This window comes from Nipponia nippon, unplaced genomic scaffold, assembly GCF_047370975.1.
Source record: "Nipponia nippon isolate SJK-2023a ecotype South Korea unplaced genomic scaffold, ASM4737097v1 scaffold_6, whole genome shotgun sequence".
NCBI classification, from domain to species: Eukaryota; Metazoa; Chordata; class Aves; order Pelecaniformes; family Threskiornithidae; genus Nipponia; species Nipponia nippon.
Window position 1 is genome coordinate 3,327,206 of NW_028262380.1, and position 242,204 is coordinate 3,569,409.

The 242,204-nt window shown below is 52.4% G+C and overlaps 8 protein-coding genes and 1 long non-coding RNA gene across 28 annotated transcripts; 6 read left to right on the plus strand and 3 right to left on the minus strand.

Annotated features, from left to right (window-relative positions):
- The first annotated feature begins 769 nt into the window (after nt 1–769).
- On the plus strand, nt 770–52,140 carry LZTS3 (leucine zipper tumor suppressor family member 3). 6 transcript variants are annotated; one of them, XM_009471668.2, is made up of 4 exons: nt 770–993; nt 40,719–41,207; nt 42,856–43,686; nt 46,608–52,140. In XM_009471668.2, the coding sequence occupies exons 2-4, from the start codon at nt 40,731–40,733 to the stop codon at nt 47,316–47,318; spliced, it is 2,019 nt and encodes a 672-aa protein (XP_009469943.2). In that variant the 5' UTR covers nt 770–993; nt 40,719–40,730; the 3' UTR covers nt 47,319–52,140. The 6 variants fall into 6 exon arrangements, with proteins under 6 accessions (XP_009469943.2, XP_087593206.1, XP_087593203.1 ...); XM_087737080.1 differs by having other exon boundaries at nt 42,925–43,686; XM_087737077.1 differs by lacking the exon at nt 770–993 and adding an exon at nt 12,619–12,702.
- A 6,267-nt stretch (nt 52,141–58,407) lies between these two features.
- Nucleotides 58,408–71,917, plus strand: FASTKD5 (FASTK mitochondrial RNA regulator 5). 4 transcript variants are annotated; one of them, XR_015700179.1, is made up of 4 exons: nt 59,298–61,269; nt 62,958–65,346; nt 69,892–69,988; nt 71,876–71,917. XR_015700179.1 is itself a non-coding variant. In XM_009471669.2 (3 exons), the coding sequence occupies exons 2-3, from the start codon at nt 62,996–62,998 to the stop codon at nt 69,170–69,172; spliced, it is 2,370 nt and encodes a 789-aa protein (XP_009469944.2). In that variant the 5' UTR covers nt 59,298–61,269; nt 62,958–62,995; the 3' UTR covers nt 69,173–69,304. The 4 variants fall into 4 exon arrangements, 3 of the variants coding, with proteins under 3 accessions (XP_087594201.1, XP_009469944.2, XP_087594200.1); XM_009471669.2 differs by lacking the exons at nt 69,892–69,988; nt 71,876–71,917 and adding an exon at nt 69,154–69,304; XM_087738075.1 differs by lacking the exons at nt 59,298–61,269; nt 69,892–69,988; nt 71,876–71,917 and adding an exon at nt 58,408–58,515 and having other exon boundaries at nt 62,958–69,144.
- UBOX5 (U-box domain containing 5) lies at nt 58,474–84,926 on the plus strand. 5 transcript variants are annotated; one of them, XM_087738079.1, is made up of 6 exons: nt 58,474–58,515; nt 69,892–69,988; nt 71,876–73,058; nt 76,012–76,173; nt 83,562–83,633; nt 84,790–84,926. In XM_087738079.1, exons 2-6 carry the CDS (start codon nt 69,935–69,937, stop codon nt 84,804–84,806), a joined length of 1,488 nt encoding a protein of 495 aa, XP_087594205.1. In that variant the 5' UTR covers nt 58,474–58,515; nt 69,892–69,934; the 3' UTR covers nt 84,807–84,926. The 5 variants fall into 5 exon arrangements, with proteins under 5 accessions (XP_087594205.1, XP_087594202.1, XP_087594204.1 ...); XM_087738076.1 differs by having other exon boundaries at nt 83,562–84,834; XM_087738078.1 differs by lacking the exons at nt 83,562–83,633; nt 84,790–84,926 and adding an exon at nt 79,306–79,627.
- LOC104021439 (vasotocin-neurophysin VT) lies at nt 84,834–86,467 on the plus strand. Its single transcript, XM_087738082.1, has 3 exons — nt 84,834–85,022; nt 85,378–85,579; nt 86,213–86,467. Exons 1-3 carry the CDS (start codon nt 84,834–84,836, stop codon nt 86,374–86,376), a joined length of 555 nt encoding a protein of 184 aa, XP_087594208.1. The 3' UTR covers nt 86,377–86,467.
- A 765-nt stretch (nt 86,468–87,232) lies between these two features.
- On the plus strand, nt 87,233–90,800 carry LOC104018522 (neurophysin 1). Of its 2 annotated transcripts, XM_009471672.2 has the most exons (3): nt 88,962–89,088; nt 89,246–89,453; nt 89,859–90,800. In XM_009471672.2, exons 1-3 carry the CDS (start codon nt 88,969–88,971, stop codon nt 89,906–89,908), a joined length of 378 nt encoding a protein of 125 aa, XP_009469947.2. In that variant the 5' UTR covers nt 88,962–88,968; the 3' UTR covers nt 89,909–90,800. The 2 variants fall into 2 exon arrangements, with proteins under 2 accessions (XP_087594209.1, XP_009469947.2); XM_087738083.1 differs by having other exon boundaries at nt 87,233–89,088; nt 89,246–90,800.
- A 148-nt stretch (nt 90,801–90,948) lies between these two features.
- Nucleotides 90,949–93,559, minus strand: MRPS26 (mitochondrial ribosomal protein S26). The gene is made up of 4 exons (XM_087738081.1): nt 93,236–93,559; nt 92,439–92,576; nt 91,557–91,680; nt 90,949–91,164 (listed from the first exon to the last, which is right to left on the minus strand). The coding sequence occupies exons 1-4, from the start codon at nt 93,517–93,519 to the stop codon at nt 91,033–91,035; spliced, it is 678 nt and encodes a 225-aa protein (XP_087594207.1). The 5' UTR covers nt 93,520–93,559; the 3' UTR covers nt 90,949–91,032.
- A 6,356-nt stretch (nt 93,560–99,915) lies between these two features.
- On the minus strand, nt 99,916–231,433 carry PTPRA (protein tyrosine phosphatase receptor type A). Of its 7 annotated transcripts, XM_087737030.1 has the most exons (26): nt 231,094–231,433; nt 203,862–203,977; nt 203,174–203,310; nt 171,053–171,124; nt 130,823–130,951; nt 129,279–129,357; nt 128,485–128,847; nt 125,957–125,974; nt 119,803–119,887; nt 118,411–118,484; nt 115,390–115,526; nt 113,396–113,486; nt 112,832–112,908; nt 111,627–111,663; nt 109,684–109,781; nt 109,419–109,538; nt 108,294–108,460; nt 107,156–107,291; nt 106,237–106,386; nt 106,018–106,111; nt 104,530–104,606; nt 102,822–102,956; nt 102,042–102,167; nt 101,394–101,545; nt 100,938–101,073; nt 99,916–100,259 (listed from the first exon to the last, which is right to left on the minus strand). In XM_087737030.1, the coding sequence occupies exons 3-26, from the start codon at nt 203,189–203,191 to the stop codon at nt 100,185–100,187; spliced, it is 2,646 nt and encodes an 881-aa protein (XP_087593156.1). In that variant the 5' UTR covers nt 203,192–203,310; nt 203,862–203,977; nt 231,094–231,433; the 3' UTR covers nt 99,916–100,184. The 7 variants fall into 7 exon arrangements, with proteins under 7 accessions (XP_087593156.1, XP_087593155.1, XP_087593158.1 ...); XM_087737029.1 differs by lacking the exon at nt 203,862–203,977; XM_087737032.1 differs by lacking the exons at nt 130,823–130,951; nt 203,862–203,977 and having other exon boundaries at nt 231,094–231,432.
- On the minus strand, nt 188,070–190,238 carry LOC148051326 (uncharacterized). The gene is made up of 3 exons (XR_015699842.1): nt 189,677–190,238; nt 189,431–189,525; nt 188,070–188,182 (listed from the first exon to the last, which is right to left on the minus strand). It is a non-coding gene; the product is annotated as an uncharacterized LOC148051326 (long non-coding RNA).
- Nucleotides 231,434–231,546: 113 nt separating the features above from the next.
- On the plus strand, nt 231,547–239,158 carry MAVS (mitochondrial antiviral signaling protein). The gene is made up of 7 exons (XM_087737036.1): nt 231,547–231,743; nt 232,148–232,277; nt 232,380–232,554; nt 232,952–233,184; nt 233,616–234,201; nt 234,982–235,136; nt 235,661–239,158. The coding sequence occupies exons 2-7, from the start codon at nt 232,161–232,163 to the stop codon at nt 236,345–236,347; spliced, it is 1,953 nt and encodes a 650-aa protein (XP_087593162.1). The 5' UTR covers nt 231,547–231,743; nt 232,148–232,160; the 3' UTR covers nt 236,348–239,158.
- The last annotated feature ends 3,046 nt before the right edge of the window (nt 239,159–242,204 follow it).

Consider the following 242,204-nt stretch of genomic DNA (forward strand, 5'->3'; position numbering starts at 1 on the left):
TGGCACCTCTCATTTCTCCTTGGAGAAGTGCTACGTCACCGTCAGGAGCTGCCCTGCCTTCGGTTTTAGTCCTTGGCCAAATCTGCATCCCATTTGCATGTCCCTTTTCTAGCTCATCTGTGTAAGAGGGAGTTTGGGGAGTTTACTCCCTCTGCTAGCTCACATCCTTGGCCTCTCCGTGGGGTGGGAAAAGAAGCTTTCATCTCCCACATTGACTTTAATTCCCCATCCCAACCCCGCTGGAGGACCCCACGGGTTCAGGGGGCCAGGGGAAACCAAGGGCCAAATGGGTTTTACATGGTCCGAAGGTGGACACGGGCAGACAGCCACGGCTCCCACCCCCAGCCGCACACCGTGGGGCTGCCCGTGTCCCCCAGACACCAGCCGTGGCCCCGAGCCACCCCACACCTCCCCGTACCCACTGCGTGGGGCAATGTTGGAGCCAAGATGTATCGGGGGAGCTCTTGTTTTGGGGCACAGAGGGCGACGAGATATGGCGAGGCTGTGGGCGATGGAGCCAAAACACCTCCAGCCCCCAAACGTCCCCTGTTCACCCTGTGGGTGAAGGTGCTGGGTGGGGGGGTCCATGCAGCATCCCACCATCCCCAACCAGGGACACGGCCTGACCCGGTGGAGCCCTGTCCTGGGGGTGGGATGGCGAGGGAAGAGTTAAAGGGAAGGCGAGCAGATCCTCCCTCCATCCTTCCCTTCCTCGCTGTTAGGCTGCTGCTTTGACAGGGGGTGGGGTCGGGGGTGGCCGCCGTTTGCCGCAAGAAGGGGGGGGAAACGTGGCTGCGAGTGTGTGTGTGTGTGTGTGTGTATGTGTGTGTGTGTGTGTGTGTGTGTTGGGGACATCTGACAAAATGAGATGAGACCCCTCGGACGGGAGAGGCCACCCGGTTGATTCCCCAGCTTTGCTCCCTGCCCGCCCGCTGCCCATCGCTGCCCACCGCGCCGGGGACCGGCGAGAGCCCCCAGCATCCCCCGGCAAGAGTAAGGCTGAAGGGTTGGGGAGGAACTGGGAGGAACTGGGAAGCGGTACTGGGGTGAGGGGGAGACGTGGGACAGGGTGGGGGTGGTCCCTGGAGGGTGGGAGAGATGTGGGGTGCATAGAGACCCAAGGGGGGGGACCTGATGCTGGAGCTTGGCTTGCCTGAACCACCCACCCAGCTATAATTTGGGGAGGGGAAAATTTTGGGGTGGGGGGGATGGGGGGGGTGGAGGATGGGCTGCGAGCGCCGATTTCTGGTGTGATGGAGGGGAGGGAGGCTTGTTTGTGCCTAAAGTCGCTGCTGCTGCCTGGATTTGGCCCCTCGGGGCTCGTTTGGATCTGACAGCACCCAAAAATAGAGTGCGAGGCAGGGAGGGGCGGGGGGGGCAGACCTGTTTGCCAGTGCCCAGCAGGATCAGGTTATTGCCCCCCTCTCTGCCTTCCTCAGCTTCTTTTATTTATTTCTTTATTTCTTTTGCAGTGATGTCAGGGAGGGGAGCGGTGGCTGGGGATGGGGGTTGGATTCAAGCAAAGGAGGTTGCTGGCAGCCGAGTGATTAACGTGCAGTTGCTGGGAATTATGTCATCTGCTTCGGTGCTGGGTGGCCCTCGCCCAGCAGCGGTGGGGAGGGAGGGAGGGAGGACGCTGGGGGGACATCACGCCACGGGGCTCCCCGCTTGGGACCTCACCCAAAGAGGCACCGATGCCTCCCCGGCTTTGCGAGGACACGGGCATCGCACGGTCCCCCCTACCCATTGCAACCCCCCCCCCCCCCCAAGCCATGGGTGCACACTGGCAGGGCGGTGGGTGCAAACCCACCTCTGCTCCGCGGGGTGCCCAGGCCCACAGGCTCCATCCCCACGCAGGAGAGAAGCAAGTTGTCTCTCTTCCCGATGGCTCATCCTGCTCGGTGGCCCAGCAGCCAGGTTTGGAGCAGACGGAGAGGGTGTCGTGATGAAGGAAGGATGAAGGCAGGCATCCCCTCTGCCAGGTCCCCGGGAGAGAGCGGGGCTGGGGCTGCTGCACTGCAGCAGAGAGCCCCATCCGGGGATGCGGGTGTGCCCGGAGGGGAGGGCAGGGACACCCCTGTCACCCCCATCCACTCCTCAGAGCCAAGGCAAGAGCCTGGGGACCTGTGGCTGCGAGCGGCTCCCCAGTCCCTCTGCTCCGAAGGAGAGCGTTGGGCTGCTGGGTGCTCCGCAGCCTCCTACGCATCCCCCCGAGCATCCCCTCGTGCAAGTGGGGAGCTGGGGAAGGAGGGCAAGGCCTCAGGCGTGGGGCCCCGCTGCACATCGACACCCTCTTGCCTCTGCTCTGGATCCCATGCAGCTCCGTGCACCTCAGGAGAGGGTCGGGCAGGGAGAGGAGCAGGCAGATGCAAGCAGGAGGGCTGCAGGGAGCCGCGGAGCAGAGGCAGGAGCGATGGGCAGATGCTGTAGCAGGGCCGTGCTGGCATTTTTCTGCCCCGCACCATGGTAGGCGAGAGGAGTGATGGCAACCTCTTTATTTCAAGCTGGGAGTCAGCGGGTGTGATTCAAGCCAGGGGATGCCACTTGCCCCGCGGGATAACCTTTGGCAACTCCCTTAGCTCTTCTGTGTTCTGCTTTCAACACCCTCCAGCACGTCCTTCATCTGCAAACCCGCTCGGGCAGCGGATTATGCCAGCAGCCGAGCCCTCGAGGGAGATGCTGGCATTAAAAGAAGGTGCAGGATCTCAAAGCCCCCCCAGGCTCGAGCAGCCAGGGGTGGGAGGCTCCTCCATCACGTGCGCTTCGTTCGCCCGTCCCCTCTCCACGCAGGGAACCGTGTGCCGTGCAGTTTGTTTATGTGTGGCCCTGGTTCGAGCGGCGATCTGCCGTGGCTATATATAGCATGCGATGCTGTCATCCGAGTTCAGCCTGGCTGGGGAATTTATTTTCTGCAAAGGCTGGGAGGCGAATGGTCTGAAAACAGGCGTGGAAATGCCAGAGCGGTGGGATTCCCCTGTCTGTGGTGTCCGGGCTCCCGCATGGGAACTGGGCATGTTGTCCGGAGCGTTGGCCTTGCGATGACAAAGGGGCAGAGGAGGAATTTGTGGAGGGGATGAAATTTCCCCCATGGGCTCCCTGTTGCAAGGGTGGGCATCTAAAAAGCGGTGGTGGCCGCGTGGGCTCCATACAGGGACAGGACTCCCTCCTCCTTGAGCTCTTTGCTGGGTCAGCGGGCTGATGTCCTAAGGGACAAATCCCCAGCCCCCAGATCCAAAAGGAGGAGGTAGAAAAGCATCCAGAAGTCCAACATCTGATTGCAGGAGCCTAGATATTTGGGAGACAGCAGCGGTTTGTCCTACCAGAGATGGGACTGGGAGAGCCCCAGCCTCCATGGGGGCTGCAGCACCCATCGCTGGGGCACCACCATGTCATGGTGCACGAAGAGGGCATCTCTCCCTCACCCATCCCTCCCTGGAGGAGGAAAGACGGTCTCCTGCCTTGCAAAAAAAAAGGCAGATAGGGAGGGTGGTTTCCAAATGCACTGTGAAAACCACGTTGCATCAGCAGAGGCACTCGCTGCATGATAACTCAGTGTGGAGCAGGAATCTGCATAAACTGGGCTGCAAAAAGTTTCTGAAGGGAGTCATGTCCCAACAGGGAAGTTTAAGAGTTAAGAGGGTGTTGCTGGAGCTGTCATAGGGCTTAAAAGCTGCTTTCTCGTGAAGGGGAGCTGAGCACACCAAGGAAAGCCCAGCTGTGGCCAGGGCTGTCAGAGAAATCCAGCAAACAAAGGGTGAGACGAGGAGATTTCTTGTTTCCCTTCGCAGATGATCTTTCCCCATTAGTCATTCTTGTCACAGGAGCTGGCAAACACGGTTATTATTTGAGGGATCTGAAAGTGAAATGGAGGCATGCGTCCAGGAGCCCAGACGTCCCTGCTCTCCGGGCCCAGGGGAACGGGCAGGGACCCCCCAGGCCACCCACACTTCTCCTCCATGAGTAAAACCTTTATACCCCATGTTGGGTCGCTGCATTCCTCCTCTGGTTGGGCTTTCCCCAGCCTGGGATTCCTTTCCTTGAGGGAGATGGTGGCACCAGGAGCCACAGGTAGGCTGCGATGCTCCATCCTGGAGGTGGTGGTGGACGCTGCAACAAGCCGGGTGGTTCCTGGCAGGGAGGAACATCTCCCATCGTCCCAAAGCCCCAGGCACCACTGTGGGGGGAAAAGGCCAGGGATACTCACCCCCCCAAAAATAACACTCCTCCCATTTTTTGGAAGCCAGGGGCTGGACTTTTGCCTTTTCCCACTGTTCCCGCAGGAACATATCTTGGTGGGGCAGTGGGTGAGAAGGACATCTCTTCTGAGACCCCAGGAGGGGACCAGGCAGCATGAGCGCAGCCAGGAGGAGGTTCATCTTCCCAAGAAGGTCCACGTAGCTCCTTAAACAGCAAGTAAAGCAAACATAAGTATTGAAGCAGCCATCAGGAAAGAGGAAGACAGCTTATGCCTTATAAGCCAGGGTTGACTGGACCAAGAGCTCTCCTGGCAGAGGGAGCTGAAAGTCGCCCTTGAGCCGGTGGAGGAGCTGCAGAAGCTCCTGCTTCATCTCAGTGGAGCTGCTGCAGGGCTTGAAATCAGGCTTCCAGCTCTCCTACCCAAGTTTCCACCTTGCAAAATTGTTTTTGCAATGAATATGTGGATCCTACTGGTTTTATCTGGCTCCTGAGCCAGAAGGATGGGTTTTGTCCGAGCCTTGCTGGAGTTTGACCCAAGATGAGACTCGGTGGCCAGGTCTCTGCCTTCCCCCTCCTCCCCGCTGACCGCTGCCATGGCTGGCACCTTCCTTCTTACATGGGTGCATCGAGTTTTGGGGTGGTCACAAGGGCTGGAAACGTTTCAGGTTCTCCTTTGGATGAAAGCAGGGGGGTTATGGGATAACGTGACTCCAGAAGCTGGAGCCTCACTGGAGCATGGGAGACCACATGCGCAGAAGGATCCAGGATGGCTACACCTAGAGCAGCTTGGGCTAGCTGAGACATCAGAGAAACTCTCCTGGTCTCCAGCAGTTGGTAGCTCAGGGATTTATTCAATGATCTGACCTTTCCTTTTTGCTCCATGAATTTTTCCATTGCTTTCTGAGCGCCTGCGTGTCCTTTAGCATCCTCTGGCATCCGCCCGACTCCCACCGCCCGCGCAACAGCCACCTCCAGCCTTTCCAGTCCTCAACTGGTCCCAGTGGGTGCTGCCAGAGTCTGAACTCCAGCACTGATCGATGCCAAATGAACTTAACATGCCTCATCCTCACACCAGTATGGAGTCAAGCAACTCTCCCCTTCTTTCGGGGCTGGATCCTGATGGCGGGCCAGTGAGATGCTCCAGGTCTAGACAGATGTAATGGAGCCCGTTCTCTTTGTAGGAAGCTCAGAAGAAAGACGATGATATTATTAACACATGCTGCTCTTCACACAAACAACCTCACAAATATTTATCAGCTGGAGAAATACACGGGCTTGGAAGTTGCCAAGTAACATAACAAGAGGCATTTTTAAATAAATATACGTGCGTCTGCGGGTGACGAATTAACCAAATCCCTTGGTATGCGGCCCAAAGACATGTTTTTCTCTGAAAGCCCAACACCAGTAATAATAATAATGATCCAAGCCAGGAAAAAAAACTGGGATAAGCAATTTCTGACCATGTGTCCAGCACCTAGTGAATCCCGGGGGAATTCCCTGCCGGGAAGTGCCACAAGCAGAGCAATGCCCGCTGGATCCATGTCTGCCAGGGAGAAAGCAGAAGGAGAATGGGATGGGATGGGGGTGTTTAATTTTCAGGGGAGGTGAGAGCAAGCCCAGTGTACTTGGTTGGGTTTCATCCTGCATTGATGCACCTCTCCTATACACCTATAGGACCACGCTTCTCTATAGGCTCAGGTTTGCAAGATACCTTGTTGTAGACCCTATATGGCTCAGTGGTTCTCCACGTTTCCTTCCCTCCAGCCCTGAGACGGCACAGCAGGGCACACTGGACCTCTTCCTCCCCAAACCAGGTGGCTATGTCCGATAAATCCAGAAGGAATATTGCCTGCCCTGGCCTGCTCAGGCATGGTCTGCACTCTCCAGATGGCCAGGGTTTTCCTGTTTCCCTGTCGCTAAATCCTCCTAAATCCTTGTTGTGAGGCCAGTTTGCAGATTTTGGGGGGTTGTTAGGGGAGCAAGTGTACTTCTATACAGTGCCGAGCATGGCCCGGCCCTGACAGGCTCTGCAAGTGCTGCCAGAAGAGACAAGGTGGGTTTGCAGATGAATGGAGATCTTGTCCCATTCCTCTTTCCATGGGGAAGCCTTGGCTTGTGGGGTTGGGATTTGATGGAGATGTTTCCATTGAAGTCCACCATCTCCTCCCCACCATCACGAGAGAGCATGGCCTGAGGGTTTTGCAAGAGGATTGTCGTTTTGGGACCATTTTGGGGTTCTTGCCTGATCCAAAGCATGAAGAGAGGCTTCCTGGGCATGAAACTGGTAGGCAAAGTCAACTGGATGAGCATCCCCAGCTGCGTGGTTTTGGGGAGGACAGACACTGCCCACCCTCAGTGTGCCCAGGGTAAGGGGGGGCGAGAGGAGACAGACTGGCCGAAGCGATGGTGGTAGATGTTGCCCAGAGAGGTTGTAGATGTCCCATCCCTGAAAACATTCAAGGATGAGAGCTCCTCCCCAAGCTCATGGCCATCGCGGTGCCCTGCAGAAACACACCAGAGGTGATGAGCAAGGGGAGGTCAGAGCTTTTATTAGCTGGAGCTGGAAAATCCAGACCAGCTTTCGGGCACAGGAGCTCATCTCCTTGTCCCTGCTTTCTAATTATATCAGTTGATCTAGTACAAGCTTGTTCCACTCCCTGTGGACCGTGCCCTTCATTACATCCCCAGCTCTGCCCTTCGCAAGCACTTGGAGTAACAGCCAAGCCATCCCACCTGAGATGCTGGGGATGGGAGAACCGGCCGTCCTACCTCAGACATTTCCCTGCAGCTGGGTCTTCTGCCTCCAGCGATGCAAGGAATTGCAAGGGGAGAGGGGATAGGGACATGTTGGTGTTGGTTTCGGCCAGACCACGCATCTTGCCCTGCTGTTGTCCACCCAGAGTGATTGCTCCCAGCAGTGGGGTGGAAAGCCAGGGAGGACTGTCCCTGTAATGGCTTCTCAGGGCAGCTCAAAGAGGCCAGGACAGAAAGGAGAGGAGGAAAAGCATCCTGAAAAGCATCAGGGATGCTGGGCTGAGATGGGCAGAGCTGCAGCCCCATGTTCCCTGTGCTGCACAGAGCAGCTCCCGCCTCCCATGGCTCTCCTCCCCCAGGCACCGTGGTCCCGCTCTCCCTGCCCAGGGCAGGGGGTCTCTGGGAAAGACCGAGGCCTGTTCCTGGCTCAAATTTCTCCCTCCTCAAATAAATACATTTCTCAAAGTGCCTCTAGGAGAAGCCACAGCTCCACCCAGTTTCAGCTCAGCAAGGGCATAAATACCTGCCTGTAGGAGCAAGCTGAACACAGCCCATAAAGCACGGCTCTCATGCCAGTCTCAGGGAGATCCTGATGTTCTCCACAGCTTCCAGCTCCTCCTGTAATGCAAATAATAAATCACTGCTGCTGAGCTGGTCCCCAGCCAGCCATTGTGCAGCAGGAGTTTGCTCTCCTCCTTCCTCCCATCTGCGCGCTGCTGCGCTCTTCCTCCCTCCCGGTGGTTTTCCAAGCCAGGATGCCATTGCAGTTGCATTTGCAGACCCCAGGGGTTGATCTCTTTGGGAATCAGGATGTCCCCAACAGCCAGGAGTGGATTTAGCAGTGTTGAGTCCCAAGTGGAGAGTTTGTTCTGTGTTTTGTGCCCTGCTGCTGGCATTTCGTGTGGCCCTGGCATGTTCCTTAACCCTGCAGATCTCCGTTTCCCTCTGCTGGGCTGTACTGCAGCCCCCCAAGCCCAGCGCAGCAATGGTAAGGGATTGTACTGAGTGGGAACTAAATTGAGGACTATAGTGAGATATTTTAAAACCCAGTCTTGTGGCTAAAGCAGTGAATGTCCAACCTGTACATGTCTGGGGCAGGTAAGCCCCCACAGGCAATGACAAGTCTGTTTGCCAGCAGAGCCCGAACAAACTCGCCTCACCTGTGATCTGCGGCTCAGGAGGGCTGTGCGACACCGCCGGGACCAGCCAAACCAACCCATAGCCTGTTGACATTCCTCAGTGCCAGCCAAGGGCTTTGTCTTCCCCTCCATGCTCTCAGGGGCCCAAATTAGCTTTTAATAATAACATTAAAAAAAAAATCCCTGGGCAAACAATCCAGCGCAGGCGCCCGCCGGGACGGCAAACACTCCCCGAGGGGCACCAGGTGTGCTGCATTCCTGATAGCCGGAAAAGAAAGGAGGGATTATTTCCCTCTCGCTGCAATGCACGGGGTGAGTCTGGCTCCAAGCAGGGCTGGGTTGTGTCCAGCATCGTGGGAGGTGGGTACGTGGCTTTGGGAAGAGGTCCCTCAGCCAAGGCCTCAAGCAAAGCCTCAAGCTCCAGAGGTGATTAATGGTGGCATTTCTTGGTAAAATAAGTTTCCTCCCGTTGGGGGTGCAGGGTTTCAGGTGACAGAAGGGAACTGTTTATTTTAAAAACAAGTCCCACAGGTCACCCGAGCTACCCCTGAGCAGCCTCCCTGTGCCATGAATGCCCGCATAGCCTGCACGGCTATCTCACCATCGGGTTGTGCGGATGCATCCACCACCCAGAGGTTATTCCTCAAAGCTGGAAAACTTAACTGTTCCTTCTTTAATGAACTTTCCCACCAATCTGTTGATCTCTTTTCCCCTCTTCCTTAGCCCTCAAAGAAGCAGAAGGGTGTTAATGGCTTTACCTGAGCTGGTTCCCATCACGTGAATGAGCCAAGAAGTCGAGGATGGGTAGGACAGCCCGGTGGTTATAGCCCCAGCCCCAGCTTTGGCCAGGACAGGACCTGGGTGAAATCCTTTTGCTTCAGTTCTCCACCCATGACGTGGGGGTGAAAAGCAATTTTTCACCCCTCCAGGGCTTTAGAGATAGGCAGAGATGTGGGCTGCTGGATAATGTTTCGCTGGGCCAGCTGCCGTGATAAAACCAGGGCATCTGCCAGCTCCAGAGCCAGGCAGCAAAACTCCCCACCCGAAAGTCCAGCGCAAGATGAGAGCAGGCATCCCTTTCCTCTGCGGGAGAGCATCCAGGAGATAACACCAGCCCCCCGGCGCATCCCAGCGGGGGCCGTGTCTCCGTTTCATGCCCCGCCGTGCCACGGGAAGGAGAATCCCTTCATTTCCTTTGGACACTTATCCTCTAAGGATCTTGATCCCGGGGGCGAGTGACACAAACACCCTTTAAATCCATCACAGCGGGCTTAGGGGAGGATTAGCCAATGCCTCTACAGGCTTTACGCCGGCCTCTGGCTCCGGGTTGGAGCTGGTCCCGGAGCCCCGCATCCCACCCTGCTAGCCCCATCCAGCAGCAGGTTTGCATTTCCCAAAGAAGGTGCCTGCAGGCAGAAACGGAGCAAGCTTGGCTCTAACTCCTGTTGGGAGATCGTTGCATCCCGAGCAAGCTCAGGCTGGCAATTCACTTCCAAAAGTGGTGATCAATTTTAATTGCAGAGCTGGTTCTGGTGTGGGTTGAGGACGTGGATGTGCGTTATCTCCTACCCTCTGCCTGCACCATGCCTGTGGCCGGGGAGGAGAAAGCTCTTCCCAGGCTGTCTGACCCTGGCATTGCCCGGGATGGGAGAAACCCCCCTGCTCCCCTCCTTTGGGGGGGTTCCTTATAGGGGAGCCTGGATATTTCCCCAATGAAGTGCCGACTTCTCCCCGCTCGTCCCAACCTGGCTGGCTGGTGGGCATCATCCCTCTGTCATCCCCTTCACGTTTGCACACAATTACTTGGGTCGCTTTCATTTTCAACACCTTTCCTCCTTAATTTGTCTCAGCCATGTTTTTTTTTTCCCTTAGCTTCCCTGCTACCCACTGCATCCCCTCTAACTCTTCCCATTGCCCATCCCTGAGGGCTTTTCGGCTCCAACAGCTCTCACAGACCCTCCAGGTACGGCTTTACTCCAGCACAGGCAAGTTTGCATAATAGCTGTTGACACCGTAACTTCATTTGAATCGATCTTGTCTGCTAATTAGCCGGTTGCAGTAATTGGCATGAATTACCTTGGGGGATCCTGCCTCCTGGGGGTTGGCAGTGGCTGGCATGTCCCACATAAGAGGTGGGAATTGCAGCGGTGAGATGGCTTCTGCTCCAGGGCCACCTCTTACAGGTAGCCCTGTGACTTCCAGAGATGCAGAGGAGTTACAAGAGGGGAACCAGAGCCTAGTACAGTGATTTTTAATTCCCAGAGTGCCCGAGAGGCACCAGAACTTCAAGCATATTCAGACTAGCTACTACAGAGCCTAAAATGGATTAAATTACCTATTTAAGGCATGAAGTGATGAGTGGATGCGACTCTTCGCTCCTCCTCAAAATGCAACTGGGAGATCACTCAAATATTGGGTTAAAGATAAACCAAATGAAGTAGCTTTTCTCAGAGGATGTAATTCCCTTGCAAAAATTCATTGCCAAAAATCCATGGAGGACAAAACGCCATTAGGTTGGGTGAGGAGGGACTGGGCAGTGCCATGGAGAATGAGTGCCCTCTGATGGCATCAAACCATTTGGGGATCCAAAGGCAACCTCGGGCGTGAGGTATCCCTGAAAAGCTTTGTGGCAGGGGAGATATGGGGAAAGATCAGTGAGTTTTTCCTCTTCCTAGTCCTTTTTTCTCTAAGCACCAGCTGCACAGGGAGGATGGAGACTGGGAGGACCTCCATGGAGCCTGGCTAGAGACATCCCTGTCCCAGCCCCTTGGCATCCAGTCAAGATCCATCACTTCACCACTCCCCATCATACACTTTAATGATAACTCATACTTATTTTTTAACCAGAATAACCATGTCACTCCAAACCAAAGCACCTCACATGAGCGTATTTCCATCTGTGAAGCTGCCTGGGCCATCTGATACAGCCTGCCCCAAACGAAGTTGAACAAATCTGCAAAGTCCTATTTTGCATGAGCCATCTATTTATATTGACAGCTTCCCACGCTCCTTCCCTCCAGTCCTGCATCACTTTCTGCCGGGCTAAGCTGCATCACTCCAGCTCTTCTTCTTTCCTCTTTTCCTGAATATTGGCCTGCAATTATCATCTTTCCAGTTTTCTGGGATCAGAGAGAAATCCCAGGACTTCTTAGAGAGGATGAGCAGCAGGCCACACCACTCCTCCCTCTGCTTCTAGGGGATTCTTGGGAGCAAATGAACCTGAGCCTGCTGTTTAAAAATGTTTGTCCCTAGGCCATGCCATTCAGTGTCTTCCGAGGTTACTAATGGACTAGAAAGCGCTTCGCTGCCCCTGTGCAATACGAGAACATTAGCCTGCTTTTGCCAAAGCCAGAAGAGAAATTATTGAGCGTTTCTGCCTTTTCTCCGTTGTTATCAGCTTGGGGGACAGGGAATGTTGCTGCAGCCCAGTTATTTCGCTGCTTTTCGTTTTGCAAAATCAAACCGAAAGTCTCTTCCGCCCTGTTGTTGGTGAACCTCCAGGAGAGATCCGATATGGCCAATGCTTGGGAAGGGGATGCATTCATTGCAAACTGAATTGCAGAGTAAATGCCATAACTTTCTTGAGCCAGAATACCAACAAGCCCTTGTGCTGGCAGCTAATGTTGGTTCTTCTGTATTTTGGGTGAAGAAAAGACAGCCCAAATGAAACTGGGGTCTTCAAGACCCTTTGACTCTCTGCCAGTGCTGCCAAAAGGCCAGATTGTTAGCCAGACCTCTTCTTCTTTATTTTAAGAGGGTGAAGTTATTAGCTGGGCTTCCACTGGCTGAATAAACATCATAAACAGGTCTCAACCACATGCAACGCCATCAGTCACTGCCAGCGACCCCAGCTGCAGAACGCTGTCACCTTCCCAACTGTGTGGGTCACTTGTCCTCCTCTGAAATCACATAGGGAGTCCCGGAGCCAAGTGTCATGGTTGCAGCAGCCAGGTTTGCAGGTTGGCATCACCTGAGGCTCCCGTTACCTTCTGTAACCATCTCTGATGCATTCTGGGCACTTGGCAGCAGTAGGAAGCAGGCAGTGGTGGATACTAAGGGAGATCCTGGGTTTGCACTATTTAGCTGGTGACTGAGTCTCCAAGCATGCAAGAAGCAGCTGGACCCATCCAGGAGGTCTCAGCAGCACAAGGGGCATGCTGGGACTTTGTGGGGCTTGTATTTGCTGCAGCAGAGGGGTGAAGACCCCTGGAAGTTCATAAAGAGACTAGGTACGAGCTGGCCAAGAGATGGATTCCCCATTTTTACCACTGCGGAGGAGTTTTGCTGGTGGAGCTGTCGTTGAACAGCTCTGCAAAGGATGAGTGGCATGCGTGGGGGTGGCTGGCTTGTTTGATCTAAGGGAGGAGCTGGGTGCTCAGCCCACCCTCCTTTCAAGCCCACCTCTGCTGGGATGCTGACACATCTCCCCTGGTCCCTCTTAGTGCCATCTCCCACCCCACCACTCCTGCATGAGGGGGTGAGGACAGGGCTGTCCCTCAGGAGATGACCAAGGGTCACTGGAGACAAACACACGGTCTGTTTGGAGCAGCACAGAGAAAGGCGATTTCCTCACAGCCCGTGACGTGCCTCAGGAATTTGCGGTCTGTGACGGGTGAGTCAATGCGAGCGGGAAAAGTCTGGCTATTTTTAAGACCACTGACATTTGGGGGTGTTTAACCCCTCTCCGTCCTCCCACAGCTGGCAGCTCAGCAGTGCCTCGCTTGTGGTGCAGCCACCTCGGACCGGGAGTGAAGTCAAAAGCATAGCTCAACAGCCATCATCAATGCAAGGCTGACATTAGCAATAATGGTTCTTCAAAGACAGTGCCAGACCAGAAGCAGGCAAAAAAGACGCTTCCCAAGGCAAACAGGTGCCATCCTCACAGGGTGGTGCTTCCTAGGACGAGGAGATGAAGGATGCAGGGGCAGGGTGACTGGAAAGAGAGGATGAAGGAGGCAGGATAAAGGTGGTTAGGAAGAGGCTGTTAGGAGCCATGGAGACGAGGCAAGAAGCTGTGCACATATGTTTTGTCCAAGCTCTGCCTATCTGCTTCTTCAAGTGCTCAGAGGTCTGTGGGCACCCGGGTGATTCCCCTACTAGGAATCCACTTGTATTGAGTTAAAAAGCTCCAGTCATGCACAGCTTCTGCAGAGCTTGCACTCCTCCTGGGACTAGGGCCCATGTGGCATCACAGCATAGTGTGGCCGTGTTCGCGTGGCTGTGTCCTCCTCTGAAGCTCAGTGTACCTGTGCCACCTGCGCTACCCTGCCTGGTGTCACCCCTGGGTTTGCGTGCTGGTGAGCCACCAGGTCCTGCATTTCTTGGCATCCCCTCTCTGGGAGTCAACATAGCCTGCTGACTCCTCCAGCTTATCTACCTGCTAGCGTGGCATCACGGGACTTGTCCAGCTTCCAGCTGGGCTCCAGGAGAGCATTGCCTCTGAGCCAAGCCACTCCTTGTGCTTGCCCCAGGGCAACCACCGTTTGGGTGGCCCATGATCCACCACACTGTGTTGCACCTGTCCTTACCAGTGGATTTGGGTCCTTAGCTCCTCCTCAGAGGCCAAACTGCCTCTTCCCAGGGATGCTCCTCCTTCCCACAGAATGCCTGAAACGGCAGCCACCATCTCTCCTTCCCCACCATCCCACCTTCCTGCTGGAGATGAGTTTCTTGTCCTATCTTCCTCCCACATCTGCTCAGCCTGCTGCTCTCTTCTCCAGAGCTATGTCCTCTTCTTGCTGTCCTGCTCATACCCAGCCCTGGCTGCCCTGGGCTGAAACAAGAAGGAGAAGGTTTCCCCAACAGTGAAATGTGTTTTCATGGAGTCTGTGTGTGGGATGGTCTTATTGAAAAATCCAATCTGCATTTTCAGCGTGTAAGCAATTAAGCCAGGCAAGTGACACAAATTTAGCTACCTTCATGCCAGATAATCTATCCTCAGTTTAGAAAATTTCCTGGTTTATTTTTCTTGAGCAAAATATTAAGGTGGTTTGTGTATTATTTTTTTTTCATATCATGCACAGGAGACCCTCTGGATCATGATCATTTGGGTTTTCCCAGATCTTTCTTCAATGTTTTGCCTTCCTGGGACAGGGGGGTGGGGGGGGGGGTGGGGGGGGGGCATTTAGTGTTTCAGGGATGAACAGCAGGGAAAATCAATACAAACAATGGAGAAGGATGATAGAAAAGGGTCTGTTAGACAGCCTGCTTTATATTCCCTCAATACACTCCCAAATGTGACTTCTGTGCATTTTGCACTGGCTCATGATGGATTTCTGGTCCATGAACTTGTCAAGTTTCCCCTTCAACCCAGGTACCCACTGAGCATCAACTGCATCCCGTGGCAGGGAACTCCCCAGGCCAGCTACTGCTGCAGGAGGAAGGGGTTTCTTCCTTTTCTTCCTGATTTCTTCCTTTACCTGCCTCCTGATGGTTTTTGGCTAAGTGTTCCTCCTTTCCACGCTGAAAAAGAGACAGAGATTGACATCTGTATGTCATTTGGCCATGGCTGTGGTCCTGCTCCCAACGGCAAGCTATCTGAAGCACTGCCCCAAAGCTACCGACGCTCTTATAAAGCCCCCTGGGGATGTCTGAGCAAGCTGTCAGCATGGATTCATTTAAAAACCTACAGAGGGAAAACACTGAAAATAATTCTGGTATTTGTACAGGCAGATCCCGCGGCAGTCCCTGTCAGCAGCACAGGTGAGACAAACGGCGTGGGATTGCTCGCAGCCAGACATATTAATAAGGATGCTGTGCCGGGATGAATTCTGCCCCAAATATATGAAGTGCAAGACTATAACATCTGCCAAGCTCCTCTGGAGCTTGTTTCACAAGTGCTTCCCGTTTTACATGCACGTCTGAGGCATCCTGCTGCCCTGAGCTCAAGGTAGGGCTGAGAAAAAAATACAGGAGTGGTGAGACCAGGTGGTGGTTCAACCTTCTCCCTTTGCAGGTCTTTGCCCCGTACCAGCACAAAGCACCGGGAGCCTTTGCTGGGCTTTAGGCCACAGACGCTGGGCTAATTCAGGTTGGACGGACAGCACAAAGCACGGCGGTGGGAGCTGGGGTGGAAATGTGAGGTTTGGTCACCAAGGTCTTCTCATTCAGTGGGAGCTGGATGGATCCTGGATGGATCCTTGGCCTGATCCAGGGTGTGTTGGCTATTTTCTCAGTGCAAGGTAGCCATGCTGAGCTGAGCAATGTATGCACACCTGCTGGAACCAGGGAAAAGGGATGCTCTGAAGGGCTGGCATGTGGTCCATGTCCAGTGAGAAAAGGGGAGGAGAGGATGAGCTCTCAGCTATGTGGACACAGGCCAGGAATCGAAGGTCACCTCAACCAGTTCTCCACATCTCCCTCCCAACCCCACAACCACAGGTCAAGCAGACTCTTGCTCAAGTCATTTGTCACCTGTAAGGCTTGGACTGGGACAGAAAAAACCCTAAATGCACCAAATACAGCCTGGGAAGAAATGCAATGCAGGGTTACAGTCAGGATCTCTCTAAGTGTAAGGATGGCTTTTGTGCACAGAGCTGGATGTCCCCATCCATGGCAGGAGAGGCATCTTGCTGTGACTTCGTGGAGCAGAGAGCAGCCAGGAGTGCAGTGTCCAACCTCATCCTTTGCTAGCTCCGGACCCAGCACTGCTTCGGGGTGATTTTCATCCCTACCTAACATGTAGCACAAGTCTGCTTAAAACCAGTACCCAGGAGTTTCTCCCTGGCCTTTCTTTACTCTTTCAAGACTTCTGGTCACAAAATCCCAGAAAAGATACAATAGGACTGGAAAGGATATAGAGAAAGGGAATGGGTAGGGAGTGGGGGCTTATGGAGAACAGCTATCTAGGCTAGACATCTCCTGCCGGGGAAAGAAATGACTGAGAAGAAGGTCTATATATAAGGGTCTATAAAATCATCACTTTCAGGGGGAATTATTCTGATAATGGAAGAATAAGGGGTCTCAAATCATCATCTAGAGGTCATTTGCTCCTTGCATTCACCTTCAGGTAGCCTTGTCATGACCTTGAGAGAGGCTGGGATCTGCTTTAGGACTCCCTTGCCCCAACAGCCCTGGTGCAAAACAGGCTGAAGTGCCTCTTGCTTGCAAGCTCTGCCTGGGTCCCTAAACACACTGCCCATGCTGCTGAAGTGTGTCAGTGCCCAGAGCACGCCTGGCTTCACACATGGTGGAAAGACCAGCTAGCCAGAGGTTAAAGGTCTTTCCTAAAATGTGTCTGAAGCTTAGGGACCAGGGGAGGGAGGGAGCTGTGCATGGGATGTAAACAATTACACAGCTCACTGCTCCGAGAGATGCGGATAGGATGGGGAGAGCAGATAAGTTTGACCCGAGCATCTGCTGCTGGTGGATTTGCAGCTCTGGAGGAGATGCTCATTGGGTTTGGGCTAGAGATGAGGGAAGGGAGCCATGCTGTAAATGAAAACCCAGTGTTCAAGCTCCTTCCAAAGGAGGAGTGTCATGCATGGGTGTCCAGGGCATCACTGAGTTTGGAGAAGGTGTCTTGCTGCCTGGTGTGGAGGCAGGAGCAGAAGCAGAGGCATTTGGGACTTGATCCTGGCCATGAGGAGCTTTGCAGCGCCTGGCTGAGACCTTCCTTCTTCAGCACAAGCCCAAAATGAACGTGATGACCATCTCCTCCTGGGTCCTCATGGCTGGTTCCTGCTGATCTGGCACTAACTGGTTATCAGCAACCGAAAGGAGCCTGAGGTCCAAGAGGTGGTTAAGGAAGAAAATCACCTTTGTGTGTGGGACAGGAGACTGTTTCACCAGGAGAGGTGCAGGAACATGCATGGGGGAGGACAGGGCTGGGAGGACATCAGCTGTGATGGGAATGGCATGGGAATGGGTTAGGAGGAACATGGCAAGGTCTGGCATGGCTTCTGCAAAAGGAGCAGGCTGGACCTCTTCAGCCTGGAAAAATGGTGGCTACTGGGAGACATGAACACAGCAGTGGAGGCTGGAACAGAAATATTAGATGTGCTTCCTCTGCTCTTTCTGCTTTGCCTTACGCTTTTGGCCACCGCTGAGAGACAGGATCTGGGCTTGGCAGGTGTTAACCTGACCTGGTAGATCAGCTCTCCTCTCCTGGTTGAGGGTAAGCAAGGGACCGAATAGGTATGGTCAGCTTAGACCATATTAGCTGTGTCCAAGTCCTCGGCCATACCTCCTTGTCCTCTAGAGGCTAAACTGAGAATTGCTGCATCCCTTTGAAAACATCCAGGAGCTTGTTTTCTCCTCTGCAAATCACTTACAAAATTGCTTTCCCTTTCTCCCCGCGCCCACGCCATCCTTCTCCACTTTTCTCTCCTTTCTACTCAGAAAGACGTGCCCATTGCTTTGCGATTGGGGTATCATTGCCCACCTTCTCCCCATGACACTGATGCTGGGGGGAAAATAATTTCTGAAGAAGAGGGGTTCTTTAATGGTCCCACGGGAGCACTGGGGTGGAAGCAGCGCCCTGGGAGCCCAATGCCATTTTCCTTGTGGTAGCAGAAGCGGTGGTGGCAATCCTGAGGCAGAGCGTCTCAAGGACTATTTGTTTAACAGGTTATCTACACACTTAATTTACCCCTGCCCTCGTAAAACCATTTGAAGCCTTTTCCCACAGTTGTAACCAAATGCTGCCTTGGCAGCAAGCAAAGTGAAAACCAGACGTAAGTGGGGTTAGGGCAGGAGGGCAACGCGAGCAGGTTTTTCTCCCCAGAGGTGCAGGCACAAAACACAACGCCACGTTATGGGGTACCCCAAACACCATCAGTCCATAAGCAGCTTTGCAAAGCTCGGGTGAATGCAACAGTAATAAAAGGCATGAAAGCCTGTAATGGGAGGGAGGAAAACTTTCCAGTAAGGACAGGGCCATTGCTCATCAGATTTTGACAGATGATGGTCATCTTCTGGCTGATAGAGGCAGTGGAGAAAGGTTTTGCATCAGTCATCAGGTGCTGTGGGAAAAGCACGAGAGGACACCAGAGCTGCAGAAGCAGGGACAGGGCATTGCAAGAAGGTTTGGGCTGGAGACAGGTCAGCAGAGATAAGGACATCATGGATTTTGTGCATGCTGTCTCACTTGGGTCCTTAGGGGTTTTCCTTTTCTAGAAAGACCATTTCTGGTCACTGACACCAGAGGTCCTGCAGCCCCTGAAAGTGACTGTAAACAGGAACAAAATGGTCTCCCTTTTGGGCAGGCCTCCCCTCGCATCCGCTGGGTTGTTTATTTAGCCATCACAGGGCAGCTCACAGGGTTTCATTAGATCTGGCCCTAATTACAGCTCTGTTGAGCTTTGTAGTCCTCCTCTTCCTTCATCCCCCCGGTCTTTGCATCTGACAGGTGAAAAAATGCAAAATGGAGAAAGAGGGAGGATTTGTCACCCCTCTCTATGAGTCCAGGATAGAGAGGACATTTTCCATCTGAGGACAGTCAGTCCAAGCTGCACACACGCACTCACATCCACAACACAACCAGAAACATTTGCCCATCAAGTCCTCAGGATGTTGGTGCTCACTCCCATGCTCCTGGCCATGCATAGCCCCACTTTCCGTCAATACCCCAGCTTGATGGGGTGCCCAAGCCACCGCTTCTCGGAGGTTAGGAAGCCTTCCAGATGAGATATCCCCAGGCAAAACAGACAGGTGATAAATGTGGTATTAGCGGTGCACAGGATGGGGCAAGGGGAAGGTGAGGAAATGGTGTCCATGCTTGGCCAAGCGATGCTGGTCCATCAGAGCCACGAAAGATGATGTCAGGTTAGAGATACGTGCCATGTTGCTGGAGGAGCTTCTTTGAGGGCATCTGGATATATCTCCCCACCGTTGCATTTGCAGCAGATCCTCTGGCACTTTCGAGTTCTCTCAGGCCATTTATGAGCAAATGGAAAATGAGGAGGAAACCAAAACTGTGCCTCATTCATCCTCCATCCCTGCCCCAAAGCCTGCTGCCAGACCCTGTGAAAGGGCAGCTGCCCTCGAAGAGCGGAGCCTTGTCCCATGGCCGTCTCCAGTTCCATGAGCAAGACAGAGCACATGAAAAGGCCACCATCAAACCAAGTCATTTCCAACCTCTGCATCCATTTCAAAGCATTCGTTTCCTTTTGAAGAGGATCTGGAGGGAAGGGAGAAGTTTTCAAAGCCCAAAGCTGTTCTGAAGTCCAAAGCTGGGCGAGCAAAAGGGTTTGTTTAATATGACTGAGCAGACAGCCAGAAACCCATGAGAGCAACACCTCCCTGCAAATCAGGTCATTTGTTTAGCAAGTGAAAAATGTCTTCCCAAGGTTCGCAGCACCGGGGTAGAAATCAAAGAGCATTTGAAGGAGGAGGGAAAGCCAAGCCCTGGCTTTGCCATTCCTGCCCTCCTGCCGGATCCCTGCCAGCCTGGCAGGCACCGAGGGAGACCACAAAAATATTTCATTCTTCACACACCACTTCAAAACCTCAGAGCCACCCTTTTCATGGGAACTCAGGTCAGCTGCCACACTAAACTCCAAATATTTTCCTAGCTGGCAAATAAAAAAATATCCATATATCTGTGTGTAGCTCTATAGCCAATGTATACGAAATGATAAAGCCCCTGGCACATATCTTGAGAGAGCTAATTATAGGATTTGGAAGCTAACGTGATAATATTTTCTTTAGATGTGTGGTGCAGATGTAATTACTTCTCCAGAGATGCCAGCCGCAGATGACGCAAGATGCCCTTATGTAATCGGCTGTTATTATGCAGTTATGGAAATTTTCCCTCCCTGGCCCATCCCCTACCTTCCCCTCAACTCCTTCTTTTATTTTTCACCCTAAACTCTCTATGGCTTATTCAGAAGGCGATGGGATGAGGCCAGTAGGCCAACTGGATGGGAAGCAGAAGGGCAGTTTTCTAGAAAGCCCATTCCTGGGTTTCCCCGTCCACCTTGTCAATGAAGGAGCAAAAGGAGTTAATGGCTTTGCATCTGCTGCGTTGGCTTCAGCAGGGCTGGGAAAAGGCCCCTGTCCACCTTTCCATCTGATGGACTGGAAGGAGGTCACGTCAGAGCCAGGTCTCCCCCCAGCCCTGGCAGCCATTGTGGCTTGGACGTCAGAGGATGCTGGGCAGCCATCTGCTCCATCCAGCATGCCGCGGAGGAGTGCCTGCACGGAGACCTCACTGCCCCCTCCCTGGGCCAGCACCAGCCCCTGGAGCCCTGAGGAGAGGCAGGGGGATCCCAAGGCTGCAATCAAACTGCAGAAGAAAGCTGTTTGTCATTGCAGGGATGAAAGCTTGGTGGGACACAAGTTGCTTGTGTCCCAACCTTCAGTTGCTCCAAAGGTTGCTCCAGGGTGCACCAAGATCTCCCAGGTGACCCACCAAGTCCCTACTGCCAGGGTGAAATCACAGCATGATTGCAGGTCTCTGGCCAAAAATGCTTCCAAACCAGAGTGATTTTTGCCTGTGGATCCTTTCTGAGCTTTTGCATTTTATTGCTTCAAATTGTCTCTGTCCCACTGCCTTTCTCCTGTGGCTGGATGAGCAACAGAGGTCAGAGACGTGGATGCCTCCAGGGCCTAGGCTTCCTCCACCACCAGTGCTGGTAAAAGGGGACACAGTCCCCTGACATGACAAGTAAACCCCGCCTTGAGTGCAAATATTCAGGAGAAAAGGTCGATAAACATCCTGGAGGCATCACCCCGTACCTGCAGCACGTATTACGGCTGTGCACCCTTCTGCTCCTACCCTCTTCCGTCCTGCTTGCCTGGTCAAACCTGGCTCCTTTCTTGCTGTGTTTTAGGAGAAATACATGATAGGGAGAGCTGACTCCTAGCTCCGGGCCATCCTGCCACCAGTTGAGTTTGCAAAACTGGGTCATGGAGATCTTTCCTCCTCATCTTCTCTGCACAGCATTTGAGCCCGTGCAAGGCTTGAGGAGGACAAGCCTGGAGATGAAGCAAGTCTGAATCCCTTGGTGGCCAGGAAGCAGACCCCAGGCAGAGTTTAGAGAGCTGAGAAAGGGGGAATTGGCCATGTACGGTCTAAAGAAAAGGAAGCGAGAGAGCTGGGAGCGGAGACAAAACCACTGGTTCACCCACTGGGGAAACTCGTTTCCTGACACGGTCCAGTGCCAGCGACTGCAGAGGAATTTGTCTTCAGGGCAGGGAATACCTACATTTCTCTGAGGACGAGGAAGCCATAGGGAAGGCAATAGCTGGGGGGATGTGTTTGTTGTACTCACAGCATTTATTAACTGCAAACTGCAAGCTCCCAGTGGAGCCCAGGGCCATTAGCTGGTCATGGATTTAAATGGCATTTCAGCCCACGTCCACCTTCAACCAGCCAAATCCCTCCCTGTGGTCCACGGACTGTGTTGGCTGGATCCCTGTGGACTGGAAAGGGAGTGTAGACCTTGGGTCCTATACAGAGAGGCTTGTTAGGCACCACAGAGGTGCTCCAGGCTTCCCGCTTGGTCCTCCACTGCCCCTCCAGAAGCTCCTTCTTCCCAGGGCTAGAGGACCCTCTTGCTTCTGCTTTTGCAGAAGCCATTCAGCCACTTTGCCTTGCGCAGAGAGGTTGGCCAGGAGATGGAGCGGGTGGACGGGGACAAATGGGGTGGACTGGGCATCATGCATACATAAACACAACTGAGGATCTAGCCCCAACATTCCTCCCTTGTAATGCTGAAAAAAAACTTCCACCCTGAGCCAAGGGGGCTGCGCCAAATCCCTGAATCTCAATGTGGACAGAAACAGCACTTTCAAAGAGGGTACATGCTGACCTGGTGATTTCAGTGGAAATTTAGCCCTTCTGGTGGCAATTTCTTGTGCTTCAATTTATTTTTACCAGACCTGACCTGCTGCTTTGGCACTGTGAATGGGATGCTTGCTTCCTTCATTCTGGATAACCACCCAAGGATGTTTAAACAAGCTGCTCTGGTCTAGAAATTAGCTGGGAAACCTGGTAACGCCTGGCTTTCTCAAGGATTATTGGCTACTGCCTGCTGGAGACCTCATCAGCGTTGCCACCATCGCTGCCTCTCCTGGGGTTGTTCAGCCAAGGCGTGAAGGAAGAGCTGGGAAAAAGGACAACATTGCTCGCTCACCTGAGTGTGAGCACCACACTCATGGACCTGTTGGAGCGGGGCCAGAGGAGGCCATGAAGATGCTCCGAGGGCTGGAACAGCTCTGCTGTGAGGACAGGCTGAGAGCTGGGGGTGTTCAGCCTGGAGAGGAGGAGGCTCTGGGGAGACCTGATTGCAGCCTTTCAGTGCTTAAAGGGGGCTTGTAAGAAAGATGGGGACAGACTTTTTAGCAAGGTCAGTAGCGATAGGACAAGGGGGAATGGTTTTAAACTAAAAGAGAGGAGATTCAGACTAGATACAAGGAAGAAAGTTTTTACAATGAGGGTGGTGAAACACTGGCCCAGGTTGCCCAGCGAGGTGGTGGATGCCCCATCCCTGGAAACACTCAAGGCCAGGTTGGACGGGGCTCTGAGCAACCTGATCTGGTTGAAGATGTCCCTGCCCATGGCAGGGGGGATGGACTGGATGGCCTTTAAAGGTCCCTTCCATCCCAAAGCATTCTGTGATTCTATGATTCACATACTTTTCTTTTCAGCGCATAAGTTTTAGATGAAGGTCTTGGCCATCATTAATGCATTTCAAGCTCCTATGAGAGAAACAGGCTCCCTCCTCCCCCCTGGAGGCTGTGTGGTTTGAAGGGTTGGTGAACAAAACCCTGCTCCGCTCATTCTTCTCATTAGCTGAAGGAAGGACGGTGGTCATTTAATGCTCATTTCTTCACTGAGGATGAGCAGGCACAGGACAGGAGTGCCATATGGTTAGGACTAGTTTTTACGGAGCATCACATGTTCCTCCCATGCAGCTCAGACCTGACCTACATAGCATGGCCAAGCCACCACGCCGGAGCATCCCAGCACACACGCCAGGCTTTCAGCACCCACAGTTGGAGACGCAGGAGCCTCTCCTGATTTATGGGAAGACCTGGGCAATGCACCAGCTTGGGGCTTGCCAGCGCTGCAGAGGCTTTGTCTGCCCTGTGTCGATACAGGAGGAGACAGCTTATACCAGCAGGGATGTTTTTGCCAGAATAGGAAACCATCTCTCTGGATGACATAAACCAGAGTTTTTTGGCTTGTTCATGTTGCTTCAAGCTGAGCAGGCAGATGTTGTCATGGACTGGAGATAGAAAGTGTTCCCCGTCATAGCAGATGGCATCGACCCAGTGTCGCAGTGCGAGCCCAGCCTCGGGAATCCCCGCCAGTCCACTGCGGCAGCTTGGAAAAGGCTCTCTCCCATCCACACCTCTGTGGTATGAAGGGGCTTCACATGGGATCAAATTATTCCACCTAACGAGCAAGAACAACCTCTCTCCGCCTTTTAGCTTCCAGACCAGTGCAATGGTGGGATCTGATTGTGCAAGTACTGGTACAGGTGAACCTCCAGGTACAGAGGCAGCTTTTGCATCACGTAAGCAGTCAACAGTTTCTTCTAGTGTAAATAAATACTGGGTGTTCACATGACATTTTTTTTCCTAGGAGCTCAGCCACAGAGCTTGCTCAGACCGATGGTGATTTTATCAGCTTTCCTACCAGTAAGGCTGAATTTTCTGGCATGGCATAGCCATACCACCCTACCAGTAGCACACTGCCCATTTGGCTACGGTCCCTAACATCCCTGCAAGACACCCACAACAACCAGACGAAGCAGCGTCTCTCCAGAAACATCGGGAAGCCCTTGGATGTTTGACACCCATTGGCTGTCACAGAAAGCAGGCTCAGATCCTTCCTCCAAAGACTGGGCTGGAGATCTCTGCTTTAACAACAGATACTGGGGAAGAGCTTTCAAACAAAGGCTGATTTGGAAGTACCACACGAGATCTGCTTTCAGCGTGCAACCTGCTGGACGTCAAGCACTTATTACAAATGCAATCAGTTCACAGTTGAGGTCTGAAGTTGTTGTGATGCTGGTTGGAAAGCTCTGGAAGTCTCCAGCCCAACTCCACACTCTGTGTGGGACTCTCATCATCACTAGACCAGGCTGGCCTTGGCATTGCCCAGCCAACGCATGAAGGCATCCCAGGATGGAGATGCCTCCACCTTGCTCATGACCTGAAAGTATGTGCAATAGCCAGGGGACCCTCATTTAAGAGTTTTTTCTGCTCGTCAAGGCTTTGAAAATGATCTTTCCTGTAAATAAAGGAGTCTAGGTGGAGAGAGGAGGAAGGCTCTTGCTCACATCAGGATGTTTTGCACTGAGAAGTTGCTCCCCAGAGCTTTTAAGGAAGAAATCCCAATGCAGGAAGCCAGGCACCTCTGCTCCCATTTCCTTCTCTACCTCTGGCTCGCTGCATGCCCGAGCAGATCGATGCTTTCTGCCCGCCGTTCCCCAGGGAAAGTCCCGGGCCAGTCATGTTCCTTCAGACCTCAGTGCAGCTCACATTTTGCTCCTTCTCTGATCAGTGCAGAAAACACTTAACCACTGCTCCAGCTGCAGTCCAGGGACCTCCAAGAGCTCTGGGATCTTGAAATTAAATGGCTCCAAGAGGAGTGAAATCACCCTGCCGGGGGAGATGCTCAGAGCATGCCAATTCTGTAAGAAAAAGGAAAAGAAAAAAAAAAGGATCTGGGAAACAAAGAGTTTATTAGTTTATTTTTTTGGTAGGGTTAATTTTTCCCTTCCTCAAGAGGAAGAAAGCTTTGGGGAAAAAAAAAAACAGAAAAAAAACCCAGTATTTTGATTTCTGAAAACTGAATTTTATTTTATTCAAGGGAAAGAGAGGGCATTGAAATAAAAAAAAAAAAAACAATTTCACTGAAAAAAAAACCCTACCTCCAAAAAATAACCCCCAAACCCCAGAACATTTCCACAGAAATAATTCTCAAACAGGAGAATTTTTCTGCAGAAGAGAAAAACTCCACAGGAGTCCCCGGGGTCCCATTTGGCAGCAGCCAGTCCAAGGGATCCATTGAGTAGAGAAAGAGGATCTGCTTCTTTCCCTTTTCCCTTTTTTCTTTTTTTTGAAGCTACAGGTGCTTATTTTGTTGTGGCTCACCCCAAGCTACAAACCCCCATAACTTTAACCTGCGCCGCGATGAATTTTGGGACGTGATGAATTTTGTGAGATAGAGGGCTGATCCCGAGCCAGCTACCATGGCTCAACAGGGAAAACCACGGCTGTAATTTCTCACTCAAAAGAATTAAACTGGAAGCTGGGAGCGATGGATGCTGCGCATGCTCTCAACATGAGCCATGTGCAACAACAGCCTTCCCCACTGTCGAACTGAGGGAGAAAGGGGCAAGGATGTAACCAGCTTCAAGAGACCTTTGAGGGATGTAGTTTTGGGTCTGGGTGGACGCTCAGAGCCTCTTCCCCCAGGCAGAAGGAGGCCAGTTCATCGTGGCTGGGTAGGGAAGGCTTTTTAGGTAGGTAACCCCTACCCCTGTAATAATAATAATAATAATAATAATAATAATAATAACAACAACAACAATAACAATAACAACAACAACAACAACGATGATGATGATGATGATGATGACAACCTCTAAACTCCTGACCCAAGCTGGAGATCACCGTGTTTGATGGGCTCTGTAGAGCACTCACTGTATTTGAGTCTAAGCTCAGTCTCCAGCTCCCGACTGGTTTCTCCTTCCCACCTGTGGCTCCACACAGCTCGAGGCTCCAGACTTCCCCTAAATGGGTGAGTGGGACCTCATGCTCTCAGCCAAACTTTCCAGGTCCCTTTTGCCCTTTCATGAGGCTCCTGTTGATTCTGGATGGCTGATGAGGGAGGAGGGAATACCTCCTGGAGTTTCATCACCTCTGCTCATGGCTGGCCCCAGCACAGGAGGATCTTAACAGCGACCGAGCTGAGGATTACGGCAACTTTCGACCCATCTCAGGGGGCGATGTGGGAGAGAGTAATCCAGGCAGGGGCTGAGACAGGAGCTGTCTGTCCCACCAAAAGGGCATTGAAGACCTGCTGTCAGAGATGCTCTGATGGATATCCTGCTCCCCATTAGCTACCCAGGGTCCCCGCGAGACGAGACTTGGAAAGAAAATCTCTTGCAAGTTGTGTTGATAATGATGATCATGTCTAATTTAAATGGCAATTAAGAACCCATCCTTAGACCTGTGATTCTCCATCCAGAGTCTGCCATGGTGGGGAATGGGGACCACAATCTGGAGGCACCACAGGTGACTGGGTCTGGGTGCACCATCCGACCATGGCTGCCCAAAAAGAGCAGCGCAGAGATGGATAAAAACCCCCAAAGAGCTGAGACCAAGTCTTGGTGGTTCTGCCCCATGGGGACAGGGAAACACGATGGCCTGGATGCAGCTGGCTGCACAGAAGCCCCTGCATAATGGGGTGCTGGCTGCAAACTGGTGGGTCTCTCTTGGCTCTCAGAGGTGGTGGAGGGGCTTTGGTGGGTAGAGGTTTTTATGTCTCAGCGACCAGAGACCTGGGTTAGAAATAGGAGTTCAGGGTTCAAAAGTTTATGACTTGCCTGAGAGCGCCAGGAGCACGGGTTATCCTGGAGTTTCCAGCATTCTCCAAAGCCTCTTCCATCATGATTTATTCATCTGTGGGAAGTGCTAAGACATAACACAACTCCCAAAGAGAGAACGAGCACAGCCTTAACCAGCTGTAATGTCAGGAAACTGCCTGTCTCCTGCGAGATCTCCTGAGCCTGGGTATGCTGCGGCTCCATGCCGTGCAGCCAAGGGCTCCTTTGCTTGGGCAGCTTCACCAAATCTCACTGGTGGCAAGGGTCCATGGCCTGATGGAGCTCCTGGGTCAGCTCTGGTTATGGCAAGAGCAGTCCCTGGGATGGAAAGGGCTTGCTATTTGTGTGGCTGTTTCGAAGGTGTGTGCCATGCATCCTGCTGCTGGGAATCTCTTCTAGCAATGTATTAACCAGTCTGTTTCTTGGAAGTCTGCTTCTGAAGTCAAAGGGCAAAATTAAGAGCTTGAGTCTCTGCAGGAATCCATTTGGGTGTAATTTACACCTTCCCCGTGCACCCCGGCAGTGCATTTTGCCATAGTTTAAATGCATGCGTAACCCATATTTGATTATTGTTCACATTATTGCTATTTTACTGCTCTTGCTGCTAGTAGCCCACTGTTGACGATGCTATGCTTGCGAGGCTGTGACTGGGAACTCCTTTGATACGCAGACATCCTGCCAATAGAAAATTCACTTGAGAAAATAACTCTAAATTAGCGGCTGCTTTGTGTAGCTTTATTTCCCTCGTTGCACTCCCTTCACAACTGCAAATAATCCAATGTAAGTGCTGAGGCTGGCCGACCCCGATGGGAAGCCTGATTGCTCTCCCGCCACAGTGCTGGCAGCCAGGGATGAAGGAGAAAGAGCTCTGGACCATCCTGTATCACCAGGGCTCTGCTCTGAAAGACAGAGGGGATTGGATGGCAAATAATGATGGCAAAGAAGGGAGGCCAGGATCCAGGTCCAGCTTCTGGGGTGATGGGCATCAGCCCATTTGTCCAAATGGGCTGAATGCAGCCAGAATATGCCAAAGCTATGGGATGACAGACGGACAGATGGACCGTCTAACGCTTATTTCCTCATCTGCAATAACCAGGGGACCGTTTCCATTTTCTCCGTGCTGAAACACATGGATGGGCTACAGCAGGATCAAATCCCCCTGTAACTTTTTTTTTTGTTGTTTCATTTGTGCACAGCTTCATCAGGGAGTTTGGGGTTGAGATGGGACAGCGTTGGCATATAAAGAAAATGTGGTCTTTCTGGGTGCCAGCCAGCTTCTCTGGTGTGCTTCAGTGAGATGTAGACTGATAGTCTAAAACCTCAAAAAGAAAAGCTGAAGGCTGTTTCGAAGTTACTGGGCTGGACTCGTGCTCTCTGCCCCTCTCTCCATGGTGAATGGGCTCTGGGTTCAGCCACGCAGCTGGGAAGCGTCCCCATCGGGATGGGAAAGGTGAGGAGAGGGGTCCTGTGCTGGGAAGAACCCAAAATAACAATCTAAGCAAAAACAAGCCATCGGACCCCAAAATCCCTTTTTGAAAAAAACCTAGCTGGTGGATCCCAAAATCTCTATTTGAACAAAAACAAACTGTCAGACCCCCAAATCCTCATTTGTGCAAAACAAGCTGTCAGACCCCCAAATCCCAATTTGTGCAAAAACAAGCCGTTGGACCCCAAAATCCACATGTGAGCAAAAACAAGCTGTCAGACCCCCAAATCCCCATTTGTGCAAAAACAAGCCATCAGACCCCACAATCCCCATTTAAAAAAAAACAGTAAGCCAGACCCCAAATTCCCCATTTGAGCAAAACCAAGACATTGGACCCCAAAATTCCCATTTGAAAAAAAAAACACTCAGACCCCAAAACCCCTGTTTGAGCTAAAACAAGCCATCAGACACCCCCAAATCCCAATTTGAGCAAAACCAAGCTGTCACACCCCAAAATCCCCATTTGAAAAAAAAAAAAATCATTAGACCCCAAAATCCCCATTTGAGCAAAAACAAGCCATCGGACACCAAAGTCCCCATTTGAGGACACGGGGCTCACCTCCACCCCGATGGGAAGAAAGAGTTAAGATCCCGTGGGCGCGGGCCGGCGGTGGCCAATCAGGCCGAGCACGGCGCAGCCCTTGGCCCCAGCCCAGCAGCAGGTTGCTCTCAGCAGGTATTATTTTAGTTTTTTTCCCGGAGTACCAAGCAGGGAGATGATGAACGTTGAGACCCGTGGAGGACGGGGAGCTGGAGGATGCACCCCTGGGCTGCCCAGGTAAATCCCGGTGGGTGCTGGCTTTTGGGGGGCTCTTTCCTTTCCTCTCCTTCCCCCTCTCACTGGGTGTCTTTGTTCGAGCACAGAAAGGGGCCAGGTGGGGGAACGAAGGGTGGATTCGCGTGGTGTTGAGCTGGTGGGACCCACTGCAGGTGCTTTTTCAGAGTGGGACATACCCACTGGGCTGTGTTTGCACTGGAGATCGTAGCAGAGATGGGGTGCACAGAGGTGGGTTGCTCAGGGTGGGGAGAGCTGCTATTTCCCCCCTGCTATAAACTCACCCTGGATCCAGCTGGCACCCACCAGCTCTGGGACCTTGCACCCCGATGGGTTTTGGGGCACCACTCTGGTGAGTGGTGGGGACAAGCCACCATGGGGACAAGCCACCATGGGGGCTTGCTCCGAGCGTGGTGTCCGGGAAGAAGCGAGCACCTCCCGGGCCAGCTCCGCGCCCTTGAAATTCCTCAGGGCGAGTTAATGATAAATCACGGCCAGGTCAGCAGCGTGGGCGGTGGGTCCCCTTGTTTTCCTTCCTGCTGGGACAGAGGTTTGGGCGAGGTCTGGGGACGGCAGAGCCAGGCAGGGGCCGTGGGGACGGCTGCTTGGCACCTCTCCGGAGGCGATGGCTCTCCCCAAAGGGCAAGATCAGGCTTCCCCCTGGCAACACTCAGGCAGGCAGGGGTCTGAATCCGGCACGGGGGGGGTCTGGTGCTGAGAAGGGTCCTCCTGCTCCCACCGCAAGGCATTCGGGGCCAAGGAGCGGGTCTGTAGCAGGGGATCACATTGGGATCCCCCAAGATTTGGGATGTGGGGCCAGATGAGGGTGCTCAGGCAGTTGCTGGGGTGCCAGGCAAGGGATGTAGCTCCCCACTGGGAGACTTTCAGGGGACAGCAGCACCATGCCAGCGCTCTGCAGTGGGCCATGAGCTTCCCTGTCACCCCTGCTGCAATAACCTGCATCAGGCAGCACCATGGGCCCAACCAGCAGCAGCTCATCTCCAGCCACCTTGCTGAGGAAGCAGCCCCTTAACAAGGGGAAACTGAGGCACGGATGGCTGGGATGACTTCAAGTGGTCCAGCCTGCAGTGTGGAGCATCCCAGACCCCCAGCTCCGCAGCCAGTGCCGAGGCTGCTCCATCAAACCGTGCATTCCCCATGCCGAGTCAATTCAGTACCCCCAAAGCTGGTGTTCTCCGGGCAGCGGTTGTCACCGTGACTGCACTGGGGACGATGACCAGCCCACAGCCGGTGCTGAGCATCCTCTGGGGGCAGCTACAAGGGTGGGTGGGCATGGGCGAGACCGTGTCCGAACCCTTCCTAACAGACACATAGGATCTGGGCTGGCAGTTTGGGCTATGCTTGAACCATCCTGTCCCACTGGTACTCTCTGCTCCTTGGGATGATGGGGACAGACATGCCATGTAACGGAAAACCCCTCCTATCTGCCCTCGGGTGCATCCTGGAGGATGCCAGCCTGGATCCAAACCCAGGGCTCTGATAGCAGCCTGGGGAAAAGGGGAAAAATGCCCCTGAGGATGAGGACTCTGCCAGTGACACGGCCCCATTGCCCCAGCCAGGGCAATGCCAGCAGACAGCCCCAGGGCAGCTTGCCAAAACCTCCATCCTCTGTGGCAGGATAATTCATGGTGGAAGGGACCTCAGGGGTCTCCAGGCCACCTTGCTGCTCAAGGCAGGCTCAGCTACGAGGCCAGACCCTGCTTGGTCCATTCAGGGCTTGAAAACCTCCAAAGATGGAGACTGGAAAACCTCCCTGGGAACCGGTACAAATCACAGAGCACCACGTTACATCTCCACATCACCCGACGGGGTTTCTCTGGGGCTTTGCCCACCTCGCTGCAGCCTCCAGAGCAATTTTGACTTCTTTCCTTATTGGAGCAGCTCAAGACTGGCGCAGCCTGCCAGGTGCTTGGCCTTTTATTCCACACCTTTGCCTGCTCTTTTGGATCCAGAAAATACTGTGGATTAAAAATGGGAATGCCCTGAGCCGAGGAGCTGTGGTAGGACAGGCAGAGCAGCTCGTTCTGGGCGAGCAATAGTAATGCCCAGATTGATTTATCGATTTTTTTTTTTTCTGTCAATAAGGGGTTTCCAAGTAGCTGCCGGGCTCTCCGAGCCTCATGCTTGCATGGGGATGCTCTGGGGAAGTGGCATGGTCCACAAGCGTGGGCCCAGCACAAGCCTCTGGTGCTCTTCATCATCCTCACCATCCTCACCCCCAGGGAGGAGCGCAGCTGCTGCAGCAAAGCGCAGCAGATGCAGACAGGGACTCTTGTGTCACTGCGTGTGACAGAGGCACAGCCCGGGTGTAGCACATACCCGGGGTGGGGTGTCCATTGCAGGAGCACCCCCGGACAGCGGAAAGGACAGGCAGGAGGGCACAGAGCCAAGGCCATGTGCTCCGTGGTGGAGGTTTCGGCCGTGCTTTGCTGCCATTCCCCTTCCTGGGGGACGGGGACAGGGAGGGGTGGCAGTGGAGCGTGTCCCTTAAACAGAGCAACCAACCCAGGAGGAAAACTGAGCGCAAACCGGGAGGATTAGCAGGGGGAAGGTGGAGCAGGCTGCACTGTTCAGGCTTTGTCGGGGGAGGACAATGGGGCCTTTATTGAGGAAGGGAGGCGGCGGGTTGGCAGGCTGGCGGGGACAATTTGGTGCACAGAGTGTCCCTCTGCCAGCGGCGGGGACATGGGATGTGGGGTGGGACAGTTTGGTACCCAGTGTCCCCTAGCCAGCTGTGGGGGCAGGGAACTGGGACGTGGGATGGGACAGGTTGGTACCCAACGTGTCCCTTGGTCAGCTGCGGGGACAGGGAAATGGGGCATGGGATGGGACAGGTTGGTACCCAATGTGTCCCTTGGTCAGCTGGGGGGACAGGGAAATGGGGCATGGGATGTGGAATGGGACAGGATGGCACCCAGTATGTCCCTTGGCCAGCTGGAGGGATGGGGAAACTGGGACATGGGAGACGGGACAGGGGACGGGCCAGTTTGGTACCCAACATATCCTCAGGTGGTGGGACTCGTCCCAAGGTGTCACTGTGAGCCCCACATATGCTGACCACATCAGGGTAGAGCTGACATGCTCTCCCCACCGCCCGCATATGGGGTGCTGATCCACGGCCACCCCTCCCAGATCCTTCGGCAATGGGAATCATGGCGGGTGGTTTATGAGAGCACAGTGGGCTGGTTCTGGGGACCCCAGAGACCCTCGTAGCTGAGAGCGAGGAGCATCCCATGCTGGGGACATCCCAGACCAAGTGCTGCCACCCACTCCGGACCTGGGCAGAGGGACCTCGGGGATGGAGAAAGCCATCATCCTGCGCGCTCTCCCTCGGCAGCGCAACGCGGGCTCTCCCGAAGAGCCGCCTGGGTCTTTTCATCTCGTCTCTTTTGTTTCAGGCTTATTATGTAAATAGCTGACGGGGCCTGTAATGAGAAAGTAGTTTCCCAGAATACAAAAGGCTGTAATTATCTCATTAGCAGGCGGAAAGGAAAAGGAAATGTTTCTAAGCCGCTTGCCTTTATTTCCCACAGCAGCCCAAGAAAGTGCAGCCCCTGAAACGACCTCCCTGCCCCGAATCCTGCCACCCCCACCCGATGCTGCCACATTTGCAGGATAGAAAAGCAAAGCATGGTCCTCACGTCTCAGAAATAGTCACGTACTGGGGGGGCTGATGGCTTTTAACTGGGCCCAGTTATCCAGAGGATGCTGCGGGTCCCTGTGTGGCCCCCCCAGTGCTCTCAGATGCTGGGACAGGAGGTGTCATTGGAAAGCAGGAGGTCATAGAGGGACAGGATGGTCCCCATCTTCCCAAATTGGATGTTCCTCAGCAGGACTCCCAAGCTGGGATCATAGGACAGAGCTGCAGGATGGATTTCTGCGGCTGCATGCCTGCAACAGAATGCGATGGGAAATAGCCTTAGGACACATGGAGGTTGCTCCCAGGAGAAGGCATCTAGGATGGCTTTGGTGTTGCTTTGCCTTCTGAATTCATGCCTTCCTTGCTGCTAGCTAAACACCCGATCCTCGGGGGGCAGAGCTACAAGGGTCTCTGCAAAACACCCCAGAGCTGGTCAGGAGCTGGTCCTTGCTGAGGTCTCCAAAACCCCTTTCTGGTGGGGTTTGCTCCTGCCCACACTCTCGGTTCCTCTACCCTGATCATGGGCCCTTTGGTCCTGGCTGAGTCCTCAGTGAACTGGCTGGAAGCTGCTGACGCAGCAGCAAACTGCTTGCTGGTTTGGGTTGACTTTCTGCCAGATTTGTGAGCTGGATCAGGCCATGGAGAGAGCCGACGAGCAGCATATGAGTGGGATCTCTCCTACAGCGGGGACGCAATGCAAAGCTGCTTACGGGCCATGATTCCTGCAGTTCCCAAAGGGATTTGCCTGGCTCCGAGGGAAAAACTGCAGGGGTCTCTCAGACCATAGGGTCTTGGGGAGAGAAAACAACTTTCTACTCATTTTCGTGTGCAAAGCCAGGCCCAGAGCTTAAGTATATGTAGCTCCTCATCAACACCTCCCTGCAAGGCCTGGGCAGAGACGCAGGACAGCCGAGTGGCACTGATGGACGCCGCTGGAGAACAGCTCCAAGTCAGCCCTTCTTAACATTAACATTAGCATTAACAAAAGCAAATACCTAATGCCCCGAGCAGGACTGGTGCATTCACTACATGCCATCACCCTGCTGTCACAGCCAGGAGCCTCTTTCAAAACCTCCCTAAAATGTAACGATGGGACTTCTCCAGTCTGGATGTGTCTTACAGCAATGATGTGCAGCCACTTGGGCCAACAGCCCCGCGGCCATCATGCTGCAAAAGGGGCTGAGGCTCAAGGAGTAGCCCAGCTGAGCCCTAGGAGATGCTGGGCAATGTCCTGCTGGAGTTTGGAGTCCGCCCTTGCACCGAGGGCTCAGGTGCTGCTGGAGAGCTTGTCCCTCTCTTTGTAGCCCAGCAGCAATCCTAATGCCTTTGCACAGAGGGATGCAAGATGCACGGACACACAGCAACTCCATGGCCAAAGGAGGTATCTGAAGGTGGCTACAACAACTTGGCACTCCTTGACCCTCCAGCCTGCCTTCCTGAGTTTGCTTTTTGGCCCTGAATGGGGAAAAAAGCTCCCCATCGCAAAGCTCCCATTTCCTTTGGCAGGGATAAATGGGAAAAGAGAGGTCTGTGTGCTAGGGAAGCAGCAGGAGTTGTTCGTCTGACATGGTCTGGCTTTTGGTTGTGGAAAAAGCTTGTGGTTGAAACGCTTGAGATTTGCATGTTTTCGCAGACAAGTTCAAGTGCTTTTGTGCCGTATTTCAGTGGTGGAGGAAAACCTGGCAGTGACCAAGCCAGGATGTCGGAGTGGGGGAAGAGGAGTTGGAGGAGGTACAGAAAAGAGCCACAAGGATTACTTGAGGGCTGGAAAAAACGCCTGTGAGAGATGGGAAAAGCTCCTTCTGTTCCCCTCTTCAAACTGAGGCAACTTGAGAAGGGTGTAGAAGAAAAGGAGGTGCCGACGCACTGGAGCCAGGTGGGAGGGGAGCAGTGATGTCCCTGCCCCTTGAATCGACCCTTGTGGAGGTGCTCTCAGCCAGGTTTGGGGCCAGCATGGCCGTAAGGAGGTGACACATAATGGCCCATGACACACAGGAGGCAGAGCAATAGCTGAATGGTCTTTTTGGAGGACGTGATGTGCAAGGAGAGGCTGGGGGATGTTTGCTCAGCTTGGAGAAGAGGGATGTGACTGCAAGTTGCATCTGAAACTAATTAGCGGGAAGACAAAAACCTTCTCAGAGGTGCACGGTGGTACAAGTAAGGCAAGCAGTGCACTTTGCAGGGAAGATGGGAGTGTTAAGAAGTGAGGCAGGTCCATCCGACCCTCTCCAGCACTGCAGCGGTCCTCCCCTGTGCCCATGCTTTCCATCCCCAGCCCAGGCAGGGAACAGGAGGTGGGCTCCCATCTCACCGTCGCTGCTAGAGCTGTCCCACGGGAACGCAGGGTGTCCACACCAACCGAAGCAAGCCGGTAGCTTTGCTGAGACCCAGACTCAAACACCTCCAAGGATATATTGGCTCAGCATGATTGCCGGTCTTGGGTTTCAGTGGTGGCTTTTCTCCAGGGCTTGTTAATGCTTCTCCAGACACAGGAGGTTTTGCTCCCTACAGGGTTTGCTGTCTCCTCGCTGCTAACTCATTACTGGCCTTCCCTTCCTTCTCCATGTATCTTTCTGGAAGAAGCTGAAAGGACCACAGCAAATTTGTTTTCACCCCTTTTACATCGTTTCTAACCTGCTCCACCACCCCAAAACGTGATGACTTCTTTCCTCCAGCCATACCAGCTTTCTGGCACCACTGCCAACAAACTGGAGAGCCACCAAAGCCCTAAACACAGTGCAGGTGTAGGTCCTACCCCCGCCAAAAATGCATGTTTTCATTGTGTCGGTAATTGCATGCTCATTAAAACAGACGCAAACAAAACCGACTATTAAAGGTCACGGGCACACCTGTTACCGCAGTTGCCGGGGGGGGGGGGGGGGGGGGGAATTTTTGACCTTCAGATGCCTTTGCTGCCCGTCCTGCCGGGACCACATGCCTGGGATGGCACGTGTGCCAAGGCACTGCCTTGCTTTCGGGCTGCTTGCTGCAGCTCTCTCTGCCCAAGCCCAGTGATTGATTTCCTTCTCGCATGGCACGGTGCCTAGGTATGTCTCCCAAAGGCCTTTGTTACTAGAGTGTTAACAATTAACCTACTCGGGCAGAAACAGAGCCCAGCCTTCATAATCTAGGCTTAGTTAACCATTCAGCTGCTTATCTGAAAGCAATTTTTCTTCTGCCTAACTGGAAGGCATTTGCTAACTCATTTGGGTAAAGCAAGTGTGAAGATGCAGGAGTTATTTTACAGATTATTACATTTACGATAACATCTAGGGGTCCCCTGGAGCTGCAGGCACGGTAGGAAACTATGGTAAGAGATGGCCATGAAGACTTTACCCACCAGAGCTGGGGAAAAGGAAATTTCACCCTAGATCTTCTGCATCAGGTATAAAAATATTGCTGTCTCGAAGGCAGGGCTGCTGGGGGAAAGGCCAAGGGGCCACTGCAGTTGGATGGGACAGGGAGGTTGTGCAACACGGAGGTGGTGGGGAGCTGCACCGTTGCGTGAAGTCCCGGTATCCCCAGCCAGAGAGGAGGCTGGCTGTTCCCATGAGACACGAGACCCTTCCTAGGTAAGGTGCTGGTGTGGAGATGCCTACCAGGAAGGATGCTTTGAATTGATCCAGGCAGAGAAAGAAACCCTGTAACATCTGGAAAGATAAAGCATCTGGAAAGGGCTGTGGCTGGCAGGTTGCTTAAATCTCCTGCTTTGGTTTTCCGCCCGTCTGGAGCCTCTCCACACCACCACGGGGCAGGGGAAGCCATGTTTGCCCCTCTGCCATGGCTTGGGGGTCTCTCCAAGCCCAGCTGTGCTCAGAGGTGACTTCTCTTTCCTTCCAAAGGATGGACATGGGAGTGAAATGCTGGTAAAGGCGAGCCAGTTCAGCTTCTCTCAGCCTCACTGTGTTCATGGACTGCCAGGCTCAGCATCCTTGTTTCTCTCATTAAGAATCACCCGTAAACCCAATTTTAGTTCATGTTCCCATAGGAGGGAGGTGGTTATGAGATTTAAGGAGGAGAAATGTCCTGGGGAAGTTTTTAATCATGCATTCCTCCAAACCTGGAAGGAGAAAAAAAGACCGTCCAGCTCTGCACCGGAGCCTGGCAGTGTCATTCCTTACCTCGCTGCGCTCAAAACTTGATTTCACAGTTCACCTGAGGCATGACCCTGGTAAAACCTGCCTGGGAACTGGAGCTGGGCAGAAGACACAAAAGCGAGAGCTGTTGCTCTTGAAAAATGGCCCTTTTTGGCAAACCAAGCTGTACTGTCAGGGATCTGTTGGCACTTCTGGAACCTCCTCAATAACATATTTGTAATGCTTGTCCGTATGCTCTGTTTATCAGAGCCCGGGTTTACAGTAAACATAAGCTAATAACCATTTTTTTCAGAATATTTTCTTGGATGATTCCCAGTTAAAAGGAAAAAAAAAAAGCATGGAAAAAGGCCCTTTTTCAGAGTCTGGCCCTGTGGTGCAGCTTTGATCCCACATCCTGAGAAGGCAGCTGTAGCTTTTGGGTTGCTGGCACTGAACGGGAATGCCCAATCAACATCCCAGTGGGCTTGGGTCCTCAAGGGCAGAGAAAGGCTGTGATACTCTGCCAGTGAAGACCACCGATGGAGATGCCATGGGGATGAGCAGACACCTTCCGAGCTGTCCTGGAGGGCATGCCCAGGCTGTGGCTCGCACCAGGCTAAGGACATTTGGCTTCCCTGCTTTTTTTTTTTTTTGGAAGGATGAAACTTCCCCGTGACCTCATCCCGCCCTCAGAAAGTCAATGTAAATGTGCAAATGTCACTGTGGAATTTACCCAGCGAGGAAAAGGCAACCTGGATTTCCCCTCCGCCGGTTGAGCGGGGCTGGGGAGGACTGCATGGAGGCGATGCAGCCACTGCCTTTCCCTTATCTGGAGCTGAGACCTTCCAGCACATCTCTCCTGTGGCGGCTGATGTCCCATAAAAAAAAGACATGGCCTATAAAGATCCCAAAGTCACTGAAAGGCAGGTTATTCCTAAATTAGCAGAACAAAAACTCTTTTCTTGACTAACAAAATCCAAAGGCACTATGGGTTGAGTGTGGCTTCAGACAGGCAGTCTCCATCCCTCCACATCGCTCCGTAGCTCAACCAAGTCTCCAGGTGCCCAGCAGGCACCCAGATGAATCCTGGGCACCGTGCACCCATGAACTCTCTATGGCGTTGTTCTTTGGAAAGTGCCTTTAGGGTGCAATGGGGTCGTGAGCCTCTGAGTCCTGCTCAGTGTGTTGGAGACAGACGTGTCCAAACGTCGCACGCTGGATGCGTGACCAGGCCTGGACACTTCTCTCTGCTGCTGGAGGTTTTGTTACTTATAAATGATAAACATTTATGTGTTTGGATTGTAGTGGGTCCCCACGCCCCACTGTGCAATGCTTGTGTGATACTCGTTTGCTGCTCGGCCTTTAGACCTCAACCAGTGTGTGACATGGAGACATCTCTGTTGGGGGACAAAGCTGCAAGCTGCAGGAAGGTCATTAGCAGCGACTACAAAATGTTCACCCAACGCTCATTGCTTCATCTTGCTGGTGGTTCAGCAGAGTGAATCCCCTGGGGACCCTCCTTGGGTGGGGTGATGTGGAAGGGGATGGAGAAGGTTACACCACCAGGCACGTCCTCCTCTGCCTCAGAGCTGCTGTGTCCCCTGTCCATGACGGGGCACATCTGGCATGTCTCAGACCATAGGGGCTCCTTCACACCTGAACGGTTCAGCTCGGATGGTGGCTTTCACCAGAGCACCTCCTTAAACCACTTTTTCCCTCTGTGACCACCTCCCTACCCTGCTCTGCCCCAGGGGAGCTCTCACAGCTCGCTGTGGGTATCAGCTCTGTGTCTTCTCCCTTCGGCTCAGCAGTTTAGCACGTCTGTCCACCAGCCTCACGACACTCAGGCCGCATTTCGGGCAGGGCAGCTTTCTATGAGAAGATCAGGACACTGGAAAAAGGGAGGAGGCTACAGGCAGCACACCTGGCAAAAGCCTCCAGAAACAGAATTTTATAAAAGTGAAGTTGAGCAGCACAGACCCTGCTTTAATCTTTTTAATTTTTCTTTTCCATTCCATTATTAGTGCAAATAGCAAGATCCCATGAGACACCACATCGCAGCCAAGCCCTAGACCTAAGCTAGCTTCTCCAGGGAAATAAACCCAGCTCTCCTGCTTTACTTGGGGAGGGCCGATTTAGCATCCCTACCCCAAGAAGAAGGAAAACCCCACTGAAATGGAGATTTTCTCTGTCTCTTCTACCTGCTGGCCCTGCCTGAGCCCCCCCATCACTGAACCTCTCTCCAAAGGGCATCACTTTTGTTCTCCCTCTTTTAACTAGGGGGAAACCTGCACCTCCCACTGCCCTTCAATCCTGCTTTAGTCCCCACGCTGCCAGGATGGTTTATCCCGGGAAACCTGGGAATGAGGGCTCCTGGGACAAAAAAAGAAGCAGCCTTTCTGGCCCATGGGGACCAAGCCAATGAACCCAGTAGGGCTGGGCAGACACTGGTCAGCTAAGTGTCTACAGCTCCTCCGGGCTTGGTTTGGCTGTGCCTAGTCTGAAGGTATCAGAGAGATCTGCACAGATATGAGGCAGGACTCCAGGGAGACCTGAGCCTTTCTGGAGTGGCACTGGGAGGACACAAAGACCCCCCCAGGGGCCTGGACACTCGTGCACCAGTGACTGACTTGAGCTGTGAGAGTCTTTCCCCAAATAGAGAGACCCTAGGATTCAATGCAATCACCCAAACTTTGCAATGCATCTTCTCCCTCCCCTCAGGTAATGAGATCCTTAGCTGCTATGGGTTCAAATTCTCCATTATTCCAAAAAAAATTTGTTGTGGGTCTTTTTATTTCCTTAAATAAGATTGTACACTTTTGTGGGGCTGAAGATCTCCTTCTTCTTCTTCTGCTCCAGCTCCAGCTCAGTTCAACACGGAGCAGCTTCCCCAACACTCGTATTTTATGGGTACTTCCATCAGGGAAAACCCATGGGTTTCTGTAACTAAAGAAATTCTGTTGGGAGAAATAAATCCATGCTTTTTTTTTTTCTCCGAGTCCCAGTCCATGCTGGGGCATGACTGAAGAGGCTTTGCCACCCTCATGGGGGTGGTGGGGCAGTGCAGACCAGATCTGTTACTGCTGGCTCCAAGAATGCAGAAACAGCTTGATTTTCAGCTGGGACTTTTAGAAGGGACTTTCAAAAGGCCTTTTAGGAAGTTATAAATTGTACCCATGTGAAACCTGTCTTAGCACCAGTAGCTCTGGCCCTTGGCAGCCTCAGCTGATAATAAATTCAGCACCAATGCAACAACCAATTTGGAGAATTTCCCCAAAACAGAGATGTGAATAGGCCTGGGCGCCTATGAAGCCAGAGCTGAAATCGCAGGACTGGGGTTTGTGATGGTGATGGATCTGAGGAAGAGCATCCAGACATGTGAGGACTGGTCTCAATGTCATTGATCAGGTCAAAGACAACTTTTAAAACCATTATCTGCGTGTTATCCACTTCCCATGGCCTAGTTTTGGCCAATCCAAGGCACAGCCTAGGTAAGAACAAAATGGAGTAGGGGTATAAAGGTTTAAAAGAAAATTTAGGGTGACACCTAGACAAAAGCATCTCTTTAAAAGCTCAAGTCCATGGGACAAGACTCCCAAGGAAGAGCTGGAAAGTGTGTTGTTTAAGCCCTGTTGAATCATCCCTTAGGGATGCGCTGGAGGGAGGAATAGTGTATGAGCCTACAGATGGACCAGGGCTGGAAACCTTCCATCCCCACGGCCACACAAACTTGTTCAAACCTGGGAAAAGCAACAGAAATAATTCAAGCTTGGGAACTGCAAACGGTCGTGTCCAACCGATGCCGTAGAGCTATGCCCACTAAAACCCACGCAACCCCCTCTCCTGGGAGCACCCAACCCTTGGACTGAGAGCAGCTCTTTGGCATAGCAGTGAGTGGGATCTGGGGGACCACCGCATGCTGCTCCTCCACAGGGGGCTGGGGGTCACGGAGAGGAGGACGGCCCCATCGTCTGCTCCACACCATATACTGAAACGTGACAGCTTCTGTCCTTGCATCACCCAGCCCAGAGTTTTGCTCATCTCTGCACAATGCCGATCTGCAAAGGATATGGTAGATAAAAGACATCTCTTTAACAGTCCTTTCCTTTTCCTCCTTCTCCCAGTGCCACTGACCCATGCCTCCACCTCACCTCTGCACTGCCATGGCCACGCTAGAGACGCTGCCCGTTCTTAGTGACCCAACCTACCCCAGCACGGAGAACTTCCACGGTTTTTCTCCCCGGCCATCCCAATCCACCTCCCAGAGCACCATGGGGAGCGTGGGCAGCGGAGTCGCCAACGACCAAGAGTTTGCCATGAAGAGCGTGGGGACCCGGACGCAGAGCACCGGCCGGCAGACGGAGGGGTCTCGCAACGGGTACTCCACGCGGGAGATCTCCAACCGCTACTCTGGCGAGGAGAAGACATACAGGTCGGAGAAGGTCTCCAATTCCCTCTACATCAACGGCGACCTGCGCAAGAGTGAGAAGGTGAAGATGGACATCTGTGGGAACGTGACCACCAACAACGAGAAGAACATGCCGCCTCCTCCCCAGTACCGAGAGCCCAGTAACCCACCAAAGATATTGCCAATCTCCGGCAAACTAGACCAGGTGAGAATCCCCACCTCCTGGAGCAGTGCGATGACTGTGGCACATCTCTAAAAACACAGACTGGGAAGCCTTGGGCAACGGTGCAATCCTAACAGAATCAGTCTAATTCTTATTATGTAGATGGCATCATTTTTACGTACAGATAACCTAATTCTTATTACTTTTGGGGGGCTGAGCACAGGGGAATGTTAGTTCTTGAGGAACCCAAGAGTATGATCACAAGTCTTCCACAGCTAAGCTTCCAGCTCATTTAAGCCTGTATTTAGGTCACTGGCTATTCCAACCTACCTGAGATGCTGTGCCTACCTCCCCGATTGATGGGGAGGGAGCTGGAACATTTTGGTAGGTCCAGCATCTGAGTCCCACTCTTGTTTTGTGCCATTTACAGGCAATCTCCTCACTGCCACCAAAAAGTGTTGCTTGAAAGCAGCTGTGAGCATCTGTTCAAAATCCCAGTGCCCCTTATGAGGGACAAACTGACAAAGCTTGAAAACAACCCCTGTAAACGTTATCACCCATCCTAGCCCAGCCCTCATGGCTCGCATCGGCTTCAGGGAGCAAACATCTCCCAGGCCTGGAGGAGCAGAGCCCAGAGCCAGCGGCGTTTTATATAGCCTGCTGCTCTGCTCCAGCGACTCCCATAATTTGTGCCCTGGGGACGCTGCCTTGTGCGGTATTATTTCTGCAGCATTTGGTGGCCTTGTCTCCTGGGCTGTCAATCCACTGGCCCCTGTAGTCCATCTCAGTCCCACATGCCAGGCACCAGGTTTTTGGCCTCCAACCTTGCCTGCTCACCAGGGCTTGTTCTGTTTCTCCTGGAAGGTATTTTCAAAACATCTTTGCGAATACAAAATGGCTTCCTCTGGGTTAATTTTCACCTGAAACCCAACCTGCAGGGGAGACTCAATCCCATTTTGAGGAAAATTTTGTTTCTGTAGGTGCGTTCACGGGGCGAGGAATGTGCAAGGTTTTAAAATCCTTTCCAAATCCTTTACAGCTGTGGTGCATTCTCCCCCCAGCATTGCTTATGGCTGCAGGAAACACAAATGTTCAAATGACAAGCAGCTTTAGCATGTTCCTTGCCCAGTGTCGCTGCTGGTGTCACAGCTCCTACCTATTCCTGTCTGAGCATAAGCAGGACATGATGTCCACACAGGGGAGAAATGACTGCCGGCAGGAGGGAAACGTGGTGCTCCTGGGGCAAAACGGCTGCTAATCCAAGGGTTCAATTCAGTTTTTAGCAAAAGGGAAATGCACCCTCAACGCTAGAAGTCCTTCAAAATATAATCTGCCAAAATCAAAGAGTTGTTTTGATCAGGTCTGGTAGGCAGGTGGCAGCCCTCCTTCTTGCAAAGAGCACTAAGAGGACCCAAGGAGTATTCTAGTGAAAAATCACACAGATTTGGGGTGAGTCAAGATTATTTTTTTTTCAGTTGGAGCAAGGGAAGAGAACGTGTTGCTCTACGAGTGACCACAGGTCCCTCACGTTAAATCCCAAATGGCCCAGGGTGTAATAAGGCCGAGAAATATGGAGCTAGCCCAAGGTACCTTAGCTCCATCAGCCCCAGCCTGTGCCGATGTATCTCTTTTGTGTGTTGTTACCAAGCTTCCTGCTATGTTTGATGCGTGGTCCTTTTTCCTTTTGCAGAGCAATGAGCCCTTAGTTAGACCCTCAGCCTTTAAACCAGTAGTTCCTAAAAACTTCCATTCCATGCAGAACCTCTGCCCGCCGCAGAGCAACGGGGTGACAGAGAACAGAAAGAGCTTGAACCATGCCAACAGCAATAGCCCGTCCGCACCCAAAAGCGGACTCGACAAGAGCAGCCTTAACAGGACTACAAACCAAGTGGGGGGCCTTTCGGATTCAGGCCGTAACTCATTAACGAGCCTGCCCACGTACGGGACAGGCTACAGCCAGCACGTGGGTCCAATGAGCGCCTCCACGAGCCACATCAACCGCATCGGTACAACCTACGTGGACAAGAACATCGTGGGATACAATGGGATATCTACCTCAGACAGCGGGCGGTCTTCGAGCAAGAGCACCTCTTCGTTCAACCGACTGAACCATCTCAATGAAACGATGCCTTTCCACTCACCTTCAACAGACGACATCATCCAAGACCTGGAAGATCGGTTGTGGGAGAAGGAGCAGGAGGTCCTCCAGATGCGAAGAAACTTGGACAAAAGCGAGGCAGCCATCTTCCAAGTGTTCGAGGAGAAGCAGAAGATCTGGGAGAGGGAAATGGAGGACCTGAGGCAAAACTATGCCAACAAATTGCAACAGGTCTCCAAAAAGGCGCAGCGGGCTCAGCAGGCCTTGCAGCTCCAAATCTTCAAGCTCCAGCAAGAGAAAAAAAAACTCCAAGATGATATGGGACAACTCCTCCAGCAACGAGAGGAGCTGGAAAAGAAATTTGTGGCTTTCAAGAAGGAACAGGCTGAGTTTCTCCCAAAGATTGAAGAGACGAAGTGGGAGGTAAGAGCCTTGTTGTAACAGACCTTGAGTGAGGGTTTCACTGAGGGCTCTGACAGCCCAAAATACCTCCCATTTGCCCTAAGGGGACCCCACAGACAATGGCTACGGGTTGGTGGCCTCCAGGTAACAGATGACACTTCAGTCACCTCTTCAGTTGTCTGAGCCCCAAGCCTGTAGTTTTTAATTAAACTAAAATGTGCACAATTTTTTTGTGCACGCTTCCTGTGCTGGTTAATAATTTGGCTTCACAGTCAGGTCACTCCAACGTGTGACATTTGAATCCAGTTTCAGTGAATGCAGGTCTTTCCATACAGGTATTTATGCCTACCAAAATTGGGTTTAAGTCTATTTTAATTAAATTCTTCTAACATCTGCGTTTGGGCAAACCTTGAAACCGCTTTTCAAATATTTGATTTTTTTTTTAATTTAAGATACAAAGCACGTGAGCCAAGAATGATACCGATAGCCAAGTCTACCTCATGCTTTCTATTGTAACACACTGTTTTCAGTTGCTAATAAGTTTATCTCTCTTAAAAGGCTGAAAGGCAAATTCCTCTTTCTAGTTCTCCTTTTGAGTCTTACATATTTTTTCTACTGTTTCTATTTTTGGAACATTTTATCAAAGTCTGTTTGTATAGCCAGTGCTAACATTTTTTTTTTCCAGCTTGATCATGTGAAGAATTTTAATCCTTCCATGGACTGGCTAGAAACTTTAAATTTATTAAGAGTGTGGAGGCAAAACATAGCTCTAGAATCAAGAAGACCCTATTCTCCTAATCCTGATGGAAAGTCAATGAAGCTGGGATTAATTAGGCTCTGAAATGTGCTATTTGCAGATGTTCAGCAGAGCTTATGAGAGCCTTGCTGTAAAATCTCTGCAAGTTACATCCCAGAACAAGCAGGCTGCATTGTACCACACGATGCCTCCTTTGGCCAGCTGCTCTGCCCTGATCTTTTGTGTCTTCCAACAAGTTAGGTCTGGAAAGTTCCCTGATTTTGCACCAGTAAAACTGCAGATGGGTTTTTGATTATTTGCTTCGCTGCTATAGTTCTGTCTGCAGCAGCTAGCCCAGTGATATCAATGTAAAGATAGGGACTCAGCTTGCGGATCAAGACACCTAACATTTGTAGACACCTAACGCTTGTTGACTTGCTCTCCAGGCTCCATGGACTGCACTGCCTAGATCTCCACAGCATCCAAGTAGAGGCCAAAATTTAAGTGTTTTAATCTGTAAGTTGATTCCTACCCAAGCTGTTCTTCATCATGTATTTCTCTGCCTTTTGGGAAGAGCTAGCCCACGGAGAGCACTTTCAGTAAATTGTGCATTTTTTTCAGCTAGGCAGTAACTACGCTGCTTTAACTACAGCTAAACCAGCGCGATACGGTTCTGCATCTGCTGCAGACAAGTGCTGGTGTGGATGTGGGTACTCAGAGAGTTAGGTCTGGATGGGGAACCACCACAGCTGTCAGCTCAAGGAGAGGCTGCTACCAGTAGGAAGTGACTGGGTACGTCTCCTAGCTCTTCAGCCATTCGTAGTGAGCACTGGAATGTTCCGATAGCAGAGCTTCAAGGTCTTGCTCAACATTATGCACCAGGCAAGTCCTCTATAGCAGAGAAAGGTGGAGGTTGCAATGAAGGCAGTGGAGAGGAGATTTTGTCTAAGGAGCATTGACCCAACTAGAGCAGAGCAGCAAGGGACCTTGCAGGCACCACAGGAGGGAGGAATGGCCAAGCATTTCATGTGTGACAAGAGACAGGAGCTTCAGGAGGACGGGACACCTCGGTCTGGAGGTGACTACCAAGTCTATTTTTAATTATGCCTATCCTCTCTGATCACTGATGGTTCCTTGATGCTGCTCCCCAGCCCAGAATCCTGCCAGCATAGGTAGGCACTGTTTGTCTCTGCAATTGTCCACAGCAGACAGATCGGATCTGTCAGTGCAGAGTCCTGAAAACCACAGAGTTCATGGGAAAATGAGGATTTGCTCATTTTCATGGCTCACTTCCAATACCCACAACTATTCACGCAACTGTCACCTCTGGTGGACTACGCAGGTGCAGAGGAGTGTCATATTGAATGGCGACACCTACGTAATGCAAATACACACTGCAGCAAGGGTATTTCCACTGGACTTGTGTACCCTACCACGTGGGTGAGACCTGAGCCAGTCAGGATGAAACCTGAAACTCCAGTGCCCAAGGACTGTGCATGGTAGTCCCATTTCAGCAAGTTCTCTCCTTGATCTTTGACAGAGGGGTTGTCACTCTTCATGCCCTGCCCCAAAAGAATTAAATACTTACCAGTCCCTGGACTGTCCCCAGTGAAGTGAACCCTAAAATTTAGTCAACTGGGTTCTTCAGGAGTCTTTGGGAAGGAAAGCATCATAGGACAAGTAAGTAATATCTACTGTCTTTGCATCTTGTCCCACACTCCCAGTGCGGGTCTGAGATGTTTCTGTCTCAGGCTTGTTCAAGGTCCAGATCCTGTTGAGGTCAGTGGGAAAGCTCCTGCTAAGAGCAGAGGGTTTGGGGTCAAGCACCACAGGCTTGTAGTTAGATGAGCAAGATGAATGCAGGCACAGAAGCATCGGTGTCTGCTCACCACTGGTGAGGACCGCAGCACTTAGCTTAGCTGTTTGGTCAGCTCCAGATGGGAACAGCATCAGGTCCCTGAGAGCCAGGAAGAAACACCAAATCTGCCCCACAGATGTGGAGACAACCTCTAGGTCTCTGGCATGGTCTGGGTCCCGGTGAAGGCTGGAACTCAGTCCTTGAGAGGCGTCACTGGCTGTCCCCTCCATTACCTGAGCCTCCTGCCAACAGGAGGCCACGCAGACATTTCACAGGCAGTGCAGGGGACAAGCAGTGGTGGCAGCTCCTTGCTGCTTTCCTCCTGCCTCATGTATGCTCTCCCCGCAGGTGTGCCAGAAGGCGGGTGAGATCTCCCTGCTCAAGCAGCAGCTGAAGGACTCCCAAGCAGACGTCTCCCAGAAGCTGAATGAGATTGTGGGACTGCGGACGCAGCTTAAGGAAGGTAAGAACTTCCTACGGGAGAAGGAGGAGCAGATCCTCACCCTGAAGGACTCCTACAGCTCCAAGAGTGTCAACCTGGAGATCTGCGAGAGCGAGCTGCAGCGGAAGATGAGCGAGGTCCAGGTGCTGAGGGAAAAACTGAACCACTGTGAGCTGGAGGTCTCCGGCCTGAAGCGGACACTTGCCAGCATGGGACCTCCGGGGCCTTTTGGTGGGGACCTTGGTGAGAAACTGCGGGACCCGCTGGCCTGCGAGAGCGACGAAGCCAAGATGCAGCGACAGAGCGAGGACAGCGTTAATACGCTGCGGAAAGAGGTGGAGCGGCTTCAATCGGAGCTGAAGCTGGAGCGGCAGCAGCGGGAGCAGCAGGTGATGGACTTCGAGGAGGAGCGGCGTACATGGCAAGAAGAGAAGGAGAAAGTCATTAAGTACCAGAAGCAGCTTCAACTGAACTACGTGGAGATGTACCAGAAGAACCAGCTCCTGGAGCACAAGGTGAACGAGATGAACACGAAGGCTACCAGCCCCCCGCACAGTGAGGAGAAAAAACCATGGACTCCCTCCAGACTCGAGCGAATAGAGTCCACCGAGATCTGAGGTGGGACCAAGACAATACAAAGTAATTTTTTTATTGCTGTGCATGTACTACCTACTCAAGCCAGTCATCTGCCGAAGGATAATACGCTACAGTAGGAGTGGTGTGAGTCTGCTTGCACCAAGCTCCGTCACCCTTACTCTATACTTCTGTGCTCTGTAGGTACAATAACTGTGGATGTGCGTTGTTTTTCTAGCGATAATGCGACATCTCTTTTGGTTTCTTCCCTAGTACCGCTGGTGAGGGTCAACTGGCTCTTTTGTAATCTGCCATGACTGTTACTTCGCTAGAGGCTGCCACCTCCTCTCCTGCAATTCACCCCTCTTCGGTTGGTTGTTTTGGAGGGTTGTATTTCGTTTCTTTGGTTTTTCAAGCATTTACGTGCAGCAAAACAGTTCAAAGTGGCAGGTTTTTTTTAAGGGCATTTTTAGCCACATTGGCTAATGGAGCAAAGCTCTCGGGATCATGAGCAAACTCACTGCTCTGCGTCAAGTATCCTGTCTAGACGGTGGTCTTAGTGAAGTCAGTGGGAGGTTGGCCACTGATTTCAGTGAAACCAGACATATCTCTACCAGATGACTCCCTCTTGCCAGCCCATGGCTACCACGGTTGCAAGAGGTTAGCACATCCTTGAGGAGCAGGATGAGCCTGTCCTGGTAACATAAGCCAACAAGGAATGATCACCCAGCAGGAGCCTCTTTGGAGGCTCAGCAGAGGTTGACATATGCTGCGTTTTCATTTCGTTGTGGTTTCCTTCTGCAGTTCCACTTCTCTCCTGGGTTGTGACCAACCCTGGGAGTAGAAATACCCTCCCACCTCTGCCTTGGTCCCCCTATTCTCACCATATACTCAAGCTGACTACAGCAAGAGAAAAACTTGGAAATCCAAGATTGTTTCCCTTCCCAAGAGTCCTCTGACTTCCCGAAGTCAATGGAATCAAGGTTTGGGGAAGCCTCCAAACCTGTGGGACGTTTATGCAAACTGCAGCTTTAGCAATTTGCCGAACAGTGGGCAATTGTGCTACTCTATTCCCAAATGAGTGATGTGTCGGTGCACTCTCTCGGTCCAGGGTCTACTTAAAAAATGGCATCTGAGCCTCACTCAGGAGTTGCAGTGAGCACATATCAGCATTACCGCTAGATTGCAACGGGGCGAGCGTTAGCCTTCAGTACAGCCATTTCAAACAGCACCCGTAGCGATCCCACGTGGCATCACATATTCCAGGGACAGAGAAAACACAGGCCCAGCTTAAGAAAATATTCAGCTACTAACTCTGAGCATGAAAGCAGTCATAAGAAGAGAAAATGCTTAAGATCACGCAAGTGCTTATGCCCTGGCAGAATAATAACCAAATCCTATATGCACAGTCACTGCGAGTGGTGCAGGCATCAAAAACCAGCGCTCAGCTTTAAAAGGTGGGCAAAGTGGGTCTGGCTCTCCCTTTCATGGACATTTTTTTTACTGTGATTCACAGCAAAGAGAAAAAAATGTTGCGAAGTGGGATTTGCACTGACTGGGCAGTTGCCAAAGGACCAATGCAAGTGGGAATTTTGGCTCTTTGCCCTAGGGAGCAGCTAGAAGAACAAAGCTAGAATTAGCACTGGGCTGTCCTGGGATGTCTATGTGAGGTGACTCCAGGGAGAGCTTCGCCAGATCGCATTTTATCTGCATACCAAGGAAGAACCTCAGGGCGTTGAGGGGCTGAAGACCTTCCACACAAAAGCCCTGAAGCTACTCATTTTCTCTTTTCCCTTCCCCAAAAGCTCCTCCCTCCCCATCACCAGGTCTGACCTTTAAGTTAGGACCAAATGTTGTTGTGGTGAGCTCCAGACTGAGCAAAGAGGCTGAGCAGGAGAGAGGAGACTTCAGTTAGTCCCACCAACCTCCAGCCAAGGTCAGCAGACAGTATTACTGGGCAGGAACTGTTGGTGACTGGCAGCGATCCCTGGAGCCGTAGAAAATGGAGATGTGCGATGACACCTGTGCATTTCAAGATCCCAGTTGATGTTTTCCCACCGCTTCTGCCTGTGCCTTTGGAGCTGGAGGAAGACACAACTCATCAGTCTGGAAAACACCAAGGCAGCTCAGGCTAAGCCCCTCTCACCAGACCAGCCGTAGAAAGGGGGACTAGGTCAGGTCTGACCCCTGAAGGGTCTGGAGATGAGTCCCACTATGAATCCTGCAGACGCTCCAGTGCTCTTGGACATCAGCCCACACACCCCATCAAGGAAGGAGTGCAGCTGCCTGCCGGTGCCACCCAGCAGCAGACTTTGCCACACCAAAGGAGACACCCACATGCGCTGCGCAAACTTACACTTGGCCAGGCAAATCCTAGAGCTTCCTCCATTTCATACACTGGGCCTTCAAGATGGAGTCAAACATCCCACAGTGTCAGGGTTGGAGATCTGGTATCTTGCGTCATCTCAGCTTTCTGTGCCTCTCTTTCCACATGAGATAAACCCACGCTGTCTTCCTTCCCAAAGCAGTTGTGAGGCATCCGTGCTTGTGAAGGGCTTTGCAGTCCTTGGGCAAAAGGGAAAAGAACAGAGAAATTGCAAGAGGCTTAGTCTCAGATGGTGGCATGGTGTCTTTGAGGCCACCACATGAAAAGCAAACACAACAGCAAGTGTCCTCACCACAAGATGAATCCAATAACCTGGAGGGTCATTTCCACCTTTGCTCCTCCTGGCTCCACTGACGTTGAGGTTGGTTTCCCACTAACCACCGCAGCAATCAGTGTTTCAGCCGGTGGCTCAAGAACACCCAAAGTGACTGAGCTTTAAGGATCTGCTGTTGAGGAGGTGTACACCGCCATTCCCCGCTGCGTTAACACCCAAGAGGAATGGACACCAGCATCACTCTGTGGGACACTTTCTCACCAGAACTCCTTGCTAATCCATGGGCAGGAGAAGCAGGGGCTTGTCTGGCCTCCCCACATACCTGGATCCTGTCAGCAGCCGTCAGCCAAGCCCTCCAGCATGCCAGGTTTGCTCCGTCAGCTTTTTCCTAGATCCTTTTTGCACCGGTGCCAGGAATGAGTGTGTCTTGATGGACCCAGTGAAACCTGGAGGTATGTGGGTTTGTCTGACTGCTGGAGCGTGCTGCACTCCCCAGGGACTCGATGGCCTCACAGTGCATCCATCAGGGACAGCAGAGCTCCTTGGGATGGAGCAGGAGCGGCAAGGAGAGATTTTTCACCTTGGAGGAGGAAAGGTACACTCCCTTCCCTTTCTTCTTCACTGCATCACTTTGACTGAGTTTCGATCCAGATCTGAGCAACCTTGATTGTGGCCATTCCCTGGATGACAGAGGAGAGCCTTGCAGACACCCATTGAGACGCTGTGCTGCTGCTGGTGGTTTTCCCTCTCTTGGGATTTGCCCAGCATCCCTCAAGCACTCAGCTGTCCTGCAGAAAGCACCTTCCTATGCTACAGTGACATAAAATACCAATATTTTTGGCCAGTGCCCCAGCCAAACTGCCATGAAGGATTCCTGCTCTTCAGGAATCCTCCCCACAACTGGATATCCTCCCCACTGCTTCATATCATGTCCTCTCCCATGTGCTAGCACTGTGTGGCCACACGCTGGTAACCAGTCTCTCTCGGAGATGACTACCCTTTGCTCAGCACAGATGGAGCAAAATGATGGTGGGACACCTGGGTTCCTGTTATTTGTGCTCAGATCTGGCCCAGATGGGAGCTCACCTAGCTCCTTCCAGACCTTAACACTTTTACCCGCTGACTGGATGAAGTCTCCCATCACAAGCTCAGTCTGCGTTGAGGCCCTGGAGTTTTAGCCTTGGAGCAAGATAGCCAAGGGGTGCCAGACTGGCGTTTTGATGACATATCCTGGGAATGGCCAAGGAGGTTGACTTCTTGTCTCCTGGAGGCTCGGGCAGGGCTGATAAAATGTTTCTGTCCCATGAAACTCACCTTAGAATTTGGGCTTGACCATAACCCAGCTGTCTCCTCCACCTTTGCTCAGCCAGCTCTGGAGCTGATGGGATTCAGTGTGATGTATTGGCTCACGTGTAACTCTCCAAGTACTGCCCTCAAAATCTTGCACGTGCTTAGTGTCTCCACTGAAACAAGATGTCATCTCTAACTTGCCAACAGCGAAAGCTGTGGTGACAAGGGCCTTGGGTCAGTTGTCCACATGTCCAGGGACATTAGAGATGCTCTGGGATACCTGATACATGGGGCTGGCCAGTATGATCCAAGACCCATGGGAGAGCCAGGCCAGCGGTGGGAAGACCTGGAGCATCTCTAGTGGCACATCACCCATGTGTGGGCAACCAAGTCATGCCCCAGGCATGTCCATACAGTCATTACATGAGGAAACACAGTACAATGATCAGTTCCAGCAATCTCCATCCATGAGGATTTGGGCTAAGCAGGCTAATCTGGTGCCAGGGAAGGTCTAAGCAGCCCCTCTTATCACTTGCTGAGAGTGAGGTTGCTTTGCTTCACCATCATTTTGAGGTTGGTTGCTGTCGCTGTAAGACGCCAACCCGGCTGGGCTAGTCCCCCTCGCACAGCCAGCACTCCTGTCTCACCCTGGGTGTGAATGCCACAACCATTGCACGTTGTTGTGCTTCACACAGTCCCACTTAGCTTCTGCCACTGTCTCATGGCAGCCGGCTGCACCGTTCCTGCTGTCGCTGGCGTCATGCCAGAGGGAGATCACCTCCAGGTTTCTGCACTCAAAATAGGAATCGAATTGTTGCTCTTAAGCTGCTAGGTTATATGGAGACAAGTGTACTTGGATGTAAATAACAGCCCAGCTCTGTGTATACAATGATTAAATGAAGAGACAAGAAAGCTCTGTGGCTTCTATATTGGTGAGCGGGATCGACAGTAGCAGCAGATGCTGCGTTCGAACGCAGAGCACTACGTGCGGGTGCTCAGCACCTCCTGAGCTTTTGCTGGCTGCAGTGGAAATGGGGGGTGCCCAGCACCTCCCAGGAAAGCAATCCGCTTGGGACTGGCTCCGACAGAGCAGCCTGGTGTCACTCCGTCCTGCTTCAATGCTTGCTGTCACCCTGAGCCAGGATTTCCAACTGTCCCCTGGTTAAGGCCCTCTGCCCATCCTCATGTTGCATCAAAACCCCTTGCAGACAGTGGCTCCCAGCGGTGTCCCCCTTGAGCCCTTGCTGCCCGTGAGCTCTGCCCATGGAAAGGACCAACCCACCCCACTCCTGCCCCTCGCAGTGGCACTTTATAGCTTGCTCAAGACAGCGAGCTCACAAGCAACATGACCAAAGATCTCCGGAGGGCACTGGACTGCATGCTTGGAGCTGCCTCCTGCCTTTCCTGGGGAGGGATGAGGCTGGTGTGGGCTGGGAAGGGGGAACGAGAGCTGGCAGGGGGCAGGAGAGGGCTTGGATTTTCCTGTGTCCCACCTGGGAACATGTGCAGGGCCATGAGGGGGCCCTTCCTGTGCTAGATAGGACACGGTAGAAAGGACCTCCTGGGTGAGCTGATTGTCCCCAGCTGGTTACACCAGTATCCTCCGTGGTCGTGCCAACTAGCTCCACGCATTGCCCAGGGAGAGTGTGGACCAGGGGCCATTCCCAGGAGGTAGAATGGATGGATGCAACTCTCCTTTTTTCTTGGGGAGAAGAGAGGATGCACGCCAAGCCATTACATTTGTCTTCAGGGCCACAGGTTTCCTCTACTTTAGCAGCAGACATTGCAACAGGGTCCAGTCAAAGGCTTGTTCTGGCTCACTGTGAACTGGCCAGGAAAACGTGTATCCTGAGAGCTGGTGGTCCTGCTGGCTGCCCCCTTGGTGTCTTCTCCCCAGCTCACCCCAGGGTGTCCTCAGCACCCTCCTTACCAGCATCTTCTGAGATGAGGGCACCAAGGTCTTCGCTTCTCCTGCTCGGGGTGCTGATGGCATCTCTGCCTACCTTAGCTCCATGAAGGCTCCTGAACCTGGTCCCAGCCTTGGCAAGTGGAGCGTAGGCCAGTGGGAGATCTGTGCTCCTCCACTCACAGTGCTCCTGTGGATGGGTGCTCGGGTGGGTCTGGGCCTCGGGCACGTGCCTCTTCACCGTGCCTCTGCTCCATGGCCGTGCTAAGCCTTCTCTGCTCCGCTCCTACCAAGACCATGAAGTCCTGCTGACGTGCAGTGACAGCTCTCACTTCTATCCTGGATGGAAGCAGGTCCAACTTGCTGTTTTTCTAACCCAACCCTTCAGCATAAGCCTTGAAGGCCACTTTATAGAGTTACTTGTCATTAAGACCTCTTGCTAAAGATCTGCTCATCATGTTGCCTGTGCCCTGCTACTCCTCTTCCCCAGCTCTCCAGACTCCCCTGCCTCCTTTTAGATCATCACCATCCCCATTGTCCCAGGAGCAGTCAGTGCCTCTCCCAGTACTCTCCCAGATACATCTGAACAAGCCGGAGCTGAAGCCCAAAGGCCCCCCCTGAGGGTGACGTGTCCCAACCCTGCCCTCAGAAGAGCTTTCTAGACTACTGATCCTCACCTCTTCTCTCCGTCATTCCCATGTCAGCTAGATCAGCCCTGCTTTACCTCCAAGAGCAATCTTGCTTCTTGCTGAAGGACATCCCCATGGCTTGCAATCACTTGACATCACTGCATGGGGCTTCACACCACTGCAACACCACACCCAGCCAGCTCTGGGGCTTCCCCGGTCCTTCCACTCTCTGGAACGACAGAGGTGTGAGGGGTGTATGAGTGCCCCTGGTCTGTAGGGGCACAAAGCACCCATGCCACCTGGGTCCCAGCGTATCGAGGAGTTGGGATCACATCTAGCTCTTTGCAGATGTTGGCTTCCCAACAGGATGTTCCACACTGGCAGTGCAACTGCCGGCAACAGCAGAAATGAGCCTCTGCATTTCCAGGATAAGCCTGCTCCCTGGTTCTCCCAGTGAAGGGGATCGTATTAGATCTGGAGCCTGGGACAACCCCTGACACGCAGGGCTGTGTTTTCGCGGCTCTTTTACAGATCTGTTTTCTCAGACAGAAAGTCTCTGCTTTCTGTCACAAAGCAATAGCTTTTTCTAGAGAGATTTAAAAGGGACTATTCCCAACTCTGATACCTGCAGACAAGCCAATGCTCCCTTGAATACCTTCATAGCTCCACCCCTGGGCTCTCCTCCTTTGGAAAGGGATGAGAGGTCCAGTCTGGCTCCAAATAATCACCAATGGTTTGAGCTTAGTGGTCCCCATTCATCCGGAGAGCCCAAAGCTGCCCACATCCAGCAGGCCACCAGTCTGGGTCCCCAGGAGGTGTGGTCCATCCCCCTCTGGTGCCCATCCCATGACTGCTACTGGGTCCTGGCAGCAGGTCTTCTCCATTAGCTCACCCACACGGGAGCCGCTGGGTCCCCTGGGGTGTCTGAGCTCACAGAGTCACGTTTGGTGACAGCCAGACACCAGTGGGAGACCATGGCACCGGCTCTGCCGTTCCTGAGAGCCGGGCTGTCCCAGGAGCCCTCTCAGAGGAGAAGGTCCCCTTTCCCCCACGGGTGGCACGTGGGTTCCCTTCCAGTGGCCGAAGGGAGCAAAACGTGTGCGGGTAGAGCTCCACTACCGGTGCAAAACTGCTCCATCACCGGTGCAAAAAAATGCTGCAAAACCGGCCAATGTGTCTATGCAGTCCTTTTCCACGCAGCGGCGTCCCCGCAGAGCCCAGCCCAGGGCTGGAGCTCCTCCAAGGTGTCTTCGTTTGCACTCACGCGGACCTGGTAAACGCTGTGAGCTGAGAGGAATCCCTCTTGGTCTTTGCCCTGCACCGGGCAGCACGCTTGTGAGGATTTCCTCATCCTAAATCGATGCACGTCGCTTAGTTGCCTGTCTTCTGCGTCTGTTCTCCAGCAGATCAATAGGTGTCCCCCCAAAACCCAGCTCCCCGATGGGAGAACGTCAGGTTGGGCCAGCCGGCGCCTCCGAGCAAGCCTGCTGTCTGATTTCACCAGCAATAAAAGCCCCGTGGAGGAGCGGCCAGAGCTCTCCGCTGCCGCTCCACCGCCAGGTGAGCTGCAGGCTGTGTCTGTGTGTAGGACCTCTGCATTAGACCCTTCGTCCAACGTTTTGGACCTACCCGACTGTAAATTCAATCCCAGCCTTGTGCTTTCTTTCCTCTTGTTCGTTTCTTGATGGCTTGGTCTCTCTCTGCTCTTACTGTGAATTCAAACCAGAAGTGTTCTGAACTTGACTCCGTTACTGTTTTGTTTCTGCGTTGACTGTTGCTGGTTCTCCGAACTGCATTTAACGAGACTTTGCAAAAAAAAAAATTTAAAAAAAATTAAAAAAAAAAAAATATATATATATATCTATATATATATACTTTAAAAATAAAATATTTAAAAAAGAACTCCATAAAGTTGAGTGTCTCTCCTGTCCACCGGTCACTTCCAAACACCGTTGTCTTGACTTTGCCTCTGGTCAGTGTATTTAAAGCCAAGAGGTTGAAAAAGAGATAAAATGCAGCATTCTGGGATTTTTGTACAGAAAAGGTGTATCTGTTTTGGAAATTCTCGTTAAAACTATACTGCACTTCCCAACTTACTGCTAGTCTGTTGTATGTTTCCATTGGGTTATCAAGATGTGAATAGCTACTGCCTTTGCGATTTTCTACAGTGAATATATATATATCTGTACAGAGATATGTATATATATAAATATATATGAAAATCTATATGTATACGTATCTCTCACTCTCCTATCTCTACCTAACTGTGAAGGATTTTTATTGGGCAAAATAAAATGGAGAAAGGCCCCGTTTTAAAAACCCGCCTGTGTGGCTTGTCTGGTTGTGTTGCGGGTGGGCGAAGTGGCAAGACCCACGTGGGATTTCGGGAGGGACCCGCAGCCGAGCTGGGGAACCGCAGGGAGACGGCCCCGCAAGGGAAGACAGCAGCTCAGACACACCAGCACCCTCCGGTCGAGTGATTCCTCACAGCTCCTGCCCCAGAGGACGGAGAGCAGCCCGGTGTGGTGGAGCGGGAGGGGTGGAGGTTGCCAGGAGCAGCACAGAACGGTGCACGCGTCCAGCTGGGACGTTGCCCAGTCCTGCTTTCCCAGGGCACAAGGGCTGCTCCGGCTCTTCCAGCACTTGAGAACAAGCACCACAAAGCCGCCGCGGTGGCCGCAGGGCTGGACGAGACGTTTGTGTTTGAGGTCTCATCCCAGTGCGTAGCTCAGATCCCCACGGATGCGTCTGGAGCCATTGGGGATGTCCCAGGGCTAGCTGTGAAAGACACAGGCTTTCCATTGGTCCCACAGCCGTGGCATCTCCCAGCCCCACATGGATGTCCAAGACCTCCCAACATTCGTGTGGGTGACTGAACTGCTCCCAAGCCAGGCTCAGACCTCCTGGATTTCCAGGTGAGGACACACTGGGGAAGACAAGACCCAGGTGGAGACGTCAGGCACGTCCCTGGAGCCAGCCATAGCAGTGGGAACCCAGCGTGAGCTAATTCCCCTTCCCTCCCGTGCCAAGACCTCGCTCGGAGCGGCCACATCTCCCACTGCAGCATCTCTCTGGGGTTCCCCAAGCTCTGGGGCTCAGAGGCTGCCACCTCCCAGAGACACCCCTGCTGTGCTGGGGCTGCGAGGCTGGGAAGGGAGGCGGTTTGGGGGAGCGGCTGTTGGGGCAGGGAGGTGTGGGACGTCCATCGATGGTCACCCTGGCGCTGGGCTGGAGAACAGGGCTGCTCCCCCAGCACAAGCTCTTCACGCAGCTGAAGGAGTAGAAAATACAAGCAGTCGAAATGCATCAAGTTTGTTTCGGAGAGAAGGATCCACGGATGGTCTCGATCGGGAGGAGGACGCTGCCAGGGAGGCGGTTTTGGAGGCTGAGCCGAGGCTGAGGTCTGCTTCGGCTTCCCTCACAGGCAGGGAGTTAACACAACATCCAAAACCTCCTGCCAATTTGCAGGTTTTTACTCAAATGAATACCGCCCCAGCTGCTTTGTAGCATCACATTAAAGAAACACCCATATCAACATTATTTTTCTAAAAGAAATGTATCCAACACTTTTCCCAACACTAGCTTTGCTAGGGAGGTCTCCTGCCCTCTCATGACAAAGCTGATGCCTCCAGGGCAAAGCAAGCATGTCGGGGATTTGAAGATTCCCCTCAGACCAGGTCTGAGGTCCGAGGTGCCATCAGTGACGCAAGGCTTTTATTGCAGTTCATCACAACCGGCGTGGCTCACTCCAGCTCCATTTGGTCTCCTAAAGACGCAATTTCCTCACTTGCCACAAGACTGATGCGAAAGAAGCAGTGAAAAGGAAATTCAGCTGGTAGAAAGATTAGGAAGGCACGTAAGTGTTAAGTGCCACTGTCTGTGCCAATCTTAATGCATTTCCGTGCTCAAGGCCTTATTTAATTACTGTTTGCCAATGCGAAAAGCCTGCAGCGGACAGGAGAGGGGTCTGGGCGCAGCAGAGCTGTGAGTATCTGAAATATTCAAAAATCTGTCCGGCCACGGTCGCGGGCAGCCGGCTGCGGGTGGCCCTGCTGGAGCAGGGGGCTGGGTGGGATGACCCCTGGGGGTCCCTGCCCACCTCAGCCCCCCCCGGTTCTGTTGGAGAGGTGCGGTCAGGCGCCTCAGCTCAGGCTGACGTCCCCCACGCCCCAGGGCCGGGCTCTGCCCCGCTGCCCGCACCCGGCAGCCGCCCGTTGAGAGGCCACGGCTGCCCTGGCCGTCCCTGCCCGCCACCGGGGAGCCGGGCCGCCGCGCCCAGCCAGGCCGCAGCCACCGGGCCCCAAGGATCGCCTCCTGGGGGGGGGGGGGGGCTCCCGCAGGCTGCGGCCCGGCTCCCCGGGGCAGCCGTGAGCCCCACGGCCGGTCCCCCCGGGCGGCTCTGGTCGGCCCGCAGGGGAGCGGGCCCCGGGTGGACACCGGGCCCCGGGTGGACACCGGGCTCCGGGTGGGCACCGAGCCCCGCCGCAGCGCCCAGACATGGCGGCCCCCTGCGGCTCCCTGCGCAGCCACGTGACCCCGGTGTCACATGACCCCCGCGTCACGTGGCGCCGCGCCGCGGCCCGCTGCCGCCACCTGCCGGCTGCGCGCCGCCGCGGTGCAGGGCACCGCTCGGCTCCCGTACGTCCGGAAGTGCGTCACGGTCAGGTGGCCGGAAGCGGCGGGAGGCGACGGGGGCGGCCGGGCGGAGGGGCCGGCGGGCGGCAGGGCCAGAGCCGGCGGCGGGCGCCGGGCCCCGGTGAGTGCGAGCGGGCAGCGCGGGCCGCCGCGTCCCCGTCCCCTTCCTCCCCGCTTCCCCTTCTTCCCGCCCTCCCGCAGCGCCGCCCCCTCAGCCGGCAGCGGGGGGGGGCACAGGCGCATGCGCGGCGCCCCCCGCCCTGCCCGGGGGCGGCGGCCCCATAGGCGTGTGTACATATATACATATATATTACATACGTGTAGGGGCGGCCGTGTGGGTAAGTAGCGGGGCTCGGGCCTCCAGCGGTGCCCGCTGCCCGCCGGGGGCCGGGCCTGGGCGGCCGCTCCGCCCCGACCGGTGGCCGAGCGCTTCGTGGTGCCCGCTGCCTTCCGATGCCGGCGGGGACTTGAAAGGGGGGGGGTGGGGGGTGGCGAGAAGGACAAACAAACAAAAAACCTGACAGTTTTGCACTCTGACGTCGTAACCTGGTGGGGAAAAAAAAAATCCTTTCCTGTTATTTTCCTCTTCAGGCCAGGCGCAGGTGATAACTGCGGGCTCTTGGCCAAAACGAGCTGGTTTACCCCCAAGATTTCACTGCCGGGATGGGACGTTTCTCCCTCGAAGTGAGGAGATGGCGTCTGCCCTTTTGCGGTCAGCGGCGCTGGGCAGAGGGACGCAGGGGACGGGGCGCTGGGCTGCAGCCATGGGCGGTCTCCAAGCACTGGGTCCTGCGAGGGTTTTCCAGCGCTACTGCAACCCCCTTGGCCTGTTTCAGAGGGACCAAAAGCACAGACAGCATCTTGGAGCGCACCTCTGTCCCCTTTCACAGAGCCGATGCTCCGGGGTGGGTGGCATCCCTCCAGGAATATTGTTTTTCCTGGTGTTCAGCTGCCGCTCAGCTGCGCAGTTGTGCTCTTGGCCCAGAACTTAGCTGTAAGCGTGACACACAGGCGCACGCACGCACAAAGATGTTTCCATCCCAAAGGACCTCCGCAAAGTGCGTTCGCAGCCCGCAGGGCCCCGCTCCAAAACTCGCTTTCTGACTGGCTTTTTGGAGTCTCTGGAAGTGAGATTTCTGGAGAGATTTGCCCAGAGGTGGGAAGGAGTTTGGCTGTGTTTGAACAAGAAGAGAAGCGCAGTGGGAGGAGGGAGGAAGGAAGGCTGATTAATCAGAGTCAGAGGAAGAGAGGAAAATCAAGCAGAGGTGTAGGTTGAGTTGGAAGAGAAATGCTGTAGAAACTTGAAAGATCACAAAGATTTAGGCTGGGGGTGGGTGAAAGTCATGGGCAAAAGGCCACATGGACCCAGCCTGTTTCTTTCGAAGGTGCTTGAAGTATCTCAACCCATGCTGACCTCGCTCCTTTTACGTGGTCTTCTCTTTTTTTTGCTGGATTTGGCGCAAAGGACAGAAATATTCTCTTTACTGAATGGCTTCCCAAATGCATCACAGCTTAATGCTAAACTACGTGGATGGTATTCTTAGCAGCACGCGACGTTCGCCTTCAGAGCCTTCGGTGCGCGAACGCTGTGACTTTGGTTCTCTGATTTTGAAGCAGGGCTGTCGTCGCCAAGAGAGGTGTTTCTGGTAACAGCAGAGCGCTGGGTCTCGTAGGTAGTGTATCACCTTTCAGCAGCAAATAGAACTTGTGTTAAATAAGTGGTCTGCCATAGTGCTTGCCTGTCTCTCGATAACAGGGAAATAAATAGAGGACTTGCAAAACAGAGTCAGACAAGAGAGTCTCTCGGAAAGCCGAGGTAGGATAAACCTCCTCTTGTCCAAGATCATTTTTGCAGCTTGAACCAGCCCCTCCGGGTGTCCTCCAGGACAAGCTCTGCGAGGTGCTGGAAGAGGAGATGATGTCAGAGGGGACGGGGTCTCCTTCCCCCAGCCACGGTGCGGATCTGAGCCTTGCCCACTTCGCGGCTGCCTGTCTCCAGCTGCACAAAGACAGCATCGCGTCACTTGCAGCCAGTTCGGGCTGGACATCACAGCCAGTAGAGCCAGAAATGATATTTTCATCAAACATTTCTATGTGCTAAACCGGCAGAGCTTTGAAATCCAGCTCCTGCTTGCTGCTGCGGCTGGCTTTGCAAGGCCTGGGCTGTGCCTCAGCGTCACAGCTCTTGGCTCGGGTTTTACTGTCCAGGTTCTGAGGGGACTTTTCTTTTCCCTTGCTCACAAGACAGTCGGGGAGGGGTAGAGTCTCTCCTGCTGTCGCGATTTGACTTCTCACGCTGGAAGAGGACGGTTACGGCCTTGCAGCCACTTGGCTGGTGGGGAGTAGCACAGCCGTAAGGGTCAGCAGGGCCTGGGGTCTGTGGAGCGGAGCCTGATCTGCCTCGTGGTGTGCTTTGAGATACAAATAAGGTGCCCGGCAAGCTTAGCAGCTCTTGCATATCTCACAATATTTATCAGCCCTCTTAAAAATGCATTGGCCTCTTTTTTTATACCCTCCTCCTTGCGTGTCTGTCTCCAGAAATCTTTATTTTGGCTTGGCCTCCCTCTTTTTCTCCCCAGAGCTCCCTGTTCTCCACCCAGGTTGCTTTTTTCACTTCTGCTGGGGCGGCTGAGAGGGTCGCTGCCCCAGCAGCTTCTCCTCACCCGCCAGCTGGCAGTTGCTGCCCCCGAGCTCTGCCGCTGGAGCAGAGGATGCGAGATCTCCTCAGCTGCCTCAGTGCGAGTCAACACGGTTGATCCCAGAGGGCTGAATTGAGCCACTTGACTTTGCACTGGAGCAGATCGGGAGCGCTCCCATGCCAACTCTGTGCCGAGATCCTGTCCTCAGACAGAAGCTGCGTCCCAAGGAGACAGAGGTAAAGCTACCTGGTGAGAAAACAGCCTGCAGAGAGGAGCAGGCTGCTTGTGCCTGTGCCAGGTCAGAGACGTCTTGCCTGCCTGTCTGCTCCTGTTACTGCTTTTGCTGCTGTGGGAGAGTTCAGGGCGCACAAGAGACAGCCGAGGCTGCTGCAGGGAACAATCCCCACGTCTGGCACCAAGAGGGAGCAAAGACCGTCACTTCGACTCTCCCCATCCTCCCTCCCTTCCCATCTCACCCTTCCTTGAGAGGAGCTGATGCTTCACCATTGCGATGCAGGAATAGATCATCTAATGGGTCACGGGAGACGTGGGGATCCTTGTACTCAAAAAAAAAATCCAGCTGATGTTCAGCCAGAGCTGCTGCACGTGATCCCCTGTCCCGCTGCAGCCCTCTCTTACCCAGGTACCCCAAAACCACAGCATTCACCCCACCTCTTCTCCCCCCAAGGTATCCATTTTGCTGCTGCAAAACTGAGTTTGCCTGCACCGATTCGACATCTTGATCTGGCCTTAATTGGGAAGCCGCATGTATCAGCAGAGCTCGGTGGGATGCCCGTAAAGGATTTATTTCCCCCATGTGGGGAGCGCAGAAGCTAATGCATATCGCAGCAGCAGCGGCTCTGCCAGGCTTCGGCTTTCTGGGTTGCTCGGCGCCCTGTGGTAATGAGAGCACAAAGGATTTTAAAGAAGTTGAATGTGCCTGGTCTAACGCATCTTTGGGGTTGGCCACACGTGGTGGGATAAGGGTGTGTTACGCAGAGCGCTGACCTGGTGCTTTTTTTTAATCAGCATCTGAATCGTCATAAACAGGCTCGTTTGGCAGCTGGCGCAGGCTGGCAGCACGCAGCCTCGCTCCTGACAAATTTCTCATCCTCACCCTCTGTGCTGTAGCTGGTTTAGGCAGGAGTTAGGAAGGCGCCTGGCATTTTTAAGCCTTCTGTGCCCTAAAACTATGGGAAATGCTCCCAAGTCTGAAGCGTAAAGCTCTGTTCCCTCTGGTTCTCAACTTAGGATGTAGCATCTCATAATGATTTGTGTTACTTCTGCCATACTCTTCCCTGACTTCGTTCTGGGGCCACATTTCTCCTTTCAGCTAATCACCTTGCAGGTTACGGGCCAGCTTTCACTCTGTGGACTGGTTTTGCGGAGACTTTGCTCACAGCCTCCCCGTACTGCCTCCAGGTGCAGAGAGCAGTGCGGCACCCTGGATATCTCAACAACTTCTCGGGTGGTGGTTGGCGTTTCAGACTATGGTGGCCGATGTAGCAGAATGTTCTGTTTGAATACATAAAGGCTCTTGAAGCTGCAGCTCTACTGCAAAAATATGTTTTCATTGTTTAGAATGAAAGAAAAGCAGTTTGGGTCTCTTAAAAATGAAAAAGAGATTACTTTTTTCTTAACTCCCACAGTCTCTTCCCGGTTACTTGTAGCTGCTGAGTAGCGGGTACTACCCGACCGCCGTGTACCCCGACGTCGGGTATGTCAGGTCACCTGGGTGCTTGTCTTGAACCGCCTTTGCATGAGGTGATGTTCGATAGCGGCTGCCATGTGGCTTTGCAGGGGAACAGCTGCCCTGGCTAGGGGAAACACTGGCATCGCCTGACTTTCGGTAGCGTAAAGGATAGATTAAAAAGTGCTTCGTGTTAGGTGGAAGCCACTCATTCTTCGTCTGCCCTTTTTTCAGTACCTGGAAGCAATTCTGAGCCCAGTAAATTGTGATCCATGGCTACAGTGCTAATATGCCGAAGATTTCCAAGACTGAGCAGGGTGACTGCATTTTCGACTACAGCCAAGTGCAAGGCCGAGAGCGGAAGCAGCAAAAGTAAGCAGAAAAAGGAAGAGAACCCAGAAACAGCCAACACCGGAACCGAATCTGCAGCTACCATCCAGTTGCTGGATCCACTGGACTACAGAGTATTGTATAATCCATCTGCCTACGCCAAAAGCAGAGCTGCCTCCCAGCAGCACGCTGCTAGGAACAGCAGCCAGGCTCTCGGTGACACTTTCACCAGCCCTGGCACTGCACAGGTTCAGCACGCATTCAGTACCGCCTCTTCTCAAGCTTTGCCACCCCTCAGAAATGCCCTGCCAAAGCCCAAGCCCAAACCGCTCCTCAAGCAAACCATCTCGGCGCAGCTCTCTGCGGCACAAACCAAGGAAGAGGCAGAAAATGAAAAAACAGAAATGCATGACTCGAAGGAGGACCCTCGCATGTTTCAGAAGGGGAGGCCTGAGTACAGATCTCTCAGCTATGACAAGTTTGAGCTGACAGAGACCCTTCCGTTAGAAGAAGGTGACTCGATTTTACACAGTGTGGCCGTGCGTGAGGGCAGCCAGAGCCCGGGAACTGTCACAGACTCTTTTCGCAAGCTGAGTTGTTTGCCAGTGGAACAACACGCAGCACTGGTGTCTGAACCCAGGTTTAATGCGCTGTGTCGCTGTGCTGTCAAAAACATCAGGTTGTTCAGTACTTCAGACCTCATCGATATTTTAAAAGCTTGCGTTCGTTTGGTTGTTCCACCCGCCCACCCGCTGCTGAACGCCTGCGAGAACGAATTCTGCCGGCGGGTGTGGGACATGGACCTGGAGCAGCTGCTGCTGGTGGCTGATTGCTGGCGCTGTCTGGAGCGCAGCGTGCCTTCCTACCTGAGCATTTTGTTCAGCTATGCCAACGTGCGCTGGAAAGACCTCACCTTGCCCCAGTTTGTTCAGCTGGTTTATATCATAGGTGAAGGCCGGAGGTCACCCGCGGACTTGATGCAGAAGGTGGAGAGCATGATTTTGAAGTACTTGGACTCCTTCACCCTGGAGGAGGTGGGTGCTATCTGCTTAGGGCTCTTCAAGTCCCTCAGTGGTATCTCTGACCACGTCATGAGAAAAATTGCAGACAGAGTCTCCCTGCAGATGGAAGACATGAGCACTTACGCTTTGGTGAACGTGCTTAAAATGCTCCGCTACACTCGCATGGACCACTTACCCCTCTTGAAGGAACTTGGGAAGGTTATTCCCGCTCGGATTCCTACAGTAAACATCCAGGGCATCATGCACATCACTCTTACATGTTCATCCCTACACTACTTTGATGAAGGCATTATGGCTGCTGTAGCCATGTCTTTGCCTTCTAAGGTGACTTACTGCCGAAGCAAAGATGCTGCCAAGTTCTTGTGGTCGTTTGGATGCCTGGACTATGAACCTCCGAACGAGGAAGAGTTTTACTCCAGCCTGATAGAGCAGATGCATAGAAAACTCCATGAATTTCGGAAGTTTCCAGAGCATCTCCTTACTGGTTTGCTTGGCCTGGCATTTGTCAACCGCTTCCCAGAGGAGCTGATAGACTATGCTCTGAGGGATGAGTTTGTCCAGAAAACGAGAGGTAGTAAATATGAGCTCAGAAAAGACCTGTTCACCCTTAGTAAGAGTGTTGAAATTGAGTGCCCAGGCTACCAAGGCAGCCGCCTTCCACCTCAGCTTTATCAAGAGATCACCGAGATGGTTTTGAATTTTGCAGAGCAGGAAATCTACGTCAGGCCTGAAATTGTGGAAGCCGCGTCTCTTCTCGAGAGCATGTTAGGTGGCCCCGAGTATGTGAAGAACCACATGATCCTGCCTCACACAAGATCGAGCGATCTAGAGGTTCATTTGGCCATGGATGGACGTCCTGTCCCTTTCAACTTAAAAGACCCTATTGCAGATAAGAAGCTAAGAGACATTGGAGTTAGTCTAACCAATGAGTTAATGACTCAGCTTATAAAAGGGAGATCCCATAGCCAGTCTCCTGTGGAAGTGGAAAATGAAGCCAGGACTCCCGGTCAGGAGAGAGGGGAAGAAGCACGAACACCACTCGTGGAGGATCATGCTGCGCTTTCAGGTGGAGCTCTTATTGCAGGTGCCAGATTGCAAGTTGAGCCTAAATCAGAGTGCTGTCTTGAAGCCCCCGCAACCCTTACACTGGATCGGCGGCCTCAGGGAGTGAAACTGGCCATTCAGGTGTCCAACCGAAACCACTACTGCTACTGCTCCAAGCGGCTCTTGGGGTTGCACTGTTTGAAACGGCGGCAGCTGCGGCAGCTGGGGTACGTGGTGGTTGAGCTTCCCTTCTGGGAATGGTTTCCCCTGCTCAAACGCACGCGTTTGGAGAAACTGAGCTACCTCCATTACAAAGTGTTCGACCCAGCGCTGCTTAGCAGGGCTGGCTAGTCTGGGGTGCTGCTTGCTCAGAGGCTGACACAGCCTCCCAGATGCATCTCTCTTTCTGCTTACTGACGAAAATGGTCTCTGAGTGTCGGTTCAGTTTTTGGCAGGGTGCTTTGTGTGCTCAGGCTGCCTTGCTAAGTTAGCCAGTTCCGCTTTGCTGACAGTCATGTGTCCCACGCTCTCCTTTTGTACATGGATCCTCAAATGCTTCCTTGACAAATAAAAACTACTCTCCTATTCATTTTTCTCCATGATTACTTTCTTCTCTGCCCTAAATGAAAGCGGATGGATTTGCTGACTTTCTGAGAGCAGAACAGTGTCAATGCTGTCGTGATATTTGGGAGAGAATTGGGGTGATTTTTAGTCATGAAGCTGACCTGGGTGCCAGGAACACACATAGATATTTCCTTACTGTCTCCGTCACCATCGAGCTGGGGCTGGTGGGCACGCGGTCCGAGTTTCTCTTCTCGGAGCTGTGCGTGAGCAGGGCAGAGCGTGAAAGCTGAGTGGTGAGATGGAAGCCGGGGCTGAGGGTTGGGGTGCTCTGACCACGAGACGTGAATTCCTTGCTCAGCTCTCAGCGATGCCTGGCAGAGAGCGTTTGCATCCTGGTGACGCTGTTGATAACGTCTGCCACCAAATGGGGCCCACAGATCCACCTTGAGGCGATTCCCCCGTCTGGGTGACGATGAGTCCTGTGCAAACTGGAGCGCAGACTCCAGCTGTGTGGAGCATCTGCTCTGGAGGCAACTGGTTTCGCCCTCCATCACGTGGCTTATCGTGTTATTTTCTTGCTCAGGATGGGGCCCAGCGTCCAATTTCTGCACGCCGTTCTGGGACAGGGTTGCTGGCTTCTTCCTGAGCTTTCAGGCGGTATTTCTGAGAGGAGGGATGTTTTGTGAGGTGCCCAGGGCAGGCTCTGCATCTGAGCAGAGCTGTAGGGATTATTTCACATGGAGCAGCAGGTGAAACTCCCGTTCCCACTGCAAAGGCAGCCGAGCTGTTCTGGCTGTCCTGCAGTGCGGCGTTTCAAGGCATACGAGGTGGAGGATGGGGAAGAGAGGCGGCAGTAAGCAGGTTGTTGTCCCAAGACAGATACTCTATATTAGCTCGTTTTGGCTGCCTGGTTTAAAATGTCTGGGCTGTTTTTTTTTTTTCCTCTCCCTCAAATACTCCCTATTACGGAGCACTGTACATTGTCCGCTCTGCACGTTCCTTACCGCAGCAGCTCCCTGGTTGTGTGTAGGACAGCAGGAAGGCACTTAGTGACTAGCCCCAGAAAGCCTGGTTTTAAAGGACTTGTCTCAGAGCACGGAGGACCCTGCTGGCATAGAAAAGTACAGAGTGCGGTCCTTCAGGTCTGCGTTTCACTGCCTCAGTCGAGAGATCGTCGTTCCCCTTAGGGAAGGCGCACACCCGAGAGAGATGGGACGGTTGTGTGACATCCTGATGGCACTTCATAGTCTTTGAGTCCTTTGTGATCTTTGAGTCGTTTGTTTTGACAAGGAATGACTTTAATAACGCAGTTTTGTGGGAGTTGTATTTTTAAAGTGTTCATAAATTCAGAACCTCCTTCGTGCCACAGCCACCTGGGTTGTCGCAGGCACAGGGGACCTCCACACCCGTTTGGGGCGTAATGGCAGCAGTAGCCATGGGAAGCTGCATCCACTGCCCCATCCCATTCTTTTTCCAGAGCTTTTTACAGTCTGCATTTCCCCAGCTCTTGCTTCAGCCCAGGCTCTTTGCCAGAGGGGTCCCGGGCTCGCTGTCCCCATCTGATCCTGCCTGCTTCTCTGATCTGCCCTTTACCTTCTGATCACAGTGTGTCCGGCCAGTTCTTACTTTCCTTCTTTACACCGAAGCTTAGTCCTAATCTCATTCCATTTAATCCATCCCTTCACCCCCACTGTCTGTCTTCCGAGTTGCTTTTTCATGGGAAGAATAAAAAAACCACAGTCCTGGCTAAAAACAACTCCGGGACCAACTTTTGCTGTGAAGCAAGAGTGTAGCAGAGCTTTTGAGAAGAAGGGAGAGCAGTGACTTGGACATGCAGAAGAAGGCCTTTTCCTCCTGAGACGTTGAACCTGGAAAAATTAGTCTGAGTTGTTTAAGTCTGTCAGGGTCACGAACGGGTAGGAGAGAATCCTATAAAATATATCTGTATATACATACATAGCTCCTCATGCTGCAGACCAAGGAGCAGCTGAGTTTAAAGACAGCAAGCTTAGCAAGAGAATAAATTGTTTGTAATTAAGCAGAGCTGATTGCCACGGAATATTAAGAGTATGGTAGAAAAGGATAGATTTAGGATGCAACCTCAATAACAGCCTTAGGCTTGGAAGAAGATGTGAGTCTGTCCTGAGGAATGACTCGCACCGACCCGTGATTTGCCTGGCATGAGGCAGGACTGCGAAAGGGGAGGCTGCACGACCACCGGGTCCACGGGAGAATTTGGCATCCGCCGTAGGCAGGATCTCGGTAGGCAGTGGCTCATGAGGAGCGAGTTCTTAAAGCGATGAGTTTGCAGGGGTGCAGAGGTGAAGGTGCCTCACCTTCATTCGGGGAAGGTCTCACCGAGACTTGCCGAATGCCAATTCACCCATCTGGTCAGGTTGGAAGGGATATGGAGAAGCCTTCAGCTCAGGAAAGAGAGGTGTGAGGAGAAATAGAAGAGAAGGCAAATCTTGCGTCATTCCAAGAAAGGGATCAGAGGGAGTTTATGTGCCATTTTTTGTAATACCAGTGATAGGGCCAAGCTAATTTACCAGGCAGCAGGTTCAAAATGAACCAAAAGCTGTAGCTGTGTCACACAGCCTGTAGTTAAACTGCCAATCTTCCTCCCACAAGATGTGAGTGGCAAAAGTCAGACCAGTTCAAAAGCTTATTTGAACAATTCCTCACTGGCAGCCCTGTGCTGAAAGCCTGTCAGGCTCGGAAAGCCAGGAAAGTAATATTGGAGGAGCATTCGTTTGTGCTTCTTCCGTTCCTGTGTTCCCTGTTGAGGAGCAGGAATGGCTCCTGATGGCTGTCAGATCAAATATTGGGCTAGTAAGGGTGCTCGGCTGGCCAGCTACAGCTCTTCTTAGGTTCACGCCTGCTTTGATCGAGCATTGGCATCGCAACCTTCAAGCTCTGCTCTCTGCAGGCTTGACTTCTGTTCTGTTGAATTATATACGTTGGATTTGTACCTCGGATACCGCGTTTCTCATTTCATCGCACGCAGACCGGACTGCTCCCGCACGCTTAGCAGGCCGGCAAAGCGAGCTCGCTAACGCTCTGCGTTTCAGCAGCCGGGCCGACGTGGCCCCAGAAGGCCAATTTCGTTTTGGCTGAACTAACAGCTTCAGCTGAAAAAATCATTAAAGGGCTGCTTGTTCTTGAAGGAAGCAGTGGATTCCTGATTTGCAAGGTTGCCCAAGGCAATGACATATTAAAACTAAGGTTAATGTAAGGTTAAAACTCTTACCTCGCAGATAATTTCATTCTTAAAAGGGATTTGATGTAACCAATTCGAGTCACATTTTTTTCAATGGAAAAGACGGTGCATTCACTTGAGTTTCTTTAATGAACATTGTCAGAAGAATCAGCTGGGTCGGTGTTCAGAACACAAATAATCTCCCTTAGAGCTGTTAAATGCCTCTTGGAGCTATTAAATACCGATTATTAATATTTGTGTTTAATCTTAGCTTATATCTGAGGTCCTGAAGCCCTGGAGAAACATTTCTCTTCGCGGCAGCGCTGCGTTAGCGCTGGCTGGTGTTACCCTCGTCTCGAGAGGCCCCGTCCGAGCTTGGCGTGCTGGGTGTTGTCCCAGAGCGCGGGCAGGTCCTGCCTCAAACTGCTGAAGGCAGCAGATAGACGAGGTACGCGGGGGGAACCGGGCACGGGGGCAAAACACAGAGTTCAAGGCCGCAGGGTGGGGGTGGACACCGGCTCTTTCCGCCTCGCAGCGGCGAGGGGCTGTGGTGCTGAATGCCCCGGTCGGATGACAGAGCACCCCGTGTCCCGCAGCACCCCGCGTCCTCCGCGGCCACCTGAGGCTGCTCACGCCGATTCCTTTGACAACCTCATGTGGCATTCTGCTGCCTTACTGTATCTACAAAACCTCCTGCATCTTTGACAAACTTTCCGATCTAATTGCTAGTCTACCCATAGGTAAGACGTTTTTAGTTCAAATAGCCATTTTCTCTTTGATGTTTCTCCAGGGGTTCACTAATTAATATTAATGCGTTTTTTTCTCTCGATCCCATCTCTCCACCACAGTCATTTGGGTTTATATTGGCTTTACCTCCTGGACTCGGATCTGAGCTGCCTTTTAGGAACCACCGAGCTTGTATTTCATACAGGCTCCGAAACACGAAATCCTTTCGCTGTTCACTGATGCTCACTTTCTTTATTTTGCCTTTTTTTTTTTTTTTTACAAGCTGAATCTGATGCTCAGAAATTGAGCTTTCTCCAGCTGCCAAGATGGTAATAAACGTCTGTCTCCCACAGTTCAAGCCAAGAATTCACTGCAACAAGGTAAAATAATGATGTGCGGGGTTTTTGGGAGCCAGAGGGATGGCGGGGTTAGGTGGAAGGGGCATGCCGGACTGGTTGGGGCTGGGGAGGGCTGCTTTGCTGCTCATCTGTGATAATTAGCAGTGTTTCTGAAAGACTGATTTTTGCCTGGCCGTGCCAGGCTACCCTGAGAAAACAAAGCAAAGGCAACTCACAGCAAACCCCAGTCATTTCGTGTGGCCTGGCTGGTTCAGAGAGGGATTTTAACACGGGAGGCTGTGTGTGTCCGCTGGCGACAGTAGCATCAAGGACAGATGCCGTCCCAGCCTAGGTAAGGTGTAGGCTCTTTCGTCTGCAGAGCTGAGAGCATTTTTGTCAATTAAAATCATTTTCCAGTGACGTGGGAGGGTTGTGATTTGGGCGGTTTCGCTCATAGCTTTCTCTTCCAAGCTCACCAGTCTCCTGTCATTCCCGGCGAGGCGGTTTTGTGAGCTGACGTTGGGAATCTGCCCTCCTGGATCCCATTCCCCTTTTGCGCTTTGGTCTTGAGAAAGTCACGGATGTGCGAGCCCTAAGAGAACCCATGTCTGGGTGCTTGGGATCTGCAGCTCACGTGAAGATAAAGTAGAGCTGAAGGCTCAGTACTTTGAAAAATCGGTATTGAGAGATGTCCCAACAGTTACTCTTCAAAATTTGGTTTGTCCTGCCTGTGCTTTGGTCAGTCTCTGCTAGGTAGTGTTAGAACCCTGTATAACCTCCTGTGACTGCTCCAGTGTGGCACACGCTAATTGTCGGAAGGAAAAAGCCCTGATTTTGCAGGATCTCATAACAAGACAACGTTATCTGTGTGCTTTGACTTGAGATACCTTTTTCCCTGCAGTATTAGAGCTTTCCCTTTCTCCAATAGAACGTGCAGCTCTTGACAATGTGTGCTGAAGTTACTGTACTTTACAAGTACTTAAGTTTTCACCCAGCGTCATCAGAATCTCTTCGGTACTAACTAGTTTTTAATTCAAAACCATTTTTTAATTGTCTCCCCACCAACTCACACCCCAAAATCCAAGACAGCCTTGGATTTGTAAGTGTTGTGCTGTAAAAATAGCAGTACAGGTGTGACCGTCCCTCTGGGTGGGGTGTTCAGAGACCCAGCCGTGCTGCTGAGGTCTGGTGTGATCAGGGGGGTATAGAGTGACCGTATTAAGCAGGTGGAATAAATAGATATTCCTTGCTGTTACCGGTTCGTTTAGCAAGGGCTGCAGAGTTTTTAGGTCCCAAGGCTTTGAGGAAGGGGAACGGGTAGAGGCAGCCTGTCCAGGAGCAGAGAGGGTGGGATTGCCTCTTCTGGGAGGCATGGGGTATGGAACATGTTAGATGGATCTCCATCAGGGATGGGTTGGGTTGATCCCAGAGCAGGAGAAAGCAGTTGGCTGCCTGACCTCCGGAGGTTTCTCTGGGATCATAAACTGGGTGATTCAGGGACCGTTTCCAGGCGGCAGGATAGGCTGACATGATGTTTCACCCCTGCTGAAAGAGAAGAGACTCCCGTCTCCCCCACGCACGCATGCTCTGCTCCCAGCCACGGTCTCCCACTTGATGTAGTTCACTGACCCAGCCAAAACCACAAACACAATTTTCCACTCTTTTAGCGGTCAAATCAGCTCTGCACATGGCTGGCCAGGTAACGGAGGGTGCAGAGAAGAGTGGATGGGGCCGGGTGGCTGGAGGAGGGCGGGAGCGGGTCCGCTCTGCCTCAGCAGCGGGGACCTCCTGGGTTGTCTCAGCTGTGCGTGAAACCGCAGCCTCGGTTCCTAGTTGATGTCATCTTGAGAATCTACGTAAGTACTTGTGAAATTCGTTTCCTTTTATTTTCTTGCTTCAAATTAAATCCAGTTTTCTCCTGAAACACAGATTTCTGCTGACGGTTACGAAGTGGAGAATCTGATCTCCGAAGACCTTGCCAAGAGAAATCGTGGTTTCCGCAGCGAATACTTTATCAAACCTCCAGTCCACGTCACAATCTCTTTTCCCTTCAACATTGAGATCTGCAGGATCAATATCGACATCTCATCCGGGGGATACCAAACCTTCTCCGGGCTCGAAGTTTACACCTCTACCTCATGCAATAAAACCTCTTGGCAGAGCCCTGAGGGTCAGTTCTCAGGTCTGGCTGGTCAGCCTGTGTCGGACAAAGACACTTTCACGCTGGTGGGCAAAGCTGTCTTAAAAAATCAAAGCAAAGTGACGTTCGGCCACAGAGGCTTCAAGCCGAGGCCTCCCTTCCATCAGATGGAAAATGTCTTCTCCTACCCTGGCTCTGCATCTCAAGACCTCTGGAACAAAGGGCCTGCCTCGCTGAGCAATGTGTCGCACTTAAAAATCTGCATCACCCACGTGGCCGGAGGCGGCCTGCCTTGCATTAAGAGGCTGGAGGTGTGGGGACAGCCTGCCAAATCATGCCCGCAGGAGGTGATCGAGGGTGTCTTTCAGGTGGCCTCCCAGTTCTTCGCCCAGGACATCGGGAGCCTCAAACCAGAGCTCTGGACGCCGATGGAGAGCGACTGTGTGCCCTTCAGCGCCAACGACAGCGAGCAGCAGACCCTCCGCAAGCTGGTGGATGTCGTCCAAGACATCCCCGAAGAATTCCTGGACCCCATCACTCTGGAGATCATGACCTTCCCCATGCTCCTGCCCTCCGGGAAGGTGATCGACCAGACCACCTTGGAAAAATGCAACCGGAGTGAGGCGTCTTGGGGCAGGGTACCCAGCGATCCTTTCACTGGGGTGGCCTTCAGCCAGCACTCGCAGCCCCTACCTCACCCTACCCTCAAGGCCAGGATAGACCACTTCCTCTTACAGCACAGCATCCCAGGCACCAACCTGCTCGGGAGGGCCCATGCCTCGGAAATGCTCGTACCTTCTTCCGTAACAATGTCTTCTCTGAAGAGGAAAATGGACTGTATGGATCAGAGCTCCATGCAGCCACCTTATTTTTCTTCTACAAACTTACTTGTCACGTCTACCTCAGAGAACAGTGCTAAAAAAATGAAAACTGACAATGACTCGCATTTGATCCAAATGGACTGTTCGACAGGTATCGTGGCTCCCTAAGTCACCTGTGTTTCTTGAGTGTCTTGACAGCCCGGGGCCAGGTTTTCAAGTCGCGAGGCTCCAGTACAGATTCCCATCCCACCTCTAGAAAGCTTTAAGGCCGTTGTGTTTTGCTGTTGATAGATGTCGTGGAAGTCAGGTCATCGTCTCCTTCACCTCCTCTCTCCTCAGCACGACCTGCCATCCTGGGTGGTGTTTGCTCCCCTTCTGTTTCACTTTTTCTCATCTCTAGGCTCGTCGTTCTCCTTGTGTTACCCGTGCACCTGGTTCACAGCCCTCTTTGTTTCCTCAGGTCGCTGTGTTTCCCTTTTAGTTTGTATTTCCTTTCTCCTCCTTGCTTTCAAGCCACTGTCCGTGTGAGACAACGTTTTTCTCACAGCTGCTGGTTTGAAGTTTCTCTATCGTGGGCAATTTATTATCCCAGCCATCCAATACGTTCTTGCATCAGCACGAAAATACACAAGAGCAGGGAAAGCAATGTCTGGTGGTGCAGTGGTGATGGCACAGGGAGTCCTGGCTGCTGTGGATCTTATCATGAGGAGTGAGGTGGGGAGGAAAGCGGGAACAAAAAGCACTAATCCTGCTGACGGATTTCCCTGGCCGGGCATCGCCAGCCTGGGCTCTCGGTGCAGCTGGTTCCCTGCACGCTCAGCGTCATCGCACAGGTTGCGTCCCCGGGACAGGCTGGCTCCGTCCCTTCTTAGGGGGCTGCTCTGGCTGTGGCAGAGGCTGAGCCTGGGGAGCGCATCGCTGCACAGCCTCCCGTCTGCGATAACCTGAGTGTGGCAGCGCGAGGGCTTGGAACAAACGGCAGCAAGGGAATTGCAGGCGGTGCTGCCTTTGGAGCAGGGAGGAGAGGACAGCACAGGCTGGGAGAGATTTGCCCAGGGTTTGCAGCTAGTTAAAGCAGAAAACCAGGTGGAGACGTTAGACAAGGGACAGGACTTGTGTCTGCAGGGGAAGGAAATGGGCACTGGTTCCCTTTCATCCTTGCTTTTCTCAGAGATCTGGTAGCAGCGCTGCTGCGCATAAGCTCCGGGAGGCAGAAAAACAGTTCAGACCTGCAACCCTGAGATAAATTCCCCAAAAAGCTGAGTGCTTTCACCCACCTCGGTCCCCAGCCGTGCCACAGCTTCTTACCAGGCAGCCAAGGCAGCGTTGCGGCAAGACAGACAGACCTCTGCATGCACCGAGCGCTGGGCGCGGGAGCATAGGGCACTGTCGGTCCAGCCACTGCCGCCCAGCACCATTCAAGTGCTGGGGCTGGTCTGGTGAGGAGGCGACAGGCTTCAGAAAGCAAAGGTGAGCTGTGGTTTAAATACCAAGGAGATTCACACCTCTCTCCCCAAAATCTGTTTGCTCGTTGTGGTTTATTCTCTAACAGCTGCTACCGTCAGCCTCCCGTCCGTGGTGAAGAGCGTGGCTCCCGGGCAATTGCTCCTCTTGACTCCACGCTAGATCTTTCGCCCAAATCCACATCTATTTTGCCATGTTTGCTTTCTCCCCTGTTGGCCCAGGAATTCCTGAAACGTTTTGTAGTTGCTGCAACTGTTATGTGGATATAACTGTACTACATACAGCAGCGCTTATATCTTTTATCGTTAAACTGAGTTACTGCTTTAGGTAATAATCCCGCTGGAGGAGGAAGGTAAACTTAAGCTGGGAGGTGGGAAAGAGGCGTCTTTAGCCGTCTCATATTTAGGTGAGCTTGAAGAGAGCGGCTGTGTCTGTTGCGAGCAGTCTGGTCTGCGTAGGACGCTATAAATACGTGGTGCACGGGTGTCTTCTGGTCACCTAAGGGCTGTCTCTAGGCAGGTAAGTTCAGTTCCCTTGTGTTTGCTAAACTAGTGGTCTGTAACGCGTCAAAAGGTGGCCCGTGGCTTCTGATTGCCTTTAATGCCTGCTGGTACCTGTCACTCGCCTTGTCTTTCTCCCAAAATCGCCCAAAAACGTTTCAAGGAAAAAACTTAGACGATTCTTTAATTCTAAACAAATTCTTTAAAGACTTGGTAGAAAATAATTGACGTTTGATGGTAGCGGAGAGAGTCAGACTGCACATTTCTGCTCTGATCTCTCAGTCTAGAGCTCAGTCCGTGCTTTAGGAGGAATCATTAGTTATTTTTACTGCAGAGGCGTGTCACAGCTCCCGCAGGAGCAGGGGCTGCCCGGAGGGGTCCCGGAGCTCCCGGGGGAGCCGTGCCCGTACATAAATAAAAGCACAGTGCTGGGCCCAGGGAGCTCGTGCTTCAGTATTTCATCAGCCTTGATTGCCGTAGCAAATGTGCAGCACTAATTCAAAGGTCTTCCTTTGGGAGATGGATTTAACAGAATTAGTGATGCAGGCAACATTCTCTTAATGAATGGTCTTAATTAACGCCTTCGGTGTTGCACAGGACAAAACGCTGCAGGGAAAGGTCCAACCCTGTGCCTTTGGCTTTATCCCTTGACTCAGAACTGGGACAGAGAGAAGAAAAATAAGTCTCCCAGATTTTGTTAGTGGCTCAAACGTTCCCAGTTGCCTGCACGAAGCAAGCCCGGGAGCGCGGGGCTGGGGCCCTCGGTGCAGCAGGCTGAGGGAGCTGCCTGGGGTTTCAGAGAGAAAGGATTTTCTGGATTATTTGGCATTTTCGCCTTGTTCAGACCTGCAGATATAAGCCGGCACCTGAAGGTTCGTTGGCACTGGGGCACGACATGAATGTCTGACAGTAACCCGTAGGGCTTTCCATCTTTAGGACCCAAAGGAGATGAGGCACTACATCCCCATCCTGGCACCTCGGTGGGGAAAAGAGACCTCTCGAGAAAACAAGTGGCAGAGCTCCTAAAATCCCGAGTGTTGTCCCTTCGAAAGGTTCAGAGGCAAAGCAGCATTTCTGTCGCGCATTGACGGCTTGCTTTTTCCTGGCCTCCGCTTCTCAAGCTTGTGCTTCTCTTTGCAGATCTGGTCTCTCACGAACAGAAGCTGTCGGAGAGTTTGGACACTGCCTTGACCTCGGCGCTCAGCTCGATGCCCTCGTTTACGGCCAAGCTGATGAAGAGCCAGCAGCAGGCGCCGAGCGAGGGAGGCTGCAGCAGCTCGTGGAGCACGAGCACCGTCCTCGGTAAGCAGCAAACGCCTCTGGTTCGCCTTTGGGAGTGAGGGAGGAGAGCAGAAGCGGGACCGGGTTAACAAGGGAGGGTTGTGCACCTGCTCAGCATCTTTCTATGCCTCTTCAGACCCCAAAATAGTATATATTCAATATAAAAATATTATCTTGTCTCCCAGCAAGCTTTACTTAACAATCCCTAACTACTGCCTTTGCATCTCAGCAGTTTTCATGGTTTATTCTCCCAGTGAGGCAGGTTAGACCTTGTTGACCCCCAGAAAGTGGGGCACGGTGTCCACATCCACGGGCAGAGCAGGCTCCAGCACGAGTCCTGCGATTTGTCCGCGGTGTTGGCTGTAGCTTGCCTGCGCTGCCGAAGGACGCGTTGCGCTGGGACACGGCGCTCGGCCCAGCCTGCGCCGGGTTAGTTCAGCCTGAGAGATCTCCCCGCGTCAAGGCTTTGGCTGTTCCCAGAGCTCTGCGGGTCGGGCTGAGCCGCTTAAATGTTGCCAGGTAGCTGCACAGAGCAAGCTGGGGAGCTGCTGCGTGGGTGGCGAGTGGGTCTGGCAGCTGGAGAGGTGTAAATCTAGCAAATACCATGTAGCATGCTGACCCCTGACAGGAACAGGTAACGGTAGCAACGTCACAGGCCACCCAGCCAAGCTTGTGCCCAGAATCCCGTCATGTTTGAAGATCTATAGGCCAGGCTGTTGAGTCCTCGCAGTTCTCATCACACCTGCTAGCTAGACGTGCTAATCCAGCTGTGTGTGCCTACCCAAAATGGTTTCTTCGGGGTGCAGGGAAGCGTTGAACCTTCATACGTCCCTCCGCAAGCCAATGCCCTAACTGCTGGCTTGCTCCTCTTCTTCCCCCGAGCGAGGATCTGCCTGCTCGGGGCAGAGAAGAGGGCTCAGAAGGGACCAAGTGACCCTGAGAGGGGCCGGGGCCGTGCAGCTCCCCGCGGCTGTCTCTCTCTGGACAGCTTTTGCTGTTAGGCAGCGACATTAAGCTATTAAGCTTTTTCCTGTCCCCTTTAAAATTGCTGCTGTTTAAGAGTTGACTGAGTAGCCCTTGATAGCTCGTGTGTGAGAGGAATGCAAAGTGATACCTAAAGCGTTGCACTCGGGAATTGGTGATTCGAATCCGAGCATTGGAAAAGCGGAAGGGAGGCCGATTTAGTCTCAGTAAAAGCAAAAAGCCCTTTGCAGTCATCTCTCAATTAAAAGCCTGATGGTGCAAATGCTGACGTCATCCAGCCCCTTCTGAGCACAACCTGCCCCAGAAGCCAGACTGTTCCCTTTTCTTACGGTAGGATAGAGAAAAGGGGCCACGGTCCTGAGCCGGGAGCACCTACGGCTCCGCCGTACGGCTGCAGAAAGTGGGGCCTTCGGCTCGTAGGCAAGATTGGGCACGTAGGGGTGGCACGGCGTGGACTCGTCACCCCCCCCCGACCGAGCCGCTTCTCCTCTCGCCTTTGCAGAGCACGGCAGGAGCAGCCAGACCCAAGGATGCTCTTCCTGCAGCAAAACCTTCTCCTCGTATTTCAAAACGGAGCCCGTTTACCAGCTTTCCTGCGGCCACCTCATGTGTCGCCCGTGCTTGGCCGAGAAGCAGAAGTCTCTATCGTCGATACTGTGCGGGAGTTGTAAAAGATCGGCTGCCACGCACGACGTCAGGAGGGTTCACTTCTGAGCCCGCGGCTGCCGGAGCCCGCCGGGAGGATGAGAACAAGGAGCCGCTGCTGTTCCCTGTGTCTGTATCGATCCGTAGGAGGACGAAGGCCTTTGGAGAGCTTGCCAGATGAGCACCCATAATGGCGGAGAGGACTTGATCTTCTTGTGCTTACAGAGTAGTGGGGGGTGGGGGGTTAGAGCATTGCGCCAGAGCAAAGCGATCCGAGGATAATAAAAGCCATAGCTTCTTTAACAAGGAATATGTATTTATACAGAACTGATTTCCACCCGTCGCACCCGCCCTCTTACCACCATCCCAGTGGCTCAGTGGTTTAGCATAGGTGCCTTTTGGACTGTGAGTTTAGCTTCCCCGTGAGTTAAAACCATTTACGTATTTGACGAGCAGCCATTCGGTCGTGGACCAGGCGAAGTCCTCGTGATTGACGACATGCAAGCTACCTGACTTCTCCCCTTCCCCGCCTCGCTCCCCTCCGCCCTGCCGTGCCCTCGCTGTGCCGCAGGAGCCCGGCGCTCATCCTGGAGCCCAGCAAGTCACGACGAGAGGCCGTGGTTCATGCGTGAGTAACCGGCAGCGATCTCATCCTGCTCGTGCGAACTCGTGTAGAGAAGCCATCGCGTTAACGCCAAACGTCACTCTCGGTTTATGTCGTGGGACTGGACCAGCTCCCGTCTGGCTGATAGACATTTAAGCCTTAATAAAATTATGTTTAAAGTCAGGTTCTCTTTCTGACTCGTAATTGGTCTCATTGTGAGTCTTAATGATTTCGTGGAGTGAATCTCTTTGCAGAGTGCTGAATAAATGGGCTGGAAAAAGCTAAGTCAGTCGACACAAAGGATCTGCAGACCCGTGGGCTTTAGGGGGTTGTCACAGCAGCTGCACGGACCGTCACCGGGTTGAGACTCAGATACCTAAACCCCAGGAGGTCTGGTCTTCAAAGAGCCGTTCAGGAGGAGACCAGAAGGGAAATCACTCCGATACGTTCTGTCCGCAGCGTGGCCTGGATGCGCCGGGGGTAAGGTGACAGCAGAGGGTTTTGTCACCTATATAACCCCCTGCTGTTGCCACTTAATTGCTAATTTCTCTCGGCGGAGCAGACGTTTCCTCGCTGATGTTCTGCGCTGGTTTCTCTGGGGTAACGAGGCTCCGGCTGACTCAACTCACCTTTGCGTGTAATACCTTTATTCTCTTAAAAGGCGCCTACTTGCTGAGCAACCCATGATGTTGGGGGCTGCTGGGCCCAGGGAACGGCGGGCTCGTCCAGCAGCTTCGTATCGGCGCCGAACTGACCTTGCTTCTTGTCTGCGTCAGCAGCAGTTTGTAATCCATCTCCATTTCTAGCAAAAATAGGAAGCCCCCCATCTTTAAACAGTTAGAAAATGAGCAAAAAAAATCCTAAAAATCCCACAATTCAGAGGCAGCAAAAATCCTCTTAATTCTGTGGTGTGTTTGCAGTGAAGCATCGCGGCGTGATTCAGCGCTCACACCTCCTCCGCCCCGCGTCTCCGGGGAGGGATCGCTGCCGGAGTTGCTCCCCATCCGCGCAGCCGTCTCGTTCTTCTCTGGCGCTAACGAAGCCCCGTCGCCTCTGACGAAACCCAAAGCCGCTGGCTCAGCCAAGCATCTCTCCTGCCCAAAAGTTTCTCGTGATATCCCGCCGGTGGGCAGCAATTCGGGCTGGGAGCCATCTCGCTAGGGTTGAAGGCGAGGGAGCTCCCGAGGGGCTCTTGGTTCTCCAGGGAGGGACGGAGCGAGTGCGGATCCTGATGGAGCAGAGGTGGGAAGGGATGGGAGGGGGCCGTCTCGTCCAACCCCCGCTCAGAGGAGAGCTCATCTCCCTGTTCCATCAGGTTGCTCAGAGCCTTCATCCACCCTATTTCTCCTCCTCCTTGACCCTGTAGAACTCTGGCAGCAAGTTTCAACCCCTGTGTCCCCTCTTGCTGACACAGGGAGGGAGAAGGGATGAATTTCGGCACGGGTGAGGCCGCCCCTCGAGTGCTGTGCTCAGCGCTGGGCCCCTCAGCCCAAGGCGGCCATGGAGGGGCTGGAGCGTGGCCAGAGCAGGGCAGCGAGGCTGGGGCAGGGGCTGGAGCCCAAGGCTGGGGAGGAGCGGCTGGGGGAGCTGGGGGGGCTCAGCCTGGAGAAGAGGAGGCTGAGGGGAGCCCTCATCGCTCTCTGCAACTGCCTGAAAGGAGGCTGGAGCCGGGGGGGTCGGTCTCTTCTCCCCAGGAACAAGCGATGGGACGAGAGGGAACGGCCTCAAGCTGCGCCAGGGAAAGTTTAGGTTAGATATTAGGAAAAACTTCTTCACCAAAATGGTGGTCAAGCATTGGAACAGGCTGCCCAGGGAAGTGGTTGAGTCTCCATCCCTGGAGGGATTTAAAGGATGGATAGACATGGTGCTTAGGGACATGGTTTAGTGGTGGCCTTGGCAGTGCTGGGTTAATGGTTGGACTTGATGATCTTGAGGGTCTTTTCCAACCTTAATAATTCTGTGATTCTGAATTGCCTCTGCGCCCACCTCTCGTTGCTCAGGGAGGGACCATGTTGCCCCAGCTGGGTGTGAGTCCTCCTGACCGCTCCCCTTGCAAACCAGCCGGGCACTGAAACCTCTGTGGGCAGCAGAGACCCCCTCTGCACCCCAGAAAGACGGGCTCGGCGGTGAGCGACTCGTAGCCAGGACTTCCCGCGGGGTTTTCTGCCAGGACCCACAGCAATTCCCATTAGGCTCCCACACAGAATGGGCAGATGCCACCAGCAAATTTATTTCCCGGCACCGAGCCCGTCTTCTCTTGGGGAGCGGGGGAACGGCCTTTGATGGAAGGCCTGAGCAATGTCCCCGAACGCCCTCCTCCAGGCGCGCGTAGGAAGGCCCACCCAGCCCTTGCCGCTCGGTGACCGCCCCAGGCGGCGGCCGCATCCCAGCGGGGTGGATTTGGGCGGGCAAGCGGCAAAGGCAGCGCCCCAGCAAACCTCGACGTTGGCTGCTCTTCCTTCTTTAAATGAGCAGCGAAGCCATTTTCCATCATGTCATGGAAGCAGAGGAGCATCTTTAGCCGAGATGCGGAGAAAGAAGGGGCTGTGCTCAGCCCGGAGGTGGAGGATCCCCCCCCTCCCCGTCAGCCTCCAGCCATTAACCCGCCATCAGCCACCCGCTCACGGCGACTGGGTCAAACGCTGGTGACAGGCTGGCTGTCTGCTGAACGCCGCGGAGACAGGCCCATTTGAGGAGCATTAGCGCACCCAGGCAGGAGGAGGGAGCGCGCCTTTGCCAGCCTGACCTGCTTTATGTCCCCCGTGCGTGAGCAACGGGGTTAAGAGGTTTCTCCTTCTCTGCTGCATCCCCCTCCAGCCACAGCAAAGGCAGAAAAATGCACAAATTGCTGAAAATCGGGTTTTCCACGCGGTACCCAACGTCCTCTAATTTATCCTGATTAAACTTTGTCACTTTGACCTCTGCAGCGGAGCTCTGCGACCTCCGGCCTCTCTCCTGCCTCTGGAAGGGCTCTCAAAAACCTCAGCGGAGGCTTCACCGCTAATGAAGCTCCCGCTGTTAATGAAGGAGGGGCGGGGGGGGAGATATACTTGTGGCTTGCCCTCACCATGTGCAAGGGTGTGCTCACTCAAGGATTGGAAAACTGTACTTTCCGATGCTTTAAAGCTACGGGTGCAGCCGGAGGGTGCGAAATAGCGTGGGAGCATTGCAGTCGCTGCAGGACGCCCCGTTTCCCGCCACCCGGGTTATTCCCCGATGTGAAAAGGGATTGGGAAGGGCACAAGCAGCGAAGCGCCGCGGCCGAGCCTCTCCGGCGGCCCCCAGCCCCTTTGCTGGTGCCTAGGAAGAGCCGGGGCCATGTTTCGGTGGAGCAGGAGGGTTGGGGGGGTGGACTGAAGGATGCTGCCCACTCCTCGCCCCGTGGCAGGCCTTTCGGGGCTTTCCTCCGCGAGCCGAGGCGCGCTGGGTTATAGATAGCAGGCGGCTAACGCCGCCGATGAATGCCGCAGCGCCCGCCTCGCCCGCCTCGCATGTCGTTAGGAGATCAGCGCTAACGAAGGGGGCTCCTCTGGGGCCCCGGGAAGAGCCTGGGGACGAGCAGGGACGTGGCGGAGCAAATCCGGTGCCGGGGACGCGGAGAAGGGCCCTCCCCCCCCTTGCCGTGGCTGATGTTGGGGGATTTGGAGCACGGATTCGAGTAGCCCCAAAGCATCGAGCGGGAGCTGGGTGCGGGTTGGGGGCCCCAGCATCACCCCGGGTACCGGTGAGCAAGGATGCTCCTGGCTGAGCCTGCCCATGAAACCCCATCTCCTGAGTCACTTCCCCCAGGACTCACCCCAGGGGACCCCAATATTTTCCTCCCCCAAACCCCCTTTTTATGTTTTCTACACTTTTTTTTGCCTCCCCCCCCCCCCCCCCCCGCCTCTCCCTTCCCACCTCATCCTCCCCTTGATTCCCATAAGTGATTCTGCGTTGCGGCCGCGGAGCCTCTGCAACTTGGAAAAACATTTTATTAAACTTCCTTGACTTTAAAGAGCATAATTACATTTTAATCTCATATTCCCGTGTTATCATTCCAGACACAGAGTCATTTGAATGCAGATCATTCCCGGCTAATGTAATTTTACGATACAGTAATGAAGAGACGGAGCATGAGCGTGTAACACCCAATTTAGAGCTGACATTTGGGTTTCTTTTAAAGAAAAGTTTTCCCAGCCGAGGGCTTTTGCGTCCTCCTCGGTCCTGCAACGCAAGTGGGCTCCGGCTCCCGCTGTGAAGGGATGGGCTTGGATGGGGAAACGTGGCCGGTGCGAATAATATCGGTCATTAAAGCTGCCCACGGCTGCCCCACGTGGGTGATTCAGCGTCTCTGGCGTGGGCACGGGGCAAATCCGGGAACTGGCTGCTGCCCTGGTCCTAGGAAGACCCGAGTCGGGGGCTGTGGTTACCTTCACCCACTTCGGGGGGGAAATCACCCTCATTTTACCCATCAAAACGCCCTGGAGCCCCTCCCAAAAGCCAGGAGCGTCAACCCCCAGGTTGATGCATCCCTCCAAAATCACAGGGCAGGAGATGGAACCCCCGCACCACAAGAATCACCCCAAAATAGGTGCTTGCCTTACCTCTGTGTGCCTCAGTTTCCCCTGGGCGCCGCGGCGACGCTCTCGGGTTCACCCCCCCCCCCCGACGTCCCTCGCTGCTGCCTGCGAGGCCCAGCACGGCGCTCGCTTTGCTTTCCAAAGCATTTTTGGTTTTGCCAGGGTGGATTGGGATGCGCGAGCAGAGCAGCAGCCCCTGCCCCACCCAGGGTCCCCCTCGCTCCAGCCGGGGCTGCGCCGGTCCCTTCGGCAGCCAAGGGACGCTGACGAGGGTGAGGGAGCGAGGGATGCGAGTGAGGGGGGGGGGGCCACGCTCAGACACCCCAAGCGATCCCCAGGCTGATTTTTACGGTTCTCTGCCTCAATTCCCCACCTTTGATGAAGATGAATGGGCTCAAGGGTAGAAAAATCACCCCAGAGGCTGGACCACAGCTGCTGCCCCCCCCATTGCTCACCCCATCCCTCCCAGCACCCCCAAACGAGCCCCTCCGAATCACCCCACCGCTTTGAGGGGGGCAGCAGGTGCTGGAAAGGGGATCTGGGACCGGCAGGAATATTCACGGCTGGATGGGATGGGGAAAGCACTGCCATCTGTCCCGTACCGACATTTCCGACAGCCCATCAGCGACACGAGCGTGCCAGGTCTCACCCCGCTGGGTGCCAAGAGGGGAGTCAACGCCAGCCCAAAGGTGCTTTTATTTTTTTTTTTTTTCCCCTTCTCCCTGCTCCCGCTGCCCTTGGTTTCTCTGCCACCTTGTTTCTAGGAGAAAAGAGGTGGAAGAGGGGAGTGAGCGGTGGGCGGCCACGCCGGGTCCTGCTGGGCCGGCTCGTGGCAGGGTCCCGCTCCGCACCCCGGCGCCCTGCGCTCCGGCGCCGCGGCCGAGCCCCGTGGTTTTGGGGTGTCTTTGTGCACCCCAGAGTTCTCCCCCAGCCCTGACCCCCCCCCCAGCATCCTCTCCCGGCCCAGTGGCATTCAAACCAGCCTCGCCCCCAGGCTGGCATCCCTCCCAGAGCAGCAGCCTCCAAATTAGCAGCGCTCCCAGACCAGCAGCCTCCAAACCCACCCCGAACCAGTGTCTTCTGCATGAGCATTCCCCCCCCCCCAAACAGCATCACCCCCAACCAGCATCCCTCCAAAACCAGTACCCCTCCCCAAACCTGCATCCCTGGCAGACCAGCACCTCTCCCCAAACCAGCAGCCTCCAAACTGGGATCCCTCCCGCACCAGCATCCCTCCAAACCAACAACCCGCTCTGCACCAGCATCTTCTGACTGAGCGTCCCTCCCCAAACCCCCATCCCACCCAGACCAGCATCTTCTAAACCAGCATCCCTCCCCAAAACAGCATCCCTCCCCACACCAGCAGCCTTCCGAACCAACAACCCTCCCCGAACCAGTGTCTTCTGACCGAGCATCCCTCCCCAAACCAGCATCCCTCCCCAAACCAGCATCCCTCCCCAACCTGCATCCTCCACACCAGCCACCCTCCCTGAACCAGTGTCTCCTGACCGAGGACCCCTCCCCAAATCCACCCCCTCCCCAGCCAGCGTCTCCCCCACCCGCATCCCCCCCCAACCAGCACCTTCTGACCGAGCCCCCCGCCCCCTCCCCGGCCAGCCCCCCTCCCCAGGCGCTGGCCATCCCTCGGGTGGCCCCGGGCCCCCTCGGAGCAGCCACGGCTCGGTGGGGGGGATCCACCAGCCCTGAGCGCTGCCGCTTGCGCTCCTGCACTGAATCACCTCAATCACAGATTTGCTTGGATGCGATTCGGGGGGGGGGGGGGAAGAAACCCAACAAAAAACAACCCAGCCCTTTTCTTCCTCCTCCTCCTCCTCCCCGGGGAAGGGGCGACAGCAGCATAAATAGCGGCCGGCGCAGCACGGGGCCAGATGCCCGGCGAGCGGCGAGGCAAGCGGCTTCCCCTGGCACGCGTGGCACAGCTGCGGGCCCCCTCCGTCATGGCAGAGCCTTCGCTGCCCCTCTCCTTCCTCTGCCTCCTCGCCTTGTCCTCCGCCTGCTACATCCAGAACTGTCCCCGGGGCGGCAAGCGGGCCCTGGCCGACGCAGCCCTCCGACAGGTACGGGAGGGGACGGGGGTTTGGGGGGGACGGGACGGGGGTTTCGGGGGGCCGCGGTGGCTCGGGGGGGTGCGGAGGCTCCCCGTCACCTGCGGCGCCCTCGGCTGTGCCACGCTCCCCGGGGCAGCGCGGCGCACCCCGTTTTTTGGGAAGGCTGGGGGACGTGCCCAAGGACAGGCGGTGGGGCGGTGGCGGAGGAATGAGTGATTCCCCACCCCAAAATGCTGCTGTCACCTCAAGGAGGGGACCCCCCCCCACAGGGGGACAGGGCGCGGGGAGCCCCCAAAGCGGGGTCGGTGGGGCGTACCTCCCTTTTTTGGGGGGTATGGGGGACTGAAGCGGCTCCTTCCCCCAGTGCATGCCCTGCGGCCCCGGGAACAGAGGCAACTGCTTCGGCCCCGGCATCTGCTGCGGCGCGGAGCTGGGCTGTTACCTGGGCACGGCTGAGACCCGGCGCTGCGCCGAGGAAGACTACCTGCCTTCACCCTGCCAGGCCGGCGGGCAGCCCTGCGGCTCCGGCGGCCGCTGCGCAGCGCCCGGCATCTGCTGCACCGCCGGTGAGATGGGGGCTTGGGGTCGGCGGGCCTGAGAGGGGAGTGCGGGGTGTCTTGGGACCACGGCAGGGTGGCGGTGGCGTGGGTCGGGCCTCCAGTTAGACCTCAGCTTCCAACGGGGAAACTGAGGCACGGAGCAGTAGCAGCGTTTTGGGATAATTTTGGGATAGGCAGATTGGGACAAGATACACGGAGGAAATTTTTGACGCTGAGGGTGGTGAAACCCTGGCCCAGGTTGCCCAGAGAGGCGGTGGATGCCCCATCCCTGGAAACCTTCAAGGCCAGGCTGGACGGGGCTCTGAGCAACCTGGTCTGGTTGGAGATGTCCCTGCCCATGGCGGGGGTTGGACCAGACGGCCTTTAAAGGTCCCTTCCAACCCGAATATTCTGCGATTCTATGGTAAGGACTGGGCTCGGGGCTCCTTCCCGAGCCGCCACATAAGATATTTCCCAGCCGGGCGCACACGACCTCCCCGATGTGCTGGGAAAAGCCCAGCCGGCCCCGCTCCCCGGCGAACGGGAGGGACCAGGCTGGAGCGCGAGCCGCGCGGGGCCTGCCACCCCTCTTCCCCAAGGAAAATCAACCACCCGCCGTCCTCAATAACCCGTCCCGTCGGGTTTTGCTTTCTGTTGAAGAAACCTGCACGATGGACGCCGGCTGCCTGGACGAGGGCAGCGACGGGGCTCAGGAGGCGGTGGAGAAGAACCTGACGGTGCTGGACGGCTCGGCTGGAGATCTGCTCCTCAAGCTGATGCACTTGGCGAACCGGCAGCAGCAGGGCAAGCACCCCCTCCTCTGAGGCGGGGTGCTGGGCGCCCCCCGCACCCTCCCCTATCCCCCCACCCCAGCCGTGTAAATACGAGACCCAATAAACGTCCTCGTGCACTGTGGTGGCTTTGTCCGGCGCACTGGGGATGGGGCGCGGGGGGCTCCGGGGGACCCCTCTGGGGCTTGGGGGGCTCCGGGGGACCCCTCCGGGGCTCGGGGATGGTGTGGGGGGGTTAGAGGTTGTTGGGGCTTCGTCCCCCCCCTCCCCAAATCCCCATCCAGCCCCGTGCCGCTCAGCTCCCACCCGCAGTGGTTTTGCTGGGCTGGGTGCAGGATTTGGCCCCGTCCTTGCAGACTTTTCCCTTTCTAAGGGAAAGAAGCCCGGGCAGAGCTGGCCTTTGGGGTCTGGCCATCGAGCCTCACCCCGGGAGCCCCAGCAGCACCCCTGGGTGCTGAGCCTCCCATCACAGCCAGCACCCCAACCCCGGGAGGCTGGGGACAGCATCGTGCCCAAGGAGGTGCCACCATCATGTCACCTCTTGGCCAGGACCCCTCTTTGGGGCAGAGTCGGGGCTCCGTTGCCTTCAGGAACAGGCAGGACAGGCGGCTTCGAGCCACGTCTACTAAAAATGATAAAAAGTAAGGAAAACCACCCAAAAAAACCTCCCAAGAGCGGAAAGGTTTGGGGTCCCCAGCTTCACACAACCCCCCGGGGCTGCTCTCCCCCTTCCCCACCACCGCTCACCGAACGGGTCTCCACCAGGCACCACTGGGCAGGATCAGCCCCCCCCCGGTTGTTCCACCACCACCCCCAAATTCGGGGTGCCGTCACCCCAACCCTCTCCCCCGGTCCCTTACCCTGGCGGGGTCCCCGCTCCGGCCTCTCTCCGGGCTGGGATCTGGCCGCGGCGATGGGGCCAGCTCGTCCTTTATAATGTCCCCGAGGGAGGTGGCACCTCCGGGGAGGTGGAGCTCCTCCGCGCCGGAGGGACCCATCCTGCCCACGGCGGCTCCCCGCACCTCGAAGGAGGTGCAGGATTAAACCTGGCGCCTGGTCCCCGCGACGAGCATCTTACCCCAGCCCCGGGGAGGCGGGGGACCCAAAAAAATCACCCCCAAATTATTGGGAGAGTGGCAGCGGCGGTGCGGGTGGGTGACGCAGAGCTGGACGCCCGTGGGATGAAGAAACGGAGGTGTGGGGTGCCCCGGGCACTCAGCCTGTCCCGGGGCGCGGGACGCGAACCCCAACCTCTCCCGCAGCCATGGGGCTGAGCCGGGACCACGCTCCAGGCTGACGGGAGGTGCCAAGGTGCCAAAAAGCACCAGCAGCTGAGAACTGGGGTGGGCTTTTGCCACGCTTATCTCCCCAAAACACCCCTCACCCCTGCCCGTGGGGGTCCGGGCACCCCCAGAGCGGCCACAGGGGCTCCTGGTCGCTGTTTTCCCCCATGGCAGCCGGGGCCGAGGCGCTGGGACGTGGCAGACGCTGAGCCCCCTTTCCAACCCGTTAACGCGGAGCCCAGCGCCCGGCTCGTCCCCGGGGAGGGGGACTCAGCGCCTGCCTGACCCCGGGGCAGGTGACGGGGACGCGGCTGCCCACGCCGCCGGCCACCGCGGCCACGCTAAGTGGCAGATTTCGAAGCAAGGCGGAGGGGACGAGAAGAGGTCACGGCTCTGGGGCTCCCGGCTGCCTAATTCCCAATTAAGCCGAGGCGGGGAGGGACCGGGGTCACGGGCTCGATAGACGCAAGGTTTGTCCACGGCAGAGGAATTTATTCAAGCTGGGGAGCTCTTAATTGCGGTAACGAAGGCGAGGGGTTGGGGGAGCAGGCGATGGCACCAGCCTTCGGCCTCCTCCTCGTCGCCGTTTCTCCAGGGGCTCCTTCGCCTGCCGCTGACGTGGTCCCGGGCAGCACATTGCAGCCCTGGGCGCAGCCCCAGGGCAGAAACAACGGGGGAATTTGTGTTTTCAGGCCTTTGGCAATGAGGGTTGGGGGTTTCAGGCTGCCTCGGTGCCGTTTCATGAAAGCAGGGGGGACGGGCTCGGTGCCACCGCCATCCCAGAGCGGGACAAGCCCGGTGCTGAGCTTCCACCGACAGCCAGGCAGGGATGGGGGGAAAGGACCGACGCCATGTTTCCCACCCCAGATGCTCCCGGAGGAGGTTACGGGTTTGGTTGCCCCCCACCAGAGGGGATCTGAAGCCCAGGGAAGCACAATCTCACCCCATTCCCGAGTGGCTGCATCCCACCCGGCTACGGCGACGCCTTCCTTCATCCCCACCGCACCAGAGGGGTCCCGAAGGGGACGCGGAGCGACCAGCCCCAGCGCTGGGGGTTGACGGAGAAGGGACCCAGGCCCCAAACAGCATCCGCAGCCTCCGCACGGTTCCCCCCCGCCGCCGGTGGAGTCATCGCCAAGGAGAAAACCAACACCTTGGCCTTGACCTCACGTCCTCGACCTCCGGCTATTAGCGGAGCCCTCCGGTGTGGAAAGCAATGCCTTGTGGTTTTTAAGGGGAACGGGTGACGTGGGTGCCGGCATGCCTAAGCAGGAGCCGGCGCTATATATATGCGACTGCTCGCCGGGCCGAGAAGCCGAAAAAGCCTCCACCGCCCGCAGCCATGCCCTGCAAGGCGCTGGCCGTCTGCCTCCTGGGGCTGCTGGCCCTCTCCTCCGCCTGCTACATCCAGAACTGCCCCATCGGGGGCAAACGCGCCGTCCTGGACATGGACATCAGGAAGGTACGTCCCGGCGGACCTCCTCACCCCCTCCTTCCCCCTCTCCCGGCGCTCCCGCGGGGAAAATCCCGGCCAACGGGAGAAAAAAAACAGGGCAAGGCTCCCGGGTGCTTTCCCAAATAACTCTCACACGCTTTTTCTTGCCCCCGTCCCCGAGCAGTGCCTGCCCTGCGGCCCCAGGAACCAGGGCCGCTGCTTCGGTCCCAGCATCTGCTGCGGCGAAGAGCTGGGCTGTTACATCGGCACCCCCGAGAGCCTGCGCTGCCAGGAGGAAAACTTCTTGCCCACGCCCTGCGAGTCAGGACGCAAACCCTGCGGCGGCGGCAGTGGAGGGAGCTGCGCGGCCCCCGGCATCTGCTGCAGCAGCGGTGAGGGCAGCGCCGCGTCCCTGTCCCTTCTGGGATCCGAAGGGTCATCTGTGTCCTGTCCATCTGTCCATCCGTCCCCTCAACAACCAGGGCCACCCCACTCGGGGCAATAACAGACCGTGAGGTTTCGGGGAAGGGGGAAAGCAGACAGCAACCAAATTTAGGGGGCTGAGGGAGCAGCAGATGCCCGCACCCCCTCTTTTCATTATGGTTTTCCAAAAATCCCAGCCTCCTCCCTCAGTCAGACGCCACTGGAGATCCCGCTACAAATCCCGGGGAGCCCCGGGGCACGAAGCGAAGGCGCTCTTGCTCGACGCGATTGAAAACGGGCGCCGGGGGGGCTCCGAGGGCTGGTTCGTGCCGTCGCGTTTCACCCGGCGCTCTCCCCTTTCTCTCCCCGTGCAGAGGGCTGCGTGCTTGACTCGGCCTGCGACCAAGAAACGCTCTTCGCGTAGAGCCCCCGGGAGAGGAGAACCCGCGGGAGCCCGTATCTGCCGAGCCCCGCGTCAGGCCGAGAGCAGACGAGCCGAGGTCTGTGACTCAGACGGAAGCGATGGCCTTAATTAGAAATAAAACTTGTACAGGAAAAAAAAAAAAAAAAGTCCGTGTTTTTTGTGCGCTTGCCTGGTTTAGGTGCAGGCTCACGAGGGCTGGCTGGAGAAAAAGCCATTTTTAGGGAAGCGTAGGTAAAAAGCAAGGATTTAAGGTGGATGTGGTGTTTTGTCCGAGGGAGGGAGGGCGGAGGGGCCTGCAGTCAGCGCGCCCGGGCTCTGCCTGAGCCCCCGCAACGCCCAGGCCGGCGCCGGGCGGCCCCAAAGCAGCGGTTTCGGGGCGAAGCCGAGTGTGGCTCCGTCTGCAAGGCCACGATAAGCCAGACCCGCCAACGAGGACGCAGCTTAATTACAGTGTCACCTCCCGCTAAAGCCCCAGGGGATCACAGAATCCCTGAGGTTGGAAAAAACCTTTAAGATCATCAAATCCAACCGTTAAAACCGTGATGAGTAAAATTCGGCTGAAGCGGGGGCAGAGAAAAGGAGAGACATAAACGCCGGTATCATTTAGCCGTCCTCTGCACCATTTTCTCACTCAGCCACACCGAAGGGAGGGTGTAAGGGACGAGCGGGAGGGACGGATCCTTCTGCCGCGGCAGAAAAGAGAACCAATGAATTCTTTCCCCCCCGAGAACAAGAAGCGGAGGGTCAGCGTTTCCCAGGGAGCCGGCCAGCCCTCGGTCTCCTTTGAAAGCATCTCGAGGGGTCGACACGCAAACAGCGGGGAGCTGGGAGCCGGGATACGCCTCGGGATCGCTCCCCCGCTGCGCCTCCTGCGAATGCGGGAGGAGGAACGGCAGCGCAGAGCAGGAAGGCGGGCAGCTCCTCCACGGGGCTGAGGCAGGCTGCCGCCGCCTCTGCTGCCTGCTGCAAGCCCCCATTTCTCCCTCGCCCTTCCTCCCCGCGGGTGTTAAGCCCTCGGAAGCAGCACGGCCAGACCCCCAGGCTTTCTCCAGCACTTCTGCGGTTGATTTATACATTTAAAAGGAAGAAACCGGCTCGTAAACGGAGAAACCCCCTGTCCCAAGCTAAGACAACACCGTCCGTTTGACGATCCGCCCGTCCTTGTCGATGGCGAAGTTGTAGTTGCGCGGGTTGTCCAGGCACTCCTCGATACGCGCCTCCAGGTTCTGGGGGGTGATGAAGGTTTTGGCTTCCTCCTGACGGAAGGACAAGGACCCGGCTTGTAACGCGCCTTAGCGGACGAGTCGCTGCGAGCGCGCGAGCTGCTGCCGCCTGCAGAGCTCACGGATGCCCAGGGACCCCGAGGTGCCACCGGCATCGCCAGGATCTCGGCAGGAGCCGAGCCCCGAAGGAGGAAACCTTTCCTCTCCCGCTCAGGATTATTCCACCCCCTGTTTTCAGAGCTCTCGCTCAGCCTCCATCCCATCCACACGCTGTCAACGCTCCCGGAAGGCGCTGACAGCTGTGTTCCCAGCTACCAACAGAAAAATCCCTGGAAAACAAGCCTACGGCTTCCACAGGGCTCCCACGGGCTGCCATCAAATCCCTCCCGGGGCCCGCTGGCAGCCTTCTCCCCAGCTGCTCTCACCTGCAGCTGGAGAACCTCCTTCTCCTTCTCCTTCAGGAAAGCCTCCATTATCCTGGCCTTGCTCTCCGCAGCCTCCAGCTTCTGCCTCTTCTGTTCTGCCTCTTCTTTCCTAATTCTTTCCTCTCTGCCATAGGGAAAGGGAAAGAAAAGCAAACCAAAGCAGCAAGGGTTTGCTTCAGTGGGACATGCTAATCCCTCGGGATGCAAAGCCGCCGGAACACAGGGGAAGGAGCAGAGCGGCCGCACCAGGGAAGGGAGCCCGCGCTGTCCCCAGCGTGGGGCACAGAGAATTCCCCGGGAGAGAAAAATTCATGCAAAATCGTTAACGCAAAAGCTTCCAAGCGGACCGGCACGCGTGGCGCGGCCTTGAGACCGGCTCCATTTGGGAGCTCCCAGTCGGAGCATGCGATTCTTCCGGCAGGACCTGGTCGGGGAAGCTAGAGTGCTTTGTGACGGACCAAGGGACAGACAGCGGGGACGGACAGACAGGCTCTTCCTTTTAACCGTCTCTTCCTTTTAACCGTCTCCTGCTTTCGAGATTCAGCAGATGCCGATTTTCTCGGAAGCATCGACGCTTCCCGTGCCGGACCAGAGGCTCCCTGGGAGCAGCACGGGAGGGAACGCGGAGAGACTCATCCTCCCGATGGCACCCGCTGCTGCAGGAGCGCGAGGGGTCGTCCCGGGCTCGGTAACTCACCCCTCAGCAGCAAGAGGCGCTGGAAACACGACCACCGCGTATGCAGATTTATTTAAAAAAGGCCAAAATTTAGGTCAAGTGCCTTTGTAAAAGTTGAGCCTGACTCAAACCGCCCCGGGTGTTGAATTTAGTTCCGCTCAAGCAAAAGCCAAAGACGCAAAGGCTTCGTGCGGGGCCGGGCTGACCTGCGTGCCCGCTGCCGGGCGTTCTCCGCCTCATTCCAGGCCATCAGGCGCCGGTGCTCCTCCGTCAGCTCCGCCGAGTCCTCCCGGGACAGCTCTGCCTCCCGCTTCTTCCGCAGCACCTCGGCCCGGAACTCGGCCCTGCCGGGAGGGGAGGGGAGGCTGCTGAGCTCCTGCCCGGGGCTGGGCACCCTGGGGGGGGTCTCCCAAACCTGCCCCATAGCAGAGCCAGCCCCACCGCCCCTCCCCTGCCCCACAGCAGTCCCAGCCCCACAACGCGCCCCGCAGCCAGCCCTCTCCCTCACAGCAGCCCCACAGATCCACAGCCAGACCCCAACCCTCCCCTGCCCCACAGCCCCATAACAAGGCCCCTGCCCCACAGCAGCCCCATACCCAGAGTCACGGCCAGCCTCCAACCCTCCCCTGCCCCACAGCAATGCCACAGCCCTATACCCAGCCCCCTGCCCCACAGGAGCCCCACAAATCCACAGCCAGCCCCCCAACCCTCCCCTGCCCCACAGCAGCCCCACAGCCCCATAACAAGCCCCACAGCAACCCCATACCCAGAGTCACAGCCCTCCCCCAAACCCCCCTCTACCCCACAGCAGCCCCACAACCAGCCCCCTGCCCCACAGCAGCCCCATACCCAGCCCCGCAGCCATCCCCCAACCCTCCTCTGCCCCACGACAGCCCCACAGCCCCATAACCAGCCCCATACCCAGCCCCCTGCCCCATACCCAGCCCCACAGCCAGCCCCCAACCCTCCCCTGCCCCGCAGCAGCCGCAGGCCCGGCGGGTACCGGAGGGCGCCGAGGACCAGGCGGTGCTGCCGGTACCGCTCGGTGACCACCAGCAGCTCCTCGGGGTCGACGGGCGGCGGCACCTTCAGCCGCGACGCCTTGGACTTGGCGGGGGGGTCGTGCCGCGTCTTGCGGCCCCGCGCCGGGACCAGCCGCGGCCCCCAGGCCGGGCCGAGGCCGAGTGCGGGGCCCAGGAGGCCGGGGCCGGGTCCCGGTCGGGCGGCGGGGCCGAAGGCGACCCCCAGGGCCGGGCCCGGGCGGCAGCGCCTCAGCGCCGGCAACATGGCGGGGGCGGCCCGCGGGACCGGACGTGACGCGCGCGAACCGCGCCGCCCGCGGGGCAGCACGGGAGGGGAGCGGGGGCTGACGGGAAACGTAGTGCGGGCCGGAACGGGCAGCGCCCCCGGGAAGCGCGGCCCCCCGTGGCACAACCCCCGCCCCCGCGGGACACGGCCCCGGCCCCGCACACACGGGCCCCCCGCAGACACCCCCCCTTCGCCTCCCGGGACAGCGCCCCCCCGTGAGAGGCGGTCCCCCGTGGCACAAACCCCCCCCGCCCCGAGACACCCCCACGGGGCATCCCCCCACCCCCGGACACTCGCATCCCCCACGGGACACTCCCCCCCGGACACACCCACCCACGCGGGACGCGCACCCCCCGGGACACGCCCCCCTGGACACACCCACCACGTGGGACACACCCACCCACGCAGGACACACCCACGGGACGCCCCCCCCGGACACTCGCACCCCCCACGGGACACGCCCCCCCTGGACACACCCATCCACGCCGGACACACCCACCCACGCGGGACGCGCACCCCCCACGGGACACGCCCTCCCGGACACACCCACCACGCGGGACACACCCACCCACGCAGGACACACCCACGGGACGCCCCCCCCGGACACTCGCACCCCCCACGGGACACGCCCCCCCCCCCCGACACACCCATCCACGCCGGACACACCCACCCACGCGGGACGCCCACACCCCCCGGACACTCGCACCCCCCGGGACACGCCCCCCAGGACACACCCACCACGCGGGACACACCCACGGGACGCCCCCCCCCGACACTCGCACCCCCCACGGGACACGTCCCCCCAGGACACACCCACCCCCGCGGGACGCCCCCGCGGGACGCCCCCCGCCGCCGCCGCAGCAGGACAGGGTCCCCCCGAGCCCCTTTATTGCCGGTGGGTGGCGGGGGGTCCCGCGTGGGGCCGTGCCGCTCACCCGCGGCGCAGCGGCTCCTCCCGCGGGGGGGGACACGGGTGGGGGCGGCAGCGGCAGAGCCGGGCCGGGACCTGCGGGGGGGGCGGCTGCCGTGGGGGGGGGTAACCCCGTGGGGGGTACACGGCACTGGGGGGGGGGGGTAACCCCGTGGGGGGGACACGGCACTGGGGAGGGGGGGGGTAACCCCGTGGGGGGGGACACGGCACTGGGGAGGGGGTAACCCCGTGGGGGGGACACGGGGGGTAATCGGGGGGTTAAAACACGGGGGGGATAATCTCGGGGGGAATAATCCGGGGGGTAACACGAGGGGGGGGGATCTCGGAGGGGGGTAAAGCCAGCGGGGGAACTCGGGGGGAGATAATCACGGGTGGGGGGATAATCCACGGGGGGTAATCCCGGGGGAGATAATCCAGGGGGATGATCTGGGGGGATAAACCCGAGGATGGTAATTTGGGGGGGGGAGATATTCGCGGGTGGGGGGATAATCTGAGGGGGGAGAAAATCTGGGGGGGGGTAACACGGGGGGTAATCCCGAGGGGGCTGAATCTGAGGGGGGGGCAACTCCGTGGGGAGATGATCGCGGGTGGGGGGTAATCCACGGGGGGAAGGTAATCCGGGGGGATGATCGGGGGGTGGCACGGGGGGGGATGAATCCGAGGGGGGGATAATCCCGGGGGATAATCCCGGGGGATAACCGGGGGGATTATAGTCCGGGGGTCCCTACCTGCAGGGCCGGGGGGGGGCCCAGGTCCCGCTTGCCCCCCGGGTACCAGCCGTGGGACCAGTGCTGGCCCGGGCAGCGGGGCACGGCGCAGGCCAGCAGCAGCAGCAGCAGGGCCAGCAGCAGCGGGGACCCGCGGGGGGCCATGGCTGCGGGGAGAGGGGGCCCTGTCCCAGCGGCACCCGCCCCGGGGGGCAGCCGGGGGGGCTGGGGGTGCCGGGGGGGTGGGCACCCGTGGGTGCTGCTGGGGAGGGTTGGGGCCAGCGAGGATGGGCACCCCAGAGTCCCGTCTGGGGTGGGTTTGGGGTGGAGATGCCGGAGGGGCGAGCACCCATGGGTGCTGCTGGGGTGGGTTGGGGATGGAGATGTGGAGGGGCTGAGCACCCATGGGTTCAGGGTTGGAGATGCCGGAGGGGATGAGCACCCATGGGTGTTCTTTGGGGTGGGTTTGGGGTGGAGATCTGGAGGGGTGAGCGCCCATGGGTTTGGGGTTGGAGATGCTGGAGGGGCTGAGCACCCATGGGTGCTCTTCGGGACAGGCTGGGGATGGAGATACTGGAGGGGCTGAGCATCCATGGGTTGGGGGTGGAGATGCTGGAGGGGATGAGCACCCATGGGTGCTCTTTTTCGGGATGGAGAAGCTGGAGGGGCTGAGCACCCATGGGTGCTGCCTGGAGCAGGTTAGAGATGGAGATGTCAGAGGGGATGAGCACCCATGGGTGCAATTTGGGGTGGGTTTGGGGTGGAGATGCTGGAGGGGTGAGCACCCATGGGTGCTGCTGGGGCGGGTTGGGGATGGAGATGTGGAGGGGCTGAGTACCCATGGGTTCAGGGTTGGTGATGCTGGAGGGGCTGAGCACCCATGGGTGCTCTTTTTCGGGATGGAGATGCCGGAGGGGATGAGCACCCATGGGTGTTCTTTGGGGCAGGTTTGGGATGGAGATGCCAGAGGGGATGAGCACCCATGGGTGCAATTTGGGGTGGGCTTGGGGGTAGAGATGGGGAGGGGCTGAGCACCCATGGGCGCTGCTGGGGTTTGGGTCCGGCACGGCCAGGCCCCGGGGTGCCCTCAGGGTCTGGCTGGTAGAGCAGGCCCACCCGCCCCGGGTCCCCGCGTACCTCACCTGGCCGGCGGGTGACGGCGGCAGCGGTGGCGGCTGGAGCGGTGGCCGGGCTGCGCTGGGCACCGCTATTTGTAGAGCTGGGCGACGGTGACGTCGGCCCCGCCGTCGCTCCCACGGGAGACCGCGGCCTCGCCGATGGCGTCGGCCTCCCCGTGCCAGCGCCTGTCGCCTCCTTCCCCTCAAATCCCCTTGGCGCGGCAGGATGGCACCCCGACACCCCCTTTTTTTGGGGGGGGGGTCTGCCCTGCTGACCCTGCTCTGGCTCCGCTCCCAGCTCTGGGGATGCGACGGAGGCTGGGAAAGGGATTTCGGCAGGATCCGACCCCGGGTTATCTCCAGTAGCTGCTCGCGGCACTGGGACCACGGCAGATGCCGCGGCGAAAGGTCGGGGCAGCTCTCCAGACCCCCAAATTCCTCTGTCGATCCCGGGAAGGAAGGAAAAAAGGGGGAAAAAGCCTCATTGGTATCCCCGAGGCGCCTGGGGGTCCGTGGCCCCGGGAGAGCGTCCCGGGAGGGTCCCGGGTTTTTTGGGGTCAGCACATTCATTTCCCAGCGTGACTCCCAGAAATCCCCCCAAATCCAGGAGTTAGAGTTTATTAAGGAAGGGATGATGTTGGGGTCCGTGAGGGGGTGATGGAGTGGGGATGACGGCAGCAGCGAGGTCATTTTTGGGGGTGTTTTGGGCTGCTGGGGGGTTCCCCTTGCCTGTGTGCCCCTGCTGAGCCACCTCCCCCCCGGGAAATCCCGCCTGGATTGGAAAAGCTCAGCTGGAAAACGCGGATCCCCCGACTGGCGGGGTGGCTTTCCCCACGATTTCCTAGGTGTCACCCCCCCGTCCCCCGAGCCCTGCCTGGGCCGGGTGGGGGTGTCACCGTCCCCGAGCCCTGCCACCCCCCCGTGCTCCCCGTCACCCCCGGGCCGCCCAGCCCCTCCGAACCCAGCGCTCCCAGTGCCCGCCGCGGGGGACGGAGCTCCCCCAGTTAACCGGGGCGCGGCCCCCCCGACCGCAGGAGGAACAGGGAGGGCATTTCATCAGACCCCTCTTTATAACAACAAAAAAATATTAAATTCAACCATATTAACCTTATTTTTTTAATACAGAAGTGCTGCAGCCCCAGGTCCTCAGGGCTTTTCTTCATCCTCAGGACATTTCTGGCCCCCGAGGACTCTTCGCGTGCCCCAGCCCATCACCAGCCTTAGGGTTTCCTTCTGGTTTTCTTCTTCTGGGAGGGGAACGATACAAACCAGCATTTGTTTTTTGCCTCCTGCGCTCGTAACCCAAGTTCATCTCCATGACAGAGCCTCCATTGAAACAAAAAAAAAAAAGAGGAGAAATCCCTAAAGTTGTCTGGAGGGCAGCAAGAGCCTGCCCCGGCTGGAGAAGGGTCTCCCTCAGCTTTAAAAACCGGTGAATGCTTCAGCAGCGACCTCCCGGGGACCTCCCGGAGATTTTAAACTGCGAGAGGATAAGCTGAGGCTGGACATCAGGAGGAGATTTTTGACGCTGAGGGTGGTGAAACCCTGGCCCAGGTTGCCCAGAGAGGTGGGAGATGCCCCATCCCTGGAAACCTTCAAGGTCAGGTTGGATGGGGCTCTGAGCAACCTGATCTGATTGGAGATGTCCACTAGATGGTTTGGACTGGATGATCTTTAGGGTCCCTTCCAACCCAAACCATGCCGTGATTCTGTGATTTGCAGCTGTTTTGGTGGAGCCTCATCCAGCCAAGAGCAAGACGTCACCTTGATTACGTTTAATTTCTGGCAGGAGAAAGGATGGGCACGTCCTTCAAGCTCTGCTCCTACGCTTCCCGGGTTTAGGACCCCACACATCCTTCCCGAGAAGCAGAAACACGGTGGTGTTGTTGGCAGGGACCTCCGAGGTCTCCAGTCCAACCTCCCGCATGGAGCAGGACCAACGCCAAAGTCAGATCAGGCTGCTCGGAGCAGCCAGCTGGATTTTGAACGTGCCCATGGACAGATCTTAGCAGCTCTGGAGATGCTAGGAGAAATCTGAATTCTCCTCCAGCATCTAGGGATGGAGGTCTCCTGGTCCAAGGATGGGAGCAAAGACCTGCAAGCAGGTTGTGTGTTGGCCAACGTCTGTGTGTGTGGTGTAGGCCGGAGGTCCTTTCTCCCCGCTGCTACGGCTTGAGAAAGCCTGGTTGTCTCCTCTGGGATGCAGGGCTCTTCTCCCTAGCTTTCATTCACACTTTGAAGGAGCACTGAGGGTACAGAGAACCACAGAATCGTTAAGGTTGGAAAAGACCCTTAAGATCCTCAAGTCCAACCGTTCACCCAGCACTGCCAAGGCCACCACTAAACCATGTCCCTAAGCACCACATCTCCCTGGCTTTTAAATCCCTCCAGGGATGGGGACTCAGCCCCTGCCCTGGGCAGCCTGGGCCAGGGCCTGACAGCCCTTTCAGGGAAGAAGTTTTTCCCAATACCCAACCCAAACCTGCCCTGGCGCAGCTTGAGGCCGTTCCCTCTCGTCCCATCGCTTGTTCCTGGGGAGAAGAGACTGACCCCCCCGGCTCCAGCCTCCTTTCAGGCCGTTGCAGAGAGTGATAAGGAAAATAAAAGAAGATGAACCCATCCTCTGAAAGAGCAGAACTTCCCCAGCCGGGCTGTCCTCTGGGCCGGGGCTATGGGAAGCCAAGACCTCCCGGGTGGCTCCCAAGCCCTGCTGCTGGTGGGCTGGCTGGAGGTCGCCCTTGCAGCTTCATCTTAGAGCTGGGGAATGAGGATGCCAGGCACGAGGAGGCAGCGGGTGCAGGGGGCAAATGGACACAGCCCCAGCGAGCCCCACGCCTTTGAGACGGCTCCCAAATTTCTTTTGCTGCTGTTAGAGGAGGGTAGGGTCCGGGTGGCACTTGGGAAGGGACACCACGGGTGGGAACATGGAGCTCGGACCACGCGGAGCCACCTTCTCCTCAGCCGGAGCCCCAAACCCCCGCAGCAGCATCCCTCGCTCCCCCGGGCGGCAGGGCCACCCCAAGCATCCCTCGTGGTGGTCATAATGATGATGATGATGATGACGACCTGACCTGCGGCAGGTCTAAAATCCGGCACCGGGTCTAAAATCCGGCACCAGGTCTAAAATCCAGCACCAAACACACCGACCTTTCCTTCAGGGAGCAAAAATCCTTTTGTTTTTCTGGTTTTGTTTGTTTGTTTGTTTGTTTTTTTGGGTTGAAATCCCAGCGGTCGCTGCTATGCTCACTGCAGGTTCCAAACCAGCAGCACATGGTGGCCTGACCCTGAAGGAGGAAACTTTTTTTTTGCTTTTTATACAAAAATTAGGATATTTATATATACACACACACACAGAATAAGCTTTTTTGGTTTTTTCTCCTTTTTTTCTTAAAGAGCTGACCGGCGGAAAAATGTGAAACCATTTCCCTGCAGGTTCGGAAAAGCTTGTGCTTGTGGGGTTGTGGTTTTTTTTTTTTTTTCTTTTCAGATGAGATCCAGGATATCTTTTTCTTCTTTTTTTTTTTTTTTTAAAAAGGCTTTACTCCCTCAAGAAAAAAAAAAAAAAAAGATTTACAAACAAAATAACAGCCTGTATCAACTCTCCAGAAGAGAGATGGTATGACAATATTAATCCAAACATCACGCTATTTAATTCCCCAATAAAACATTGGAAAAAAAGGAGCCAACAGTATCCGCACTAACACTTTGCTACATATAAAATCTCCAGCTAATATGAAGCTTATGGTACCAACCTCTAAAACAGTTAAGATATATACACATATTTTTTGGGAGGGGTGTATTAACAAACAGAATATTACAAAATATTAAAGAAGGCAACTCTTCTGTCATTTGTTTCGGGGCGTGGATTTTTTTTTTTTTTTCCTTTCTTCACTTGAAGTTGGCGTAGTCTGAGAAGGCGTCGATATATTCCTGCACCACCTTGTAGCAGAATTCGTACTGTTCCTGCGGGATTCAGGGAGAGCACAGCGTCAGGCCAAGAAAATTCACCCCTGAGGTATAATTTGATGCTTCGTGGTCTGCGGCTAGCTGGGACCAAGCGTGGTCAGGTGGCCAAAGCCCAGAGCGAGGGCAGGAACCAGATTCCCACCCGTGAGCAGGTTTTGGGGTCCGCTGCCCGCCCTCCTTGCTGGGGTGCCACCAGCAAAAGAAACTCTGCTTTCCCTTTCCTCTCTCAGGTCCTGTTTTGAACCCAAACAGCCTTTTTTCAATCCCTGAGCATCCCTGCAGACCCCTCTTGCAAGACCTCATCTAGCCCTGCCTGCTCCTCCCCTCCCTGCCAGGCTGCCTGCCCAAGCCCGTGCCACAGCCGCTCCAGGACGGGTTTCCAGGCTCCTGGAGCCCATAAACACGTGGGCTGTGGTTGAGGATGTCTCCGAGGAGGCTCCTACAGCTTGTGTCAGTCCTCAAAGGGGGCTTGATGCCTTCAGCCAGCCAAGCTCCCCTCTTCCAGGCATCCTAACAGGAGGGAGACACCTCCTGAACCACCTCCATCCCTTACTCTTCCGTGGAGAGGGAAAACCTTCAACCGAGGAAGTTTTTGCTCAGCGTTGAGTCCCCAGCCCGTTCCCGCTGAGGTTTGGGGTGGCAGGAGGAGCGCGGGGTGTGCTCAGCTGCGCTTACCAGTGTCTGCACCATATGTGGCCTCTGTAGTCTTAAACTCTTCACCGTCTGAAAGACGTCGAGAATCCCTTCTGCCTTCACCCTTTCCAGGACAGTGCTCAGCGCACAGAAGGTGCCTGTTCTTCCTGCTCCGGCACTGGCAAAGAGAAACCAGAAGGTAAAGGAAACCGCCCGCCCTGACCGTGTTGGCTTTGCTTGGGGGACAATCCAGAGGGGAACCACCGGAGAAGTGGAGGAGCTGACGGTCCTGCCCCAGCCTCTCCTAGTTTAGCTAGGACACCCTCTACAAGACCGAAGCCTCTTTGCTTAGCCAAGCAGGAAAACCCCGTACCACGTCTGCCCGGGCTGCTACTGCTCAGCCCAAGTCTTCTGAGGGACCTTTGACCATCTCCAAAGCTTCTTGCAGAGCAGGTCCCCTTGGATGGGTGGCCAACCCCTGCTCCACCTGGGCTTTACCTGCAGTGCACAGTGATCGGGTGGTTGCCAGACTGCTGCTGCTGCTTCTGCACAGCTGCGATGATGTTGATCATTCCCTTCCCATCCCCGGGGATCCCAACTTCTGGCCAGCCGTGGAAATGAAACTGCCGAATCTGTCGGCTCTTGTTTTCCTGGTGGACGAAGAGCACAGCTTGAGGTCAGTAAGTTGGTGGGAGACCCGTACCAAGAAATCCAATGCTCAAGGCTTTGGGAAAACCACCTGCTCAGGAAAGCCATCTGCTTGTGGGGGGGAGGCATTCCCGTGGCACGGAGCAGGGCAGGACGTTGGGAATGGGGAGCAGGAGGGAGGCCGGGTGGGGGGCACAGGGACGAGGCAGAAGGAAGACGAGGGCTGCGTGGTGGCAGCAGGGCAGAGGGGCTGGATGAGAAGCGATCAGCAGGACAGGAACTCCCGGGACTGGGAAGTTAGAGCAGGGAAGAAGGTGGGATTGCAGGGAATGGACAGTACTTTGGGATGAAAGGGAGATGACGGAGCTAAAGATGCCAGAGGGAAGGTTCAGCACTTGCAAGAGGAACCGCAAAGCACCACAAACACTAACGGGGGTTGACGACAGCCAAGCCCAAAAGCACCCAGAGCTGCCTGCAGGGAGGAGGCCAGACTCTTACCCTGGTGTTCGTCACCAGCAGGTCCCGCACCGTATAGCTCTCGCACTCCTCCTCTTTTTTCAGCTCCACAGTGATGTCTCCATAGGACACTGAGCCGTCAGACGGCCAGTACTGGGCACACTTCTCCTGAGAAAGCATTACAGAGGAGAGAGGGTGAAGACCCCGTACTTTTCCCCTGGGCTTGAATGGAAGGAGTCTTCTCCTGCAGCTGGCAGCTGCCCAAAGCCACATGGGATCTCAGAGAATCATAGAATGGTTTGGGTCAGATGGGACCTTAAAGATCATCTCGTCCAACCCCCCTGCCATGGGCATGGACACCTTCCACTTCATCAGGTTGCTCAGAGCCCCATCCAACCTGACCTTGAATGTTTCCAGGGATGGGGCATCCACAACGTCTCTGGGCAACCTGGTCCCATGCCTCACCACCCTCACAGTAAACAATTTCTTCCTAATATCTAACCTAAATCTACCTTCTTTCAGTTTAAAACTGTTACCCCTCATCCTGTCACTATCTCATGGGCTCGCTTGGGAGACAAGATGCCCACTACATCCAGAGGTGCTTTGAGAACTGAGGGTCCGGAGTTGGTTTATTGAACATCTCCCCACCCTGGCTCTACCAACATCTGGATTCTTTGCATTAGAAGCAGAGGCTGAAATAGGTCTCCTTCTTGGCTTTGCTAGAGAAGGAGTGATGGCAGTGCAGCGGCCATCGGGAGATTTTAAGCGGTCGCACTGATCTGTTTTGCTGGTGCTCCAATGCAGCTATCCCTGGGCACTTACCTGGCCTCTCTCCTCCAGCTCCGTTAGCATCACTATGGAGCAGGATTTCCACTCCCAGATCATCCTCCAGAAGTCCTCTATCGTGTGCTGCAGCGGTCCTTGGCTGGCGATATAGGAGTCCTTCTGACGATAACCCTGCAATTTGAAAACAGGGTTAGCGGTGAATCGGCAGCGCCTGGATGCCAGGAGCAGAGCGAGGAACGCTCTCGGAGACGGTCGGGTCACCAAGCTCAGTGAATTTTTGGGAGCTTCATGACTGTCCGTGTGAATGACCACAGCCTGGGCAGAGAAACCTGCTCTCATGGTGGGCTACGTCCCCACGCACAGGCGCTGCCACACCGCCATTCGGCAGCTGAGGTGCCATCAGCCAGTGCTTTACCACGGTAAGGCCTTTGTTTTTAAAGAAATGTGGATGGAGGAGGATCATATCCCCTCCACATGCACGGCCTTATCCATTTGGTGGAGAAAGATTTGGGTTTCCAGCACTCCTATGAGACATTGCAAAGTCTGAGCATTGTAGTAGAGCCTTGTCTGAGCTCCAAGTACTTCAGGGATGATTTTTACCGGGGATTTTTGGAAGAAGTAAGCAAAACTAGATGGAACTAGATGATCTTTAAGGTTCCTTCCAACCCAAACCGTTCTATGATCTATGAAAACCAGCAGTAAGTCTGGGTGACTCTGGCTCTTCCACAACCACAAAGTGCTTCTGTTTCCAAAACCCCTCTGATGTTCCCCTGTGCCCTTGCTCCAGGCTGTGACTAAAGATGCTTCGTCATTTGGAGCTTGTCATTTAAGCAAAGTTCAGCAGAGGCAGGAAATTGAATCCTCAACAAAAATCGCTTACGTGACATTTAAGCTTTCTGATCTGGATGCAGAATAAGGTGGCTGCTCCCGGCTGCGCTGCGTCGGATACTCACGCAGCCAGAGCAACCCGCGGGGACCCAGCAAAGGGGATTTCAGGGAGCAATTAATTTGGGATGACTGGGAATATGCTGGTTTTACTGGTTATTACATGGCAGTAATTGTCCTTTGGGGGGGAGGGGGAAGAAACCCTGCCTTTAGGAGATGAAAATAGAAACTGGGCTGGAAAAGAGCAGGGCTCTGTCACTTAGCCAGCGCTGGCATCACTGCACGAAGATAAATACCCATCTGAGATGTCCCCCTGAAGTCAACAAGATTACTCATGAGAAAAGGATGTGCAATCACTCACCTCCTCCTCGGAGTGAGGAAAGCACTTAACCTCTCTGCCTCGCTTCCTCCCGTCACCCAGACAGGTATAATGGGATTGACCTGGTTTTTCTCAAGGGTTCTGGGATCCGTGTATTGCTCCATTACCTAATCTAGAGGATGTTTTCTGACCAAATGAACAGAGCCGTATAGCAATCATTTCCGCAGCTACGTGCATTCGCTTCTCCAAAGCCATCATCAGAGCCCAGGGTTGCAGAAGTAAGACCAGGATTTAGAGGCCCTGCTCAAGCTCCAGCTCTCCTCTCCCACCATCCATGGGTCACAAGGAAACTGTATACACAGAAGGGCTTCTTGGAGAAAGAATTTAGCACCGTCCGGTGACACAAAGCAAAGTCAAGTGGAAAGAGCCTCACAAAACCCAGAGAAGAAGTGTTTTGGGACAAATCCTTTCCATAGGAAGCCGCGTGAGGTAAAGAGTTTCCATTGGGAGAAAATGGAAAGAAGATTAAAGAAGACTCACGTCAATGAAGGAAGCGTTTACGTAGTCTGTGTTCTCTTCACCTCTCTTCACTGGAATGATTACTCGGTTGAACTCGTCTGAAACAGAAGCGAAAGGATCTGAGTTTTGGGGAACACCTTCAGCGCATGACTCCTTGGTACCCATGCATGGCCTTTAGCTGGGAAGTCACCAAGCCCTAGGTGAGAGGACAGAGATACGGGAAAGGGAGCCCTGTGTTTACAGCACCCATTTGGGACAAGGAGACTCAGTTCTGCCTTCTGCCGTGCCCTGGTTTGGGGAAGAAGAAGGGGACGCTGAGGACTCCAGGAGCAGGACCCGCTCAACACAGGGACTCCCTTCTCCCTCGAGGCAGAAAGCCTTGGCAGCATAAACCTGCTGAGGAGAAAGTCATGGCAGGGACAGGGCAGAACAAAAGCAAGAAAGCCCTGGGGGCCGCGTTATATTTGGCCACGAAAAAACACCTGGCTTTGACTCTGCTCCGTCCCTTCAAGCTATCCCTGCTTGAGCCGGGGGTTGGACTAGATGGCCTCCAGAGGTCCCTTCAACCTCAGCCAGTCTGTGACTCCACTACTGCGGGCACAAACGCCTCTGTCTCGACAGCTCCTGAGCACTCACAGAATCCCAGAGTGGTTGAGGTGGGAAGGGACCTCTGGAAGACATCTGGTCCAACGCCCCTGCTCAACCAGGGCCACCCAGAGCCGGCTGCCCAGGGGCGCGTCCAGACAGATTTTGAAGATCTCCAAGGATGGAGACTCCACAACCTCCCTGGGCAGCCTGTGCCAGTGCTCGGCCACCCTCGCAGGCAAAAATGTTTCCTGAAGTTCAGAGGGACCCTCCTGTGCCTCCGTTTGTGCCCACTGCCCCTCGTCCTGTCACTGGGCACCACTGGAGAGAGCCCGGCTCCGTCCTCTTTGCACCCTCCCCTCAGGTATTTGTAGACATCGATGAGACCCCCTGAGCCTTCTCCAGGCTGAACAGCCCCAGCTCTCTCAGCCTTTCCTCGCAGCAGAGGTGCTCCAGGCCCTTTGTTGGACACTGGCCTGTATCTCCATGTCTGTCTTGTACTGGGGAGCCAAGAACTGGACCCAGTACTCCAGGTGTAGCCTTGCCAGTGCTGAGTAGATGGGAAGGATCACCTCCCTCGACCTGCTGGCAATGCTCTGTCTTATGCAGCCATTGCATGGTAAGCAAATACGGTTGGCCTTCTTTGCGGCAAGGGCACGTTGCTCGTTCATGTTCAATTTGATGTCCCCCAGGACCCCCAGGTCCTCTCCTGCCAAGCTGCTTCCCAGCTGGGTGGCCCCCAGCACATGCTGGTGGTGCCTGGGGTTGTTCCTCCCCAGGGGCAGGACTTTGCACTTGTCCTTGTTGAACTTCATGAGGTCCCTGTTGGCCCATTTCTCCAGCCTGACTCCTGTCCCCACAACCACCCAAATGCTCCCCTCACCCACCGGCCGTGCTTTCCCCAGGCAGACGAACAAGTCTTACATGGAATTATCTGAAGCACTCTGTTCTTCTTCATGTTTGCTGGCAAGTTGCCCGTTCTCATCTTGTCATTCTGAATTTTGATTGAAGTGAGCTTCTGCAGAGGAAGGAACGAAAGCAGAGGCAGCTTTCAGATCCACTCTGTGCCAGGCAAGCGCATACGGTGGTCTCTGCAGCCCAGCCCCATCCAAGCAGACCCACCAGGCCAAGAACCATGCTCACCTTGAACTCCTCTTCCAGCCCGTTGCTGCTGGTCCCTGGCACTTTGTTGTAGATCTTCTGGAGGTGGATCTCTAATGAGGTCACCTCCAGCTCTGTGTCACCGTAGAGATAGTGCTCCAGAAGCGCTTGGTATATAAACACATACTGCATCTGCAAGGGTTGCAGGCAGAAGCTATCAGCCTCCGCTCCATGCTCAGCGAGCGCATCCTGGTGCCCGCACACATGTTGGCTGCAAACCCACCGCCCCACTGCCCACCCATGCTCGCTGGCCACGTGGCACCCCTCCGAGACCCCAGAAAAGTGGGTAACAACCTTTCTGCTGCTGTATGGGGACTGGGACCTTATTTGCTACACCACACAAAGCTGACATGACACAAAACTTTCTCCAAGTCTGGAGAAGAGGAGGCTGAGGGGAGCCCTCATCGCTCTCTGCAACTGCCTGAAAGGAGGCTGGAGCCGGGGGGGTCGGTCTCTTCTCCCCAGGAACAAGCGATGGGACGAGAGGGAACGGCCTCAAGCTGCGCCAGGGCAGGTTTGGGTTGGATATTGGGAAAAACTTCTTCCCCCAAAGGGCTGTCAGGCCCTGGCCCAGGCTGCCCAGGGCAGGGGTGGAGTCCCCATCCCTGGAGGTACTTAAAAGATGGGTAGACGTGGTGCTTAGGGACAGGGTTAAGTGGTGGCCTTGGCAGTGCTGGGTTAATGGTTGGACTTGACAATCTTACAGTTCTTTTCCAACCTAAACGATTCTACGATTCTATGAAGGGGACTGAAACGAACAGGACCCAGCGAAAGGCTCACTTGATGCAGCATCCTTCCAAAATGAGGGATGATGCTCAACTTGCGTGTACGCTTTGCTGCAGGGTACCGAAACCTAACTCCAGCAAGCAAAGCCCAGACGAGACCGCAGCGGCACACTTACATCTGTCTGTACCATCTGGCAGCGCTGAGCCCGGATCCGGCTCACGAAGCCGTAAACGTCCACCTTCCTCTCCGCGTGCATCATGTCCAGCATGGCATCGATGACGATAAAAGTGCCCGTGCGTCCTACCCCGGCGCTGAAAGAGCAGAAGGGACAAGCAGTCAGTGCAGCAGTCCTGGCATTCGGATCCCTTGTAGAGCGGCTGGGAGTGAGCCAGACGCTTCCCAGCAGTGAGTAAATAGCAAAATCTGTTTTGGAGATGAGAGATGTCCTCAGCCTGGTGTTTAGTGTCGCCTGGGTTTTGCAGAGATGCGCACAGCATCTCCAGCAACTGCTGCGACCGGAGTGCATGAAGGCACAGAGCAGGGTGAGCCAAAGCAAAACCCGAGCCAGCTACGGCTTCCAGAGTCTCATGGCTGCCTGTTCCTACCAGCTGCCTGCTGCTCCTTCCAGTCACCCTCCATCATGTGAAGGTGAGCCCACGGGGAAGCACAGAAAAAACTGTGCTGGTAACTCAAGCATTAAGGAGAAGAAGAAAGATGAGGTCGGCAGATGCTATGGAAAGACAAAGCTCTTTTGTCAGCTGCCTCCTGAGAAGGAAGCTGGAAAGATGGACTTGGGAGGTTGTAAATATGACCATCATCTCTGCCTTTAACCATGGGGCTTTCCCTGACTGAAACGCAGACAGCCTCCCGCAGCTTCCCCAGGCTTGCTGCTGTGCCTGAAACCACTCCACGTGAGGTCAAACACCGTGGTCCCCGCTCCCAGACACTCTGTCAGCTGAGTACTGCCTTCCTGCAGCAAGGGGCGTTGCCCTCTCGTGTCCAGGGCAGCGGAGCGCCAAGGGAGATGCCACCAAAGCCCCGCAGTGGTGTTCAGCTTGGCTCGCTCGGCATCCAGCTAACCCAAACAACCACTCAACACGAGTTATAACACCATCACATCGCTGATTCCAAGTTCCTTCAATTCACATGCATTTTTTTGAACGTTCCCATGCGGAACATTCCCATTTAACATGGGAAAGTTAAATAAAAATAATAAAAAAGGCTTGACCAAAAAAAACCCCTTTTAGTATTAAATAGGAGACGCTTTCTAAGTGACCCAGGAGAGGCAGAGGTCAGCCGTGACCAGGATGTACCTGCAGTGCACTACTATTGCTCCTGCGTATTGGGGATTACACGTCTTCACCTTCTTCAAGAACTTCAGCATCCCGATGGGGGTGAAGGGCACCCCAAAGTCGGGCCAGCTGGTGAAGTGGAACTGAGTCACCAGGCGCTGAGGCTTCTTGTTCGTGACATCGCCGACCTGAAGGGGAAATGTGTACTCAGGTTAATGACAAATACTCAGATTTCCCTTCTTTCCCCAAAAGCAAGGGCAGAGAGGGAGCTACAGCCCCAAGACTGAGCTGGAGGGCTTAAGAAGAACTAGCATCCACAAGCCGAAAGGGCACGGACTCTGGCTCCGGGGCCAAATTAGTCTTTAAAAGCGGGACATTTTAATTGCCCAGCGTCACATCCCACATCCTAGGGGTGAGAGATGCCAGCCCGGCCTCGGCTGTGGCTCCAACCTGGCAGAAGCTGATGTATTTCATTCTCAAAGAGCTCAAACAAGCCACTGCTCCATCCTTTCCCACAGCTCTGCCCACAGCATCCTCAATTAAAGGCAGAGGAGGAAACCACCCACGTCCAGGCTGTTGAAGGGTGAGGCTCAGGAGAACCCCACTCAGGGTCCAGACAGGTTTTCAATCACCAGTTCTTCCTTGCCTGCCTCCGAGAGCAGCAGGAAAACAAACAGGGCCACTAAAGCATCCAGAGCCTCCTTGGAGGATGAGAAAACGTAGTGACAGATGGGAAAGCAATCAAAACCAATGCATACGGCGCTGGATTTTGTCTCGGCTCATGGGATAAATCTGGTTATTTGCAGGCATTAAGTATCTGTGGGTGAGATCAGGAACAGACACTGGTAACAGCAAGCGGACTGAATTTCAGCCCTGGCATCCATCAGCTTCCCTGCTCACAGTACAGCCATGCTGGTACCCACTGGGAATGGGCTCCCTGGTGTTTAAGGTGAGTAAATTCTTAGTAGCTCTGTTTAAAAATGGATGCTGGCGTCAGTTCATCCCAGCTCTGCTCTCACGGCACCACGGAGGAGTCCAGGAGCACACCAGTGCCTGCTGGATGTCCAGCGCGGAGAGGGAGGGATGGGATGGGATGGGATGCGACAGGATGGGATGGGATGGGACGGGAGATGCGAGCCCTGGCACCTGCTGGATGCAGAACTTCCGCACGGTGTAATCCACCAGGACAGTCACATCCTCCACGGACACTCGGATGTTCCCGTACGTCCAGCAGCCCTGATCCGGCCAGTACTGAGCACACTTACACTGCAGGGAGAGAAAATGGGCGCAGGTGAGCTCTGGTCCCTCACAAGCCTGGGACCGCCTCCAAGACATGCCCATGGGCACGAGATGTGCCGGATTTGGACAAAGCTGGGTTAGATACCAGCCCACAAAGCCTTCTGGCACCTACCTCTTTCCTCTCTTTCAGGTTGGTCACCATGACAATCGTCGCTGTGTTTTGCTCCCAAATCATCCTCCAAAAATCGTTCACGGTTTCTTCCTTTGGTCCTAAGGGGAAGGTAAAAAGAAATGTGGTCTTTGGGATCAGCCCCTCAAGCACCGAAACTGAAACCCAGCGTGTGAAGTCACTTGTCGTGGATGATGCAATACATTTTTTGCCAATAGGTGTCAGCACAGGAGGTGTTTTGGTGTCTGGGAATGTCGGCTAACCCAAGGAACAATCCTATCACACAGGAGCTTGGCTTTTTGGATACATTTTATGATGAGGAATTCCATTTTAGCCCAAGAAGGGGAAATTGGACAAATGGAGCATGGAAAGGACTTGCCCAAGGTCACCCAGGGAAACTGTGGCTGTCACAAGTGGCTTGCAGAAGTCCTGTCCCCGAGCCTTGTACGTTAACCACGGGATGCCGTTTCAATATAACACAAGAATAGTTACCTGTTGCCTGCCAGACAAGGAGCTGACTCAGCCTCGACCTCCCCTGCCAAGCCTGAGGCTAAGGGCGAGCCAGGAGAATAGCAGAGCCAAAGCTTTACCCCAGCCTGGTATCGCTGATGGACCTGATCCAGCTTTCCTTCTCCAGCGAGAGCCAGGCAAACTGGCAGGTCATGTCCTAACCCACTTGCAAGTCAAGAGTGGAAATGCAACCCATGGGCAGGTAACCCTCTTTTGCTGACATGAACCCCCCTGCGAGTGTGGCCAGCAAGACCAGGGCAGTGATCGTCCCCCTGTGCTGGGCACTGGTGAGGCCGCCCCTCGAGTCCTGTGCTCAGCGCTGGGCCCCTCAGCCCAAGGCGGCCATGGAGGGGCTGGAGCGTGGCCAGAGCAGGGCAGCGAGGCTGGGGCAGGGGCTGGAGCACAAGGCTGGGGACGAGCGGCTGGGGGAGCTGGGGGGGCTCAGCCTGGAGAAGAGGAGGCTGAGGGGAGCCCTCATCGCTCTGCAACTGCCTGAAAGGAGGCTGGAGCCGGGGGGGGTCGGTCTCTTCTCCCCAGGAACAAGCGATGGGACGAGAGGGAACGGCCTCAAGCTGCGCCAGGGCAGGTTTGGGTTGGATATTAGGAAAAACTTCTTCCCCAAAGGGCTGTCAGGCCCTGGCCCAGGCTGCCCAGGGCAGGGGCTGAGTCCCCATCCCTGGGGGGGATTTAAAAGCCGGGGAGATGTGGTGCTTAGGGACATGGTTTAGTGGTGGCCTTGGCAGTGCTAGGTTAACGGTTGGACTCGATGATCTTAAGGGTCTTTTCCAACATTAATGATTCTATGATTTTATGATCTTGGTTTAAGGGCCGTGTTTGGACTGGTACAAGTAAAGCAAGAGAGCCGGAGGGCTACGGATGGTGCACGCAAGCTGGTGATGCTCTGGCTGGGGGCAGCTGAGCTTGGGAAGACTCGTGATGCTTGTTGCTCTCAATAGCTGATAGTCCTGCCTCCCTTCTGAAGACCACAGTGACATTTCTCTCCAAGGGCACAAGCCTACGTTATTGTCTGCTGAGGTTTTTAAAAAGGAGCAGAAATGAAAAAAAGGTCAGTGTGGTGGTCTCCGTAGTAACAGATCTGTGGAATTTAATTAAGCATCTCACTGGTGATATTTCCAGAGATCACGACCACCTGCAGCTGTGGGCCAGGGTGGAAGGACAAGGCTCAGGGCAGAAATGCTCTGACACCCTCCAGCAATCTGGTATTGCACAGGTAGGGCTTCTCCTCCTCCCCCAACGCATCCAGCACTGGTCTTTGACCGGGAAAACCATTTTGGGAACAAACAGCCAAGCCTCCTTTTGACCAGGGGAGCTCTGCAAGGCGCTGTGCTGTGGTTAGACTGGCACAGCTTCGCAGAGCAGAAGGACCCCAGCCTGACTGCCACCAGACAGAGCTACAGGAATAACTGAGCATTTACCTTGTGCAGCAATGAACTTGTTTTTCTCTTGGTACCCCTATAGAGAAAAGGAGAAAAAGGAAGACAAATGAAAGACCTGTCTTTTTCTAACACAAGAGTCATGAAGCGCTGCTACATCATTAATAAACAGAGCCATCTCCTGCTCTGTTGCTCTCTCCCCCCTGTGCAGAGAAGGGGCTGCAGCCCCTGAGGGGGGAAACAGCTCCAACAGTGGGGCAGAAATAATGGAAAATCCCTGTGCAAAGGGCCCTTGCCCCAGAGCGACACTCCCCACGCTCACGTAATGCGGGAACGACCCCACTTGTTGGCACAGAGCACTAATGAAGCGGTACCCGACAGCCCTTCCGCTGGGATCACACCCTGCATCCAGAGCATCACGTGAAAATCAGGATTAATCTTCAGGAGATTGGGCTGTTGAACTCATGGGAATTGATTTTGTGTATTTCCTAATGGATATTTATTTATTGCTGAAGAAAGTAAAAAGCTTTCGGGTCTTGCTTTTCTTCATGTGCCTCCGACTCTCTCAAAGTCTACTTCTTCATATTACCCTTCCAATTTATTTGAGCTATATGGTGATAATCATACAGGACCCATCTCCTCCTAGGAACAGAGCAGGGCAATGTTGCTTCTATTTTAGCTGAGTTCCTTGATTTCTTTTTCATCCCTTTCCCACGTCCAGGCCTGCAAGCTGGAAAGTACCGATGATTAACCAGCCACACCACTCATCAGCCATTAATCAGAAATCCCCAAATCCTGCAGGAATGGTTCCCAAAGCCCTTCCAAACCGGCCAGCTCAGCTTCGCAGCACCCCAAGGAGTGCAAGTACTTCTCGCTATTTTAGAAATGCGGAAAAGAGGTGGGAAGAGATGGGACGATGGCAAAGCAGCTGAGCAAGGGCAGAGCTACAGCTAGAATCAGAGTTCCAGCTCTCAGCCTCTTACTCCAGCCACTTTCGTCTGGGCTCAAGGCACGGAGCGAAGCACAGGGAGCTCTACCACAGCCACACAAAGCTTATGAGATCAAAAACCAGTGTAATTTTTTGCTCTGGAGGAGCTAGGAAGGTGTTAACGTAGGAGGTAGTCTCTTAAGCATCCTCTCCCAGGCACAAGTCACACCCCAAAAAGGCCCCACGCTCCTGGTGGGATCAGGCACCGCCAGCCGGGGCGCAGCCGGTGGAGATTTCCCCTTCAAATCACAAAACTCACATTAATGAAGGAGGCGTTGATGTAGTCGGAGTCAGGAACTCCCTCGACAGGAGTCAGGTGAACCCTGGAATGATCATCTGGAGGAAAATTAAAACTTTGCATTAAAAACACCTCCCTCCACGTAGCTGATATCTGGTGTAGCGAGACAGCCCAGTGTTGGAGCAGAGCCCAGGCTCACTGCCTCCCCCACACAAACACCTTTATGCCCCCAGATTCTTCTTACTTAAGCCCAGAGAGGTGATAGACCTCGCCCAAGGAAGTTTTTTTTCTACAGAGCACGCACATTTGAGGAAGCCCCCAAGGCAGCCAGCCACCCCACACTGCCCAGCAAGAGCCGGCCATTTTGGCATTTCCCACCAATTTAATTTTCCATGGCCTCCCGGCCGCTGACGGCTCCAGGGAGCTCCTCCTAGTAGGTATCTAAAGCTAAAGGAGATGCAGCCACCCATCTGGGAGGTAAAATGAGCTCAACCATGTCCTTGCCCATCTCAAAAACAGGAACAGGGAGCCCTGACAGCAGCACTGGCTGTGCCCCACCACCGCCCAGCGTGCTCCGATACCTACAGGGCAAAATGTTCACATATCTGTTCTTCTCCTTGTTCTCCTCCTTGGAAGCAGCTTCACACGTGGCCTGTATGGGACATGCTGGGAGAGCCTGCAATGGCGGAAAAGGGGGTTTTCCATGATGTCCTTACTCACGGCACAGCAGTAACCACAATGCAACTGGCACATCGGCACACGCTGCATCCGAGCATCCCATCAGAGGGTGGTTGCCCTTTGCTGGCCTCCAGCAGGTAGGTGAGCAGCAATTCCTTGTCCACCTGCCCCTTCGGACGTGTCCCGTCCCGTCCCCCCCCCCCCCCCCCTCCACTCCAGCACCAGCTCCTTGTCCCCACCGAGCTCAAGGTGACCATTTAAATAGCCTGGGCTGGACCAAAGAGAGCAAATCCCTTCCAAAACGTGGTATCTGGAGTCTCAGCACCCATGAACACGAGGTGGCAGCAAAGCCTCCGACACCAAACCCACCAGCCCAGCGATCAAGGAGCTCATTTCTGCCCAGGAAGGCTCCTGCTGACATTTCCTCTGTTAGCAGTGATGCTAACCCGATTAAACCCCCTGCGACAAGCCCCCATCGCCCGAGCACACCCAGCGATGGGAAGCAGCACCCACGCAGGGAGTTATTGTCCACCCAGTGGCACTGGGGACCTGCGGGTTGGGGGCTGCTGGGGTCACAGGCGATGCTGTGCTGGTCACAGCAGCTGGGTTTCATGCTCGAGCAGAGGAGGTGCTTCCCCAGCACCATTATTCCACGTCCTCTTTGAATAGCAAAGAGGATGAGAAGGTACCAGAGGGATTCACCATCCCTTCCAGCTGACAGGACAGACGTGCTTCGGCAACAGAAGTCTTCAAGGCAATTGAGTATTTATAACCTGAACCCCACCTCCCCGGGCATTCATTGCACCTATTTAGTTTCATCGGAGCGTGGCCAGGAAGGGTATCAAGTTGTGCAACAGCTGGAGAAAGTCGAGTGGCTTTTTTTTTTTTAATCTTCTCATCATCCTCATATTGCTGTATCACACCTTGGACCTAAGGTTTAATGTATTTGCAGATGACACCTTTGCAGCGCAGACAACCAGATCAACAGTGGATTTTCTTTCTGTAATTAGGCTGATGGAGAGTCCAGGTAGTTCAGCATCTCCTAGGTTACATGCGGTGATACTCCAGCCAGTTATTTAACTTTGTCCCCTACCTCATTTTTGTATTTGCTCTGCCTATTTTTGTATTGCCAAGGTGAAAGAGGTTCATTGTCACAAGAAGTTGCAGAGCTCGGCAACGTCAGGAAGAGGTTGTAGCCATCTCAGAAGAGATGCTCCAGTATCGTGGGATAGCCACAATACCTGAATTATTACTCCCTGTTGAAGGCCAACTGTTGTCCTATAAACTGCCATCATTCTGTTTCAGGGTTAACAGCTCATTGAAATAGATGGGGTCGTTTCTGTTTCTCTGTCAGAGCTCTTGTTTTGGCTGTTTGTGGATTTAAGCCACAAGGATCGGGAGGAGGGAGGCAGGGCCTGGGAGGCAAGCAGCAGGCAGGGAAGCTTTGGAAGACCCCAAGACATCCAGGACACTTCCCGAACCCAGAAAAACGTAACCCCGCAGCGCCGCTTGCTAGAAAACCTCTGCTTTCTGTAGTGAATGGGTGGGGTAGTGGCTTGCCCACCGGCACAGCAGATTTAGGATCAGAATCAGTCCTCCCACCTTGCAGCCCTTTGAGAAACCCCTGAGGACCAGGCAGACCATCATTCCTTCCATGAAACTCAGATAAGCTCTTCTGAAGCACGGCATCCAGAGCCAGCACCTCTGTTTTATCAACGCACCCCCCGGGTTGATGCGCTGTCCCCACGCTGGGTACCACTGCACACTGAGCTCCTCTCTGATGTACCAGCCATTTTGTCCCTGCTCTACGAAGTGAGACCAGACTTTTCGCCACTGTGCATCATAAGCCCAATGCCGAGAGCAGCCTGTGGGATTTAAGGGCAAGAAGCAAAGGCACTCACGTTGAACTCCTCCCGAAACAGCTTGTTGTCATCTGCCATCCGGCGGTTGATCTCCTCTTCCAGCTTATCGACAGGCAGAGGCGGGTATTTACGGTTGGTGCTGGGGGAGCGGGCGAGCAGCGGCATGCTCTGCGGCTCTGCAATGACACCCATGCGTCAGAGGTGCCCACCCAGCTGCTCCCCGTGCCCAGCACTCATCCATGCCCAGGAGGGTACAGGGAACTCGCACACACTGGGCTGTCCGCTTTTAGGGTCAACTCGCATCCTCACTGTCCCATATTTTCATAGAATCATAGAATGGTTTGGGTTGGAAGAGACCTTAAAAGATCATCTGGTTCCAACCCCTGTTTCACGGACAGGGACACCTTGCACTAGACCAGGTTGCTCAAAGCACCATCCAACCTGGCCTTGAACACTTCCTGGCCTTTTGTTCTTCCTAGGGATGGTGCACAAAAATTTGGGAATGCTACAATAACACGAAACTCTTCCAGCACCCTGTGGTGGAGCCTTACGCTGTTGTAGAGGCAGGATAGGGCAAAGAGGATCAAGTCTAACAATCCCAGGCAACGCTACAGGCTGGGGGAGGAATGGCTGGAGAGCTGTCTGGCGGGAAAGGGCCTGGGGGTGTTGGTTGACAGCCAGATGAACATGAGCCAGCAGTGTGCCCAGGTGGCCAAGAGGGCCAATGGCATCCTGGCTTGTATCAGGAACAGTGTGGCCAGCAGGACCAGGGCAGGGATCGTCCCCCTGTGCTGGGCACTGGTGAGGCCGCCCCTCGAGTCCTGTGCTCAGCGCTGGGCCCCTCAGCCCAAGGCGGCCATGGAGGGGCTGGAGCGTGGCCAGAGCAGGGCAGCGAGGCTGGGGCAGGGGCTGGAGCACAAGGCTGGGGAGGAGCGGCTGGGGGAGCTGGGGGGGCTCAGCTTGGAGAAGAGGAGGCTGAGGGGAGCCCTCATCGCTCTCGGCAACTGCCTGAAAGGAGGCTGGAGCCGGGGGGGTCGGTCTCTTCTCCCCAGGAACAAGCGATGGGACGAGAGGGAACGGCCTCAAGCTGCGCCAGGGCAGGTTTGGGTTGGATATTAGGAAAAACTTCTTCCCCAAAAGGGCTGTCAGGCCCTGGCCCAGGCTGCCCAGGGCAGTGGTGGAGTCCCCATCCCTGGAGGGATTTAAAAGCCGGGGAGATGTGGTGCTTAGGGACAGGGTTAAGTGGTGGCCTTGGCAGTGCTGGGTTACCGGTTGGACTGGATGATCTTAAGGGTCTTTTCCAACCTAATTCTATGATTCTAAGTCATCAATACTGGGGGACGAAGACCTCGCTTTGAATTCAGACTTCACTCTCACTCATGTGAAAATTTTGGCACCATCACCATGACATAACTCCCAGGTGGACCCAGCAAAGGTAGCTGTTGCTTGTGGTTCCTCCACGAAGCCAAGAAAGGCCACGCGAGGGTTATACCAACACAACCTAATAGTTTATGAAGTTCACACCTTTCCTTACAGCAATGTAAAACTTGGGTAGGGAAGGTCTTAGCTGCCAACGTAAAAAAAAAGGTGCTGATTTTAAGTTAGCACTCGCTCCGAAGGTGTTTGGTTTATGTGGAGGGAGCTCAGAAAAAAGGATCTGAACCAGGTCTAAGAGGTGGTGGCTTCTCTTCAGCTCTTACTTTGGTGCCTACACATGGACAGAGATGCCCAACTTCAGAACCTCAACGAGCAGCTCTGGCTCAAAGCCAGAAAACGAGACAAGCTCAGGGACAGAAGAGTTTACACCTTACAGCAGGCTTGCGCAAGACTTTAAAATTGCATTTATGCACCTTTAAGAGGTCCAAAAAGGCTTTTATAAAGAAAAAACAATGTATTCCCTGCTTTCTCTCAGAAATGTTAGTTCGGTGCCTACAGTTAGCGTGAAGATTTGCACAAGAGTTTTAATCGGCTGTCATCCTACTTTGAAAGGGTAGAAGGATATTTAATTATTCTCCAAAGATGTGTTTTTTCAAAGAAGGTTCTTATTTGAGTCAAGGAGATGTGAAAATTCAAGAGGAACGTGAGAAGTTTGGAGTTGGAAGTGATTGTGCATTTTAATATTAACCACTTGAGGGCAAACATTTTGTTGCTGGACTGAAAGCTGGGAAATAAATTTTCATTCTATAAATGTTTGCCAAAATCATGGAAAACAGAGAAAACTCAGAACAAGAAACAAATAAAAATGTAGATGAAAAAATACTTTCCTACAAAAATATGAGATGGGAGAACAAAGCCGTGGCATCCAGCCCACCGAGTCCTCAGGTGCTGTCATTGCACCGGGCTCAGACCGCGACAGTGCCGCATCCATGGGGTTTCCTGGACTTTTATGGAGGTTTGTCTTTTGGTGTATAATATTTATATTATTCTGGTGTATTTATATTTATTCTGGTGTATAATATTTATATTATTCTGGTGTATAATATTTATATTATTCCCACCAGGGATAATATAAATACACACTCAGGACCGCCTTCATACACCCTTCTAAGACCATACTTAAAGAAAACACAAACTTAATTTTCCTTTTTACACACTTCCAGCGAACCACCTCTGCAAAGGAGTCTTCGGCTAGCGTGTTCCCATTTCCATTCAAGCTGGCCAGTAAAAGACGCCACTGGGTATGACGCTGGCCACATGCCCAACAAGTTGCACGCGTCTCATTGCCACGTTGGAAGGAATGGGAAAGGCAGAATGGTTAGCAGAGCAACCTGGGTAGCTCTGTGCTGCCAAGCAAGCTGCCCTGGAGGGCATAAACCAAACCTGCTTTTGCCACATTGAGGGTTTTATGACGTTTTTGTCATTTTTACAATTTTTAGGAGAATCGCTGGTTATTTCACTAGCTAACTTTGGCCAATTCCAAGCGGGGGAAAAAATGAAAAGCTAAAATATTCTGTTGTTATTCTGAAAAACGTTTGTATTGGCCTGTTTTGATCTGAACAAAGCTTATTCCTTCTGTGAGATGCATTTATCCTCCCTGTGTCTCACCGACGCGGGCCTCACCTGCATCATCCGTCCGGCCGTTGGACAATCGAAAGGAGTTGGAGTGACTCCCTGCTTGCTTGTATTTCTTGAACCTACCGAAGACAAGGGAGTGGAGAACATCAGTAGATACCCACCAAGAAGCCCAGGTTACCTTCTGGATGAAGGGATTTCCCCACTTTCTTATGGCTTGATGAACTAGCTGGTGGGTCCAAGAGGCTACAGGACCTCTAAAATCCTGCCTACGGGCATAACTTTTAACTAACCACCTCTGGAAAGGCTGCAGGAGAGCAGAGCAAGGTGGAAGCCAGGAGGAGAAGCTTTAAGGCTGCTTTTTATGAGGACACCCCAAGGAATTCTGCTTGGCGGGCTGATTCAGCAAAGCACATAAACCCCAGGTTGATTCGTCCTTCTGCAGCAGAGCCCTTCTCCGTGAGCTTTTAACTTGAAGCAGATGCTTACGCGCCGTTTGCCTGAAGTTAAGGGTTTTGCTGAATCACTGGGCAGGCGGCGGTGAACAGAAACTCTTTTTTTAAGGGCTGAAAGCCAGGTGGGGAGGACTCAAACTCTGCTGCTGCCGAACTCCCGAGGCAAAACTCTCATCAGGTTCACCACTGCGAGGGCAGGCCCGGAGCCAGGAGACAAAGGGTATTTTTCCACTGCTAAGGAAATGTTTTCTTTTTTTTTTTTTTTAACTTATTGAATCACCAAAATGGTGAGTAAATTAAAATGTTTACTGAAGGTGAATAAACACCCTCTTCTAGCTGAGCAGATATGCACTCAGAAGCTGGGAATGCCGCATTTTGAGCAGCCCAGATGCTTGGAATTTTTAGAAATGGACCTAAAAAGGCTCTGTAATGTTATAGTTCCAGCTACAGCATCACCTAATGCTCCCAGCAAGCTCCGGTCGTACGTCACCTGGCAGCAGAAGACGCACAGGCACGACGTACAGGTCTGGTACCCGAGCCAGAGCTTGGATGTTGGATCACGTTCCATATCAAGATGGGAATCCAGGAATAACACGCCCGGTTATACATGCAAAGGACTTTCCAGCTCGAGCGCTGTGTTCAGCTTCCCTGGATTACTCAATCCAACATCCTTACCCTTGCAAGGAAACCTTCCCTGCTTTTTAACTGCACTGAGAGGACTGTAGTTTAATCTATCCTACTAAATATGACATTTTCAGTAGCAGAACAGGCATTACCCCACACGAGGATCAGCTTTATGGAGAAAGGAATAAGCATCATGTACTAGATAACCCCAAGCATCATTTTCATTATCCTTACAGGTTTCTTTTTAAAGCACCGGCTGTGTCAGCCTTTAGCTTAGGAAACAGCACAAAAGGCTCATTCCTGTTCAATCAGTAATGAATTTCTGTCAAACAAGGGAAGTCAGCATTAAAGCATCTCTTACCTTAACATGTACAGCACAATAATAATAAATACTATGACTAGAAGGGAAGACAGGGCCACCATCACAGCTATAATTGGAGTCTCATCTGCAATAGGAGAAGAAAAGTGTGGTTATCAACATCAGGAAACATCCAGCACCATCACTGAACAGGGCAGAGCTCTACAATTTCTGCTTGTAAAATAATAATAACAACAATAACAACAACAATAATAATAAAGGTATTGAGCAAGGTTATGTTTGTCCAGTCTGACAGTGAAGACATGACCTGAGCGAGCACCACGTATCTCAGATACTCCGAGGTCAGATTAAAATCTGTAACCACTGTTCGAAGCACTTCAATCTTGTCTAAGAGTTGGTCACTGTGAATCTGTGACCTCGCAGATGAAAACAGCGATTGAGAAAGTTGTGAGTGGGCTGTTTTAGGGGTTTCTTCTGCACAGCTGAACGTGCCCATGGTGGCCCACCAGCCGTTGGAAGAAGTTTGGTCTATCACCTGGGGACCCGCAAAGTCTTCTGCCTGAGACGTAAGGATCCATGCAAGAAGTTTCTAAACAGGTCCGTGAGTTTGGTACAGCGTGATAAGGAACCTTACTTTAAACTGGGTGAAAACTGTGGCCTTTGTGAGATCACACAGATACTACATGTGTAAAACAGTCACGATTTTGCTTCCAGTTCTGTGTCAAATAGGACAAGAGGGCGATGCTTGGTGCTGCACCGGAGCTCTCAACACCTTCAGGCTGAGGTTTGCTGGAGAGGCTCAGGGCTACTGAGCTACTGATCATCTGCCTGGCTCATCGCGAAGAGGTGACTTCTTTCCTCCCTGGAAATACTGAGTTTAGAGAGGAGGTGATGATGTTAGACAACCCATCGTGCACGCTCGGTACCGCAAGGCCACAGAGTATGAACTAATTTGGCTCACTTTTTGTTGTTCGCTCACTCGCAGATGCTTCTCAAGGGCAGGCACCGCACAATTCCCTCGCATACACACTGAGATTAGGCACATCTGAAACGTTCCCATCCTCCGGGACCCACAACAGATTTTTTTTTAAATAAGCTATTTGTAACTTGGCCCGGAGGTCAGCGAAACAGCGGTCGGTGCAAGCAAATTACCCAGATGGGGTTGGAAGCCAAGCAACGCTAACTGGATAGGAAAATGTCCCTGAAGGGCATTTTTTCAGATAAACGTGGATGCCAGCGACGCCAGCTGGGGGTATTTTCATTTTTCATCAGTTCGCTCAATCTGTATGGGCCACTGCACCGTGTCTACACGGCTCAGCCCCCCGGGACTGCAGGGCAGGACCCCCCTTTCCACCTTCTGTGCATCCGTTTCCCTGCCAGGGCAGGTTCCTGCTCCATGTGTCTCAGCAATTTCAACCAGCAGATTTTCTTAGGTGGGTTTTATTTTGTCCGTCTCTGACTCCTGAGCTACCACGGGGCACTCTGCTTATATTTCTGCATTTGTCCCTCTGTGGTCGTGAGGTCTAGAAATGCTATCCTGATCAAAAGATATGATTTTTGTGTAATGATTTGAAGGCAATGATCTGGTATGGCAAATGAAAACATGAAATCCTCCCAGCCTTGCATGTCTTTGTTCTTTCCATCTACTGTCCTCAAATGTCGGCATCTCCCCCAGCTCAGCAGGAAAAAGACAAGGAATTTTATTGGGAGGCATTTCTGCCTCCTGCAGGCTCAGTAGCTGTTTGAGCCTTAGCATTACCCACCGTGAGGCTTTCCAAAAGCAAGACCAGGGAGGCAAAGCAACCACGGAGCGTCTTAGCCCGGTCACAGCCAGCCCTTGCCTCTCCTCTAACCTGCTTCCCGTTCAGACCTCTGCCCGCAACCATCACCGCCCTCCTGGCTGGAGGAGGGGAAGGTCACAAAGCCCGCAGCGCTGGGTCCCCACTACGCATCGTTGGACCGTTTCTCCTGCCTTGGATGGAGCTAAGCTCAGCCTAACCGGTGCTGAGCCAGGCAGGGGCCGCTGCGGCAGCGCCGGTTGGCAGGAGAGGTGATTTACGGGCAGGGGTGCCTCTGGCAGCAGGATGCAGGGAGCCTGAGGGGTTGGGTTTTTTCTTTGCAGCCGTTCTTTCGACACATCTGGCTGGATGAGTTAGAGCTTTTCCACCGTGGCGGCTAACTGCCGGCGCGCTGCCCGGCCACCCAGCAAAGCCCCGGCAGGAAACAAGCTGGAGGGTCCCCAGCTGGTCCCTCCTTCCCCACCCAGCCATGGCAAGCGGTGCCCACCTCCCCACAGCTCCCGTCCCGCTCGAGCCTCGGCTCCAGGGGTTTCACGCTTGCAATTCGCTTGGAGAACGGACGTGGACTCAACCCTCTGCTTCCACAGACCTGCAGTGCTGGAGCACCCATCTCGGTCCAGAGCCTGGAAGGCACCGGGATGCTTAAATCTTGTCCTAGCACCTCTGAGGAGCCAGCACACCATCTTCTGATGCTCAAGATCACGTCTCCCACTGTAGGTAGAGGTGCTATGTAGTGGTCTATAGGCTATATACCACACAGACCCGGGCGCAGCCACCCGGCAGAAAGGGACAGGGCTGAGCAGCCCTCCTTGCTCATCGCTGTCAACGCCTGCCCACAAAACTTGAGTCAAATAGAGCAGATGAGAAACTATGGGATCATAAGCAAAAAAAAAGGGGGTAAAAGAAATGGAAGCAAAGACATAGAGTCAATATTTTTTAAATAAAACCTTCATCACATGAGATGGCGAGCTCCTGGAAAAGCAAATCCTGCAAAGTGGTTGCAGAGGGGGAGCAGAGCAGAAGCAAGAGTTTAAATCCCATCTCTTAGACCCTGAGCAGAGTTTAAATCACAGGCCAGCTACGTTCCCTGCAAACATCACAGAGACCCTGCAGGAGCAGACCCATGATGCAACCTCTGTTTGTCTTCCTGCAATATTTCCTTCCTGGTCATATTTGGGAGGTGGAAGAAGAAGCCACACCAGCCACCACGGCTCAGAATAAACCAGTGAGTGTATTCACAAAACACCTGAAATTACTCCCTCGGGACCACGTCACACGCGTGCACATGCTTTGCTTAGGACAAGGCCAGGCTGTCATCGTACGCCGCTCAGCACAGCGGTCCTCCGGCCCCATCGACAAGGTGCTACCAAGGCAGCGAGGAGCACTGGGAGGGGTGTGCGACATGCAGAGCAATGCTTCAGAGCCAGAGGATCCTCCTGAGCTCCAGGTCTCTCTGCTGCTTTCTCTCCATGCTGGTGGGATACAGATGCATTATTTCAACCCGTCCATAGGGAAACAGGAGAGGGTTCGTTGCTTTCTTCCTTCAAACCATGTCTGGATGCCTTTCTGGAAGGTAGGCATGGCCCTTTCTGTGCCCGTGTGAACCTCATGAAGTTCAACAAGGCCAAGCACAAGGTCCTGCACCTGGGTCGGGGGAATCCTCAGTATCAGCACAGGCTGGGGGATGAAGGGATTGAGAGCAGCCCTGAGGAGAAGAACTTGGGATCCTGGTGGATGAAAACTTGGACATGAGTCGGCAACGTGTGCTCGCAGCCCAGAAAGCCAACTGTATCCTGGGCTGCATCCAAAGCAGCGTGGGCAGCGGGGCGAGGGAGGGGATTCTGCCCCTCTGCTCCGCTCTGGGGAGACCCCCCTGGAGCCCTGCGTCCAGCTCGGGGGTCCTCAGCACGGGAAGGACATGGAGCTGTTGGAGCGGGGCCAGAGGAGGCCAGGAAGGTGCTCAGAAGGCTGGAACAGCTCTGCTGTGAGGACAGGCTGAGAGCTGGGGGGGTTCAGCCCGGAGAAGAGAAGGCTCTGGGGAGACCTGATTGCGGCCTTTCAGTACCTGAAGGGAGCCTACAAGAAAGCTGGAGAGGCACTTTTTACAAGGGCCTGTAGTGATAGGACAAGGGGTAACTGTTTTAAACTAAAAGAGGATAGATTTGGCCTAGACATAAGGAAGAAAGTTTTTACAATGAGGGTGGTGAAACACTGGAAGGGGTTGCCCAGAGAAGTTGTGGATGCCCCATCCCTGGAAACATTCAAGGCCAGGCTGGACGGGGCTCTGAGCAACCTGATCTAGTGGAAGATGTCCCTGCTCATGGCAGGGGGTTGGACGAGATGACCTTTGAAGGTCTCTTCCAACCCAGACCATTCTGTGATTCCATGGTGCAACCATCGGGCGATCCCTTCAGGAGGCGGCACACCAGCAGGCACGAGTGTCTCTCCAGCCCAAGCCCAGGCTTTTCTGCTTACTGAAATGCCCGCTTTATCCATCACACCAATTCCAGTCATGGAGCAGGAGAAGGCAGGGCACTTCTCATCCACACTGCCCCACTGGGAAGGGATCTGTCTTGCTGATACATCCCCAGAGCTGTCTCAGATGTGGAGCTGGAGCCTGGAGCATGGCATCATCCCTTGAACAGGTAAAGTCATAAATATTTGTGCAGCTTTACTCTCTTCCCCCCAGGGAAAGCAGGCAAGAATTTTTAGCGAGCTTGCCAAGGACGCCTGAGTTAGCTTTTCCCTTCCAGGCCTGCGAAGGATTAAACCATCTCGTTAGCAGCCGAAGCACAAAAAGAGCTTACGGATGCCCTAAAAGGCCACGGTCGCTAAAAGGGGATGGGGAAGGACTTGCAGACGCTGTGAGAGTCGGGTGCTGCTGGGAAAGGCAAACCTCCAATTTCCATCAGTCTGACTTCAGGAAAAATCCCCTTCTGAGCCCAAATCAGAAGACCAGGGCGAGCAGAGCCACCTGCAAACACCCTGCCGCGCTGCCCTGCTCAGCACCGACACCAGCACGGGCAGCTCCGCCACCCAACAGCCCCAAAGCTGGCAGAGATCTCTTCTGCCAACGCTGATTTGGGAGGGGGATGGAAATAAAAGGGCTACTTGTTTCCTGCAAGAGTCACAAATAATCACTTGTCGAAGTGTACGGGGTGGTTGAGATACACCACGGTGGGTGGGTTCACGTGACAGTACGAGTGTCAGCCATAAGAGGCAGATGATTTTCACTGATTTGGATAAAAAGTAGTTTTCTGCTCCTCATCTTCAAAATAACCCTCAGTCAACATTTTGTTCGGCAAGCTTTTAATTTCGCAATATCATTGCAAATATCCCCCCAGAATAATCCTCCAAGTCACACGGGACTTGGAAAATATTAATTAGTCGATTAATATTAACGGTAATATTAATATTAGCAATATTAATATCATTAGGAAGTCAGATTTTTTCCCATTTTTCGTTTCTGTGCTCTTAGGGGCAGGGATGAACAACGGCAGAGATAGCACAAAACAACACCTCAGCCATGCCAGATCCAAGGGATTTACGCGGAATATTTCTACATCACCTTCATCATTATTTTAAATGAATTCCCTCAGACCCGTGTCCCTTTTATTTCTCCTGTGCCAGTGTGTACTGACCGTGACTATCGCAGAGCATCTGTCTTTTCCGCTATACCGTCGGCGGGACGGTGCGGGTTTGGCACACCGAGCAGCGCCAAGCGGATCGCCGTGGAGTTTACAAAACTGAAACACTCATCGGAGCAATGATGAAAACACACAGAGGAAGCGTGTTTCTATAGATAGCAACCAGACCGGCTGTACCTCCGCTCTACCCGCTCCTATACTGCGAAAGCAATGAGTAATTGCAAATATTCTGGTAGTGTTGCCAGTTCTCAGAACTAAGAGATGGAAAAATGCCCTTAAGTGCTATTATATTACAAAAAATGGATTTGTGCTCCTGCTTGCCAACAGAATTAAGGAGAATAATAATTATTCACATCATTTGCAGAATGGGTCCGGACCAAAGAGGGTAAGTCACAGTCAATAAAGACAATTCATAAGCAAAAAAAAAGAAGGAAATTTCTTGAATGGCTTCTTAGATCTTGGTCATCCAACTCTAGGGACGGTAACGCTGATATTTTCAGAGTGTTCAGCAGGAACTCGTCGTGTCTAATAGGACATGTACAAGTGGTACGGAATTGTTTATTTCTGAGAAGAAGAGCCCAACACAAATGAAGATATCAGTGTGTCACCAGCTCTTCTGAAGAGCTTGATAGGCTTTGTAAAAGCAAGTTTGGAAGTGTGTCATAAGGAGAGCTAGCTAATAGCAGAATATTTCTGGAAATGCTTTTACTGAGGGCTTGACTAAAGAGCAATGAAATACAAAACTCTTACCTCTTCTGTCAGAGTTACCTGCAGAAAAAGAAAACAAAAGTCTCTTAGCAACAAAGAAATATACATTTTAATACGTCAGGAAGGATCAAAGACCAAGACAGTAACAAATTTAGTAACTCTCATCATCATCTTGTAAATCTTTCCTTTAAAACACCAGCTACAAAGCCAGGATGTTAAAACGAATTTCAGCCTTCACTTAGTTACAAGGATGAAGGAACAAACCCCAACTTTTTATCAGCACAGCAGGGAGCTGAAGCCGAGCTGTAAGATTGATAAACACAATTTACCGCCCTTAATCGATAACACAGTTTGTTTAACCCTATAACTAGAAAGTGACTGGTGTAATTCATTAGCACTTAAATATTACGAGATAACACTCGTGCATAATTTTAAAAGAGCGGCTGAGCCAAGGGTTCAATTAAGAGCAGCTGGGCTCCGGGATGGGGATGATGAGCATCCAAGGAAAGCCTCTACCTGCTGTTTTGGATGCCTCATCTAGAGGAAACCAGAACAAAGCTGTGCTGCTGAGAGCCCAGCCCAGCTCTCCTGCCGCAACGCTGCGAGCACAGGCACCCCACGCCCCTCTTTTACGCGTGAAGAGCTGCAGCATGGGGCTGAGGCCGATCTTGGTAGGTCTGGGGAAGCCGGAGCTGCCTGTACAAAATGTAATTCATGCGGCGCTTCTGCCCCTGTCCCTCTCTTGAGCACCACTTAATTCTTCCATGACCGATATCCAAATTTCCCATTCAGATTAATGGCAAAGGCAGCCCTAAAACTAATTTTGCTCCTTGACAGATTACTTGAAATAAAGAAAGAATCAGGTTTGGTCATTTGTTCTCGGGACTGACATCAAATGAGGAGCCACATCTGGCCTTGATGGTGCAATGGCCAACGTGTCATAGCGTACACCAAGGGAGTTCACCAAAACCAGTAAGCCAAGTCATAAAAAAAGTAGTAAAGACACAAAAATGATAAATTCAGTCCCCCCCTAGCAGACATCATATAACAAAATCCAGATCTTAGCAGTACTTAAGGCTTTTGCCTCCACCATTCCCATTTGAAGGCTACGTTTATTCTAAACTTGCACCGTGCATGCATCTAAGGTTACTCTGGACTCCTTCACTCTGCAAAAAAGCCTTGAGGATTTGTGTTTGAAAGGAAGCTGGATGAGCTCGGCAATGGCAGGACACTAAGAAAGTTGGGTTGCAAACTTCCTTCAGCCACATCCCTTCCTGTGTTGGTAGCAAAGACAACTTCACTGCAGCTTCACAGGCTGCGGTTTCCAAAGACGCCCTGAGGAAGAGGGCACACACATCTCACTGACGTGAAGAGGTGTTTAGATACCCAACACCCAATATCCCTCCAGAAATTTATTCTTAAGGAATGTACACTTGACATCTCCCTGCACTAACTCTGGTATTTTCTTCTTTCAGTCTTTTCTACCCCACCACCGAGTTACCCATCCTGTTTTTCCACTAAATCCTGCAGTGTCAAGGCTTTCACTATAACCTTTAGCAGGCACTGCTACCTACCTGTTGCAGCCCAGAGACACGTAGTATCAGAGCTGGGTCTCAAACGATGCAGCAATGGGCAAACCATGGCTGAAGAATCACAGATCATCTAAGATTTCTGGTCACCTCAGCCTCTTTTTGCCTGATTTTTGCTCTTAACCTACACTGAGCAGCCAAACTCTACATTCTTAGGGGCCACTTTTATGATGTGCCAAGAGGGGAATGACAGCAGGATGGCAACGGAGACAACTCTTGCTCATCCAGACCTTTCAAAGATTAAAGCAGCCCAAGTAATGGGGAAAAACTGATAATGTAAGCATAGAATCACAGAACGGTTTGGGTTGGAAGGGACTTCAAAGATCATCTCGTCCAACCCCCCTGCCGTGGGCAGGGACATCTTTCACTAGATCAGGTTGCTCAAAGCCCCGTCTGACCTGACCTTCAGCACTTGCAGGGATGGGGCACGCACCCCTGGTTGGCCACCTCTAGTCTAAGCCTTAAATCCTTTGGGACAGGGACTGCCTCGCTGTCTGTGCGCTTGTACGGTGCCAAAAAGCATGACTTGAGCCCATGGTGGCTACCAAAATACAAATAAATGCAGAAACACTCTGGATAACCCAAGCTCTGCAGCTGAGCGCCAATCCCGAGTGATTTATTGCTATTGCCTACACAGACCCGTTACGGATCAACTTTTCAGCCAGCACCTGGAAGCTGTGCAGCACTAGCCCCATTTCACACTCCGGAAACCACAAAAAGCAAAGAAATTCATCTGTGACAAAAGTGGAACGAAATCCTAGGGTTTCTGGTGCCCCAGCATCTTGGCAAGAAGCCCAAACCTTCAGTAGGATAAATCTCTTCTGATCTGGTCACTTCAGGGAGTTATATTTTTTCGTATCGCTGTGGAATTTGCCCCAAAGTGTCTTCTCATTCCCTTTTGTTCAGCAAAACAAAAGAAAAGCAAAGAAACAAACCCAGAGGCAGGGTGGCCTGGAGAAGAAGGGTGAAGGAGATGCCTACCGTTATGGGCAGCAGAAGAGGTCTCTTGCGTTGTCACCGTCGCACTGAAATTCCTCTCCGTCGTCTCCGCTTCTGTGCTGGGGAGAGTGGTGCGTGGAGCAGACGGCGTCACGCTGGGCAGCAGGGAGGTGGCCGGAGGCACGGGCACGGTTTTCCCCAGGTTGGAGGTGTTGAGGCTGACAGCGGTGGTGTTGGGGGAGATCCTGGTGGCTGGGGTTGTAGGTGGCTTTGAGGCCACGGTGGCAACAGTCACTGGAGTGCTAACGTTGAGGCTGTTTGTGCTCGTCGTAGTCCCATTCTCGGGACCTGCTGCAGGAGCTTTGGTGGGACTCCTGGGGGAGGCGGGCACTGTTGTGGGTGGCTCTGCGAGAGGAGGAAGCACAAGGGAACCTCCATGAGACACCTTTCTGCAACACCGGAGGGTTTAGATGCTGGAGATTCACGCGATTAACTACAAGGATAAAACAGCCAAAAAATCCCAGCTCCCAAGGACAGGGAATGCTTTGCACAGCACGGTGATGCACATCCTATAAAAGCAAGTGACTTGAATACGTATTAAGATATCGAGGAGGTACGAAGGCTAGAGCCCCTGTAAGAGAGGATCGATGTTTGCTAGAGCTAAAACCTGCACATCCTATTTATGAGCACCTGCAGCCCATCACCCCCTTTTTGACACTTCATATTACAGTTAAGCAGAGGGCAGAAGGGTAAGTCACCGAGCATGTGAGCACTTACTCCTTTGATCCTAAAGATGGTTTAGGGACAAGAGAGAGGAGACAATGAGTGTAGTTTACCTGTCGTACTGTTGTTAGCACCTACGCTTATCAGGCCACTTCCGAGCAAAAGGAGAAAGAACCACAAATCCATGTTGACCTGGGGAAGAGAGCAAAGAACAGTCATTTAAACCCTCGTGCAACATCATCCCAAAATAATTCAAACTGGGGCCGCTGATGTGCATCTTGCGTGTGTAGAGCTGGAAGGGAGGAGTGAACGTGTGGCTGGAGTCCCTGCAGGCATGTGGATGGGAAGGATTTATCGATATGTTCCCAACTGGAGGGCGTATGGGGAGATCCCAGTCTGGTGGACCAGCAAAGGTGACCAGAGATGAAGCAGGGAATGAGTGAACTGTGGGAGAGCATGAGAAGAACGAGCTATGAAGCTGAGCACCAAAGATAAGTACCTCCTCTTAAAGCACATTAATAATGTGTTCATGTAACGGTCTGCAAATGAGTGTACTTTGAGCAAACTGAAACGAGACAGACGTGACGACCACGGCAAGGAACCTCGATCCAAAATGCCCGGGAATCGGATGCAGGGAAGAAGGAGCGGTCGGGTTCTCCCGCGGGCAGTGCCCGGCGGATCGCTGCCGGCTCACTGAAGCCCCTGCCTGTTACGGGGTGCGGGCAGAACGCCCGCACAAGGCCCCGCTCAGCTCCATTCAAACCCATCAGGTTCCCCGCACGTGCGGACGAAACAAATACCCGTAAATAATAATCCCAGATCATCTGCAAGCGCAGGCTGCACATTCATTGTACTGCATGTTTCTTCTGAGGAAACGTCCTGGAAAATTACAGGACGATGACATCAGTAGAGTTGTTTCCCCCAGGCTTTCTCCCCCAGCCCTTTTAAATACAAGGTTTTTATGGTGATTTCTTTCCTCTGTAGACCTCAAAAAGCTCCTGAGAAATGGGTATCGTTATCTCCTCCCAAACAGATACGGGTCCAGAGGCTGAGGCAAACGACAGTGAGATGTGAGATGTCATCGTCCTGGCCAGAAGAGAGCCCAAAGCTGCCAAGCCCCAGACCCCGGGGCCTCCCAAGGACGGGCCAGCATCTCGCATCTGCTACGAGCCCAGAGAGGGCTCAGAGATGGCTCTGCTATGTGCCGCTGACCGGCAGCTGCCGTACGACTCTCTCCTGTCCTTCAGGCTTTTGTCACGCGTCCCGTTGCATCTTCAGCATCTCCTGGGAGAAGGCTGTGAGATCTCGCCGCCAAGTCAACTCGTCACGCTGCCAAGAAAGGGTTTTATTCCCGATATGCAGTCTAAGCCTCCCCCTCTTAAATACATCTCGTATTGTTTGTTCTCGTTGTATTTATTCAAATCTGCTTCCATCTAGACCCATCCCAAACTCTGGGCAAAGGGACAACACTGAAGTCATCAACGTGCTGGAAACGATATCAGAAATACAAGATCCTCCCCACCCCACCCGGGAGTATCCTCCCACCAGCACCACCCACTTACATGTTTTTCCTCCCCCCCGAAAGAAAACCTGGCAAAAATCGAACTTACTCAGTGACCAAAAGGTCAGACAAACCCTGAACCAGAAGGAAACCAACCTCCAGAGATAAGAGCTTTCCTTCGGCTCCCTCCATGACCAAATCCTGGGGCAGGGCTTTCTCCAAGAGGTCCCACTGGTGCGAGCAGACAACTTTCCAGAGGGTTTCACCACCGGTTAAAGTATCTGTCTGGATGAATTTGAACCAATTCAGTCCTCCTGCCACTTCGTGAGAGCAGGGCTGGTCCTGCAATGCCTCCTGCGAGGCTCTGCTCTAGGGTGGGGTGTCCAGAAAGCCCACAGCCGGCAGGGTTTCGATGACATGCTCCACTCTTGGTGCTTAGCACACCCCATGCGACTCGTTCAACCACCTGCCAGGGGCTGAGATGCACTTGGTCTAAACCGTTTTGGCTTTGGAGAGAAAACCTGATGCTTATAAGGAAGAAATTTGTTATGATGAGGGTGTTGAGGCACTGGCCCAGGTTGCCCAGAGAGGTGGTAGATGCCTCATCCCTGGAAACATTCAAGGTCAGGTTGGACGGAGCTCTGAGCAACCTGATCTGGTTGAAGATGTCCCTGCTCGTTGCAGGGAGGTTGGACTAGATGACCTTTAAAGGTCCCTTCCAACCCAAACTATTCTATGATTCTGTGATTCCGTGTTTTGAGGGCTGACGGCAAGCCAGTGCAGGCGGAGCTTGGGGAAAAGCACAGCGGCAAGTGCACCAGGATGTCGGCTTTTGCTCCAAGGCTGCTCAATAAGCAATCGCACTCTGGAGCTGAGATGGTCCTAAGCAAAAGAGGTTTTCCACCCCCCCCAGTGTAAGAAATGGGAGCTCATGTCCTCCCATTACAACGGGGAAGCACATGAAGCTGCGCTGCCAGCAAGAATGAAAGCAACTCACGGCAGGAGATGGATCCTTTGAGCATCCCGCTGTGGAAACCCACAGAGAGAGGGTGCTCCTCGCGATCGGACCCACGTGCAAAGGCAGAAGGACCCCAAGTCCACACTGAATCTCCAAACGAACCTAACGGCGGCACCGAGATGCTCCTGAAACTCGCAAGGGCTGATGAAGGCACCAAGGTCTTGCCATTGCCACCGCTTCCCTTGCCGGGAACCCATCACTACCGCAACAAGAAAACAATAACAAGGTAAAGGGAAAGACCTGGCTCTTCTGCAAACACTACTAGGAAAAAAAAGTGACTGTTTGCTGTGTTTTGATGAATATTTGTACAGAAACGCCATTCTTGTAGGTGGATATGGCTCCTTTCCTCTTCCCCCTGCCCCATTTCTCAAAACCAGAGTTTCTCTTCGTTTGGGATCCCGTTCATTTGGAATTTCTGTTCATTTGGGATCCTGTTCATTTGGGATTCCACTCATTTGGGATCCCCTTCATTTGGGATCCCGTTCATTTGGGATCCCGTTCATTTGGGATTCCCACAGCTCTACCTGCGCTAGCTCTGCAGTAGCACTTTGCCCCGAGAGCAGACAAACCAGTCGCTAACTGGGATGCTCCCACCACGTCGGCATCCTACCGGTTCCTCACACCGAGATCTTGCTCCTCACCGCCTGGCCCGTAATTAACTGATAACTGGAAAACCATACAGATCTTAATCTCTTCCAAGCCTTTCTTAATGGCTTCAAGGATCTTTTGCGCGGGCTGCTCCAGCTCCTGCAGCACAGCTCACGTACCAGGGGAATGACAATTTGTTCATGGTCACTCAGCAAAGGGGTGGCAGAGCTGGGACTGGACCCCAGAGGACCCGGTTTCTCTCCTGTCCATGGTCCCTGGAGCCCTTTTGAGGAAGTTAAGGAAGGAAAGATGGATGGGTTAGCCCATACTGACCCCACACCCCTTCCCTGAGGCCAATAGCCGAATGTCCCACTGGCCTCCAATGCTCTTCTGCCCCATCCTCAACATATTTTCCCTTGGCATCAAAAGCAGGACATGGAGGGTGGAAGGAAGTAAAAGCTGTGAATCCCCTCTTCTTTCTGCCCTCCGTTATGGGGGAGTAACCCACGTACAATAAAAGCGGTTGGTTTTATTTCCATGACCGTGACTGCCACATGGATGAGAGCTGAGGGCGGCTCCTGGACCAGCCATGGGTACCGGCTGCGAAACCCCTTCGGGATGGCGGGCTGATGCAGGTCCCTCCTTCGCCGAGCCGGCAGCGCAGCTCCCATGCCCTGGGATTACATCAGTGGGCAGGCAGCTGCCTGCCTTTCCAACCCCCTTGATATTACTTTTAATAAGTTCATTGATCCTTGAGTGGATCGCATTAGGAGGAAAGGCTTGGCAAGGGGAGAGAAGACCCAGTTTCCCCAAGCCTTGCCCCGTTTTTGTGAAGAAAGCTGGATGCAGGCGGCCCATGCGGACCCTGAGTTTTTATGGCTTTATTACTGTGAATGTCAAAAGAAACAGGACGCCGGGCAGCCCCGAGAGCATCACGGCTCGCTGTGCAGATCATTACACAAAAACCCCGGGAGCTGCTCCTGTGACCGGCGATCAGCTGCCAGCGCCGCTTTATCACCTTAAAACCAGATCCGGAGCAGAGAGCAAACACAAGAGCCCTGCGCGAGGGGAGGGCTGTGCCAGCCCAGCCCCCGGCTCCCAGCCCCTGCTATTAAACACTCCCTATTCCCAAATGCAGTATAAATAAATGCCAGCGGTACGCCGTTACCCGCTTCTTAACATAAAAGGCCTCAAGAGTCCTACCCCAAAGCTGGAGAAACCCGAGTCTCCCTTCCCCCTCGGCTCCCTCCCTGCTGGTTTCGGAAACGGAGAGGAAATACTTGTAATGTTATCAACATAAACACAGCTCTTGGCCGGCTGCAACATCCTGCGAGCTCTGCAGAAAAACACCCTGACGTCACGGCGCCGGCTCTGCCGAGGAGAAAGGAGCCGGCTTCGGCACCGCTGCCCCGGCGGGTCGGGACGCTCGGCATCGCGTCTTCGCTTTAAACCTTCCTTTTCAAAAATCAGGGTTACAAACCTGAATGACTGCTACCGGTGCTTCCAGCAATATTTATATATATATAAAATATATATTTTTATATATATAATATATATATTTTTATATATATATATATATATGTAGTCTATATGCACTGTGCTCTCCCGTACACTGCTTGGGATCTTCCTATAGGAAAGGCTGAGTTTTAGGCTGCAGGACGTATGTTTTAAAATAAGCGGATCTTGTCAAGATGATTGATGCTGGAGCGGGGGGAAAAAAGGAAATAAACTCTTTATAAAGTAATAAGTGGCTTAAAAACAGTACTTGTGCGCGCTGCTGCTGTAGGGGGGTTTGGCTGCACCTCCCCGTGCTTCCAGAAAGCAAAGAATTAGTATTTAGTGCTGCAGAAACTGCCCAGATCCTACCCAGATACAGCCGTCCACAATCAAAGGCAGGATTTACCCCCACCTCTGACATATTCCTAATTCCTGGAAAATGAGGCAATCTTTTTCTGTGTGCGAGGAGGAGACACAACCCAAATTCTGCTCGGCTTTCCGGGACTCCAGAAACCACTGCTGCTATCAGTAGGATGCTAAAATGTAGTGGCTCAACCGAGACCACTCGACTGCCTTGTGCTGGCCCCAACCGCAGCGAAAAATAAAAAATTCTTTAGTTTTCTTCTTTTTTTTTGGCAGGGAAGAGGGCAAAACTAGGCGCAAGGTTAGCGTTTGCACCGGTTAGCTCTTTGAAGCAGCTCACAGTAGGATGAGAGCAAGCGTGAGCATGAAGAAAGGGGAAAAAGGTCTTTTTTTTTTTCTTTTTGGTGGCAACAAGCCATCGGCATGGCTCAGCTGCCCTGGAAAACAAACCTGCTGTTCCTTCTCCCCCTCCCTCCTCCCCTTAAATCCCGTTTGTGGTTTTCCAGCCTCTCGCTGGAGCTGCGATCCGCAGCAGAGGAGAGCTGCCCACGGGCTCGTCCCGTGGCAGAACAGTTTCACCAACACGGGGTTCCCCTTCTCCGTAACACCAAACCCCTCGCATCAGATGAGATGCAAAGGATGTAAAAACAACGATCACGATGAGCCCTGCTGCTGGGAGCTCCTCACCGAAAAGCAAAGCCTGGTCCCCTATGGGGAATCACCCAGGGGCCAAGTGTCGTGCAGGGGGGCTCCTTGACTTCTCCTCTTTAACGTCACGCAAGGAGCTGCTTTGGCTCCGAACCGAGCTGGGGTGGCTAAGGGGGTGTAGGTCGCCTCCTGCACCAGAGCTGTGGCCACCGCGGGAAGAGGAGCTGTTGAGTTTAGGGAGGGAAAAGGGGTTTGCTGCACTAAGATGCAGTGACTAATTCCTTGCATGTGTCTCTGAAGCTGAAACGAGGCCTTTGATGTGTCACTGAACATTATTCCCCCACCCCACCCTCTGCTTTTCCACTCTTCAACAGAAAAGATGAATCACAGCAACCATTCACCCTTTCTAAAAATCCACTTTTTTTTTTCTGCTTTTAAATAAACAAGCAGCTTCCACACAAGTGACAGCCACTGTACCGAACGGCGCACGAGGAGGAGGACGAGCCTGCGGTAAGGGCTTGGGGTTTTGCTTTCTCCACCTGCCCAACCTTCAACAAATCGCCCCTTTCCTGCACCTCGGTATTTACTCATGGCATGGTTCGGGTTGGAAGGGACCTTCAAAGGTCATCTACTCCAACCCCCTGCCATGGGCAGGGACATCATCCACCAGACCAGGCTGCTCAGAGCCCCGTCCAGCCTGGCCTTGAATGTTTCCAGGGATGGGGCATCCACCACCTCTCTGGGCAACCTGGGCCAGTGCCTCAACACCCTCATCATAAAACATTTCTTCCTTAGGTCCAACCTCAGCCCACCCTCTTGTGGTCCAAAGCTGTTGCCCCTTGTCCTGTCATTACAGGCCCTACTAAAGTCTGTGCCCATCTTTCTTATAAGCCCCCTTTAAGTACTGAAAGGCCGCAGTAAAGGTCTCCTGCAGCCTTCTCTTCTCCAGGCTGAACAACCCCAGCTCCCTCAGCCTTTCGTCACAGCAGAGAGGTTCCAGCTCTTGGACTGTTTTTGTGGCCCTCAGTCCAACGGGAGAACGCATAGTCCTCTCTCAAAGAGCAACATCATCATATGTGCATGGAGGGAACCTGACCCTACTCCCACCTGGCTTTCTGGGCACCCAGAAATAGCTAGCACTGTTTGTTAGGATGATGTGAAAAACTGAACCAGGATCAGTCTTCCTCGTGGAAGTCATCTTTAGCGAGATGTTAGTCTATCCCACGCCGATCATACAGGCTCTCAAGGAGAGAGAGAGCCTGGCAGCAGCAACATGTGTGAAACCATCGTGGGTGGATGTAGAGAGGATCAGGTGTTCACCCGCCAGACCCTGGAAGGAGGTTCCCCAAGCTCCCTTCCTACCTCTGTCGCTGAAAACTAAAAATCCCTGTGCTTCAGCCTGACCTACCGTAAAAAGGCTCCCAAATTGGCTTTTTTACTCCCTAGGTGAATGACACAGGTTTAATTAATTCAGGAATGTTTGCAAGGACCTTTGAGACCACAGTTAAGAATAACTTACTGGGTCCAGTCCTGTTTAACATCTTCATGAATGATCTGGACCACAGGGCAGAGTGCAGCCTCAGCAAGTTTGCTGATGACTCCAAACGGGGAGGAGCTGTTGAGATACCAGAGGGTCGTGCTGCCGTCCAGAGGGACCTCGCCAGGCTGGAGAAATGGGCCAACAGGGACCTCATGAAGTTCAACAAGGACAAGTGCAAAGTCCTGCCCCTGGGGAGGAACAACCCCAGGCACCACCAGCATGTGCTGGGGGCCACCCAGCTGGGAAGCAGCTTGGCAGGAGAGGACCTGGGGGTCCTGGGGGACACCAGGATGACCACGGGCCAGCAACGTGCCCTTGTCGCAAAGGTGGCCAGCGGTGCCCTGGGCTGGGTTAGACGGAGTGTTGCCCACAGGTGGAGGGAGGGGATCTTCCCCTCTGCTCAGCACTGGCAAGGCTACACCTGGAGTACTGAGTGCACTTCTTGGCTCCCCAGTACAAGACAGACATGGAGATACTGGGGAGAGTCCAGTGAAGGGCCACGAAGATGATGAAGGGCCTGGAGCACCTCTGCTGCGAGGAAAGGCTGAGAGAGCTGGGGCTGTTCAGCCTGGAGAAGGCTCAGGGGGTCTCATCGATGTCTACAAATACCTGAGGGGAGGGTGCAAAGAGGACGGAGCCGGGCTCTCTCCAGTGGTGCCCAGTGACAGGACGAGGGGCAGTGGGCACAAACGGAGGCACAGGAGGGTCCCTCTGAATGTCAGGAAACAGTTTTTGCCTGCGAGGGTGGCCGAGCACTGGCACAGGCTGCCCAGGGAGGTTGTGGAGCCTCCATCCTCGGAAATCTTCAAAATCTGTCTGGACACGGTCCTGGGCAACCACGTTTAGGTGGTCCTGCTGGAGTAGGGGTTGGCCGAGATGTCCTCCAGAGGTCCCTTCCCACCTCAGCCACTCTGGGATTCTGTAATTTGCTGTCCTGCAAACTTTTTGGAAGGCAAACCTGCCAGGATTTAAGCTCATACTGGGGTAAGATAATATCCAGCACTGAGAAGGAGATCCCTATACCGTGTCGGATATACGTGGGGGTCCCACCAGTGTCCCTCCAGCTCCACGCTGTCATTCAGTGAACAAGCACCAGTTACCGCATGCTGCGACAGCCCTCTGCCATGTACGAGACAACCCTCACCTCCTAGGAGCCACTAACACAGAGCCACGAAGCTCCTCAGAGAAATGAACCCATGGCAGAATCCTCCAAAGGAGCCTGGAGCATCTCGAGACTGATAAGCGAGCCTCCTAGAAGAGCCCCAAGACCAGGGAGTTACCATCTCAGTTAGAAGATAGGAAAATTAAAGTGATGAGGTTCTAAGCAAAAAAAAAGCAGAGAAAAACACCAATGAATGTAGATGCTTAAATAATCTGGACATGAAATAGTTCAGGCTCCTAAAGAGACGCAGAAATGTTGACTCTGGATATCCTCCTCTGTAGCTGCATCATGCCCGTTCTTAGTTTTCTGTATTGCCTGGCTTTTAGGAAAGAAATGTCTCTCTGTACGTTTAAAAACAGGCAAATACTAACATAGAGCCTAGAGACTGGATGGGCTTATGGTAAAAATACAGAAGTAAAAGCCAGGAGACGTAGGCTCCATCCCTGGCTATGCCAGGGGCAGATTGGTGGCTTGTCTAAGACCGAGGCGCTCGATGATCTCCAGTCCTTGCCCACTGAGTTGCACGGACGGGCGCTCCTGGCCGCGCCGCCGGCACAGCGAGCAGAAGCACCGTCTGGAAGCTGTCTGAGTGCCTCGGAGGGGAAGAGCTACAAATACTCCCAATTATTTTCCTAATAATAATTTTCCTAATAACCCTCATAATTAGGATGTGTCTAATTTGCCCTCAGCCACTCTTTTCTGCCGGCACCATGGCTGTCCGATCGCAGGAGCACGCGCCGGTCGCTCTTGCACCTCTCACCAGGCACAGAATAAACTGGGATGGGTGAGGGAATAAATTGTGGAGGGAGACAGAAGGGGATGAAGAGCTTCTTGGACCTGTAGCAATGGAGAACGACCAGCTGGAGAGGGCTTCCTAAAGGACACGGCATCAAGGAGTATCAAGGCGGGACAGGTAAAAGCCGGGAGAAGGTGAAGTCGTAAGAAAAAGGAGAGCGGTAAGCTAATCTGTCAGCTCAGGGAGGATGAAGATGAAGGACTGACCCTGAGCCTTGCCCAGGAGGAAGGTGCTGGGGAGGGAGGGTTTCGCTGCAGGCCAGGCTGGTGAGGGTCGGTGGGGTGGCAGGAGCTGCGTTGCAAAGGGGAGAGGGAGGCGAGACCTCCTTCGAGGGTAATTAAAATGGATCTGCTGAAGCAACACCCCCAGAGCTTGTAAAAACCCCTGGCTAGTACGAGACCAAAACCCGTGGTCTCCTGGTGTGCTTTCGGCTGTGCGACGGGCACCGCAGCCGCAACGTGGTGCTGGGAAGCGGAGAGTGACTGCCCACAAGGCTCGAGTGAAGCTGGTTCATCTCATTGTTCAAAATAATGGATTAATAAATAAATTAAAAAAAACCCCCTCAAGTCATACAGGAATATATTTCTTTAAATATTCCATTTTAGGGTGTCCCCTTCTTTGTCCCAGGCATCATTTGTAATATGTACAAAGAAAACACGAGCGCGGTTAGTACACCGGCTACGTAAAGGACCGGTTGCTTCTGAGCGAGGAGACGGGATGAAGCATGGCCATTATTTAGCCTAACAACATCCCTGCCTAGCAAGATGCCTTTCGGAGAGCGAGCGGTACGTGGGGAGGAGAAACAAGGTTTAAAAAAAAAAAAACAAACAACACATTAAAAAAAAATAAAGCCCAGCTTTTGGGCTCAGGACCTTCTGCAGGACCAGCTCCAAGCCGAGACCAAGCCAGGAGCCGGAGCATTTGGGCGGTGAGCGGTGAGAGCACCCTACTTAAAACAAAGGTGTCGGAGGGGATCATTCGCATGACAGCCTTAAAATCTCATTACAGAGGCTAAGCTCCAATTAAAACGCATGCGTTCGGTCATGCAGCTTAATCGCTGGTTGCGCTTACCCTGAAATCCGCCTGGGACACCTGTAGGGTGCGGGGAGCAGCCAGCCCGTCCCACGGAGCAGCGCCTGGGCTAAGAAAGTGCTGCGGATCCGTAAAATCACCAATTTACCTGCGGTAATTCTGCACCGCTGTTCAGTTCAGCCCTGTTGCCACAGTAACACTTCTGGTGTAGCCGAGATCACTGATTATGAAACTAGAAAAAAAATCAGAGGCTGCTAATTAGGATATACTCCAGTTCTCCAAAAGCTCCATATTAATGACATTACGATTGCAAGCGCAGGGAAAATAAAGACGCCAGAAAGCATCGCCTCGGTCAGCATCGGCGACCGCTGGCAGCCGCTTTTTGGGTCTTTTTATATATGGGTCTTAAAATTCAGCTTGCAAATTCCCTGTAAATTCGGCTTGTTTTCCTTCTCTTTAAACAAATGTGCAAGACTCGGTGGAACAGTCTTTACTCTTTACATATATTTGCATGTATTAGGATGGAAAAAAAGGGTCGAGGCTGATGTACAAATGGTGATAGCCGGAGCGGGGCCAGGGATGCATCCCCTGCACCTCGCATTAACTGTGTCTGTCTCTGTCGCGATTTGCCAGAGAAGGGAACCAAAATCACAATTTTACCAGTGGCTGCAAAGGTCTATAAACGAGGTTTGCAAACGAGGGGAAGCGGAGTTACAAACGTTTTCCTCTCCGACTCTCTTATTCCAGTGCCAAAAGCATTTTGAGGCACGTCTTCTGCCGAAGGCTTCAAGCTGAAAAGTCTGACTGGGAGCAGTTGTGCTGCCAGACACAAGCGTTTCTCAACGCAACCTACAAATAAGATACCGGAGCGTATTTCCAGGCGACAGGAAAATGGCCTGACAGGTATTTCGGGAGCCGCAAACCCAGAGCGATGCTGCTTTAAAAAGTCAGCTCACAAAACGCCTTAATTTTTCCGTTCTCATTGGATAACGAATCTACCAAGAGGATGAAATGGTGATAAATAAGCAAGGCCAAGGACCAAAACTGAGTTAACAGCTTACAATATTCATTACTGCAATGGCAGACCCTGCATTTCTCCATCCCACGGGCCCACCGCATGATGCACAGCCCGGCTGCTTGACTTCAGCCAGCTCCGCTGAGGAGGACCAGGAGCCACCACCTCCGACGGGGATGCAGAGGCTGAAAAACAAATTGCTGGTGCAAGCCGTGCCCTGAGCTCAGGCACGGCCTCGGGTTTGAACTGGGGAAGGGCCGGAGTCGAGTGGTGCCAGCACCTTCCAGCCCAAGACCATCGGGCTGCGATGCCCTGACCCAGACCCGCAGCAGGGCCCCTCCACTTTACATCCCTCCCCGTCGGCACAGGGGATTTCTGAAGCCTTAGCTACAACTTTTGATCCAAGAAAGAGCGAGCGAAGAGCTCTCCCCTGCAAGCAGCAAGGAAGTTTTAGGCAAGTAAAATGTAAATATCCAAAATGGGAAACACAGAATAATCAGTTGGGGGTGACCTAGAGACTTCAGGTACCACCTGGCTGACAGCAAGGACGCTGTTTTTACAAACATCTTTTGCCCAGCTGAAGGCCATCACGAAAACAAGCTGCAGCTGATTCGTAAAGCAATGCAAAGGGCTGCTGAAGCTCTCCTCCGGGTCGCAGGTGAAATTTGGATCAAAATGCAACACTGCGAGCTCTGACGCGGTTGCTGGAGGTATTAAAAGCTGGAGCAATTGTAGATCATATGGGACCCACCAGAAAATAAGAACAGAAACAATCACTCTTTGGCCATCTCAATTTATAGCAAGTATCCCAGTCCCTACTTCTTAAATTAGTAGAAATAAATGGAGAAAAAAAATACTATATAGATAAAAAGCCTCTGAATGCTGCAGGGCTGTGCCCTCCCGTAGCACAGGCGACGGGGACTTCACATCCACAGCAAGAGCCGAAGGCACCCGCCAGCGAAGGGCAGCCCAAAAGCAGCGAGGGGCTTTCCAGAAGGCAATGCTACCCCACCCGCTGGATGGAGCTCCTAGCAATTACCCTCCCCCGGCCTAATTACACCTCCTCAGCTCCTGGTTTGAGTAGTGCCGGGGATTAACGCTGGCAATGAAGCCGATGACTTGGGTAAGGGCTCTTCCCCAGGCTGCCCCGGGATCGGCGCTGCACCGCTGCCGATAAACCTTCCTCTGCGAAGGGGGAAAAGCAAAGTGCTCGGAGGAGAATTGGGGAATCACCTTTTTCCCCCTTTGAGGCAGGAAAATAAGCAGGATTCAGTTTTTATTTTAGCAGCGTCACCTAAAGTCTCAAAGGTGCAGTTTCGCTCACTCTTGCATGAACCGGTCTCTTCTCCCATTCACCGGTAATACTGGGGATGTGTTAGGTGTAGTGTTAATTACCTATAAATGTGATTTATTAGCTGGAAACAATGCAAGGGCTGACCTTGTGTGCTAAGACATTCACCGCCCACAACATACGATCAACTGGCCAAGCCTGAGGGCAGCCCAGCCCCCAGCAGACGAGGATTGCCACGTTACAAATAAGAAATTAATAAAACCAGTGGGATTCAGCTGCCATTGATGAGTTTTTAGTTGGAGGCATTATTTCTAACCTTTTAATAGGCTTATTTACAGGAATTAGTCCTTTAATGCTGTGTGCTCAGGTATATAGTACAGTATAAGCCAGTTTGATGCGACCACAGAGAGAACATCTGCTTTTGTGAGCAATTAGGGAAATTATTGCCAATTACGGGGATTGCAGGTAAGAGCAGCTGGGGAGAGAGGCTAAGAGGAGGGATGCAAAGCTTTTCAAGATGCTGCCGTGAGCGGGAAGCTCACCGGGAACATAAATATCCCGGCAGAGAGGAGCCTGCGCCCAGAGAGCAGCTGCAATACCCTCAGCAAGGAAAGGATGACGGCGCCAGCGGAGCTGTGGGGCGATCCCTGTTACCGTTCACGCTGCCGGCATTTCCAGCAGCTCAGTCTCCCAAATATTCCTTCTCATCAGCTGACTCTCCCGAAAAAGGGCCAAACCCTGCCTCTGGTGGCTCTATTTCCACCTTCCATCTTTTTTTTTTCCCTCTATTTTTTCCATCCATCTTTTTTCCCCCTCTATTTTCCTTTCCATCTTCCATGCCCAAGAGGGGTGTCCTCATTCAAGACGAAGTGATGCGGCAGGCACAGGTCTTAGAGCCACACCAACCAGCCGGGCATCTTCTGTCATTGTACTGCTATAAACCTATTACATATATATTTCTACATATTTATATATATATACATAGAGCTATAAATCTATTAGAAACCTAATATCATAAAGCTAATATCTATTATACATGTATTGCTATAAACCTATCATAAACCTAATATCATTGCTATAAACCTGTTTCCTGCTGACACAAGATTATGCAAACTGAAATGATCTTAAACAACAGGGTGGGTACAAGCCCCTGCAGATACCAACACAACATCTAATGCTCAGTAGTTCTGAAAGAAAAAATATAATTAAAATGCAGTTTCTTATCCTTAAAGTGATTAAATAACAGCCTGGGACGACTAACTTTTAGCCCTCCCATGTTATTCACAATTCATTCTGTATTTTAATCTCCCCAACAAAAGGCTGAACTCAATTGTATTATTGTCAGCGAGGGCTTTTACCATCAGCCTTCGCAACGGTCAAGGCACAGGAGAGAACAATGACTCTCACAGGAGACTAAATACAATCTAAACAAAAATACCCTGTTGCTAAGGTTGAAATCAGCCCTTTTTTTGGGCACAGCCGGGTAGTCGGGAATCCCGGTGCCACCCTATATAAAATAAACAGGGAAGAATTAGGACTCGGATAGGGGAAAATAACCTGACACTCAGCCCCGTTGTGTTTTTCCCTTCGGGATGGAATTTAAAATATGAATATCCCATAGGGGACCTTAAACCCAAGCCAACAGCTGGAGCATGCTGGTGTTCGCAGCAGGCGATGCTCTACCAAAGCCCATGTGTTGCTCCAACCTCTGCGGTCCTGGGCTTCATGTCTTGCTCCAGCAAGGGCAGGAGGTGAACCATGACTGAAGACCTCCATGGTGAAACCTTGAGGTTATCGTAGCGCTGACGTCTACGATGCTCGGGAGACGGCTGCTGGGAATGATCCGTGCTGCAGGGCTGGATGGCACCGTTGCCAGCACGGCAAGAGGAAAGCTGGAGAAGATGGAGAAGCAAGCTCTGCCAGAGCAAAGATGTCTACGGAAATGCTGGCCACCTTGCCCGCACAGCCACGGCGCAGATGTTGGGAACGTCCTGCTGGGACCTCCTCTCAAGGAAAGCCCCAGCCCAAACCGCAACGATTTCTCTTGTGAAATCAACCCCAAAAGCAACCGCAGAGCATCATGTGGTTTCTACATCCTTAGCTAAGGCAGCGGCACCTGCTTTTGGGGTTTGGTAGAGAAACCCCCTTCCCCAGCGGTGGTATGGAAAGGAACCAGGTTTGGCTGCGGTGTCCTCTCTGCTAAACACAACCGCCAGCTTTGCAGCAAGGGTTTCCAGCAGTGAAGTGGCTCTGGGGTCACGAGTGACCACAAGGCCAGGAAAGCCACGGCTGACAGCCCTGGCAAGGTGCTGCAGGGTGAGGGGACACCAGAGCCATGGTGGTCCAGAGAGGCCACCAGCCTCCATGACCAGCCCACCTTCCTCCCTTCTAGCTGGAGCTCCAGGAGAAGCCTGAGGTCCCTCCCCGAAGCGAAGGTGGATGCATCCCATCATCTCCAAGCATCATCTCCTGACCTGCAGCTTGGCACTAGAAAAGAGGACAAGTTTGCAAACGCAATTTCATGAAAACCAACACATCGTCAGATTAATTATTCCCTCCTGCAATATAGCAATAAAACGCCCATCATGACAAATTGCAGTCAAAGTACAGAGCCCCCCAAAATAATTTTCCCCTCCTTCGGCGGAGCAATTCTCAGCCCAAAAGCTGCTCAAAAGCCTGGAAGGGCTGCTGCGATCAGGCACGACGGGGCACCACAGCTGCTGGAAGGAATGATTTCCCTGAAATGTTTGGAGATTTTATTTGCACTGGGACCATAAATATTTTTGCACGCATGTAAGAAGCAGTTAAGCGATGTATCTTGGCCATTTCGCATGCAAAAAAAAAAAGGCACAAAGAGGGACTTTCAGGTTTCCTTGATGACCGCAGCCTGGATGCGTATGAGAGAACAGAATCAAGGTAATGTGGGAATTCGGTTTTTATGGCCCATTCTGTTTTTTTGCCAATAAACAAGGTCTCCCCAAGCAGGCATTAAATACCACCTTGAGTCACTTCGATTTTAGTGATATTCAAATAAACATTAAGAGGCTACGACAGAGCTCAAATGCCCCTGTATTAGGCACCTAGGCCAAAGAGCCATCCAAATTATGCTACATTAAATTAATTTCAAACCTATGCGGAACAACGGAGCACTCCATTCAGGTTAAATATTTTAATTTCAATAGCAGTGCAGTGGATCGCAACCGAGACATCCCCATCCTTGAAAGTCTTTGCTGTCCCAGCCTTTTCAAAAGGCTTTGAAAAGCGGCTTTCCTACAAAAACACCCATTTCCATCACGCCCTGGCCAGGAGCATAATACACAGAAGGCTCCTCAGTGTCGCCGTTAAATAAGAGACCCCCCTAACCAGGCATTAAATGGTACAGGAGCTCGCACACAACAACAGAGAGCGCTTTCTGTAGCAGCTTGTTGCTGCACAAATACAAGACAAAGTCTGTTGCTGAAGACCAAGACTGTATTTGGCGGCGCGTTGGCCCGGCCTGACAAACTCACCTCGTTTTCATAGAATCACGGAATGGTTTGGGTTGGAAGGGACCTTCAAAGGTCATCTTGTCTGACCCCCCTGCCATGGGCAGGGACGCCTTCCACCAGATCAGGCTGCTCACAGCCCCGTCCAGCCTGGCCTTGAATGTTTCCAGGGATGAGACATCTACCACCTCTCTGGGCAACCTGTGCTAGTGCCTCAACACCCTCATCATAAATCATTTCTTCCTTAGGTCCAACCTAGATCTCCCCTCTTTTAGTTTAAAACTGTTGCCCCTTGTCCTGTCACTACTGGCCCTGCTAAAAAGTCTGTCCCCATCTTTCTTGTAGGCCCCCTTTAAGCACTGAAAGGCTTCAATCAGGTCTCCTGCAGCCTCCTCCTTTCCAGGCTGAACCCCCCCAGCTCTCAGCCTGTCCTCACAGCAGAGCTGTTCCAGCCCTCTGAGCACCTTCCTGGCCTCCTCCGGCCCCGCTCCAACAGGTCCCTGTCCTTCCCGTGCTGAGGACCCCCGAGCCGGACGCAGGGCTCCAGGGGGGTCTCCCCAGAGCGGGGCAGAGGGGCAGAATCCCCTCCCTCGCCCCGCTGCCCACGCTGCGGGGGGTGCAGCCCAGGATACAGTTGGCTTTCTGGGCTGTGAGAGCACATTGCCGGCTCATTTTTCATCCCCCAGTACCCCAAGTCCTTCTCCTCAGGGCTGCTCTCAATCCCTTCATCCCCCAGCCTGTATTGATACGGGGGTTGCCCTGACCCAGGTGCAGGACCCTGCACTTGGCCTTGTTGAACCTGATGAGGTTCACACGGGCCCACTCCTCAAGCCTGTCCAGGTCCCCCAGGATGGCATCCCATCCCTCTAGCAAATCACCTGCACCACTCAGCTTGGTGTCATCAGTTCTGACTCCATGCAATGTAGCTTGCTGAAGACCAGGGGCCAACCTGGCTCAAATCCCCCCTGTTCCCCTTAGTCCAAACCAAAGTACAACCAAGTCCAATCCTCCAGTGACACTCATCCATCTCTGAGCTGTGCCCTGCCTGAAATCAGCATTTCTAGATGATTTATCCGTGGGTTTGGTTTATCCCAAATGAGTGATGTTGTTAAAGGTTGGACGAGATGATCCTTGAGGTCCCTTCCAACCTGGTATTTATGATTCCTTGATGTTGTGCCCAAAGCCATCCCATGCTCGTACAGCAGTGGGGGGAGAGGAGGAGAGGAGTGTTCATTTGAAGACCCCCCCACCAACGTTGCCATAACCGAAAGCAAGGATGCACCAAACAGGAGGGAGAAGAGTAGGAGATGTCATTCTTGGAGGTGCACAAGGGTTGAAAACAGAGTCCTACAGATGGAAAAGGGGCAACATCTAATATGTACACAAAGCAAGAGCAATGTTACAAGTAGTCAGTTGATGATAGGGTTATTTTTGGTCATTTTTACCTTAATAATACCTTCACGTTAGGGCACTGATCTCAAAAGCACTGTCTCCAAATAATTTCAGGAATCTAGACGTCATTTCCAGAAGTGTCTTAACATAAATGTGAACCGCACGACGGAGTGCTTGCACGGGGTCTCCAACCAGCCTCTCCTCCTCTCCCCCCACAGCTTTACAGGCATCCTACTGGTTCTGGGTGCGATTTAGCTGGCTTTAAAACACAAGTTCTCCAGATGTTATGGGATCTCTTTATATCCTCTTTATATCCCCTGTGCTCCGATGTATAGATGCTTGTACAGTTACAAGATTGGATGCTGACTCCTCCCCATCTTCGACTCTGGTGCAGAGCATGAGCTATAGGAAAGGCAGACTTGGAGGCTTTGGAAAATGTGGTGGCATCTTCGTTCTCAATTCATTAATTATCCCATGAGCAGCACAAGAAAGGGTTTAGCTCTGAAGTGCCCGTTGGTTGCTTTGCTGAAGGAAAACCCCCACATCTCAGCCACCACTTCGCAGAGGCCGCCAATGTGCTCCTGAGTGCAATTTTGACCACCTCCCAGCTCCAACGCTGGCAGGGAAGACAACGGGCACAGCTCAGCCCCTAAAGCAGATTTTGCACCGCTTGAAAAGACACGCTCCGGAAAGGGAGAGCGCAGGTAAAAGCGGGGCAGCCCTTGCTCTTTCCAGGTGGCCTTTCTTAGCAGAAGGGCATTTCAGGTGTGGGATGCTCCTAAACCAGCTGGAGGAACCAGTTATAAATGGCAGATGCTGAGATACTTATTAAGAGTCAAGCAAGGAACATCAGCAGTGGGGTGACCTGTAATCCTTGCTGGCGTGGACTGGAATTAAAATTAATGAGAAATAAATGGCTAGCCATCCTGACTCGCACCCCAGCACGTCTCTGACTATGAGATATATGTACAGACAGAATTAATCCAATACCATTTTCCTCCTGACCTATTTGGGTAAGGAGATAAGACCCACAAAAACCATCTCGCAAGATCCGACATGGTGCCGCTGCCATTGACTGGTTTACATCCCAACCACCGCTTCTCCTCCTGCCCGCATGGACACTTTGAGGGACAGAAGAAGCAGTAACACCTCTGGAAGCTGCTTTAGCACAAAGGGAAAAGACCTCTTCACCTGGAGGGAAGGGAAGGAAAGTTTCGGGTGACCCGGTTCACGGATGCAGCTCTTGCTGAGCAGCTTTAACTCCTCTCATCCCAGATGAGCTCCTCTGAACTCACCAGCGGCAAAGCTGTTTCACTGGCTGGAAAGATGCCACGGTTGTGTGTCAGACTAAACATCTGTGCTGTTAAGCCCTGGATTTTCAGATCAGATCTACGTGTTCGGAGGGGGGAAAAAACAACACAAACTGTCTGTTAGGGGAGTTTCATTGAACAGAGACACCATTATTCCTTCCTCCCCATCCCCCGTATCACCCCTCCTCTTCTCCCTCTACAGGCAAAGCGGTTCAACAGATTTCAGAAAAATGCAGAGAAAAAAATAACGTGCGTTTTCTGCAGTCGGCGTTTTCCTATTACGTCAGAGAGGAGCTACCAGAAACTGGTGTCTCCCCCTCCTGCCTCACTGCTGCAGGGAAGTACCCGACTTGGGATCTCGGGTTCAAGGTCTCACCCCCAAGCAGCTTTCTGGGACAGGTACCTGTGCAGCCAGCCCTGGGATCAACCGTCATCCTTAAACCACGTCAGACACGGTGCCAAAAGCACTCAAACCCTACTGGACCTTCACTGCCAACCTTGGTGAGCTGGATTCCTCATGGGGAAGGTCAGTAGAAAGGCTGAGGACAGAAAGGTCATCTCCAGCAAAGACCCCAAAGGCTTTAATTGTGCCAGTAGGGTGTGGAGCAAACAGATGGAGCCATTCCACAAGATACGGCTTGGTGGTCCAAGATAATTTCGTTTTTCAAGCTATGGCTGATTAGTTTTATCTCACCAGCAGGAAACTCTCTGAGAAAGTAGCAAGAAATCCCCCAAAGCCACAGGTGTCATAGAACCACAGAATGTCCTGAGTTGGAAGGGACCCACAAGGATCATCGAGTCCAACTCCTGTCCCTGCATAGGACAACCCCAAAATTCACACTATGTGTCTGAGGGTGTTGTCCAAATGCTTCTGAAATGCTGTCAGGCTTGGTGCCGTGACCACCTCCCGGGGGAGCTTGTTGCAGTGCTCCACCACCCTCTGGGTGAAGAACCTTTTCCTGATGTCCCACCTAAACCTCCCCGGCATATCTTCCCGCCGTTCCCTCGGGTCCTATCGTTGGTTGTCAGGGAGAAGAGATCAGCGCCTGCCCCTCCTCCTTCCCTCGTGAGGAAGCTGTAGACCGCGATGAGGTCTCCCCTCAGTCTCCTCTTCTCCAGGCTGAACAGACCAAGGGACTTCAGCCGCTCCTCGTACGGCTTCCCCTCTAAACCCTTCACCATCTTCGTGGCTCTCCTCTGGACACGCTCTAGTAGCTTCGTATCCTTTTTGTACTGCGGCGCCCAAAACTGCACACAGTGCTCACGGTGAGGCCGCACCAGTGCAGAGCAGAGCGGGACAACCACCTCCCTCGACCGGCTGGCAATGCAGTGCTTGATGCACCCCAGGACACGGTTGGCCCTCCTGGCTGCCAGGGCACGCTGCTGGCTCACGTTCAAGCCAGAAGTGTTGAACACTGAGTGTTCCTCGTGGTGTTAACTGCTCTGTTAAACTTTTTCCAATGAGGAAATCTTTTTTACAATGATGGTGGTGAAACCCTGGCACAGGTTGCCCAGAGAGGTGGTAGATGCCCCATCCCTGGAAACATTCAAGGCCAGGCTGGATCTAGTTGAAGATGTCCCTGCCCATTGCAGGGGGGATGGACTAGATGACCTTTAAAGGTTTCTTCCATCCCAAACCATTCTGTGATTGTATGATTAATTCTCCACACAGGACCTGGCTCCGTGCGACCTCTACATGGTGCCACAAATAACATGAATCATGCTTAATGAACCTCTGTCAAAATGGTAGGGCTTTAGGTATGAAAATGAGTATGAAACCGGGAAAGGCTGCTGGTTCATCCCGTGAAGATCGTAGGTGTTCCATTCCTGCTCTGACGGGGTACTCCAAAGGAGACCCCACCGTAAGAGATGACAGGATCCCTCCGGTTGGGTTTCTGAGGCTCTATCAGTCTACAGGAGCTCCATGTCAGCCCTTTCACCACCCTCCCAGCTCCCCGGCAGCCCTCGCTGCTGTAGCGGACTTGCCCCCGATGACACTTGTTCCCCCCCCTCGCTCTGAAGACAAGAGTCAAATATTTCTTTTTTGACAGCCGGGTCTAATGCGTCTCAGATGATCATTGCAACCACAGGGAAAGCGGTCTGTGCTTCTGGTCTGATCCCTCACCAAAGGGGCACCCAACGTCTCACCGTCAGGGTCATCTCATGTGCCTCAGCATCTTTGTTCTCTCTCTTCTCATTTAGTTTTCCCGCTTAGGCCTCACTGCGATGGTGGGGACGTTTTAACGCAGACAAAAGCCGTGGAACGAGTCTCCATCCTTGGAGATCTTCAAAAGCCATCTGGACATGGTCCTGGGCAACCGGCTCTGGGTGGCCCTGCTTGAGCCGGGGGGTGGGACCAGCTGTCCCTTCCCACCTCAGCCACTCTGGGGTTCTGCAAATTTGCACCACAAAACCTTCACGTTGCTTTTCTAGAATATAGCCTCTCCAGGATGACTCTCACCGGCTCCAACGGCAAGCAGCAGAGGATAGCTTTAAGGCTCGTGGCGGGCTTAGGCACCATTTTCAGCTATTTCAGATCTCTCCAATGAAGGTGTGGTAATGATCAGCACTTGCAATCCAAGTAGAGAAGGTAAGTCAAATCATCACTATCTTCCTTTACAGATGGCACACTTGGCTCTAAAACCAGCTTGTCAAGAGGTCCTGCTAGCTATATCTGCCCAACAAAGGCGTCCACCAGGGAGTAATCCCCATCCCCTCGAAGCAACCCCACTGCTCAGGATCAGCCCACCTGGAGCAGGCTCTGTCCCCGCTGCCCAGCACCATGCCTGGCTTGTCCCTGGGTCCCACAAGGTCCTCATGGCCCAACAGCATCTTTGTGTGGGGCAATTTTTGCTTCTTTTGCATTTCAAAAGAGCGGTGATGCAGCACACCAAAATTGGGGGTTTAACAGCTTGGCAGGTGAAAAGATGAGTCACACAAGCACAGGAGCATATGGGGCCATTTAATTGCACAAGCCCTGCGGTAACCGGAGGACTCGGTGGGGCAGAAGGGAAATCCGGCACCTCTTGTTCACACCGAGTGAGTCCCTGGAGCAAAGTATTCCCCAAACCGCACCTACGGCACGAGGATCTGCTCGCTCGCCATGCCGGGGAGCCAGGGAGCCAGCCTGGAAGCAGGTGACGAGCTGGGCAGCCAAGGACAGCGAGGCGTCCCGAGTCCCAGCCTTTGGTCTTTACCATCATCTACATCCTTCCTCGCTGCACAGAAACTTCGGTTTCAGGGAGCCAGCTATTGTTTCCAGCGTGCAAGAAAAATGGCACCACGTTTTTTTGTGTCTTGCTGTGTACCCACCTTCTCTCTCCCGGCCCAAGGGAGTTGCCATTCAGTCTCTTTCCACCCATTTTATAGAGGAAAGCAGTGCAAGGATCAAAGGAGGCTCCTGGGCGGGAGCGGCCAGCGTCTGATGCCAAAGGGCAGTAACCGGAGAGGTAGCAGCAAAGAGATGGGGGCTGAGCAAATCGAGGGGTCGCTCCTTTGAGCTCTGGCCATGTAACCCCAGTGCCAGCGCAGAAGATGCCGAGAAGCAGAGGAAGGAGAGAAAAAAAGACCTAAGGTTGGACTAATGAAAGAACTGGGTGACAAATTAAGAGTAATCTCCTTCTTCTGCTTCTACTTAGTGTTGTTGCACTGGGTCATCCTCAAATGACCCTTCCTGTTTTACTGGAAGAGGAAAATTTGATTCAAAGACTTACCCTGGAAGTCCTTGGTTGCGCTAGATGAAAGGAGCTCTACTGGAGAAGTGAAGCAACCACAACGAGGAGCTAAGTCCCTGCTGAGCCGAGCCCCAGCATTCCCGCAAAACGGACTAACACAAGTGGCCTTTTTTCCTTCCTTTTCCCCAGCAAGACTGCAAAATGAAAAGCATCTCCAGGATTTGGCTATCCCACGCCCACCAGCAATGTCTGTGGTTTGGGTGGAAGAAGACTTAAAGGTTTCCAATGCAACTTCTCACCTTCCCCACACGTCCATCTACCTCCTGTGTGGTTTTTGGAGCAAAATCCATGTTAAGACAGACAGAAGTGGATTATTATTTTTTTTTTAATGGATCCTTTGTAGTGCTCTGATCCTAAGAGGTCTTTAGCAGCTCTGGGAGGACAGGTCCCAGCCTGCTGCTTGCTCGTATACCGAAGGAGAGAAGAACGCTCCCAGGGTTTTGCATTGCTCGCTTGCGGATGTTCAAAGCTGTCTGTTAACCTCGGGCCGTATCATCCCAGCTGTTTTCCAGCAGGATTGCTCGTGTAATCATGATGGCCTCGAGTCGGTTAAAGGCAGGGCCCAGGCTATATTTACCTTGGCATCTGATTGCCAACGCTCTGCCTTCCAGAGTCCTCCTATTTCCTCCTCGAGTAATTAGTAGCCTGTTGGTGGGGAGAGGAGGAATGAGGAACTTCACCCCATTATTGCTGTGTCTTCTGCCACTCTTGCCAAACCTTTGACCATGCCCAACAGCTTGGTCAGTTAATTGGAAAACACAGAAGTTTATTGGAAAATACAGAAGTTATCAAAGAAAACTGAGAGCCTTCTTTTTGGATGTCATGGGGATTGAGCTGCTTCCAGAGATGAGATCCAAGGTCACCCAGAAGTGCTGGAGCCTATAGATAGCCCCAAGACTGGTTTATAATCCATGCCAAATGAGCCCAGTATGTTGGAATAATGTTCAGAAAGGTGAAACACCTGCTATATATTATTTCAGAAGTTCCTGCTGGGGGAAAAAACACATCATTCCTTGCTGCTGCTGAAGAAGGAGTTAATCCCAGGCGCCGTGAACCTTCCCATCCCAAATGCAGCACACCAAAACACACTGCTGGCACGAGCAGTTGTCCAACTGACCCAGTTTTTTTTTTTACAAACTGGGTGAATAAGGACAAAACCATCTTATTTTCTTTGAGAAAAAAATAATTCACATTAAGCAAGGTACGTTTCTGGCATCGCTCTCCACACTGTACAACACACCATCCACTCCTGACCTATTTGTGGAAGCGCTGCAGCGAGCGTTCCTGCAGGAGGGATGGCGTTATCCACCGTGTAAAAGCCTGAAATTACGCTGCCCTACAAAGAGCTGGGATGAATTGACCCCTCTAAGCAAACGGGTTGCCAAGCTTTTATCTTCTCCTCATTGTTAACTTACACTGAAGCAGAATAATTAGACGATACGGGGCTATACGAGGCACTATTGGAAAGCCCTGCCTTAGCAACTCAATTGTATCTGTAATGCCCGCGTTGGCTATTATATGTACCTACTGATTTGGAAAGCCGCTTCTGATTTCACACTCATTCGGTATAGGTACATTTATGATTTTTGTCCAATTCCCGCTACCTAATATTATGGCGAAGGGAATTAGTTGTGAATTTTGGATTGGGAAAGCAAAGTGACTTTAAAAAAGGCTGGTGGGTGATTGCTCCGGCTGTGTTTTCTTGCCCTTCATCCAGTCTAGACGTCAAAGTCTCAGGACACAGATGATTTCCCCTTCTCTGCAGAGGTTCTGCCACGGGATTAAAAAAGCGCAATGAAGGGAACAATAAGCATCAAGATGTGTCTAAAATTAGTGGTTTACAAAACAATCTAAGTTTATAATATCCTGAGTACAATAAAAGAAAAGAGCAAGCCGGCCAATTATTTAAAAGTTGCAGGATAAGAGGAAACCTTGGTCAAAACTGTTATCGCGTGAAAAAGATCTATCTTTATTGTGTTGCAGTTTCAATACTAACCAAAACAACTTTCATGAAAATACCATCCTGCTGCTAAGAATTAGCTAAATCGCAGCAACACCCCAAAATCGCACTGCCTTGCCCGAGCGATCAGTGTGAGAGCAGCCCACGATTGCTTCATTATTTTCTGCCAAGCGTTAAACTCCAGTATGCTTGCCAATGGTTTTCCCTCTGTACACCTCCGCTCCTCACACAGGAGAGTCAGAAAATGGATGGGTTGATTTCCACGGGGTCTCCAGTTATATCCGCGTTTTGGGTCTCAAGCGGTAACAAAGCTGCAGCTCCCGGACTGTAAGTGAACGGGTAACTGAAGAGGAAAACACCAAAGTTGCATTTCCATTGGTGTTATTATTATTTTTAATATAAATCTGAAACAAGGAGCAAAATTTGATACAACAGTAGTCCCAGAGAAATACTCCTCCTTCTGCCAGGGAAGATGAAAATGTCCTTTAAAATACTGGGGGAAAATAGTATTTATAAATCACTGCTGAGAGGAGCGACGCAAAACTGGCAGGGGACCAGGGATTACACCGCATCCGACTTCTGCTGCCCCTCACAACTGGGGGAATTCAGAAGGAATTAAAGTTGTCAGGGGAATAAAATCGCTGTCAAGGAGAACGGACCTTTCCTCCTGAAAAGCCGTCTCCTCTTCCAAGGGAAAAAACAGATCCATCAGAAACCTGCCCTTGCACTTGTGTGAGGGGATGAATGGGCTCTGAGCGCATCCCGCTCGTGAGTGTGGACCTGGGGGAGGTCTCTGTAGGCTTTCGCTGAGGAGAAGGCACCAGAGATGGTCATGCCCACTATCTCTGGCTCAATTTCTCACGCTTGAAATGGGGAAATGTGAGCCCTATAGCATAGAGCCAAATAAAGATGGACATTACAGTTAACCTGGCCTCAAAACCGGACACGTGTAACCTGTCTTTGCATGCACCAGTGTCTCAAGGACAAATATAACCCTGAAGTCAGCAACTGATACTCTTCAGAGATGTAATGAGTAATCTTTCTTTTACTAGGGGTAAGAGACAAGGTTTCCTTGTACAGGTTTTCCACATGAGCCCTGCTGGGCTTAGGCTGAACGCCCAAACCCAGCGCCCTACTGCTCAACCGCACCGCAGACCCAACCTACTGGAGTTGCTCCTTTATCCGACGCTCTACAGTCCTCATCTTCCCTGCTCCAACCTTCGCATTTAGCGTTCAATCAAACTTTAATCCATTTTCTTCCTAAATGCTGCCCACAGCCCACTCTCCCATCCCTTCCCTCCTCCCAGGTCTTACAACCATTTCCTCCACCATGAAATTTCTAGCTTGGCTGCAAAGCCACCCTTCCGAGGTAAGAAATTATTCTCCGATCTCTCCATTCCTCCTTGGAAATTCATACCAAGTCACATATCCTTGCTTGTCTTCCCATCAACAGAGACAGCAATCACCTTGGTAGATAAATAAGGCTGGTGGTAGACCACTTGCGACCTTCAAGCCATGATTCAGCCACAACACATCAAGAGCCATTAGCCACATAATTTAGCATTACGAGCAGGTCAAAGTCTAACAGGCTTCAAAAGGTTTTCTCAACACCCATCTGCACGGACAACCAAGGTTAGAGGAGAGGGGAAATAAAACCTTCGTGGCCAGCTACGTTCTGACCCATTCTCAGAGCTCGGTACCATGGAAGAAATAGGAAACAGGATTTCTTGTGGGTCAAAGCAAAGAAAAAACTATGCAAATCTCAGCGAAACAGTATTCAGTTACTAAGCTCTGGTAGCTGACACCCTACTGACACAAGACAGTTTTGGGTGATGCCTCAAACGTGGCTTCAGGAAAGCTGAAGAGCAATCATTGCTACGATGGTCACACCCTTCTACATCTAGAAACAGTCAGAGCGGGGGCTAAAAAGTCCTTTTTAATTTCAAATATTTTGGAGTAACAGAATCGCAGCCCAGAAAAACATTAACCCTGTAAGAAACGACCAATCCCGGACACCACCAGACTCCTCACGGCACCCAGCAACAGTCCACCTCCCTTCCCCACCTCTCAGCAGAAGGAAATGAAAACCATATGAACTGGACAGGGAAGAGATCGATTAGATCATCTTGTCCTACCCACCACGTAGCAGAAGGCTGTTCCCTACCAGAAACTTCCCAAATTACTCCAGCCAGTCTCACTTAGAAAAGTGCGAAGTGATGGAGTTTCCACCTCTTCTCTTGGGATATTTTTTTTCCCCGCAGCCTAAAACATCTCACTGCCAGGAAGCTTTTCCTATCAAGACTTTCCTTTTGAAAACGTCTTGATTTCAGTCCCCCTCTCTCCCCTGCATATGTGCATTTATGTACTACCCTAATTAAACAGATTAATACCAAAAAGGAATTACAATTTAGGAATAAATTAGTTTATTTTCCTTTTATCCTCTATGAAAAAGCCCAACATGTCAAAGAAAGTCTGAGTCTCTCTGAAATCTTCCATTTTTAAATTGGTCCCACTGCTCATAATTACACCTCCCCTCTATCCATACAAGTTACTTTGCTTTTCTTCCCCCCGCTCCTTTTCTGGGGAGGAGGGAAGGCAGGCAGAGAAAAAAATGAGAAAGGGTGGGATAAGGGGAGCGAGGAGAGGGACCCACCCCATCAGACCCGTCCCATTGCCTGCAACGCTCCCCAGGTGTATGAAAGTGCAGGTTACGATACCGGCTTTGCCTGATGGATATTCCTAACTCCATTTCAGACGCAGGATCCGGGTTTATCTGGCGACTGGCTCTCCTGCAGTGGGCAATAGCTTCCACTACTTCTAAATACCAAGGAAGAGGAAGGCTGACTTCTGGGCAGATTGCGGGCAGCAGCTTGGAAAAAGAAGGACCAAGGTCTGAAATGCTGCTCTGTTCTTTTTTCACAAAAATTGGAACAGCTGCAAGAGACAAACGAACCCTCAAATATCCATCAGGCCGGTGGCTATGGCATATACTGGTAAAGGGTGTCACAAACGCAAATTGAAAATATCCTAAAGAAAGCCTTGATAGGAAAAGTCCGCCCCAATCTGCCAGCGCCTTTCCCCAGCTCTTTGCAATATAGAATTTTACACCCAGATCCACCTGTCTGATGGCCTGCTGTTGGGACTATTCTAAGTTATTAAAAAAGACGGTTATTTTGGGCTTAATCATAATGGAAATTCTCACACTTTGACAAATAATGACCCATTCCATCTAAGAGCCGTCCTCCTACTTCAGGGTCCTGCCTCTGAGTTGTCCACCTATCACAAAAAGGAAAGTAAATGACAACTAACACTCGATACGTTCTCCGCCTACACTTTTAAGGTTTCTTTTCATTATCACCTTGAACTTAAATGCAAGTTCTCCATTTCCAGGGAAGGCTGGAAAGCACACAAAAAAAGAAGTTATGCAGAACGATGATGGCAAATGGTTGGAACTGCCCTCTTGGGTTTACCTACGCGACTTGACATGGTTTGACATGTTAACACTTGGATGTTAAGGGGCAAGGGCCCCTCTTTTAGAGGTCATGCATTCAGCCCGGCTGTGTTACACGTAATTAAAGGCTGTTCCCATCACACGAGTGCTCCTGCTGCCTCCATTATCATCGCAGCTGGTGTCCAGCTCAGCTCAACTTCAAGTTACAAAGGTCTACGCTTGCGTTTTGCTGGCTGGCTATCTTCATTCCTGCTTATTCAAAGCATTTAACCATGTGCTTAAGTCCTTTCAGTGCTTTGCCAAATCAAAACGCCTTGCTATACAAGGGTCTGAAAGCCAAAGGAAGGGTTTTCGGTGGGAGGGCTGCTCCAGGTAGGAATCCCCATCGAGAGGGATGGGAGGGAAGCTCGCACTGCAGAAGGACTATCTGCTTGAATTAGCAGCAAAGTTTATTTCCCACCCTTGTACAGCATGGTCTAATATTTAAAAATATTCAGCTGACTTCAGTGTGTCCGCATCTCCCGTGCCCGTTATTTTTCTGACGGGAAGTATGGGAACATCCAAATTGCAGGGACCGAGCAAAGAGCCTGGAACCGCTGCAGCCGCTGGCCTGGGGCCAATTTCACTTTTTTGTTTAAAACGCCACTTATAGAGAGCTATAAGAATAAATATGTATTCTAAATGCTCTAACACCTATCAGAGGTCTAAAAGAAAGCAGTTTTGGAAATAGGAAATATAAATCCGAAGGGAAAGCCAGAGCACAGGCGGGCAGCCTGCCCTTCCTTCGCTGCACGACTCCCTTTCTTGGCTGCGAGGTGCAGCAAGGAAGTGATTATAAAGCATTTATTTGCAAAATCACAGCCAATAAATCCAACAGCGACAATACCCTCCCTCGCATCGCTTGTTCCTTGGTGGGGGGGAATGAAGGAGAGGCGAAGGTCCAACAAGCAGGCAGGTGCATGGCCGCAGCTCTCTTTTCCGAAGCTTTTCGTGAAGCGTTCAAGCCCGTAAGGCGCAATATTCATCCAGGCTGTCCCCTAGCTCTGCGCATGCCGTTTTGAAGCCCTAGAAAATAAAAAAGCCCTAGAAAGGCTATGAAGGTTGTGCTATGAAAACCTCTGAAAAGGTTAAAAAAAAAGGACTGGGCTTTCGAATGAGGAAATGAGTAAGGGAGAGCATTAGAGAAAATAAAACGGTACAGAAAAAGCCATCTAATTCTCCTCCCCTTTCCTGGATACAAATGCCATCACAAGAAAACCATAGGAAGCGAATCTGACTGCTTTGAAAATCACTGAGGTCAAAAGCATGACAGAAGAAAGGAAAAAGGATTAAACAAAGGGATGATATAATCTACACAGCTATAATTCAAACCTTCGAGGTATAAATAGCTACACTACAGGGCTCAAGTCAGCCACTAATTTACAGCGCAATCAGGAGGGGGGAGGCAGATACCCATCCCCACAAGCAGATTAATCCTTAATTGCTCATTTTTGCATTTCTGACACCTTTCTTTGAAGTACTAAAGCTGCTACCATCTCACGAAAGGCACCGGCAAGCCTGAAAATTGCGGAGATGGGCCTTGCTGCTGCTTGTTCAGGGCTGCGACGGCCCGGGCACAGTCCCAGATGTTTTGGTGGGTCCTCTGTGCAAAGGAAAAAGGAGAAGGCTCTAATCCATAGGGACGAGAGACAACCAAAGCCCGGTATTTGCCAGTTTGACAGAAAGGGAAGCAGGACTCAGATGATGGCTCATCTTTCACAACATTTTCACAAGACCTTAATTGCAGATAAATACTTACTGGGATATTCAAATACTCCTGAGCACTTAAATCACTTCAGCAGCTTTGTTAATCCTTCTAGAAATACTCGTAAGGACAGCGTGTACGATGCCGAGATAAGAGGAGCAGGGTCATCAAGATCATCAGCTGGTGGAGATGGTGGCTTTCACAAGGGGTCACCCAACTGCGCACCCGGTTTTCTGTCCTCCCCCTCGACTCATCTTGATTCACGTGAGGAAGGCGATGACAGCGATGGAACCGTAGCTGTACGGGTGCTTCTTCAGTCCCTGCGTACGTCCCCTCTCCTATTACACTAATTTTTAGGGGAGAAGTTCCTTCGCTCTTCACTGCGCTGCTAGCTTCTGCACTTGGTTCGAGAGCACATCCCTGGATGCAGGGGGAACGGCTGCGTGTTCGGTGCTGTCCTGGTCAAACCGGCTGCGTCCAGACAGCCCTTGCACATCCTCACGTGTCTAGCAGGTTAATTAGCCACCAGCGCCCTGCCCCTGCTAACGCGGGTCCCCTCTGCATCCCAGCCTATTTAAATCGAACAAAAATATCCCTGGCATTTTTGATGAGATACAGCATCCAATGTTTCACTGTACAAGATGAAAATTACTATCCAGTAACACGTCAGACTTTGTTTAGCCAACAATCTTCTTCAAACACCATCTGATCAGTCACTAACCTCTCGATGGTACCCAACCTCTGCCACATGATACCACGCTCATTGCTTTTGGGGAGCACCCAGCTTGGTCCCACTATCAGCAGGGCGAGGGGAGGGGATTCTGCCCCTCTGCCCCGCTCTGGGGAGACCCCCCTGGAGCCCTGCGTCCAGCTCGGGGGTCCTCAGCACGGGAAGGACAGGGAGCTGTTGGAGCGGGGCCAGAGGAGGACACAGAAATGCTCCGAGGGTGGCACAGCTCTGCTGTGAGGACAGGCTGAGAGCTGGGGGGGTTCAGCCTGGAGAAGAGGAGGCTGCGGGGAGACCTGATGGCGGCCTTTCAGTGCTTAAAGGGGGCCTACAAGAAAGTTGGAGAGGGACAGGCTTTTTAGCGGGGCCTGTTGCGATAGGACAAGGGGGAATGGTTTTAAACTAAAAGAGGGTAGATTCAGACTGGATATAAGGAAGAAATTGTTTACAATGAGGGTGGTGAGGCATGGGACCAGGTTGCCCAGAGACGTTGTGGATGCCCCATCCCTGGAAACATTCAAGGCCAGGCTGGACGGGGCTCTGAGCAACCTGGTCTGGTTGAAGATGTCCCTGCTCATGGCATGGGGGCTGGATGAGATGACCTTTGAAGGTCCCTTCCAACCCAACCACCCTATGATTCTACGATTCTGTGATCAGGGGTGGCTGTTTTGAGCCCGCGGTGGGTTATTTCACTAAGATGTCCCTCTGCAAACCGTTCTCCGGGATGAGTGTGCAGCTAGTGGGAAGAAACGCTTCTCAACGACGCATACTTTCCTACCGAAATAGAAGCAGCATCTTTAAACACAAACAGCTTTTAGCTTACAGCACGGCAGTCCTTGGGCAGGAGATTTGAGCCAACCTCTTCAACCAGCTTTAACTACTGAAGTCACGCAGGGAAGAGTTTGTCCAAGGCAGGGAGTTGTTTCCTGTGTAACAGCAGCCATGGGCTCCAGTCGGATTAAATGCCGTGTAGGCTGGGCAGGAAAAATAACTTTGTTCCTCCCCAAAAACAGAAGTTGGACAATTCACATCAAAACTGGTTTAGTCACAGAATAAGTTACCTATATGAATGCTTAAAAAGTAGCACATTTTACCAAATACAGATGTTAAAGCATGATTAGAAAAAAAAAAAAAAAAGAACACTTGTGGTATGAAACTCTCCAAATATATGTTACAAAAAATTGTATAACAGAAAATTCTTCCATGTTTTTGCTCCCAAGAATAAAGACCAGGGCAGATCAGCAGCTGAAAGGGTCTGACAGTCAGTTCCCACCCTGCCCCGTGCCGTGCACGTCCCTGCTGCCCTGACGACAGCCACAGCGGTGACCTTGTTTCTTGTGGCCGGTGACCACGGCTCCCTCTCACCCTCACGCAGACAATTAGCGTGGATCGTCTGTTATCCACCATGAACGGCTAAAAGATCTATTCGGCTCTCGTCAAGGAAAAGGGCTGGGACAACGGACGGAAGGGAGCAGCTAATTGTTAAAAATCCCAGTTAGTTGAAGATTAAATGCTTGAAAGCATATCCAGAATCTGAATTTAAGAATCTGATTTAAAGAAATCGTAATCACCAACATTTAGGCATAAATCTACCCAAACTCTTCAGCAAGTCCTTTTTAACAGCTCTGACTTTTTAATGAAAAGCAGAATCGCGGCAAAGGGGAATTCATGTTGACGTCGGGTTTTGCAGACGTCTATCAAAGCCAGATGGAGCCATCCCCACCGCTCTCGCTCCGACACAGCACTAACGCCACATTTCCATTTTCCAGAAGTCAGTTGGCTTTCTATCCCGCAGAAAGGCTTTCGCCTTGGTTACTTTTGCTTTCTGTTTCGCTTGCACAGAAGATATTTTGCACTTGGGATGAGCTCAGAGTGAAGAAAGTACCGATTCCTAAGGAAAAGTGCTTGGTTTTCTTTCCCAATCTGTTAATAAAAATAAGTGTACGGACGAAATAATTCAATCGGAGATGCTGAAAAGCAGAGGGCAGGTTTTAAAAGGCACTTTTCCTTTTAAAATGAAAACTCTGGCTCATGGTGCTCATGAAGCAGCAAACCAGTTCACGACATTTCTTCCCTTCTGTGACTGAGAAAAGCTTATTCAAATTATCATGACTGCTGCATAAGAAAATAAAGTCATTTCCTTACAAGCAAGACATGAACAACTGAGGAAGAGCTTCTCCCCCCGCCAACACTCAAAATATAGCGCTGCTGTCATTAAGATTATAAAGCAGCGATGCTCGAAGCACTGTACGTGGACCAAAGGCGATCCTGAGCATCCCAGTGATGATCGGCGTCACATCACTTCAACAGCATTTTCAATTAAGCACTTGATAAAGACTAATCATTATCTTCAGCAAGCTGACAGCCATTCAAAAAGCACAGAAACAGCTACTTTAAAAACAACGAAAACTCTTAAACACCTGCCCGAGGGGTGAAAAAACTAGTGTCTAGCAGATGCTATCTTTTTTTCTTAAAGGGCAAATAAAAATTGAACCAGGGAGTAGAGGTTTTAAGGCAGTTAATGCAGAGGAGAAAGTGGGTTGCCACCCAAAATCTCACTAAAACATCTTCCCAAACGATAGGTTTCAGGCCCTACTCAAAGCACATAAAAATAAAGACGTAGCTATTAAATAGGTTCCGATCGAGCCTCTGGCTGGTGCTCAGGAGCAGGACCTCACAGATTCGCCTCTGAAGCAAAAGAGCGTAACCGGGGAGCACCAAGAAAAGGAGGCGGCATCCCCCAGCGAAGCTGATCTTCCGTTGAGCAACTGGCTCAAAACCAGTGGTATACTGGGCTTCCCAGTTTGCGTTTGTGCCTGTGGATGCCTGTTAGCATCCCCACCATAATATCTGAGGGTAGCTTCCATGCTGCTGACGGCACCCGAGCCAAGCCGGGTGCAGCAGGAGCTGGGGTGCCTCGCTGCAGCCCGACGGGCTGGGTTGGCAGCTGAAGAGCAGAAAATTTGTTTCCTGCAACCGGTCATTTGGGGAAATAAATTTTTGTTATGCATAACGTGTGTCTGAGCTCTCAGACGGCAGACCTGAGCCTCTGGCAGCTCTGGGGGGAGGCAGAGCAGCACCAGCACCAGCACCAGGCGTGTCGAGATCTTGCAGGCCAGCACCCGCAGGGCGGTGCAGGACCAGGGCTCTGCCTTTCTTCAACAGCAGTGTTTTAAAAAGTGGTGACAAGCCAGTGAGGTGGCCTGACATGCACGGTTAGTGCCCCTGCAGCTGAAGGCGGTGATCCATTGCAACCGTAGTTTCAGAATGGTTTTTTGACTCTAACCGGTGCCTTTAAGGGGACACCTGGTCTAGCAGCGGAAGGAGAGCGCGCAAGCAGAATCCCTGCCCTCTCCGAGCGGCTCAGGCTGCATGGCCATTTGAAGATGCAGGCTCAGAAGAAAACGTCCAGGCCATGCCACCATTCCCGACACAGCCCTCTGTGAGGACCCCCAGCTGCAGGAGCCATTCCTGGGGTTCCTGACATCCCGGTTTGGGGAAGCACTGAAGGGCAGAGCTCCAGCCCCACCAGATAATCTGCTTTTTGCTCAGATTTAACTCTTTCCCTCCAGATCCTTCAAGCTCACACTGCTCTTGATCGTGATGTCCCATCATCTGCCCCACCACGTCTATAACTAAGTGTCCATCTTTGGGGTGAAGGAAGTCAGACACCGGGCATCCCGGCAAGCGCCTGCTCAACACCCATCACTTCTTGCTCCCGCGCACCTCTCCCCGTCTTCTTGCACAGATTAAAACGCACCAACACAACGTGCGTCCTGACCAGCTCCTCTCCTGAACAACCCAACCCAACAACAGTTACCCGAGCCATCTTTCTGCTGCCTCATCTCCAGAGTTGTTTCCCTCTCCTCCTGCAGAGCGCTCACCTCCCCTCGACTTCTTTCTCCGCAACTGAACTGTGCTCAGTGCTGGGCCCCTCAGCCCAAGGCGGCCATGGAGGGGCTGGAGCGTGGCCAGAGCAGGGCAGCGAGGCTGGGGCAGGGGCTGGAGCACAAGGCTGGGGAGGAGCGGCTGGGGGAGCTGGGGGGGCTCAGCCTGGGGAAGAGGAGGCTGAGGGGAGCCCTCATCGCTCTCTGCAACTGCCTGAAAGGAGGCTGGAGCCGGGGGGGTCGGTCTCTTCTCCCCAGGAACAAGCGATGGGACGAGAGGGAACGGCCTCAAGCTGCGCCAGGGCAGGTTTGGGTTGGATATTAGGAAAAACTTCTTCCCCAAAAGGGCTGTCAGGCCCTGGCCCAGGCTGCCCAGGGCAGGGGTGGAGTCCTCATCCCTGGAGGTATTTAAAAGCCGGGTAGACGTGGTGCCTGGGGACATGGTTTAGTGGTGGCCTTGGCAGTGCTGGGTTAACGGTTGGACTGGATGATCTTAAGGGTCTTTTCCAACCTTAACAATTCTAGGATTCTATGATTCTATGATAAGGAGGAACGCGGCACACAATAGTACATGGTAACTCCACCCAAATGTGTCGCAGCTGCAGAGACCTTCCCGCTCGGTCACACCTGTACCTCAGATGTCAGTTTAGATGCTGCAATATCCACTCATTCGGTGGGGACAGCAGCATTTAATCCTCAAAACTAGTTTGTCTCAAATACAAAGGTTTTTGCAAAAACTAAAAGGCGCTTGGGTATCTGGCTTCCTTAGCAGCGTGGCCTTGCTCACACGATCTTGTCGACTTTTCCAACTCCCTGTACAAGACTGGAAGCAGTTCACATTATTTTTTTTTTTTTTAATTTTTGTTCAGGACCAGGTCTAGTTGAATTTATAACCTACAAACTTCCTCTAGAACTACAGCAGCTTGACCTTATGCTTCCTCAAAGCTCAGTCCAAGGTAAGACCTGAGGTTGCCAAGAACATCTGCTACGCGAGGTGCGGTCAAGCCAGCACGCCGTACCAGCACGGCACCTGGCAGCGGGGAAAGGAAAGAGCCATGCAAAAGTAAAACGCAGATTTGTTGTAGTATAAACTCCATCTATATTTATAGTATTTTACTTTAAAGAGCTTTTTCCCTCCCTCCAGCTCTTCAAAGAGCTCCTCGACCTCGCTGAATTGCTCATCAAGGCACATGCACCACATCAAATGGAAGCAGAGCCTGATCAAGCTGCAATGTTTGCTCACACACAGCCCCCATCCCCACCGATGCTCTCTGCAGCAGCAAAACCCTGTGGATTACGGCATTCATCTCCCCAAATATCGTACGCTTCACCCGGTACACCACCCTCCTCCTGCCCTGGGCAGAAGCACCTGGGTAACAGAGGACGGGCGAGAAAGGGAATATGTCTTGCAAAACACATCAACCTGGATGGGGATCCATAAAACGCATTCATAAAGCAAGTTTGGGAATTAAATTCCCTGTCACTGAGCAGCGGTCAAGCAAAAACTAGTTTCCCTCTGAAACTGTCCTCCTCCTCGGTCCCCAGGGAACCCCTCCATGTTCCCCAAGAAATAACTTACCTCCTTCCCCAGCGAGGACATCCCTCGGCTCCGCGGGTACCAACTGCCCTCTCTCTCAGTCGAAGTGTTATTGATATTTGGATGAAGCTCAGAGCAACCAGCTGAGCTTGTAAGACCGATAACGCATTTTGTCTCAGAACTGGAGGATTTACGCATCAAAAACTTGCCTGCCTCTCCCCAACTGCAGCAGTTTACCTGCTACCAGATATTACTTCTCATAAAATGCACCTACCTTAGATCATCGCGGGTAAAGCACCACAGCGCTTGTAAATGCTCTGCTCTCCCAGTGAGTAATTAATTATTTCAGCCTGCCTTCTCCCTCCACGTGCATCCTCATAGAAAAAAAACCCCAAATATCTGCTTGCTCTCAGAATGACTCTGTGTGAAAAGGGAACAGGTCCCTGACCAAGCACCAGCGGTTCCCCACCGCAAGTAGATCATACACGTGTATAGTGTAAGTATGACAAATCCGTCTAACCACCGACTGGAACGGCGAGAGGTCCACACGTCGCTTGCCAAATTCCCGGAGTCTATGTAATTTTTTTTTTTCTTCTTTTTAATCGCTGGATAAGTCACAGAAGATTTAGACAGCAATATTAAAGGAAAAGTCACTGGTCAAGGGAGAGAGGAAAATACCGGTGACGGTGCCAGCCCGAGGACAGGGGATTTCCATGCTGTGCTCTTGGAAAGAGCTGATAGGATTAATATGTTTGTTTTAGCTTGCAGCAGGGAACTTCAAGGATTTGGACTACCAAACGCTTAAATAACGTCACAAGAACTGAGTTCTGGAGAAGGAGAGATGAGAAGTTAGAGGTGTTAGTAACTGCCGACCCGCCTAACCACATCGCTGACCTGCATCTGGCTGACCGAAAGTATTCCAGAAACGTGGATGTGGTTTATAGCACATGGTAAGGTCTTGGGGCAAGAAACCTATTCGGTGCAATTCCATAATTTCATGGCTTTTGGTTTGTATCAGCTGGGGCCAGGTGCTGTCCTCCAGCCCCTCCAGCTTCAGTGTCCTCTATATTTGGTACCGTCAAAAAATGGTCAGGAAGGCAGCCCAAATCTGTCTCTAAAGCCGTTGCACTCCTGCCTTTACCAACAAACACAAAGCCTGGTTGATTAAATTTCCTCTCCTCGTCTTACTTAACCAGGCACTTCTGCCATCAGGTCCACCGGAGGTCTTGAATAACCTCTGCAGCGGCCGCTGATGGAAGCCTCCCGTGCTACCGGGAGGCCGCTGCCACCCAAAGTTGGGGTCGCAGAAGACCTTTCCCCTGCTCTTCTCCTTTGTTTGCCTTCCACCATCAGGGAGCGGGGATCTCTGTTAACACGCTCTCCTGAAACGGTCAGGGCGAGGGGATGAAAAGCTGACGTCAGCGTAAAGGACGCCCTGAAAACGCAGGAACAGGCACCGCCGATGGGAAAAAAGGCGACCTCGCGCTAGGCCATCCTTCAGAGGCACGACGGAGCGATGACGAAGGAGCCCGAAGGTCATCTCTTCCACATCTTCGCTTCCTCCGCCTGTCATCTCCTCTGGTTGTTCTGACCAGGAGCAGATAAACGCTCCAGCGGCGAGGAATTCGCCTTCACATCTGTTCCAGAACACTGATCAACCAGAGCAAGGCAGGTTTGGCTGGAGCTAGTAAGCACTACTTGCTCAGAAAAAACATCCATTTTGAACTGTAAAAATAGTCATTTAAATCGCCTAACATGTTACCTGCCCCACTTGAAGGATCTATTCCTTTGAAGGAGACGTGGATCAACTCAGTCCTTTCATGGGACCAAATATAACGGAAGCAGAGATGTGTTTGAAGCCATCAACATGAAAAAAAAAAAGATTCCTATAGATTCAGTAGATTCCACCAGTATTAGCAGTAACTGTGTTTAGCTGTAATTAGCACTGCTTGATCTCAGTGGAGACGTGATGTTGAGGAAGCCCTCAAAACTTAGCAAGCAAACACCACTGAAAACCTGAACCCAGGCTGCAGACTGCAGCTGCAACCCTCCGAAAGCTGAAGCTGTGGTCGCTACACCCTGCAGAACAAGGGCCGGCAACGTATTCTTGAGGCAACCACCAGTTCGGTGCAGTTCCCCGTCTGACTCAGGTGACAGGTACATCAGTTGCTGGTATCAGTTTTTCAGGACTGAATTTCAATAAAAATCGCACGTCTGAGAAGGACTCAAGAGCAATCGATGTCTGTGTGCTGATAGTTATGCCAAATTAACATAAAAATGAGGTCTTCCTAAACACCTGCAAGAGGAAACCTGCTTGCAGAACAAGCTATTGAAAAAAAAAATAAATTACTATTCAGGGAGGCAGTTGTCAGAAATAAGATGGAGGGTGGATGTGTTTATTTATACACAGCAGCTCCAGGTACGGGCTGCAGGTCCCAACACGCTGCCCGGTGTGGTTTCTGTAAGCAGTTGTCTCCTTCACGTCCCCAGCCCGCAGCCAGCTTCAACAGCGAACGCTGGAGGTGCGTGTTTAGTACCGATGGTTTGTGAAACAGTTCATACAAATCGCAGGGTATTTTTAGGACGCAGCAGGCCAGGAGGTCAGCTCACATCGGCGACATCAAATTCAGTGTAGAAGTTTGAAGCTTTATAGGAAAGAGGTGGGAAGAAGTGCCTGTGGGACTTAGGAGCACCAGTAATTTGTGATTTCTGGCCTGAGGGCAACATCTGCATTTCTAGAAAGCCCTCCAAGGCTCAGCCTGCACGTCAACAAATGCCAAAACTTGTCAGCAACCTTTAATGGTTTGAGGACTACAGCTTTGACGGAAACTAAAGGAGCAAATCTTCCAAGTGGGGGAAAAAGCACTTCTTGGCTTGGTCACCATCTGATGCAAAAGCCACCAGGGTGAACTGCAGGACTGGGGTGGGTCCCGACTCGTCACCTCCTCTTGGCTTCTCCTGCAGCTTGCTCACGTCTGCGGGTACTCAGGGAGAAGATCAAGCTATGGCACCAACGCACTTTTTGGAAGAACGATCCTCAAGAGATTGAGCAGGATCCGGCCGCTGTGGCAGCCGGTGCCTCTGTGCATCCTCCCCTGCCCGTGCTGGAGGAGCCGGAGCTGCGCAGCAGCAGCAGCTCTGCGATGACAAATTAAATTTCAAGTTAATACGGGAATGCATACCACAGGAACGAGCCAACCACAATTACCGACTCTTATCTCGCAGGAAAGATCTTTCAGTTATTGTGGGTAGCGCCGAAAACATCAGCTTGCTGATCGGCGCTGCTGGAACCAGTGAGAAGAAAACCACACGTGTCAAACTCTTCTGCAAATCCACAGGGCACGTCGGCTTGGCTCCCACCTCCCAAAAGATGTTGGCAACGCAGCTGGAAAAGGCACAGGGAAGGATACGGATGGTCCGAAGGTAGCGAATGGCTTTGGATGGACTTTGTTGAAAGAAGGTATGTGGTTTTAGTACTCACCCTCACAACAAAACACGAGTCTCGGCTCAACGTTGCACCGATATCGATATGACTGTCACCTCCACGCCTGGATGGCTTTCTGCCCTTTTGAGTAGCTCGCTGTAAGCCTGTACTCACCTCCAACCTCACCTCCTCACCTCAAAAACCCCATTGGTGCCAGGACACACACACAGCTTAAATGGTACCCGCATCAGCCCGCAATTATTAATCAGCGTATCCGGCAATATTTTGCATACTCAAATACAGATGGCTCAACCAACGCCGTGTCTCCGTCTCATTACACGCCGCTCTCCTATTGCTTTCGACAGACACCGGTGCTCTTCCCAGCCCAGGACCATTCACGCAAACGTTGGGACCACTAACGCCCACCAGCCTCACCATTCACACCTATACCTGACGCTCTGCGTCACGGGAATTTATTCCAGTGAACGAAGAAATCCTCCTCCTCGGTTCCCCCTCTCAAAACCAAGTTTTGAGAAAAGTACATTACACAAAGTATTTTAGATGACCATCCCGACACGTTTACCTTAGCCTTTTCTACTGTCTACAAAAAGAAAATAAAGGATTACAAGCAAATTATTTAATGCCGTGAGGTTTAGTCAAATTTGAAGTGAGGATTATAGCTTTAGCAGCCATGTAAAACTTTGAATAAAATAAAAAGCTTTCCTCTCTACCTGAAACCTGGTATTAAGTCACCCAAACTTCAAGTGATTCTTTCATCGCTCTTCCTATTCCTATGAGACACCGTAATTTTAAATATTGGATAATTCGAGTCTGTGGCTTGAAGGTTCCTTCAGAACGTCAGCTTCTTGCTTTTTGTAGACAGACTGATGACACTGTAGCTAATTTGCTTAATTAGCGCTTTACAGAAAGATCTCTCTACGAGAACGTGAAACCCTTCAAATGAAACGCTTTAAGTGCAGAATCAAGAGACCATCCATAATGATTGTTTACTCCCATCTTCTACGTATTTTTGGGCCACACCAATTCTATCAGCAGCTCCTGCGATTGACGGCGTTACACCTCCTAAACACAAAACTGAACTCTGCAAGAGGCCAAGCATAATTGTCCCAACTTTTTCCTAACAGGAGGATGTTGCTGTTTAAAAAATCACGCTGGGATGAGAAGGAAAGAAGTCAGCACATAAAATAAACACACACATCCAGACGCCGTCACGCAGCCCAGGAGGAGTTTTCCCCTTGACTTCAGCAGCTTTGTTTCTATTACTCCATCTTTCCTTCCCCCAAGCACTTGGCTTTTGCTGACCGCTGCATCCAGGCCCACAAATCCTTCTCCTACTGGGTGCTCGGGTACCATCGAGCACAGGGAGAAGGCTTGCACAGATGCTCATTTTGTAAGAAACAATAATTCATGCAAATCCCTGCTCCAAGCAAATTCCACAGTAGTGCATCTTATCGCAAGCCAAACAAAAAGTACAAATACATTCGAGAACCGTAAACCTGTATTAAAAGAATTTGCTCTAGTTACAGCTTGAATTTCCCCCTCTCCCTCCAACGACTCAGCTACACCGACACTCAACACCAACCAAACCGCTAATTCCACCCATGCTAACAAGAAGTGCAAACCCCAGCTGTGATATAAAGCAAAGCCCGTGTTAAGGTACGACAGATATAACACACCCCACGAGACTTTCTTACACGTTTACGGTCTGAATAAATGCAAGGACAAAGTCCTGTCCGTGATGCTGGTCTCACCAAACATCTCACCGGGCTCCAAAGCAGAGCATCCAACTTTGCTATATTTTGGGTATCTGCAGATGGCAGAGGTTTGGTACTTTGGTGGAAACTCAGAGACAGCTCTACCACCTTTTCAAGCTTGTAAATTGAAATGCTATGTAGAGCAAAGCCTGGAAACGCATCGGGTCCTCTTGTCTAAGTCAAGACGGCTTTTTGAGGTTTTTTGACTGCAAGGGGAAAGGTCAACTCAGCTTTAGGAGTCCATACGGTGAGTACGGTGAAGACCCTCCTTCCTACTGCAAGAGGAGGCAGAGACCAGCAGTGACCATTGCGCCACCCTGACGATGCTTCTGAGGACAACAGCCATGGCAGAAATGACCCAGCAAGACAAGAATCCAGATGTTAAAGTATCATAAAAACTACTTATAAATACATTTAATGCCGCATGCATTTGTATTTTCTTTTCCAAGTTTGTCCAACAGTTTAGTCGTTTTAAAATCATGGATTTTCCTCCATTTCATTAATCAATACCTGAGTACTCCCTTGCCACATTTGGAGATAGACCAGCTTTTCACAGAAGCTCAAGATGATGAAAATAAGCTAATAAAATATATTTTTAGTTTGTTTTTTTTTTTTTTTGAGAAGGCAGGTTAGAACCTGAATTCCAACTCAACCACTACATTTCAGCCGAACAAAAAAATCCCTGTGCTGAGTGCTCTCAAATAAGAGTCATGCCCCTTCCAACTCTGCACCAACAGAGACCTTATTATCCTTCGGAGAAGGAAGTTGGATTTTTTTCCACTTAGTTATGTTCCCAGGTAGTTCTTAAATAAGATTTCCCTCCCCCCTGGGTTTAAAGGGACACTTTAACACAACAAGTTAGTGCCTTGGCCGTGTGCTGCTCCACAGTGCCATCGTTGTGTACTGAACCCTAAAATAGAGCGATGACTGGCCGGCCACCGGCGAGCGCGATTTTATTTCAAGGAGAGGACAAATGCCAAGATGCCAAAATTAACAACGCTTCCTCCTACCTTAATTATCATAAGTAAATCGTCCACCTGCATGTCATTAGGAGCCCATAAAGGTTCTTCCAGTGGTGCCCCCTGCAAACAAATCAAAAAACAAGCTTTTAAAACCAGAGTTAAAATTCACCAACATCTTTGGAAAACAGTATTTTCACTGCTGCCAGCAAGGTGATTCCAGTTCATTTTACCTATCTGCAAAATGCGGCTTTTCATTATTGCTCAAGCTAGAGACAACACTTGAAAAAATGAAAATAACTTTTAAATACAGAAGGCAAAATCGTGGGAGTTTCCAGGGTTAAAAGCGCTTTTGGGCAGAGGCAGCAGCAGGTGATGACAGGTCAGAAGCAGTGAGGAACAAGGAGGAGACTCTGAGGTTCACAGCTTCATTTGATACGTGCACTGCTGTTTGGGGTAAAGTAAAGTAAAGTTTAGGAGGGTTCACAGCTAGAAGAAGTAGATAATTCTTATCGTAGTGAAGGCATCGTATTCGCCTTGGGCTCCTACGAGTGAGTATTTACCCAGACACAAGCGGTTGGGGCACTTGAAAAAGCGGTTCTGTGCATGTTCATTTATTCCCATCCCAAGGAAAGAGGTCAGAAAGCCCCATGGTGGTCACCAGGACTTCTGATGGCCACGTACCAGCGAGACAGCCACCAGCAGACTTCCCCAAGCCCAAACCTCTCTGGGTACTACTTTGGCTGTAGGGTCAAGTGCAGTCCTACAGGGAACAGGCTGGAGCTTGTCCCTGCGGTTCAGGTGGCCTGCAGTGATGCCCGTGATGTTCTCACACCCCTGCACAAACCAGCCTCCCTCCCCACCAGCTCTCGGACGTGGGTTCCTCACTCCATCAGGGTCTAGAGAACAAGTCTTATGAGGAGCGGCTGGGGGAGCTGGGGGGGCTCAGCCTGGGGAAGAGGAGGCTGAGGGGAGCCCTCATCGCTCTCTGCAACTGCCTGAAAGGAGGCTGGAGCCGGGGGGGTCGGTCTCTTCTCCCCAGGAACAAGCGATGGGACGAGAGGGAACGGCTTCAAGCTGCGCCAGGGAAGGTTTGGGTTGGATATTAGGGAAAATTCCTTCCCGGAAAGGGCTGTCAGGCCCTGGCCCAGGCTGCCCAGGGCAGGGGCTGAGTCCCCATCCCTGGAGGGATTTAAAAGCCAGGGAGACGTGGTACTTAGGGACAGGGTTTAGTGGTGGCCTTGGCAGTGTTGGGTTAACGGTTGGACTCGATGATCTTAAGGGTCTTTTCCAACCTAAACGATTCTGTGATGCTATGATTCTATGAAAGCCGCGCTGCAGGGGCTCGCAGTTCACTCGCAAAGTTGAGACTGTCCCCGGCTGATCCCCACTTTTACATGACAAGCCAACTCGCTCCCAATCTCCGTTTTCCACCCCAAAATATTTTTTACCTACACCAGCTTCGAGGCAGCAGCGGGCTCCTTGCAGGAGCTTGCAGAACCGACCCCACCTTTCACTAATCCCATCTTCTGGGCTGATGCTATAAAGTACGAAATTAGAGACCTGAGGCAGTTCTAGCTTTAGAGTTGAATATATTTAACCAAATTAATATTTTTTTCCTATCGACATCTCTTCTCCCCAGCCTTGGGCAGGATGCGACCCAGCCATCTGCTCTGCCGGTGCCAAGGAGCTGCAGAGCTCAGGCGTAATCCCTGGGCGATCTCCTCGCTGCTTTTCATCCTACTCAAGTGTTGACTCGAGCCCTTGTTCAATTAGACAAGCCTCAGCACTTCAATCAGATGGGCGCACAAGGCTGATTTTTCCCTCCACAGAGAAGAAAAAAAATCTGATTTAGTCGAGTGTGATAGAACCAGGAGCTTCAAAGCAACGAGACCTGGAGATCACGTCTGCTCTGAAGTCTGCCAGAATCGCTGCTCAACCCGAGCAGACCACCAGCAACTTCCATTTTAAGAGAAGCTGAGAGAAAGCAGATTAAAAAGACATTGGATCTGGCAGGGAGGAGAAGAGCTGGGTTACTTTCCTGATATTTCTTTTTTAAGGCAACCGGAGAACAGCCGAGGCGTCTGCTTTCTCTTGTCTCTGGCTCAAAGCGAGCAGCCCCTGGAGATGCTGAGCTCGCTGCTGCCCCTGCACCACCTCCATCGCCTTCCTCACCATCCAGCGTTTCCCAGTGCCTCCCAGCAACGCTGCTGTCCCAGGGCAGAGGGGTCTGGAGGCTGCAGAAATGTCCTCTCCTCCCTCTGCAATGGGAATGAGGCCCCTTCGTCCCCCAGTTAGCCAATATGCTTTTAAAACAAAAGGGTAAATTTCACAGGACCCAACCAGGGAGCTGGCGTAAGCAACTGTGCTGTCAATATTTTCATGGCCAATTTATTCCTTCATTCACAAAGCCGCCAGATTCAAAGCGGAGCCTCGGACAGTGCTGAGAAGCGCAAGAAAAGCTGGAAGGCTTTGCATTCACCTCAGGCTTTAGAAAGCCTTGACGGAACGAAGGACTCCCCTTCCCTGCCGTTATTTGCATCACCCGAGAGTTAAAAGGGAACCAGCAATGAAGCAAACAAAGCTCGGAGCAAGACACACGCAGCGTACGCTCGCGGCTCCTTCCAGGATGAGGCCAACATCTTGCTGAAGGAAAAACGTACGCTGGAAGGTAACGAAATAAAGCAAATGCAAAGGCAGAATGAAAACAAAAGAGCTGATAAAAGCTTATCAAAGTCACTGCAACAGGTTTGAATGGGTTTTAGAGCAGGCTGTGTCTTCAGATGGCTGTGAAAACAGATCAGTACCAGAAGAAGAGAGTAATTCATGATGCCCGACTTGCAGTGACTCATAAACCTCGCTCCGTTTGACAGGTAGGCAGCACGCTGCAGGCATGCACTCAAACCGCTCGAGTATGTAAGAGCAGTAACATCTTATGTTACAAATACTCACAAGAATATCTTATGTCCACATCTGTTCTTAGAAATTAGTCATACGGCCTGCGCGTAGAGGAAACACGATTGCCGAAGAGCAAACGTACGGCAGAACTGAAAGGAGGTGGCGGGTCCCACATTCGGCTTATACAGCCCCGGCCACGCAGAAGCCTTTCCACTCACCTGCCGTGCCCCAACGTGCCAGCGATGTAATCCCCTTCCCAGATAATCCTCCAAAAAGGCAGTATCCTGAGGATCCGGTGCAGTCAGCTGGCTGCGGTAAGCCACGGCTGCAACCCACCGGCCTCGGGAATAGCATGATTACTATTTGCAACTACTGTTTGTATATGTTAGTTGTATACGTTTGGCTGAAAGCAATATAACCAGGTAGATGCATACGCTGTTATAGCAGATCAACGGTAAGGAAGGCACGTCGGCTATAGGAAGGAGCTTCCATTCTCTACAGCCAAAATTCAGTTTCCCAAGTCCGGCAGCATTGGGAAGCCCAACACTGACCTGATCCAGGTGTTTCTGGACAATACCATAAAGCTGCTTCAGAAAGAGCTTCAGTTATGACAGAGACCCTGGGACTCAGCCGCCAAGTGTCTTCCAGTACGGTGCTGCGCCGAAAAACTAAAGACTCCTTTGGAAACCTTGTCAGCAAGGTGAAGGAGGTGGTCTACCTTGTGCTCCTGCATTTTAGATTCACAAGACAAAGCAGTTTTATTGGTAAGAAGTCAGGTGAATTCATTGTGTTTGCATTGTTATTTAAACCAAGAACTGGAAGGTTAAGGGCTGTGCGTTTGCAAGCTCACTTGTGGGCTCCATCCCCTGGAGACGGACGGGTCCAAGGGATGGTCCAGAGACTGGCAGAGTGCAAGTTAATGCCAGGAGAGACTTCAACCACGCTTAGACCTTGACAAATAACAGAGGCAGCTTATCTTGCAGAGCTTGGGAGCCCCAAAACTGCAGCTCGGCTGGTGGCTTCCCATCACCAAACAGGAAAATGCCACAGACGGTGAGTTACGGGCTTGGGAGAGAACAGCTCCGAGTAATTCAGTGGTGTCCGGACACCTCAGCTGAGCTCAGGGCCCCACCACGAGTTATAAAGAACTGTAGGATGTTTCCTCCCTGAAAAAGCAATTAAATCTGCCAACAGTACCTACAAAAAGATGGATGGGAGCATGGGAAAGGTGCCAATCCTTGGCATTTCTTCTCTCCCAGGACAGCTCAAGCAGAAGGGCGGTGACCACACTGGTAGGAGAGGCCAAAGCCAGTTCACAGCCTGGTACCCAGCTTTACTCGCTACGTTAAAGCTGCTAAACCTCTGCGGCCAGGCTGAGCCACTCTCCCTAGCGAACAGGCATACTTAAAGTCATGGGAATGAAGGCTTTGGTGGACACGGTGGACCAGCAGCAGGCGTCCAACATGAGAACTTCACTCAAGCTGCTCATTCCTGCACTGGAACATCCTGCTTGCTATGGGACAATTTTACGACGCGACGTTATTTCTTTTATAAAAACGAGGAATACAAGCTCACAAACTAACAGGTCTCTTGGAAGAACCCCGCTGAGACAATGCTTTGGGAACGGCCGCAGTAGGTGGGACTTCAGACAGCGACGGCAGGTTTGTTCATCGAGAACGTTACTGGAATAAAACGTTACACGCAAAAATGTTCAAGATCTGGGGTTGGCAAAGGTGGCCTACAGTTATAGGACTCCTCCATCTCTTATTAAAATAATTAAAATAAAAGTAAGGCAGGTATTAGTTGGCTAGACAGCCCCAAATCCTGCTGCCTGCATAATCCACCTGAAAGCCAAGTGTACCAAGGCAAATTAAAGCTGCCTTTAATCCATGCAAATCTCAGCACAGGAATCTTTTATTCTCTTACCTCCTGCCACGAGTTTAGTCCTGCCCCACAGCCCTTCCTTGCTGCCAGAGCCGCGGGAGCAAAACAACACAAAGCTCCATATTTTAGTAACGCGGAGAAGAAAATTTCAGAGCTTTGATACATTTTGGGGTGGACGCAGCTTTATGCTTCCCCAGTTGGGTTGAGAGCGAACCCTGTTCCACCCGTGCTTGGTTTAATCATATGTATCGACACAGATAAATTAGGGCAATTTGTGCATAAATTAGGCAGCGTCATTATGCTAATTGGGATGGGATGATTGTGCTGAGTGTGTTTGCAATCTGCCACAATCCTCTGGGACAGCGCTGCAAGTGAGCTGCTGCATCTCAAAAGGCCGGCGCTCCACACCTCGACCCAAAGCAAGCCTAAATAACGGAGGAGAAGGGGCGAGGGGACCTGCTGGGATTTGCTTTGTCTGCAATGCTGTTTCTTTGCTAAGCTATAATGCCACCCTCAAAAAAATAACTCTACTTTCTAAACATCGCATCCTAACCTCCCCTGTGATGCGTGAAACAGGTTGATTTATAGACGGGGGCAGAGAGATGCTGCTAGAAAAATAAACCGCCACGGTGCAAACATCAAGGTGCATGTAAGAGAAATAAAGAGCAGGAGACTCAAATCCCCTGCACTATGCTTTATCAAACCTAACGGGAAGAAACAAGTCGTCCTCACAAAAACCAGAGCTGCTGCACTTTACCCCTTCCAATCCCCACCTGGGTTGCAACAGAGGTTGGGATGCTCACTGGGGTTGGGTATCCCTGGTGATCCCTGCCCTAAAAGAAAGAAAACCCTAAATCTTACCAATTGAATGAAGAAGGATAATGAAGGAACAAATAAACTGAAAAGCGACAGCTTCTCCTTTTTGAGATTCAGTAAACAGCCATACACAAGTAGGTCTACCTAGCGCAGGTAATTATCAAGGTAATTCAGGCTCTCTTACCAAAACATGGATTTTTTTAGATATCCTACAGGTATCCTGCAGGGCCGTGGCCGGCGTCCCTGCGCAGAGGACGGCGGCGCGGAGCTGCCGGCGATGCCCAGCTCCAGCTCCGTGGGCTGGGGTGGGTCTGGTGTTGCACCGCACCTCCCTCCTCCTCGTGGGCACCAGGGGATGCCCCTGAAGCCGTTCAATTTGCCTACCACAACCGGGCCCTACTTTAGCTGCCAAATGGGATCATTATGATGACAAATCCTACCACCTGCGGGACTTGAGCTCTCTCCCTTCAGAGGGAATTCGAGCTCGGTTTAGTCCCCAGGATCCAGCCAGTTTTTCCTCCAACAGATGTGCTGGCACTTTGCCTGACGAAAAAACATACAGCAGAAGAGCACCGAGTGCTAACCTACCACTAAAAGCGTTAAAAAAAATCAACTTTGGGCAAACCATATGGTAACACTCACTGAGCCACAGGTGAGAGCAAATACAATACGCTCTGTACAGCACGAAGTGAAAATAATCTATTTTCAGAGAATAACGGTGCTTAAAGACCAAACCAGCCCAGGAACAGATGCCCAGCTGAAAGGCTTTTAATGCCTTTGACCTTGGCACTCCTGCACTTCTGCACTTCTTTGCTGCTTCAGCCTTATAAATATGAGGAGATGGTTTTTACAGCGGCACCCAGGAGCTGCCCGGCTGCAGCACGGGGACAAGCCATGCCCCGCAGACCTCCCGGGCTGAAAACGCTACAAAATCCTGCGGAGGTACCCGGAGGATCGACGATCAAAGCCACAAACCCCGTTTACAAGCAGGCACAGCGAGCACCCTAAACTCAACCCAAGGCAAAGGAAGCAGGGATAAAAGCAGGGATATCGCAGAAAAGGGAGAAGGGGAAAGGATGAAAATACTGAAAGGGCAGGGGCACAGGGGAACTGGGGGATGCTCCATGAGCAGCAAGAGCAGGGAGCAAAACTGAGCTGCCCCAGCTGTGGGGCCAAAGGAATTAGCAAGGCACGAAGCAAAAAAAACCACAGCCATCTCCCTTCTGCTCTCCTGCAGCTCCCCTCGAGCACAAGTGGCTGGGTGGTGGCTTTTTTCCACCCCATCTTTAAGCAGAACCCCCCCTAAGTAGTTTAGCAGTGAAAGCAAACTCACCTCTCCCTCCCTAAGAAGTCATACGGATACCGGCACGGGCCAGCATCGGCGCCTTCGTGCCCAGTAATTCCCAAGCCCCTCCGAACACCTCGTCGCAGCAGCAGCTTTAAAAACCCTTTTCTCCACCCTTTGGTGATACTTAAAGTCTGTCGCCAGCAGATCAGTTTGGGACTGCAACGAAGCCAAAGGTACACGAAAAGGTTTTGTCCAAAGACCCTCCACACCAAATCCGTTCAAAAAAGGAAAATAGAAAATAGGAGCTGGCCGCACCATCAGTTTGGACAGTTTCTGCTGCTAGGAAGGGAATACAGCAAGATTTAAAAAACAAGTTCAATAAAGTTATTCTTCACTGTTTTATTTCCCTTTAAAGCATAGGACCAATTTGGGTTTGTTTCTTTAATTGTCTCTGATGGGAGCAGACCGCGGGGACCCGGCGTGCGAAGCCGCCCCGGCCCCTGCCAGCTCTGCGTTGGTGGCACGAGGCGCTGATCTGCCTCGCTACGGCAATTCCTGTAATTCAAGTCTGGCAAACAACTCCTAGTCTGAAAATGGGACAGCATCCAAGCGTTATCTCCTTTCTTGTAAAAAAAGAATTTAAAAAAGCCAGCTTATTTACTCTACCTGCCTATTTACCGTACTGGCAGTACCACCACGCAGGCATGACAGCACCAAATGCCGGCAGCTCTTGCAGTTTTGCCTGTTGATGTTTCTCCTTTCATCCCAGCAAAAAACATGTCAAAGCTAAACGAACAATCCAGAGCAAAGAAAACATCTGGCTGCCTCCCTGACAGCTGAACAAGCCGGCAGTTTTCACAAGGTAAAGCTTTCCTACGCTTCTAACCGAGGCAATTAATTTTACGGTTGGACTCGATGATCTCAAAGGTCTTTTCCAAGCTAAATGATTCTATGATTCTAATATGCAGTCACCTTAATCTTGGTGCCGGTGCTTCCACACATCCTCACTAATGTTTCTAACCTCCATTCATCTGTACTAAACCACCCTAGGATTTTCATCCCACAAAATAATTTACTAAAGACTAAAAAAATAATCACTTTTCCTGCAGCCGCATTAATTGTGGACCCATTCCACGCCAGCGCAGGCACCAAACCCTGGCTAAACACAGGAACCCAGCGTACCCTGCACAAACTTACGTGAACGGGTTTTGTTCGAATGGTTTCGCTCCCCGCGACACACCTGATAAGAGCCTGCAGCAACAACACGCCCAGAGATAAACCAGACGGGTTCAAATCTTCAAAACCCAATTACGCATCCTGAACCAGGAGGGGAACAAATACATAAAGAAAACACGCTGTGCGTAACAAGACCATTTCCCTTGGCAAATCTTTCTGCTTTCCTTTCCTCGCCGTATCTGCGTGCACATGTAGAGATCGTTCCCTTGCGTTTTCCGAGCTACCTTCTGGCTCCGCTCCCGTGGATGGGCTGCGGGGCCGATGCCCGGAGTCCCAGCGTGGCAGCACGTCCAGGAGCACCCGGCAACCTTTTCCTGGTGCTTGCAAACTTCAGGTCTTGCTGTTTCTTAAGAATACTGGAAGATGCAAAGAGACAGGGCAAAGCTGTTTGAAAAGAGGCGTCCTTTACAAATTGAAGTGACAGAGTTGGGGAAAAAAAAGAAACCCAGGCATGCAGAGGTGGCCACCGACCCCAAGAGCCACGTCCCGGGGAGCTGGCGGCTGCACAACCGTACACGAGAGGCGTTCATCAGTGATGATTTGATAGTCAAATATTGGCATATGGGCCGATATGGATATAGGGAGATACGTAAACGAGCTGTGACTCTACCTGAACACATCTTGGGAAGGGACATCGGTCCTCCCGAGCTCCGTGCCAGGGGTGCCAGAGCTGCTGAACGCATCGTACACGGGGCAACACGCAGCCCCGTCGCTGAGGTCTCATTTCTAACCCAGCAAAACATTTGCAACCTTTTTATTCCTCTTCCTCTTTTGACTTCCTTAATGAATAAACATACTTATGAAGAAAGCAGAAAAAACCCATTTGCACAACTCGGTCGTCCTCTGCACAGGCCGGGTTTGCTTGGCACAGCTCGGAAGGGGCAACGAGACATGAGGTTTTTAGCAGCGCGATGGGGACACGAGCTGCCACGGGGCAGAACCACGCACGCTACTACGAGGGCAAATTCTGCCGGTGGCGCGGGGCAGGCTCCGCTTTCGGGAAGGTGTGCTAATCCAAGCCGCTCCTTGGACAGGGCTGTTGGGATATACAACTTGTTTGCAGGAGGCTGGGCTGTATCCTATAAGTTTTAGGAGTGAATGGACACAGCAAACTGGCATTCGTGCTTCTCATCCCTAAATTCCCCAAATGTTTTGGAAAAAAAATCCCACATCCCCAACAGGCTGTTTCTTGCCAACTCTTGAATTTAGGAATTTCTGTGTCGAATGAAGGGGATATGTGGGCTACTCCTTACCCACACGCCAGCCCGATAGGGCAAACGCAGCCACGCGCCTTATTGCCACCACCTGCTCCGCTCACCAACGCGATCATAGAACCACAGAATCGTTAAGGTTGGAAAAGACCCTTAAGATCATCGAGTCCAACCGCTAACCCAGCACTGCCAAGGCCACCACTAAACCATGTCCCTAAGTACCACGTCTCCCTGGCTTTTAAATCCCTCCAGGGATGAGGACTCCACCACTGCCCTGGGCAGCCTGGGCCAGGGCCTGACAGCCCTTTCCGGGAAGAAGTTTTTCCCAATACCCAACCCAAACCTGCCCTGGCGCAGCTTGAGGCCGTTCCCTCTCGTCCCATCGCTTGTTCCTGGGGAGAAGAGACCGACCCCCCCGGCTCCAGCCTCCTTTCAGGCCGTTGCAGAGAGCGATGAGGGCTCCCCTCAGCCTCCTCTTCTCCAGGCTGAGCCCCCCCAGCTCCCCCAGCCGCTCCTCCCCAGCCTTGGGCTCCAGCCCCTGCCCCAGCCTCGCTGCCCTGCTCTGGCCACGCTCCAGCCCCTCCATGGCCGCCTTGGGCTGAGGGGCCCAGCGCTGAGCACAGGATTCGAGGGGCGGCCTCACCAGTGCCCATCACCTCCCTGCTCCTGCTGGCCACACTGTTCCTGATACAAGCCAGGACGCTGTTGGCCCTCTTGGCCACCTGGGCACACTGCTGATCACCACGATGGAAACCTCCTCTTTCCCACCAGGACAGGTTTCAGTTTCAGGACCCACGCACTGGGTTTTCCTCCCCATCGTTTCACCAAACCCCAGCCCAAAGACTGCCAAGTCACCGGGGTTGCCCAAAGGCAACCAGGAGCCGTTCTGAAGGCAGATCCAGGCGATGCAGCCTGCGCGATGGAGCCAAGCGGTGGCTTTGGCTGCGGTGTCTGTGCGCGCAGGCGGCGGAGCTGGGGCAGGGACACCGAGCGACCCTTCAGGAAGCAACCCAAGAAACAAGCTCCAGCCAGATTTCTAAAAATGGTTATAGCATCAGACGGCGATAGGATGTTCTTCATTCCTCTGCACAGATGGATTTCTGAGCTTTGGATATAAATACAACATTGTTGTAGCTGGGATATTGTGCTTTTCTCCTCCGGGTCGCAAGTTCAGAGCTACAGCAGTCATGCCGCTCAAAAAGCAACGTCATTTTTTTACTTTATGACTGTCATTAACGCTGGTATTCCCCAGCACCGTTTTTGTCGGGCTCAGGGTTAACGCAGCAGCCCTGGCCCCTCTGTGAGAGCCGGTGGTCTGCATCGTGAGGTCTGTTATCAGTTACCAGGACACCCCGTTACACACCTCTGCGGCACCCTGACCCGGTCCTGCTCCGCTTGAACGTCAAACCAACCCTCAGCAGACCTGGTAGCGCAGAATAAGGCTTCTCACGCAAGCAAAAGCTAAACGGGGGGGTGGAAATTAAGCCACAGCAGCAGAGACCGAAGGAAAAAGGGCATTCGTGGAAGAGTTTCGCCTCCAGGCTTGACTATCAGGCTCTGATTTTAGATTCGCTGTCAAAATAAAGTTTGAGAATAAATCCACTCAATTTTATATAGAACAAGGAACTATCAACATTTTTTGTTGCTTATATTTATTTATAAATGGCTTGAAACAACACACCCCCACACATAATAGGGGTTGCCCTAGCAGTACCGCCAAAAAGGCAAGGGGCCGGCCCTTTGCACGCTGCAAATACAGGCTTTTATTTCGTGTGGGTTGCTCAGCGCTTTGCACCAAAGAATAACGTTGGGTCTGTTGTAGCTTTTAGGCTGGATGAAATTCAGAGTTTTGACACACCACACCCCCCAAACACCACTGAAGTCCACGGTGACTCAGCGGACCTAAGGATCGGGAGAATTACAGCACAAAATCTTTACGTGCATCACGTTTAAAAGCATTAAGCATCTCGTCAAGGCTGCTATAACGTCACAAAGGTCCAACTTTCTGGAGATGCAGCCCTGGAGGAGCCACCTCCTGGTCCGTACCACCCAAATTCCCCCAGTCAAAGACCCCAGACCCAAACTTTTTTCTGCAAGAGTTTTGCTAGAGCTGGCGATGTTTCTGCTGGGGGGACAGAGTGGATGGCAGCACGAAACCTGCAGGACTCATCACGCCGGTAGCAGGATCTCCACAACGCTGCACGAGGAGTCCTACCATGGGAATGTTGTAACCTTTGGACATATTGGAGATGGAAACGGGAGCCAAGAGTCATGGACGAGACCTCCTCATGGATGGAAAATCTTTGACCGAGCTGCGGTGCCAGATGTTGCGTGCAGCTGTGGGGCTTTGCTTTAATCCATCACGGTGACCTGCAGTCTTCAGACCACTGAACGCACGAGGCCTTGGCTTTCTTCGGGGGCTTCTCTTTTGTTTCATTAGTGGAGACCCCGCTCCAGCAGTAAAAGAAGCCATTTGGTTCTCTGCGACTCCTCTCCGTACCGCCGTATTTTTTGTTTAAAAATACAAAATGCTGCTTTAAGTGGTTGCGTTTGGTTTTTTTTATTTAAAACCACACATTTTCAGTTCAAATTTGCTCAGGTCCTTCACCCAAGCGAAAGCAAGCCGCCAACCAGGACTGCCTCCCCACACAGATACCACGTTCCTACCTTAGCGACCGTGATTTGTTTGATACGATTCATTACCTAAGCTTTAAAACAAAAAATTAGCAGTGAAGGTGCCAAGTCCTCAGCTCCCCCAACACCCTCGGCATTAGTACTGCAAACTGAAACCCTGGCGGAGACAGATTTTAAAGTCGCTAAGTTGTAAATACGATGATTGGCAGCAGCTGCATCTCCTAGCGCCGGCCCAGATACGGCGTTAGGCAGCCGGTGCAGCTCTCAGCACCGCACCCGCCGGGCCGGGGTGCCTGGTGGTCGTCACCAGAAGGAATTCCTACCTGTAGAAAGCCATCTCGAAGGCTCCTGCCCCATCCTCCAGACAAACCCGTGGAGGGAGGGCGTGCCGGAAGCACGAGGGTGACATTAAATAGCTGGTTTGCATGGAAGAGGTTTCTCTGGCAGGGCTAAATGTGGTTTTTTTCCCCCATAGATCATGCTCCTTGCTGTGTTAGGCACCAAGGAAGTGCAACTTGTTTCTGCAGATCATATGATGGTCAGGCACTCGCTGCCTGAGCCGATCTCCCAGGCTTGGCAGCAGGAGGCACTGGGGCAAGAGCAGGAGCTGGGCTTTGCTCCGAAGCCCAAGTGTAGCCAAGGCACCATCTCACCGCCACGTCTGATGGAGACCCTTGAGCAGTGAACCTTATCCCGGCTGCCGCAGGGCCCAGGACAGCGTCAGAAGGCAGAACATGTTGATGGGTCCAGCCTACCAGGAGCATCAGCTGCAACAGGCTTTAAATAAGACAGGCTACAATGAGAAAACAAAATCTAACTCTTGAGATACATAGCTGCTCTTTCCCAAATCCGAGACTTTTCAAAAGCCTAAGGAAAAACAAAGAAATCCATCTACCACCTCTTAGGGAAGGCACGTGCCCCAGGTAAGACAGCCTCCTGGGAAAAAGGAGATTAATTTTCTTTTGGTGTTTCCCCTACTGACCTGCGGCATTAACAAAACCAAATTGTTTAACCCTCATCTATCCCTGTTTCCCTGACCATCCTAAACCTTGTCTATTCAAACGAAGGTTTTGCTGCAGAAACTTTCACCAGTGGCAAAATAATCCACAGCAAGCAGACACGCGGGGTTTGACTCTGCGTACATGTAAATCAGCAGCAGAGCTTCCAGCATTTCCAGGGTACAGGTTTCGCAGCAGCTCCAGCTGGGACTAAGCGCACTTGCGTTCCCACAATACCATAACAAAACAAAATCGAGACAACCCCTTCTCTGTCTCCGATACGTGAAGCATTAGCAGGTTATTTCTTTTATTTTGCTTCTGATAAATGAGATAATGATTTTTCAGGGATTTTTTCCCTGATCTGAACAGCTGTTTCTCCAATGTTGTTGATATACGCAATAAACTGGAAGCTCTCTCTACATATGCTGTCTATTCTGCTTGAATTTAGTCAGGAAACTGCTGTACTTTCGAGCATGTAAGTGCCAGCAAAAACTGAGAACAAGAAAACGGAATTCAAGTGCCACGACGTTACGGATATCATATAGACGACCTCAAAGATGCAGAGCAACTTCTGGGCTGAATAAGGGTGAAAACTGGGCTGAGAGGGAGATCCCCACTGCCACGCAGGACGGGGAAGGCCCGAGAAGGCTGGTGGGGAGCAAGGGACCTCCTGGAGCCGTGCAGAAATATTCTGGATTATCCCAAATGTCACATGGCAGCTTAAAAGCTTTCCAGAGGAGTAAAAAGGTGATGCACACACACATTCAAAGCTGCTCTTTTCCTCTAAGGCTGTATCATTTAAACAGGAGAGCGATGGTGGCTCGGAAACCCTGCACGCTCCTAAAGAGTTAAAATGTAGTTATGGAGATGGGCATGATTAAAATTCTGGTAGAGTGTATTTAAATTGCAGGGAAAGCTGAGCTTGTCCAACTGGAGAGTCAGACCGCAAGTTCCCCCAAATAGGGCTTTGATTTTCCAACACAACACCCGAAATCCTCTTCTGCTTTTCTAAAACACATGTGGGATCGCGCTCCCTATCGCACAACACGGCTTGAGGAATAATTCCAGGTATACAGGTATCAACCGGAGGTCATCGCTCTGGAAGGGCTGGGAATTTCACCGGGAGCAGAGAAGGAAGACGAGCCTGGTCCCTGGTGGCAATGCTGCCTTGAGAGCTACCCACCGCGGCAGCACCTACCGATGCAAGGTCATGGGCGGTTTCGCTCAAGCATGGCACTCGATGACAAAGATATATGGGCAAATATCTGAGAAAAACACTAAAAGGATGCAGTTTTTGTGGTCAATACAACCAAACCCAGGATTCATTTATTGGGTAACTTTGTTCTCCTCTTCCAGCCAGCACTTTCGGGCTGCGAGGTCAGCCGTATTTCAGGAATCAGCTTGGAGATGGGAAGTTGTCCATGCATTTTGTGTCCACGCAGCCTGTTTACAAGGAGGTCAGCTCACCTTTGAGGGCCTCTTCCAGATGCCTAACTTTCATAAAGGTGTTCTCAGTTCACTGAGCCTTCTGTGAAATACATTGCTGCCCAAAAGTCACCTCTTTCTGTATTTTATTCACCTTATTTCTGTATCCTTGCATTACCCCCACGCTGCTCTAACGCTTCCAATAACTGCCACTGCTTTCACACCTTTTCTTTTCTCAAGTCCACTGCTTTTACCAGCCTTCTTTAAAACACGCTGCCAGGGCGAAATAAAGCTTGCATGCATTGTGCTTAGCCTGCAACAGGCAGGTGAGCGCTGGGAGGGGAGAAGCAGCAGCTCCCAGTTAACGCTCCTGGAGGGGACTACATGCTGCGGCGTCCCTTCTCCACTAAGCAAGGCTGCAGCTTAAAGCTGGTTTTATCAGACCAGCGTGCGTGGCATCCAGCAGCTCCCAGATTTGGATTATTTTAATAAGGAAAATAACCTGCGCTCTGCCGCAGATCGGAGCACTGAGACACGGGGCGCTTGAAGCCATCCTGCCCTTCGCTATCTCTGCCTAAACTATCCCCTCGGACGCTGGCGTTTTTATTTTGCTATGTCGACTGCCACACGTCAGACAAGCAAAAATGATTGTGCAAAAATGACTGCACATGGTGTACGCCTGTACATCAACAGACCGAGCTGTGCAGTCACCACTCCGGAGCTGACACAGGAACGATCTTGCAGCTTTATCCCACGCGTTCGTTTAAAAAGCATCGTTGATTGACAGGAGCCAGTTCAATGGACTCGCAGGAAGGCAAGGGCAGAACGGGCTGAGAACAAGGCTGCTGCTTCACTCCCGACAGCAGAAAGCAGCACACACCAACCATGAGCTGCTTTTGTTTTGCATCTAAAAAAAAAAAAAAACCACCATCGCTTGCTCCAGGACTAACAACTGCCTGCGCAGGCGGCAGGGCTGAAAACCAAACCGCATCTTTGCTGAAAACCAAACTGCATCTTTGCTGAAAACCAGACTCCATGGGGTTTCAATCCTGTAAAGAGGCTTTAAAAAAAGAATTAAAGTAAGAATATTTCAATCCAAAGCAAATCCCAGAAGCAAAAGCCTCCTTTGGATGCTGTTGGAGGTCACAGGACTATTAAGCATCTAAAAACTCAGTAGGTGACGTTAAGGGACGTGAAGGGAGGCTGTCCGGGCGCGGGCTGGGACGATCCCAGCCGTACCCCGACAGCAGCTGCTCGGGGCAGGTCCTCAGCACCCCGTTGGGTTCCCAAGCCCGGGCGGTGCTGTCGCGGGGGGATGGCAAGCGGCCCCGACGCCGAGCCTCGCCGAGCCGGGCTCTGCAGTAACCAGTAGCAACTGCGCCTAATCCAGCCCGGAGACAAAACTGCCGGGGCTCATTCGTACCCACCTCACGTGCTGAGCAGAGTCTGTGCAGGGCCACCACTGCTGCAGGTTTTTTATTTCAGTTTAAGCTTAGTTTTAGAACAGTTGTTTGGGTTTTTTTAATACTCATATTTAAAGCAGTTTTTACAAAGATGCAATTTTAATAGATGAGGTTGGGGTCAGCTTCAGTCTAATGATGCACAAAAGCTTTTTGCTCTGTATATTCACTGTACAAAAGACATTTATTTCAGTGCTTTATTTCCATAGTATGAGAGAAATTACCAAGAAAGAAGCTGCTCTAGCGCTGACAGTCTTGATTTTTTTGAAAGAATTACAAGAAAGAACAGAAAAATCACGTTGAAGAGAAAAGGATGAAAACAGCAGTTGCTCTGCCCCATGTTCAGGCGACAGCACCGAAAAGCTGCCTAAATGCCAAAATGATGCCAGTATCACATCACCCATTAGGTGCACTGAAATCAATGCATGTCAAGACTGGAAGCAAAAAATCTTAGAAATATATATTTTCTACTGAAGTTTCAGAAGAGGCGAGTCACCAGACACGTGGGCTCATGACCTGGGATAAAATTTCACTGAATCGCTAATCCAGATTTTTGGTAGCTTCTTCAGCAAATTTTAAATTCTAATTTAGCCGGTTCTAAGTTGAGAAAGCCAAAGATTAAATGAAGACAGAAAAGCTTTTCCCCCCGACTTTTGATCTATGAATACAACGGAGGTGGGATGGACCCAGGTGCACTTGGAACGACAAGGAAAAACTTGAGGTATGTGGTAGCTGCGCGAATACAGATATATTTGTCCCTTTTTTCTCTCGGGGCACACTCAGCTACCAGCACCGGGCAAGAAAGAGGGCTTAGCAGCTTTCCAGCATCTCCAAGGAGGTCAGGCAGAAGAGAGAGGCAGGCTCTTCATGGGACCACACGGTAGGAGGACACGAGACGACGGGCAGAAGATAAAACGAGATGTCCAAACCGTAGGGAGAAGCCTTTCCACCGCGAGGTCAGTCCAGCAGGTTGCCCAGAGAGGTTGTGCAATCTCCATGCCTGGAGGGTTTCAAGACCTGACTGGACAAAGCCCTGAGCAGCCTGGTCCAGCCTCGCAGCTGACCCTGCTCGAGCAGGAGGTTGGACTGGAGACCTCCTGAGGCCTGACCTAACCACCCCAACCGCCCCGTCAGCCTCTCTTCCCAGGCATCCCACCAGCAATTAAAGCTTGTGCCACAAAGTCAGCCCGGCATGCTACAAACACACAAAAACCTGGATGACGGAATTATTTTATTCTGTATAAAAATGGGTATACAAGAGAACAGAGGTCCCAACGCCTGGTTTAAGAAACATCCCAGCTCCATGATGTTGAAAACCTTCTGGATACAACCTGAAGTCATAGAATCACAGAATCATGGAATCGTTAAGGTTGGAAAAGACCCTTAAGATCATCGAGTCCAACCGTTCACCCAGCACTGCCAAGTCCACCACTAAACCATGTCCCTAAGCACCACATCTCCCTGGCTTTTAAATACCCCCAGGGATGGGGACTCAGCCCCTGCCCTGGGCAGCCTGGGCCAGGGCCTGACAGCCCTTTGGGGAAGAAGTTTTTCCTAATATCCAACCCAAACCTGCCCTGGCGCAGCTTGAAGCTGTCCTTTACATGTAACAAAGAGAGTCAAATCACGTACGCCGGTCCCCCTTTCGATGTCAGCCCTTCCCTGAGATTCCCCTCCATGCCACAACACTTTCCCCTCAGCGCTGTGCCTGCAAACAGCCTCCCTGGCCAGCCCGGGGGAGATGGTATTCTTCTAGCAAAAAAAAAAAAAAAAGAAAAAAAAAAAAAAGAAAAGAAAAAAAGAAATCGCCTCGATTATTTATGCTGCTCTTTGAACAACACCAGCTATTGTCAGGGAGTATTTTACAGCTCTGAATGTCACATTGAGAGTCTGGTCATGCCAGTAGGAAAGGCTGCCGCTGCCACGTCCCAGCATAAAATGCTTTATTCAAAGCACCCGGAGTCCAGCGCCGGGCAAACCTAAAAGGAAGCCGGTGGGTGTGACGGCCACATTTTGTACAATGATATGAAAAGAAGCAGGCGAGGGTGCTTGATTTTTTTGGGGGGGCGTAAGGTGGAAAAAACTATAACGAGCATCATGCAGAGCCAGGTGAGGCTTAGTGACCGAAAACCCTGGCTCAATATTGCTCCAGGGGAATGGCACGGACAAGCGTGGGGGCGAGCAGAGCTGGAGACGTTCCCGGCAGGGCCCAGGGAGAAAGCACGGAGGGAGCGTTGGCTGTCGAGAAAAGCGGGCTGGCTCAGCGGACAAGAAACCCGTTTCCTGCCTGATTGCGACTGTGTGAAGGGAAACGGGGCTCTGGAGGCAGCCCTGCAAACAAAGCACGGCTACCTCCAGCTCCCACCAGGCAGGAGCAAGAGCTTGGGAGCGCCCAAAAACCACCGAGCCGCTACCAGTTTAAAACAAAACAAAACAAAACAAAAAAAGAAGAAAAAAGTTTAAAAAAGCAACAGGCCCTTTTCCACGGTGCGTTACGTTACAAAGCAAAACTGGACGGGTTGCAATCTTCCTCTGCCGCACCCCGAATGCCAGGTTTCAGGTTACTTCACCCGCCGTACCTGCAAGAATTTTCTCTGAAGCGCGTCATTTCTACTGTCTCCGGTAACACCTAGCTCTTACAGCCAGCCTTTAATCTGCAGATCTTCAAAACGTCCTGCAAAGAAAGCAAGTGTCATTTCCTTCCCCCTCCCACGCCCCCGTGCGCCGACGAGGAAGTTATAACCCAAGTGAAATAATAAATATCGCCCAGCGAAAAGGGAACGCGGTTAGCAATAGGAAAGCCAGCGGCCCCCTGTTACTCTAACCTACGGGATCCATCCTTCCAGCCTCCGACTCAGGAAACAGCTTTTCATCGCCGGGTATCAAAGCTCCTCCCAATTTTGGCATCTCCACCTCTTCTGCCTGCAGAACTCGTTCAAACGCTGAGGGTTTGGTTTGGTTGTTTTTTTTTTTTAACCAATTCGTGGATATTTGCACCGTACCCAGCATCGGCGCTCACGGCTTTACCAGCTGCCGTTGCACATCTCGCGGGTCTGTTTACCGTCAGCAAACATCCGAGCAGTAATCCTGGCTTTATCACTTCGGCTTCCTGATAACTCCCCCACGGCTGCTCCCTCAAAGCCCAGAAATCCAGTTTACCACCCTTCGCAAGGGAACCTCCGGGCATTTTGCAAGCTGTATCATTTTATCTCCCCCGCCATCGCAATTCACCGGGAAAATATTTGGTGAAACCTATTAGAAGCTTTCTTGATGTAGGTGCACAGACTCTACCACTACTTCTGCCCATGCAATTTTCTCTAACATCCAAAAAAAAAGCAAAGGCAAACTTTTTTTTTGGAAATACAATCCTATGCTGCTCGGTGCTGCTGTTCCCGTTACCTTTGAGGTCCCCATGAATTTTTCCAGCGACAACACTGTGCTGCTGCATAAATCTCTTGGTTCATGCAAAACTTGATTCCTTTTCCACCCATTTCACAAGCAAAGGCTTTCTCTTTTCCTTTAGCTGTAGCCTAACGATTAACGCTGCCAAAAGACCCGCGCGTTGCAGTCCTGAAACAACTTCTTCGCTAAACGCTGCACAAAAGCCTTCAGACTTCAGAGGACGAGAACATCTAAGGGCATCAGGAGCACAGACAGCTTCCAGAGATCTAATATCACCACCTAGAACAGAGAGCTACACGCAAGCATCGCCTTCAGTACTTTCTTTTTTTAAGATACTGACTTTTCTTCTCAATTTTAAAGAGCAGCAGCAGGGAGAGGGACTTTCACCCCGCACCCTGCAGCTCTCGCCTCCTGCATGCTGCGCACCTCCTTTCACGTAGTCGGTTTGTTGCTCATTTACAGCGGTGTGGTGGAAGGCAGCCCGGGCTGAGGCCATTAATTCCGGTCACACCCCAAAGCCAAGAATCATAGGTTTGTGCCTTGATGTTGAAACAATGGCATTTTGGGAGAAGTGATTAATCTACCCACCCAAAAAAATCCAATTATTTCCACGGGGTCCCATGCTGTCTGAAAGCCTGGGTGCTGCTGCACTCAGACCGACGCGAGAGCAGGGGCGAGAGGCAGCGCCGAAGGCACGTGTCGAAGCAGCGGGGCAGAGGGTCTGTCCTCCTTGGGGTGGTCTGCAGAGCCCCGGACAGGCTGCCCCTGCACGCTCCCATCCAGCCCATGCCCAAGGGGAGGAAAAAGGGGGAAAACCTGCTTTCCTCTGCTTTCCCCCAGGCGTAACTCTGAGTGGAGCTGGACAATTGCTCCCAACGGGAGTGAAGATGGGGCTGGGGCACACAGGGATGGCTGGGCTGCCTCACCTGCAGCGTGGGCAGCGGGGCGAGGGGAGGGGGTTCTGCCCCTCTGCTCCGCTCTGGGGAGACCCCCCTGGAGCCCTGCGTCCAGCTCGGGGGTCCTCAGCACGGGAAGGACATGGAGCTGTTGGAGCGGGGCCAGAGGAGGCCAGGAAGGTGCTCCGAGGGCTGGAACAGCTCTGCTGTGAGGACAGGCTGAGAGCTGGGGGTGTTCAGCCGGGGGAAGAGAAGGCTCCAGGAGACCTTACAGCGGCCTTGCAGTACCTGAAGGGGGCTTGTTAGAAAGATGGGGACAGACTTTTTAGCAGGGCCTGTTGCGATAGGACAAGGGGGAATGGTTTTAAACTAAAAGAGGGGAGATTCAGACTGGATATAAGGAAGAAATTGTTTACAATGAGGGTGGTGAAACACTGGAAGGGGTTGCCCAGAGAGGTGGTGGATGCCCCATCCCTGGAAACATTCAAGGCCAGGCTGGACGGGGCTCTGAGCAACCTGGTCTGGTTGAAGATGTCCCTGCTCATTGCAGGAGGGTTGGACTGGATGGCCTTTAAAGGTCCCTTTCAACCCAACCCATGCCATGTTCTGTGACTGGAGCCACATCGTCTCCATGCCCAGGAGAAACAGAAAGAGCAGCAGCAGCCGTGGCTGCAGCCCTGAGACCACCCTGACCTCCACTGTTGGTAACCCTTCAGCTCAAGGGCCTTCTGACATGTTTGACCCTGCTCACGGGTTGTCCTCTCCTGAGCGAGAGGTGGCCAGAGCAAGCCAGAGGCAGCACCATCACTTAACAGCAAAGAGCTCCCAGCTTCCTTCCAGGCACTCAGGCTGAAGAAATAAAAAGGATTTAAAGCAGATGACAGTGTTTTTAAAAGATGATCCATTCCTCATGAAATCTTAATGGTTTCGCGTTTTTAAGCCATGCAGTATTCAGCCTTCCCCAAACAACGCTAGATGACAGAAACAGAAAACACAAGGAAGCCTGTGCCCCTTTGGGGGCACGGTGCAATACTTTTCCTAATAAAAATATTATTATCAAGCTGATGCAATACAGATTAAGAGACGGCTTCATTTTCTCCCACTCAATCCTGCCCCCAATGCCACTGGCGTTCATGCTGGCATATGTTATTTTCATGCAGGCCGAAAGTAATTATAGCAAAGCAATCATGGGGCTACATTTTTTAAATTTAGTGAAATATTCAGGAAAAATCTAATTTTTTCACTTGTTTTTATGTCCAGTTGCTGCATGCACTGAGCCTACGACTGCACCACGGCGTGGATGAGAGACCTTCTCTGCCACAGTCTGAAATCCAGCCAGCAGACCTCCCTGAAACCAGCACCGCTTGAAAGCTGAGGTCAATAGCCACCATCTTCAGAACAGAATTCTACAAGAACAAAGCTTTTTGGGTAAACAAAAACTGCATCTTCTGTGGACAGGGAATAACCTTTCACACGAGCTTCATGCACTTAGGGAAACCATCCAGGTAACACGCAGCTTTCTGATTTTATAAGAGATTGACAGATTAGAAACCAACACAAAAGACTGCTTGTTAAGTTTGTTGAAAGTATTTTATCACTAATCACTGGTTTTGGACCGCAAGTTTCTCCCCACTCTGAGAATGAAAATTTAATCTACCAGATTCAGTAAAGTAAAACAGCGAAACGATTATACATGCAGGGAAATTTCAGTGTAAACGTTTTAAAGCTGTGTTCAATGACAAACGAGCAGGCGTGCTGCTGAATCGAGGTGTGCGTGTATGGTGATCGTCCTCATCAGACCGCGGTGTGCCCATCATGGGGATATTTTTTTGAAAGAGAAACTGAAGTTCAACTCTTGTAGGCAGTTTAAATTTAAGATAGGAGGGTTTCTAGGGTATAAAAAAAAGCTGCAATTTTAAACCAGTCAACGTACAAAATTGAGTTGGGTGAACGTTGCATTCACCAGCCTCAATGAAGCCATAAAACCTTTTTCCCTACCTTCCCTTGGGCTTGCACCACCGCTGCCCATCACGTGTCCTGTTGAGCAGCTCTCAACCCAGCTCTCTCCACAAGCCTCATAAAAGGAATTCATTGCAACTAATGCCAAGGCAAAGAGAAAGAATGTCTTAAAAATCCAAATAAAGCTTTTTTTTTTTTTTTTTGACCATGTAATTGCAAATAACAAACATATCTGTGGTTTACAGAGGAGGCAATAAATTAAAGCTACAGTCACAAATCAGACCAAAAAAAGATACTTAAGTCATTCAATCCACCACCCCAGGATGGCTGCGGCCCCATGGGACGCTTCTCAGTTTTGTGAAAGACTTGGAGTCCTGAACGGAGGAAGTACAACACGAAGAGCACTCTCAGAAGTTGTTTCTTTTTTTTTTTTTCTTATAAAATTAAGCCAACCCTCTGGTGCTTCCTGAGAACAGCCTCTTCGGTCTGGTTGCAGCAAAAGCAAATGGTCTTTAGCAAATAAGCTTTTTATTTGTGAACATCATAACAAAAAAGGAAGTTTGATCCTTGGCAAAATGGTTGCCTGTGTTTGTTCTGCAACAGCCCAAAGAAGATGGCTGCGACATTTCAGTTTATAGAAAAAGGAACTGGCACTGAATATCTTTTTAACTTTAAATTGGTGCAAAAAGGCGCGTTTCAACTCCTTACAAAGCTGAGGACCCCAGCAACCTAACTTCCCCTCCGACAGAGGCTACAGCGGAATGGTCCCATGGGATCCACCAGCAGCAGCAGGACCTGATCCTGGAGATCGCAGTAATTCTTCTCACCTTCTGCTACCCTCACCAGACAATGCGGAATTAAAAAAAAAAAACCAAACCAATCTCCTGTATTTTCTTCATTTTTCATTGGGCTGTACCCCTCAACCAATACTCAGAAGGCATGGGGGGCCTATTTCCACAACTTTGGTGAGCAAAAGTATTTTAGGAGTGGTCACGAAACAAAATAATTTGAGGGTTTGGTTTGGGGTTTTTTTTTGATATTTTGAGTTTGGCATTTAGTATAAAACCTGCAGGCAGACGGATCCCAACTCATGGAAGTCAGTGGGGGAGAAAAAAGCCCTGTCACCGCATACCCATGGACTTTGCACTAGTTTCCACTGCATTTCCAAGAAATTCCAGAATAATGTACGTTCAGAAAAGAGAAATCTAGGGTGAATTCAAGTCACCATGTCAGAGGTGAGTTTCTCTGAACGAGTATATCGTAAATAGTTCCTACGCCTCAGCTGAAGTTCAGCTGGGTGGAAGTCCACCCAGACAGACACCCCTCCAAGCGCAGGGTTTGCTTTCCAAGCAAGTCCATCCGTTAGGACTTTCCAACGTGGTATAAGCAGGAGAAAATGCCAAAGCTTAAGTGAATGAGCTTTTCAGCGGGTAAATCCAAGACTTGGGCGATCCCGGCTGATTTAGGCTGTGCTGTAGCCATCTCCCTACACCGCAGATGTGACAGCAGTACAATAGCATGAATAATTTTTGTTACTCACTCCCTCCTGAACGACAGCATTCAGAGTCTAAATTAAGAACATGAAAACGATTAACATTACCATTAACCTCAGCCCCACCCTAATTGCACTACATAAAAGCATACGTAACAATTACAGAGATAACATTGTGTGTCATAAATATCACACACAGGAACACAGCAGTCGCAGCATTTGTTTCCTGACCCGGGAAAGCTGCTATAATTGTAGCGTATTGTGCTCATGGAGGATTTAGATTTGGAAGTTAGTTGCCAACAGCCCTTGTTTGCTGTAATTTCCCATCAGGCTCTTAAAACTCTTCGGGTTCGCAATCAACACCGTGTCAACGCGCTGCTCTGAGTTCTGCACCGTGCGGTTCAGCAGGAATTTCACGTTCTCGGTGGAAACAAATCAAGATCATCCCAGGGATATACAAGCTAGATGTGGAGATGTCAAGCGATTAGAGCAGAATTTGCATGTTCGGGATTTTTAATGCACATTTCACAGCTATGGGCATCTAAACTAAAACCATCTTCGCTCTTGGAGGCTCTCTATCCAAGTCAAGAGGACAGATATTCAGGAGACCATTTCGGTTTTAAGTAATTTGGCTATTACATCACGCCTAACTCAGAGGTTTGCCATTTCGAACCTGGACAGCCTCCAGGGGCTGGTGTGAAATTACTCAAATTCACAGAAACCACCACACCCTCTTGGACAGGCGCTCTGTCCACGGCATCTTCCCCTCCTGGAGGAAACCATCCTCGCAAGCAAAATTCTCCCAAGTATTCCCCCACTCCTTTCTAGATAGAGAATTTAAACTGCCCAGATTGCCAATTTGAGGACTGTAAATGAGACCTCCCTTCCAGTGAGCCCCTAATGATGTAGTACCTGACAAACCCGCTGGTTTTTGAAGTCCTCTCTTTATAAAGTGGTCTTCCATCTCAATGGAGCCTTCTCCATTCAGTATTTCCAGGCAACACCAATACCAGCTTTTAGCTCTAAATGCTTTTCTACCAAGCGTAGAGAAGGTTAAAAGCGACACTTCCACTCATATTGATATTTTCCAATTAAAATTAACAGATGACAGTGACCCAAATAGACAGTGCTGGAGAAGGGGTTCTCCAAAATGAAAATACCAACGTTTTGGATGCCGCCAGGCGATACTGTCTCACTTTTATCCCCTTGGTAACCTGCCGACTTAGGTCTCTTCTCAGTTTCATCTTCGCTTTCTCCCAGGAAGAACAATCATTTCCACATCAATCCATTCTCTTTCCTCACTTAAGGTCTTTTAGAAATTATATAGAGGATTTCATTTTCTGGGCCATTGAAAGTCATCAAGTTGAGCTTTTTCTGCCGCCGCGGGCAGCGGTGCTCTGGCTGCGATGCCGGTTGTTTGCCGAGGACCCCACGAGGTTCGTCCCGAGAGGGAGCCCAGCCTCCCAGAAAGGTTTCGAGGGTGAAGCCGAATGCTACTCTCTAACGGCTTGGCACTTAACGATAAACACCTCCCTCATTAGTATGCTGAGCTACATTAGTTCTGCCGCTTACAGCGCTAAAGCATTAAAGTGGGGCTGAATCTTCCATTTCACAGTTTGCAATGTGAGGCATTAGACGCTCGCGGGTCTCCAGGCACGGGGCGCTGACGGCATTTACACAGTGTTTTAGATGTGTGAGGTGCTGCCGGTAAATCTGCTAATGCCTGTAAAAGAGGCAGCGCGTGCCTCCGAGAGAACAGAGATGAAGTCATCCGTACGCACAATAGGGGTTAACGCGGCAGAGGGGCGAAACGACTGCCCGGTATCACACGCGAGGCTTTGGTAATACCATGACCTCAACTGGGGAGCTGGCATCATCCTACAAATCAAATATGGGTTACCTAGTGGCAAGCAAGAAGCAAATTTACACTGGGGACTCTCCCTCAAGCCTGGGAAGTCGTATGATCGCTCCACTCAATCTCCCTGCTACTCAATTTTCACACAACTTGCAAGATTTGAAGACTTTTAAGTTTCTTGAACGTGGCTGAAATTGCTCCGTGGTTCAAAAGGTCACTTGGGATGGAGGGGCTGATCAATGCAGACTGTGTCCTGTTACCGCTCTCCTATGTTTAGGAAACTAAGCTTAAAACCACAACACTACTCACCCTTACGTGAAAACTATGAATGACATCGTCATCACGACAGTTGTACCTGTATTAGCAAATATTAGCATTTTAGCTCTTTTTTGCACTAAGAACTCTTTGTCCCTATTGAAAACAACGTTCCCCACTGAACACGAGCAGTACCTCAGCCCCGATAACCAGAGCAGAGTAAGACCAGCCAAGGCTAGGGAATGCTTCCTTGTACTCAAAACACAAGCAAAAAGGTGTCGGGGAGAGCAAACGGCTCCCAGATACTCAAACGACGACTTGCAGTCGGATTCTTCAATGCATATGTAGCATTATGGCTTTAGAGGCATTGCGCAGATTAATCAAACAGAATAATGATCTCCTAGTGAAGTGTTGAGCTGGAATTAAAGAGATTAATGTTTGGGTCCCAGCTCTAGAAGTTCTCACCCTTGGGGAAGTCGTATCAACTCCTGCACCTCTCCTCTCCACAAAACCTCCTTTGAATTACTGACTGAAGAACCGGAGCGAAGATGCCAGAGGGAAAGACCATTTCAAAGACTTCTTTTTATTATTATTTTTTCCTTAATACCCACTATGAGGCACTGTCTTGTTTTATTCATGATTCTTTGAAGAAAGATCTTCCATCTTAAGGGAATAAAACCAAGTATGTGTTATCTTTTGAATAATATAATAATATCACGTGCTTCTACTGGTGAAGTACAATTCTGAACAAATACTCACACGAACATACCAGAAAACGTGCGGTGCAATTTCACGTAATAACGGGTTCGATGGTACTTCGTTACAACGCGTTTGTAGACCCAAAGGTTAGGTCAGGCAAAATTCTGAAGTTAGCGGAGCACTTCTTGGCCTAAATTCACACAGGTGCAGAAGGGCACAGCAAGAAACACTGTCCCATACGGTTTTGTGTATTTTGTGGTCTCCCATTGCTAGATCCCTAAAGACTTTGGTTCTTCTAGAGTTAAAGCAAGGCTCTTGCTTTTGTTTCTCAAGCTGACATCAGAGGAAGCAAGACATTCAGCCATCGTGATGGATTTCTAATTCTGTTACTCCACACCAGCTCACCTGTAAACCCCTGAGTGTCCAACATCTGGCATTTGTAAGACGTCGGTCGTCTCCCAGTTCTTCTGTAAACCAAAGAGATATCCAAACCTTCCTGGAATGTGGCTTCTTCTGAAGGCTCTCTGAGAAAGTTCATTAAGTTGGGCTAGCAACCTCAGCATTGCCCAAAACACAAAATGCAGGCCAGATTTTAGTGAGGATTAAAAGAAAGGGGGAAGTACGTGGGTGGAAGAAGAACAAAGAAGTTCAGTCACATGTCAAAATGCTTTTTCTGTTGTTTTTTAATCTAAACCCAAAACTTATACGGCATCCAAGTTTGTGCTGTGCAGTATAAAGAGCAAGCGTAGGCTTCCTTCACCGTGAAAGGATACATATAGCACGCAGCCAAGTGACAAAGAAGAATTTGCAATGAGAAGATAACTGTGTTTCAGTGGTGACATCCATAACCCAAAAGCTGTCATCGTCTGACAGCAGCAATAGGTAACAGTCACAACTGAGACGATAACGACCACAGCGACCAAACCTTCCTCCCCACACTCTGCCTGAATTTGCACTGGGAGGCCTCAGCAAGCCCACAAGATTTCAACCCATCTCCAGTTGCCTTGAAAGCATAATTAACTTCAATTGTCTTTTGATTTTATCTCCGTTTTCTCAGGTTCTAGGCTATTTGGGAAAGCGCTCTGTGTCCGCAGATGTGGGTATGCACACCGGTGCGTGCGCGTACTTGTCTGGAGTTACCACCTTCCCGGTGTATCTGCTTTTCTCAGGGCCTCCTTGGAGAACGAAGCTTAGGGAGGAAGTCTAATCTTTGGGAAATTTTCCTTCTTATCCTGTACAGTTGCTGATAAAGATTTCTGCTCCCACCGCACCTTGCTGATATGGATGAGCTCAAACCGAGGGAGCATTCAAGCTCAGCTTGACTCTGCTAGGCTCAGCTCTCCGCTTCCCCAATGTTTTCTGACAAACTGCTCTAACAGGGATTTCAAAAAAAGATGCTGACCTGGCCCTTGCAGTAAGGAAGAGATTTTCCTCCCTTCTCCACATAAATTTTAAAGTTTCCTGAAAAACATAAGGACAGGATTCAGAGAAAGCGACAGAGAACGTATACAGAGAAAAGACCAAGGCTAAAGACTAACTGACACTCCAGGCTACGTCCACAGCTCTGTCCATTTTCCATTTATTCTTCTGAAGTTTGCCTGCAGCAGTTGGGACAGAAGAAACCAAATCTCCAAACACTGCTGCTGTCTGCGTGATCATACGCCCCAAGATGTGAGCACATAACTTGCTGTCCAGGAACCGCAGCGAGCGAGTTCCCCCTCCTCCCTCCGTGTCTTGTCATACGTTGTGAGCCTCTAAACCTCTACGTGATCGGGAACGGAGAGTATTTTGGGGGAATTTAAAGGCAAATAGTAATGATCAGTGTTGCTTCCACTGCAGCAGCGCTTACGGATTCCTACTGAAGAAATTGGTGCTGGATGTAGTCAGAGATTATATATTCATTCCCTCCTCTCTCCTTCTGCCCATGATGAGATTTACCAGAAAAAAAATAGTTGTTAGTCAATCGAGGGTCTTGGTGAGTCACAGGCAGGCAGGTGACCTACACTACCGCTCCCCCTTAGGGGCCGCGAGGTAACGCGAGCAGCAAGACTACACGTCAGGGAGGGCAAACATGGAAGAGGAACGACAGCTTTAAGAAAGATTAATGACCCTGCAGGGCAGGTTCAGCACTAGTTTGATTCAGAAAAATAGACTGGGTGCAGCCAAAGGGTTGGAGAATTCCATCCAAAAAAACAGAGGGTTGTTTCACTCCCCCAAAACTTCCCTATTCAGTGGAAAATTCAGCTTGCTATGAAGTTAGGTGGAAGTTTCTGAGCCAGCCCAGGCAGCGGTTCACCTATACACCCAAACAAGAAAGGCCAAGAACAAGGCATCCAAACACACGGCCCTGCCAAAACCTCAGTGGTTTTATCATCTAGAGTTCAAATCAAGACCTCCCGTCCTGCTGTTCGCACTGCACGCGGAAGAGTTTCCAAGAAACGTCTCTTGGCAGCAATCCCAAAAACGCAGCTTCCGACCCGCTGCTGGGAGCGGAGCTGCCGTGCACGGTGGCGGCTTCTCTGCAGATTTTGAAAGTTGAATTTCCTACGAAGCTGCCCCCATGCCACATCCTTTACTGCTAGCATAGCACTGAAACAGCACGGCCTCTTTGAAAAAAGCCCTCGATTTCTCTAAACACAACTGTTTACACTCGCCTAAGCCTTGCCTAAGGCAGGCCTGGTGGCCTAAGGCTGGGGGAGAAGAGGAGCCCGCCCTTGTTCTCATTGCAAGTTTTACACGTCATCGGGGACGCTTCCCCCCTACCCTTCCTGCAAACCTGTTGGGATCATGAAAATAATTGTGGTGGAAAAACCTGGGCTAACCCAGCCGCGGCTCGGTGAAACTGTCCTATCCAGTAGGGTAGGCTGGGGCAGCCACCGAAGCCCTGGAAGATCAGGTGGTAACGAGCCAGTGCAATCATCCCTGGCTGGGAACGGCAGGATTCAAGGTCAGGTTGGACGGGGCTCTGAGCAACCTGATCCAGCTGAAGATGTCCCCACTCATTGCAGGGGGTTGGACGAGATGGCCTTTAAAAGGTCCCTTCCAACCCAAACTGTTCTATGATGTTCCACTCACGCTCTTTGGGAGAGGTGGCAAGTGTTTGCTAGTGGGTCTGTTTCTACCTCCCACCGCCCTTCCCCTCCTCCAGTAACCCGGTGTTTTCAGTTCAGCCAGCGTTGATTTGAGACCGCCGTGACCTCTACTCAGAGGTGCCACCAGACCTGGGAGCACTACCATGTCTGGGCTCCCAAGGTTCCCAGTTACATATGCAGAACCTTTTAGGATGTAATCGAGGTTTCGGATTTAAACTTTGAAGTCTTCTTACCTGCGTTCTGCAAATGCAAGCTCCCTGGTCTGCCAGCATTATACCCCGTGCTAAGTCTGAGCTAGAATAAATGTGCGACGCTGCTGAAATGGCTGACAAAAAGAGGACAGTAACGTGTGACAAGTGAATGTGACCGGTGGAAACAAAGCCCAGAAATCTAGTGATACATCTGAGCGGACAGCTTTGTAAAGACTTCACGCAGTAGTTTTCTCCCACATAATCCAAATCTGAATGCTTTGGACCTGTGACACGAATCAATAAGTGATGTATAATGAAACACTTTAAAAAGCAACCCATCAAAGCATAGAAGGGTGCTCAAGCCCTTCCAGCTGACATCGGCTATTTCATAACCCCAGTTTTAGAGAGAAAAACCATTCAGCCCAAAGTGCCTTTCCGGTAGCCCACAAGAGTCAAGAGGTTCATGGCATGACGGACACCTCCGGCACCCCAGCGTCCAGCTCTGTATCTTGCGTAGCAGCCCGCACTATCTGAAATAGCAGAACAAGTCCCATGCCCTTAACCGTGGACCTTGCCGTCTTATTCCAAAAGGACTTCGCTGCAGAAGGAGAGTGCTGTTGGGCTACTTCGCTCCAGCCGACAAAGTCACACCCACGCCTGCCTTCATCATGCAAGACAAACCGCTCCCACAAGAGCAATTTTGTTGAGACCGTTTACGCTGGCCAGTCAAATCAGACAGCACTGGCCACGGCGAAGCATCAGCCCACGGCTGCTCCTCCTCACCTGAGTTCAGGCGCATCCTGCAGATCCGCGTGGCTTCAGATGCCAGCTGGCCGCTGAATTGCCGGCTTCCCACCCCAACAGCTAAGAAGCCTTGAGAGGCGCAACCCGACCCCAGTTTTTTTTGAGAAAGCTACTGCCTGAGTGCAGGTAGCATCTTTGTCCTACATATTCACTGGATTATGATAGGACCTGTGTTATTTGGGCAGATATTTGAACACATCCATCAGTCTCTTGCTTCTCTAAAAAGGCTTTTCTTATACAAGCAAAAACTGAGCAATAAATGGAGTTTAGGCTATTAATGTTTACGGTGTGCGTCATAGGCAAATTTCTTCTGTCTCTCTGACTTTAGTCTCATTGAACTTAATCCTTGTCTGGGATCAGCTATGGAGAAAGCACACACCACAGACAGAGCCCTTCTTCTAGGACAGTTGGCCTCTTCTCAGTAAATTAGTGGGATTAATTCAGCTGTTGACCTCAATAAGAGTTGTCCCCAAACCAAAATGTGAGCCCAGCAGACTAAAAAAAATACACATAGCAAAACACAACGTGAAATTCAGTTAAGTACATACATAAACACACACACACAAACAGATCTGAAACTCATTGCTAAATATCACACAAATTCAAAGGGAAGCATTTAGTCATCCATAAAAGTTACGATTGACTTCAGCTTGGCACAGAGGTGTCACACCAGGTTTGCAAAGAGTTCAAAGAATTTTTATATGAAACCATAAATTGGTCAAGTTTGTGAAGCATGCAGTGTGAGCGGGACCTTATGTGCGAGCTTTAAGGAAATATCAAACCACATATACAAATTTCATCTCCAGACAGGGTAAATCTGTGAAAGCCACAGCAACAAGAAATGCTTTAAAAAAAGACCTCGTTTATAAAAATCACCAGCTTTCATGTGCACATCTCAATTTGCTACTGTAGCAACACCATCCTAGCATCAAATCCATTTTGGTTGGAATAAGTCCTTTGAAATACCAAACAAGAAATCTTACAGTAAGATTTTTTTTTTTTTTTAAAGCATTCCTCAATCTTTTCCTCAAGTCGGACCTTGGGAAGAACTTCAACCAGAACGACTGCCCCAAAACTCCCTGCTGCATGTTGTTTTTTAATTCACTAACGTCCTGAGTAACATCCCTTCTTACTCCATAACCTTCTTTCTTACTCCTTGACCTTCCTTTCCTCCAAAAGACTCTGGGCTTTTTCTTTCCCCCTCCTTAATAAATCACTCGTGCCAGAATTAAGCACCCATCTGTCCCAAATTAATAGCAGAAGTCAGTGTATCTCGACCTAATTCTGGTTTGTACAACCAAGGAAAAAAAAAGCCTTAAGAAAAGCCCTCTTCAAAATAGTGCAAATATTGATAGCCAAACTCTTCGTGCCTCACAACGCAAACTAGAAGTTTCAAAAATGAAAGATTCTTTCAAGTAAATAAAGAGAAAATACTCGATTCATGAAAGTTTGCATCAAAACAAAGGCAACCCCCCAGTCTAAGAAGACCACGCTCATTAAGGTCAAACAGGGGAACGACGGTTCACCATGGTTTCGCCGTGTCGATGTTGTAAGACAGAGATGTGAATCCGTGAGAAAGCTGTATGCTCAGCACCTCCGAAGGCTGCTGTTCTCCTGCGCAGGCTACAGCAGTACCAGCTTCATACCCCAAACTTCTCATTTATATTTCTACTATACCTTAAAAGGGACGCTCATTCAACTTTTCACCTCCCCAACGCGACGGTCAAAGCTTTTCCGATCAATATCAAACCGGGACGACGATGGGTAGTACGCAATCAATCCTTATTAAGGCTGACGATTATTCTCGATGCGCCCTGTAAGAGAGAAACACCCAGTTAATGGCTTGTGCCAAGGTGAGCGAGTCGTTTCACACGGACCAGCCATATTAAGCAAACGGCCTTTTTATTGCCCCAACTGCTTGAATTTTGTTGTGGATGACTGGGGCTGTCCCACATAACTGAAACTGTCCCAGCCACTAACGTAGTCTCCATATAAAATAAGTTTATCGAAGTATTACAAGCACAGCTACAGAAGGCATGGAGAGGGTGGAGAAGACGACTGAAGACCATAGCTCGGGCCATTTGGGGAGGAGCCCAAGGCTACACAGTCTGCTAATACACCAGGAGCCTAACGGACAAAAAAATATTAGTCTTAAACTGTTCTGTTTTGCAGAGAAGACAACAAGAAACATACAGGACTTGGCCTGAAGCTGGAACGATCTCCAGTTGTGACAGATTTTACACTCAAATCTAGACGGCTGCCTTAAAAACAACCTTATTTTCCCTTTTCTAGGGCAGGCAAGGTTTGCGGGCAGGAGCAGGACCCTTGTTAGGCCAGCCGGCATCAGCAGAAGAAGAGGACAAACCTTTCGACCGCGCAAACTCTTCTGGAGGCCTGACACAGGGGAAGGTGCCTTCAAAGCTACGCTCTGCTCATGAAAACGGCTCCGAGGTGGAATTAGGCATGTATCAGTTCGATCATCTGCGGGAGGAGAGGATAGGTGGCTCTTCTGGAGTTGTGGGTATGTTAGTAAGGAGGAGAGGAAAACCATAACTACTTCATCAAGTTGGGGGAGAGACGAGTGAATTATTTATTCCCTTGACAACCAGCTCAATGGGACACGGTTATTTTCTCAACTATTCAGTTAAATGTATTCAGTTTCTCAGTTACTTTCTGCAGGACTCCTTCCAGTTTTAGATTTCATTTTCAACCAAAGCTCGCCGTACCTTCCACATGCCACACAACGCATAAACAGGCAAGATGCATTTTTACAAGGTAAGGCAAGTCTTAAATAGCCAAAACCACCTATGCTGTTAGAACATCTCGGCCAAAGTTAACAATCCCCTCAACTGTGCCAAGTGAAAAGCTGACGTTCTTTATTATAATGCTTTATTAGAGCATTAAAGCCCTCTCACATCGAGAGTAAGCTGCTGTGCACAGCACCCAAACCACCCACCAGCACCCAAGGCAGCAAAGCCGGCAGCTGAACCAATGCCGGGGAGCTCCGACAGCAACTCCCGGGTTTGCTCCGAGCATCTCGGTGTAGCTGACGGAGACGGCCAGGCTGCAGAGCACCACCGAAAGAACCAATATCCCCGCTCCACCTCAAAGCATTGCCACGACAGCTTTTATATTTGCATTTGATAAATGGGACGATCAATTTTTATTTATTTTTAAGTTGTTGTAGAAAGGAGATATATTCTGCAGACACAGGGAAGAAGCACCAGAGCATCTTCTCCCTCGTGGTGCAGCAATGCTCTCTGGACGCCCACTCCATCGCTTTGCATTCCCCAACAAATAACCCAGGCTTGCTCACAGCAATGTGGATTCCCGATCCGGCTTTGTAGCAAAACAGGCTCCCTCTAATTATCCCGCAGCCTGACGACATCTAAATGGCGGAACAAGAACACGGCAGAGACTCAAAATGAGAGAGTGTGAAAACAAGACCGTCTCCTTTCTCCATTCACACCGCAGGTCCCAAGCGCACGAGGACACGCTCCCGCCTGAGTCATTCCCGGCAACGCTTCGCAGCCCGGCAGCAACCACAGATATTTCCCACGCAAGTGTGGTTTTTGGGTTTTTTTTAATTATTTAAAATGAGAGGATAGCAAGAGTAACTTTGGGACTGCAAGGAGCGACAGTGCGATTAGAAGGATCAGTCATGTCTACAGAGTCTTATTAGAAGTAATTTATATGTAAAGTAAAACAAATATCCCCCACTTTTCTAGGAAAATGCCAAATTCCATACTGATTTACACGCTTTACAATCTCATTGACTTCAGAGGGATTGCCTGCGGTACGAATCACCCCGCTGTGGCCTCCCAGCAATACAGAATAATCCCTTCGTACTCCTCCTTTCAAAAACGCTATCACCCACCAGGTGCTGCAGCGCGGACCCCAGGAGCCGAGCCTCAGCCCTGTGGCAATGCGTCTCCTCTCCCATGACAGCTCGGGGAGGGGGTGAAAGGGAAATAAAAATCTGACGATGGAAACGCCGACGAGCGAAAACCACGGCCTCAGCCAGCCCGGTGTGCGTGGCTGAGCACCGGGGCGGCCGGCGGGGTATTTGGGGTGGCGCGGGGGGAGAGGCACGACCCCTCCTTCAACCTAATTAAACCCAGATCCAAAAGCCATTCTGATCCGAGGGCATTAAGTATTTTTGTTAGGAAGGGCAGGGATGAATTAACTCCTAACTCTGGCCCTAATCTGTTTTCATTGTTGTTTGAATTCTCCCACTTCCTAAGATTTCAGCATTTCCTCGTGATAAGGAGGAGCTCCAGCCTGCCAGCTCATCTGCCCCTTCTCCTCAAGGCATCTGGGCAGACGCTTCCCCCAACCGGGCTCTTAAAAATTACACGACCTGCTTCTCCATTTACAAACGCCGGTGCAAAAAGGCAACTGCTGACCCCGCTCTTCACTTTAATCACAGCTGTTATTTACAGTGCTAGCAACACACTGGGATAGAGGCTAATAAATGTTTAATGGCCCAGTAAACACCAAGGGCTTTATCTACAGCCCATTTCAAAGCCTGATCAAATATAATAATCCTTTGCATGTCTGTCTGCCACTTCCCTGGCCTCCTGCAGGACGGGAGGAGATGTACATGGCTGCTCTATATTCAGACAAGAAAGGGGGGTTACCTATAGGGAAAGGGGGGTTATAGCTATAGGGACACGGATGTTTTCCCTGCTTCCATCTCAATTTCTTGCTCCCAGAAGAGCAGGACTATGCACCAACCTGTCGGACCTCAACTTCCATATAATATAGAAATGCAGGTGGCATCTGCCTCTAGGATTCAATAAAGCAGTTATAAATAACAGGAATATTACACATCGCAGGCAGAGAATATGCAGAGGAAGTTGAGAGAAGTATCATTTACTTACAGACGGGTACAGGGGAAAACTACCTGCATGCTTCATGAAGTGCTGTAGGAGACTATGAGACCAGAAATGCTGAAGCTTTTTAGAAAGAAGCTTTATTTAAAAAAAAAATAAAAATTATGAAAACAGGATCAATACTTAAGCGGTTTATATATTGCACAACTTGCACAATGCATAGGATTGCCAAGCAGCCGAATTCTTCACATGCATCTACCCAGGCAAGTGCTGACTTCTGCCAGACCAACCGATTCAGCGCATGGGGAGAAAAACAATTTTTCAGGCAGATAAACCACTTCCTCAGATCTGAAAAGGAAGATATATTTCCCCCCGCAATTATAGTGGGTTCGTTACGCAATATTCCTTCCCCATGCAAGTCTTACTTATCTTCTGGACCCTTGTATCTCCAACATGATGTGTTAAATGAGTCCTTTTGACACATTAAAGCTAAGCAGTTACGTTTTTATTACCCTATTACACATTGCTGTGACAAGCTTCCCTGAAGACCTGATGCTAAATCACAGCCCAATTACGGGTTGGTAAACTCACAGGAACAAGAGAGACACACCAGAAAAAGCCAGGAGGGCTTCACAGGGAGACCTCCCCCCCGACGTGGGGTTGCGCCGTGGCCCCAGCCAGCGACTCAACACGCGGGCCCCAGGAGCCAAACCTGTCCCATGGTTTTCTGGACCATATTCAAGGTTTGGGGTTTTTTTTGAGCCTCTAAAGTAGCCCCAAAAATCAGATCCTGGTGCTGGTGAGGTCTTCTGGTATAGCCAAGGCCAACTGACCCCAGCAACACCACTCCTTCTTGGCTACGATGATGGGATAGACCTGCTTCCCAGTTTGATTTGGTCAAACCAGAGGGTTCGATCCATGCAGAAGGTGAGGGATCAGGGCAGGATTACAAAAACGGAGGCTCGAGGCCAAAATAAAGGAGCCTGGCGGCAGGGCTGTCGTCAGGGCGTAGCTCACCCATGCTGCCCTCCCCGGGACGTTTTCATTTAGCGTGGCCAGGAGACTCTTGCAGAGGATGTTTTAAAACTCACAGAGCTGCCAAAAACGTCAAATTAGAGCACAGCGAGAGCTCATAATAAATCCGCCCAAGTGAACCACAGCACTGCTTGGCTGCCTTTTTGGGTGAAACCAAAATTCGTGAAAGCAAAGATCTACCGGCAATTACACCCAAAACGCTTCCTGTCTTTGCACGAATCTTTGTTTGCTTTGGGTTTTCGTGGTAGATGGGAGCACAGACTACAATTTGTGGGAGATAGGTTATTGCTGCTAATGCAAAGAGCTTTTTTTCTCCCCCCCTTAACAGATAAAGAAAGCACTAAAAATGCCACTCTGAAACAGCTTGGTCCTGCATTCACAGATGGCAGCAAAAATTAGCATTATTTATTTGTGGCTTTAGTCATTTTTGAAAGAAAAATAGATAAAGGAAGAAATGCACCTGAATTACGACTCCCTCACCTCTCTTTTGCAACTAATACTTCAAAACGCAGCAGGGAAAGAGCATTTTGCAGAGCTGTAGGAAACCACACTTCGAAAAAAAGCCATACATTTACCCAAGAAGGAGAATGAAAACAAGCAGAACAATAAGAGTCACGGAAGTTTGCTCCGAGGAGACATCTGGGAAGGTGAAAGGAGGAAGCTAGCGAAAGAAAACACACAGCATAAAAAATACAAATTAATCCAAAACAGCAAGAGAAGAATTATTAAGCCATTTTACATTTATACAGCACTGCATACAACAAACAAGATGTGATCAGATAGTGCTGTATGATCCAAAACCTCGCTGCACTTACATACACAGTCATAGCCCTACAGGGGGCTCAGCCCATCCCTGGATCTCCCGAGGACCTCAGCCTCCCTGTCGCAGAATCCCAGAGTGGTTGAGGTGGGAAGGGACCTCTGGAGGACATCTGGTCCAACGCCCCTGCTCAACCAGGGCCACCCAGAGCCGGCTGCCCAGGACCATGTCCAGACAGATTTTGAAGATCTCCAAGGATGGAGACTCCACAACCTCCCTGGGCAGCCTGTGCCAGTGCTCGGCCACCCTCGCAGGCAAAAACTGTTTCCTGACGTTCAGAGGGACCCTCCTGTGCCTCCGTTTGTGCCCACTGCCCCTCGTCCTGTCACTGGGCACCACTGGAGAGAGCCTGGCTCCGTCCTCTTTGCACCCTCCCCTCAGGTATTTGTAGACGTCGATGAGACCCCCTGAGCCTTCTCCAGGCTGAACAGCCCCAGCTCTCTCAGCCTTTCCTCGCAGCAGAGGTGCTCCAGGCCCTTCATCATCTTCGTGGCCCTTCACTGGACTCTCCCCAGTATCTCCATGTCTGTCTTGTACTGGGGAGCCAAGAAGTGCACTCAGTACTCCAGGTGTAGCCTTGCCAGTGCTGAGCAGAGGGGAAGATCCCCTCCCTCCACCTGTGGGCAACGCTCCGTCTAACCCAGCCCAGGGCACTGCTGGCCACCTTTGCGGCAAGGGCACGTTGCTTGTTCATGTTCAATTTGATGTCCCCCAGGACCCCCAGGTCCTCTCCTGCCAAGCTGCTTCCCAGCTGGGTGGCCCCCAGCACATGCTGGTGGTGCCTGGGGTTGTTCCTCCCCAGGGGCAGGACTTTGCACTTGTCCTTGTTGAACTTCATGAGGTCCCTGTTGGCCCATTTCTCCAGCCTGGCGAGGTCCCTCTGGACGGCAGCACGACCCTCTGGTATCTCAACAGCTCCTCCCCGTTTGGAGTCATCAGCAAACTTGCTGAGGCTGCACTCTGCCCCGTGGTCCAGATCATTCATGAAGATGTTAAACAGGACTGGACCCAGTATTGACCCCTCAGGTACGCTGCTAGTTACCGGCCTCCCAGTAGACTTCGTGCCACTGGTCACCACCCTGTGGGCACAATCATTCAGCCAGTTTTCAACCCACCTCACTGCCTGCTCATCCAGTCTGTACCTCAACAGCTTCTCTACGAGGCCTTGCTGAAGTCCAGGTAGGCAATATCCACTGCTCTCCCCTCATCTACCAGCCCAGTCACTTCATCGCAGAAGTTTCTCAAGTAGGATTTCCCCTTGGTGAACCCATGCTGACCGCTTCTGATGATTTGCTCATCCATCGAGTGCCTGGAAATGTTTTCCAGGATGAGCTGCTCCATCTCCTACCTGTACTTACACTTTTGGCTCAAAAAAGCTGGAGAATCTCACATTTATCTACTCGGTCTTCTTGAGGGATACTGCTTGATTATTGCAGCGATAGAAATTGCAGGGCAACAGCACAGGCAAGAAAGAAAAATACTCGTAGGTCACTACGAAATCTGATCTCATACAGGCAAGCTCATCACCAAAGAGTTTAGTTTAGATGAACAACAAATAAAAAAGGCACAGAGAGCATCAGCTATATGGATGATAAATACACATCATTTTCTCCACTAGCGAAGCCTATCCTCACTGCAAGAAATTGCCCTTTACTTCCAGCACAAATGGATTACTCATGGACAGAGAAGCCGGGGGCAAAATTAACTCTTGGAGCCCAGCGTGTCCCAGGAGATCAGATCAAACCCAGCCCGCTCCTTTCCTCCACTGCACACAGACCAGGAACCCGATGGCCTCTTTGATTGCTTCCATCTCCACAGTAAATTTTTAGCTTCTTGATTTTGGCAGAGACTCTCTTAAAAGCCCAATCAAGAACAATTAAATGCAAGAATTAAGTGAAATAAGGCGCCAACAAGGTTTGGTGTCTGCCCCTCTTCCCTTAAGTGGGACGGAAGATTAAGTGCTCGGCACACAGGCTCCTGAGAAAGCCTGCAAAGGGAGGCACCCTCAGCAGAGATCCAAAAAGCCTTTTTCTTAATAGAAACCATCTAGAACTTGCCAATAAGAAAAGCTAAATCCTGCAAGACCAGTGAGATGGAGCCCTGGCTTCAGCTCCCGCTGGGGCTCAGCAGTTCAGATCCGCTTCCCACATACCAGGGAGAGCAGCCACGGTCGCTTCTGTCCTTCCCTGATGATGCTACGATGCTAAGCAGCCAAATATGCAAGTCACTACACCAGAGAGTACACAGCGTAGTGATTAATGGACTTACCTAGGAGGGAAGTTCTGGCCACGGTCCTCTTTCTCAGGACTTTTTATGTCTTTTATGTTAGATATTCATTGGACTTGAGAAACCCCCAAGCACTCAACACCGCACGCGCTGCTGAGAAGCGGGACCAGGACACAATTCCTTCCCTTTTATGTTCCCCCAAGAAATCGTGCGCTCCTCTGCCCAGGCGCTCAGCTTCGAGCGGCAAGGAGGGATGCGGCACTTGTGCCTCAAACAGCTGGGAAGCGCTGCAGGTTTCTCGCCAACGATCAAAGGAGCAGGAACCTAACACCTAGGCCAGAAGCATCCCCAGCAGCTTCCAGTGTCGGCTGCCCAAAGAACCCACGTTCCTGGGGTCACAGTTCTCATCTTATTCTCTTTTTTTTTTCCTTTTTTTTTTTTTTTTTAAGAACATAGGTCTTCAAAAACTGTCTTACTCAAAGGTTAACAGCTGTATGACAGCCACATTCGGATTCAAAGTTTTCTACTCATTCATGATTTCAGAAGTAAGGCCAAGCAGATGCACCATTAAGCCCAGTTTCTTTATTTTTGAGAACAGGTATAATTATCCCCAACTTTACAGACACAAGACACTCCTAGAGAAGTGACTTGTCAAACAGTGAGATGACAGAGGCAGCAACAAAAGCCCACTCACTCTACCGCTGGTCTCATGCCTTGCAAACTAATTGCTTTCCCACCCAGAACTAAAGGTTACAATTACAGTCAGAATGAGTCAAGCCGGAAAGACCTATTTAAAAAACGGGAAAAAAAAAGGAAAAAAGTTTTAATGAAAACATGCAGGCGATTCTAAGACAGAAAAGAGGCCCGTTTTTGCATTGCACCTTGTTTGTTATGCTTTGTCTCAGTTGCCAACCACAAATTAAATACTTTAGTTAAAACTTTGCTCGGCTGGTACCTTTAATACTTAGTCACTAGAAACTGAACATCTGTTTTGCTTTCAGGCTTTCAGCAGTGACTCAATGTTATCTACAGTTTTGGGCCGCTGAAGATTAGTATTCCTGAGGTTTTTTTCCCCCTCCCCTAGCAACAGGCCTGCTTGCTTTCAGAAGGAGGAACCACAATACAAAATCGTGTTATAAAATCATTAAAGTTTGACACAAGCTGAGGAGGAAGCACAGGAACCAGAGAGTTTTCATCCTCAGCTGGAAACGAAGTGGCCGAGGTCTCTACCAGCGCCTGCCTGTGCCCCATAGCTCTCCGGGATCACAGGGTGATGCACGGCTTTCGGGCTCCGGAGAAGCAGCAATCTCCTGCTGTGTTTACAGTAAGCAAGATAAACATGCCGCAATTAAAATGACTCCAGTAGCCCTCTCAGCATGTGCATCTCTCCCGAGCCTGAAAGCAATCCCAAAGGTTTATCTGCGATTTAACCTCCGCTGGCTTCAGGTAGGGCAGACAGCTCAGCATCACATCTCTGCACCAGCAGTGAAGCACCCGAGGTAGATGCATGGCTTTAGAAAGAGGATGCAGCAGCAGGAAATATCCCTGCACCGAGGGACCCAATTAACTTGCTGATATAAGACGCCAGCATCCTATTAACACGGTAGACGCTGTGCATGCACGCAGGCACGCCACGCCTGGGAAAAGGACTTCAAGGATAACATACGCTGCGTGTATGTGCAAGGGAAGAGCCTGGACACGGTCATCATCTGTCCTGCTGCGAGGGAAGGGATCTGTGCAATATCCAAGCCGGCTGACAAACCCATCGTTAACAGCCATTTCCCCCCTGATTTGTGCAGGGCCGATCCTGCAGTGAACGAGTATTTTCCCTGGAAGAGCGTTAGACATAAAGCAAATCCACAGACCTCCCCTTTACCTCGCCAAACAGCGGCTGTAAAACAGACCCACGTCTCTGAAAGGCGGATACGCAGGCGCGGGTTGGCTTCACGGGGTTTTGCTGTCTCCCACATCAGACACGCCACACTTGAAGGGTTTTATAATCCACCTCGCATACAGATAAGGGCACTTACACAGATACTAACCCGCTGGGGGACAGAGGTCCAAAGAGAAATACCGGGAAACCTCTATTCCCGGCTCCCACCTGAGCGTTTTAACCTCCAAAGGGTTTTTGCCTCCTTCAGTAGAATCTTAAAAACTATCGCGCATAGTTACAGCCCGAGACTGTCCGAATGAGCACGACAGACCACATCTAAGATCCGTTTAATTCAATGCTTCCAACAGCAACGAGCAGCAGGTCTAGGAAGCAAGATCAGACCCGCACCAGCATGTACCATTTTCTCCCCAGAATGCTTCCCAGTCTCCAGCACAGATGGTTTCTGCCCAGGGATCTTTGCACTTTCCTTCCATGAGTTTATCCAGTCACCTTTTCGATCCGTGTAAGCTTTTAAGCATCCCACGGCAAGTAGTGGCATAGCTGAACACATGGGGTGGAAGTGTTTACAAACACCAACAGCGTGCAGGGGGAGGACGTGCTACCAGGAGAGCACCATCAACTCCCAAAATTACAACGCTACCAGGACAGTACCATCGACTCCCAAAATTATGATACCCACAGCTCACAAAGCTCCACTGAGTTCTCACCCCAAAGCTCTTACAGCGTTAATATAGACCACGACAAACAAGCATTGCCGTGCAAGTCTCGAAGATTCAAACTGCGCTCCTCATTAGTACCTCTGCAGGCAAAGAAGCAGAAGAACTGGTTTGGAAAGAGAAAAGGAAAGAAAATACAGATGCCTCCGATAACATGTCTAATTAATAAAGCATAAACTAGACGGGCTGGTTCAGTCTGCGCATCCCATCTGCTTCGGCTTCAGTCGGGATGGTTCCCACCTCCACAAGTGCCAGTTTCCATACAGATACTCCTGCGCGCTGACAAGCCGAAGATGCGCCTTCAGCACCGCAGCACTCACGCTCTCGTATGGCATTATCGCGCGTCCTTGCGTTCTTCTCTTAGGAAGAAGGGATGAACAACGAAAAATATGAGCGCCCAGTATGCAAAGGATGGTCCTGAGACACCAAGGCCCTATCCCAAGGACTAAACACAAGAGTTTGGTATGAGTTTGCCATAACTCAGAATCACAGAATTGTTAAGGTTGGAAAAGACCCTTAAGATCATGGAGTCCAACCATTAACCCAGCGCTGCCAAGCCCACCACTAAACCATGTCCTCGAGGACTTTGTAGCCATCAGTCCTCCATGGCCTCTAGGTAGGTACTCATCCACCTTTAAAGCCTTAACCTCGTAACAGCTAGCGCTTTTTATTCTGTTGTACTTTAAGCGACTTTGCAATCAACTTGCATGAAATTCTACAGTGTAAATGCTGATTTGTAAAGATTTATTTGTGGAGTGACTAGGCACAGCTCCCCATAGTCATCAGTGAGAGTCACGACACTAGAAGTTCAGGTGCAGACAAGGTCTTGATCTCTGCATGTCTCTGGTGCTCCTTTTGAAAACAATAAGCAGAGAAAACACATAGTGTAGAGTCCCAACAACGGGAAACATCCAGACACTCTTGCAAACATGCACCCTGGCCTTAAAAGCTTCAGCAAAAGGAAAAGGCGAGTAACAACATCAACAGGAACCTCTCCATGGCTCCGCAGGAGGTCAGCGGCAGAGCCAAGGACAGGACGTGGGAGGTGGAGAAGCACATCAAGTGTCTGTGGCACCCTGACAAAACTACCTCTGCGACTGGAAATGAAACGGAGAAGAGGTCGGGAGGAGGCGCAGCCAGCGTAAGGTAGGGATTTCAGCAAGAGTGCCACGAAAAATGCATACGAGTTCAGAAAAGTGGGAGGTCTTTACATACACAAAGTACCATTCTGCTCCCCCAGGGACGTGGGAGGAGGGGAAGATGGTTGTATCCCATTTCTGCTTTTTAAGAGGATTTCTCTTCAGGTTTTAAATCTACGAGTTTTGAGACTCAGCAGCCAGGGACAGCCAGCAGAGAGCAAGGAGCAGAAAAGTTGCCCCTCTCAAACCGAGGCAACCTCACGGAGCGCTTTTTCCTCTTTCTCTGTAGTTTAGCACATTGGAAATAGCCGCTTCATAACAGGCAGCAGGACGGAGGCAAGAGCTGTTCCTACAGCCATGCACAGGCCTCCAGAACAACAGGAAAGCGGTGGTCAAGCGGTGCCAATAGTCCTGGTGCTTTCACTGCGCTAACGCTCAGTTGAGGACGGGCTGGCTCGTTCACCCCCATTAAAAACCCAAACAGCAACACGAGTCAGTCTGCCAGAGCTGGTAATTCATTTTTTTTCAGGTTTCATTGTTACAGGTGGCTTTCATGAAGATGGAAACCTTTCAAGGAGGTTAAATCCTTCAGAGGCAGAGAGCAGGCCACAGTCAATTCCAGACAAGCTTCTCCTGCATCACTTTATGCGTGCCCAGAGCGGCTGCTGGCACCTGCTCCTGAACAAACCAGCAAGAATCAGGCCCCGAAAAGACTGTCTGTTATATTCCATATGCAGCATGAGGGAAGAGGAATGGGACTGAATAAGCAATGTCCTATCGAGAAAGCCCGCGCCACACCTACGATTACATACAAGAAAGAAATCAGCCTAGCGTTCAAGCTGGCCAAACAGGGAATGCCAAACTTTTATTAAAGGAAAACCTCGAGTAGCTGGGATGTGAACAAGCTCATCTGCACCCGGGATGCCAAGTCTTTGTACTAACGAGCCATAAAGGTCTGAGCTGCAGACGGGGCTGGTGAGAGGAAGGACCAGGGAGGATCTACCATCGCAGAAGCATCCTGAGCCACTGAGCTCCAGCCGTGACTTCCCACAGCGCTGGGGACATCTGACCCCCGCGCCTGGCTCTGGCTCAGCTCCTGTCTCCACACCCCTCAAAATTCAAGTGTTGAACAGCGGAGAGCTTGTTTGTAAATCATGGTTGCTACACCAAGGATCGTCGTACGTCGCAACTGCAATGTCGAAGGAATAACAAAGCGGTGATGGCGAAATCCTACGGCACAGATTGGTTCTCCAGATTTCTCTCTTAAAGCTAAATGCAGACAGCGCACGTGGGTGGCTGGAACTTCGTCCCAAGAAGGTCAACCGATGCAGGGAGCCTCAGCTGCACTAGAATAGTCAAGATCTCAGGCAAATTACTTAAAAGCAAGCAGTTTTCCTCCAGAAAGGGATAATAAGTTGCCGGTAGCACCCTGGCAGTCTTTTGACAAGGAACCCGTTACTTAGGAATGGAGCAAACTCAGGTACACGCACAAAATAAAAGGCAGAGGAGAAGCTTAACTGGAACTTGCTGACTATGCTGAGATGGTACGGGGGGGGGGGGGGGGGGCAGGGGAGATCAGGGCAGCAGCCAGCGCTTTGGAATAGGCACAGAAACAAGTTTCCACGGGAGCATGTTTCTTTAAAGTCAGATGTATTAGATCATCTTGTCCCCTAGAGTATGTTGTTTCCTAATGTTTTGCCCAGACCAATTTCAAATGTCAAAAGCAAGGGTTGGGTTTGTTGGTTTTGCTTTTTTTCTTTTAACTACCTTGAGTCCCCACAGAGTCAGTCAAGGATGAGAATTTTAGCCTCTGTTCTGTCTTTCACATTACAAATGCAATTACCGCTGCAGCCTGATTACGGTGTCTCCTGTCATACGGATTCTGCAAGCGGCTGAAAGAACAGCTTGCCTTTCAAACAGAGTTAGAAAAATTCATACAAGTCCTTCAGTGCTCCATGGTCACGTGCCAGTGAAATTTAAGAAAGGCATGTGCAGTCTCGAGGGAAGAGCGTCCCTTGGAGAAAGCTATTCATACTGTCTTCAAAAAAGGACATGAATGAAAAGCCCTTGCAAAGGGCTTGCCCTGAAATACGGACTGCTCTTAAAATAGTCTTATTCCTCTTGCTTTTCAATCCTTTTGTCCAGTTAACGAAGAAAAATCTTCGCTACAAGAAGGAGATTTTTCGATGCATGGGATAGTTTGGTATGGACAGTCTTGCCCTACCTGGCTGCAAGAGATGCAGGATCGAGCACAGGAATGGATCACACGACTAACATTAAGGTTAGTTTGATTCCTCTTCCCAGACATGAAGGCAGTGAGCATCTTGGATTTAGCTCTTGGATAAGTGTAAGTAGAAATCAGCACTACAAGCTGGAAACATCTGGATATAGATGGTTAAACAAGATAGTATCGTCAGGTCACATCTGTTTTCCACATTTCCATTTCAGCCTACCGAAAGGCTCGAGAGTCGGGGCACTGGCTGGAGATGGGAGTTCTCCAGTGGGTTACTCGGGGCCCTCCCAGCAGGACGATCACCCAGGCCACTGCCACCAGGCGAGAGCTCCCTTCTCCTCCACCTCCCCACCCCAGGCATTCCCACAGCCGCCGGTGCCAGGCTCTGCGTCAGCCACGGCGGGCCAACTCGCCTTGCTAACCTGCCAGAACATCAGCCAGGACAGGGTGCCGCGCCGGGGAGAGCAGTTTTATGCCAAAGTAAGCAAGCTGAGCTGCCTTACCCGGTCCTCAGGTGTGGTCCGACACGTGCAGAAAGGAGGGAACAGAAAAATAAACTCTCCATCTCTCCTACATCTTACATCAGCTCACCTCTGCCACATAGTAACTAATCAACTCTTCACGCCTTAACACCCTTTCGACAGCGGGGCAATAGCCCTCCCTGCTCAACCAACTACCAGCTAATGAGCCAACGCTGCCGTGGCTGAGGCCCAGAGAACGCCTAATTTTGACAAGACAGGGCTTGACCCCCAGTTATTAAGCATTAAGTGGGAATATTAAGTGCAAATATTAATGGTGAACCAGGCACAGCTGGCAGTAAGGTTAAAGGGAGGTTATAGGATGGGACTAAACCACTGAGTTCAGTCAATAGCACATGCCTGCCTATCAAAGATGACAAGATTTAGCTGCGTATTATTAATAATGAAGCCTCTGCAGGATGTTTTCTGCTGGGAAAAAGCAAAAGCGTTGCTTTTTCAGCTGCCCATCACCTAAAGTGAGCTGAACGAGCCCCGCTTCAGAGGTAATAAATCCCTTCTGGACCAGGCAGTGGGCAACTCGAGTGGGAAGCAGTCAGCATCATTACACACATCGTATCTATTCTCCAAGCAAGAGACTTCAGGCTTAGAGCATTTCAAAAGTCGGCACTTCTCAATAAGCATGGAAGCACCAACTCCTCTTTTTATTTCACATCTCTTTTCCCTGGGAACAGGAGGCAGCCTGCTGTGACACAACAGGAACACCCCAGTCCTGCCCCGGGCACAGAATCTGTGAGCAAGGCAGGCATCGATAAATGGGAGTAGGGTGGCGAATGAAGGGAAGTTCATGGAAGAGAGCTCACAGAAGACAGGAATATTAAAGAGTTTCAACTCTGAAGCCAGGAAAGACTTAACAAATAGGCATCTTTGCGCTTGAAGCTGCTAAGAAACAACCCTGCCCAGAGGAAAGAAAAACTACAAGTGGAAGAATTAAGTGGGCAAGCGCTTGACATAAGTGTGATTTTGTCAACGGAGACAATTTATGCAACAGGTTCGTAAAAGCAAAGGAGGACGGGGGAAAAAGGGCAGCGTGGGTACTGCCAGGCTTTCTGCCTGCAAGCGCCTTATTCCAAGATCATCTTTCTGCTCTTGGCCGTGGAGATGGAGGGGCAGGATCCAAGAACAGCTCACAGCAGGGAGATGAAAACGGATGAAGACGTCGTCTCGGCGTCTCACTCCTGTACTGCAGGGGTCTGCTTCTGCAGCACCGCAGCCACACGTGTGTCGGATTGCTCCAGCCTCGGCCGATCAGGAGCGAGCGTGCAAGGAGATCTGTGAGAAGAACCGCAGCACAGCCTGGGAGCTCTCCTGCACAAAGCCAACCGCTGCACCGAGACTGAAATAAGCCAAGCTTCCGAGGCGCCTGTTCGACATCGCTGGGCTCCGAGCAAAGAGAAAATTCAGCAGAAACGAGAAGGTTTTTCAGACATCATCATTTTTTGTTGCTTCCAAAATTTATACCTGTACAAGGTCAGTGCCTCCAGCTGGCACATCTGCAGTCCTGGAGTTCAAGATACTGTGATGCTGTATGCCAGGGCGTGGTGGAGAAGGGAGGGTTTGGCAGCTGGGGAGCAGGAGGGAAGGAGACAACCCAAAAAAAAAGAAAAGCCATGAATTTAGCTCCAGAATAGGATGGACCAAACTTGCACTCAGAAATAAATTCAAGTGGCTCTTACGAGCAAGAACAGATTTAAGCACCGCATACATATTCGGTTCCTCTCTCCCATACCATCGCTTCCCCACCTTCCCCAGGCCTCTCGCTTCTCCCCAGAGGAAGATCCCAGTGCCTCCGCAACCCGGGCACAGCTCAGAGCCGGTATTCAGGGCCAGATCCAGGATGGAAGCGACTTTGAGAATGTCCTAAGGGAGAATGTAGTTCAAATGCTTTGACAGCTTTGGAGCGTTTTATTCACTGTTTTGACTGCTTCAAAGTAAAATTAGGTCCCAGCTTCCAAAAATATATGAAGTAAAACCACCAGCAATGAGAAAAATTGATTCTAATGTAACATCCAACACTACGGTTTGACAGGGTCATGTGTAACCGCACATCTAGTGACCACAGATAAATTGGGGCTGGAGAACTGGCTGAAGAACACTGAAGAGCTACAACGGGGTCACTGGAAGAACGTCGTTCAAGAGGGACACAAAATACCTCCATATCTTTGACAGAAGCCACCGTTATCTGAGTGCTGGCCCATCGGAGATGGGAGTTGGCAGCCCAAGTCCAAACGAGGGGTTCGTGGCACAGCAGGTGTCAGAGGCCACGCTGCCTCCCAAGGCTTGGTGCAGCATTAGCTTTCCGAAAGCCTCCAAAAACCCCACCAAAACTGAATAAACCCAGCGGCTGAACTGTGATTCCCCCCAGACCGGAGGCTGTAGCACCTTTGTAGGGCAGCGGAAGGGAAGCCTACGTCCCTGCCGCTCATGGTGCATCTGCTCAGGCCCTGAAACAAGGCTTCGACCCTACAGCCAAGTTTGGCACTTGCATCTTAAAAGAAAACACCAAACACATTTTCCAATTCCTTACCACGCTGCACAGAAATGCACGATGAAGAATCACAGGTGAAAGCAAACCCACGAGTGCAGCTCAGCGTGTGCTCCGGTCCCCAACGCTCCACCATCCCTCTTCCCGAGGGCCGGGAGCAGGGCAGGCCCTCGGGACGGGGGTGCCGACGGCACAGCTCTGACACCATCTTGGGGGAAACACATCCTCTGCCTGCATGAAACAGTCCTGCAGCCTGCTTCTCCTGCTGGGAACGGGCACCCAGATGCCAGGGGCAAACTGCTGCCAGTCTTTTGGATCAAAGGACAGGAAAAAAAACCCTCTTATGCTGCCGCAGCCTGAAGCCCATCTCCCCCGGACTGGAGGCTTTGCCACGGTGCAGATTCTCGTCATCAGGGATGCTGGCACAGGGAGATAGACAGGCAGGAATGCCTCAGGCTGCAGGGAGATCAGAATTGAAAAGAGGCTTTTTTTTAAACCTTTTATGCTGCCCTGTCCCGGTCTCAAACTACAGGAGGGACACAAAGGACTGAGCTCTGGATGCCAGGTACTCACTCGGGAGGCTAACCTCTTCAAGCGTCAAGTCAAAGGATCCCGAAGGAGTTGAGCTGCAATTTGTCACCTAAACAGCAAAATAATCCTCCTGCAAATGCCCCGCACCAACAGGCCGGTCCTGTTAGCGAACACAGAGCTCAAGCAATGTTTTAAAAGATCCGTAACAATTACTGTAACAGGCAAAATGGAAAAAAAAAAAGGTAGAAGCAGCAGCCTTCTTCCTTCCCCAAAGCTTGGGATCTGCTGCCGGCAGGGTTCCTGGCAGGGCTGGGAGCCTGCCTGCACTCTGGCATGGGAGCAGGGACACCGCCTATGCTGCCACGACCATCTGGGGGGCTGGAAACAGCTGAAGTGACCGGGAAAGTGTCGGCTGTAGGACGGGACCAGCCACAGCCGCGACGAGCGTGGCAGAGGTATCCTGAGACGACCTTTCCACGTTGGACTGCAAACCAGGGAAAAATGTCCATGCGCCCACGCGAGCTGGCTCCTGCGCTACCACCCCTGTCCTTCATTAGTTAATTACTCACAATTCAGTAACTACATCGCCTAAATGAAGCAGCAGGGGAAGAAAAATGCATCACCAAATATAAAGAGGCAATCTGAGCTGGCCAGCAATACCTTCTCCAACGCAAGTGGATGGCATTTCAGCAGGCAGGGCTCCATGAACCTAAATTCCCTTAAATCTGCGTCACGTTTCTCAACCCATGGGGTGCTGAATGGCCCAAAATGAAATCCCTCACACGCACACCACAACACCCTCCCTGTGCTAATGGCTGTGCAAGACGCTACACTGCGAGTCCCATTAGAGGAGGAAGCCTTAAACACTGCAAAACATGATTTTAAAGACTCTCTCCCAGACTGAGCCAAACTGTCAGTGGGTGAGATCTCCCCCTCCACACCCGGGCACCCTGGATCACAGGCAGCAACAGGCAGGAACTCGTTTCGGGCAGCAGAGTCAGCTTAAACAGATTAAATTACAAGTTTGGTCTTCTAGTCCGCCAGGCTGCCCGTAGGTTGCTAGCATGTCCAGGGATTGGTCACCTTTAACCAAGGTGACCACCAAGATTTAACGAAGGCAATCCCCAAGCCAGGCACCACCTTGCTGGGACCTCAGCGGCCAGCCCTCCTCCCCTGGCAGCAGCTAGGAGAGGCTTGCACTGCTGCTCGCCACACTGCATCTTTCCACGGCAGCTAAACACACTAATCTCCAAAGATCCCATGTCAGCAACTCGAAATCCACCCTGCAAAAATAAAATCATTCCAAATAATTCATACGAAAGCAGCTGAGCAAGTATTGAGCAACTGCAAAGTCCTCGGCTTCCTAAAAACAGTCATGATCTTGCAGTAACTTCAAAAAAAAAAAAACAAACAAAACATTGAATAGGTCAGTTCCTGGGCTTGGATGCTGAGGAGCTCAGCTTTCCCGTCGCTGCTGAAGCTGCTTCGCAGCCCAGGAGCCCTGGCTGAAGTTTCCACCTAGCTATCAGACCTGTGTGGCTCATCACTTTTTTCCCCCCAGGACTTTCCACCTCTCCCATGCACGTGTGCACAGACTTCTTCCTTCTCCGTCCACCGGTCAAATAAGCACAGTTTTCAGAGTGAAAATTCAGTTTCTCTACCTTAAAGTTCAAAAGGGGGGGGTTGTTTGGGGGCTGAGCTGCTTGGCTTTGCTCCAGGGGGGTTGGAGAGGGAATGGAGAAGGATGTTTTCAGATACCCTCATTACGTGCTGCATAATTACTCAGCAGAGGCAGGCTGCAAACTCTGGCAGCATCATGCCTACAATTGCTCTTACGCTTGTGACAGGCATTTTCAAAAACGATGAGCAGAAACGAGCCGGGCAGATGGGGGAACAGCTTCTTTCAAGTTTGCAGTGAACAAGAGCTATGAGTCTCCTACCGGCTGCTGGGCTTGCGTCCTACGGGAGCCAAAGAACCCTCTTCCGCAAGACACTGAGTGTCCTCAGACCCCCTTGATCTACACGGGAACGGAGACCGGGCAGCACCTGGCAAGGTCAGGTCCGGCCAACTGGTTCAACTAACACGGACTTAAGGCTCCACCAAAAACCCCAACCCCTCTGCTGGGCAGAGATACACTGTAGGGAAAGCAGCAGCGTTGGAAAGGGGAGAGGGCTTGCAGGGAATGGTGCCAAGGCTGCAGCACCTCCACGGAGAAACCACCGCCCCTCCAAACAGCACGTGCCTGCTCTCGAGCCTGCTGACAGCTCACCATGCCCTCTGCCTGGAGGAGCGTCACAGCGTTAGGCAACGGGGCAGCATCAGGTGCTTCATCCCACGCTGCTCACTCAGCTGTACGAGAGAGAAAATAAGGACAGAGGGCTCCCTGGGTTCCTCTTTTCTTGCCACAAACAGGCCGAGATCCAGCTAAGGGCATATTCTTTTCAAGCAGCTCCCTGCATTTCACAATTTATCTCCATGTTTCTACATGAAGAGGGGAACATATGGGAAGTTACGTAAACTCAAACACCCCCCAAGAATCTGCTGTATCCTGGAAAAAAGACAACTACTTCTGCACAGGAGCTGAACTCAGTTTAACAAATTTCAGGGAAGGCAAAGAGTAAATCCTCTGTCACGCAGGGGATAAGACACGGACGCACGGAGCAATATCAGATACTCAGATACCTACACAGCCTCTCTTGGGCAAACCAAGAGATCCGCCACCTTTGTGAAGATGCACCTGCAGCACTGTTTTTACACCTCTATCACTAAGAGTTCCCCCGCCGCCCTGACCGAGGGACAGGACCTCCTGCAGGGACCCTCTCAATAGCAACCGAGAGGGATGGAGATGCTTTGGTGATCCTCCAAGCCCTCTTAACAGGCTGGTGGACCCAGGGTGGAAAATGCTCACAGAGCCGCTGGGTTTGTCAGCCTCTCTGGAGCCTCAGCCGAGGAGGGGACAGCAGAGCCGCTCCTCCTCTCCGCGCCGCAGGAGACAAACAAGAGGAGATGCTCTTAGAGACTGGGCTGCACGGACAGACAAGGCTGCAAGCTGCCCATCCCACGCCTCCTTCAATCATGTTTTGAGATATGAGAAAGGATGATCGTGCATTTAAGTTACCTCCCAGGAGAGCAGAGATCCATCTTAACCTTTCCAAAGCTGCCTTTGCATATCAGCTAGCCTGCGCCTCAGTTTCCCTTCGTGCATTTTATTCGTTTGGACGTTGGATTCTGGGAGGCCAGACCTGCCTGCTCAGCACGGCGAGAGCTGAAGCGTGGCCCCAGACCAGGCACTGCTGCAACGCAGACTAATGGCTAGGTCACAGATTTCACCTCCAGGTACCTACCGGAGTCAAAAAATAACTCGTACACAACCACTGCAGACCAAGCCAGGTATAGAAAAGAGGAGAGATGAGTTGGCTGAATGTTTTTCTGAAGGGCAGTATGTAAGAGATTCTCCCACAGCCCCACGGGAAATGTCTGTAGCCTGTTCTAGGTGAGCTCGCCAACCCAGGCAGACTTTCAGAGCCCAGCGGAGGACCAAAATGCCAATCGACCCATTACGCAGCAATCTGCGTGCACTAAATTTCTCAAAGGGTTAAAACGATGGAAAAAATTAGGGATCCACAAATGAAGCTGTTGGAGGCCACTGCCTGGTAGAAAGATTTTGAAAGACTGAGTGAAGCAAAACCAAAAAGCAGTAAAACTTTATTCACAAAACTGCAAAGTAAAACCACGCTAGCCATGAAAAACAGTCTTCCCGTTTCTTTTCCATATACTCCTAGATAACCTTAAAAAATAATTTAACCTCCCTAATCCCAGTCACGGTCTTCCAGCCAGCCGAGTATCTAAAAACAAGCTGCTGCCATTGAGTCGATCAAAGATCCCGCCCAGCATTCCCACCCTGCCACTGGAATGAGAATGCAAATTCTACACAGCGACTGGGATTAAAAACATATCTCTGTCTGTAGCCAAATAGGTTTAAAGTCTCCTCAAGAGACAATCTTGAGGATTATCCATGCTTTCCAATTTATTATTCATTTCTAACTCATCTCCGTTCATCTCTAATTCATCATTCAGGCCGAGCACGGATGGCATTAGTGCCTTCTAGGAGACAGATGTGAAGCTGCAGCGGTTGGGCTGCCGCAGACAGACTAAAGCACTGCCCTTCTGATCTAGCAACGCAGAGAAACAAGGCAAGACTAAGTCTGTACTTCCAGTTAGAGACTAACTAAATATGTACATGCACAGCTGAGAGCAGGCCTAAAGTTATACTTCTGAGCCTTCGTATTCATAAGAGCGGCCAGTTTGCAAGAGGGCAAAATCCAGAGGCTCTGAGATACACCACGTGTTAAGCAACACTGGAAAACACATGTGAATATATTTATTTTCAGGCTTCTCAAACATATCCATAAGAGCTTCATTTCTGGAACAAAAGTGAGATGATTATCTGCTGGCATGATAAAAACGGTATTCAAATCGTAAAGCAGCAGCAAAGTTTTGCATGCTGTCCTGCCACACGCTATCACGAGAAAAATTTATGGTACCTCAAAACCTTCAGGTTGAGAGCCAGGATATCCCCGTTCCGTACACGCGGTGCCTGGAACAAGAGGCTGCCCTTTCCCAGAGCACTGCTGGAATCTTTATAAACCACTAAAATGCCTTTTTTTTTTTTTCCCTAAAAAAAAAAAAAGCAAATCCTGTTCTTCATATTTCTCCTCTTACTCAGTAAGATTTACTTACTTGAGAGTTTTTCCCTTTAAGAAACCCCTGACAGCACCACGACTGTAATATCTGTCCCTCCCGCCCCCCGGGTGTAGCCGAGCCTCTCGGGCCACCTTGCCACCAGCAGCCAGACCCAAGTTGCCTTCTTGGCTTTTCTGCCACTGACCTATTTTGTTTCTAGGTCACTTCTTCCTCCACCTCCGTTTCTCCTCCTGTCCCTGGTCAGGGGCTGGGTCTGCACAGTGCGTAGCAGAGCCTGCCGTGGACGAAGTAAGCATGGCTATAGCCAATATCTTCCTACATTAAGTGGACTGACCTCCAGGTCAATGCAAGTCCTCCCTTTCCTTTTTTTTTTTTTTTTTCCTTCAAATAAAGATGAGCAAACAGAGAACCTTCCCCAGATTTATCAAGACCTCTCTTGAGATCGCACCATCAGTTATCACTTCAGAGCTCACCTGAAAGCTCACAAGACGGCTCTTCCAAAGCAAGTGATGCCCAGCTGGGAGCAAACAGGACTTCAGGCTGGTTGCAATGCGGGTTGAGGTCAGGAACAGATTTCCTGGCTGCAGAACGCTCTCTGACACGTACCATGACGTAATTTACTAACACAAATCAGTAATATCAGTCCTTAGCCAGCCGCAATGCCAGCCGCAATTTGTGAATGAAGTGTTTGAAATCCCCAGAGTATGAATTGAGACATCAACTCTGAAAACGCAGGGTCCCAAGCAAGGGATGGGCCCCACATGGTCCCAGGGATCTGCTGGAGGATCTGCTTCTCGGTTTGCAAGCACCATGAAGTTCACCACTAGGGCCGAACCACTTAATTGCAGGCATTATCAGCGCTCCCAAGGGCTGCAACGCTCCAGAAAAGCCCCAGAGCTGCCTAGTCCATCCCATTTCACATCATCTCTGATCACTGCTCTTCCTACCACACGGTCAACCAGAGCTGAGCCCGCGTGAGCACACCAGACCCTACACTAAAAATAACAGACACAGAAGAAGATGCACTGGATGCACAGAGGACAAGCGAGGATGGTTGGGTAACGGTTTTGGGAAAACCATCTGCAAGTTGCCTTCTGGTCAGAAGATCCCCAACTCCTTGGAGGAGAACATCTGAGCACAGACCCAGAGAGACATCCTACCTTCAGCAATTAAACCAGAAACGTCTGCTGCTCTCTGCAGCCCCGGAGCAAGGTCACCGCCGATGGGGTGGAGACCAAAGCGAGCTAAACCCCTGGGTTTTAGATCATCGGAATAATCGTAACTCGGAGAGGTTATTTCGAAACATCAGGAGCGATATGGGAAGGCAGTCATCCCAAGGGGGGCCGGTTCAACCACAGAGCAATCCAGCGCTGATTGATTCACTGCTCATACCTGAATCAAGGTTTCCTGTCACCTATTACTTAACTCAGATACACAAAACCTACAAGCTCTAACATGCCGAACTCTGTTTTTAAGACTGGTATGCTGCTGCAGCACCTCTGCAATCAGCCTCGAACGTGCTTTTATCGATCTAGCTCAGAGCGTCAAACAGCGTTTTGGACCCACGTTATGAATACCAGTCTTAAAACTCCTCGTCTAACCCTGCAGGCAGGTAGCATCCACCAGCGGTCGGGTATCCGGACACTAGGAATCCCGGCTCACTTGCAGCGCGTCTCCTGCCACCTGGGATTTCCAGGCTAGACATCTCCCATTTCCACCTGAAGAGACATTCACACAGCGCTCTGGAAAACACGGACACGGCCTCGGTGCTCGCCACCCTTACCAGCAGAAACGATGAACCTACCAGCGCCGAGGAAGGGCAGGGGCGATCCTGCCTGCGGTACCTTCGCGCCCTAATTCGTCTCGTGCTTCCCAGGTAAACGCCGGGGAAGCCAGGAAGGATGCCTGTACTTCCCCTTCTTCAGACACACAGGGATTTGGGGGAGGGAAGGAATTTGGCTGGCTTCCCTTCACTACGCAAAGGAAGGGAGAACAGGGATGTCTTCCCGGAAGGACCAGAAAATAGCCGCGGCTCGAGTTAGACGGTGGGGCAGGATGTGGAAGTCCTCGTTACGGCAATAAAAAGGTCTCAAGTACTTGGCCAGGGCGCCGGGAATACACCAACACACCAGACCGGCTAAGAAGCAGCTTTTCACATCAGCGTGGTGGGACCATTTTTGTTTAATTGTTCCTCGGTGTTAGCCAAGAAGGAAAGAGGTGGTGGTCTGTTCCCCCTCATCGCAGATGTCCTCGGCTCCCTGCAGCAGCAGCGGGCTTAAAATTGGTGACACCTACACCTCCTGCTCCCTCCTGCCAACCTGGGACGTTTGGTTTCACGTACAGGTTTTAATTTTGCTTCAGAGGAGGGATGGCACGGCACGACCTGACTCACGCAGGAGAGGCAGAGGTTATGCTCTTGTCTACTCTTCTGAAGTCGGAGAACTCTTGTTTTCCGTCCCAGGTCCAAATTAGTACTAATTATTCCATGCAAAATGGAGTTGCTTCAACAGGAAGGAATTAGGACAACAAATTATTCTGGAATAAAGAGGACTCGCTGCCTAAGCAAGCGATCTGTTTGCTCATGGAATAAAAGGGGCGTTCTACCACACATGTTTTGGGGAAAAAGCAGTACCCACTCCATTTTTAAAAAAATTTCTGACCTCCATGCCTGTTACAGTAGCCACCAGGATTTCCTACATGACCAACATGCCAAAACCCAACCCACACTCAGTTGTTTCGACTTCCACCATCAGAACTGCGGCCACCATAAACACAGCAGTACCATATGTGTAACCACAGCAAAAGCGGGTTTGGCGGCCAGGGCTGATGCTTTCGGTTACGCGAGTTTTGACTCGGGGCAGGGAAGGAAGGGGGACGCAGGCACGCACCCTCCCGCAGCCTAAAGGAGGGTTTCCCAAGACGACGACACAACCCTCAAATGCAGGCGAGCCCTGGTAGTCCCACCAGAGTCGCGACGAGACCTCCGCCTCCCACCTGCGCTGCCCAACCTCAAACCAGCTCAACCCCGGCCCGCGGGCCATGCGCAGCCCCACCGGCTGCAGTCGTACAGCGCATGGTTAGATCCGGTCCCGCGGTGGAGATGGGTTATTCGTGTGCCCCGACGTGCCCCCCACCATCACCTCCTCCCTGCACAGACACAGCAGCACCCAACCCCGTGGGGCGGCCCCCGCCTCGCTGTGCTACGTAACACCTTACGCTGAAAAAAAAAAAAACAAAACAGAAAAAAAAACCAACCATGTGGGGCAGATGTGGGAAGCAGAGCCGCTGTCACAAGGGTTTCCAGGACCACGCTGGAGGCACAGATGAAATTCAAGGTCTTCTGAAGACGTTAGCCAGAGAAAAGTATGAGTGAGCCAGCTCCGGACTCGTGGCCGGGCAGATGCATGTGACAGCGACGGCGCCCACAGAGCCCAGGCCACATTTGCCACGAGGTTTGGCTACAAACATAAGTTTCGAGCACTGCCAGGTACTACGGCTTACAGAACAGCCACACAGAGTTGCATCTGAGAAAAGGGTTTCCAGTGTTTTTTGTGAGTCTAATGAGAAGAAAGGATTTGTGATGAAAGCCTCTCTACCCACTTACAAACGCTAGAGACATCAGGAAGAACAGGATCAGATCAGCTTCTAGCGATATCCAGGATCAGCTGCTCCTGAGGAAGATGCAAGAAATCATTCTGGACAGTTCGGGAATCACTTGCTTATCGGTAAATCTCTTCCTAAGCCCTTCAGATAGCGATTAAGCACAATGGTTCATACCCCATATATTAAATATTAATCCTTCCTAATGTGACTGCCGATGTTCCGGTTATCCGAATCGGATAACCACACACCCCCAACAGCCCATTCCTTTTCCACTCCAAACCACGTAAACACAATGTACAAAACCCAGCGGTATTTTGCGATCCAGCTAGAGGAGAGCTGGCGATATTCTTCTCGGCCTCCGAGCCTGGAAGCAAAACAGCTGGATCTCACCAAAAGCAGGAGGGAAAGAGTTAAGAGCAGGGAGATGAATCAGCCCGCTGCTAAAAACACGGACATTTCCTACCTCTTCGCTCTAGTGTTTCTTCCTGTCCGCAGGCTTCGGAGATGCTTACGGACCTGGTCGCATTCAAACGATTTCCACCGCGACAGGAAAGCCTGGGGATTTGTTTTATTTCAAGAGGAAAATGCGATTTGTGAATGAGACCAGAAAGCGGCCGTGAGGACTGACCTCCTTCCCATAGGACACCAAGAATAAAGCACCAGCCAGCAGCTTGTGCATCTGCTGTACTGCTCCTGACCCTATAGAAGCGTACGGGCGCTCTGTTCTACCCCAAATAACCTGCCCCACGCTCCCCGGTGTTTCCAGGCATCGCTCAGACCACGACGGCGCAGCCGTGGCTCGGCACTGCCGTACCCAAAGGGGTTACGGCAGACTCGCGGGCCGAGCACGGCAGAGGTCAGGCAGCCTGCGTCCTTCCCACTGGATGGGGATCCGCCATCCTGCTGCAGACACAGAGGGTCGGAGGAGAACAGACGTAGGTCGTCGTCGGGAGGAGACGGGGAGAGAGGGAATTCAAACTACTCTTCCACAAGGATGTTGATGTTGGACTTGGACCAATATCAGGGATCCGCACAAAGCATCAGTTATTTGAGAGTGACATTTCAGAAAAGCAGAGCTATGTATCCTATTAGCTTGAAAACAATACAGCCGCACCAACGCCAGGACAGCAATGCCCCTGGAAACGGGAAACATCTATTTTCAGCACCTCCCAGTATCCCCCTCACTGCTTTAACAAACTGTTTTTATAAAGATCAGGCAAACGCTCTGGAGCTTCCCACAGATAGCCCCCTGAAAAGCTCTCCAACAGGGATGGAGAGGAACATGCGGAAGGGGAACGTGGCAGTGCCCGTTTTCTGCCCAGCACAGACACCAAGTCTCTCTCGCGCAGCATCCCAGGGTCCCAGCGAAGCCGTGATCCGTGTCCCCCCCAAAACGTCCCAGCTCTTCATCATGGCCACAGCAGAAGTCAGTGGGGGAGCTGGCAGCACTGTGACCGTCCCCGGGGTCCCGTTCCTCCTCCCAGAGCCCCGCATCGAGCTAGTTTCCCAACCTCACCGTGGGAATAATGGCATGAGTTTGCATCTAATTCTTGACAGAGAGAGACATAAATCCTCCTTGCAAACCCGGCAGCTGCCTGCATCGGCTGCAGCCACCCCGTGCACCTCCTTCCCTGGCATCGGCTGCTGCAGCAACAGGAATTAAAATAAAGAAGGATGGAAAAACTCCTGCTGGGGCTGCAGTTTTATTTGCCTGCGCCCCTTTCATTTCTAGAAGTCTTTGTACAGGAGAGGAAAAATCCCTAAATATCTTCAAAGCCTCCTGCATGCTCGCAGCAAGCTCCCCCCAGCCACAGACAGGCAGAGAAGGGATGACTAATTTTTTTTTAGCGTAATACGCTGCGGAGAGCGTCCTGCGAACAAGCAAAGTAAATTCCTGAGGCTCTCAGCAAGGACCCCGCCGCTCCTTGCGAAACTTCCCAGCTGGAACCTCGCAGCTGAAAAGTCAGAAAACATCGTTTTTCCCTCCTCCAACAAACAGGGGCTGGGATTCCTTTCACGACAGTATTTGGATTTTAATGTCAGTCCATATTTAGCAGGAGGAAAAAAAGCCTCCCTTCCTTCCTGTCACATTTTCCACCCTTGATGACATCCAAGATCAGAAATAAGCAAGTGTTGGCCGAGGAGGCAGAACGCATCTACCCGAGGGCGGCAGAGCCCAGAGCGCGGCAGAGCCCGTACGTTCCCATTTGGGATGCTCGGAGGCACCGGCAAGGAGGGGACGCAGCCCTTGGACCTTGTGCCGAGGAGGGGTGTCCCTTCCAATGCTCCGGCTTGGAGCATCTTCCCGAGGGCGGGAGCCAGGCCCTGAGCCTACGAGGCTGGCGTACCCTTCCCGAAAAGAAGCCTCACGTCCCCAGGACAGGCCGAGGGCCACCGAGGAGGCCGTGGGTCAGGCCGATGTGGTGTTTGCTCGTGGGTGGGGGGCCCGGTGCCGGACCCCCAGTGCTCCTGGGTGCTGGTGTCCACGGAGCCCTGCGATCCGGCGGCAGGGATGAGGCGAGCCCTGGCTGGAGATGGTGGGGTCCGAGCGTGGCCCCCGCGATGTCCAGAGAGGATGGGGGGGGGGGGGGGGGCGTCCCCAGCTCGGACCCCCTTGGCCGCCCCCACGGGCGCGGGGCCGCTGCAGACCCACGCGTGAAAGTTCACACGCCTCGATCCGCCGTTCACTTTGTATTATTTAAAAAAAAAAACCAAAAACGCGGAAGGGGGGGGACGGGGACGAGGCCCCACGCAGAGGCCGCGGACACGCGTGGGTGCCGCCCGGAGAGGGCCCCCCCCCCGCCATAACAACCCCGGGCCCGTCCCCGCCGTCTCTCACCTGCGGCGCCGGGCCGGGCCCGCTCCTTCTCCCTCGCTGGCTCTCGCCGCCGCCCAACGACGCCGCGGCGGGGCGGCCGCGACCATGGACGCCGCAGCCGGAGGAAAGCTCGGGGAAAAGGAAGGGGAAGGGAAAGGGAGGGGGGGGGGGAAGGCACCGCCGTCCCCCTCAGCGCCCGGCCGCGGGGCTGCCGGCCCTCAGCGGCGTCCCCGCCGCCGCCCGCCCGTTCCTGCCGTTGCCGCCATGGTGCGGCTCCATGCAGGGCGCGCTCCGCTGACAGGGACGGGGCGGGGCGGGGAGAAGGGCGGGGCGATGCGGGATCCCTCCGCCGGCCGCCCCGGGGACGTCGCCGTTCCGGTGCTGCCACCTGCCGGTGTTTGAGGCGGCTCTGACCCGCGGAAAGCGGGGCCTCCCCTCCGTCCCTGCCCCGCTGCGGTCGCAGCGGGGCAGGGACGGAGGGGAGGCCCCGCTTTCCCCCGTCCCGCCGCCATGAGGTGACCCCCCCGCCCCGGGGGAAGGAGAGGGCGGGCACTTCTCCCCTCACGCCGCCTGTCTGTCACCGCGACGGGTACACGCGCCGGCCAATCAGCGTCGGGGCGGTGGGCGGGCTCGGGGCCTTGACGGGGAGTGCATGGCGGCGGCGGGCGCAGGTAGGAAAGTTTCATATTTTTTTTTTGTTGCCGTTTCCCTGAAATACGGCATTTTCTGTTTATCGCTTTTCCTCCATCCCTTTCCATCAGCGAGAATGCATCGCTCGGGGCCTAAAGCAGGGTCCCAGCCTCGGCCTGGCTCGCGTGGCGAGACCTAGACCGGGATCAACCCGGCAGCGAAAGGGATAAACATAAATACGGGTTGGGCAATGGCAGGGGGGAATTAGGTTGGTGAAAGCAGAATCGAGAGTTAACCTTTAACCGGAGTATTTCTACTTCACGTCTTTTCCGCCCAGGAATTCTCCCTACGCTGATCGCCGGCCGTGGCAAGGTTAAGCGCTAAGCCCAAGCTCCTATAGAAAAGCCGAGCTTTACCGGCACGTTAAGTCTCTCTTTTTCGGCAGGTGTTGAGCCAGGATGGGTTTTGCCGAAGACAAAGTGTACGAATACATTTTCAAAAACTTCAACACTTTCAAGAACATCCGTGTGGCGTCGCTGATCGATTCCCTGACCTGCCTGACCGACGCCGACAGAGTAATCTGCTTTCCCCAGTCCCCAATGTATAGCTCAGGCAACGTATAGCTGCCTTACCTCTAACCCAGACCCCCTCTTAGATCCGCTGTGTGTTTTATTTAGGATGAACTTCACACCCGGGAGGAAACGCGAGGGACCCATGCCACCGTCTATAGGTTTTATCAGCACCTGAAGTGCCGGCAGGGCTGGGTGACGGATCTCATCGACGCGCTGCGCCAGAACAACGCGGGGCACCTGGCCGACGAGCTGCAGCACGTATACGACTCCTGGCAAGCCCGTACGTAGCCTCGGCGTTCCTGCCTGCTGCCCCGGGGGTCTGGTGGAGATGGGGACCCGAAACACATCTCCCGGTGTCCGCGGAGTAGCTGGCCCCTCTCCCTGCCCCGGCTTCCCAGGGGCCTGGGGGTGTCCGTGACCGTCCCCAGGGATGTCCCTCACCCCGGTGACGTGCCTGGGGATGGTGGGGTCCTTGTTTGAAGGTGCTTGGGTTGGCGGTGGGCTGGGTTTCTCACCTGGAGGGGAGATGGAAAGATGAGCGAAGGGGTGCTGCGGGCTTGGCCAATGTGGGGACAGAGCAGGGGCACGCGAGGGGCTGCCTCGGCCCCACGTTCACCCTCTGCCTCCTCGGTTTTTCCCCCGACGTCCCCGCTCACGAACTGCCTTGGCTCCTCCAGATCCCCCGGCTCCCGCTGCTGCCTCCTTCCCTCCTGCAGCCAGCGATGCCCGTCCTGCCGTCTCCTCCATCGGTGCTCAGACGCTGTCCCCAGGGCCGAATCCTGCTTCGGGCGCCCCGTTGGCTGAGCAGCCGCAACGAGACCTGCCCGTCGGCGGCCGTCTGCCTCTCCTGCCCAGTGCTGCCACCACCACGAGCACCGACCTGGATGCCAGGGCCCCAGTGCAGGAATCGGTGAGCGGGGCACGTGTCGAGATGGGGACGCAAAGGTCCCTTTTGGACTGGAGCATTGGTTCGCTGGGGCGTGGGGAGCCCGTGGCGGGGGCAGGCTCGTTCAGGGACACCCCAAGCAGCCTCTCGCTGCTGATCTCTGCTGCTTGCTTGCTGCATCTGGTAACTTATAGCCTACATATGGCCCTATAACTGCTCCCCTCTCCTGCTTCCCCTCCATGGATGGGGGTGCAGGGTCTGCTCCGTTAGTCCAGGCTCCCCTCCACAGCCCCCAACCCCGTGCAGACCTCCTGTGAGCTGTGTGGTGGGTGCCAAGGAGACACCCCCTTCATCACCAGGCTGGTGTGGGTCACTGGGTCAGGGTTTGGGGCACCCCGATGATCCAGATCCCCTCATCCTGGCACAGTAATTTAACACAGCTCATTTCCTTCCAGCTCCCCAAAAACCTGGAACAAGAGAGTCCCCGGCCGCCTGCGCCTGGGAGCATGGTCTGTGAAGGAGTGAGCGATGGGCATGGCGGAGAGGGGCATCTCCTGCGCCCCATCGAGGCCACGCAGGCGGCAGGGGGGACCCCCGGGGCAGCCAGCGCGGCCGTGCCAGCGGCTGCCCGCCCCGAGCAGAGCCAGGACTGGCTGAGCCGCCAGCAGCGCCCGGTGTGCGTGGACAACGGGTGTTTTGGAAACGCCAACCACCTGCACCGCGGCGCGCCGGGCTTGGGTCTGGGCAGGTCTCTTCCGCCGAGGGATGCGGGCGCTGCTCGCAGCCCTGAGCAGCCCAGGAACGAGCCCGAAGAGGATTGCTACGTCTCGAATGAGTTGTCCTCGAGGCTGGAGGGGACCACTCGCAGCGGGGGGCCGCAGCCCCCAGAGTCCCTGCCAAAAAAACAGGCTATGCCCAGCTCCGAGTACGGCGAGCCCCCAGCCAGCTTCGTGGATGTGCGCAGCCCCCTCCTCATACAGCAGCAGTTCGATGCGGAGCAGAAGCAGGTCAGGATGCTGCGAGAGCACGCAGGAGATGGAGGTGGGTTTCTTTCCCGGCAGTTCCGTGTAGCCACCACGCTGATGGGGAGCAGCGCTGAAGGTGCTGCCAGATGCCCGTCCTGCTTGACAGTGAGGATGGAGAGCGGCAGAGAAGGTCCAGGCGTGGGGCAGGGCCCTGCCAGGAGGCCGTGGGGAGCCTCCCAAAGAGTGGTGGTAGCTGCGGCTGTTGGTACAGGACAGCCCAAGGTTGCGTCCGCCTTGTGGCCTGCGAGCAGTCTTGGAGGTGTAGAGAACAGCTCCCTGTGCTGTTGTTACTCATCTCCTCTCCTGTCTCCTGGGCCGCAGTGACCTCCTCCAAGAAGGGAGTGAGGTTGGGTTGTGCAGAAATCCAGCCTGGCTGCTTGTTTTCCCCTGGTTTTCCCTCCCGTTGTTTTTGCAGTTGTTGCTCGCTGTATTTTGGCACAACGTCCTGACCAGGACTTGGCAGAGCCACTGGCTTAATTTCTGATGTGAAACGTGCCCCAGTTGAATGTCTGCACCCTCGTTTCAGCAGCCTGGGGCCACCCCACTCTCGAAGGGAGAAACAGATTGGGTGCGCTGGCTTGGCTGGTGCCGTCTGGTTTTCCTGCACCTACCGGGAGAGCTTGGGTGCCGTGGTGGAGCCAGGGCCGTGCGGGCAGCACCCAGTGGCACCGGGTCCTGCTCCCCGTGCGACCTCCTCAGCTCTGGGAGTATCCTGTTGCAGCACCCCTGAGGAAGAGCAAAACTGATCTTTTAGGTCTCCTGATGAACACAATACGTTTTGTTTTCTCCCCGACAGACGCTTGGATGGAAACAACTACCCCGGACGCTACCCCTGCGCCCAGAGACGCTTCCCCATCCTGCGACACCTCCGTGAAGCCTCCTGTACAAGAGCAAAAACTGCCCGCGGGGGAGACGGCCAGCAGCACCCTCTCCATGCCGACGAAGGAGAAAGTAGGTGACCTTTCCCTTTGCCACTTGCATTTCATTCAGGTCTTTGCAAACTCCCCCTGGTCGGGAGATTTTCTGCTGCAGTGTAAGATTTTGAGCTGGTGGCGAGTTTATTCGGGGCTTTTTTACCCACTGTGCTCATGTCCCCGTCCGGATGCTGTATTTTGGAGCACGGGAGAAGGGAGCCAAGGTTTGTTGGGCTTTGACTCCTTATTTCCCCCTCCTTGACTTGCCAGTCAGTCTCCTGGCTTCCAAGTGCCTGTTTCCACCCCTCTCCTCGCTGTTTGTCTTCCCCTCCTTCCTTCCCGTGTCTCCCCCGAATCCCAAAGGTTCCCCAGAGCCCCAACACCTCCCTGCCCCGCTCACTCCCCCAGCCCTGGGAGTTACCTGTGACCCAACCTCGCTGGCAGTGGCTGGAGATGTGGTGGTTGAGCGCTGAAGTGGGCTCATTGCGTGATGTGGGTGCCCGAGACCAGGCCAAACGGGTGCTCCCCATGGCACCCAGCCCCTCTTGTTGTTTCCCAAAGGTGCTCCCGGCCTCGGCAGAGCCTCTCCCGACTGTTGCAGGAAGCTCTGAAGGCGCATCTGGGAGGCGGGCCTCCCAGCTGAGCTCTGGCACAAGCATCTGGGCATCTTGCAGCAACATGGAGAGCAATGCGGAGCTCAGCAAGGTGGGCATCCTCCTCTCCGTGGCTGGGGAGAGCCCAGAGGCGGCCGGCAGATGCCCAAGCTCTCAGGGGCCCAGCGGCCCCTGTTCTGGGCCGTCCGATAGCCTCACCTTCAGGAGTGACCCAATGTTGGTGAGCACGGATAGCTCGAGCTCAGGAGAAGCGCTCTCCAGAGTCTCCTTGGGATGCCCAGCTCCAGCAGCTCGTGAAGACCCCAGGGGAGAGGAGACAGCTGGAGCAAGCAGAGACTCCTGTCCGCCTCTGAGCTGGGACAGCACCTCCTTGGGCACCCATGAGGTCTGCGTGGAGCATTACCCCAGCGCCCAGCTCGGGGCAGGCAGCGACCTCCGAGATGGAGACGATCGCCTTGGAACCTCTCCAGTTTTTGATTCTAGCAGGGGCCGCGGCACTGCGACCAGCTCGTCTCAGGCCAAAGTCCCCCCAGGGGACAGCAATGGACCGTCCCTGCCGTACATCGTTCCAGCTGTGGGCATCGCTCTGATTTCAGCTGCGGCGTTTCTGGTGTACGCTCGATTGCAGAAATAGCGCTGGAGTGGATGGGATGCCACGACCGTCACTCAGCCTGGGCGATTCCTCTTTGTAGCAGGAATTTGGCCAATGCATTTGAAGCCTAAAGAGCACCGGGGGGGACGGTAGGGGCGTTGTTAAATCTCTTTCTGGAAGGTTTTGCTGGAAGAGGCCTTGGTTGCGTGATGCTGTTGGTTTTGAGTCTGTTCTCCCCCATTTCCCAACCATCTTGTCTCTAGCCTTCTCCTTCTACACCCATAGAGAGGGTCTCGTTCAGGGAGTGACCCCTTGAGTCAAAAAAGAAAGTCCTCACGGCGATTCTCCACATCTTCCTTGTTTGGTCCCAGGAAGCCCCAGGGAAACATGTCCTGGTGGTCCAAAGTTTTTGCAGACATCAAGTGTCCAGGTTTTACAGACATCCTGCAAAAGTGGGGCTGATTTTGTTGGCTCTGCTCAGCTTGGCTTGAAGACGTGCCCGAGGGTCCATGCAACAGCCTTCACCAGGCGCCTCATGTTGCATTTGCCTTACTGGGTGTCTCTGGCTCTGCTGCCGGGACCTTGGCACGTCTCTGCTCCTCCTTTCCCCCGGTGCTGGGTGCGCGGGCGGGACCCCGGTGCGCTAAATCACGCTGCCTTCTGCGCATTTGTGATGAGAGACGCCCTGTGATGAGAACGCGCCAGGTCAGACCGCGTGCAAACTTTCCCCTCTGCCGGGAGCTGGCGTCCTGCTTCTGTGCTTTGCTTTGGAGCATCCTCCCCTGGTCCTGAGGATCAGGGATGGGCTCTGGGATCGCTTCGTGCAGCACTGACATCTTGGGGATGAAGCTGAGGGTCAGGAAAGAGCCGCATCGCACCAGCCTTCTCGAGGATCAACCACTTTTCACCCCCCTCCAGCCAGGGAAAGGGGGATTATGCTTTAAGAGGAACATTTCACGCAAAGCCAGCATGAAGTGGACTTGGTCCCACACAGGATTGTTGGGCGTCTTTCATCTTTAGGCTGTATTTTTTGAGCCTGGCTAGGAGGGTGGATATAGTTCTCGCCTTTCCCGATACCTGGTGCTATGGGATAGGAATATAGGAAACTTGTGTCCAGGTTGGGACACAAACAGGATTGACTCTGCTCCATGGCTGAGATGCTCTGGGTTGTCTCAAAGGTCCTGTTTAAAACTGCAGCCCGTAATTTCCCTGCCTTTCGGGAGCAGAAGCAGCCCCGCTCGGTCGCTGTTGGCACGCATTTCTAGCTCTAGGCAGAGTTGAGCGATCCCCAGCCGTGCTGCCCGCTTCTGTCGCTGTGGCTGCAGGTTATTCGCCATCTCATCCGCTTGCTCCCAACAGCCCAGGGGCACAAAAGTAACAAAACCACTTTTTTTGTAATTAGAGGGTTATTGTAGCTAGAGCATTTCTTTTTTTTTTAAGCTCTAAAGATGCCAGCGCAGACTTTCAGGTGTTCCCACCCTCCCGTGATTTGCTGGGGGGCAGCAGGGGAGCTGTGGCAGGAGGCGGCACTGGGCTAAACGGTTGGCGATCTGGTGGTGGATTTGCACAGCAGGCGGCTCGTGCCACGGGCTGGCACGGTTTGAATCCGGCGAGTCCGCAAGGATGCCGTGGGCTTTAAACTGTTGCAGTGGCCTGGTGCCGATGGCCGGGCTGCACTTCTAATCCAGGCTGTTGCTTCTTCCCTGCTTTACTGTGTCCAGAAATCTATTCCTCCTGGATTCCTGCCGTTTGGCACGGCTTCCCGAAATACGACATTCCTGCTGGCAGGGGAGCAGGAGGGCGATGAGCGCTCGTGCCCGGAGCTCGGCCTGTGGTGGGAAGGGTCCGTCAGCTCCACGACGGGGCAAACGGCTGCTCCTCCCTCCTGATGCTTTCCCTTTGCCCAAAAATGCAAGAAGTGCCTCCCTTAAACGATCCGGACAATCGATATATGCAATAGCGAGGTGTTGATTCTGATCTGACAGGGCTGCTCTCCAGGTGAACTGGAGATGTTCATCGCTTCCTCGGTGCCTTACCCGTCAGAGGAAGGGACGGTGCTTTTCCATACCCTTGACCGCCTCTGCTGGGAGAGGGAACGTGGGGAATGTTCTCCCCGTTTGAAGATAACATGGTGACTTGTCCAAAACCCCCCCGCAAGCAGGGAGAAGAGCCCGGGATTCCCCATCACCAGTCCCCAGTAAGCCCGTTTCTTTCCTCAGCTTTGGGAATTCTGTCAGTGAGGCGTTTGTCACTGTCACCTCCCCGTGAAAGCTGCAGTTTTCAGCACTAAGAATTGCTCTTTATATGCAGTGGGTAAGGAAATCTCCCCAAATCCCTTCACCTTGTTAAAAGGCTCATGTTTACTATTGAATATTGCACCGAATACGTATTGTGAAGCAGAGGGCGCGAGCCTGCATAACCACACTGCAGAATCCATCCCAAAATTCGTTAGAGGGGGCGTGTGCCTTCTCCACAAGCTTTCTGCGTGATTCGGAGGATGTCCGTGAGATCCCAAACCAGCAGCATCCATACCAAGGCCCTCTTCTCCGATGCTTTACTTGCCTGCAACATTCTTCACATATTTTCCCACTATTTTTTAGCAATAGCTTGTATGCTTTGCCTTTTCACGTCGAATCGCTCTTGTGAAACAGCTGGTTTATCATCACTTCAGACTCGATAAAAGCACGCGTTCAGTTTTCTGCTGTGAAGTGCCGGTATTTTCACAGTTGTAATGTAGCACTTTAAAAGCGTAAGCAGCAGGTGAACCTGCAGGAGGGAACTGTGTCCCTGCATGTGTTTTTTTTAAAAAAAAAAAAGCCTTTTACTAACTAGAATAAAATCATTTCCACTTCACGCTCTACTTGTGAGGTTGCCGTGTATGTTTGTGTGATGAGGGGAATGGAGCTCAGCTTTTGAAGCCTCTCTGGAGCAAGGAAAGTTTTCATGGAGAAGCTGGCTGGAGAATTAAATCACCTAACTTACCTGCTGAGGGAGCGGAGGCTGCAAAGAAGGATCCGCACAGCCCTCCTCTGCCTTTTTTTGGGAGGGTTGCTGCAGCTCACGCTCCGTGCTTTTCCCATTTGAGAAGGCCGTTTGTACAACTTTTGCCATATGCCATTTCAAGCCACTCCGTCCGTGGGAGCTGGACCGTTTCCCTTGCTGTGGAGCTGTGTTTGGATTTCTTGGAGAACCCTTGCCTGCATATCGAGGAGTGCTGCTGGAAATTTGGCTTCCTCGCCTCTTCCTCCTCCTCGGCCTGCCTTTGGGCAGCCAGTTCTGGTACGACCCTTGCTTTCATCTTTGGGGTTGTGTGTTGGGCTTGTCGGGGTGACACCTCCTGTTCCAGCATCCCAGAGGCCAGAGGTGACCCCTGGAGTTTGGGGGTAGGTTGAGATGGTGCCCAGAACCACCCAATCTGCAGTCCTCCGGTGAACAGGGAAGGTTAAACCCCTCTCTGTTGCTCACAGCAACGTCTGGATCTGTGCCGGGGTCTTGAGGAGCGGGAGGTTCATGAAGCCGTTGCCAGAGGGAATGCTTTGAGGGGCACTGCTGGCAGTGCCGCAGCGAGACTGAGGCAATCAGTCCGCATCGGGAAGAGGCGGTGTCGCGGATGGAGCAAGAGTGCACTCGTACGAGAGAAGTGGCAATATGTTTATTGGTAACAAAGTTTGATAGCAAATGCGACAGTGGTTTCACAAGATTCGATGGCAAGGTACACTTGGTTATTTACTGCATAGGGGACGGGGTCAGGGAGACCCTCCCGTTGAGTGATGAGGTTCAGAGAGGACCCCCTTGCTTTCTAAACTCCTTCTCAGAGGAGTCTGGGTGCAGCTGGATCCAATCCTAGTCCCAGACTTGGTCAACGGTTTATGTCTAAAGGATTATATATGCGCAATCAATCCTTTATATTACTTAGCTAAGATTTCAAAGTTTCAGTGCACTTGTTCCCAATTCACTGACCGAGGATCTGTTGCGGCAAGGCATCTCTCACCCTCGAGGAGCAACCCTGAGAGGCGTCCCTGCTCACGGGGAGATCCCGGCGTGCAGCCCGCTGCCGTGCGGGAGAGCTCAAAGGGCTCTTGGGCTGCTCACTATTTATGGGGGTAAGATGATTGACTTGTAGTCATATTTGCATGTGCAGATGCCAGTTTCTTCCAAATCTGGCTTGAGTCGGGCACGGACCAGCGCTGTGGTCAGGCAGGCACGTGACCATAAATTAGTCCTTGGGTGCTGTGCTGTTATTTGTCCCCAAATCCACCTTGAGCCGGCTGCAGCCATCAAGAGCAGGTGCACCCATGGTGGGCACCGCTGGTCGTTAGCTCTTGATAGAGTTAGGGGAGAAGGTCAGGTCGGGGGGCAGGGGGAGCACACCACCACAGGTGGACAGGATTTGGGGACAGTTTCCAGACTCGTTTCGGAGCAAGCACAGGTCTAGAGGATGCCCGCGACACCGGGTCATAGGAAGCCCCGACGGCGGGTTCAGGATGAGCACGGGCAGGGCGGTTCTCCACGCAGCGTATAGCCGAGCTGCGGAAGTCGTCTCCTCCGGAAGCTGTGGTTGCCAAAGAGGAACTGGACAAGTTCTCAGAAGAGAAATGCACTGAAAGCTTTTAAGCAGAGGTCTGAGTTGCAAACTGTTGCAAGCTAGGAGAGCGTTTGGTAGAAACGGGGCCATGCGCAGCCGTGGCTGAGCGGTGGCAGGCTGGGAGGGAAGGAGCTGGCTGTAACCAGGTGGATGCCATCAGCAGATGTGTGCTGAGGCAGACGGTACGCACCCAGCCCAGCACACTGCTCACGCTTCTTCCTCCACGGTTCAGACTGGTTGAATCGGATCCTGGGATCCCACGCAGAAAAGGGAGCTGGGCCACCTTTGCCACCGTGGCTTCAGCCCTGGTGGGCAGGCACTGGCGGTGGGTGGTCCCCCGGCACCGCTCCTCATCTGCTGAACAGCTTTGGGCTTGGCCTGACCTGCAGAAAAGTGACCGACATCAGCGAGAGCCGCTCTGCCCGGCTCCAGGTCGTCCCTCGCTGGCGAGGGACCCTAGGGGTGAGCCGGCCTGCGGCATATGCCTTTTGGGGAGAAGTATTAGGCCCATCTTGGGGCCGGTGCTCTTTAATGTCTTCATAAATGACTGGGATGCAGGACTTGAAGGATTACTATGCAGTTTTGAGCGCCACAGTACAAAAAGGATACGAAGCTACTAGAGCGTGTCCAGAGGAGAGCCATGAAGATGGTGAAGGGTTTAGAGGGGAAGCTGTATGAGGAGCGGCTGAAGTCCCTTGGTCTGTTCAGCCTGGAGAAGAGGAGACTGAGGGGAGACCTCATCGCGGTCTACAGCTTCCTCACGAGGGAAGGAGGAGGGGCAGGCGCTGATCTCTTCTCCCTGACAACCAACGATAGGACCCGAGGGAACGGCAGGAAGATATGCCGGGGAGGTTTAGGTGGGACATCAGGAAAAGGTTCTTCACCCAGAGGGTGGTGGAGCACTGCAACAAGCTCCCCCGGGAGGTGGTCACGGCACCAAGCCTGACAGCATTTCAGAAGCATTTGGACAACGCCCTCAGACACATAGTGTGAATTTTGGGGTTGTCCTATGCAGGGACAGGAGTTGGACTCGATGATCCTTGTGGGTCCCTTCCAACTCAGGACATTCTGTGGTTCTATGAAGTAGGAAGCTTCCGAGCAGCCTGATGGCAACAGCCCTTTTTAGTAGCGTTAGGTGCCCTCTCCATGCTGCCTTTCGCAGAAGAGGCTGCCGAGGGCTCTGCTGTGTGTTCGCAGCTGAGACATCCTGCCCGCTCTCCTCGCCTTCTCCTTTCCCAGCCAGAGCTCTTGACTTACAGCCCCGGTACACGAAAGGCAGTCAGGGCTTGGTATTGGCTTCAGGCAGCGAAGCTC

Coding starts and splice junctions, on each gene's coding strand:
- FASTKD5 (XM_087738075.1), top strand. CDS start 62,996: ATGGCTACAGTGCTAATATGCCGAAGATTTCCAAGACTGAGCAGGGTG.
- LOC104018522 (XM_087738083.1), top strand. CDS start 88,969: ATGCCCTGCAAGGCGCTGGCCGTCTGCCTCCTGGGGCTGCTGGCCCTC. Junction 89,089..89,245: donor TGGACATGGACATCAGGAAG/GTACGTCCCGGC, acceptor GTCCCCGAGCAG/TGCCTGCCCTGCGGCCCCAG.
- LOC104021439 (XM_087738082.1), top strand. CDS start 84,834: ATGCCCGGCGAGCGGCGAGGCAAGCGGCTTCCCCTGGCACGCGTGGCA. Junction 85,023..85,377: donor CCGACGCAGCCCTCCGACAG/GTACGGGAGGGG, acceptor TCCTTCCCCCAG/TGCATGCCCTGCGGCCCCGG. Junction 85,580..86,212: donor CGGCATCTGCTGCACCGCCG/GTGAGATGGGGG, acceptor TTTCTGTTGAAG/AAACCTGCACGATGGACGCC.
- MRPS26 (XM_087738081.1), bottom strand. CDS start 93,519: ATGTTGCCGGCGCTGAGGCGCTGCCGCCCGGGCCCGGCCCTGGGGGTC. Junction 91,681..92,438: donor GCCCGGCAGCGGGCACGCAG/GTCAGCCCGGCC, acceptor TCCCTATGGCAG/AGAGGAAAGAATTAGGAAAG. Junction 91,165..91,556: donor AGGAGGTTCTCCAGCTGCAG/GTGAGAGCAGCT, acceptor TCCTTCCGTCAG/GAGGAAGCCAAAACCTTCAT.
- MAVS (XM_087737036.1), top strand. CDS start 232,161: ATGGGTTTTGCCGAAGACAAAGTGTACGAATACATTTTCAAAAACTTC. Junction 232,278..232,379: donor GCCTGACCGACGCCGACAGA/GTAATCTGCTTT, acceptor TGTTTTATTTAG/GATGAACTTCACACCCGGGA. Junction 234,202..234,981: donor AGAGCACGCAGGAGATGGAG/GTGGGTTTCTTT, acceptor TCTCCCCGACAG/ACGCTTGGATGGAAACAACT.
- UBOX5 (XM_087738076.1), top strand. CDS start 69,935: ATGGTAATAAACGTCTGTCTCCCACAGTTCAAGCCAAGAATTCACTGC. Junction 69,989..71,875: donor CAAGAATTCACTGCAACAAG/GTAAAATAATGA, acceptor CCTGAAACACAG/ATTTCTGCTGACGGTTACGA. Junction 76,174..83,561: donor GAGCACGAGCACCGTCCTCG/GTAAGCAGCAAA, acceptor CATTTCCGACAG/CCCATCAGCGACACGAGCGT.
- LZTS3 (XM_009471668.2), top strand. CDS start 40,731: ATGCCTCCACCTCACCTCTGCACTGCCATGGCCACGCTAGAGACGCTG. Junction 41,208..42,855: donor TCTCCGGCAAACTAGACCAG/GTGAGAATCCCC, acceptor TTCCTTTTGCAG/AGCAATGAGCCCTTAGTTAG. Junction 43,687..46,607: donor TTGAAGAGACGAAGTGGGAG/GTAAGAGCCTTG, acceptor CTCTCCCCGCAG/GTGTGCCAGAAGGCGGGTGA.
- PTPRA (XM_087737029.1), bottom strand. Junction 111,664..112,831: donor TCAACGCCTCCTTCATTAAT/GTGAGTTTTGTG, acceptor TTTTCTCTATAG/GGGTACCAAGAGAAAAACAA. Junction 107,292..108,293: donor GCAATAGTAGTGCACTGCAG/GTACATCCTGGT, acceptor CTGCTCTTTCAG/CGCCGGGGTAGGACGCACGG.